This window comes from Corvus hawaiiensis, chromosome 1, assembly GCF_020740725.1.
Source record: "Corvus hawaiiensis isolate bCorHaw1 chromosome 1, bCorHaw1.pri.cur, whole genome shotgun sequence".
Lineage (NCBI taxonomy): Eukaryota > Metazoa > Chordata > Aves > Passeriformes > Corvidae > Corvus > Corvus hawaiiensis.
Genome location: NC_063213.1, coordinates 24,080,296 through 24,368,653, shown reverse-complemented (window position 1 = coordinate 24,368,653; position 288,358 = coordinate 24,080,296). Strand labels below are relative to the sequence as shown.

At 39.3% G+C, this 288,358-nt stretch overlaps 3 protein-coding genes across 7 annotated transcripts; 1 reads left to right on the top strand and 2 right to left on the bottom strand.

The window, feature by feature from the left end:
* The first annotated feature begins 47,794 nt into the window (after positions 1–47,794).
* IGFBP3 (insulin like growth factor binding protein 3) lies at positions 47,795–65,154 on the top strand. Its single transcript, XM_048296643.1, has 4 exons — positions 47,795–48,874; positions 53,024–53,250; positions 55,834–55,953; positions 62,696–65,154. Exons 1-4 carry the CDS (start codon positions 48,490–48,492, stop codon positions 62,819–62,821), a joined length of 858 nt encoding a protein of 285 aa, XP_048152600.1. The 5' UTR covers positions 47,795–48,489; the 3' UTR covers positions 62,822–65,154.
* Positions 65,155–73,613: 8,459 nt separating this feature from the next.
* Positions 73,614–79,688, bottom strand: IGFBP1 (insulin like growth factor binding protein 1). Its single transcript, XM_048296629.1, has 4 exons — positions 79,260–79,688; positions 77,387–77,565; positions 75,675–75,803; positions 73,614–74,541 (listed from the first exon to the last, which is right to left on the bottom strand). The coding sequence occupies exons 1-4, from the start codon at positions 79,648–79,650 to the stop codon at positions 74,410–74,412; spliced, it is 831 nt and encodes a 276-aa protein (XP_048152586.1). The 5' UTR covers positions 79,651–79,688; the 3' UTR covers positions 73,614–74,409.
* On the bottom strand, positions 77,489–267,945 carry ADCY1 (adenylate cyclase 1). Of its 5 annotated transcripts, none has more exons than XM_048296607.1 (20): positions 266,503–267,944; positions 225,437–225,586; positions 199,029–199,147; positions 189,653–189,764; positions 175,406–175,533; positions 168,046–168,204; positions 166,422–166,563; positions 151,193–151,348; positions 147,599–147,793; positions 146,112–146,209; positions 142,783–142,867; positions 138,782–138,871; positions 135,633–135,889; positions 134,876–135,002; positions 124,383–124,499; positions 123,118–123,264; positions 122,633–122,731; positions 118,588–118,702; positions 116,650–116,774; positions 77,489–77,565 (listed from the first exon to the last, which is right to left on the bottom strand). In XM_048296607.1, exons 1-20 carry the CDS (start codon positions 267,169–267,171, stop codon positions 77,521–77,523), a joined length of 3,135 nt encoding a protein of 1,044 aa, XP_048152564.1. In that variant the 5' UTR covers positions 267,172–267,944; the 3' UTR covers positions 77,489–77,520. The 5 variants fall into 5 exon arrangements, with proteins under 5 accessions (XP_048152564.1, XP_048152554.1, XP_048152535.1 ...); XM_048296597.1 differs by lacking the exon at positions 77,489–77,565 and adding an exon at positions 94,389–94,925; XM_048296578.1 differs by lacking the exon at positions 77,489–77,565 and adding an exon at positions 105,108–115,821.
* Positions 267,946–288,358: the final 20,413 nt, after the last annotated feature.

Below are 288,358 nucleotides of genomic sequence, written 5' to 3'. Positions count from 1 at the left end.
GAAGAATGTACATTAACAATGTACAATGTATTGGAAACTATATTCTGCTTTGAAGCAACATAATAAAAGAAATGGATGATTATGACAGCTTTTCATTTATGGTTCTAAGAAAATGTGACTTTAAAAATAATTTTACTATAGACTATAAATGCTTTTTTTTTCTTCTTTTTACTCAGATTATTTTCAAATATGGAAGCTTATTTCCTTAACTATTCCTCATAAAACAATGTTTCATTTGTCTTTAGCCCATTTTTTAATGTACAGTAGGTCTGTTGAGTTTTGCAAGTAATTACTTAGACTTTTTGGGTTTTTTATGACTGTCACTTGTTCTACTGAAATAAAATTAAACTAATTTTTTTTTCAAAAATGCCTTACCTAAATGGATTGGAATAAGCCAGATTTAGAGTAAACGATGGCTTTTAAACTGTACTAGGTAGTGTTATTGCCAAAATAGGTGTAGGATCCACTGATGAGTTTAAGAAGAGAGTAATTCTTTGTGACATTTTCTGAAGGTTAATTTCAGCTTTCCCTGAAAGATGAAATTTCAGTCAAAAACATGAGAATGAAAGGAATTACTATTTTTTAAGCTTTAACTACAGTTACATAGACAACTCTGAATAATCATTGCATTGGCTGTTTGAAGACCCCATCATTAAGGTAGCCAAGAACAAAAAAGCAGATTTCATGCCAGACAGTAATTTGCTTAAAGGTAATATTTGACAAGCTTGTAGTTTTGTTAGTATATTTTTCAAAAGGATTCTGTTGCTAAGAACTATAGATAGTAATTTTGGAGAAATATGCTCCTTTTGTGATATAACACAATGAAAAAACTTTGTCTTCCTTCTAGCTGCCAAGCCCACCCATGCTTGCTTAGTTAATAATGAGCATAGTTCTCTGATGTGGCATTTGTGAGTGAGCAGTTATTTACATATATAGATGCTCAGTATATAAATCATTTCATAAAATTAATGGGCTTCCCAGAAGCAAAAGAGCACAGTGTCTATCTGGGTGCGACTGTGTGGCTGTAAGACAGGGCCAGAATGCATAACATGAGCAAGGCATTATTGCACTAAGAATTTGAACTAGTTTTCACTTACCTGGGGCATCAAAGATAAGCTACATGCTTGTTTCAGTTCCAAGGCTTTGCACAACTGTGCCTTTTGTTACATTTCTTCTCTCATATTCCCCAGGGTGCCAACACCTTTTCTACCTGAGGCAGAAGCCCATTCTTTATCTGCTCCTTTTTCACCCTTCACACACACAACCAAGTTTGCGTCTTTCTCTGGGTTGTCCAGTTGCCTTGGGGGATGGCAAATAAACAAAAAAAGAAAACCCAACACAAAACCAAACCAAACCAAATCAAAACAAAACCAACAACAGCAACAAAAAAAGGCAAAAAAAGCTTCCTAAAAATCTTCTGTTAGCCCCTTCCTCCTCACTTTAGAGGTCCATAGGGCCCACCAGCTCCATGCAGCATTTAAGCTTTCAGGGTCCATGCCTGAGTGCTGTGCTCACCCAGCTCTGCTGTGCTCTGCACCATAGACATTGTGCTGACTTGCAGGCTGCACTCCTCATATTGGGGATACAGTTGTCTTTGACAGAGATCCCTGTCTTATGATGTCAAACGAGAAGATTACTGGTATTAGGAGGATCAGATGGAGAGTAAGTTCTCTGACATTCTATTATGTTTTCCAGGGGAGGAAAAGAATGCCACATTTTCTCAATGCTCCTTGGCTAAAGACAAAGCATGTAGAAGTTTTGGGGAGTGCCTATTAGAGCTCATTACTACCTCCCCAAGTTGCCATGGCATGCATGAAAGTGCAGAGTGGAAGTCGTATATTTTTTTGCAAGGTGAAGATTTTATTTTGGCGCACAGGCCTGAATTTGGACGTGCTACTTTGTAGGCTCTTGTGGTACAGGTATGGGAGACAACACATGGCAACAGGTTGCCTAGCTTGAGATAGGGTGTTCATGGTAATCCAACCTCTTAATAGTGTTTTCCGATGCGTTCTGTAAAGACCACAGAGGCTTTATAAAAATTATTTCAAAGGATTATTTTGGAGGCCTACACTACTTTGAATTGCATAGAAAACATTAGGAACAAGGACACAGACTCATTTTTCTGCTTCTCAGCTTCTGATAAAAACTTACTCAAAATTAGCAGATTTTTACCCCTCAATGCTTTTTACCTGTCCAGGTGAGGAATTCCTACAATTTGAGGAACCCTACCATGCAGGCAGCTCTGTTCTCAAATAACCATTCTCTTATTGAAAACAGATTGAGTCTGGCCCAGGGAGGTGCTATTTTTACCCATACAAATTAAAAACACTTAAAAGCATTTATGAGTTCCTAAACTGTATTGAGAGGACCCATAGAAATCTCAAGAGGATATTGTCAGCATACCTCTCTCATGGTTTGCTTAGGGGCCTTACAGAGCCTCCTTTGACTGTGTCTATGCCACATCTAGGCAGTTACCTCTTGCTCAAGCTCTCTGATGCTGGTTAGTTTACTTAAGTTCAAGGAGAATGAGAAAGGCAAGATGGTATAGGAAGGAGTGGGAGATACTGCTGTGGAAAAAAGAGAATTGCCATAAAGCAAGAATTTTAAGGTCTGGATATTTTATTTGGTCTCGTACCAAACAGGCCTTGAAGGTTTGTCCATAGCTACTTGAATATCACTGACTTACTTAGGTTCCCAACTTCTATGCTCTCTTTCACATTACTTTCCTTTTCATCTATTGGAGAATATCATAATTTTGCCCTTTTGAGAAGAGCGAATTTGAAATGCCAGATTAAAATCTACCCATTAAGCTTTTACGTAGTTTTGAATAAAGTATTCCTACGTAACAAATGTACATAACACTCCTATCATACATCTAATTAACCTGCTAAAATACTCTGTCTAGGTATACTGCCCTAGCAAACGATACATTTAACAATTTGCTTAATTTAATTACATATCAGGAACACTGAAGAACAGCACTGCCACAGACTTAGAAATTTTATGTGCCTATTGTCAAGAAGAGAGGAACATTTTTTACAGCTGTTTAGTCTTGTAAAGTGCATTATTTATACACCAGGTGAGTTTGATTGGCCCAAGTCCAGCTGTCAGATATGCTGTAAATGCTGCAGCACCTTCAGGACAGAGTCTTAAAGATATCTCTGTTAGCAATGATGAGCATGTGAAGACATGCTTATGTGTGCAGGTTTGTCTGTATATGCTGTATATGTGAACTCACAGTCATTCTTTTTAAAAAATCAGACTATTAAAACATTTTTTTTTGTTTTTGCTTGCAACATGAAGACATCTGTGTTCTGTTTAGCTTCCAAGATTTCCATATTTCCAAAGAACTGTCAATGAGACTGTGGCTCCATGATCTTTAGTACTGGATCTAAGTACTTCTGACATCTGTAGCAGTGCAAGTTTGACCTCGACTTCATGGGAACTCCCAATCATACCCTTTCCAAATTAGCATGACAATTTGGGTGCAAACCAGCATTCATCAAGGGACTAATGTCTCATATCCTAGAGTATATTTTTTCCACTTTAGTTCATTTATTTTGTTGGCTGCTTATGTTTATGCATAGGAACGTAAGTACTGTTGCCTTGTGGTAGTGATTTCCAAGGTAGATGGCTTTCTGGTTTTAAAAGGTTACTGGGATCTGCCGCTGTGCCTGGCAAATAAGAATTTACAAGGTGGAGAAGGCATGTGACTGGAGTTGACAAGATGTGTAGACATGCTCCTTGAGAGGGTGAGTTGATCAGGTTAAGATGATCATTCTTTGCTGACTGCTATTATGCTGGATAGTGAGAAACCAATCCACCCCATTTCCATTCAAAGAAATTTCCCCTTCAAGCCAAGGGACCCCCAAACAAGCACAGTCCAATGCTTTTATTGCACATGATATTTGTGGATGCAGTGGAGTCACAGACTTGTGCAGTTACAACATAAACGGAGTGCTATTTTCCTTGCCCTTGTTTAGTTCTTTAATCCCTAATGCAACAGTTGAGGTTAGAAGGATGATTCATGCTTACCTGTTTTCTGGAAGTTGCCAGGGAAATGGACTGAGGTCATTGAACTTTTCATTAAAATCTTTTTGGAGTAGCAAATGTCAGATTCATCATCAGTGCCATCATCTTCATTCTGAAAATTGCTACCATCCAGTCCAAGTATAAGTTTGGAAGATGCATCAAATTCCAGAGAATAGTTAATGCCATGATGAGGTGGGCTACGTGTGTCAGCCTTTTCAGGGTAAGTGCTGCACCAAATGGAGCAGTTTCCAGCAATTCAAGAATTGTGTGTTCCCATAAAATTACGCATCACACACCCACTTTCTGACTTTGGCCCACTCAGATGCAGTGGTCTGGTCACTGTACTCATGTTTTCCACATTTCTAGGAGAAGTGTATTGTCATTATACAAAACATAATCCCAGATACTACCCAGAAATCTACCTGCTATCTGAAATCTCCCAGCTCAGGCTGCAGCTAGGCTCCCTGGGAGGCAAAGGGCACTGCCCACTGCACTCTTGACAGATCTCAGATTCTTTCTTTGTTCTTGGTAATGAGTTTGTGATAGATGGAATTGTCGCTTTTCACTGAGGCCCCCTGCATGCATGCTTTCTGCAGAATCAGAGTAGGCCCAGTGTCTTTGTGCAGGTCAGTCGAGATCATGGCAAAGAGTGTCTGAAGAAAATGGTAAAAAAATCGCTTTGGGGACATTTCTGACTGATCGGTGATGTTGTGCTAACTTAAATGCAACAATGTTTCAGACTTTTTTTGAGATCTGCATATATAGAAAGAAAGATCCAAGATGGAAGAGAGATCTGACCAAACAAAAAGTATATTGTCCCAAGCCTCTCCATCAGGAAAGGAAGTGACATCTAAGGACAGTGGTCTTAATAGCAATAACATTAAAAAGAATAGACCATCTTGGAAAAAATGAGATAAATGCTTACTCATAGAGCAATGAAGAAGTGCCATGCCCACTCAGAAATCAATTCTGATGGACTCCACGGAGCAGATTCAGAATTTTAAAATAACTTTACACCATGATTGTGGCTCTGTATTGAATTTTCAGTTTGCATTTCATGCAACAGAATCCAACATGAGGATCTGTCCAAATTACTTAATCAGTAATTCACCATAGTCTAAAAAGTTGACCTCACATACTTACCACTATCAAAGTGGGTGAAACTATTATGAACTGCTAAAATCATTGCATTTTCCTTAGAGCCACCACAGGAACACACCCTGTGGTGTACACCACAGCTAGTACACCCCTGAAGGACTTCAAATAAGATATTTTATACCATTGTTCAGAAATTAGTGTCTAGAAATGTGATTTCTTGTCTGAGACTCATCCTGTCATTGAAATGTAGTGTTCATGTCAAATCTTCAATAGGTAAAATGTATGAGTGTGGGGAACTTCAAGATAAACAAGGCCACTTTGTTGTGGCTATGCTTGATGATAATGGCTTGTCATTGTTTGCTTCAGATGTACGTAGTCAATGCTTGGTGTCTTCCAAATTAAGAACATATTAACGGTGCCCTAAAGCAACCAAAATCCTATCTCTTGTTAAATTAAAATCACTACTATGAATGTTGGGGTCACTCTGTTTTAGTTGAGCATTGGTATCAGTGCAGCATGAATTGAAGAGCAGTTGAAGCCTTAGCGAGGGAAGATATTAAGACACATACAGTACCACCAGATTTCCTTATCAGCCAGGTCACAGAATGTACATCATGACATAAGGAACCAGGGGAAGAATCCTGAGCTGTGCTTATAGATAGTTTCTCTTCTGAATCTATTTTGCCTATAGATAGTTTCTCTACTGAATCTATTTTGCCCTCTGCACAACTGAAAAATATTTAAGTAATTAGAAAGGTGGTTTTAAGCAACCTGAGTCCACCCCTCTAATCCTGAGCCAGCTGGGGACTGTTTAGTCATCTCTATAATTCAAAGAAGCCTAAGGCTGTGCTTTCTGCCCTGTGCTGACATGTTTTCTTCAGAGAAGGTGAAGAGAGCAGGTGAGAGGGAGTAGGCATAGCTGTGCTTGAGTTATCTTCTGTCTGGAAGAGCAGAGCTGCAGGGCAGCTCTCTGCCTGCTTTTCTGCTGTTCAGGCAAAAGTTACACTAAGTGTTGAGTCTGCTCTGCATGGAACAATCAGTTAACTTCAGAGATCTATTTATTTATTTTAGCATAAAACATTCTTGAGGGCTTCTGATGCAGATGGGTCATGAGTCAACAAATGCTTTATTTATTCTAGTGTCATACTGTGTTGCTGCCCTGGGCCTGGTTCTGATCTTAGGCACTTTAAGTGGAGTTTACATAACTGGGCAGCTTTCAAAATTTGCAACTCAGAAAAAAAACCTAATGAAGGCGCAGCACACTCATTCAGCATAATTGTCTGACATCTGTAGCAGTTAATTTTTGGAGATGAGAAGCAAGTAAATCTCTGTTTTGTGACTACACAGAGATCAGCAGAATTACAAGGCAGGATCTGTTTCACATAATGGCCAAGGAGCAGGCACAAACTGATTTTCGTTTGCACTTCTCTCCATAGCTCTTGTAACACAAGAAATTTGGCTCAGCCCAAGAGACTTTCAACTTTTCTTTCCCCAACTCTATAGGTTTAAAGTGCAAAGAATGAAAAACCCTTCAAAAGGACTTTGCTTTAGTCTCTGACCAGAGACTCAACTCTGACCTACCATAGTAACAAAGTTTATTTGCAAAATGAATTTTGTTGAAAAAGTTCAGTGATCTTAGTCAAGCAGGAAAGGCAAACAATATGTTAACAGGCCTTTGTAGGAAGAGAAGAGTTGAGACAGTTGTTCTTATCTCTGCTATTTTAAAAGCATCCATTGCACACAGAACAAAGCCCGTGCTTTTCACTTTGGCTAAACTGCACTTCCCTTAGCATTGTGAAGTCAGCCATGCTACTGGGGCTGAAATGGCCGAGTCTTATCTATTGAAATCAATGGTAGTCTGTTCACGTATGCAAGTAAACTTGGGTTTGAAGCAGAATCGGGCACCATGTCTCCTCTATTATTCTCCCTCTCTAAACATAGAACCTCCTATTGCTCAGAAGCTATGTGATGGGCTCACACAAGCTAGACAACGATCCATTTGATGCCAGCTGGCCCTTCCATTCCCCTGTGTATACCCTCCTGAAGGTAGGGGGCAGCTTTTGCTATCATATTCAGGATCTCTTCTCATGATTTTTCTTTCCCTTCCTGAAATAGGAGTATTCTAAGGGACGTTGGACTGTACTGGAAACCACTGGAACTGTTGAGAACAAAAGCGGTCTCTTAGCTTCCCCAGCCCACATGTCAGGGCACGTTCATTATAAACTCCCTACCCCCCCTCATAGAAATTCCTGTCAGGAAGAGAGGCTGGAAAGAGGCCCAAGCAATTCCTCCAAAGTCTATTCACAGATTGGTGGTCCCAAGTGTTCACTACTTGTAAATTAAGCATATGAAACCATACAGTTACTAAAAATAACCCATCTGGGCATCTCTCTATTGGTTTTTCATTTTGGGGGCCATGGCAGGTAGGTGTCAAATTTACAATTATTTTGGCTAAGCAGTCTTTTTTTTTGAAAGAAAACAATATGAGTTCCTTGCCTAATAACTTGACTCCAGAAGGTGAGATATTAAAAAGCAACACTATTCCAGTTAGGTTTCTCACAGGGCTGTAAAAATTGATTACTATAGTCATGGCTAGTGCTTCAGTACAGTCTCCCTTTGCCAGGCAACCTATTAGTACTGATTTTGCTAATCAGAAGAACAGTAACAGGAAATGACTGACTGCCCTTTTTTAGCTAAGGTCTTGCATGTATGAGAGTAGTAGACATACTTAAATCGCCACTAAATAGCTCAAATTTTTAGAGCAGCTACTCTTCAACCCAATGAAAAGCCTCCAATAAAAGATTCAAAAAGTCATCCGGAGAAGTATCATGTGCCTGATATGGGGCACAATCTCATGTATACAATATGTGTATCTATTCTTACAAAAAACTTAATTTACATCACATTACTTTTAAAAACTTAGATTTGCTTTTTTTTTTTTTCCCTCTGGCAATGTTCTTATAACATGTATTTTAAAATGAGGCAACCAACTATTCTTAAGCTAGAAACTTTCATGTCTGACAAAGTGTAAGTAGACCCTAAATGTGAAATCCTTGATCCTGCATTTATCCTCAATTTTCTGTGTCCCAGATACCCTGTATGTATCATAGATGCCTTTTATGCACAGGAACAGGATCTTTTCTTGTGCCTTTTGTTAACAATCAAGGAGCTAGAGAATTCTGAGAATGAATTGTCCTGTGCTACTTTAGGTATGAGAGTAGGAGGAATTTTATTTTCATGATTTCAATTCAGTTAGGTCTATAATGTTATTTCACTTGACAAAACTCAATGAACAAACACAGGCTTTAGCAACCTCTAGTGTTTCAAGTGCAATGCTGTGATCTCAGTTTTCTCCAGAAGGATGTGGTGGCTGTGGTGAATCCCTGTGGGGAATCATAAGAGCTACCAAAAAAATGCAGAAAAGTGAAAATTGAATAGGAAAATTTTGGAGAAGATGCCCATGCATTGTAGAGAAAGTTGTGTAATTTATACTGAAATAAACAAAATATGGAAGGACCTGGAGGTGGCATGTTTTCTGATGTGAAGAGTTGCAAAATCAAGCAATTCTTACTAATATGTGGTAAGAGATGAGCATATTTTGAGGATAAATGTGTTAAAAACAAGCCTTAAAAGTTCTTCTCATTGCAGCTAAGAGAGAAAAAACCAGGGTTGCATGTGGGTTCTTTACTGAAAGAAAATTAGTGGCATAGGAAGAGAGAAGAAAAAAAACAAACAACAAAACAGTAGAAATGAATGTATGTGTTTGCCACTTTCATCCAGGGCAGTACTGAGGAGAAGAAGCCACCAATATTGAAAATACCCTTTGGGATGATGGGGTTTGGTCAGCAATCAGGCCACTGGCAGAGAGCCACAGAGCAAATGATTGAGAAAGAACTCTCCCAATTGTAGACTCTACTTTTCTGCATCATCAGTATAACATATGCCATATGTTAAGTGATTTTAATGTGTATACATCATCAGCGAGAACTCGGCATCAAGTGATTTGGGGAATGCTCTACTCTTACATATACTTTGATACGCCTATCTGCTCCCCCTAAGACCACCTTCTATTTCATGAGCACTAACCCTTCACCATGTAGCATTGTTGCCATCTTCTTGCATTTTCATAGGTGCAATAAAGGGTAAAAATGTTTTTCATGCAGAGCACAAGTCAGGTTCCAGAGTTTTTCATTCTCACTTTTATTTCTGACAGCACTTTTCTTCATTTTGTTCCCTATTCCTTCCTGCCATGCCTTTTGTTTTCACACAGCCTGTGCATTAATCATTGTACCCAGGAGGTCTGAGAGAGTACAAGTAGACCACTCAAGGTGAGCATGGACAGTTTTACCTGAACACTTTGTCTATAAATGTCTTGACATCCTTGTAAATTAAAAGCAACTTTCACTCCCTAACAGGTTGAACAGTTATGGCTGACATAATCACTATGCAGAAGGTACACACCCAATCAATCAATCAATTCTTCAGCTTGCTGACAAAAATACTAAGTATGGTAATTTACTGTTTAAATATTGTGAAATGAGGTGGTGGCTTCAGCAACGCCTAGTCAGCAGGTCTTGTACCACACACACGAACAAAATGTCACAATTGCTTCTAATTGGCAACCTTGCTGAAAATCTTCGGAATGGCTCCAGGTAACATGGGTAGAGGAACTTAAAATCTTAGGAACGGCTCCAGGTGCCATGGGAAGAGGAACCTGGCTTTTATCACAAGAATGTGATATCTTGGGAGAGACATGTGGAAAGCTGTAAGTTCTGTCATCCATGCTAGCCTTCACTTCTGTGGAAAAATCTTCCACCTCCAAAACAAACAGTGGCACAGTGAGAGGAGAAAGCAAAAAGAGAAGAGGAAAAGGTTTGAATGAGTTATTGTGAGTATAAATCTTATGTATAAAATTCATTCATGTACTTGAGCATTGCTTATTTTTGGCAGAACACAGTATGCAGTGTGAATCATATTTTAAAGCTTAAGTGCCAAGCTGGAACAGCATGCATATATATATATATTTATAGGTATATTCACTAAGACTTTAGGGGCAATAAGTACTGAACACTTATACAAGTTAAGCTATTTACTTGACCACATCTTAAAATATCACCCAGCAATGACAGCATAACAGTTTTGGCAGTTAACCACATCACTAGAGTCAGGTGGGAATCCAAGATCTGCTTCAAAGCCTTTGAATTTTCGATCAGGCCTCAATTAATCCTAGGGAATCTTACCTGATATAGCACCTTCTTCTGCCACATTCAGCATTTAAATTAAACTAGCTTAAACTTGCTTGGGATGGGTAAGAACCCCTATGCCTTGCATCCACTCACTGATACAGATCTTGCATCCACTTATATGTTGCCTCTCAATTTGACCATTGAGTCAAAAGTAGATGCTATCTGCTTTACTCTCCTTCCTTCTGGGATACAGAAGATACTCTAACAGAAAAGCACCCTAAGGGAGCACGTAAGATAACCTAATGGGGAACTCTCAGAGAACCAAACCAGACAAACCTGTCTTTCTGGAAAACACAGTCCTTTTTTTTTTTCCCCCCAAGCCTAGCCTGACTTCTCCTCAGATTGAAAGTGGGAAAAAGAGGTGATAATTTTTGAATAGCTTAGGAAATATCTGGGACACTATCAATAAGCTTTCATGGCTGATATACAGCAAGACTGAAATAATCAGATAAATTCGACACATTTTGTGTAATATGCTGAAATAGTTTTCATTTCCTGCCAGCGTGAACAAGGGGAGGTGGGGGGAAAGGAGAGGAGGGAATGCTGACTCAGGGCTGCTTTCTCAAGCAGTAGAACATGACTCTCTGAGGATTTGCTTTAATATATTCCTGTGGAAGAGAAGGTTGTTTACTGTTTCATTTGCATATGGATTATCCTAGAAGAAAAGTATCAATAAATGACAACATGAAATCATAGCTAGGAAACTCTAAAGGAGTTATAATTTCTTTTCAAAATGCATGGCAGCATGATGAATTATTTATTCACCCAGATTGTCTGTGAATTTATTTCCTTGTTATGCTCTCTGAAGTGAGTAGATAAATAGTGACATAGAGAGCATTAAGTCATCATAATTCTACATCTGAACTGGCTGCGAAACAAGTGTGATATCTTGACCTTAATAAATTCTTTCACTGAGAATTACATAAAGTCACTGGCCTCATCTTTTTTTTGAAATCAGTATTCCAGAAACTGAAAAAAATTGTGAACTTAGTAGCTTTGCAGAAGCTTAACCACTTTTAAGCAAAAATATCACTGTTTTCATTTATTTCAACATTTAGGCTTACTTCTAAAATTAGAGAAATTTGATTTGAAACAAATAGCTATCATCTATGATGGATTATACCTTCTTTTGGTTGTTCTTGTAAATCAAGTGAAGCTGGCACGAAGTTCAAAGATAAAGTTCATGTGGCAAGTCACAATTACAAGACTGGAGTCTATAAGAATATCTCTTTCTTCTCATATATACAGTACTGATTTTCACATAATATATTTATTGGAGAGGTCTACTTCAAAATCAGTGGCAGGACAGGACTTACTATCTCTGTGGCAGTAGGAAAAAACATCAGTCTCTTTATATTTAAACTCAGATCCTGGTTCTGACTAGTAGACAAGAGGTTGCCAAAGCAGGTAAATGAAATAATACACATTAAGAATGTATAGCTCATTGATTCAAATCAATCTTTATTTTTCCACTTCACTTTATTTTAATTCCACAGCATGAATGGCTTTGCTAGTGGATATTATCAAATTAATATGGCCAAAATTAATATTATAAAGAAATAAAATTATCACTGTGAAATGAAATACTCTTGCTGTTAATTTAGAAAAGATCCATAGCTATCATTCAAAATGTATGCTTGTAACGAAATGGTTATTGAATTACAGAAAAGTTGTAATACTCCTTATACGGAACAGTAATGAATCCCAAAGCAGTCTTGTTGAAATGAGTGGGGTGAGTTGGAGTAAGAGAAATGTGATTAAGCTCACAAGTGCCATTAAGACTCCATGCAATTAAGGACAACAGAACACAGAACTCCCATCAGATGTCTTAAGATTGATACTTTTTTTTTATTTCTCACAAGCTTATGCCGGCATTCTACCATTTGCCATTGTACCATCTTCATTTGCTATTCTGAGCTCAATGTCTATTTTTCAGTATTATTTCTTCTACAGGAACAGCTAAGAAAAACAGTATATGCACCACTGCTATTTGGTTTTAGTTCTGCTGAGGATATTTGAAGCATTAATAAGTCTGTGTGCATGTGTGAGCGCATGTGATGGAGACAAAAGGATGCCATAAAGATCTGGAAAATTTCTACATTATTATCAGGGAGATCTAAAAAATGCCTAAGATTCAAATTTACAAATTATGATAGAATTTAATGATAAATTAAAGGGCAAAAAGGCCCCTGGTTGGGGCTTGTCCTCTTCTGCCAGGCAACTAGCAACAGGACAAGAGGAAATGTCCTCAAGATGCACCAGGGCACCTTCAGATTAGACATTGCAAAGAACTTCTTTAGTGAAAGGGTTGCCAAGCATTGAAAGCCTGACCAGGGAGGTGGGAGAGTCACCATCCCTGGAAGTGCTCAAGAAATGACTGGATATGGCACTTAGTGCTATGGTTTAACTGACGTGGATGTTAAGTGTTTGGCCAAAAGTTGGACTCAATGATCTTGAAGGTCTTTTCCAACCTTAATGATTCTATGATTCATTAATATAAGTATAAAAAAGGTATCTCTTTAACCATTACAGAAATGGTTCAGCCTGAAAAACTATAGGGAATTTTCTTGGCCCTACACAATTCAGGAGCATGTTCAGGGCCCTGAACAGCAGAGAAACATAGAAATTTACTGATAATTCTGATCATCCAGATGGTACAGATAACCTTGGCCTTCAAGGTATGAGTAATGTCCTTGAAAAAAGACAACATAATATATCACAAAGGGAAACAAGATAAAAACTTGTAACACAGAGGAAACTTTTATGAATCAGCATATACAATGCTGAGTTACAGTGATACAAAGCAAAAGAAAAGATTTTTAAATTATGGTGCAAAGTGAGTGACATGTCCTGTCCTTAGCTGTAAAAAGATGCATTTCTTAACATAGTTGTTACTGTCAAGTTTGTTATTGTAGATAGGTATCCTCCTTATTCTTTTTACTACCAAAATAATACTGACAACTTGTTGGTCTAATGCTTAAATATTCATCCGAGGGAACAGAAGAGTGTAAATATCCATTCTGCTCTTAGCATAATGCTGCAAAGCACATCTGCCTTGGCTCATGATAAGGGAAAGGCATGTCACCATGATCACAGTTATGTCCAATCCTACACCACCTGCTTTTGTTGAAGAATCAAAAGGAGAAGCTGCTGTCCAATGGAATAGTCTTATACAGATTGCAGTATAGGAAAATAAAATGTGAAATGATGCGGGACTAGACGGACCCCTGTGCAGTGTCATATGCCTAAAATTCAAGGACCCACAACATGAGATGGGTTTGAAAAATGACATATTAAAAACTCCCCAGATATTGATTTTTAACATTTGCCTTAGGATTTGGGGCATTTAGGATTTTACTTCTTTCTATTCTTCTTCATTATCCGTACCGAATATATAACTTACAAAAACAGAGGTCATGAGCATCACATAACAAACAGATCTGGGATATGGAAATTCTGAAAAGTTATGAACATGCTATGATCACAAATTTTGAATGTGATGGCTGATTGATTTCTCTGTTAATGAATATAATGGTTCTAGCTGGGATAGAGGTAATTTTCTTCATAAGAGCCCATGTGGTGCTGTTTTGGCGTTGTGTCTAAACCAATGTTGGTAACACACCAGTGTTTTGTCTATTGCTGAGCAGGCCTTGCAGAGTGTCAACGGGTTTTTTTTGTGCTCTGCATGCACGAGTGAGTAGGGCAAGAGATAGGCACGAAGCTGGGAGGGGATACAGCCAACACAGCTGACACAAAATGGCCAAAGGCATATTCCTTACCATTCATAATGGTGAGTGGGTGGATGCTTAGCTGCTGGTTGATCTAATAGGATTTCACACTGAATTTTATTTTGGAAAGCAATGTGTACCTTATAAAAGACCTGTTTCTAAAAGACAAGACTGGACTGAAGCAGCTGAATCAAATCACTTTGGATTATATATGACATACAAAATCGAGTTTACAGCAGGCAGAAGTTTTGAGAAACCGGGTACAAAGGGTAGATTTACTAGGAAGAACAGCTTTTAGTTTCTAGTAGAATCAGAAGTACATGGGTGCCACTGCTACACAGAGACAGACTTGCAAGTAAGGAGAAAAAGATTGGTAAGAATGGGCTACAGACCTACTAAAATAAATGAAAACCTCAGACAGGATGTTAAAAGGACAGATAGAATTCGACCACAAAGAGAGCATGATAAAATAAGAGGGCTCTATCTTGTAGGTTAGGAAAAAAAATTCAATTAGTCTAACTAAGTTTTATCTTGGAAGGAAAACAAATGCACATACTAATGATGTACTCATCTGCTATACAAGGGAGAAACAAGGCATAAAAGACAGGCTGAGAAGGATGACTAAAGGTGAAAAAGTGGCTCTCCTACTTTCTAAATTAATACTTTAGTTCTCAGTAGAAATTAAGATCATGAGGGTAATAACAGGATATCTAATCAGGAATGAAAGTAGGAATGGTATTTCAATTACCATACTCAAAGTAACAGCAGAGTTTGGGCTGCAGACTGCAGTGAAAGAAAGAAAGAAAGAAGGAGAGGGAGGGAAAAAGAGACCAGCTAAAACACTACAAGAATTAAACATGAAAATGCAAGTTCAGTAGCAGACATTTGTAATGACTTTATCAGTTTGGAAATATGTAGTGCAAAGATGAGAGAGCCTGCCCTTGGACTACAGATAGCATATCTAATTATAGAAAGTTTTTTGGGCAGGAATTGGTGAAGTGATCTAGGTGGCTGCATTCCCATCAGTTTGGTCACTCCTACTGGAGCCCTTAGCACAGATTTTCAAAGTCAAGAACAACAAGCTGTGAAGGCCAGTGGAAGGAGAGCTAAACTGTAATGTGGTTTTCTTAATCAGAAGTGCATACTAGGTTAGACTGACATAATTTACATTCAACAAGATAACTTTCTTGTAAGATTAGAGTAAACATCATGTCCCAAGAGTACAGATTATGGTAAATCATTCAGTACTTTACCACACAGGAAATTACTGTTAAGGAATTCAGGAAGGGTGTTAATATATGAACTGGATGATAGGTAAATCAAAAACTAAGCAGAAGGCTAAAATGAGCACACATTGAAAAGGAAGTCCCCAAGATGCAATTATCATCAGTGACATTGCACACCCATCAGTCTTAGGGACTGATACTGCACAGTGTTGTCATTAGTGAGAGAACAAGGTGTGTGAGATTGTAGCTGATTGTTAATTAAGGTACTGCTTACTACACAAAAAGCCTGACCTCTGACACCTCTAAGATAGAGACACAGCAATGGATTTGCATAGTACAAGTAATTGTTGACAAAAGCATTTCCTAAAAAGTAGATTTTTGTCAGCTAGAGGTGAAAGAGAAGCAATATGAAACAGAATAAAATAGCCAACCAAAGGATGACAGGAAGCTTGCCAATGTGACACACCAGTAGAAAGAGGAAAAAATAAGTCCAGTCTCTACAATTTTCACTGAATACAAGGAAATGATCCTGCCTTCTATATTACACAAGGCACCATTATGAGCTAGGGTACAATAGTTGACGTATTTCTAGTCATTTGTATTCACAGAAATATATCTTAAACTGAAAGGGAAACAAAAAAAGGGCTATGGAATAATATAAATAATGAAGAATCCATTTTATGGGAAGAATAGAAACCTGGCAAAGGGGTATTTAAAATTAAAAAACGAATACATACATATATAAATATGAGTGTAAAAGCTGGAATACTAGTAATTTTCTAATCACAAATGTCTTTTCAAACAGCGGGGATGGAAAAAAACTGTACTGGATCCAGCAGGAACTATAGAAACTTGAAGAGCTCTATGTGACAGTAGAGAGTGAATTTAGACACAGAAATGGGTCAGCCAAGCCAGTACCTTCCTAGGAAGTTCTTGACACAATGGCACCATAAAGTTATTAAAAACTCTAGTGCTCAGGGCATTTGGGCACCATGCTAAGATAATAGTTAAACTACATCTGGACCCATACTGGCTCACATTCAGTCAGCGTCAATATTTGCTAGTGTACTTTCCTATTTCCATAAGTGGGGCTAGGACAGGCAGAGGGCTTAGGTGCATGTATAGGTGAGAGAGAGGGACATGCAAGAAATATAAAAGGGAACAAGCTGGGTTGCAATGTCAATGCACATTTATGTTCAACAACTATATAGACACAGAATGAAAGTGCTTTAATCTGAGTTGCTTTAATTCACCACCAGATCTGTAAACACTGTAAGCATATCAACTTCATATCCTTTTCTATTTATCTTTGCTTTCATGAGCATCTTTGCATCCTGGTTATAACAATCCTTCCTTGGGCCTCCAGGAACATTTGGAACATGAACATCTGAAAGATGCGCAGATTTCTTCTACTCTGTATCAGCTGTGTTCTGTCTGCCCACTTTTTGACCAGACAGTGCAAGAAGTCATAGATTTCCCTGTTCCATCTTTCAGTGGAGGAAGAAACAGGCATGTTTTAGCCTGTTCTTCATCTTGCCTTTGGGTTTGATACATGTTGCAGAAATTCCTTCTGTGGCTGCTGCAGGGAAAAGTCACTGAAGACTTTTTTATCACATAGTATCTTGCTAAGTGTTACAGCTTGACTGTCTTTTTGCCATCCATTCTACATGTTCTATACAAATGTTTATCCACATTGCTTTTTTTTCAATGTTTAAAACTTGTAAGCCGAACTCTTGAGACATATATTGGGATTAAAGCAAGTGAAAAACCGAAAGAAGAGCCTGGAGATGTTTGCCTTCAGTTTCAGAGCCTCTGGAATTCTTCCAGGACACAACACCAAGACCAGAAAGCTATAGGTCTATTTTTGCCTTTCTCCTCTTTTTAATAAAAATAGAGTCTTGTTTAATCACTAGTCTGGAGGAATGGACAGTTTCAAATAGAGCATTAGTACTGGGATATTTCCAGATCAAACTGCAAAAGGTGGTGCAGCCAACCTAAATATTCTGATATTTTCAAACAGAAGAGCAAAGGCAGAAAGCAGAAGCATTTAAGTCACCCTTGTGACCCTAGAGGGTAACAGGGAAAAGAGTAGAAGCAACTTGCCTAAGATGACAGGCTCCAGGAAAGCAGAGCAAAGCCACATCCATACTTTTTCCCTTCCTACTTTGGCAGCCAGCTGAAGGCTACACAAGGGGAGCAGGGGGTGTGGAGACCCCCATTTTAAGCTTGCACACCCTAAAGTTTTCCTCATCTGTGATTTCAATCACTGCTTCTGTGGGTTGGCATTGATATGCACAAGTTGTGCACGTTTCCCTTTAATGGCAACCTTTTGTAAAGGCCAGGTAAAGAGGTGAAAGTGACATTTATCCTCCTCTGTGTAGGCAAAACTTTTAATTTTTTTACTGATGGAAATTTCTCCCTGTTTCAAAGTATTTATGGTGTTATAAGTATACTGTGGATATTATTACAGCATAAATGACACATCTCACGATAACTTTTACCCCAGTCTCTGAAGTAGGCTTCCCATCAGTCAAATGTAACATTATTCAAACCAAGTCTCTAAATTTCTTGACATTTGCCATCACTTGTATCTTTCCACAGAGAACTGAAGCAGCTTTTCTTTTAAAACTGTAATATCAATAAACTGGGTATTCAATTTTTCGTGAAAAATGGGACTGATGTAAAGTGAGCAATCTCGTATCAGCTGAATAAGGAGTTACATATATGAAGTTACATATCTTCTGTTAAAACACTTATCTTTTACACTCAAATATTTCTATTGCCTACTGAATTTTTTTGGAGAAGATATATAAAATGTATCAACAACAAATTAGTATAAAACTATATTAATATGAATGAATGATCTTTACTTACACAACTCTGTAATCGCAACACTATTTTTTATGCACTGCCAGTGAGGATCAAGTACCCTATCACCAGGTCTTCAGTTTTTCTACTACAAACGATCTAAATCTTTTCCCATTTTTTTTTCTGCAGAATGATCTTAAATGATCATATTATCCAACTAGTTTCAGTTGTCTTGAGAACTAATATGGCTGTATGATTGATCTTTACTAGATCACTAATATATTTTTAACTATATAACTGAATTACCTTGATATTGTATTCAATTGACTTTCTGGATTTACATATATTTCAGTTTTATCCACCAAAGGAACAGAAAGACAGTTTCACACTTTTTAGGTATCCTTATGCAAGTGTCCATCCTTATCTCAGTGTCATTCTCATATTTTAATGATTAATTTTTCAGAATTAGGAGCAAGGGTTAATTAAAAGAAATTTATAATGCCAGAAGTGAAATGTGTGGAGGCAAAAGTATTAACAAGTTTCAGAAAAGTAGATTTCCTTTGGGTAACTTCAGTAAATAAACTATTAGGAATTCAAAAATAAGATTTCACTAAGTTCTAATGCTAATTCGTGCTAAATATCTAGTAAGCTGTTTTATTTCCCTTAGAAAACAAAGACAGTGTTGTAAGCACTTATGACTAATAAGTTTCATTTACATACATTTCTAAATTTTGGGCTATTGAATTGCAAAGGTTTTGGGGATTCGTAGGAACAGAGAATAGACTGTACAACCTGCTGCTTCACAGATTAAGATGGGGGGGATATAAAGCTTGCCATCCAATGTCTCTGGATAGTGGAAGTATGACTGTTACTCACCAGCCACTGATTGACAGGTTTGATTGCATGGACAGGTATTCACTGGATTCTCACCATCATGTGGGAGGCTAGGCAACAAAGGCAGAAGGTTCATATTCATGTTTGCAGAAGATTAATTAAGAAAGCATAGGATGTCTGAAAGAGATTGATAAAAATTAACTAGGGATAGCTACACATTCTCTCTTATTGCTTTATCCACCAAAAAGGCTGTATATGTTCTACTGTCCCTTTTCAAAACAATAAACATTCGTTCTAGTCGCCCCAACTTGACTCTAAGTGTTTCCTAAGTTCACATACAAGCAACATATTTTAAAAAATCTTCTTATGTTTTTGTGTGGTTTACATGATCATTTGTAAAATATGACACATCATGCTATTTGCTTTATTTTGAAATTTCGAGACCTTTCTGTGGTTTCTCCACACCCTGTAAATTTCACATATAAATCATAGGAAAAAAGGCCAATTTTCTGATTTCCTGGTCAATGTTCCAAAGAAAACAGTTAGGAAGAATGTTACCAATCACTAATGTAAATTTCTATGCCAGCTCATCCCAATCATGTCAGCTGGTAGACCTGTACCTAAAAATGGCAAATACTTGCTAATTGAAAATACAGTTTGACTAAAATGTTCTAATTTGTTTAGATTAAGATAAGGTATAAGTGTATAAAGTATAAAGTGTATAAAGCTGAAGAGAAACATATTAACTTATTCAAATTCCATTGAAGCCCCCATTTGTTGCAGCGGGGATACTGCAACATACATATATCAAACCAGGAGTCTCATGGAAAGGAAATATATATGGACAGACAGATTCTTGATAGCTGTTTCAGAGAGATGTTTATTTCTCCAGCCGCATGGCCAGAGCTCTGCTGAGGAACTGTTCCAGTCACGGGACCAAGGGTCCTTCTGCCCGCGCAGGGAACACAAACCAACCAATGGGAACGAGGCTGAGCAGGGGCAGGGAAACCCCGTGTCTGTGCCCTCAGGGCCCCTCTCCCAGGGCTCCATGGCAGGGGAGGGACCCCAACACCTCACCCGTTTTATTTTAATAAAAGGAGAATGAAAACAACTGGATAAACATAACAAGAACAGTTTCAAAACAAAACAAGCCACCCTCCTGAGTCTTTAAATGTCCAAACAGATTCTGTGGAACATCTTAGGGCTGACAGAAGGAAGACAGAAGTCTCTGAGCATGCTTTGTGGGGAAACTGAGGCAGGAGAGGGTTTAACTTCTTCCCTCCCCCTTTTCATCCCCCACTCGGCATTGGAAAGGGATTTTTGGGGAAACAACTGGCAAAAGCATGGTTTTGTGAGGGAAACCATGGATGAAAAAACAGATTAGGAATACACTGGGGGTAATAGGACATAGGGTAAAAGGGAAAGGTGGGATTAGGAAAGGGAGACTGTAGGGGGGGCTTACAATGGAGATATTGGCTAACATGACTACGATTTTTGGCATATATACTGCCTTTTACAGGAACACCATCAGGCCCAGTGACCTGTGATGCTTGTAACCCTTTTCTACCTTGTATAATTTTGAATTCCACCACCTCTCCATCTCCCAAGCTTGGGATGCATTTTTCAGGGTTATTCTTTTTAATAGCAGTTCTATGCACGAATATGTCTTGCTGGTTGTCACACCTTGTTATAAAACCATAATTTTGCTTAACATGATACCATTTTACTATCCCTAAGATCTTAGCTACTATGATCTTTTCCTTTTTCCGAGTAGCTGCTGTTTTCTGTCTCGCTGCGTCTTTGCTCTCTCCTTCGGTCGCTCCCATGTTGGAATTGTCGGGGCTGCTGGTGCCTGCGTGCTCTTCCCGGGGTCGCATTCGGGGCTGCGTGGGCCAGGCCGGGCCGAGCCGCTCAGTTCTCCGTGCGTCGCCTCCTCTGGTCGCAGCTTCGCTGCCGATGCCGGGCGCTGTACCCACGTCTCGGCCGGGCCCCCGAGCGATGACCCCCCCGTGCCCTGCTCCAGCGCGCGTCTCGGCTGGGCGCGGCTCCGCTCCACCACCATCGCCGCCAGCTGCTGCCTGCGCTCCGCCCCTCTCGGTCGGGCATTCACGGGGCTCGCTTCACCATGCGCTGCACGGGGCCAGGCGGGCACCACTGGGTCGCGCCGCTCCTGCCACGCCTCCCTCCGCCACCGACACTGCGGCTCGCGTGGCTCCGCCCGCACACGGGAACTGCCTCACTGCTGCTCACAGAGCACTCGGTGCACGTGGCCTGGGTCGCACGGTCGCTGTGCCAGGCTTCCCTTCTCCAGGACACAGCTGACATTGCTCAACAGTCTCGGTAATTAAATAATATTCACGAAAATATTCTTCCAACGGCATATATTTTGACTCCAATATTAACTGTGTCCAAACGGTTTTCCAAAAGCCCTTGGTAAGAATTAAATCCCAAGAAACATAGAAAAAGTTCTTAAACAACCATGCCAGGAAGTGTTTCAGTTCTTTTTGAGCTTGAATCAAGCTAAAATTTACAAATCGTTGTTCAAGAATCATTTTAAGTTTAAGATAAATGTCCATATGCGGCTCTGAGAGCCAAGAGTCTTCCCACCGTTCCTCCATAGTTTAGATATGGAATAGCAAAGCAAAACCAAGGAGAGGAATCCAAAGTTTCCAGGGTTTACTCACACAAATCAGTCACTTAGGGATCAGGGATCGTTCTGCTCTCAATTCTCTACCATTATGTTGCAGTGGGGATACTGCAACATGCATATACCAAACCAGGAGTCCCGTGGAAAGGAAATATATAGGACAGACAGATTCTTGATAGCTGTTTCAGAGAGATGTTTATTTCTCCAGCCGCATGGCCGGGGCTCTGCCGAGGAACTGTTACAGTCACCGGACCAAGGGTCCTTCTGCCCGCGCAGGGGAACACAAACCAACCAATGGGAAACGAAGCTGAGCAGGGGCAGGGAATCCCCGTGTCTGTGCCCTCAGGGCCCCTCTCCCAGGGCTACATGGCAGGGGAGGAGACCCCAACACCCATTCCCAGTTTTTCCTATTAGATAGATCATTGTAGCTCTCAACCTAGACTCTGAATTGATCACTGAAAGTTTTCAAAAAGAGTGAGCATGTGCATTTGCTGTCTTTGTTTCATTTTTTTGAGGGAGCAGCGGAAATGGGCCTTTTAATTAGATCTGATAATATGGCACACATAAAATCAGGGAGCTGTAGTTTGAAAAGGGAACAGGAAACCCAGATGAAAATATGGAGTGATCTTGCACTTCATAAGAATGCAAGTTGCTACACTGGTATTTAAGAATTTGTAATCCACCAAGGATGCAGGATCATCTTGCTCCCAAGGAAACTTGCTCCATCAAGCGATTAAGTGCAGGACTTAATTGCATGTTTGGCATGTGATTATGTCCCAAAATTAGATTTTTTTAAAAACCTTTAGATTTGGACAGTCCACAAGAAAAATTCACAAACTGCATATTTGCACTTTTACCTGCCTATGTTCAAAACTCTGAACATCAGATTCAGTTACCTGTATTACTTAAAAGCCTGACTTACATATTTGTCAAGGAATAGGAGGTGGGAACTTTTTAAAATGTGACTTCTTTCTCAGGAGCTTAAATTTAAGTACCCAAGTTTGCAAATATTGCAGTCTGATCTGTAGACATGCACACATATTCACACATGCTCATCAGGGAGAATGCTTTTGTTTAGGGTGTAGTTTTTGTGCAGTGTCATATTATGTGAAAGTTGCCTTATTGGCTTGTCTAAACAAAGTTTGTGATAATTATATAATCTTTTTCTGCTTTGAACAATCATGGCACACTGAATAGAGTATTAAAAGTACAGCACTGTAAAAATGAAAAGAGATTACAGTGTACAATCTTAAAGTCATACTTCAGTTTTACTGGTATAATTAAAATCCCTTAAGATCATTCCAGTTCCTTAAACATTTAAATTTCTCTTCTCTCTTCATTAGTACAATATTATGGAGAGATGTCACCTCCACTGTGAAGCTGAGCATGGTGAGCAGTTATTGCTGCAGAACAGTCAAGAGGCTGTATGGGGCAGCAGATGGCCAACTCAACGCTTCTTTGAAAAGTCTCACTTAAGGCTGTAGGCATCTTCACAGGATGCCACGGTGGTATTGGTAGATGAGATTACTTCCAATAATTTCTCTCCATCTGCTTTTAAGTGTTGTTTTCAAGTAGTTCACTGATTCCTCAGCTCCTGGAGGAGGAACACCTAAGTGTTTCTTAATTCACTTTTGCCAAAATGAGCCCAGTTAGTTCAACTAACCTGTATGTTATACATCTTCGCTCTGGCTCACGTCAACTAAAGTGAATTTCTCAGTAAGTGCAGTTTCCCTTCCAGATGTAAGAGTTAGTGTTTTCAATGACATGTAACTTACTTCTGCATGAAGGAACTATGCCCAGAAAGACATCTATTGACAGCCAAAGTCAATATGCCAAAAAAATACCATTAGTTTAGAATTTAGAGAGAAAAAGGCAAATGCGTACCACATTTACTGTTATAAATTAAATATTCCTGACAGAATTTGGGATCATATTTAGTATATCTTTTTCCTCCAAGAAAAATACCTTTGAATCTACCCTCTCTAAATATGGCAGTTGAGTTAGTGGAGTCATTGCCATATAAAAGTGGTGCAAAATTAGAACACTGGTATGTAATCCCCCTTATCACTACAGGAATGTTTCAGCTAGTGCTTAAAGACCTATTAGAGATCTAAAACCTAGCAATGTATTTACAAACTGCTTAAAACAAGTGCCTTAGGAGGTGAGCAAAGAGAAGGATTTTTTTTTTCTGTTTTGATTGTAATCAATAAGACTACACTCTTCTGCCAGCTAAAGAGTGGATAAAAATTAGATATTCCTGTCTCACCCTGTTCCACCCCTCAAAGAGATGGAAATATTCCTCCTCTTTCACTAAATTTAAATTCAACTCAAATTTCAATTCAATTCAATTTCAAAGCCTTCACATAAAGAAGGCAGAATATATGTTGTATATAGAAAGATATGCGCTTATGCACCTTTCAATCAGACTATCTTGGCACATTCTCCTTTAATTTTTTTTGTTGACTCCTTGAATACCCCTCTGCTTTGCATACCTTCTGGGCTGTTAAGAGCTAGGATGTATCAATTGTATTTTACCTATTTTCACTTTTCCCTCTGACTTACTGTTATGAAATCAGTAAATTAGCTGCTGAGGTTTTGGATGTTCTGTTTAGTTTTATTTAATATTTTGAAAACCATAAATCTCAGATATGACTCAAAGAGGAATTAAATGTCTTGTCTTCAAAATTAATAAAGATGTGGTTTTTATTTACTGTTTTCTGGAGTGACTAAATAGTGTTCTGGCCTATAAAAGTACAATGCATTCTTTTATTAACTCTGACAGATGAGAAGAGTTGCTTGCAGTTGGCAGTCTTTAGTTTTGATGACAGTGTCATGCAAGGGTTAAAGCTATGCTGGAATTAATTTACTCAGATTTAACAAAATAAATAGGGTATGCAGTAAAGCATACACCTTTAATGCATAGGCAGAAGTGTTCTGTGCAGGATAAGAAAGCAATTGTGTGAATACTTTGGTCCAGATGGCGCTAGGGTTCAGGACGTGTGAAGGGAAAAATTGTTGACTATTTGTCAAAGAATAAAAGTTCAGAAGAAACAAAAAGAAATGCTACTGACCATTACTAGACATGAAAAATAAAATAGGATTTTGTTTTCATAGACTATAAAAGCCAAGTGCTCATATGGAAAACATCTCTGTTTTCAGAAGAAATCTGTCTCTAGTGTTCACAGGGCTCACACAGAATCACAGAATGGTTGAGATTGGAATGGAGTTCTGGAGGTCATCTGGTCCAAACCTCCTGCTCAAGCAGGACCACCTAGAGCTGGTTGCCCAAGACCAAGTCCATGTAGCTTTTAAATATCTCCAAAACAAGAGACCTCACATTCTCCCTGAGCAATCTGTGGCAGTTCGCAGTCATGCTCACAGTGCTTCCTGATGTTCAGAAGGAACTTCTTGTGTTCCACTTTGTGCTCATTGCCGATGGGCCTGTCAGTGGGCACCACTGAGCCTGGTTCCTGTAAGCCTGGCGCCAACCTCTTTGCACTCTCCTGTCAGGTATTTATATATATTTATAAGATTCTCTCTGAGCCTCATTTTCTCCAGGCTGAACAGTCCCATCTCTTTCATCCTTTCCTCATAGGAGAGATGCTTCAGCCCCTTAGTCATATCTATGGCCCTTTACTGGAGTCTTTGCAGTATGGAGCCCAGAACCGAACACAGTAATCCAGATGTGGTCTTACCAGTGCTGAGTGAAGGGGAAGCAGCACCTCCCTCGACCTGCTGGCACTTCTAGGCCTAAGTCAGATGAGGATGCCATTAGCCTTCTTTGTCACAAGGGTACACCACTGGCTCATGTCCAACATGGTGTCCATCAGGACTCCTAAGTCCTTTTTTGCCAATCTCCTTTCCATCTGGGTGGACCCCAGCAGGTACTGGCATGAGGGGTTGTTTTCTGCCAAATGCAGGACTTTGTACTTCCTATTGTTGAATTTCTTAAGGTCAGCCTGTCAAGGTCCCTGCACACAGCAGCAAAACCCTCTGGTCTATCAGCTGCTCCTCCCACTTTTGTGTCACCAGCAAACTTGCTGAGACTATGCTCTGCCCTAGCATACAGGTCATTAATGAAGATATTAAACAGGACTGGATCCAGTAGAGACGACTGGGGTACACTGCTAGTTACTGGCCCCAACTCAGGCTCGTGACACTAATTACCATGCTCAGGGCATAGACATTCAGCCAGTTTTCGATCCACCTCACCATCTGCCTATCTAATCCCTACTTAACAGCTTCTGTATAAGGATCTTATGGGAGACAGTGTCAAAAGTCTTGCTGAATCCAGGTAAGAAACATTCACTGCTTTTTTCTCACCTACAAGGCCACTCCTTTTACTGTAGAAGGTTGTCAGGTTGACCAAGCATGACTTTTCGTTGGTGAAGCCATACTGACTACCCCTGACAACTGTCTTGTCCTTCAAGGGCCTGGAAATAATTTCCAGGATTATCTGCTCCATAGCCTTTCCAAGGTTCAAAGTAAGATGGACTGGCCTGTAGCTCCCTGGCTCCTCTTGTTTGGCCTACTTGAAGATAGGAGTGATATTTGCTGTTCTCCCCAGCGCTCAGAGTTAGCACAATCAATCTAACATTATCAAGAGTGGCCTCACAATTACAGTCAGCTCCCTCAGTGCTTGTTGATGCTTTCCCTCACAGTCCATGGACTTTTGTATGTCTAGTTTTATTCTCTGATGTGATACTCTTTCACCAAAAGTATGTTGTCCTTGCTCCAGTCTTCATTGGTCTCTGGGGCCAGGGATCCCTGAAGATCAATCTTCCTAATAAAGGCGGAGACAAAGAATGCATGGAGTACCTGTGTAATGAGGACCCCTGTTCCATCCATCAATGTGCCCACATTTTCCCAAATCTTCCTTTTGTCATCTATGTGCTTACAAAATCCCTTCTTGTTGCTTTTGACATTCCTGGCCATATCCAATGTCAGTTTCAATGTCAGTTTGGCTTTGACTGTCCTAGCCACATTTTTGTATGCTCAGACAGCATCTCTGTATTATTCCCAGGCTACCGGCCCCTGCTTTCACCTTCTATGGTTTTCTTTTTTTTTTTTTTTGGTCTGTTTTGTTTTGTCAGGAGCATGTTGTTCATCATTAGGAGGGACTGCTGTTGAGCTTGCATCATTAGGAGGGACTGCTGTTGAGCTTGGACAAGGATACTCTTGGCTATAAAGCAGCATTCTTGGTCCCCTTTTCTCCCCAAGCCCTTATCCTGCAGGACTGTACCAGGCAGATCCCTAAAGAAGCCAAATTCTGCTCTCTTAAAATCCAGAACTGTGATCTTGCTTTTTGCTCAGTTTCCTTTTCTCAAGGCCTGATCTCCAACATCTCATGGTCCCTGCATTCAACACTCCTGTCAGCCTTCACACCCACAACGAGCTTTTCCTTTTCCCATTAGTATGTCTGCCCATAGCAAACACCCACTACAGTGCCATTAATGCCAGTCTGTTTTTCAATCCTTACCGGAAGCTTTCTGTTTGTTCAGCATCCATCCTCAGGGAAAGCTCTATGCTCTCCAGCTGCTCTCTCACACAAAGGGAAACCTCCCCTTCCTCATCTGCTTGGCCTCCAGGAAGTTTGCATTCCTCCATTGCAACACTCCAGTCATGAGAGCCATCCCACCACATCTCCATGATCCCAAGAATATTAAGGTCCTGCAGCTGCACAGAGATCTATAATTAATTTTGTTTATTACCCATGCTATGTGCATGAGTGCACAGGTACTTTAGAGAGGCACCCCAGCATGCTGATTTCCCAGAAAGAATTTTAGGGACTTCCCCATAATGGTGCCTTGTAGACACATCCTTTCTCCCATGCAAGTGCTAGAGGTGGCCTTTCTTCAGCCCTGTTTTCCTAATTTTGTGATCACTATCTGTCACATCACTCCAGGTCCTTTCACTTCACTTCAGTCCTTTCCATCACTTCCACCAGGGCTTCTGGTAATTTTCTCCCTCCCCATCACTGTTAGTTTACAGCCCTCCTTACCAGGTCAGTGAGCTGGGTGGCAAGGATGCCCAGAAAGCAGCTTGAGAGCTGGCTGCTGGGCAGTTCTTTGTAGCTTTGAAATTGTTCTTTCACTGAAGAGTAAGAATATTGTTCACATGAAAGGGATGTACATGGACTTTAAACAAAACAAAACAACTTCTGAAAATATTGCAAAAGCTGTTACTTAAGCGTGCATATATTTGCATGTTAAAATATGCGACAGAATGTGACCTTTATCAATTACAATATACTAAAATAAAACAATGATAGATCTAAATTCTGAAAGGTAAATATTAATATTTTTGTGTCTTGCAAGTCCTTAATGTGTTTCAGTTTTGTTCATGAACATAATGCTTTTATGGAAGTCATTTGTTATTTTTTTGATCTCATTCAATTTATTTCTCCCCACTGTAGCAGACTTAAATATCCATGGTTATTATTTTATTGTTGCTACCTTGTTGTCAGCTGAAGTATCACAAAAGTTTGAGAAGATGAATTCTGCATTCTGCTCCTGCCAGTGAGAAGTATAGTCATGTCAGGGAGGCAGCAACAGAAAAAATTTTATATGTCTGGGGACATTTTGCTAATCAAATAATGAAGTGAACAGCCTATCTACATAAAGCAGAAGTCAGGCTCCATCTCAGTATCTCAGAAGCAGTTTAGGAACTCCAGTCTCATTTTCTAGTTAACTATTCCATTGAAATAACTATTAATTTACCTTGCACACAGTGTTTTCATAGCTAATGGCAAATAGAGCTCTGTGAGACATTCCTCACCCATGTGTGTTAATGTCATTGTATTAAGCTCTGGTGTTATTAAGAAATTTCTGGCCCTTACCTTCAGAGCATTTTATCAAAGGCAGAAATTAAAGAATTACACTGCACTGCCATTTTTCTAGATCCTGCATTAATGTCATTCTCAGAAACCTGATTAACAGTCCCAGACAAGTTTCCAGAACCCACTGTACACAGCGCAATTGATGTCTTACAAGGATTTTGTTATTAGTTTTATTACTCCTATCCTTAAGAAAGACAGCCTTCATGGGATAAATTTCAGGCTAGAAATACATTGACTCTCTGGACACAGAGGTTCCAGACTGTGAGATGGACTCTGACCTTCAGCTTTCTGTGGCCAGTCAAGTACATGTGATCATCATGCATTTCATTTTATGACCAGGTTAAGTACTAACATATAGAACAAGTATTGATATTTCTTCCAGGATTGCCAGTTTATTCATTAAGTAGTGGTGTGTTGAAGAACAAAACCATCTTCACACCTCCCACAAAACTCAGACTTGTTTTTTAATCACCATTCAGATAGTTTAGTGGTCACAGCTAAAGAAATAAAAGGTGCACATTGTTTAGTGGCCATATGGAAATAAAAGGTGCATGTTTTATCCAGCCTGTGGGTGAACTCATGCTGCATCTGCACAGGACAATGGCCACAGAACCTCATGCAGAAAGGCAGTGTGTGGCCTTGCTCCTCTCTATCCAAGGGCACATTATAAAACATAGTAGCTCCATTGACAGCAAAAGGCTTCCAGTAGTGTAAATGGAAGATTAACCAGGACCTTTTGGTCTAAAAAACACATCCTGAAAAATCACGTGGCTTGGCATGATGGTTGCACCACAGCTCAAATTGTGGCAAGATGCAGCACGTTTCCTGAAGAAAGTTGCCCCTTCTGTGTTAGAACTCTAAAGTGGAGCAACATAAGATGTGCGTGTGGGAAGCCAAGCGCTGATTGTTTTTCACTGGGTCTGCTTAATTATTGGTCACTTCGGTGCAGGGGACTCCAGGTTTATGGGCAAACTGGAACAGTGGAAACAGGCAGGGCTGGACCACAAGGGACACCAGCAAGCACGGTGGGTGGTGGCCACGGGCCAGTGGAGCGCCCCAGGCCTCGCTGCCCTCTGTGCCCTCTGCCCGGGCCGGACGGTGACCGGACACTCCTGTGGTTCCCCAGTAACCCCCTGCGCCCGGCCAGCAGGAGGAGGAGGAGAAGGAGAAGGAGAAGGAGAAGGAGAAGGAGAAGGAGAAGGAGAAGGAGAAGGAGAAGGAGGAGGAGGAGGAGGAGGAGGAGGAGGAGGAGGATGAGGAGGATGAGGAGGATGAGGAGGATGAGGAGGACGGGCTTGCCGCGCCCGCCCGCAGCCGGGCAAGAGCACAGAAGGGGAAGGTCGGGGCCTTGGGGTGCCGGCGCTGCCCGGCTCGGCGCAGCGCAGCTCGGCACAGCAGGTCCAGACACGCACCCTCCCCGCCCGCGGTGCCGCTTCGCTCGTCTGCGGTGCTTCCGGAGCCTCCCCAAATGGGCCCTCTCCCTCGCACTGTCACTGCTGGGAGAGAAAGCACCTGGCGTCTGGCAATACGGCTGATAGTCTTTCCCCTGAGAGTGATTTTCCCTCTGAGGGGAGAAAGGGTCTCTGAAAACTCCTACGTGGTACTAAAAGTGGGAAAGGTGCATGAATCCCGTGTTATCAGATAGTTATGAAGTTTTTCTTTGGGAAATGACTGGAAGAACAGCATTCTGACAAATTAAATAAAACTAAAACATGAATTTTTTCAAGTGGATCCTCATTCGTCCACTCTCTCCACTTTCATATCATGTTTCTGAGTGTTACCAAAACATGTAATTCCCTATCTTAATCTCAACTTAAAGTTATCAGTCACCCTGCAAACTAAAGCTTGTATTGCAAAGAAGTGAAACACCCCGATCTCTACACAATTAATGTGTAGGAAATTCAGGCTCAAATTTTGGACACCAGGCTGCAGCTGGATACAAAATGTCTGCTCTGGTATTTTCCTCTGAGACTGCCATTGAGGCTGCAGTGACAGCACAACTCTCCTGACATTTCATGGTATCATTAGTGTGGTGGAGAAGATCTTGGAAAAAAATCCTCAAAGCAAATGCATTTGTATGTGTCTACATACATGTGTAAAGATAGTCTTGGACAACTGAGCTCAGTGCTGGACTTATAGCTTCTGTGACTCCTGAGAGCATGAGAATATCCTTACTGATGAGGACCAAAGGTCTGTCTGTGTGGTTTTTAAGACTAGAAATTGGGTTGATTCCCAGGAAAGAGTGAGAACAGAACAACCATATATGACACATGTCCTGACTGTTCTTCTAATCTCTGGCTGTTTTTAGCTCAGGGGATTTTCTATAGCTCATGTGGTTTGGCTGTTTAGCAACCCTCAGTAGACCTAACTTCCAAGTGCTTGTCTGATCTGTCCTTGAACCCATGTAACCCTTTTTCATGCAGAAGAGTCTGTGTTTATACTGTTAAACTAAACAGAGCCAGTTCACAAGTACAAGCCTTGTCCTGTGGTTCTTGATACTGTCAAATTGTTAGTAAGTGCTGTGGCACTACACACGTTGATTGTTACTCCTCCCAAAGACTAGGTAGTCTGAAGCATCAGCACACAGAACATTGCTCTGGGCCAGCAAGGCAATTGCCCACTGGGACCATTCCTGAAACTGTAATCTCAGTGAGGCTCTGTGGTTACGTGGTGATCTGAAGGAGATATATTCAACAGTTTGGATGTGGCTCTGCTTGAGGGGATAGGAAAGCTTAGCACTGCAGATGTAAGTCTTGTCATACTAGTTAATCCCAGGGCCAGAGAATGGTTTTACTTTCTAGCACTGGCATCATCTTTTGGGCCACAAAGGTGCTTAGAAGCTCTATTGCCCTAGAGCCAGGAGTAGGATATTTTGTCTTGAAAGAACACATGTATTACGAACATCCCAGAAGTTTTCACTATATCCCAGATGCCAGTTCTCTTGATTCATTAAGGTAAATAAAAATAATTTCTTAATCTTAAGTAACAAGCCCTTCCTGTTAAATAATGAAGTGAAATTGTCATGGGCTCTAGTGCAAGGAAGGAGTGAGGTATCCTACTCAGCTTTGTTGGTGCTTCTCCTTGCAATAATACTTAGCATCTCAGCCTCCAAGCCCCTTAACTTTATTCTTGCAGTCCTCTGTGTGGGTCCCCAAATAGGGGTGTTAGAGAAGTAATCACTCAGCTTTCCTGTTGGGTTTTTTTATTGTTTTATTAACCTAATGTTAATAAAATACTTCACACCTTGGAGAGATTGAGACTGTGGGTGGACGCTCTTTACAAAAGAAAGGAACCATCACAGCACTTTTCTCTGGGTGGTACAGGAAGGATCCTGTAGGAACCTGGGATCCTGGTGGCATAGGGTAAGTACCACATATGGTAGCAGCTCTGCTTTACTAAATGGCTTTTTCTTTAACATGAGATCACATCAAGAGTGAGAAAAAACCTTACCATATGCATGCATTGTTTGATCAATGTTACAATGTGCCAACAAAGATGCCAGTGAGCTTTTTGCTACATAGATATTTCTTAACTAAAATCTGAACCTTGTTGACTAGCAACTCATAGCCCATCTGGCTTCATACTGCCATCAAATACTGCCTGCAAACAGAAGCCAGCCTATGACACTGTGCTAGTGTAAGAAGACAGTATTTTTGTTTAATAGAAAAATTTCACACATTGTGGCTGACACAGTTTTGCTAAAGAAAACCCCTGCTCTGGTCACAGCCATGCTGACAGAAGGCAGCTTTTGTCAATTCAGGTTAAGTCTTTGAGAGAGCTAGTGTAATTACAGTAGCAGAAAAATTCTGTTCTGTGTTGAGGCTCTTTAAAAAAGACGTATATATACCTATCTACCTATATTTATATATGTACAAACTGAAGATGCAGTTTAACATTGCAGTCCCCCTGGCAACAAAACCTCTTTATGAAGTTCCTACCCCAGCACTCCCAGCAGAGTTTGCTTCCCCTCTCAGCTGTGCTATTGAAAATGATGGCAGCCCACCATGTAAACGGTACAGCTGCTTTGCCTGAGGCTGAGTGCCTAGATAGTCTAATGTCCCCAATCTAGTCGAGCAAGATAATTTCACTAATCCATTTTGCAGTGTGAACAAAAAATCACATCTGTGCTTCTGACCAGCTGACAAACTGCTCTGCTTGTATAGAAACAATGCCTTGCTAAGAAATAAGTCAATTTTCATATAAGGAAGAAAACCTTTGTACAACTGTACACAAAATTTACCCTCTGATTTAGAGTTTGGAGGACTCTAAAAATACAGTGTACCACAGGCAACCTCTTTAATTTCTCTTCCTTCTGCTATTTGTAGGAAGCTCATGGCGAGGATTGTCTCTTTTCTTATGTTTATACATGCACCCAACACAACCAGGCTGCCTGGTTCAATTTCAGAACTCACTGTTACTTTTATGGGAATAATAATGATGCCACTATTACAATATCATGTACGTGGGATGGTAAGATTACGTTGAGCGAATTGCCCTCCTTTGAAAACTTACTCTTGTTTACATGGAAGTCATGACAGACCCTTGTTAAAATAATCTTATATTTAAGATTACGCAGTTTTTAAATAAAAGATCCAATGGTCCAAATTTTGGTGCAAGTATGAAAACAAAGTGGTGCCCATGGAGTCAATTGTCTTTTTCTAATGATGTTTGTGGGCAGGAGCTCTGGAGGTTGTGGTGGCTGCAACAATAAAGCGTGAAAAAGGTAGTTTTCCAAATGCCTTTTTTTGTCCAATTTTAAAGAATCCATGGACAAGAAACTGTGACAGTTTCATCTTTATTACATTGATCACAAATAAGCTGGTCTAAACAGCAAATGCTGATTTATCATGGCTTTTTTTTTTATGGAGTGGTAGTTTCAAACATAATGTAGGTAATGGGGGTTACTAACTGATTTAATCTACACATTGAGTTAGAAGTTCGTGTGTTTTTTTCTTAACAAAATATTGTTATTCTCTCCAGAAATGTCATATGCAGTCGTATCCGAAGTCCAATAGCCATCATCAAATTCAAAATGAAACAAGTGGCCTTAACATTAAAGAATTTCTAAAGAATTCAGTATTTTGCCAACTCTTTATAGGCTTAAGCCACAGAGAGATTAAAATTGGACGTTAGTGGGCCAATTCAGGGTGAAACTTTTTAAAATTTATGTAATGTGGCCATAAAATTGTCCACTCACCTCTATTTGTGCCATATTCTTCTATTGATACCTAGTCTAAAACCACTAACTTGCATGAATTTCAGACCTGTGTCAGTTTAATCAGAAGTCTTTCTAAATATCATTCTGTATTTAGAAACATTGACAAGGGCTCAGAACTAACCACTTTCATTGACTAAGAGAAAGGGGAAAGGCACAGCTTAGCACTAACCTAGCAAAGCCTGATCCCCCATCAAACAAATGTTTAAGTACTGATGCATTGTGGCAGGGAGGGGGCTGATTTCATAAAAGGAGATAATGGGCTCTAGGAAAAAGGCTTACAGTCTTTAAGACCTGAAAATTGAGTAGTTGACTATTTGGTACAAGGTTAATTGGATTTGTGGGCTAGTGGTTTTTTGGCTGGCTGACGATTCTTATTTTTGAGGCCCATGGAACTAAGTCTTTTATTCTTTTGGATTTTTGCATACACTCCTGAAAAGAAGCAGAAAATACAATTTTGAAAGAGTCTGTCCTTCCACTCACTGTACCTAGTGTTTCCATACAGCTGTCTCCGGAAATTGTTGTCTGTCATTTAGGTTGCTTGTTTCACTTCTGAGCACATGCACAACCCTACTCCAGCAATGCCCAACCCATGTGTTTGTGTTAAGCTCCCAGAGAAATCCCTCCACCCACGCAGCTAAGCATCTGACCAGCCATGCATGTGGCCTGTGTGTTGGGCGGTGGCTCCCTATTACTACAACAGTTTTGTTGAATAAGGAAATTTAACTACTCCTGGTGTATGCCCTTACAGAGGGAAACTGCTGCACTCAGCAGCTTCAGTGACATTTCATTCGGTGTTAACAGTATTTTCCATTGCAAGTATTGCAAGGATTATTTGATTTCTAATGCTTCAGCTTGTTGTTGGTCTTTTACAACAATGGAATTAAATGATACTAAAAATTTAATCCAGCTCCCACTTGTTTGGAGTACTATAAGCCTCTCTATTCTGTACTGAACTATTGCAGTGTATATACAGTACTTATAGTATCTAATCTTTGCTATTTAAAGTTGTATATTATTTAGAGGGCTGTAATACAATAAATTAAGGAAGGCAGAGTTATTGTAGCAATCAGTATTATAGTACATTATAATTGAGTGAAGTATTGCACCATATGGAAATAATAATGTATCCAGAAGACATAAAATATTGCCTTCATCCTACTACTACTAGCATATTTTTAATGCATGGTTGAAAATCATGGTGCTGTTGCTTTTGAAAGTGCAAAATTCACAGTTTAACAAATTCTTTCCAAATGCAGATTTTTCTAAGAACTTTGTGTTTTTGTATTGTCTGTTATTGCCACATCTTGTAGATCCCACAACATAGGACAACAGATGACTTAGTTCAAATGATTCTCTATTGTTTTTAGTATTTTTAACATCCCAAGGAAGCAGCCAAGTGGTATTTATATGTTTAATAATTTCCAGATCTTTGTCTGTTCAGTTGTCTGGAAAAAAAATCTAATGACTATTATTCATCTTTTTCAGTCAAAGATGGTTTTGGACTTCTGGTTAGATTATTAAAGCAAAATTGCTCCATTTTGTTGAGGTATATTTTCACTTTTTGCTTACATCTAACAGAGAATAATGAAAAAAATAGTTTTTAATAGCATTCCACTGAGTTCCTTCTTTTGGTCACACATATGGATGTGGGACTAACTGTGTGACCCACACTTTCTGATGGCAAGTTTAATATATTGGTTTATGCTGGCATACATTTATCAATATGGATTATTCTATTATATATTGTTATTATTGTATTATATATAATAATATGCTATTCTCATAATAATAAATATTTTGTGGGTCAAGTCCTTAGATTTATAGAGAGGTAACCTAGCTTAGAAAACATGACCTAGTCTCTCTCCAAAATGAATTTTAGCTTCTCATCAAAGTGAATTCTCAGTGTAGATTGTTATAAGGCATTTCAGTCCTTAAGCAGATTTAGCTTAAAATTCTAAACAAGAAAAATGTCAGTGGGAAAGAAGAAAAAGAGATTAAAATCATGCACCACATTCTGATGAGCTGATTTTCTGCAATGCTAAGAATTTGGAGGAGCAATGAAGATTTACAGGAGAGTATATGCTGGATGAAACTAGTAGTGTCAGTGAAAGTCTTAAGCTATGTTGGTATGTGTTACTAACAGCAAGACTGCAGTAGGTTTTTCTTGAACTTATTGTTCTCATAATTTGGGGTTTGAGAGGCCTCGTCTGTCAATAAACAAGTATCATTTGTTTTAATTATAAAATGCTGCATGGGTTGTTCTTTTAAAAATCAAACGAATAGGGATAAAATATGCAATTGTATATGTGGTCCATAGAAGACAGTGACTATAATTGTCATGCCGTGCTTTCCTTAGAGAGTCATTTATGAACTAGAAGCAATTTAAGGAACTTATTTAAATTGGTTAAAATGAAGAGTAACATTTTAAATGGGAGCATGAAAAGAGATGGCCTTTATCTTTACCTTCTGTGTGGAATAACAGAAGTTCTTGCTAGGAAATTTGATTGTAGATGAGACCAGAAAGCTCAGGAAGCATCTGCTTGAAATCACTTTTCTAGTAGGATGAAACAGTTGTACATTGTACAAAATGCACATAGGAGGGACACGGCTGCAGAAATGCGACTGTTATCTTTGTCAGTACAACCCTTTCCGTGTCCTCCTGTGATAATAAAACTATACATGAGTATATATAGATATAGATATATATATATATAAATCAGTAAAAACTACTGTCATCATCATAATTCTGACCAATCTGGCTGAATTCAATGAAGATTTTTAATGCAGAAATAGTCTAAAGTGTAGACTAAGATATAGAAGCCAATAAGGACAGGGATATACTCATCTTTCTGCAAGCCTGGGAAACTTTTCTTGTTTTTGGGAGGAGGAACTGCTGTGCAGTGCAAGAAGTTACATCAGATTCTGTCAGTTTTCATCATAATTCAGTAGTTTTCTAAGGCAGACTTCAGAAGTCTTCCTTCAGAATTGAATTCTGGTTTCAAACCCAACATCCCATACATATCAAATTCTTGAACAGGTTACACTTTGTATACCAACATATAATAATAATGCCTAATGCCCTTTACATTTTCTATCTAGTGAGGTGAGAGATGTATTCATTCTCTTAATCTCCTAGTGAAGTGTTATGTGCCAAAATTTACTGCCAAGTGAAGTCTGATATGCAGGATTTCATTCTCCTTCCCTTCCTGCCAACTTTTCAACATTCTAGCTCCATTAATTCTTCATATCAATGCTACGAAAGGACAATCAAACCAGTGGGAGCACAAGGTGAAATGGATTCCACAAGTTATATGATTGTCATAGAGTACCTTCCTAAAACTAACTCCCAGTGAGAGATTATTTTGTTTAATTGAAAGCTAGTAGTGTTTCTTGTAGACATTCTCCACAATGACTTCCATTCAGATATCTTAAGGTCTGGTTATTAAAGTTGTTGAGGAATTCCTCAGCCTGAATTAAGGTACAAATGAGACCATATGGCAGTGAAAATGGTATGGATTTTATTTGATAATAAATATGAGGGAAGAAAAAGGGGAGAAAAAGAAATAGGGAAAGAGGAGCTTGGGGGATGTGGCAGGGGGAGAGAGTGAGGTGGAGACAGACTAGGTATAAAGTATCACCACTCCGTAGATCCCTATGGTGTCCTGTTGATCCTCTTCTTCTGGTCTTCTTGATGGTGAAGGTGCCCAAAAAAGCATAGAACCTGATGGGTTAATATATGCTCAGGCCAGGTGGCAACGTCCAGGTACCTCCCCCGGGCTGGGGCAGGGGGCAGTCTCTTGCAACAGACTGGATGTGTTATATCACTGTGCAGTCCTGTGGTGCAAGGCCTCTGGGGAGCGCTTTGGGGGGTCTTTGATGGATTATGACACTCCCTCAGCTGCTTCCCACATGAATGTCCCATGGATGTTGCCTGTGGGGTTGGGCCAGTTTGTGAAAGGGAGGATCGGTGTTCAGTGCCCCTGACCAGAGGTCACATGCAAAACCTCCTCCTCCCCACCCTCGTTTCGGGGGGGAGTCTGTGTAAACCTGTCTTCTGCCAGCTGTGGTCTCCCCCAACCCCAAATCCAGCCAGAGGTGACTCTCAGCATGGGTGCTGGGTTTGGTTCTCTTCTGGATGCATTCCTTTTCCCCAGTCTTGTTTGTTTTTTCCTAGGCCTGGTGATTGAGGAGTGTATCAGTCCGGAGTTCCAGTCAGGCATCCTTTAGGGGGGATGGTCTTCTTTATACAGTTTAAAACCTTATATCGATGTGTGAGGCATGAGCTATTTCAGTCTCTGACAAGATATCATAGAATAATAGAATCATTTATGTTGGAAAACACCCTTAAGATCATTGACTCCAACCATAAACCTAATACTGCAAAGTTCACTACTAAACCATGTCTCTAAGTGCTACATCTACACATTTTTTAAATGCGTCCATGGTGATTCAACCACTTCCCTGGGCAGCCTGTTCCAGTGCTTGAGAACCCTTTTGGTGAAGAAATTTTTCCTAATATCCAATTTAAATCTCCCCTAGCACAACTTGGGGCCTTGTCATATCATCCTAAATTTTGAGGTGAGCCTCGAATGCCCACATTTTCAAATTACTTTAAATATGATGTTCAGTAGTAAATAGACCACAGTCCTTTTCCTCTAGTAAACCACAGAAAATTTCCAGGGATTGTGTTGTTACTCCAGGTGCTTATAAAAATCTGCATGATCAAATAGTTTGTTGTAGTGATATTAGATCAGTAAATTGAAGTAGTGAGTACAGAAGCTCCTGTTTCTGCACTGGGTGCACTTCAAAGCTCTGTTTTGTACTAGTCTGCTGAACCTAATGACAAATGGCCACTCATTAGTTCAGACCCAAATGCTTCCAGGTCATCAGGAATACTGTCAATGACTTCAGCAGCAAGAATGGGATTTGATTTAGTCCCTTTGTTTTCTGGTCACACCCATATGTATAACAAGGAGATGTACATATCTTTCCAGCATCATTTGTGACATTTATCCTTCTGAGAAAGTACCGTGCACAGAAGAAGCAGAATGTTTGTTTATATGCTATGATTTGACTTTCAAGATTCTCCTAAGAACTGATTGAGTTTGTGACTCAGAGCCAAAACCAAGATATACAACACTCTTGTGAATTGCAGAGATAGGATTTGTGCAATGATAACTGTGCTGGAATTTGTAACCAGCCTTATTTAAGATGTTTAAAAACGCGCACTAATTTCTGACTAACCCTCAGGGAGATGGAATTTTGAAAAACAGAAAAACAAGAAGAATCATCAGACAGCACATGATACTAAGCATGTGTTATCAAATATGTCATATGTGTTTCTGTTCTCTTTCTAGGTATGGGTTTTTTGAAATAAAAAACCAGTGTTTTTCTGTCATTTTACTGTGAAAGTCTTCCTTTCAGTCTGTAGCAAATCTGAGGATACTTTTCTGCAGTCTCCATATCCAGAGGCCAGATTCATGCCCATAGCTATGCTCCAGCTAGAGACCCTAACTAATGGCTTCTGAAAGGACAGAGATCCCCATTATACTTCATGGATTTAGGATCAGATTACTCACAGTGGTGCTACTGCATTGCACCAATCTTCTGTCATCAAGAGATATTGTACTGTTGTGAAATCATTTGAATTTTCCAGCAGGTATTGAACTTAGCTATGGTTTGATTTTTTTATTCCTGTTCTGCTTTGGGAATTGGTAGAAATTCCCACCGAAGACATATTTGCATAACAACCTATCAAACCATCTATCAAACAAAACTTGCTTGTGAGACAAGCAATTAAGCACCTTTTATCCATAAGACTTTATCTTACATTTTAAAATATCTACACTAATCCTAATAAGTATAGGAAACTTAATTTTCTACAGGAAGCTACAGTTTTGTACTCTGATTTTGCTCCTTTATAATTCTGTGCATGATCCTGCACAACTCTTGTTGCAAGCTATTATAAAGAAAATAGATTTCAGACTGAAAACCTAACAGGCTGGTTGGTCATGTATTGTGCAATACACACTACGAAGTGCATAAAGCTTCAGCATATACAAATTAGTATATTTTGTTGAAATTATGCCCTGCATGTCCAAGAGAACAATATTATTTCTGAAGTCTTCTTAAAAATATGGGCCTACATTGCGAAAAAAAAAAATAGACTGTCAATTTAGAGTAAATATTTGAGATATTTTAAAAGGGGTTTCCTAATCAGAAAATATTTATTACTTGTTCTCTGTCAGTGTATCCATGATGGACATCAATATTATTTAACTAATTAGTAGAGGTACTCAAAATTATGAATGGCTTATAAAACGGAAAGTATGAGTACTGCAGTCTTCCTAGAAGTTAAAATCCAAGTCAAAGAAATGCAATAGGGAAGTAAATTGAAGTAGAGTGGGAACTGATGGCAAATAATATGAGTGGGTTTCCTGGTATTATTGGTGTATCTCAGTTACTTGTAAAAATTATGTGTGTAATAATTGGTTATTTAAAGATTGTAACCTATAACCTTCTTAGGCATTAGCAGCCAGAGGATTGAGATACATAACAGTAGGCATTCAAATGGACCTGAGACCTGCCCAGTGTGATCAACAGAAGGATGGACCTTAACTCCTGTGAGACCAAAGAGGCTTTGGGTATTCCATGCTGCCCAATGCTGGACTAAGATGCATAGTCTGACATCCAAGATAAAACAAAACAGTAGAATTGAAAAGAGAGAAGGTATAACAAATATGGACAATTTACAATCAATAATTCATCAGCTAGGGCAATATATAGGGTGTTAGAAACACCATTCTCACCTGGAAATTGTTGAGATATGTGATTTTAACTTGTGTAAATAATAAAATGGACTTCAAACGATCTTTTTTTTTGCACACAGATTGTCCCAGAACACTTCATCCTTTTTGTAGGAGGAAACTTCTCAACACAACTCACAGCATATGCTTTTAGCTCTAACACCAGTCTGTGACAGACAATTTTACAACTTGGTATTTTTCTTGCTCAACTTACATCCTGCAAAGTTTTTAAGGGTGTTTTTGTGTTTTATTCTGAAGGCCATATGGTAAAAAAGCATCTAGATTTACAGATATTAAAATTACTGCCTTTTTTTCTATAACATATATAATATAGGTGGCATTTTATAAACATGAGATATTGTTCTACTGTAACAGTGTCATGAAGCTGTGAGATTGTTGAATAGAGAAAAGAATCAGCTTGTGCTAAATTAATTTCTCACATCTTTTCTTATACTTTTTGTCTTCTGACCTTGATTGTATGTAAATCGACCTTAAGGTGTGTTCATGACCTGCTAATTTTTAGAATGACCTAAACCATAATGGATTTATTCAAAATCAAATACGCATAAAGGTCAGTTCTCCATTGACTACAGTCTTAGGTGTCTCCTTCTTTCAGTAATCTAAAACCTTTCCACTTCAACACCTCACTGAGATTTTAAGGTAGGATATGATTTTTTATTAAGGTTGGTTTTGGTTTTGGGGTTGTTTTTTTTTTTTTAATACTTGTGGACAAAAGTTCAACTGTGTCAGGAAGTCAATCTCAAGATGACTGTACACTGCATTTCTCCTTTCATCTCTTTGACACCTGCATTTTGGAACATACACAACACCCAGATTGTTGACTGCAGTGTGGGTGTGGAGAACATCCGGTCAAGTAGCAATCTCTTCTCTTTTTATGAAGAAGTCCTGGGAGCTAGATTTTTCCTTCATTTCCTCCTCCCTCTAATCCCCCTGTTCTCTTTAAATTCCATAAGATTTTTATTGCCAGACCACTATATAATGTCTAACTAGTACATAAAAGACAAGAACACATCTCTGGATAAGAGCTTTGTAAAAGGGAACCTATCAGCTATCTACCCTTCCTCTATTATGTTTAACAAGATGTCTTAATTAGTAAAGGGAAGTGTTTGGTAACTGTTTCTGTAATACTGTCAATATATGCCCTTTCATTATGCATGTCTCTGATAGCAATGAAATGTCTCATTTCAGTTGACTTCCCAAAAAAACATTAGTTATTTCTGCTTTGGTTTCCTAATTTTATCTGCTTTCAAATTCAGTTTGTTCTGTCACGCTCAATTCAGATTGCATCTTCAGACAAGCAGCACAGGGTGGCATTTGTGAGGAATCCAGGAGAATTTTGTTCTTTGTAAGCCTGAACACCTGGCATAAGAGTCTAAAGAGCTGGAAAACATCTGAAATGTTCATGTCTATCCCCAAATCAGAAGGAAGTCTGCAGGAAATTTTCATTAAACTATGTTTTTACAGACAGCTGACATATAATGCTGACCTTAATACCTGCCTTTGAGAAAGCAGGGATCTTACAAAGTTTCTTTTCAATTAAGTATTATATCAACTGACTTCATTGTAAATCTGAGAATTCCTCCTCTAAAAAACAAGAACATATTGAGGAAATTCAACTTTTTCTTTACTTCAGAAGTTTGTTGTACATAAAATTTCAAGGTTGGCAAAAAGAGCAGAGACACCAAAATTAAGGGATGCTTTGTAAATGAGGATTTAGCCCTCAACCCAAGATGAGCTATGTATCTCTAGATTTTCTGTGAAGGTTTTTTCATTTGGTTGTTTGGAGGATTTTTTTTTCTGAAGAAGGAAAAGTGTTGTGAAGTAACACAAGTTTTAAAATGGGATTATAAGGGAAGCTCACATTCTTGACAGTTATATTTTGGGTAATATAACCACATGTATTACAAGGAATTACACTAAAATGTTGGGATTGTTTCATTAAGTGACCATGAAGCTGAAAGTATAGCTACTTCAACGACAACGCTATTTCTCATGTCTTGTCCCTGTAGCAAACATAGCCACCACAACAACATACCAAAAGGTATGAATTCAGCTAAGGCACTAGAGAAGAGAGCTGAATATGAAGAAGGTGGGAGGATGAAGTGGAAGGGGAAATAAAATACATTCTTTTTCTGCTTCCATAATATGGGAAGACATGGGATTCTCTGAAGCACAGTGCCTCTCAGATGTTTCTCTTCTGTTTTCTATTGTTTAGAACTGACTGTAGAGATTCAGTATATGACTTCTGTCTCTCCCTCTCCTCCCAGTAAAACTGAATAAACAGGAAAAAAACGCTAAAGCTCTAGAATAAACAGTTCATTTAAATGTGAAAATTCAGATTTGGTACAGCTTTGCAAACATTGCTACTTTGCATATTTAGCACTTGGTCTTGTCCAAATAGAACAGTTGCATCAATAATACTAAAGTTTGGGATGTAAGTGTAATTCAGCTGTTAGCTACAGGTGCATGTTGAGGTTTTTAGTTTTGTTTTTTTTCTTATTAAATTTCTGATGTGGCTTTCCAGATACATTGGTATCCATCTTGTGATTGTCCAGTACAGCTCTGAACCAAATTCTGTCATTCATATAACTGTATTTTCATGTGGTGCCTATTGGTTAAGACAGTGCAGACTGCTATGTTTTTAGCAAAAACTGTTAGACCAACCTGACCTTCGACACATCACTGGCTTTCTACTTGCAAAGGTGATCCAGCTACATCTTTGTTGGTGTTAATTTTTCATTTACAGTGCTTTTGGTCAAAGTGCCTTGATGTTGCATTAATCTTGATTAATGCTATTTAAAAATAAATACTAAGTTCAAGAACTGTGTATTTAAAAAAAGGGTGATTACTTCTATTTCGTGACATTGCAGATATCTCCTTGTATTAACAGGAGTTCAAAATGGTGTACCATATCTTGTGTAACATTATAAAAGAAAGAAGAGAAAGGAAACAAAAGTCTTTCTGATTGTGAGAATCAAAATTCAGCTTGATGAAAATGCTCTTGCCACAGTCTGAAATACATCTTAGACTGGTGTGTGAGAGGTGTACAACTCTGGTGAAGGAAAAACTTGTTCTCTTTTATTCGTTCAGTCCCCTAGTTCCCTTTGCCTCATTTTACTTAATTTCTCACAACATTTCCTATGCATTTTCATTTCAGTTTTGAAAGCATGCTATAAATGCTCACCCCAACTGAAAAGCTACCTGTATACATAGAGTGTGAAAAGAGGAAGGCCTCTTCTTTCTGCTAGACCTAATCTGATACATGCTGCCAGACAATCCCAAGGATTTTTGGACTTCATCATGTACAAACAATTATTAAAACCAAAATTTACGACAAAGTAACAGCAAGATTTCCTGCAATAGTCTGAGGAAAAACCAAACCAAACCATGTTGCAGTGGAGATCCTGCAACACGCATATATCAAACCAGGAGTCCCGTGGAAAGGAAATATATAAGGACAGACAGATTCTTGCTAGCTGTTTCAGAGATGTTTATTTCTCCAGCCGCATGGCCGGAGCTCTGCCGAGGAACTGTCCCAGTCACGGGACCAAGGGTCCTTCTGCCCGCGCAGGGAACACAAACCAACCAATGGGAACGAGGCTGAGCAGGGACATGGAAGCCCCATGTCTGTGCCCTCAGGGCCCCTCTCCCAGGGCTACACGGCAGGGGAGGGACCCCAACACCTCACCCGTTTTATTTTAATAAAAGGAGAATGAAAACAACTGGATAAACATAACAAGAACAGTTTCAAAACAAAACAAGCCACCCTCCTGAGTCTTTAAATGTCCAAACAGATTCTCTGGAACATCTTAGGGCTGACAGAAGGGAGACAGAATTCTCTGAGCATGCTTTGTGGGGAAACTGAGGCAGGAGAGGGTTTAACTTCTTCCCTCCCCCTTTTCATCCCCCACTCGGCATTGGAAAGGGATTTTTGGGGAAACAATTGGCAAAAGCATGGCTTTGTGAGGGAAACCATGGGTGAAAAAACGGATTGGGAATACACTGGGGGTAATAGGACATAGGGTAAAAGGGAAAGGTGGGATTAGGAAAGGGAAACTGTAGGGGGGGCTTACAATGGAGATACTGTCTAACATGACTACGATTTTTTGCATATATACTGCCTTTTACAGGAACACCATCAGGCCCAGTGACCTGCGATGCTTGTAACCCTTTTCTCCCTAGTACAATATTAAATTCCACCACTTCTCCATCTCCCAAGCTTGGGATCCATTTTTCAGGGTTATTCTTTTTAATAGCAGTTCTATGCACAAATATGTCTTGCTGGTTGTCATACCTTGTTATAAAACCATAATTTTGCTTAACATTATACCATTTTACTATCCCTAAGGTCTTAGTTGCTATGATCTTTTCCTTTTTCCGAGTGGCTGCTGTTTTCTGTCTCGCTGCGTCTTTGCTCTCTCCTTCGGTCGCTCCCGTGTTGGAATTCTCGGGGCTGCTGGTGCCTGCGCGCTCTTCCCGGGGTCGCGTTCGGGGCTGCGCGGGCCGGGCCGGGCCACGCCGCTCAGTTCTCCGTGCGTCGCCTCCTCTGGTCGCAGCTTCGCTGCCGCTGCCGGGCGCTGCACCCACGTCTCGGCCGGGTCCCCGGGCGATGACTCCCCCGCGCCCTGCTCCAGCGCGCGTCTCGGCTGGGCGCGGCTCCGTTCCACCGCCATCGCCGCCAGCCGCCGCCCGCGTGCCGCCTCTCTCGGCCGGGCGTTCCCGGGGCTCGCTCCACCACGCGCTGCACAGGACCGGGCGGGCACTGCCGGGTCCCGCCGCTCCCCGCTCCGCCACCGACACTGCGGCTCGCGTGGCTCCGCCCGCGCACGGGAACTGCCTCGCTGCTGCTCTCAGAGCGCTCGGTGCACGTGGCCTGGGCCGCACGGTCCCTGCGCCACGCTTCCCTTCGCCAGGACACAGCTGACATTGCTCAACAGTCTCGGTAACTAAATAATATTCACGAAAATATTCTTCCATCGGCATATATTTTGACTCCAATATTAACTGTGTCCAAACGGTTTTCCAAAAGCCCTTGGTAAGAATTAAATCCCAAGAAACATAGAAAAAGTTCTTAAACAACCATGCCAGGAAGTGTTTCAGTTCTTTTTGAGCTTGAATCAAGCTAAAATTTACAAATCGTTGTTCAAGAATCATTTTAAGTTTAAGATAAATGTCCATATGCGGCTCTGAGAGCCAAGAGTCTTCCCACGGTTCCTCCATAGTTTAGATACGGAATAGCAAAGCAAAACCAAGAAGAGGAATCCAAAGTTTCCAGGGTTTACTCACACAAATCAGTCGCTTAGGGATCGGGGATCGTTCTGCTCACAAATCTCCACCATTTGTTGCAGTGGGGATCCTGCAACACGCATATATCAAACCAGGAGTCCCGTGGAAAGGAAATATATATGGACAGACTGATTCTTGCTAGCTGTTTCAGAGATGTTTATTTCTCCAGCCGCATGGCCGGAGCTCTGCCGAGGAACTGTTCCAGTCACGGGACCAAGGGTCCTTCTGCCCGCGCAGGGAACACAAACCAACCAATGGGAACGAGGCTGAGCAGGGGCAGGGAAACCCCGTGTCTGTGCCCTCAGGGCCCCTCTCCCAGGGCTACACGGCAGGGGAGGGACCCCAACAAAACCAAACCAAACCAAAACCAATCTGAAACAAAACCTCAAAAAAAATCCAACAAAAAACCCACCATGAAACCAAACATGCAGTATACTGGGCTTGATCAATTCCTGCTTTGTAGATGGGCTAGTGCAGTCTGTAATTCAGTCCTGGACAACCTGCGACCTCTTTTAGTCAATTAATAAAATGATCACAAAGACAAAAGAAGACTGAAAAGCCTTGGTAGTCACCCATTGGGGAGTTAAGCAAGGCTGATCTCTCTACTAAATAATCTTCTATTTCCCAACGAAGAGTGTCTACTGTTACACTATATTATTCACAGATAAAATCATTCTTTTTTATCCTGCTATGTATGATGCTCCTTTCAAGATGCTATTTGAAAGGTTTAAGTATTGAATTAAGAATAGAGAAACTGAATAGGTGATTTTAATTATATGAAAATATGACTTGTAAAAAGTGCAGTTTTCAAGATTAACAGTATCATGGCCAGTACCTTGAGCAATAAAATATATACTTCTCTCTTCCACTTGAATTTTGACACATTTGAACAGCTGATGAATTACCGGAAGATGAGCTTCAGTGTTAATGATGAAGGGGTTGAAAGTAGAACATGAATCTGGCTCTTATCATTCCTATGGCAGAACATATTTGTATAAGCCAGTATCTGTGAGCATCGCTGGTTTTATTTTTCATGAGGAGTAAGCATCTCTGACTGAAACACCATATATTTGTCTATATATACATCTCACCATCCTCTTCCTCATGACAGTGCAGTAGAGCTTCAGAAAGAATGGTCATAAATTTTGGCATTGCCAATTCAGATTTTCTCAATCAAAGTTAAGCCAAGTTAACAGGAGTACCAAAATATGCCTAGCAAAATGGGAACAAAATTTGCAGTGGCCTGAACACAAATACATGAACTGTGCAAAATCCATGTAGAATCTCGATGTTGGGGTTTGGGGGGATGGGTTGTTTGGGGTTTTTTTTCCTAGATTTGCAAGGACATTGCAATGGAAACCGTTTTCTTATAGATGGAAGGAAAAGTTTTAAGAGTTCAGAGAGCACTTAAAAAAAAAATGTTAAGGGAGGCACATCCACGAAGATGGGGCAAGATACGGAGTCCTGGGCCAGACAGCAACATCTGGGCAAACGTGGGTGGGCGCGTGTGTGGGTGTGGTCATGCACATACATTTCCCCCCAGTCTTCCTTGGAAACGCAGCTGCCATTTGAGCTGTAAACCGGTCTCAAGGTATGCCCCGAGCCTGCGGGCAGGCTGACGGGCGGGCGTGTGTGAGCGCGAGCACATGCGCGCCTTCTCCAGGGTCGTGGCTCTGAGCCTCAAAGTGGACAGGATTGTAGCCAGGAGTCCAAAAAAGGGCACTCTCCGAGGGCTTCTCTCGCCTCTCTCGGTGCCAAGGAAACACGCACGGACACGGGGACGCGCACACGCACAGAGAGACAACTTTTTCTCGAAACTAGAGGCATACGACGTGGCCCTCTTGCCAGGGCCACACCACAGCTGATTCCTAAGAAGTACCCAAAAACCCCCGGCATCGCCGCGGCCCCCGCCTACTACCACCACACCGCACCGCACCGCACCGCCCTCACAGCCCTGCGTGACCGAGCCCTGGATCCGGCGAGGGCCAGCGCTCCCTGCCGCGCCGCGCGTTATTCATGGCGCGGGGCGGGCTGGCGACCGCGGCACTATATAGGGCGGACGGACAGCACGGGAGACAGCTGGGTGTGGAGTGGCGGAGAGTGGAGCAGGGGAGAGCGGCTGGCAGGCGGCACGGGGAATAAAACGAAGGAAACCTCGCTTTTTCTTTCACCCCATCTCTATTTTTCCCTTCTCGGTACTTTCTCCTTCTTTTCTGAAACGTTTTTGGACTAAGTTTTCTTCAGACCGTCTGGGCTTGGCTTTTTTTTTCTTTTAACTTTTGCAAAGAGTTGTTTTTTTTTTTTTTTTCCTGAGTGTTGTGTGTGGCAAAAAAAGAAAAAAGTTACTGTCGAGCCAAGTAATTCAGGCGCTCTGCAGGGAGGAGAGGGGAGAAGAGAAGGAAAAAGGTTGCCTTTGTTGCTAGCGGGCTTTTGCTGCCTTGATGTGACTGCGGGCAAGCGACTGCAGAAGGCCGGAGCGCGAGTGCCGGCAGCGCGGCTTCCCGCCTCCTCGCGCCGCAGGCTTGCGAGCAGCGGGCAGCTCCGCTCCCCGCAGCCCCCTCGGAGGCGGCTCGGGCTGCGCCGCTCCGCTCGACACCCTCCGCCCGCGGCGGCGTGTGAGCGCCCGCGCGGAGCTCTACCCGTCCTGCGCCCGGCCGGGGTGCGCGGGGGCGGCTCCCGGCGGCCCCCTCCGCCGGTTGCTATGGTGCCGCGGCCCGGCGTGCTGTGGGCAGTGGCGGCGGCGGCACTGGCGCTGCTGGTCCGGCGGGCGGCGGCGGTGCTGGCGGGGCCGGTGGTCCGCTGCGAGCCTTGCGACTCGCGGGCGCTGCAGCAGTGCAAGCCCCTGCAGCCCGACTGCGCCGAACGGGTGCGGGAGCCGGGCTGCGGCTGCTGCCTCACCTGCGCCCTGCGCCTGGGGCAGCCCTGCGGCATCTACACGGAGCGCTGCGGCGCGGGGCTCAGTTGCCAGCCGCGGCGGCAAGAGGCGCGGCCGCTGCAGGCGCTGCTCGAGGGCCGCGGGCTCTGCACCAACGCTACGGCGGGCGGCAAACTGCGGGCCTTCCTGCTGCCGGGACCGCATGCTGCAGGTAAGGGGCTGCGGCCGGGGTGGGAGGCGAAGGGATGGCTTTCCTGCTCGCCGCTCTCCCTCTTCGCTGCTTTCTTGTTGGTTTGTTTTTTTTTTTTTTGGTGGGTTTTTTGTTTGTTTGTTTTTTGTGTCGCTTTCTTTTGTTTTAAGTTACAAAGGGAGCAGCATGAGTGGGGGGACGTGGGCTTGCTCGCGGCAGAGCTCTGTCTCCGGAAACGACCCCCGCTCGCTGTCCGCCTGTTGCCGGCCCGTGGGCGGGGGGCTCTGCTGGCAGCCACGTAGCCGAGCCTGGGATCATTTTGAAAGAGGTGTGCTTTGGCCTAAGGAAAGGACAATTTACCTCTTCCACCTTATTTATGTATATACTGATTTTCTTCAACCCGTGCTCCTCGCAAAAGAGGCAGAGTTTAAAAAAAAAAAAAAAAAAAGGGACTGGGGGAGGGATTGCATGTGACTTCTGCGGGTGCATGGGACTGCTAGACTACAGAGCCTGGATGGAGAGAGAGAGAGGGTGAAATCTTCGCCGTTTGTCCCCGGTGTGCCTGGAAAGAGAGTGAGCAAAAAACTTGAGAGAGTGGGCTCTAACTCCTGCATAGCAGCGTGGGTAAGTCAGGGAAGTCTAAACACAGAGAGGAAAAGAAAGAAAAGACCAAAAAAAGAAAACAAAAAAACCCACCAAACAAATAAACCCCCAAACAAGCAAAACACAATTTAAATTTAAATATCCCTTTGGCCTGGAAAGGTGGTTGTTCAGAACAAAGCGTTGCACAACAGTGTTTAAGAGGACGTTGTTTTTTTGTCTGCACTGCAAGTAAATCTTCGGTCAAACGAAGATTTCCTGTGCCTCTTGCATGTCTTGTAAGTGAGATGTTCACAGAACGGGTTTTGTTTGAAAAGGAAGGGATGGTTGGAAAAAGTTCTGTTAGGATGCACATTTTGAAACAGGGAAAGTTGGGATTCAGATCGAGAGAGCACAGTCCCTCTATGCAAGCATTTAATTAAACTGTTTGCTAACGAACAGCAAGTAGGTTAACATTTATTTAATGGAAAAGCGTGTCAAAAGGCTTTCCACTGTTTGCATTTTTAAAAAGCCATAAGATTTTCTGCTAGATTGTGGGAGCTCTGAGTAGCCATTCCTTAGCTGAGAAAGTGGCACCAGTGCTCCAGTTAACTGCCTGTTAGAAGAATAGGAGATGCCTTATAATAATTATTTATGTGCTGCTTCCAAGCTGTGACAATTTGAATGAGAGTTTGAGGTTTACTGAAGTTTTTAATCTCTTTGGAACATTGAGCAGCTTCCTTTATTACATGAGCCTGGTTCATCGTATTCATCCTTGGAGTAACACTGGAAATGAGGCATCTCCTCAGTACTTAGGCGTTGGTGGTATTTAATCTAGGGGTAGTGCTTTCAACAGTGACTGTTAGAGAGGAGAAAGGGAAAGACAGAGTTGTACTTAGCTGAAAATCTTTCCATTTTCATCTGAATTCTTATTTCTGCATTCTTGGCTGAGAAAGGACTCTAATTTTGAAATCAGTAGGAACTTTTGATACCTTAAAAAATGCATAGTGGGACCCTTACAGTTCACATTCAAGGAGTGAAGGTTGCAAACCTGGTGTGCAAGAAAGAAGTACCCAGAACCTATATGACACATAGTGCCTACCTTCTCATGAGGACCACTTCACTTCTAGCTCTAAAGCCAACAGTCACTGGTATACACCCTCTCCGGGCAGGATCACATCAGCTCCTTTACACACAGCTACGTCCTGCATCATGTGCTATGCTGTTGGTCATTCCTGGTTCACAGAAATTGCTAGAAGCTGATATAGGGTAGAGTATGTTACAGTAGCATTGTAACAGAAACTGTAGTAGGCCACTGACTTTCCAGTTGTTTTTATTGGGCACAAAAGTGTTAAATAGTAGTGTGCATTTGCAACTTGATTAATCTCTTTAAAAAAGAGAGAATGGGTAACTCTCATGGCAGTTCTGTTTCTCTTATGAGGATGTAAAGCTAGTGTGGCACCAAGTTTCGTGAAACTGAGTTAGTCAAATATACTTTACAGTTTAAAATGTGGCAATATGACCATTTTAATCTGAAGTGTAAGAAGTGCTATTGAACTATGATGGCCTATCTAAACTGAAATGACCAGACATCGTCATGGATACTCAATGCACGTTGAGAATATTTTCTACTTATTTTTTGGCAGAAGAGAAAAACTAATGAACTGGACTGATTGCAGAAAACCTAGATTCAGGTTTATAACATTTTAGTGACTCATTTCTTGTGAATTTCATTGAGAGTGGGGGGGAAAAAATACTACTGTTTCAAAACAGGACATTAAACTACCAGAAATATGTTTAAATACCACTGAGAATCTGAGTTAAACCCACAAAAGCCAGGAAATTTGGACTTAGGACTTAAACTGCCTTAATCCATTTGCACTGTGATTTGGATTTTCCTGGTCAATTAAGTCCATTGCCAGCCGTGGCTGCACTAAAACCACCAGTACCAAAAAGTTAACTTAGAACCCTCTTCCTCTTATGTTCCTTTCCCCATTCCTGTGTATTGGCAGTGCCACTGTAGTCCCTGTGTTGAAATATTTAGCATCAATGAAGTATGTGAACATGGACTTCTAGCAGTGAATTTCTCAGCTTTTGTGATTTTTTTTTTTTAGTGAGTCATCAAGTATAATTTTGGCATTGGATGTTGTCATTGTGCACTCCCAGTAGGATTTCCTTAAAAAAAAAAAAAAGAAAAAAGAAGGTGGTCAGCAGCTAAGACAACAACTAGTGGGGCTTAGCTGTTACTTAGCTGTTAGGAGTACCTTAACTGGAAAAATTCCCTGGAGGAAATGCATGTAGTTACAGTTGCACTGCAGGAGTCTCCTAACAGAGCGAAATGCAGCATAGACAAATACCTTAGAAGGTACAGGAACACTGAACTTATGGAATATGTTAGAAAAATCTACTTCTCCTGGCTTTTTTTGGGTGGTAGTTTAAAGAGAAAATATTTTTGAAGCTCAAGCTGAAAACAGTGTTTGTCCTTGGAACCATTACAGAATGAATGGCGTTTTTTGACCATTAAAATGTGTTTTGTACACCAATAAACGTTTTTCATTTTAATAGCAGAGAAATGAAAGCGTGCTGTTTTTCTTTCCTGTTCTGTGTGTTGAATAAAGTTAAGGAAAAAAAAAAGAAATGGCTAATTAGAACCAGGAAACTCAGCGGGCTAGAGTTGATAGTATTAATGTCTCTTTAAAAAAAAAAAAAAAATTACGAAATTACGGCCCTGGGACAGGCAGAGCCACACCGCAGCCCCTAAGTGCCCACAGCCGGCCGCGTTTATCAGAGGTTGATGAAGTCAGCAGTGGCGGAGGGCAGGGATCCGCGCCCCGGCGCCGGTGGGGCTGCGGCGGGTTCCGCTCCTGCGGTGCAGGCCTGCTCCCTGCCGCCGGCGGGCGGCGCTGCAGCGGGAAGCCAGGGGCGAGCGGCCGGCGCGGCCGTGCTTCCCAGGGCAGTGGCCGTGGCTGGTTTCCACGTCCTGGGTACAGCCTGCACAGGCGCTGCAGCTGCGCGCTTTGCGAGGCCGTGCTGAGCGTAGGAATGCTTCAAAACATCGCTTGGCAACAACGGTGCTGACACATGTGGAATGCTACATCGTTCATCTTTTTGTATATTGCTATTTTGTAAAAAGGAAAATTAAACACATACACTAATCTAGTGGCTTGTTGATTGAGGGGAGACTTCATTGTGGTCTACAGCTTCCTTATAAGAGGAGGCAGAAGGGCAGGAGCTAAGCTCTTCTTGCTTGTGACCAGTGATAGGATCTGAGGGAATGGCATGAAGCTGCATCAGGGGAGGTAGAAGTTAGATATTGAGAAAAGGTTCTTCACTCAGGGGGTGGGTGGGCTCCCCAGGGAAGTGGTTGCACCAGCAAGACTGACAGCATTGAAGAAGTGTTTGGACAATACTGTCAGTCACATGGTTTGATTCTTGGTGCTGTCCTGTGCAGGTCCAGGAGCTGGACTTGATGAGCCTTGTGGGTTTCTTCCAGCTCAGGATATTCTATGATTCTACGTTTCTATGCCCTTGCAGACACTTGTTACTGGCAGCCAACTAACATTGTTTCTTCTGCATTTTTTCTTTTTGAAGGCAATTTCAGTGATTCAGAAGAAGACAGGAGTACCAGCAGCATAGAAAATCAGGCCATTGCAAATTCTCACAGGGTGCCAGATTCCAAATTGCAACCACCACACATCAAAATAGATATAATCAGGAAAGTGCAAGCCAAAGATACACAACGCTATAAAGTGGAATATGATTCGCAGAGTACAGATACATTGAATTTCTCTTCTGAATCCAAACAAGAGACTGAATATGTAAGTATTTTTGTAAATAGGCAGGCATTTGCCAGCATGTGAATGTGTGTGTGTATATATATATATATGCTTGTTGTGCATATGACAAGATAAATAATTATACTAAATAGCTAAAGAGTGGTAATTGTTGCAGCCTTTTAGGACATTCTGGCAGTTTAACTGGTAGATCTATTGATTCTGCAAATGCATACACAATCAGCAGACCAAGAAGAATGTGTTCAGGAAACACATAGGACTAACATAATGATGTTTACATCAATACAAGCATGACTTTCACTGAAGTTTCTTAGAGGTCAAAAATTCTTGTGTCCCCCTGTAATTGTCACACTCTTGTGTGAGTGGACTTGGGACAGGTTTAATAGTGTCATCATTAAACTTGGTTGCAAACAGTGTAATTGAGTTGCAATAACGGAAAAAAGATGTTTCACATTGTGTGTAGTGGCACTGTGTTCATATACTTCCTGGTGCAAATCAAGGGGGATGAATTTAGGCTGAGCTGAGAATTAGGATCTTGACTAGTCAGTCACTGTATGACATGCTGAGCACCGCCTGCACTTGCAGTTGCTGTTTGGTGCTACTGCCTAAGAGCAAAGTCTCATGGTCACATGAGCTGCCGTTGCTTCCTAGTGACTGCGCCCAGTGAATTTGCAGGGCAGTCAGAGTGTGGTGAATCTGATGGCAAGAATAATTCTCTTCCTGGACATCCAGCTGATAACCTGTGCCTGAGGCCAGATTGCCTGAAAAATGCATCTGTATATACTTTGGTGTTTCACCAAAACAGGCATGGTAAAAGCAGATATGGATTCTCATCTTCAAAAGAAGGTTTTGAAACTTGTATGAGGTGAAAACCTCTGCCTGAAGAGAGCATGCCTTCCAAGAGAAACTTCATTTTTAGTTTGTCACTGATGTCCAGCCATCTGGTAATATCACCTCAGTATCTGCCTTCCAGTGTGTCCTCCTCCCCAAAATGTGAAGTTAAAGTGCCAACACTAAAAGAATGAAGGTTGGTCACTCTGAGGAAATAGATTCTTAATTAGGATGAGTAGTGATAGTTGGGTCCATGATCAAATGTATACCAGTTTACCAAGGCTGCTGGTGTCTTTAAAAACCTGAAATAAGTCCATCAGGGGCAGGTGCCTTTGTCAGCAAGTGCTCTTCTAGCTGTGTCTGCATGTTAGCTTTTGATACTGGCCTGGCTGACTTTGGAAGCTTGCTTCAAAATAAAAATTTTAAAAAAGCTGTTGATCTTTGTGTAGGCCTAATTTGGGACCAAATCTCTGAATGTCTGTCACTTGCATTCAGTGTGTTTGAGCAGTAAGAGGAGCCATTTAAAGCCTGTGTTTAGAGCTTGTGAGGTCAATACAGAAAGAAAACTTGAAGGCAACAAGGAAGGTCTTTACTGACCAAAAAACTCCATTTTAATCTCCAGTAGTACTATGGAGATTGTATGCTTTCAGACACTCAAATAAAAGGTACCTTACATGAGCAAACTATTAATATTACCACTTGAAGGTGTACATGTCATTACTTCACTAATTAGAACCAGCACCAAATGAGTCTTTGTGTCAATTCAGCAGCTTAAACATTTTTAAACCATGAAACCATGCAAAGAAATTTTTTTATGGCTTTGCTAAAGAAGTGGGCTGGTGGACCAAGTCAGTGATCTACCCAGACAGGAGTGTAGCTAAGCACAAAGTTTGTAGGCTGTGACTCTTGAATCCTGATCCCCCTGCTGACTGCCTTCTTGGCCTCTGGCAAAATGTGAACTCCTCTGCTGTTGATTTTCTGACTGCAAAGTGGGGCTCATAATGCTTTACTCCCTACCCCGAAGGGCTGCTGTGAGATATAATTAGTTGGTGTTTGAGACATGCTCTTGTAAGTGCTTCTGGAAGCTGTTTTTGGCTCATTGTCCTAGAGCTAATCCTCACTACATTGTTGTCAGCCTTTTGCAGATGAAGAAACTGAGGAAAAAAGTGACATACTTATCTAATGAGACTATTGTGTGATACTGATGCTGTATGACTGCATCTATTTGATTCAATTGAAATTGGGAATTGTTGTCCAAAGTTGAGGAATTTTATATATGCATTATGCCAAACCACTTGTTTTCAATTGAATAAATTTCATTTAATCTTTCAAATCCAGCAGAATCACAAAAATCAAATGTCACTGGGGAAGGCCTATCTAGTAGTGTATTTCCAGTGGCCTACTTTCTTCTTTTCCCACTTGGTGCAAGGCTGGCTTTTCCAAACTTAAGTTATGTTATATGTGACAGATTTACATACTGGTTAAGCCTTCCCAAAGGTATATGTGACTGTGATTTCAACTGGAAATGCCAATATGTGCCTCAGCATAGCATAGGGCCGTCAAGGTTTAGAAATCAGTTTATGTTGAATAGATCAGAAAATCAGATTTTTTTTTGCGAATGGTCTGCCCTTTGACATGTTCAGCCATCTCTTAGTTTTAATGGATTTGTTTGGGTTTGTGCTTTTTTGCCCTTTAAAGATTTACTAACTCTTGAGTGAAAGATGGAATTTGGGAGTGAAGTTTCACCTGTGTTTTCTAAAACATGCTTGTTAACAGGGTCCATGTCGTAGAGAAATGGAAGACACTTTAAACCACCTAAAGATCCTGAATGTCTTGAGTCCCAGAGGCTTTCATATTCCAAATTGTGACAAGAAGGGATTCTACAAGAAAAAGCAAGTAAGTACAGAGTTTTGGTCATTTCAATGAATGCATTTCACCTTTTCTGCATCTTTGTTGAAGGATCTTCCCAGCAAGGTGCATTATATATCATTTTGCAGAGGAACTAGTTTATTTCCAGTTTTAGAACCTGATCCGATAGTGCTGAAGCTCGTCAAATGGGGATAGTATTTTTATTTTCTGTTGATCATGACAACAGATTCATTTGAGAAACTTCATACCTAGTCACACATGGGTTGACTGGTGTCCTAGATACTAATGCCCTTTGGTTTAAAAAAAGCAGTGCCTCTACAATAACCCACAGAGCTAAAGTTGCAGTCACCATATGACTGCAATAGATCAATGCTTTGAATTGTAAATAGCTGCTTGAGAGTTCCTAGAAGAACTATACCGGATCATATTACAAAAAGCAACTTGAGAAAGGTATGTATCTGTCCTTTATGTGCTACACAGATCGCTTCCAAAATCCAAGTCATGTTATCGTGAAAGTGATACTTTCAGTAGTTACTCTGCAGCAAGGATGGCTTCTCAGCCCTTTCTGGTTCTGGGGTTGTGACCTTTCTTGACAAATGCCAACCAAAACTGCAGGTATTTATGCTTTAGTTGTGTTGGATTGAGCTACAGCCGCATTCTCCATTCAATGCTGCCGCTGAAGCTCGTTCACAACTTGGGGAAGTGCAAGTTGTGCCAGGTTCTTTGTTTAGTGCACACATCCCATCTAATTTCAGTGTTTAGTTAGTGGCCTGCCTACAAATATATATTTCTTGGTATAATTAAAAAATTTCCTGAATTCAAAGGTTTCTTTAAGACTTTTCTCAAGGACAGATTTTGTTTGTGGACCATCATGTCTTTCCCTTTGGGTTTACACGAATCAGCCTCTCCATCTCTGGTAACTGAAGGAGTGGTTAACTCTCTCTTGCTAGCTAATGCAGTTCATTGGTTGGAAGTGAGAGGCCAACCTCTGACCAGGCAACCTTATTTTAGGAATGGTGTCTCTATTTTTTGGCTTCCAGCTTTCTTAGAAACAGTCTTTCCCTTTCTAGTATTCCCTTGAGCTCTGCAATAAGCTGTCAGTGTCAGGTGAGGCATTTGTAACAGGAGTGAGATTTCCAGCCTTCCTTTTTGCCATCAGTCCAACATTGACAGTGCTGTTTGACCTTTGGTATGTGCTGCTGAGCTTATCTATGCTTCCCAGCTTTTCCTGAGCAGGTGGTGGCAACTCCCAAGCAGGGGAAGTTTCTTTTTGTTGCCTGGAGCTTTGAGAAGCCAGTGTCAGCCATGTTGTGCTGTGTAAACTAGCAAAGAGCAATGCTCACATCTCAATCTGCTTGTTTTCAGAAAATGCATTGGACTGCTATGCAGAGTGAGGCTAGGACTGTGTTTTGTGCCTGTGCCATAGAAGTATTTTCTTAGCTGCTCTATAACAGCACATCAAGGCACTCAAGTGTGCCGTAGCCCTTTTCCTTCTCTATGTATTATAGAAGACTGCAGATTGGTATTTACTTTGTTGAGTAGATCTTCCTTTCATCTCTCTTCAGACTCTGAGGTTTTTGCATTGTCTGCAAAAATGTGGTGGTTTGCAAGTAATCTCTGGCATTGTGTGTAGTAAATCAGATCTGCAGTAAGCACGTATTAAAGCAGCTTACTTGAAAGGAGGTCTGTACTTTAAAGTGCAGTCATAGTTCTATCACCAAGGCAAAAAAAAAAAAAATACAAAGGCAAAAAAATAGGAAAGACAGATAATAATCTTACCTAGCCTTTGTTCCTAGAAGCTGATTTACAAGAATAAGGTGTTGGTACAAAACAAATATGCACTTTTGTCCTCTGTGTATTGTCTGTGCTGCCTGGAGACTTTTAAAACTTCTTTAGGAAAGGTTCCTGCCATATGTGCAATAGCCCATCTGGTCAGCATACATAGAGAATGAAGGGACACTTTCATACCTAGCCAGCCTTGTCAAGCACTGTGCCCATTTACACAGGTCCAGTAGCTTCTATGGTAGTTTGAGATGACTAAGGGTCTTGCAGGCAATGCCCACAAATGGAGCCCACATGACTAAACATTCTACATGAAATTCACTTGGGTTGCTGATTCTGTAGATGAACCTTGATCAGCCCTGGGAACAAGACCTCAGAGATGGGATTTACAGAGGCAGCTTGCTTCTCTCACCAGCAAAATACAAACCAAAAATGATAGTTGCCCTCATAGAATTAACTCCTAGGAAAAAGACATCAGTTTGAGAAGTGGGTGAGTCCTGTCCAGATCAAATTAACTGTCAGCAAGGAATTGTGACAATTGTGTATTTTTGGTTTTCTTTTTGAAGAATCAATATATAGGTCTGGTATTTTAGATACTGTGATAATATGGGTGTCTAATCTCATTAACAGAATGCTATGCTGTTTAATTAAGTCCCTTCAGGCCATTATCAGCCATGTTCAATCTGTAATTAAATTATATTCTATTCTCACAAAATTCAGAGTAATAGGCTGCGAATTAGACAGTAAATCCATTAAAAAATGAATGCAAGCTAGACACCTTGAATTCTGGAAACAGTTGCCAAAACCACTGTCTAGGATGAGACTGTATTAGGTTTGGGATGGTAAGAATCTGATAAATTATGATCACCCCGGCACCATTAAAACTCATTCAGGAGGCACTCATATTCTGCGTTCCTGGTCATCTGCTTTTCCAGTCCAGTTGAAAGCACTTATTTTTCATGACATTTGTGGATACCTAGAAACTGACTTCTCAGGAACAACCATGGAGAAAAATTTGCCTATGTGGAACACGTCTAAGAACATAAATTTATCTGTTAGGCTATAACATGAAAAATGTTTCACACCTTGTGTTTATATATAAACTTTAAAATCAGACCTATTAAAATTTATAATTCTTTATCTTAATAAATCACACACGTAAGGTTGTACTATTCAGCTGTGATATATAAGCATATTTATGCATAATTAGTTGATACAGGCACATTCCTACCTCAAACATGGGAAAAAAGGTTTTGATGAAATTAGAATTATTATATGGGGCAATTACTAGAATTGCCCCTTGTTTGTATACTGGAGCCAGATACTCACCTAAATGTGAGCTGGCATCATTCCACTGAAAACATAGCTGCACTTGCCAGGAGCCAAAATGGCCTGAGGTATATGTTGTCTGCAGTCTGTTCCTGAACACCATGGTTGTAGCTCCATGGAGCCCTCTGGACTGACCAGGAATTCAGTGGGATACCATATGCTTTGCTGTGCCCCACAAATGCCTCTGCAGCATTTCTTTGTGGAAGGGAGAGGGGCAGGTGGCATGGAAGCTGGCAGCTGGTGTTTCTATCAGAAGTTATTACTGTTTCCACTGCTTGAGCAGTTTTCCAACTTTTTTAACTTATGAAGTCATACAGAATAGCTGGGCAGAACCTAGAAATGTACGTGGAATACAAAATTCATAAGAGCAGATATTTAGATATATATGGTTTTCCATGTGACCTGTCTACCACTTCTATAGGGAATGCATGCTGGCTGTTTCAGGATAAAAGCATTGCTTTTCAATCAGAAGTGCTTTGTGATTGACAGTATGGCTGAGTGGGTGAAAAAAATCACAGTTTGGAAAAGATAAGTTTTTTTCTCATAGAGTGTCATTTTTCAACTGTAGAATGATCTAAGGATGTTGCTTTTAAAATGGATTGTCCAGAAGAATTAAAAAATATATACTACTGGTAGAAAAGGTGTTTCTGCAGATTAACTTCATGTGAAAATTGGTTGTGCAACTGTTAAAAGCAACCAAACCCTCCAACAACATGAGAACTTTAATTGATCATTTGTTTTCAGAGTGATGCAAGCCTATGAATCAGCGAGAGTTGTGTAACATACTTCATATAGTACTTCTAAAAGGGGGGGCTATGTTACTATTAATAGCAGAAATGTAGTTTCATTGCCAGAGCACCAGGCTAGCAGCCAGAAACCCTATGCTCTTTGGGCTCCATCTGTGCCTACTTTGTTGGGAAAAACAACTCTAGAAGTGCTGCCTCAGTTTCCTTTTTTGTAAAATTAAATTGTGCAAAGGCTGTTGTTTATTAATTCCTCTGTTTTGAGCATGAAGAATTTAAGTCATTAAATGTTCATAATACCTAAGCTGGAGTCCAGTCCATTCACCACCAAAATTGATGAAAAATTTCCCTTGATATCAGTGGACATTGAGCTGCCATCCATGGAAATCCTGGAGAATACATGTAAATTCTAGTCAGGCTTTTGAGACAATAAATATAAGTTGTAGGACTTATGTTTAAAGATTTAGTACAGATAAAAACTGAAGCGTGGTTAATCATTTAGTTTAGTGAATTATTAATGTAGCTGTTCTCTCAGTAGGTTTGAACTTCTTCACCCTCTTCTAAAAGTAAGTGGTTATGTACATTAAGCTGGATCTTGTCATCCTGCTGCTGTCCATTTTCATAAGGCTAATGCAGAAGGACTGCAGATTTGTAGAAGAGAAAACATTGCATTATTTCTGCATTGGGCTGTTTATTCAATAATGTATCAGAAGGGTGGATTATTTTGCAGTTATGCTGAATAACATTACTTAATTTTCTGTAAAATAAAATAAACAAGATGAAGACTTGTTTGAAAAATTTGTATCTAATGTGTGACCTGTCCTGGGGTGACGTTATGAAGCCGCTTTATTCCTTAACCGTCCGCTCAATGCCCAAGGACGCTGTGCCTTTAAGATGGACCCGGGGACGGGCCCAGAGCCACGGACCAAGGGGCCAGTTGAACGGTTCGGCCCAAGGGCTCGGGAGGGAGTGTGCCGGGAGCACTGTGCTGCTTTTTGGTTTCCTTTGTGTTCGAGCTAGCTGGGAAAAGGTTCTGTTGGGTTTTTTTTCTTGTTCTTTTTTCCCTTTCCTTACCCTTGCCTCACTGCCTCCCTTCCCTCCTCGCTGGTCCGGGGAGCCTGCGGGTGGCCCCAGCAGGCCCATGGGGTGGCCCCGGCTGGTCCGAGCCCGTGTGTCTGTTCTCTCTCTGAGGGTTTTTTAATCCTGTTCTACCCTGTTTTGTTTGTGTGTTAATAAACAGTTTGGTTTCTTTTTCCCACTTTTACTTCTTGTGACCTGTTTGTCTCATTGATGGAGGAAAAGGGGAGGCCTTTTTCCCTTCGGAGGAGACATTTATTCTGGAGTGTTTCCTCCTGAAGTTTTGTCTCAAAAACAAAATTATGGTGGGATTATTTTGCAGTTTTGCTGAATAACATTATTAATTTACTGTAAAATAAAATAAACAAGATGAAGACTTGTTTGAAAAATTTGTATCTAATGTGTGACCTGCTTCCATCTCTCTTTCACAAGGTCTTAGTGAAGACTGTCTACCCTACTCCATGCTGCCACAAATTAGTTGGCTCCTGGGCCAGTGTGCTGGTGCAGGTTGTCCCAGAGTGGTCTGTATTCCCAGTTCTGTCCAAAATAGCACCTGAGATACTAAACTAGACATGGAAAGGATGAGTCACGTTGAGCAGCATGTGGAGCCCAACACTTGCTTCATGTTTTCTTGTGTACCTGCGCATGGAAAAGATACTTACATGAACCACTGCCGCAGCCTCCTGAGACATCGGGCCATGCCTATGAGACTCTGGAGAACAAGAAGTTGAGGGGTAGTGGAGAAGTTTACCTGAGGGCCATAAGTAGCACCTGTCTAGCAAATCTTCCTTCATATTGGTAATGCAACAGGTGAAACCTCAGGAAACTGGGTATACTTGTGTCACTGCCTCTTTTGTCAATATGTCCCAAGTAAACAGCCACCTTTGTTTGCATTTGAAGCAAATCCTGTGTCAGCAAATCTCAAAATATGAGCTGATTGGGAGGCTGTGTCTTGACAGTAAGGCTGACCATTGCAAACTTAGTGAGATTCTGGAGATGTCTTTTGAGTGGGTAAAAACCTTGAGAGGTCACAGAAGTTCATGGTATGCAACTGTGTGCAGTTGCATACTGAATGCAGCCTGCAGCATGTTACCTCCTTTAGTCTACTTTTTGCTATTCTTGGTTCCCTGGGAGGAGCCTTACTTACTAACATATTTACTGCGTTACTGCTTCTAAAGAGGTTCAGTGTTCTTGTCTGTGATAGTTTCAGGTTGGTCAGCATTGTTGACAAATTCCAGCAGTTAACTTAAAGATAACATGTTATAGACCAGTAGATACACAAACTTTTTAATAGGAAAAAACATGTAAAGTTCTAGTCCACCTAGCAGTTTTTTCAATGATAACTACACTGCAGAAGGATTATGTATCTGTTAATAAATGTCAGCTACATTGTTGAATTTCCTTCAGTAAACAGATGCAAACCAAGTGTGTTTATTGCTGCAATGGTTGTCTTTGCCAGACCTGTGCTTTAGTGTAGAACATATCTGCTAAATTTTTTTTCTGAAGATGGGTCCCAGTCACTAGCCCATACTGTTGTGTTGTATTCAAAGGGGGCAGGTGTGCTGCCAAATATAATAGGGAGCACTTCATAAGCCTATTTTCTGGTAGTTCTCAGTGCAGTTTTATTACAGAGTAGTTAGACCCAGAGGGATTGATGGGGAGAGGAGGTAAGTTTTTATTGAAATACTTTGTAGTGGTAACAAATACTCTGTTAGATTCTGTCAGATATGGTCAGGATATTGAAGTGCAGCTATCAAATGAGCAGGAATCCCTGCTGTCTAACACTACAGGTGCAGAAAACGAAAATCATGCTAACTGGGTCTTTTATTCTGTTTCAGTGTCGCCCATCCAAAGGCCGAAAAAGAGGTTATTGCTGGTGCGTGGATAAATATGGACAGCCACTTCCTGGGTATGATGGGAAGGGAAAAGGAGATGTCCACTGCTATAACTTGGAAAGCAAATGAGGGCTGGGTGCCAGCTCTTCTGGCATCTGTGCATGGCCACTGGACCTCACAGAGACCTTGGAGGGGCTGGGCAAACGCTGTGGACTGCACCGTGCATGGAATAACAAGCTCTGCCTCCTGCAGCAGATGGGGAGTCGCAGCCTCTGTGGATGCTGCTGCAGCTGCACCCTGCCACTGACACACATTGAGCTTCCTATGGGATGTGTAAGGAGCTCTGAATTCCCATGTAAACCTGCACTATTGATATCCAGAGAGACAAAAACAAAAGGCACTTCGGAATGGATTCAGGGAGTCTCCACTGACTTTTTATGGTCAGAATGGCCTGTGACCAATTTGATCCCAAAAGATACTGGGTTTTTTATTTTAAAGAATTTATAGATGTTAAGCTTGTAAAAATATTAAAAAGAAAAACAAATCCAAACAAATCCACAATGATTTAAAGGTAAAGCTTTTTTTACAGGTCTGATGGGAAACCTGTCTTCACGGGTAAAAAGTTTTATAAAAATCTCAAAGAACTTTTTAAAGAAATGTATTTCTAAAATAAAGACATAGCTATTTTTTCTGTAAAATATATTATGAATATTCTGCTAGTTTGTATTTAATATAATTGTTTTTTAATAAACCTTATTTAAATGTAACATGTGAATACCAAATATTACACAGTAATTCTAGTGTATACATCTGTGTGCAAAGAGAAAGTAAGGGTATGGAATGATTTACAAATATATATAAGTCTGTATGCATACACACTGACCTGTTCTAGGTAAGAGAAATGAATTTGGGATGCGAAGGAAGTGTTTCCAGAAGGGATTGAGTTTTGTTATTTGATATAACTACAAATACCAAGATAATATTTTTTTAAATTGTTTTATTGATAATTGTAATGTACCCATCACTGAATTATGCCACTGGAAAGGGTAACAGTCGCACTGAAGCTCTTGGTAAAGCTTTCTTCTGTCTGTCCTTTGCTTCAGTTCATGCAGCAGGGCTTACATTTCCTCCATTTACTGCTCACACTAATACAGAATATTCATGGACAAAAAATTGCCATTACATTACTACCCTTTGTATTTGCTTATTTATTTTGAAAAGGTGTATCTATTCTGTGTTGTCTTGATGCATTCTACTAAAGCACATACTCTGTGTGAGGAACTCCTTTTGAAAACAGTGTTGACAAGATGGGGGTATTGTGGACCCTGGGTGTTGAGACCCACATGTTTCATTTATGCTATACAGAATTGTTGCTTGTTTTGACTATGGTAGAAGTCATTTGCCTGCATCTAAGCATATAATAAGAACCATTGGGTTAAAATAGTTAAACTCACTGTCTGCCATGGTGTTATATGTCTTTTTAATTGGAAGAGAAGTGATTTGGTTTTGTTGTGGTATGTGATGCTTTCACATAAGGAGGGCTTTGGCAACTTTTTTTTTTGAGGCTGATTGTTTAATGTACTTTGTGAAAAGTTCTGTATGACAATGAAGTCTGGATAAGGAAAGGTGGCCTGTGAAATGTATAATCTCTCTGGAAAATAATGCCGTATTTTGTATATGTATTTATTTATATATTTTATATAAATATTTTATATATTTATATAAATATATATATTCTTATATGTGTCACTATAAATATTTGATGTCACTGTAGAAAAAAGAAGCCATCAACACTGTAATTTCTTGTTGGGTTGGGAACTCCATGAAGACTAAGGACAGTAGGCTTTCAGCCAGGGGTTGATGGAGGAGAGACTGTGGTGCTGAGGAGCCTGTTCCTCTCCTGCTGCGTGAATTACAACCATCCTTGTTCTTGCCAGCAACGGCAAATATCGAGAAACTCTGGCATGGAAAGATTTGGATATGCAGCTTGCCAGGATTGAGGCAGCCCATCACCATAAATCAGATGTTTAAAGCCTTACCCTGAAATGTATTAGCTGAACAGCACTATGTGTGTTCTGCACATCTTTCCAATTTCTGTCTAATGAAATGAGTTCATATCATCATTAAAACTGAAATTTTATAATCTCACAGTAAGAAATAATTGTACTTGAATTGATGCTTATTCCAGGCTAATACAGATTTCCTGACACATGGTTACAGAAAGCTTTGTGAGGTGAAGGTTTATTGCAATATTTTTATTGCTAAAGCAAAGCTAACGCCTGCAAAGATTTGTTGGCAAAATATTAAATGCTGGGCTGTTTTTTTGGGGTTTTTTAAGAGTTGTAAACTAGTTATTTTCAAATAATTTCACAGAGAGAACGTTATATATACACCAATATTTGGGCACATATTCATAGTTAAGAAAATAAGGTTTGGATTCATTAAAGTGAGTTATTATTTTGCCTCCTTTTTTTTTTATTAACAATCTGGGGAGTGTTCTGAAAACAAAAATCAGTTTCTTGCCAAAACTGATAGATAGCTGCTTTGCAAGACACATTTTGCAAGAATGTAAGATGTTTTAACAGCCTGTGACAGGCTTTATGATTTGGGTATTTTGTCAAGTATTTAAACTTTTAAATGTTTTTTTCTACCATTAAAAACAAATACATCTAGAAGAAGCTGGCTAGTAGAAGTCCTTAAGTCATATATTTTATAAAAAAAACCCAAAAACCCTACATCTCAAGGAGCTAAACCTGACTCAAGCATGCACTCTGTCACATGAATATTTAAGAAATGGCATTCAGCTCCCTTATTAGTACTAATGGTATTTAGTAATGTAACAGAGAAAACATACAGTCATAAGGGGAAAAAAAAAGATCTGTGTGTAAGTCCGTTTCGTTATTTTGCTTCCAACAGACGTCATTATAACAGAAATCATGTTTAAAAATAGCCCCCATAAATAAAGTCTCACCTGTAATTTAAAGCTTCATCCTTTTCAGAAGTTGCCTTTTAAATATTTTTTACAAGCACAGTTGCTTGCACTAGTATTGGATACTTGCCATTAATCTGATGTCCCTGTCAGTTGACATTGGTATGAAATGCAAAATAATATTATTATCCCTCTTCAAAAATATAACTTTAAAATGAAAGAATCAGTGGTGGCTTTTTCTTTTTTTTTTTTTTTTTAGCATTCCTATTTCTGTGAAGACAGAAGTCCAATTCAATAGACAAAAGTACTTGTCATTCAAACATTTTTCTCCTGCCTAAGGGAGCCAGACTGCAATTCAAACAAATATATGTGTTTGTGGTCTGCACCCAAGCAGCAGAATGTGGGCAGCATGAAGCAAATGTATGGGTCAGTATCAGTTAAGAGGAAGGTGAGTTCTCTCCAGGTACAGGTTAGAAATAATTCCTGCTAAGAGCTGCAGTGAGTGGAGAACTTTGGGTTTGGTGACAGAAATGAAACCAATGCATTAGAAAATCCCTTATGTCTTGGTGCTTTCACTGTCTTCAGCTCAAGTGGTGTATTTTATTAAGTTAACATCTGCAGCTGTTTTCTAGTTTTTAATAAGCTCTTTCAAGAAACTAAGGTAGTCTGGGTTAATATTAAGAAGCCTCAGAAAAAAATTTGTGACTGATAATATTATTTACACCTCAAATATTAGCATGGCAAGGCACTACAAAAGATCAAGGTTTGTATTGCAAAACTTGCTGATTTCTTCTTGAGCATATTTTGTCTCTAGATGGTACATGAGTATGTATATATGTAACCCAGATGAATGTTGTAAGTATTTATTTTAACAAGGGTGGTAAATAGCTGCATAAATCCCTATAGTTGACCAGAATACAAGTTAAAGCTGCCTGCAGGCAGCTCTATTATCATACAAACTGAGAAAGTTCCCTTTTTTAATAGATATACTGTGCTATAGTTTTTGGAGCCCAGAATGTCCTTTTGCACCTTTTTGGCACGCCCGCCTTTCACGGCATAGTATTAGCTATTTGTGCACAAGAGAAGGATACTTCACTGAATACCACAACCATGGAATTAATTTTTAGTACAGTCTGAACTTTTTATGACTAAATTCCATAGAAACCCTACACAGCATAATTCCTTATTGAACTGAGCCCTGAAGTTAAGTATTGGTTTTTCAAACTTCTTAGGAATTGTGCATCTCTAGTCACTCTAAAACTGTGTAAGCAAGGATGGCTTCACAGAGATTTCACGTATCAGCAATAGGAATTTTATTTAAAAGATGAAAAGTACTGAGCAATTTTCCTGGATGCCGAAGCATATTAGTATACAAAATGAAATGTTTACATAGGTAGCTCTTTTCTATGTGGTCCTACTGTGCCTTTAGAAATCCTTCACTGTTGGGGAAGATGAAACAGGAAAGCCTTATAAATATGATTGCCTGACAAAAGATTTTGGGAATATGAAAACTACAGGCAACATCGAAATGAAAGCCACTTTTGAAATACCAAGTCTTAGTTACTGAACAACTGGAAAACAATGGTATGGCCGACTGAAGGTAATCCCCTCTTGATGGAACAATACCCTCTGCTTGCAAGCAGGTCCAAGGGTCAGAGCAGACCCTACTAGCTCAGCAGAAGGGGTCCAAAGAGTAGTTTTTAGAAGTTAAGATGTAACACTCTATGGTAATATAAGAGCTCTTATAGGCTGTATGTAAATGCTATAGGATTTGTATCTTGTATTAGATTGGTTAGTGACAATTAGAATATTCAGTACAGAAGATGATTTATTGTATTGTAACCAGGACTTCAGACACTTCCATTCCTCTCTTACTCTTGCTCTTACTTCCACTCTCGCTCTTACACTCTCTCTCTCTCTCTCTCACCCGCTTACTCTCTTGCTCTCTTGGGCCTGCTCAGAGCTGAGTCTGGCAGCACTGAGCAGTGCCCCTATACCCACGCCCTTTGCAATAAACTGCCTGTGTCCCAAGACCTGCCTATAGAGATCTCTTGTCTCCGTCACCATCCGTCCCGCTGTAACCTACACTTCACTTCTATTAATTTCTACCAAAAAAATATGCTTGCTTCCACATTAGAAAGGACTCCTTTTTCTTTCCCAACTCCCACTTTTTTTTTCTTTTTTTCTGAGAGATCCAAAAATAAGATCCAAAAGGGATATCAGAGTATTCCAAGGACACGATTTCTGTGATCGGTATCAGTAATGGCTTCATCAGCAAGCATGCTAAATAGGTTCAAGGCTTTTAGAAGAGAAGTCTTCTGGTATGTCCAGTGGACCTGACTATCTTCTAACTAGAACATATTTAGGCATTTGGTTTTGGAGTCTCCATCCTTGGAGATACTCAAAAGCCATCTGGACACAATCCCAGGCAACCATTCCCTGGTGGCCCTGCTTGAGCAGAGGAGGGTGGACCAGGTCATCCCCAGAGATCCCTTCCAATCCCAAGCGTCCTTTGAGCCTATGAGCCTATCAAGATGTAGCAGTTTGGTGTCCGAAGATCCAGCATGTGAGATTGTCTACATTATGCAATGAATTGATTGAGAAGATGTTACAACTTTTTTTTCCCAAAAGAAAATTTTCTGGTAAAATGCCAAGTAGTACAAATTTGTTGTTCCCCAGAAGAAGCTTTAGTTTTAAAACTCTGCATTTTATTTACTTCTTCCAGTTCAAATTTTGGAGAGGTAGAAGTATATATACCAGCCTTAGAGAAAATCCCATTGAAAGAAACTTTCCTTTTGCTTTTACCTTGTACGTATGTTAAAAAATGTAAATGACTTCAAGGCAGAATGTTGCTGCACAAAAAAAAATGGAGACGAGGTATTAGCAAAAGCAGAGGGTAATGCTGCAAATCTCAGTTTAACCTTGCAGAATGTGTGTCCTGCTGCTGTATGCATCCTGGCTTTCCACTTCTGCTGACCTATCCAAATTCCTTAAGAGCATTTCTCCGTCAAGGCTAATTTCACCCCACTGCTCCCTCCATGAGCTGGGATGGAAAGAACGGCAGCAAAATTATCCTTGCAGAGGGAAGCTGAGGTTTCATCCAGAAAAATCACCTAACCTGAAAAACTCAAAAGAAAATGTCACCGAGAAGGACTGCTTCCCACAGCCATTTGTGGTAATTCCTTCCAAAAGTGGAGTAGTGAAGGGACTTGCTTACAAGAGCCAGGTTGAGAGTGCATTTCCGTCACTCCTTGCAACTGGTGAGCAGAGGCTATTTTTTCCTGCTTATGCCATATAGAGAATATTCAAGGTGAAACATGTTTCCTATGTCTGCTGTGTCATGTAACTTGCACTCAGTAAAAAAGACCTAACAGACTGAGCTTGGAAAGTTGATTATTGTTTTATCACAGGGGTAATGCATGCAACCTTCAGCCCCCAGATCCTGCCATACATTTCTACACTGCTATTATCAAGCAACCAGTAACACATTGCTGATCTTTGTTCCCTTGCTGGGGCTAAATGGTAAGGGCTCAGCTGCCAAAGCAGCAATAAGCAGAAACCATAGGCAAAGAAAAAATATGAGAGAAGATGATGATGTAGCCATTATTTGCTCTATGCCTCCACAGATGTCCCACACTAAGATGCTTTTCCAAAGAACTTCAGCATCTCCACATCAGTCTGGTGAACTACAAAGCACTGTCAGTGAGAAAGAGGAAAAATCACCTGTCACCATTCACATAATTACACAACTAAAAGCCTCAGTATAGGCACAAATAGGCTTTTTGTTAGCTTAACAGCCATTGGAGGAGACTGAGAACAAGAGGAAGACTGCCTATGCTGTGTTCAGCATAACATAACTGCAGCACAAAGACTCCACTAGAAGAGCTGTGTCTGTTCGTCAGGCACTGTCCCTGATGGGAAATGTGGCTGGTAAGAAAGCACCAAGGAGGTAAGCATGTGCCCAACACTGCATTCCTTTGTGTGCCCTTGTCTCTGCTGGGCTGCCCATGCTGCCACTCAGACTTGATAATCCAAGAGGGAGTCTGAAAAGATGAGCAGAAACTTTTTCAAAATAAAACAGCCATGATCTGGAATAGACTAAGTTTAAATTTATTCATTTGACCTTACTGCAACATCCACGAGCACCCTTACTCCCACATCTCTCTCATGGGATGCTTCCCCTCTTCCTGAACCCTCACAGTAGTTTCCTTGCAGATGTACTTTACACTCTGGGAGAGGATGTAAGTCAAGGGAGGAGAAAAAGAGGGAAGATAAAGCCTTCACTGGCAGAGCTATTTTCATTATTCAGAGTGCAAGTGCTGGTATGTCTGGGTTCCTGCTCCACTGCTGTTTTTGGTACTTACTGGTAATACAGAATGAAGGGGCTGTATTCCTAACAGATCATCTTCTTCTTTGTCCCCTCCCACCTTAGACCTAAGAATTACTAGGTAATATAGGGTTGTATGTCAGTAAGAGAAGCCTTCCACTTGCACCAACTCTGCTACTGTTACTCAATAATACCACCTACCCAAATCTCAAAGAATCAAATAAACACAATTAGATGTTTATTAAGATGCTCATACCCCACTTTCCTCTGTAGTCTGGATACCTGCCCAATTCTCGATGCAATGTACAGCAACAATTGGTCCAAAAATGTGAAATGTGTTTGCAAACAGAAAACATGAGACCTGTTTTCAGTGCAGCCTGGGGAGACTGTTTAGGATAGTGGTTTATCAGTGGAGTGACAGCCGAGGAAAAGTAGACCAACTTCAAAAGTGTTGTCTAAAGATACACATAGGACTTGACCACTCAGTTTGCAGCATGATCGGAGAGTCTAGCTTGGAGTGAGTCACTTGGATCTTTTTTTTTTTTAAAGGCATTTTTTCTTTATTATTTTAGTGTATTATTTTTTAAAAAAAATTATTATTATTATGGGTTGAGCAGGGGTTAGATATTGGTGTTGTTCTGCAATAGCAAAGCAATGATGTGTGTAGAAAAATAACATAGTTCTGAAAAGTCAGTGCTGCTCGACTACTGGCAAAGCACAAACATCTTTACTTCTGACTTTGCAGCAAAAAACCTGCTCTGTATTAGCATTTTGTTAGGGTTTCCTTGTAATATCTAAAGCTGTGGGAACTGAGTGCTTTCCAGAAATGCAGTAAATCCTGTGATGAGTCTTTGCCATGTCCCATTCTTTTTCATCCCACTTTTCTTCTCCCTGAGGAAAGAAAGCTATATATGATGCATTTTCTGATTACCTTTTAATTTTTTTCTGTGTTTAAGACTCACATTAACAAGTGCAAGATCAAAGGAATATGTTTGTAAAGTAAAAGGCTAAATTTTTTTGTGCTTAATATCTAATTGTATTTTGGACTGGGTCTGCAGGAAGCTGTTCCCTGGCTAAGTTTTGCTTTTCCAAACCATGTGTTCTTATGGTAGAGAAGTGACAGAAATGCTGACGAGCTTTCAGTGTTGGGGTTGGCTGCCCTTCACCACCATTTTCTTTACTCCTTTCTCTCCCCTCACTTTCTGCCCGCTCTAGTTGACACAAATGTGTCTCTGCTGTACACCAAAACAATGAGCAGAACTGACTCAGTATGAGCAGAGCCCAATACCAGGTGATTTTTGGTTATCTTGGACAGCTTTAGGGGAAATGTTAGGTAGAAAATTAAGTGCAGAGGGCAGTGACCTCATTTCTGTGCTATGAGCATTTTGCAGCTGGCTGTAGGCCATGGGCAGGAGGAGGCATGGCTGGAAGAAACCCTGCTGCAGCAAACCTCACAAGGTTTTGGCAGGAAGAAGCACAAACTGGGTAGGTAGGGGTCTCAGATGACATGAACCAAACATTAGAGATGCTCATCTAAGACCTTCCCACCAACTAACTTCTTTTTAGGTAGAGTAGGAGGAATGCAAGTGAGTATGAAGGGAGGGAAAAAACAAGGATCAGTACATTCCCTTTAAACATCCAGCTACATGCTAGGTGACCTGAGCTACTAAGAGTATCCTGTGGCACCTTCCTTGTTTGCCTACTCATTCCTGCCAGGCTTGGTTTGCCAGCACAGGAGGAGCCATTGCAGCAGGCACACAGTGAAGCCAGGACTGCCAGCTGAGACATGCCAAAAAAAAAAAAAAAAAAGCAAAACCAAAATCCTCCACAAACAGAAAAAATAAAACAAAGGAAAACTGCAGACCTTTGATTTTTCACCCTGATGTTTGAGGCTGATATAAGAATTAGGACAAAGGATGATATATGTCACCTATGGTGTAAATGTAGTCCAAGATTCTGGCAGCATTTTCATAGGGGAGATAACATTTGCCTGCTTTGCCTCCTTGCATTAGTCCTAATCCCAGTATATGGAAGAGTCTGGTCCAATTCAGACAGCTCATCCCAGAGCAGCTCAGCAAATGTCTGTCCTGGTGAGTCCTGGCAAGATGTCACAGGAGGCCAGATTGCAGATAAAGAGGCACCCCTCTCCTGCAACTTTCAGTGGGATGTAAGGGGCTAAACCCTTCTAAGAAATTGGCCTGTCATGCCTGAATGTTGTGCAAAGTAACTTCTGCTTCTGGTACTTAACAATTAGAGGAAAGAGTGTCTCCTAAATCCCTGTCCCTACTGAAAATTCCAATTTCTTACAGCTAGGATGGGTACCTTCCACCCTGCAAAACGTCGGAAGTAGCTGTCCACTGGATTGCTATTCTGCAAATAGACTATTATTAACGCTATGAATGTTTCCCCTATATATAATTATCCCAACAAAAAGAATCAATTTCTGCTCTTTAGAGATAAAACTTTACACAAGGTCTATGGGGTGAGAGAAGTCAGAGTGCTCTTAAGAGTGTGCTGTAGCTGAGAGACTGATTTCCTCTCTTCACCATTTTCCCATGGCAATGCCATGACAATTGTTCAGTGCTGAGTAGACTCCCTGAAAAGGGCTCCAAAATTATGCCCAAATTTGCTGCTTCTTCATTATTTTGATACAGTGATTGCCAAGCATTTGGAGATAGTGAATGTGATGCTGGGACACAGTTTTAGCCAGGTCTCACAGTAACTCATTACAGGGATGTTTGTAATTAGTTACTTACAATACCAATACCATCAACAGATTTTTTGCAGTGCTTTCCTTGGAAAGATCTCAAAAGACTTCACAAAGGAGGTCAGTAGTATATCCATACTTTTAAATCTAGAGTAGTTTAATAGACCCCCATCAGATCGGCAGACATTGGCATGCAGATACAGCCAACACAGTCAGCAAGTGCAACATATGATGCCACAGAAATGTGACAGGGAGAGCAGAGATCTACAGGCTTTGGTTTTGCAGTTTCTAGAAGCTGCTTCCCTCTCCCATTTAAAATGCAAATCTTGTACCAACAAAAGTCAGGAGGATTTTAGGCTTTCACTTTTGCCAGACTCTTAGAAAATGTTATCACTCTCAGGCTGTTTTCATAGGAAGGATTGGTGCAGACTGTTTTCAGCTGTGGGACTTACTCCCACATCAGTTTCTCCATGGACAAAATCAGCTTGAAGCTGCAATGGCAGTCACTTGCATTCTCTTTTTCTCTACAATCACTAAGTCAAAGGAACTTGTAGGGGAGGGAAATGGACCATATCCCAAGCCAAGAGTACCGTCTTCTCTGCTTTCAGAAAAAAGTGTAAGGCTGGGTTTTTTCCAGCCTCCTTTTTATAACCTCTGACGTTCTGTGCAGGAAATGGCTGTTTCTAGTCTTGATGTTATCTTTTAAGTGTACTAATACTTCTGCCTTGGGCTTTTAAGTGGAGAAAAGCATCCAGCTTTCCTATCCAGAAAATCTTTTAATAACTTCCCTTGGAAGCTGCATGGCACAGCTGGGACTAGAGAGGACAGGACTATGGGAACAGGGCAGGGAGACCAAAAGAAGGAAACTCATTGAAGGAAAAAGGTGCAGAATTCAGGAGGCAGATTTGTAAGACTTTTGCCTGTTTTCCTGTTGAAGGGAAGCAAGCAGTAAACAAAAGACAAGGGCAGAGTAGAAGACTTTAATAGCTCATTTTAAATAATATGCCATTGTCAACATGTGAATGACTTACACCTGTCCAATGTGGTGCAGAATATCATATTATGTTTTGCCGTTTATCCAGTGCAAATATTTAAATAATAGATACAAATACTGTCCCATCAGGAGCTTCAGTATATAATCTTTGCTTTTTAAGAAACAGCTTGGCACTGAAACAGAAGTGCAAAAGTAACGTAATATGTACACAAAACAGGTTTTAAATAAGTTTCTAAGCATGCTTTCTACTAAAATCTATTTTTTAAAATTCAGTTTTACATCTAGAAATATGTAGTACAAAAATGCAAGTTTACAAGCCATTTTTCCCAATATCTATGCCATTTGAAGTCTTAAGTAGCAACATTCCTCCAACATGATGCATACATTTAAGCGCAATAATATTAAGTATTTAAATATAAAGTTATGAAGTGTTTGAGAATATAAATTAGTAACAACACATAGAGACAAAAATACATGCACTGTAAAATAAATAATTCATCAGCTTTACATTTGAGGATATATATAATATTATACAAACAAAATATACAAAATTACAGGATTTGATCTTGCAGTTGCTCATATTTGTCACTTAAACATCTAGGCAATCTCAGTGCAGTAAAAATGTTACTTTATGGGGTTACTCATACACTAAAAATCAGGTGCACAAGACTACTTTAGTGAAATGGCTCCTGACTGGAATGGCTCCTGACAAGAACAGGCCCCACAGAAAACCTGGTGTGAAAAACCTTGGTGTTTAGTTTTATTCTTGTGAGCTGAGATACTGTTGGCACTCTGGGTCTCCTTTAATTTCTGGAGATCCAGGAATTCTTCTACCATTTTTTGGATAGACACACCAACATGCAGCAGATTCTCCATCCAGTAAAGTTTCACACTGGAATATTATTAGCAAAAAAAAAAAAAAAAAAAAATCACAATAAGTAACTGTAAGATTACCTGTGAGGTACTGCAAGTAGAGGTGTTGGACAGAATGAGGATCAGAAGGTGGGGACCCACCATGCACAGGCTTGTTTTGAATGCAGTGGTCTACAGAGCCTCTAAACAACACACTTAGTTAGGGACCCAAGACCTAAGCTCAGCTATCACAAGAGCAACTTCAGATTTAGAACTGTCCAGTCCTTGGTAAACTGCAGTAGAAAGCAGCAATATCTTCCAGTGCCAATGTGAGAAATGGAAGGATGGGAGAATATACAATCTGATAGGGTGAGAGCAGTGACTGAATTGTCTGCCTCTTCACACAAGGAGACAAATAAGTTGGTATGTTTTGGGTTTTTTTCTTGGGGAGGGGCTTAAACAGATTTAGGTCCCAGGTCACAGTGTTTGTGAGTCACACCGTGATGCTATGCCCAAAACCAAGGAGTCTTGGTGACACAGATTTACATAGACCTACTAAATTTTTGTGTATAACCTGTGGTTGCAGGGTGTGGCTTAAGGTTCAGAGCTTTAGTTAATTCTGCAGATTACTCTCACTGTAACTTGCAACAGATTTTTTTGACAGTATAATGGAAATGAACAAATAACCTAATCCACAGGTGGCACAAATCAGTTTTTTTGTTTGACTTTCAGAAGGTTAATTTTGCTCCAAAAAGTTTTCTTTCACTGCCTATGTAGGTTTTCCACTGCCTGTGAGCTGAGAGCCCACTTTTTAATAAGTGATTATTATATATTCAGTGGGCTTTGTCAGGTAGTATGGCAAATATTATAAATTAATGTCAACTGAAAGTATGCTAACAAATCAAGTGCATGGGAGCAGACAGGGTTAAAATATTTTGGAAGAGGCTTTGAGTGCACCTGTTCTGCAAAGGGAAGAGACTCCTGCCTCTATTGCTGACAGCTCCCAGCATGTGGATCACCTTGAGGAGAAGGACAAACCATCTGCTCTCACTACTAAGTATCCCTGTTTTCACAAACTTGTGAGTTTGGGAGCAGAGGGCTGTGAAAGGGTTGGCTGTATCAGGCTAGTTGCAGCACTGCTGGGAGCAGAGAAGGGGAAAAAGGCACACACACCTGTTTACTGTGGTAAAATCCATTCTTGTTGCAGTTGGGCAAGTAAAATTTGTAAATCTCCCCTCTGCTTCTCTGCTGAGCCTTCACCAATTTATACAGGGCTCTGTAGAGCTCCTTCTGACAAGGACCCTGCAAGAATACCATGCACAGGTAGTGGATACCAAAATCACAAGGAAATCAGCTACACACAAGGTGACCAGAATATAGACAGTAAAAAGCTGAAAATACTTATTAGGCATAAAATCTACACCAGTATGTGTTTTTCTGGTTTCAGTAGGAGCAAAGCCAGAATACTATGGTGTTGCATTCAGACCTTTGTTTTTAATTCTTTGAGGTATTTTCTGTCCTCATAAACATGGGGATTTTAGTCCTTAAATTGCCACACACGGAAATTTAACCTGTACTAAGTAAACACATTACTGCTCAGAGGGTACAATCTAGCCTATTATGGGGAGATGGACATTAGAAGACTGGTATGTGAGATTGGCCACGTTTTTCTGGGTTGCCATGGCCTTCTGCTGTGTTGATATATGGAGGATAGGTGCAAGATATATATAGATGGTGCAAGAACAAACATCTGAATGTTTGTTATCTTTTGCACAGGACAGAACCGTTGCCAAAGTAACATGGAGCTATTCTGTAGCTCTGGGACCAAACCCCAAAGTTCTTGGAACTGGGAATGAAGAACTGTTTGCAATATTCACTGTTTTCACAATTTGCTGTCTCTCTTTTTCAAAGTCACAACTTCTGTACATCAACAGTACCTTGAATCAGTGCAAGAAAGGAAAAGTCACAGAACAAATATTTCTACTTTAGAGTGAAAATAAACATAGCCTCTGCTTTTGAAAGATCTCCCCTCATATAAGTTGTCACATTCCAGTCTGTGGGTTTATCTGTGGCTCTGAGTGAGAAAAGCAGAAGCCCTAAAATCAGAACTGAAGTTAACAGCGCATGTGCATAACAGTTCAAACTAAATCAGTGATTAAGTCCTGTTCTGGATATGGAATGAGGCTTCCTAAGGTAGGGTGGTGCTTATTGTATTTTCGCTTTTTCTTTTCCATTTTTTTGTCTGTGACCATTACGAACCCAGACTTCTGTGCTGCCCGACTAACCCAGCTCCGTAATGCACAGGTGCTGCTGCCTGGGGGGGGTCTAAGCGTGGTTCTCTAGTGCCCTCCAGTGGAACAGAAACCTGCTTGCAAAGGCGCTACACCCCAACTACCCGCTGGGATTTTGCAAAGTCGAACACCACTTTAATTGTTGAGCATTTTGTCTTTCTACATGAATGTACTTAAAAGTGTTTCCTTGTGATCAGAGAGAATCAAGTTTTGGTTTGCATTGGTGTTTCATCAATAACTACATGGAAGGATTCCCTTTTATTTCGCTGTGTGTCAGACCAGTGACAAATGCCTTTTCTTAATTAAAACAAAAAAGGAGTCCAAGAATTCCTGTAAATTAAGGGACCAGGTTATCATATGATTGTAAATGTGGTGAAACATTCAGCCTCTGGATGAAGTCTGTGTAGGACATACCTGATGCACGCCTGTTATTATTGCTCCAGACATTTTGCCTGTTCCTCAAGCATCTGATGAGGACATTCCAGAAGTTGGTTTGCCAGCTACCCAAAATACTGACATCTCAATGTTGCTGCTAGAATTTTTTGCAAGGATCTACTGAAATCATCTCTGAAAAAAAAAAAAAAAACAACCCACCTGCTCTTTCCATTTCTTGAGTTCATATATTCTCTTTGTTTTCATGTTTTCATATGCAGTGATGGAATTCCAGGGGATGGATTTATCCTGGTCTATGGGGAACATCACCTGATAGTTCAGCAGCTGATCCTGTGTTATTTCAGTGCTTTCCAAAGGCATACCATCACGTTCAATAGAATCTGGAAATGAATCGTGAAATTTTGTGAAATTTCAGTGAAATTTTGCATTTATTTGTTGAAGTTAAAAAGATGAAGAAAAAGATCAACCAAAAGAAAAAAAATAAAGTAGTATCTAAGACAGATCCATTAGAGTAGATCTTGTAGGAATAAATTACATGTGCAGCACAGCAAATTATACTTTGGTCATAAATTCATAGAAGGGCTCAGCAGATGTTCTCTAACATGTTGGGTATTTTATGATCCATCAAAATTACTTGAATACCAAAGATGAAGCTGCAGCCAGTCTGTTAGAAATTAAAAAACCTTCTTGATCACGGTGGTTTGTAGAAACTTGGCTAAATGAGAAAAGACTGAAGCTAAACTTGTAATGAATTTACATTTTTGTCAGTGTGATGTATTTCTGGTTTTATTCATGAGACAAACTGCTCCAGACCTCATCCCGTGGTATCCTGTACTTTGTTCTTGCCTCACAAATAAGATGGGGTAGCAATTCACAGGAGACAGCAGTAGCTCATGCTGGCCTGCAGTAGACCAAATAGCAAAGGACTGGCAGAAAATATTTGGATCTGCCAGATCATGGTCTGCTTGCCAGTGCCTAAATCAGCATGTGTGAAGTGTTCCACTGAAAGCAACAGAAGCTCTTTGCAATTGCAGGTGATAGGATATAGGATAAAATTTTTATGTGTCTAAATTACTTGCTGGATCAAGGCTGTAAACGGACAATGGACTAAAAAGCACCCTTTGAAAATTTTAAACAAAAAATGGAGATGAGAAATTGAGGAGGGAAAGAAAAGAAGAAAGAAAGGAACGAAGCAAGCAAGCAAGCAAACTCTGGAAAGAATCAAATCGAATACAGGTAGTTTACATACTCAGTTTAGTCACTGTTCTCTCCCTTCCTCACCCCCTCAAGCACAAGAGAAACTCCACTTACGTCTACTGATGGCTATTGTTATTTTGAGTCAACGATGATTATTTTTGTAATGCTACCAAGTTACCTTCATCATCACTTCATGGACATAGCAGTAATGATGATGAAAATAATAATAATAATCATAATAAATTGAAAAATAAAGAAATAACACTGAAGAAATTCCTGCCCATCATATAGTCTAAGACGCTTGAGATGCCATTTTGCCTCAAGATAGTTTGACTAGCACTCCACTACTCCAGATACATTTTATTCCTGAAATGAAACGAGGCACAAAGCCCGTTTAGTCTTTTCACTCTCTTTCATGGCTTCTAGAGAAGGACATAAGCAAAGCCTATAAAACGTTTGTCCTACTGTAGCTACTGTTTAGTACTAAAGAAAAACTGTCTGCAGCCTCCCAGATACTTTATTCTGGTTATTCTGCATTGTCCCATCACTGTGCTTTAGGGTTTTCGTGCTCTCAAGACTGTAGCATACCAGCTTGCTGCGAACATCCTATGCCCGGCACCAGGATGCACCTCACCTCGAACAGCACGTTTCCCTGGAAAGTGCATTCCAGTTTCCTTATTTTTCAAACGCCTGCCTAACTTCGCTCATTGTTCCCAGCCTCTGTCTCCCAGAGCCCGCAGCGCCGTTTCCAGCTGCGGTGCATCTCGCCTACCAATCCCCCCGGCTGCCCTCGGCCGGGGCTATGCCGCAGCGTCCGGGCACAGCTCCCGACCCGGCCCGTCCGGCGGCGCGGAGCGGGGGAGCGATGGAGCGGTACCTGCTGGCTCTTCCGCGCGCATCCCTCCGACCTCGCTGGCGGGCAAGCACGTCCCGTTCCCCTGGATGAGGGAGGAGAGGGGCCGGGGCTCCCCGGCGGGGACGTGGCAGCGGAGCCCCAGGCGGCAGCGGGCGGTGTAGACCCCACAGGGCTGCCCCGGCCCGAGGGCGCAGGTCTGGCAGCAGCCGCAGCCGGGCTGCCGGGCAGCCTCCAGGCAGTCGGCCGCGACGGGCGGGCACAGAGCGAGCCTCTCCGGGGTGCATGGGGCGCAGAGCACGGGCTGCGCTCCGCGGACGAGGCGGGCGCCGGGCAGGGCCGGCAGCATCAGCAGCGCCAGCAGCAGCAGCGCGGGGAGCCAGCCGTGGCACAGCGCGCACCGCGGGCCACTCATGCCGCTGAGCAGGGGCCGGGGGAGGGCAGCTCGGCGGCCTGGGGAGCAGGAGGCACTTTACATACATTCCGCTTGCTCGGGCCATTTATACACTGCTTTGCCCGGGTATTAATCTTTAACCCCGAGTTAACTATTATCTGAACAGGAGGGCCGGAGAAGCATCGTTTCACTGGCAGTTCAAGTCCCTGGTCACTCTTCCCCTCCCTTTTCACTTTCCCCCTTTATCTATTTTCTTTCCTCCAGACATGCAGGAATGCTTTTATTCCCTCACTCCCACCTCTTTGCTCTAACACAGTTAACAAGGAAAAATGTGGTGGGGGCTGGAGGTGAAATTGGAGGAGGGGAATGGATGAACAGGGGCTATTCCCTCCCCTTTTCCCTGTCACAAATGTCTCCTGTTCTTGACATTTCCTAAAAATGTAAATGTTCAAAAAACAAGGGCAGGGGGAGAGAGGAGGGAAATCCCATTGAAACTGAAGCAACTGAATTCATATTTCCACAGCAAAAAAATAAAAAACCCCTTGTTTAATTTTCGTCGTGTGGCTGCAACTTAGAAGTACACTGACATGCCAAAGAGGAGGCCTCAAGGGTAATAAAGCCATCAGGATATTGTAACTACTGCACACATGCACGTACGAGTCCTTACATTAACCTCCGGGAGGGGCTGTGCAGCTGAAGCAGGATCTCCTGTGCCTGGGCTCAGTTTTACTACTGCTCCTGGGATGAGAGGAGGATCAGTCCTCAAAACACACACTTCAGGGAAACCAGTATTTGTCAAACAGTCCAAAAATAAATGAGATACCTGTCTGTCCTTTTAACCCTCTCCATCTCCTCCGTATCACCTAGGGGAGGTGTAGGTGGGAAATCTTTCCTTTCCTCCTTTGCCTGCAACAGTTGCCACTCCAGTAAGAGAAAAAGTACTCAGACTTCACTGTGCTGAACAGATCATTTTATTCTGGTATGCACAGTATGTACCAAGCTTGAAATAGCACATTCCACTGCAAAGTCATCTAATGCAGCATGATTTTTCATTTAGTTGTTTCTTTGGTTCTTTTTACATTTATTTATCTTCTTTTGTAAATACATCATTTATGTGAAAGAAAGTGAAGCAGAACTGCAGAGCATGTTTAATGTCGTTATTCACTCTGTTTTCTGATATTGATGCCAAAGGTTTTATTTATAATATAGTGATCTTTTACCCCTCATATCATAAGTCAGTTCTCAAAAGCATTCTCATTGATTACAGACTTGACACATCTTCACTTTACTTTTTTTTTAAAAATTCAGATAGTTTTGGAGATCTCTAGCTAGATACACCAAAGTTGAAACTCATTAGTATTTTTAAGTACTTTAAAGAAATCTGATTTTACAGATTTTAAAACAATTCTCTGGACTTCACATGTCTGGGAGTAAAATTTAGCTGAAAATTTAGGGCACAACAATTTCTGCAGAACATTGCAATTAGACTTTTCAAGCTCTTTCCCCCCTTTAATTTCTACTTTTTCTTGTACATCTGTCTTAGAAAACTACGACTCTCTTACCATTCAAAATGAAGTGAAAAATATACAGAAATATGTCTGTTTCCTCTCCCAAAGAGAAAAAGGAAACAATGCAAAACAAAGTCCCATTCATGACGAAACATGAAAAAGAATTACGAATGGAAAGTGGACCAAGTTTTAAAATGACAAAGACTCAAAGAACACATATGCATTTGTATATGTGTATGCATGCATTCCTTCAGTTATCTATTTATGGATTTTGCTGTTTAGACACCTTTTTATGAGCAGAATTGAGGATCATTGACCGACTGCTTAACATAAGCTACTTGCCTCTCAAATTACTCTACACTGCCACTGTCCTGTCTGAGTTTTTCTGTCTAAGAAAACTGAGGTGAACTGAGAGTAAATATCTTTTGGTGATATATGTGAAATTATTTTTAAAAAGGTTTTTTTAACACATCACCATCATTTTTAAGTAACCAGATAAAGACACTTAATGCAAGAACAGCGTACTTGTATAATGTACAAGCCTACATAACAAAACTTCCATTAGTTTAAAAAAAATCTCATTCTTCCCATGCACCATCATGTATTCAGGTCTTTGGCAAGTTTTTCTTTCCTGTCAGGCAGCTAGCAGTATCTGAACTGCTCAGGCAATTCCTAACAACTTGTAGCCTTTTAGAAGTCAGATCTTTTCAGTGTACCCAGTAAGATAAACAAAAGATAAACAACACTCCTCCCCATTGATTATAAAACATTTTGAAAGTGGTTTTGGTTTGTTTCCTTTATAGTTCCAGGTCAACTTGAAATGATGGCCCAGCCCTTTTTTTCCTTGCTATCTTTTGTGAATTCAAATTGAGGAAACCTAGAAGTTTGCTAAAGCAGACTTTGTGAGATGTTCTTCTGTACAAAAGGTAGACCCATAAAAAATCAGTCCCTTCATATTTCATTTATGTAAATGTAATGAACATGTGTTAGAACAGGTTATAGTAACTTAGGGCAGTATCAATCAACCAGGCAATGCTTTTATATAGGCCATGGGACATCAATGAAGTGAAAGTAGTGTATATGTTTATGTAGACTCTGTTTGATGTAATACTACAACTCATCTACCAATCTCCATCTCTGACCCTGACATTGCTTTAAAGAACACAAACAGATAAGAGTCAGGAGGTTAAAAACATTCATGATGTAAAGTTGTGTTTACTAAAGACTTTTGACAGTAATTTTTTGGTGTTCCAACTGTTGACTCCTAATTTGAACCACTTGTCAAAAGACACCACATGAATCCTAGGCAAGGGTTACTTTTTCTGCAAGATTTTCCCATTGGCTTCTCAATAATTCTTAGTCAATGACCTCACTTTGAATGATAAATAAAGTTTGGCATTTTTAAATTCTTTTTCTTTAAAGTCATATGGAGGGATTCATAGAATGTAAAGTTTTGTATACATTTGGGTACAAGTGATCTTTATCCACTAATTACCAAAAATGCAAGTGACTTGCCAAATAATTTTCTACTGGGACTGCTTCTCTGGATATGTTTTAAAAAACCCTCAAATAACCAGTGGCATAGCCTCAGTATCTTTTTTTAGGTAAGAAAATAATTCTGAATTTTAAGCTTAATATCCAAAACCACTATGATGCATGAACACACACACACCACATGCACACGGCATCAAGTATATGAAGAGAAACAGCTATGACAGAAATAAAAACCCCCCCTAGTTTCTTCTCTGAATTTATTCCATATCAAAAAATGCTTTATTTCAGGTGTGTGGATTATTGGGAATGTTAGTCAATTGATTGTACTTAGGTTATTAATGAATCATTTGATTCACACATTTGTTGACAGTTGTCACTTCGTGGCAGTGACATGTAAGCCATTTGGTATTATTTATGTATTCTGGTTGGATAAATATGACTTTTAGAATTAAATTTTGGATGCAGAGAAGATGTTCCAAGTTTGTGTTGCACTAACTTTTGGATGCAGACTGACTTTTGCTATTTTCCCCCAGCAATTAATTTTGCTAAAATGTGGAAAATAGTTTATGAATACCTAAAACTTAATCTGCAGAAACTCTAGTGAGAGGCTGTCTCATGGCAAGTCTAGCAAGGGAAGGCTTCTATGGACTTTCTGCATTAAATCATGGGTCATGAAAAAAACAGAGAAAAAAGTAGTTTATATCCTTGGTGGCACCCAAAGTGTCTGGGCACTGAGTAAAACACCTTGTTTGCAATGTTGTGCGTACATAGACCAGCCAGAAAACTATTTTCTACAAACTGTTGCACTCTTCTGGCAAGAGAGGTTAAAGTCCTTTAGCTATCCTTCCATGCGGCAGCTGCGCTCTCAGTTTGCCTAGCTGGAGAAATAATACAGAAACCCTTTGACTTACTGTGGTATGACAAAGCTGAAAGCATGTTGTGGAGTATGAGTTCCTGTGTGGACAGTTAATATAAAAAAAGCTTCTGCTTCACTGCTTCTGCTGTAGTCAGCATTACTAAACTCAGGTAGGGGTATTTCTATGACCAACCATGGAAATAAAGGCTTTTCAGTGCCTACCACAGTGAGCTATAGCTTAGAAGGGACTTTGAAAAATGTAAATTACCCCCTTAGTGCTGGCTCCAGGCATCTAAACCAGGATAAGCTGTTTAAATCTCTTTGTATTCTTCAGCCACTGTGTCTCTCGGAGCCCAGAAACAGAAAAGAACACCACTAACCATGTGATATGCCCTTTACTGCAGTCCCTGAGGGCTGTAGGCACTGATGGAGTGAGACTCCAGTGCTCACCACCATTAGGTTTACTTGCTGAAGTTGTTGCTATCTCATGCTGATAAAGGAAAAGGTAAATTCCCCAGAGATTTAATCTGAAAGCAATTTAAACATAATAGGACTTTCAAATACATATTAAAGCATCTCATGTGAAGTTTGAGACAATAACAAAAGACTACCACTTACTTTAATGTCTGGGTCTGTCACAGGGGTTAAATGCCAGGATTCACATGAAGCTTCCCTTTCTCCCTGAACTAATAACAATAATACATGGCTTTCTAGGCACAAGCATTTCCACATGTAGTAGGGAGAAGAGTAGGCAGTTCTAACTGAGAAAAAGGGTGATCCAGACCCAGACCAGGGCCTTCATAGTCACAACCAGTCGCAAAAATTAGAGGAAAAGTGCCCAGAGGACAACAGCCAGCAATACTTCATTTATATTGGATTCTACCTTATTAAGTGCAACAGCAGATATTCTCTTTGACAGTAGATAGACTGGATGTTGAAAGAAATTTACTGCTAACCCAAAACTGGAGGAGCTCCTGATGTTTCAAATTCCTGATCTTTTCTGGTGAGGTTTTACAGAGATTTTTAACCTCCATGCATATATTTGGCTCTTAATACTTGAATCTAAAGTGCCATTCATTAATCTTTTTATCTTTTTTAAAATGCTAATAAAAATAGGAATAGTCATAGGATCCAGACCAGAGTAAGTCAAGAGGTCTGTTTTCTCTGGTCGTCTGTCCCATAAGTGGAAAGCCAAAGCTGGGGTACAAACATGCCAGAACTGTGCTTGCTACATGAACAGGGCCTGGGCTGCAGGCAGAGCAGAAGACAGCAGACTGGAATACTTAGCAAGAGAGCAAGAGGGTTGTTACTGACAGCAAAGTAATAAATGCTGTTAAAACAGGAGGACACATTTCTCTCTATCAATTAAAATTGTTTTTCACATTTAGGTTATTCAATTTGCACTGGTTCTTACAAAAATAAAAAGTTTGCCCAGCTGCTTTTGTCAGGAAATCTGTCCTTGCCTTTTGTCCTGGGGCATTTCTAATTTCAGCAGTATTATTTGTATTAATAATTATTATTATTATACTGTTGACAGTAATACCAAGAGTACTTTTTTCAGGTTTCAGAGCCTCTACTCTTTTCTCAGAGGTCAAGACACTAGACTCTGGGACTTCAGTCAGTTCTAGAAAGCCTGAGGTTTGCACAGAGAGCTGAAACCAGGTAAGCTGCTGCTGGGAATCAGGTTTGCCTGAGCTTTAGTGTCTGATAGTGTCATGGTTTGACACTGGCCAAATGCCAGACACTCACGAAAGTTGCTCAGAGGAAAGAAAAAATTAACAAAGGGTTCATGAATTGAGATAACACTCCAAGGGCAAAACAGGCTTGACTTAGATGTATAAAGTGAATTTATTACTAACAAAATCAGAGGAGGATAACAAGAAGTAAAATAAGCCCTTAAAAACACCTTTTCTTCCCCCAGCCCCTCCCTCCTTCCCACCGACAGTACAGGGAGACAGGGCATGGGGGTTTTTGGTCAGTTTGGCACCCGAGATCTTCTGCTGCTGCTCAGGGAGAGGAGTCCTTCCCCTTTGAGACCGTGGAGTCCCTCCCACGGGAGACAGTTCTCTGTGAACTTCTCCAATGTGGCTCCAATCTCACAAGCAGCAGTCCCCCCAAAACTGCTGCAGTGTGAGTCCCTCCCACGGGCAAACAGTCCTCCCAAAACTGCTGTGGCATGGGTCACTCTTCACGGGGTGCAGTCCTCCAAGGACAGGCTGCTCCAGCCTGGAAGCAGGGGCCCCCTCTCTCCACTGGGTCTTCCACTGGATCACAGCCTCCTCCAGGCATCCACACACTCCGGTGTGAGCACCTCCCCCACAAGCTGCGGGTGGATCTCTGCATCCCCCATGGCCTGCAGAGGAATCTCAACTCCGGCTCCTGGAGCACCTCCTCCCCATCCTTCTTCATTGACCTTGGTGTCCCCATGTTGTTTCCCTCACATGTTCTCACCTCCTCCTCTTCTCTAGCTGGAATTAAAACTTCGTCCCTTTGTTTTGATTTTCTTCTTAAGTATGTTATCACAGAGGTGTTACCAGCCTCTCTAATTGGCCCAGCTTTGGCCAGTGGCATGTCCATCTTCAGAGCCATCAGGGATTGGCTCTGCCAGACGTGGTGGAAGCTTCTAGCAGCTTCTCACAGAAACCACCTCTGTGACCCCCCCGCTACCAAAAACCAGGCTGTGCAAAACCAACACAGATAGTTATCAAGTGTGAAAGCTTTTGATACTCATTGCTGCCTTAACCTAAAAGCATCTAGTATTTAAAATTCTTTGCAGGGGATCCACAGTGAGCTATTGAGAAGTTCACACTGTCCAGAGGATCAAAAATTCTCCGAAGAAGTTAGACTCTGCTTGGGAACCCTGAACTTTTTGGTGTGAGTGGGGCAGAGCTTACTTTCTGTGGGAAGAGGTAGGAGAACAGCATAAAGACAAAGTAAGTGTGTGGCACAACACCCTCAGTTAGACGGGTCACCCCGTGCGACACCTACTCTTTACTGAATACAGCTCAACAAGCGTTTTACAGAAAACTGAAGCTTCTAGCTGTACTGGTGAGCAGTTTTAGGGCTCCTTGAAGGACAACTAGAGATGTGAAGGGGTTAATCCAACTTGTTATTATATCAAAATCACACTGGAGATAAGATAGAATGTCGCATGAATATTTGCCTACCTACTGTATAAATAATCTCTGCCATCAAACACAAAGATCACGCAGAGTTGCTGGATTAAAAAAAAAAATCAATTTAATTAATGTAGAATGAAACAAAGCAAAAAGCTAAGATTAGACTGTTAAAGCATATTGTTACAGATGAAAGCAGAGTGCCTCTATTTACAAATAAGATTTGACTACCTGTGGTAAATCACTGTGATTTTGCCTTCCATAACAAAGTCACATGGAAGAAAATGAAACTTCTAGTGACCCATAGCTTGGTGATGATGGAGCAGTTGCAAAAACTAAGATAGACACAAAGAGGAATTATTATATGTATCAAAAGATTTTCTCTTGAGAAATCTGATTAATCAAGCTGTTTTAGAATATGGATAACTATAAAAGTAGGACTTAAATTTTATTTTTGTTGCTGCTGTTATTACAATCAATGACTGGGTGACCATGAAATGGTCAACATAACAAAAATAAACAACCCCCTCAGCACCTCCTTGTTTATAATGTTATTTTCTACATTTTCATGTATAGTACATTTCCACTATGATTTGATATTTTTCTCAAAGATATCCATCTTGTGTAAAAACCTGTTTTACAGATTTATTAAGTATATGCAAAAAAAGGACATGTTTTAAATATGAAGTTCAAGATTTATTTTCCTTTAACTCACTGATTTTGATTTCTGAGAAACCATAATAGCCAACAGACATTTTAGGTGTCATAAGTCTGCTATAGTGTTTTTGCTTCTCTTGTTCATCTCTTCTCCAAATATGGTTATCATAGACTTTTCATTTTGCTGGTCTTACACAAGGAATTTGCTCTGTGATTTGTTTTCTTTAATCAATTTTTATCATCTCCCAGCTGTGGCCAAAAAAACCCATCTGCTACTGAATATACTAGTAAAGGTCAGGATACACTGTTGATTTGCATGCTTGCATCATAACCTTTGTGGTACAATTGCCAATCCTACAGTCTTAGTGAACTTTTTCTCAGCTACCCAGAGGCATTCAGGATGCCATACTTCTTTCTCCACCATTCCAGTTCCACCCCTTCTTTCTTCCTTCTAGCACAGTTATAATTTTAACACATATCCACATTAGCATGTGTTGCGAATAAATCTTTTGATTACAATTGCAAGCCTTCCATCTAATTGCAATGTCTTCCCTCTCATGGTGGCAAAGCTTCTTGCTGTTGCTGAGCTATGGTTTGTGCAGGTTTCGGGGCTTTGTGTGTTTCTTTTTCTTTGAGAGGAGTAACAAACACTAAAACATCCATGACCTTTGTTTGAATACTCTCACACAACACCAATTTGATTTAAGTGCATGCCGTATGATGCAATGAATTGCTTGTGCTCTCTCAGCTGGGAAGTATACTTTGAAACCGATTTTACCTGGGCATCTTGTAAGTGCTATTTTTTTGGATTCAGTTCCTTTCCGAGTAAATTTGTCAGCAATCCTGCACATACTTTCTTTCCTATATTTGAATTCACATCAGCTTTCCATACTATAAAATGGAAATATTCCATTTCTAGGAATGAGAGGAAGAGAAGGAAAAAGAAGGAAGAGAACCTTCTTTTCCCCTATCATTGCTGGCGCTTCCTCTTTAGGAGAAGATCTAAGCTTTAGGAGGGTTATGGTATCTGCTTGTAGAAGAAGGTCACTACAAGGGACAAACCTGCAATAATATGAAGAGCTGAAAGCAGAAGACAGTTATAGTAGGACATGTAGAGCACGGAAAGGCCAAAAGTATGAAGTAGAGGACAACAAAAGGGTTCAAAATGGCAGCAACAGTAAGAAGCAGAAAAGATATGGAGGATATTTGTCCCCTTTCTTCTTTCCATTTCTGCTATAAAAAGGAAGAAAAACAGGAAAAAAAACCTCCCACAAACCTGCCAAGAAATGAAAAACCACAGATGGAGGACAGTGAGTGACAGAACAATTATGCAAGTTCAATCTTACTTTTAATAAAAGCTTAGGCAAAGTGGAGCTACTCTGACAGGTAACACTTAAAAGCACTGACTTCATAGTAAGCCTAGAGACAATGGTTACTGCCTTGTGAGTTAGGACATTTGGTTTCAAGCTCCTATCTCAGGTGAGTAGGGGATTTGAAATGCAGTCTGTACTTCCCAGAGTTTTATCCTGTGGGCTGCTGGAATTAAAATCAGATAGATATAACTCTTACCTCACTGCTGTCTGCTGCCCATCTCCATGCACATGTACCATTTCAGGTTGGAGGGGTGGGCTGTTGTGAGTGCTGCGAAGCCACATGTATGAGTAGACCCAAGAGACTGGCAACTGTCAAGCTCTACAGGATTTGCGTGCCTATTGGGACTGACTGCACTGTTAAGCACCATTTAATTGCATAGGAGCATTAGGTACCTACGCAGTAGCACAAAAGCCTGAGCAAGGTTTGGGCAGGGTGAGTGTGGGCAGCTCAGGTCTACAAACTAAAGGAGGTGGTAAGAGCTGTGCCTAGTTCAAGTTTTTGGCAACATTTGAAAATGTTACCCAATTGCTTCAACTGGTCTAACTTTTCTAGGCGCTGCTAGGCTCAGTGTTTGTTCATTTTTTTCTTATAAGTTGGAAATATTGAGGAATGAGCTATTTTAATAGGCATGGTAGAATGCATCAACAGATGGAGCTAAGGGAGACTTTTGTGCTTGTACATCTTATAGTACAAAACACAACCAAGTACAGGTCAGCGACACTGTTGTGTGATTTATTACTCAGGGTCTTGTCCATAGCAGAAATGTAACGATGTTGTAACTCAGAGGAAAAAAATACCTGTTTTTATTTAAAAGTTTTCCACTTTTCCTAGTTATTCTAAAACTGTTCAGCTGTGATCAGCAAAGGAAGGACTTAGTTTCCATTTGTCTGTTACATAAATTTGAAATATGTTAAATATATGTGCTAAGCATTTTTCTCTTCAAAGTGGCCTCCTACAGAAGTACTGCAGCTGGGCAGAGCATTCCCAGCTCTGTCAACAGGAGTATTACCATTGCTTCAGTGGGAACAAGGCTGAGCTCATAAATCCAGGGTGAAGACATTTCTGTCTCTTCCCTCTGTTCTTGGTAATGTTTTTGTTCTTCTCCCTCCAACATCATGCTTAGTCACTGTCAGCAGGTAGGTTGTGTAATATCTATTCAGGGACAAGTGTACTGAAAACAGTTCCATAGGTCAAGGTCATAGCTTCACTCCAAAAGGAAAAATACTGCCCTAAAAGAACACTCTCAGTGGGAAGGCTGTTCTGAACTTACAAATGAGTCCATGTTGCATTTGAAAGTCAGAACAGCACCAAGGCTCAAGAGCTTGTTGCAACTCTGATTCACATTCATTCATGCAGGAAAAGGGCTTTTTATTTTACAGAACAGCACATCTTGGGAATTATCTTTTCGTAAGGATCTGGTGTCTGTAGTCCCCAACCTTTTTCAGCCTCAGCACCCGAAATCCATCCTTAAGGTCTCTAATAATTAGAAAGACTTCTTTTTAGAGGGGTTGGACTCTACAGCTCCCTTTAAGAATTCTTTTTTTTCCACACTGTAATATTGTAATGTAAATATTCATAAGGGAACTTTGTGCATGAAGAGAAGCACTAACTAAAAAGTAATTTGCCATTGTTGCCACTAGAGGATGAGCATTAAACAAGAGTGAAACTGCATACTACTAGTGCTCCTCCCAAAGGCTATTCCTTTCAAAGTATACATACATAGTATAACAGAAAACTAGCTGTATCATTTAAACTTAAAAATTTAATTCCAGTAGACTTGTGATTCTACTGGAGACATGAAAGGAAGTTGAAGCTCCGTAAACAAAAGGAATACTAGTTTTTTGGTGGTTGTTTTTTAAATTTATTTTTGCCCTATGGATATACTTACACATGAAGTATAATAACAGCAGCTTAGTTTTGTGCATGCAATTTGATACATATAGTTTCACATTTTCTAACATCCTGATTTTATTAATTAGAGACAAACATTTCTTTGGGAACACCTTTCACTAAGGTCTGTACTATAGAGGCCTGGCTGAAATCCCTTGGGATTGTTGCATGCAATTAACTGTTGATACTGTGGTTGTAGAATGTCAAGACATATGTTGAAAAACGGCTGAAGAACCAGTTGATTGTATTAATATTTTCATGAAATACTATAAGCAGTTTTATAACTTTTGCAAACTCATGAACATCTAAATTATTCCAAAACAAATGCTATAGAGTCTTTTGTATTTAACCATTCCAGAGAGAAAATAGAAGTAGTTTTCAAAATCATGAGAACCCTTGGTTTTTGCATCTGTCTGCCTGATATAGCTTGAAAACTTGGAAAGACCCAAAGTCAGTTCTGTGTTACCTCTCATTACAATTTGTTTTCCTTCACTGAGGAAAGTCTTTGTGATTTTATTGACACCAACTCTTTCCATGAACCTGACAGGGTGGCACCTTGCTCCCTGAAAGACTTTCCCATCATTTACTGTGCTCTGAATTTCAGAAGTTTTGCATTGCACTTGGAATGAAGCCAAAGATGTCTTATATGTTAAGTAGCCATAGTCCCTGGATTCCTTCTGCATTGAACGTAGCCCAAAGCAGGGCCTTAGAAGGAATTTTGCAGCAACTACACCCCTGGCCTCCTAATGTCTGGAACTTGTCCCACATGACCTTCCCACTTGGCCTAGCATCATGGAGGGCATCAGCCTAAGTAGACAAAGGCACTTTGGGGTATGACGACAGAGCCTGAGTTTTGGCAGAAGACCAGTGTCAGATATCAGAGGGTATCAGATGGGCAAGGAATCCAGCAGTGAAGACCAGGCACTAAAGACAAAAGACCTCTATGTCTTATAAGGAAGGAAACAACTAGAGGCCAAATTGGAGAAGACATTAGAAGAAGACATTTGAAGACCAAGAAACTCAATAAGCAGGAGCCAAGAGTGACTTGAGAGGCAACTGTGAGAAAGGAAAGAAAAAGTATCAAGACTTCCTGAGACTAGGATGAGAAGCGTGAAGAAAGAACAACTGGAACTGACTATCTCGGAAGGTACAAATAAACAAGAGGCAGAACTGGGTCATTTGGATTAAGCATTGGGTCATGCAGCCAGACTAATCTGTGCTTGTCCCAGGGGTAGAGGAGGGTTTTACACTAACCTTGCGCTTGCCTGATCTTAGTTCAGCTCCTGGCACAAATCACAGATACTGATGAAATGCCTGCAGGCTCAAGGGGAATAGCAGCACATCTGCAACCATGCCTATTTTATCTCAAAAGCAGCTTGGGATCTACACCAGCCAGGAGCTCTCTGGTTGCCAGAGGAACCTGTGGAGGCCAGACAAGCAGCCTGGGTAACACACACAAACAAATTCCAGAACATTAACTAAACATGAAACCAAGTGAGCGTGACTTGGCTCATGACCTGAAGGACAGCATCACCCCACTGCCTGGCTAAACAGAAATCCACGTCTGTGGATAAGGCTGTTCTCCTGAGGAATTCTGAAGAATTTCACTTCAAGAATCATTAGCAAAAACATCCTAATTCCTTTGAAATCCTGAGAGAGGTTGTAAAACCACAACTCCGCTCTTACATTTTGAAGTGTAACAGAGATGCTATTGATTGGCCTGCCTCATAATGTTGGCATGGGACATACTTCTCCTCTTCCACCTTGGATGTGAGAGATTACAATTTACAGCGTCTGGGAAGGAAATGCCAAAGTGTCCCCTGCCTCCGTTCTTAATGGCAGCTTCTTTTGAATGTGACCTCTCCTCTTTGGTGTAATGAGTGCCTGGAACAGCTGAAAAACCAGTATAAGCCAGGAAAGCGCATATGCTAGAGCCACACAAGTGCAGAAATGTGTGTATGTAGGTGGTAAATCTATTGTGGATTCCAGCTGTTGACACTCCACATATCACTTAGAAGTGATAACACTGCCTGTATAAAGATTAAATAACAGACAGCAGTAGGAACTAACTTGACTATTGTGCCTTTTGCATAAATTCTTGACTGATGCTTCAGAAAGTTCCTTTGAGCTAAATTACTATTTTGACAATACAGCTGTCAGGTAAGACACCCTTCTTGACCTCCATGCAGCCGCTCCAGAGGAAAGAAACAAATAGAAAACCCATACTTGCTCAAAACACACAGCCAAGCATTAAGTATCTCAAATACACCAGTGAGTTGCATTTACAATCTGAGGCTGGGACAAACTGATTTTGAACCAAAACTTCAAAATAAGCTGTCATTAATTAGTAATCCCTAAAGAATGGCCTCCCTCCTTGATGCCTCTCAGTATTTCCTCATCTCGCCAGGTAGCAGCAAAAACATTCCAGGTTGCATCAGCTTTGATTACCCTTAAGATGAAGAGCTTCTCCTTTGGCTAACCAGGATTACACTCTATGTGACCACTAGGACTTTGTCACTTAAGAAACATCAGCAACCCTATAAGACTTGAATGCTGCATGAAAGACAGGAAAAGCTGTGGCAGGGTGAAGAATGATTCTTACAGAAAGTGTTTCCTCCCTTCTTTGTTGTAGGCCTTTCTGCCATTATGAGTAAACATTGACTCTTCTTAATTTATACCTGACTTCTCTTAAGAGGAAAGAATGATAAAACAAATAAACAACAGAAAAAGAACATTTTGGAAGGAAAGAGGAAGTCTAACAGACACTTTAATGAAGAGTGCGATTTATTGGAACTAGCCATTCCCACATGATGGATGCGACAGCACTACCCACAGGTAGCCCAGTCAAGCTTCTTCAATTGTCAGCTCATGTTTAGCTGCCTCTTCAATGTTTCTAAGTTGACGAAGCAGCCATTCTCTTTCTTTCTTTCTCTGTTATAGAAGAGAAAATATTATTTAATCAAGCTAATCCATTTAGATGCCACCTGCTTTCAAAAAAAACCAACATACACAAAGGACTTATGATCCAACTTGATTTTGGCTGAAATTTTCCATTTGTTTTAAGCAAAGAAGCTTTTAGTTTCAAAGATGGCAAGTTTTCTTGAGTTTTTAACACACTCAAGAACAATATGGTACAGAGGAATAACCAAACTAGAATGGAACCTGATTGCTTCACTCTGACATGACAACCTTCAGAGTCTAACTGCTGCCTTCCTATCCTTTCTGTGGGCTTTCCACAGGCCCTTTGCTAATAATTAAAGTTTCAGAAAATTGAGTTCTTGCGCTTCACAGACAACCAACACTTGCAGAACATCTATTAATCTAAGCTTTCCCCAGGAAACCCTACATCAGTCAAAAGGACTGCTCACAAGATCCCATTTGCAATGACTGGCATTCTTTTTATAAAGCACTACAATTTGGATTAAACAGAGAAAGGAGTAGATTATTTATTTCTCTAGTTTGAGTTTACTTGCTAGCATTAAGAAACTTTAGAATTTAAATTACTGATTTCTTCCTATTAAATAACTTCTAAATAAAGATGTATTTTAAAAAATATACTTTCCCACTAGGGAACACAATGAGTCATACCAGCTCACAAGCTGAAGCAAATAGCTAGTTTGGAAGTTTGCATGGCATTCTGTCTGTGATTAGGAATGGTGTCACAGAGTCTACCAGGTTATGACCCAATTCATAAACAGATGTCCTCACAGCTAAAGTTGTGGAAATGTTCTATTAGTAAACTATTCCCACTTTACTAGAAAGATCTGTATATATTCAGCATTGGTAGAAGTTTGTGTAACTTAGCTATTGCATACTAAATGAAAGCCTTTACCTGAAGAGCTTTATCAATTTTCTTCTTTCTTGATTTTGCTTCCGGGGGATCTTTTATCCCTGGCATTCCAGAAACAAGCCATGAAGGTCCACTCTTAGGAGTTACTGCAGCATCCACAGATGCTCTGGTGGTAGCTTGAGTTTCTGTGCTTGGGACAACATTGAAAGCTGGCTCTTGATTAGATTCATCAGAGGCCAACACAGTGGAAAGCCTCCTTCTAGAAAATACAAGCCGAGAGCTTTGGCTTTTCTCCTTATTTAGTTCTTGCAAATCAAATGCTGTTGAAAGCCTTTTTGGGGACATATGAGGGAAGTATGCATCAATACACACTGATGATACTTGAGATAATGATCTGCTTAGATTTGGCTTTGGCATCGGAGATCCATAAACCCTCTTTGTGGCATCTTGGTCCTTGATTGACTGATTTGTCAGATCTGTAAGAGATGGAATTGTTCTTGAAAGCATTGAGTCCACTGGGGTGCTGTGTTTCACCATTGTCTTCTTCAGAGATCTTTTAACATTCAGAAAAGAATCATCTTCCTCTGACATGTTGAAATCAGGTTTACCGCCTTAAGAAAATAAGAAGATTGTGTCATTGTTCACATTGTGAGAGATGCGATGGAAGCTGCTTTTTAGCAGCAAGCTGATAAATCAAATCCAAAGCGTTCCTATTTTCTTGTCTACATTCTGTCTTTACATGGAATTTATCCTTTATGTAGATCAGTGTTCAAGCATTTGGAAGAGCCATGTTGGAAACAGACCGTGAGAACACAGCTGGTCACACATCCAACACTTACTCCTCTCCCAGCCTTCTGCATGAGGAGGTCCAAGTATGCCAGAATTTTAAAAGATCTTTCATTAACTGCAACATCATTAAGATAGTGTTTTCTCCCTCCCAGCATATAAATAATATATTTTTGGGGTTTCAGCTGCTAACTGTTCAACTGTATGTAGCTGAAAACTATTAGATGATAGAGGGACTACCATAGAGTAGCAAAAAATCAAATTCTCTAAAGAGATGGGCAGAGAATTTCTGGATTCACCAATTGTCTCTTAGTCAAATTGGAATTTTATTTCCCTTAATTCCTTTAAAGGGGGCTCACAAACCTCTAATTCTCTCCTATTTACTTGACATTTGTCTTACTTCAGCTGATCCTAAGCTTCGATTCTAAAAAAAATATGTTCTGTGCAAGTCTATTTTTAACTGAATTTACAGTGGCAAGGTTACTTTTGCTAGTAGCATTATCCCTATCCATTTGCAAACCCCCAACAAAAAGAAACACTACTTCCTACACTTACTACTTCTTGGGCAGAAAAGCCCAAGATAAAGATATCCAATTTAAGATAAACATCTCAATTAGGTGAGCAGTTAAGTACTTCTAGTAATTGCTGAACTCTTTGCTTTCATGAGGTAGTTCAGATATTTCATGCAGGTTGATTGCCCCATATTCTAAGCTGTATATAGATCAAGGCCTTGGAGGGGCAAGACAACAGGGCTATGATGAAGCAGGGCACAAGAAGACAGGGAGGTATATTTTCTGAAGTAAAAAGCATTAGCTCTCTATTCCTTGCCAGTGTTTTGCACCTGTGTAGCATCTAAGTTTTCCAGTAGAGTTTCACATCCACTTTGTGTTTCTAAACACAAAGGCAGCAAGAGACAGAGCACTGACTCTTCAATACAGCTGAAGTAAGGTGTTTTGTGGTTTTTTTTTCTCGTTAGAAAGAGGGAGGACTACTCCATAATAATTTTTCTTTGGATACACATTTCTTCTCTCACTTTTTAACCATGTGAGCTTGACACATAAGCAGCACTCAATCTACAGACACTGCCTTTTTCCTTTCTTGTTTAGACAGATTGACTTCTTTAGTCTTTATCATAGAAGCTTACCGGCAGTAAGCTTACATGATTGAGCTTAGAAAGGGAAGAAGAAGGAGTTTGCAGCCATTGCTCCTCCCCCAAATCTATCCTCAGCTATTTATTTTAAAGCTTTCCCCTTCACCATTAAATGACAAATTAAAAGGTATTTCTTATTTAAATTAGTTTTTAACACATGTCTCAAACCAAAGCTTTTGTGGAAAGCAACAATTTTTTTTCTTTCACATTTCTTTATGCTTTAGAAAGATAAATACATATAAGCAACAGATTTTCTTCTGCTCTAACACCACTATAGATAAAAGAGAGAAGTTTAAAAACAAAAGAGAAATATAAACTATCTGAGAATATCAAAGTTACCACAGAGAATACATTTTGCAGGAAATTTGACAAAATATAGCAGGCTTACCAGACCTACCAGGTTCTAGCTGATATCTTCCTTCCCTCCTCTTTTAAGCAATCTAACTTCAGCTGCTACTTCCCTTCTTATAGACCTGTTCATCCTGGCCATCCTTTGCTGCAGACACTCCCTAATTATCACATTTAGCATTATTTGGGAGTATCAGCAGTGCTTCTAACTGAAAAAATAAATAAATAAATAGAAATCTAGGATTAATTAATCATAGGAAAATGGGCTAGCCAACTTATCTATGTACTATGTTTATTGCTATTTAATCTCTGCTGCTTGCTGCCTATTTCAATCACAAAAATACTCTAGTGGTTAATTGGCTTCACATGGCTGCTTAAGGCACATTGAGGATCTGTTGCAAGATGGATGTATGTTGATGAAGTATATTGCCATCCTGATTTTATTTTCTCACTGCTTTCCTTGCTCAAAAAATAAATTGGAAATTAATGTTAAATCTACCATGAAAAGGCTCTTCTTTTAGGAAAATAGTGAGAATAAACTGAAAAACTGTAAATTTCAGTGTGAATTTCATGGTGTTTGCAGCTAACAGCTAATGACAGCATTTTATCTTCAAACGTGTTTTCAAAGTATCAGCTCTTAGATTAGAATTCCATTGGTTTGAAATGGTATGCTTTAGGTGGAGGACTGTAATTTTTATCAACAGAAAAGCAGCTGGACTACACCACTCCTGCTGAATTGTAAGTCATCTCTGTGGTAGCTGACAGTAAACAGCTGTTATCACAAAGCTGTACAGCAAGAACAGGTGTGAGGGAGCATGTGCACAAATATTGGGGTAGCCCCTTTTGACAAAGCATGACCTGTGGACCTTAAGCTGATCAGACAGACCTAATTTCAGGGATTTATGGGGATGACCTGGGGTTGTAGAGTGCATCTACTGCAGACAGAGGGGCAAAGCACTGATCTCGCAGGGATTTGAACTTTTGGTTCCAGGGAGTCTGGGCATTTCGAACTTAATCATAAACCACTCTCTCTTGCCACATTAATAGTTGCACTGTGAATAGAGAATTGGAGCTACCAGTTCAATATTTAGAAGTAACAGTCTGTCAGTATATGGGTAAAGTTGCTAGGCTTAAGTTATGTGCCCCTAAGGAGCTGAAAGAGAGCTTGAGAAATGGAGGCACATTACAATCACATGGATTGCGCGAGTAAACATTTTGGAAATAAATAGTCTGTCCAGGATAAGCTATTTATTTTCTGAATTCCCAGGGGTAGTTCCTACCGGAATATTTTGAGAATTAAACAAAAACTATTTTGAGATACTTGTGGCTGGGCAAAAAAAAAAAAAATTCTTAGTCCTTTACAAACATAGACCAACATTTACCTCATTTTGAGTATTTGTAGTTAGTTTTCATACCTTGTGGCTTGGTGACCAAACCCACCAGGTCAGCCATGATGTGTCTTGCAGGGCCCAGCAAGCCAGTTCCTTATATAGTACAGAGCACAGAATGATGTCTTGACATGGTGTCGCAATGTTTGTGCTGTCCTGCTGTATTGTGGGACATAATATCACCTCTCCCAGCAAGGCAGTGGTGCAAACAAAAATGAGCAGCATGAACCTGAGTGAGAAGCTTTTTGGGGTGCTGAGAAAACGGACATAATTTCACTGGACCCCTTCAAAAACTCATGGCTTTGCCTCCCAGCTGGTGCTTGGCGCTCCTTGCTGTGCTTGCCCTTACTTTTTATGTCCTTTTCACTCGTATCTCACAGTCTGCAAGTGCTATCTGTAGCTTCATCATCTTTATGTCTACCCTCCATAGCCTTTTCTGCAAAACTCCTAAAAAACAACCTTTCCCTTTTCTAAAAAGCCTTAACGTTCTGTTTCTCTAGAACCTTGCTAAATGTTCTCAAGATACAAATTAGGAGGTTTTGCAAATTGTTCTTGCTGTTAATAATGTTTATCTTATGTCCTACAGATTCATCTATTTATCAGGTGGTGACAGGATGTTACAGAGAATAGGAAATACATAACTGTGCAGAGATAAGACAGAAAAGAGTCCAAAATTAATGGAAGAATCAGAGCTCAGCAGAACATCTGCAGTGATGATATTATCTTGGTCTCAGTGTATCTGTAGCCATGTTCTGTATCTGAACAGGAAACAGCCAAACTCTGACTTGAGTGACACCTTGAAAGCTTCTTGCATCTTTCAAAGAATGGCACATACTGTGTCCTGCACTCAGAATAATTCCTTCACTAAATTTACATTCCTTGGAATAATCATCTTCATCCTTAGAATTGCCTACTTGATATTTTGAGCAATAACTTCAAAGATTTGGATACAGCATTTTGGCCAATATTTGCACACTATTCCTCTCATTTGTTGCATAATGCAAGATGGCACTCAATTCTAGCAATGTTATTATATATCTCCATATATATTATATCAAACCTCCCACTGCTTTAGGTTTATATCTTGAAAGATTCTTTTGTTGATCTCATTTTAGGAGATAATTTCATCTTCTTTCTAAATTTGTTCCAAAAATACAAAACCTACATAGGTTACTGCATTCCTGTAAATGAAACATTAATTCTTAAAATTTTTACTTCCAAAACCAGCAAAAGTGGGGAATACAATAACAGCACACAGTGTTTTGTTCAGATTTCGGCCCTTTCATTCCAGTTCAAATACCTGAATTCACTTCAAAGACATGGAATTTTGAGAAGGCTTCATCTGGAAAAGGGAAAAACTGGAATTATTTTTCAGTTTACTAAGAATAATAGACATACGGGGACAAAAATGGACACTTTTCTCCCTTTGTCTTCTGGTTTGTTTTGAGAGACTGCAATTCTTCAATTGCTGCTCTTTTAATCTCTTCATTTTCCACTCTGAGGATGTCACTAAACAGTTCTCCTGAAAAGAGCTTGTGTTCTGAACTAATCCTTAGCTCATATGCTTCCCTAACATATTTTCTTGAATTGGATATGTAATTCTAGTTTGTGAAGTCACCAATCTTGCGTAATTCTCTAAGCTAGGTGCTCTGCAAGAGCTAGGTGCAGTCTTTCCTGGGTGGAACACTAAGAGGCCCTCTCTCTGCTCTTGCAACTTGTCTGATGTTTTCAGGCATAGAGGGTGATTCCACAAAGGAGTACGTAATAAGAAAGAGGAGCTGGTAAGTAGAGCTCAGTATTCTACTCTGTCTGATCACCTGTGGTGGGAAAACCCTTGTTCAAAGCATTGAGAAGGAAGAAGGAAGAGCCAGAGAAAGCACGGAAATGGTGGTGAGGAGCAAACAGAGAGCAAAAGAAGAAATTAAGAGGACACAAATGTGAAAATGCTTCCCTAAATTTAGACTCAGGTAGAAAGAATAAATTAGAAGAAAGATAAAAGGAGTCAGCAAAACAAAAGAAACAATTAGAAAAGAAAGGAAATTAAATTGTTTCCTAAGTGATTTAGAAGACTTGGGCCCAAACTACAAGTTGTTTATGGATGAAACTCCATAAAAACACAGATTTGATTCAAATTCACATAAACTATTCTTCCTGTGTCTGAGTTTTGTATATAGGCAAGTCAATCAGGAGTGCTCTAAGGCTGCTGATCAGACCAAGCTCCTTAGTGAAAATAGGAGTGAAACATTTTATTTGCTAATGTTAAGCCTAAAATGAGCAGAGAGCCTCATCATGAAGTAACCTCTGCAGAATAGTGCCTCCTTTGGTACAGGAAAGCATTATGATACAGTGGGCAAAAGGAGAATTGATTCTGTCCCAGTAAGCTTCTTGGGCAGCCAGACATTGAAATGGAAACACTGCAAGACTTTCTGTGGGCTTAATCTCTTCAGGTGCATAAAGCTGCACAGAGGAAGCCAGTGGAACTTTTCGAAAGCACCTCAGCACTATTTCCACTTACTTTAGTGGGAATTACATGTCTGGACACCACTGAGAGTCCTGAGTTTTGTGACAAGGTTAACAGTGGGGACAGGCATTTTATATATGTGTTTGGAAGACACTTTAGTGTAGAATAGAAAAGAACAGATTAGAATAGAAAGGAATAGAATTTTTCAGTTGGAAGGGATCTTTAATGTTCATCCAGTCCAATCGCCTGACACTTCAGACTGACCAAAAGCTAAACGATGTAATTAAGGGTGTTGTCTGAACGACTCTTAAATGCTGACAGGTAAGGGGCATCAACCACATCTCCAGGAAGCCTTTTCCAATGTGTGACCACGTTCTTGGTAAAGAAATGCTTCCTAATGTCCAGTCTAAACCTCCCCCAATGAATGTGGCTTTGAGCCATTCCCACATGCCCTGGCACTGGTTACCAGGGAGAAGAGATTGGCACCTCTCTCTCCCCTTCCCCTCCTCAGGAAGCTGTAGGGAGCAGTGAGATCACCCCTCAGGCTCCTTCTCTCCAAACTAGACAAAACCAGTGTCCTCAGCTAGCATGTCTGCCAGCCCCTTCACCAGCAAAACCTTTGCTGAAACCCCCAGAAACCAAGGAAAATATGAATCCTTTGTAGTCTGTTAAACAAACTTTTCAGTGCCTGAAAAGCATTATATACAATCTTCCTCTTCAGCAATTTTAGCCTTTCTTCACGTTATTTATGGTGGTAATGTGAAAGTGGTACCTTTGCAAGTGTTGGAGGTTCCCATTTTTCAGTGTGGCAATGACTTTTTTCCTGGCCAGAGGCAAGATCAATGTCTTTGTCTACAGTGTCCAGGAACAGACCTATGTATGGCATAATTTTCACTCCAATCTGATCATAGGAGCATCTCATAAGGAGCCTGAGAGTAAGACTTTAGGGAATCTTGGATAAATAGGTTTAGCGATTTCATAACCGGTCAGAAAAAAAAGGGCTTTGAAGTAGCAATACACTGGGTCATGATGTGTGCTTCAGGTTATACATTTCTACAGGTTTTGCTTATGACTGCTATGACTAGACCTGTCCAATTGGACAACAAATCCAATTTTGTGCATTTAAAACCACAATCTTGAAATACTTAATGGGTTTCATGGCTGCTCAGAAAGTCAAACCCTTATTTAAATGTCTAAATCATCTTCCATATGATTCATTTCAATAAGAGTTTGAGGAACAATGAGACTTGGCTCTTTGTCTCTGAACCATTTCAAATAGTCTTGAAAGCTTTTAATATGGGTGTTGGTGTTATAAATTTTTCACCAAGGTCCACCAATTGCAGGCAATTGGAAGTAGTATTCTAACAGCCAATTTTTTTTTCTGCTTTAGTGTAATAGTAGGACTGAAGAAACAAGTTCCTTAAGGAACTTGTACCTTATAGGCAAGTTCAGTGCCACATCCTCCCTCAGCTTAGACCAGCTCTGCCCTCAGTGTTTGGTGTCTATGTGAAAGGAAGATTTGTTTGTACACATATAAAGATGCTACAATATTAAGATAAATTATAAAAGCTTAAAGCATTAAAAATTGTTGTTTTTCTTTGTTAAATGAGGTTATAATACACAAGTAGCCAGTCTAAAACCATTGCGGCGGATGTCAAATTGAGAAAAATTAGCTTTTTTATATAGAAGTCTGGAGGATCCCTATTTGACTTCAAAAAATCTAATTACCTCAGTAGTAAGAAGTCAGGTATTCTTTACTAGCAGCAGAGGTCATTGACCTTGATAAAATCAATGTTACCACTGCCTTTGTAATTGCGTCAGTGATTCCACTTCATTATATGCTTATACACTCTTGTATTACCAGAATGCCACAATGTTCTGTCTGCATGTTGTTTATTCACTAGTCGGGGTCCTATACACATTCTACGTGTTTCTACATCCCACAAGTCAATCTGAGTTAATGTTCAACTGGGACCTTTCCTCAGTAACTTGCTGTGTCTTTTCTGATACAACTGCTCCTTTTTAATTATGTTGGCAGAGCTGCTGAGGAGCACATAACAGTATTGCCAAAGTTCAATAAACATACAGAGTAACTATAGAGTTTGGGGGAAAACAGTCGGTGCTGCTTTCACGACCTTTGGCAATAGTATGAGCCCAGTTTGGCCAATGCCAAACAAACGTCTAGCTTCAAATCTCCCAGCAACCAGAAAATGATGGATTTATTTTACTTTATTACATCCAATAATAAACTAAAAGTGCTGTGTTTGTGCAGTGCAGTCACATGGCCAGACTGAGTGTAGTCCTGTGCAGGAAGTAAGGCCAGGTGAATGTAAGTGGCTCTTTTTCGTTGCATTAGAATTGTGAAGATCAGTCCCCAGGTGGTCTAAGTTCAGGGAAAGCTAATTAATTCATCAGAGTCCCACTGAATTAGTGAAGCAGAGCACTTCTGATAGGCAAGCTCATCTGCTTCAACTGTGATGGTGTAGTAATTTATATGTTACACTGCCTCTATGAAAGCCATCATTTGCATCTTCAGAGTGTGCCTTGTAAACGAAAAGGTAAATGTTCTTGATAATAATGACTACTTCATCCTAGCTTCTTCCTTTCTAGCTCTCTATGGCTAAATATAATAACGGTTAATCAATGTCTGATTATAAATATAGGAACAGTGTAAACCTGGGAGACTCATATTAATGTAATATTAAAAACCAGTATCTATTCTCTGAGCTTTGAGCCTGGAAATCTATGCAAACTACTGCTGAACTTGACAGCAGAAATAATCTTCACAGAACTGGATATTTAGGATCATACCAGCACTCCTCAGCAGCCTGACTATACCTCAAGATCCTCATCCTTAAATGCACTCTTGACAGTTTAGAGGGTTTCATGAGAGCCAAAAATGTCACAGACAATCTCTAATATGTGGCACACTTTACAGCTATGACTCTTTTTTTTCCATCATTAATGGCCCAAATGAGAATGGCCCAAACAAGAATACAATCCATGATTTGATACCTGTATACTTTTTTCCTTCCATTGGACATCATGTTCTGCCAGCAGAAACAGCATTAGGTGACCCACTGCTCTAGGGAATGGCTGCAAAACTGGAAGAATTTGACATAGATACAATGGCAATGCACCAAGGTACACAATGGACAATGTACACAATGTTCTCATTTTCTATTCTTCCCTTCTGCCTGTTTGAAATTGACAACATCCTCTGGTAATATTTTTGGACAAAAACCTCGATTTCAGTCCTGGGTGGTTTATGCTATGGAAATGCTGTCTTGAATTCCTCATGTCCAAAAGTGTAACCAGAGCATATAAGCAATCTAATGCTCATACTGCTTCATTCTTTAAGCAAAATGAATTCTCATACTTCTCTGAAGTGATTTGGCTGTGTAATGGGACATAGCAGAAAAATGTTTCCAAGTCATGACCTGAGTCAACAATCCAGAACACACACAATCTTGTTAACATATGTCTGGTGAGTATACATATTTTATACACAAGTATAAATAGCTCTGTGTGCATTTATGTACATAAAATTCCCCAAAATAACACTGGAAGGGTTACACATTTTAATATTAAGAGAAAGCCTTAAAATACCAATGGGGCAGAACAGGCACAATGAAAGGTGAAGGACAGATTTTCAGTTTATTTATGTCCATTCAGCTTTAGTGGAGTCATTCTGATTTACACTTAGGAAGGTCTAGCACGTTGCCTTTCAGAAGGGAAGGACAAGGCAACAAATGGCTACATAAGGCCTCAAACACTTCTCACTAATGTAAGGGCAAAGCAAGAAAAGTTCCGTCACACTCCAATTACTGTCAACACTGTAATTCTGTACAACTCACACTGTGCTCTCTAACCTGCAAGAAAAACAGCTGGGGAGACTTTGTCTAGCATTTGGATTAAAACCCCTTGCATCTGAGGCCAGGCTGTTATACCTCACAGGGGACTCTGAATTTCCAAGTTATCTCAGGGCATATCTTCATGGACAGGAATGAGGCACCTGAGCACCTCTGCTACTGCTCTGAGCTGGCCAGATGAGAGTCTGCTGTCATTTCCAAGTGGTACAATGAAATTACTTTGAACTACCCAACCTTAGTGACTCTCTTGCGAGGCATGTTACCTGATAAAACTTTATCAGTTTTTAAATCAATTTTATGTTAATCTATACAATTTTGCACTCAGGTTGGCTCTATATCTTGCACAATATAAACTGCCTACAAAATCTACACTTGGCCCAAATTGTCCAATTTCTGCTTTGTGGAAAGGGAGAGATAAGCTTCCCCTCACTGTCTTCTGGTCTGTGTGGCTGGTATTTTGCTGGTCATTGCATGTTTACTTTCCTCTGCTTGCACAGTGAATGGTACACTTGGCCCAAGCTGGCTTACACTGTGGTCAATGCAGAAAATCAGCGAGACTCACAAGGGAGCTGAATTGTTCCCATGAGATTCTTTAGTTCAGAGCAATTCTGAAAGCAGAATTACAGCATTTCTAGAGGCATGTTCATAGCCTGAAAACTGAGAAGCTGTAGCTGGACCCTCTGAGAGACCACTTGGGATATAATAATTAATGCAGCTTGATTTAAAAAACAAACGAACAAAAAATCCCAAACAACCTCCCCCCCAAAAAAAGCCAAACCAAAACAAAACCAATTTCAAACAACTGTTTATTCAAGCAATTTTTTCCTTTATTTTTAATTAGATTCCAGAAATTATAATAGTGCAAACACTCAGTATAAAAGTTGCAATAAGAAATTTACATTCACATTTAACATTTCAGTCCATTCACTTTTTAACATAAAAATAGGACAAATATTCAATTGCTCTTCTCAATTTAACAATCTTGAAAAAGACTGGAAGATACTCTACAATAATATATTTACATAAAAATAGACCCGTATTATTAATGAAAATCTATCATTAGAAGTTACCCAGTGTTAAGTTATTGTATTGTACTATGTATATACATATATATATATATATAGTGTATAGCTATAAAGATAAAAAGATTATAGGTTCAGTGGGCTATAGCAGTTGGAATAATGACATCTTGACTTACTAGTTCACTCCTTAAAGTTAGGATTCTTCATTTTACCTATGTAGATGTTTCTTTTGTGATATAGTAGGCCTCCTCCTGGTCCCTTTGAAGTCACTGGTGACACGCCATTTGACATGGCAGAAGAATAGAATAAGGCCTTGAATAGACACTAGAATAAGGCCTGATCTAAAAATTCAATAATTGTTGAAGTTAATATTTTCATTAATTTTACTGGGCTGTAAACAAGACTAAAATTTCTACTGAAAACTTTTATGCCAATAAATACAGAGAAGAATACACTTGGTTTTCCCATATGTCTACCTGATGCAAATAATTCTTTTTTTCCCAAAGTCTAAGCAAATATTCAAGTTAGTTCAGAAGCAATGCAGAATTTGCTGCAAACATCAGCAGGTTAAGTAGCTGATAAGATTCCTCTTGCACAGTCTTCTTGCTGAATGTTTCAGTTCAACCAGCCTTATAATACTCCAAGCCTGTATCTTTCCTCTCTAATATTTTAGTAAAGAGTGGTATCCAGACAGACAACATGACTGCTCTTGAAATGGGTTTGCATGTTTTTGTTAAACTGCTAGGGAACATGAATTAGGCTACACCACTCTTACTTATCTATTCTCTTCTTCGGACCCTTGAACAGAGATGCTGCTCTGCTTGCTGATGGCAGGCTGAAGCCTTATTGCCCAGCTTGCTGCCAGCTGCTTGCGCCTGCACTCCCACCACAGGGTATGTTTATGTTCCCTTTCAGGTTTGCTGTCACATGTACTGCTTCCTAACGAGATTATGTTAAATGTATTTCTTTCCCCCTAAGCATCTATTATATGAAAAATCAACTTTTTGGAAATATATTTTCTTTTCAAAAAAGAAGCTTGACAACCATATGACAGAGGACCTACAGAGGGAGATGGTAAAGCAGGCCTGAGTGGACAGTAAACACCTCAACAAAAATATGACAGCACTGAACAACTGAAGGTGAGTTAAGGGTAGAAGGGGTATCAGTTTCTGAAGAAGCAGTATTTTATGAGCTGTAGGTCACATTTTTACATCCAAAGAAGACTTACGTGGTGTTGAGAGGCAGGTAGGTATGTCTAGCTTCATCTCTTCTTATTGCTATGGCATTTATTACATTTAAATATTTATAGGATGCTTAAAATTATGGATAAGGCTATAATGGACTCTCTGTCATCATGCAGGTAGACTAATTTTGTTTGTAGAACACATGCTCTGTGTGGTCTTTTGCTTCCTACCTTAGGCTGCTGAACATTAATTATAAAAGACTTTTAAATATTTTCAGTTAACAGATTGGAAAAATGCTTAGCATCTTATTTCCAAGGAGAACCTATGTACACATGCCAGCAGGGCAGAAGTTAACCTCGAGACAGCAGAGAGTACAAGGACTTACCAGCAGGATAAAATCCAGACAGATGTTACTTGTGACACAAGTTTTAAAGACAGGGGTTTTAACAGATGGGTCAAATTTGATTGAATTTACTTGAAACTGTGAAATGTGTGTCAGAATTTAACCTCTGTCAGAATTTCAGAGAAAACAATATCACTGCTCTAAGATTCTCTGTATTGAGTTAATTATGCTAGAAAAGGTAGTTGTTCTTGGATTCTAGTTTTTTAGACCAGTAAGCATTGCTTTCATTCTTATGGTATTCTCTAATATTTTTCAAAGCTACTTCTCTGTAATAACCAGCTGTTTGAATGCAGAAAAGAAACTCTCTGTTTGCTTTGTCTAAGTTCACTTTTGTGCAGACAATTATACTTGTAAATGGGAGCAAGTTATGCAATCACTTTTCTTCTCTGTTTTTCCTTATTGAGCCCTAGTAATGTTACTGTAAAAAAAGCCGGAATTCTAAGTGAAGAAGAATCTTTACCTACCATAGCAATTAAAACTATAATTATCATGAAGAAATTTGGATGGCACAGGTAATAAATTTTCATTTACATTTAATCGAAAATTCTTGAATTATTGCTCGAATGGCATTTGAAATGTAAGAACAGACAACCTTTGCACCCTTGTGTACTAAGGAGCAAAAGACATGAGAAATCATCTAAGTAACTTCAATGTGCCAGCTGAAGGTTTTCGTAACTAATGCCACTACAGACAGGTCTAGGATTAAAGCAGAAGGTCAGGCACTTGAAAGTAATACATGATAGTGCACACAACCACAGTAATTTAACCCCACTTTAGCCCACAAAAAGAACTGTTTGTTAGCTGTTTCACCACCAGCAGGCTAACCTACATCTAGCAAACCTGACAGCACAGTTACAAGGTGCTCTGGATGGTTTTAGTTGTGCTATACAAGCCTGTTCTGAAGAGGAGAGCAGCCAGCTTTTTAAAAGGAGCCCCAAACTATCTGAAAATACTTCCTCTAGAACTCAGCTCACTGTAAGTGCTGAGCTTTCTAGGAAACCTATTCTTCTTTAGCTTGGACCCACGTATACCTGTGTATGGCCTCCTTCCACAAACAAATGGATCACTCCTTGCATCCACATAACTGTACTGGTAGTGAACCAAAGAAGGAAAGGAATTAATAAAAAATCTTCACAGTGATGCAGCACTTTTTGTTCCTTCAGTTTTATGCAGGTGTGTCATGTCTGATGCCACAGAAGGCATAAAATGGGGATCCTAATATAAAGAAGTAGATCCTCCAGCATGCTGTAAGGCACAAGCAAAACCAAGTCCTTCCAGCACATACACTGTGTACATTAACCATGAATTAATGCTAATTCAAATTCCAAGGTGCCTCCTCATGATCAAAAAATAGGCATTAAAGGTGACAACCCCCAACTATTTCTAATAATTCCTTCTGAAATTTTGAAAGTAGCTCACCAGGAGATCTTGAACACTTTTGTAAATTTGAACTGACACGTAACCTCAGAAACTGATTTGACCATGCAATTAAACACAAGCTTTATTTTTGCTGAACTACAAATCTGGTTAAGTACTCCTAGCTCAGATACTGTGTTCTGTGTCACTGAATTTTACCACCAACTTCAGAAGAGTACTGGCTTTTCACCTTTTCCGTTCAGCAACTGCTATCTCACAGGCTTCTTTTTTTGTTGTTTTGTACTCTTGCTAACTTTGCCCATTTTTTTTTTCTCCTTTCCTTCTTTTTATCCTTGCACCGAACAGATTGCAAATCACATCAGGCCACCCAAGCACTGTGATATTTTGAAGAGGAATTAAAGCGCAACAGGCAGCCACTCCCTTATATGTACTTTTTCCATTATTTACATTAATATATTTATTAATTATTTAGATTTGGCCTGAAAACTCAATAAGAGATAGGATTAAAAGGAACAATGATCTAAAAATTGCCTATATAGAGTTCTGGAAAAAGCCAGTCATAAACAACATTGGGGTGCACAAGCAGTGTCCAGATTGTCATTATTCACAACAATTACACTACACTGAGATGTAAAACCCACTGAATTTGAGACGAGTTAGTTTATAACTGTTAGAAAGGCTTAACTACTATAATGAAGACAATCGTCAGTACAAGGTAGCAGTTTTTCTATGCAGGCAACAGGGATATATGGTATGAACCTGCCTCTTAACTTAGGATGACAAAAGTACCTGCAGAAGCTGTACAGCTTAATTAACCCTACAGTCACCTGATTAAACAAACAAATTAAATGATTTCTGAGTCCTATTATAAAACTAGCTCAAGTTGTAAACCGCAAGTCCTTATCCAAAGCAGAAAGTATTCACAGTCCATATGCTTTTCCCTTTGCCACAAGACTCAGTGTTATGCTCCTCCAATACTCCTTATTTATCATACAACAATTATATAAGTAATTTGAAGAATAATCCTGAGTTGTAGTGACATGGATATGACAACTTTAAAAATGAGGTGTACAAAATACCTTCAGAATTTTATGTTTTATTCTCAGTGTTATGGGAAAAATCAGTTAGAGGATTGGATATTGATTTCTTATTCCTATATCACTAGTTGACATGGGCCTCAAGCTGTGTGTTAGGCTGTGATGCCTAAGGGAGGCATCCCTGCAAGCATAGAATCGTGATTACCCTGTAAGCACAGAATCCAGATGGCTCAAAGCACCCAGAAAAATCCAATGAACGTTCTCCAGATAGTTCTGTTAAATACGTTCTGCTTAGCAATAGAAACTATTTGGAAAATAAGTCAAAAAACCTGACAGAAATAAGGCAACAAAATTAATTTTTATATATATATATATATATATACACACACATACATACATATGTATATATGTATGTATGTATCCAGGAAAAGAACCTATTTGCATTATGTACTTTTCATATACAATAACTCATTATCACATTAGAAGTATACTCTGGGTAACACTGATGGGCCAAATTCACCTTCTTTGCCTTCCATAGTGTTGCACCTGCATACAGCAAAGATGGATTTGACACCTGGTCCTTCTTGATGACAATACTACATCAAATGCAGTATCAGAGTTGAATGTCATTGAATGTCAGATGTTACACCATTTTGAACTAGAGTATTGGTTTGTTTTTTATATTACAGAAAGTAGTTTATTGCTTCTAATGACCAGAAGGTACCTTATGAAGACAGCTTAGATGTTGATAACACTTTTCATATACTGTGTTATGGACCTTGAAACATGGAGGTTGGCAGATCACAATCATTAGTTATTTTTCTTCTTTATTTGCTGTTTGTATTTTGATTTGCTGAATGCACATGCAACTAGTGATTTAACTGTGCCAGAAGTGGTATGTCAAAAACACTTAGGAAAACTTACTGTTTTGTTTTACTGAAGTCAGGCATGAATGGCATGCAGTAGATTGAAAGGAAAACCAAAAAGACATCCATTTTAAAAGGATATATAATCTCCATGCACATGTAAAATGTCTCTTACAAAAATCATTAATTTTTGTTAAAAGTGTGCCTTTTTGCCTCTTTTTATACAAGTGTACATGCAACTACCTGTCCAAGCAAAAACTATTTACAAAATTTCATAGTACAATACATCTTTTAAAGTGAATAATACATGAAAGGCCAATGTTTTCTGTTGTTTTGTAACACTGTACAAGATTAAAAATAAGGCATTATAATACAGGTTTATCACAAATTAAAAAAATGTTGTTTTCACTGTAATACAAAACTCTAACTTGAAAGAACATTATGGCTAAATAGTCCTCCTGCCTGGGCAGAACACATACACAATCTGGACTTGCTGATGTAAAGAAAATGCATTCTTTCTGCTACAAGCAGGAATCCAACACAGGAAAATGATTCACGCTACTTACTAATGTGTTAAGACTCTTCAAAGCACTGAAATGGCACAGGTCATATACTGTTTCCCTTCAAACAGTGGCACCCAGCTACTTTATTTTGCCTGACAGATAAATTACAGGCATAAATATGAAAGAGATTTAGGTGCATGACCTACTCTTGGTTGCAGTGTTGTAAAATATTCAGTTCAATATTGACATGAGACACCGCTACAACCCAAAGCAGAACTTGGCCTACAGAAGCCCAGCTCCTGACCCTCACAAGCGTACTAAACTGGTGATTGCTGCAGGCCTTGTGGACACATAAGGGATGCAGATTCAGCCCTTACAAGCTGAAACTTTTGGCTCTCAGTCTCACTAAAGGAAAGTAAGGGAAAATTTGTGTTTGTTTTGGTGAAGATAAGGGAGTGTCACTTGCCACAGCGCGATGCAGCTACAAAAACCTATGCATTTTACAGTCTGGGTAAAATAGCTTTCTAGTCAATGTAAATAGAATATGTTTGGAAATATCTAGCCAGTAATTCAGTAATTCAGGAATGCCAGTTTGCAATCTCAGCAGAGAATAATAATTAAAAAATAATTTGAAGATAAAGGTAGTATAGGAACACCTAGAAATAAGCTCCCAAGACTAAAAGATCTCTGATACTTATATGCTTATATAAAGAATGAAAGACTTCAATTGTTAATATTATCTGAAAGAGAAAACATGCAAACTGATGTTAAATATTGTGCTTGCTACTGACAGACATTGACATGCCAAATGGCATCACTTTGTTGTAGGGCTTGTATCTGTTAATTGTTTCAAGCTAACAGCTGCACAAAACAGTGAACAGAGGCTACAGGAGGCTATTCTGCCCATGAATCAACAAGTTACTATCCTCAAATAAACACTAGGGACTTTTGGTTGCTGTGGGGCAGAATTCTTGATGAGGCAAGAGTTACAGCACATGAAAATTAATATATGCAAGACAGGAAATACAACTGCATGCAATAAGACGGACACAACACAAATGCCACAGAAATCTAAGGAAATTCTTCTGATGATTTTCAGGGATACTGGAGTGGGCCACATACCATCTTAGGTCAATTGCCAATAAAAAAATGGATTACAATCTTCTCTAATTTGGCAGAAAATGTGAATTTATGAGGTTTTCAGAAGTATTGCTTCCATGTATATTTCCCCCTCTTTCCATATATAAAACTTATTAAACGTGTCAAAGAATGCAGAAGAGCGGAGAGTTTAAATGTCATTTAAAGCTGTCACACAAGAGCTGAAATTAAACAAATGTAGACAGAACAGGAAAATGGGAAAAAACTGTATGAGTAGGGAGGGAAAGCATAAAGATAAGAGTACATGGTATTTGACTAATTTGTGCCTTAGCTAAACTCTCTTAATAAATTTATACTGCTCAGTCCAGGACTACAAAGTAATATGTATTTTTCCCCACAGTAAAACCAGCAACAATAACAAAACCACGAAAAACACTAATGATAGGATAATGATGTTAATGATGATGAACTTAATGAGAGTGATGTTAATCTGGTCTATTGGAAGGTGTCCCTGCCTATGGCAACAGGGTTGGAACTAGATGATCTTTAAGGTCCCTTCCAACCCAAAAGCATTCTATAAATCTGTGACTTAAAGTCTGGAAACTAACTCCAAATATACCATCGTTGATTATGTAAGCTAGGACATACACACCAGCTTGCCTGCAGTACCAAGAAGCCATCCTGGACCACTCAACCTGCTCTGGGAGGCAGAGACCTCCTCCAAAATTGCAGAATGAGAAGCCAATGATGGACTGTGCCTGTCTTGTACTTTCCATTCAACATGGAAAACATTCTTACAAAAAGTCACATGCCTTATTTGGCTGTTGGAAAAGAGGATCAGGCTTTGAAAATCTTTGGACCAATTCTACTTAATTAGCACCTGCTAATCATTTAAAATGTTAACATGAATAATCTAAATTTACCTTGCTACATGATCTTCCACTGACATTACCAAGCTGGGAATGGGTCTGGGAAGGAGAACAGTCACAAAAAATATCAGCAGAGGTGACAATTCATTTGTGCTCACTGTCCATTTAGTGATCAAAGAAACAGTGGCAAGATGCCTATATCTTGAGCCTAGTAAAAAGACTAACAAATAAGTAATTTCATTGAAAGCTTTGGGGTGGGTCAATGCGAGTATTTTGTTGATGTGTTCACATACTACCAGATCTACTGCTAGGATCTGAAGATGCTTTTATTTTATTATTATCAGTGAAATTATACCAAATTCACTGATTCAAAAATTGTGTAAGCATGGGCTCTTTGAGAGTGGAACTGAGTGATTAATGCTATTGCACATAATGCTTTCCAACTTGGTTAAATATTTAACTTACCCACATGATGATTTAGTTCCTATAAACCTGTTAGAAAACATAACTATGCAGTGTGCTTTACATGAATGCCACTTATTCAGTTTAGTTATGTAAATATTTGTTCTTTTAAATCTGTATTCTCTACATGTATATTTTTAAAACTATTCGAATGCCTCAAAAGCAAAAAATAAATTATTCTAGAAGAATAGCTGTGAACTGGGTAGCTCTTAGGGAGATAAAGAAATGCAGTGACTTTCTTCAGCTCAATAAGGATGCATATACCCGGTGCAGTACAATTAGGAAACAGTTCTCAGGTTTTTATAGTCACTTTAATCTTAAGACTAACTTTCCCAGCTTTGTAATGAAGCACCTAGGAGACAGGGTACATAAAAATTAATTTAGGACTCTGCTGAAAAACACTGGAGTCCCACAGTATCCTGATACGGAGAACAGAAATTCCTGCAACATTTCTTTAGCCATTTGCATCTGCTGACATAGTGCTGTCATATACTTTTAACACAAAAAATTACTGCTCCAAAGCAAAAGCTGATTAGAGGGGAATCTCTCAGAACTTTTTTCCCACTGAAATCTGTAACAAAATAGGCCCACCGAAGGGAAATGTGACATCTAGTATGTGAAAGTTTTCTATTGTACAATCTGTACAACTTCTGTGTTCTGGAGTGGGGTTTTTAGGTTTGTGGGCTGTTTTTGTTGGTTTTGTTGGCTTTTTTGACCTTTTTGTTGTTGTTGTTGGTTTTTGATCTTTTTTTTTTGGGGGGCGGGCAGATGTTTTTGCTGGTTAAAAGAAAGCTTTTCATGTTTTTAGACAATGTAAAGTTTTGCTTCTCTTTTGGAAAGCAGTGAGGTTAGTTAGCCTGTGAATCCCCATCAGGACACTATGGCACAGTTCCATGGAGTACATGTCCCTCAGCAGGATGACCTTCAACTACTTGCACCTTGAGTATGGAGTTGCACTCCACATTTCACATCCAGATCATCATTTTAGGATGAAACCATAAACAATATGATGTGGGCTGCCATGAAGAAAAAAAGCAGCCAAAATATATTTCTTTTTATGCAGATTAAGAGCAGGCCTTGCTCTCCTGGCACATTTACCAGTGCTCCTCATTTGACAAAGTTTGACTGTGCTTGTTTCTCAGAATTATAGCTTTCTATAATTGTACAGCTTTGAAGAGTGAGTCTGGATAGAATCAAGATATAATAAAACTGTGGCATAAATTTAAAAATCGATTAATATATAAAACTATGTTGGCAAACATACAAATGTCGCAAAACTAGCAACAGCATGTTTGTCACCAGTACAGGACTATTCTTTGAGCTGTTTAGAATGTCAAAGCTAAATACTGAACTTGAGCCACAGGACTTGTGCTATTTCTAAAAGCCTGAAATAATACCATCCTTCTGCTCCTCAGTAAAATCAGCACTGTACATAAAGGAATGTTTCTATATTGCATAAGCATATTGCTGTGCTTGCAGGGTGGCTCCTCTGTCTTGCACAGAGTCAAATAACCTACAAAGAGGCAGCAAATTCTAAGCTCTACCACTCTTGTATTTTTTTTAATGGAAAGAATATATATTGTTCTTCTGCCTAAACTTTAAGCTCTGTGGTTTATCTACCTTATATCCTAGTGTAATGGTTTGATTGAAAGTTTTTGGAAGTTTTTGGAGCATGCAAGGAGAGTTTAAAAAAATATGTAGGGTTCTGTAATTAGCTGAATCCAGTCTTCATTAATCTGCCATTGACAACACAATAAACACTGTTTTCATTGCATTAATTCATGCACTGGGAGCACAGTTTCTAAAAGTCTTGCTGTAGCCCTGGAGAATCTCCAGGCATCCCACATTTGATGGTTAAATGCAGCTTTGCTAATCCCAGGCCAAACAATTCTGGCTATGACAGCAAAGAGAAATCTCTTTGCTATGTTACTGCAGGTGGATGTGTAAATAAATACACATTTTTATTTTCATCTCTATAAATCTCTGTTAAGTCTACACAGAACTGTTTGTATATGTGCATATATAGATTAAAACATATATATACACACACACATAAATAATTGCTTTCACATTTATCTAATTTTTTTTATTTACTGTTTAAAAATGCCAAGAAAATATTCCTCATTTCCAGAAAATCCCGTTTTGACTTTTCATAACAGAATTGCTAGCCCTTATATGTTCTATCCCAAGAGTTCATTACACAGTCCCCAAGTTCTCTTTGGTTGGGTTGTAGTGGTCCTTGGTTAATGCCATGGCCTATGACCTCTGACTTCTTAGTAAAAATTCAGGCAACCATTGCTATCCAAGTTCACTGCAAGTGGCACAACCAAATCTCCTTTGTTCTATGTCTCCTTCACAGCTGGCACAGAAGGAAGATAATGCAGTGTTTGGTTTGTGTGACTGGCAGACGCTTGACCTGCTCCAAGCCCGGGTTTTACAGTAAAGCTAGCAACTGAGGACACCGATGGACAGCTGGTGCCCAGTTTTGTTTGAATGTTTGCTCTCCCATAAGGGTATATTTTCCGCTCTAAGTTTAAAGACCTTGTTTGGGAATTATTTCCATCAGCCTTTCCTTCCAGGAAATAGGTCAGCATTTCACCTTTTCCCTTTACACTGACTTTACCCCTGCACACGAATTCATAACTGCACCTTTTTAATATCCGCTGAACTTCTTCTGTCACCTGAAGACAGAAAAAAAAACCAAACCTGTTACTTTTTTCTGTTCATGTAATTGCTCACCCCTCTCCATTTTACTACTCTGTCATGAAATACGCATAAGCAGAATGGATTAGCACCTACAGCTGCTCTCAGGCTCCCTTAGAATTTTCTTTGGGAAGTAAAGATCAACCTGGAATCTGAGAAGCAGAATTTCTGGTCTTGAGTTAAATAAATACACAGATAGATTAAACTCCATCCAACAGAAATATATAACCAAATTGTAGGCTGGATCAGTTCCAGTGATGTTAATTTATTGCAGAAGACCTTTTGATCCCTGGAGATCAGACAGGTATTTTGGATAAATGACTGAAAGTGTTCATTGAGCTTTTGAGAAGAACACCATAGGTTCTAGTCAAGCCATAGTAAAACAACAATGTTCTCTGTCTGCATTGACTCTCCAATCCAAAGTATCCAAGCAATTTTTAGAGCTACATAAAATTTAGGAAGATGCAAATGGACATAGATCCTTTCCTTGTAGGTCCTGTTTAGGCAAAATTTCTACAGCAGAAAGACTGGCAGTGTCTGCATTCCCAGGCTTGCCTCCAACTGTGCAATGAAGCAGAGAACTCTTGTTTCTTCTGATGGGAAATGATTTATTTGAGGATTTCATTGTCTCTAAGAAGTGTATAAGATGGAAAACAACTATACCTCTGATGGTGAGTAATCTGGAGAGAGTTGCCGTCTCCATAAGAAAAAAGTGAGGCTGCATTTTCTAAGTGTTCTTGAAAACGTAACCACATATAAAACAGGAGGTATGTAGAGTTTGCAAAATTGTCTTAGAATGCACTCACCTGAATCTTTCCCTGCACTCCAGTACTATCCATCCGGCTGGCAACATTCACAGTGTTCCCCCAGATATCATACTGTGGTCTTCTGGCTCCGATGACTCCTGCCACTACAGGCCCAACATTAATACCTAAAATTAAACAATGAGTTTGGTTTTCACTACAGTATATTATCCAAGGGAAACATGAATCCTGCAAAACAGATTTGACACAAGTGTCTTAGAATTTTTTTTTTGTAATAGGGTAATACATGTTAACATCATAAAGCCAAGTCAGGGGAGGTTTAGGTTAGATGTCAGGAAAAAGTTTTTCACCTAAAGGGTGACTGAGCACTGGAGCAGGCTGTCCAGGGAAATGGTCACAGCAACAAGCCTGACAGAATTCAAGAAGCATTTGGACATTTGGACTGTTCGGCTGTCCTGTGCAGGGTCAGGAGTTGGGCTTGATGATCCTGATGGGTCCCTTACATAATCTATGATCCCTTGGCATATTCTATGATTCTATGATTAAATTGATACCAAGTGGACTTCTGCATTTGTAAAAGGCTTAGAAACATGACAAAGACATTCCTTGAGATATCTTACTGGAAATGCAATATGTAGGCAACATAAAAATTTGATTCTTCTGTGGATGTTGTTTGTCTAAAGAAAAGAAGAAAAGCAGTGGTAGTGCAGAGTTTAGCTGAAAATGGGACAAACTGTTAAAGATCTTTAATTGTTTCCTACAACTTCCATTGCAGTTGCACATATAAAACCTTTTAATGGAGGTTTTCCAAGTGGAACAGAAATAATGGCCTGGAATACACAAGGATTGGGGTAAGGGACGTATGTCAGGTTGGTTGTTAACTAGACAACTCAGATTCTGGAGACACTGGAAGAAGACAAAAGTATCTGAAAATGGCTCAAGCATATTTTTTTGGAAACTGCAGAGATCAGTTCTACATTTCTGACTGATTTCAACACCTTGTTTGGAAGATAAAAGTGTGCCCTGAAGAGCTGCAGATACTAAACCCTGCATGAGATTCTGTGCAAGGGCTTTTCTAAGTAATTTATGCAGAAGAATGAGGGTTAGATATTTGATCCTTTGTGAACCTGGAAAGACAAGTTATAACAGAGTTCAAAGAGAATTTGGTGTTTATAATTATTAAGATGTATAGGAGGTCAAAGATGTATAACTTTCCTATTGTTGCCTTTGATGTCTTTGGTCTTTCTCAATCTTCCACTGCTAGAAACCTCAGTTTTCCCCTTGTCCAGCTCATTCTCACAAGTCAGCCATGAAAATATATAGAGAAAGAAGCTGGAGAAAACTATCAGTATTATAATATGCAATAAAAGGAGAACAGCAGTGGAAGTACCACTGGAGAGGAGCAGGATACATGAAGAAAGGGAAGCAGGGAACTTGATCTCTAAGAAGGCTGAAAGGATTCTGAGTGGTAAGATATGCAATAACATGTAAAGGATTGCATGGAAAGGGTTGTGTTGTCCTCAAAACCAGAGGATTAGATTTGTTGGAGAAAACAGGACTGGTTAAGGTGATTTGGCATCTGTGGACCAAAAGTTTCCATTGCACTTTTGATGCCGACAAAGCTTTTGCAGATGCAACTTAATACAGTAAAACCCAATTTTCAGCAGCTTAGCAATGCAAAGCAGTGTAAGCCACAAAACCGGGTACACTCATAATATTGTATAAAATTAATGGTGCAGTTTCCTTTTAGGGGTGCATAGATTAAGTAAACACACTGGAATTGGAGGCAATTACAATTTCTTAATACTAATGCACACGATCCAGACTGCTGACCTTCTACATGGATGTGACTCTCTCCCTGACAGAGAATTTTCAGTTTTAATCATGAGTGCAGGACAGGTAATCCTTTGCTGACAGCACAGGAAAAACCAATGAAAAACAATCTTCTGCTTGTGTGATAGTTGTAGAAACGTGACTTACCAACTCGTAGGACAAAGTCATTATAAGACTGATAGTTGATTTCATCAAGAACGTCAAACATCTCTATTGCAAAATCTGCCAGTGTACTCAGATGGGAATAAATTGATTTTTTAGCCTAGAAACAAAATAGTGTTCCACATTAGATTTGTATGGTACTGAGATGCAGGTTAAATACCAAAGTGAAAAATGAGAAGCTCAGATGGCTTAGGAAAAGAATCTAACCAATTTTTCTGTTTGTGAAAGGAAACTTTTCACAGTAGCTACAACATATGCATTCTTTTTTCTGCTATTTTTTTCTTCTCTCTCTCCCTTTTTATTTCTGGGAATAATGGAATGCAAAGTTCCCGTGGTAAAGTGGTTCTGTTGCTAGAGAGCTGCAGATGTTTGTTTTGAGTGTGGCAGGGAATATAACCTGCTTTCTTACAAAACTACTTTGCCTGAGGATTAATAATAACTATAGTTTCTGCCCTCTTCTCCCTTTGGGGCTTTGCTAGCTCCCAGCTCCCATGGGGTGCATGCTGTTCCCATTGACAAAATTCCTGTAAGGTTTAATCCTGCGAGATGCAGAACACCCCTATGTTCTTCCTTTCCAGGAAATTTGAAGGGGGTTGTTATCAAATGTACCTAAATCAACCAAAGCAAAAAGCCCCAAAGAGATCAAATGAAATGGTGAAGTATTAACTTGCAAATAAAACCCCAAACATGAGAAAATAATTTTTACAACTTCAGTCTAATTAAACTGTGCAACTAATTTTCAGAGGATATTGTGGATTCCAAAACTTAGCAAGATTCTAACACAATTCTCAAGATCATGAAAGAAATATTTGCTACAAAGTAGTAAAAACCTAAGGAACATATTATTAGAAAGTGGAAAAGTGAGGTATGCATATTTGTCCTGTAACTCATGCCCTCCCTCCAGGATCTAATTTTGGTGAGTTAAAGACAGGTTACTAGAATAAACCTTTGACTCAACTCAGTATGACTGCTCTTATCTTCTGCTCTTATTCGAATAAGAAATATGAATTTTTGAACGAATTTGCAAAGTGAAAGTGGGCTAAAGGTAGGATATGGTGAAAGAAATGCAGGGTCAGTGGCAGCTTCAGTAGGGTGTTACACAACAGGACTATGCAAGCTGGCATGAGATGAAAGCTTGCTGAGTTTTTGCCATGATAGAGAGATTTTATAAATTCAGTGCTTAACAGTAGCTGAAAAAGCTGAGAAACAGGATGCTATTCACTTTATTCACCTCAGTTTGAAATGGTTGCTTCATGTGGCTAGGAAATTTACAAAAAATTATGAAAGTCATCCTTGTGTCAGTCCCAATTTTTGGGAAAGATATTTTATTTACCTGCCTGAATATCTGGCATTCTGCTTCTTGCAATGTGAACTAGCTAGCTCTACTCTTTTCCAGAATCACCAAAACAAAGCTTAAAGAGCTGATGGATACATTTCCAACAGAGAAGGAAAAAATATTCAATTTCTGGAGCAGGGAGGGAGTAGTGCATAGTTTTATTTGATTTCTAATCTTCTTTATGTTTCCTATCTTCCATTTCTTTGCTGTCTGACAAATGCTCTGTTTTCCTGCAATGCCCTTCAGGGTTGGTGGGGAAAGGACTGGTGACAATTACTGAGTGCGCTGCAGGTGACAGATGTGTCTCAATAGGATCAGGGCAAACTCTTTTGAACCTCCACTGAAGAACACCACAAAGTTAGGACCCTGGTGAAGTCAGGATCCTGGTGAAATACAGACCAAATGAATTTAAAGTGTGCAAAAGATCTACAAGAGCTTGGTTTGTGTGCTGCCCTGCTGATATAACTGGCAAGCAATTATTTATTTAAACATTGGAGTCGTTACTGGAAAGACTGCCAAGAGCATCACAGCAAAGTCACTGTGATAGAGGCAATGTGCATTTAATGTAGTCACTGGATGAAGTCAAGGTGCAGAAGCAAGAGTCCAGTAAAATATGGGATTTAAATATTTAACTTCCTCAGGGTACTGGGCTCTTAAGTGTATAAATATCCTCAGTTAAGAGCCCAATTAACCCCATCCACTGCTTTCTGTTCATGTCCAAATCCTAGTATGAAATTAGTGATTCACAATCAGAGGCTGTGCCAGACTTTCTGTTGAAGTTGGGAGACTCCTGGCAGATGGCAGACCAGAGGCACTTGAGTGTCTTATGGCTCCCATGGACACATACGACTCCATAGGACAGCCCAGGGACTGTGTGAAGCTGGCAGTGAGTGTCTGTGCATGACAGGCCAGCCAAGATTATCAGACTTCTAGTATACAGGTGTATGCTGAAGAACTATTGGAAACTGGCAAGAGGGTGTGACTAATTTCTGTTCATTTGCATTACATGAACAGTAGGGAGAGATCACTACCAGAAGAGGAGAAGAGCTGAAACCCTAAGTTAAAGTAAAAATTATTGTCTGTTTCATACAAGATCTTTCTTTCTGGAATACAGAATTTCAAATAAATTCTGCATGTACAGAAAAGATCAAAATTTTCCCCAATATTTAAAAGGAAGACAGAGTACTGTACAAGATCTTCTGCAGTGATTTAAAATGCATCACTATCATAAGCTCAGAATAGTATCTTCAGTACTGGACTAACTCAGCTGACCCTTCACTCAACAACTATAAAATACAAGAGACAAACATGTTTAGGTTTAGGAACATATGCTGCCAAAGTTACCCAATAACACACTTGTTTTGAGGATTATAGTTCAAAGAGCATTTATAGCAGACACAAACGTATGTCATTGCCTGTTTGCCTCAGATCACACACTGAAAAAATTCGAAAGATCAATGTTTTTGCCTGTCCCAGAACCCATGAGTCAAACATTTCAGGATAAACAGATTTTTAAAAATACCTTTTTTTTTTAATGTATAGATTTCTAGGAGTGATACAAAGGAAGGCATCAGCTGGAAATACTTTGCAGACCAGAAGGTTAGTGACATGACACAGTCCAACATGATTCTAACTGTTGATTTCAATGTGGTCTTGTTTTTTATTTACTTAATAGGGAAAATTGTTGCTAAAGAGTCCACAGGGCATCTTCTGGCATTTTTTGCTTTTGCCTTCTAATTTTATTTTGCAGTGCTAAATCATATGCACCAATGTATTCAACATATGTCTATGACATATGTTCATACATATCAGAACAAGGGAGCGCTGTCTGGAAACTCTGGGCAGATGAGGTGAATGGATTGCTTTAATTTTCATGCTATTCTTATACTATTAATTTTATAAAATTTTCATTATTTAGTTTTATTAGTGTAATTACTAACGTACATAGTACTCTGTACACAATACATTTAATATAATGCCCACAGGGTTTTCTGACTTTCCAGATACTACTTGGAAATCTAGGAAATCTCTGTTCCAAGACAGTAACTTAAGGTAAGAATAACACTCAAGGGTAGTAATGAGGATACAGAAGAACTGTGCCCCAGAGTTAGTGGGTTTGAAATGACTTTGACTTTTTTAAATTGCTGAGTAATTAAAGTGGTAAATAGGATGCTAACAGTAGAGACAAAGAAGAGCTGATTTGGAGGGACCAGGTCCAGTGCAGCATTGTACCTAGCACAAAGTTCCTGTCCATGCTGGGGGTTGGGAGATTATGTTTATTTTAGTTGTAGGTTACATCTAGATTTCAATACTAAAAATATATATGTAAAAGTTGCATTTTAATATTCTTCTGCTAGTTTTGCAGTAATTCATTACACCTAGAGTCTCCCTTTCCCTGCATCTTACAAGGCCATCTAAGAACGAGGTTTTACCACTACCACTCTGATTTAGAGGCTTTTATACACCAATTTGCAAGAAATTCGAAGCTGCAGACAATGAAATCACAAGTGAAGCCACATAAGCAAGTGTGGCAGTTTTCCTTTTCAGGCTTCAACTGTTCTTTGAATTTCAGATTCAAAATGTTGTAAAGAAGTTATCAATAATCACACAGAATTAGTTGTGTTTCTGATGTTCCTCTGGAAATTGAAGGAAAATGGTTCCTTCACGTAAGACTGTTGTGTAAAATCTTCTCACCTTAGTTCCTGAAGTAGGTACAAGTCCCACAGCTGCCATGTATGTACTTCCAATTGTCTTGATCTTTTCAATGTCCTTATAATATTCTTTGTCCATAAGCTTTGTTTAAAACATAAAACTGTTAAATATTACATAATATTTTAGACAAGCAACCATAGTTATCAGACAATATGTGCAAGTTCATTAAACCATATTATATTTTTTGAGTTGAGGCTTGCCCACTTTGAGGTCATTGAAAAAACGGCCATTAACTTCCATTTTGATGCTCTTCCTATATTAGAGAAATTTTAGGTCAGAGTCATGTGCCTAAAAATACAAATTTGGCACTTTGGAGAAGCCCAGTGGATACCAACTATGATTAACTAGGAAGTTCACAGTACTGTTTTATTAAACAGTTCAAGATACAATGATTTACTACAGATAATCTCATTGATAGTTATTTGGTAGAACTGATATGGTCAAAAGACAAAGTGTTTAGACCTTACCTCATCAAAATCAGCAATAATTTCATTTAACAGGCGTAAACATTCCACTCCCATATTATTGCCATCCAGTTCGATGTAGAAATCATTGAAATTTGGGATGGAAGCAAACATCACTCCAACTTGTGAATATGACTGGTAATAGAGGTCCTGTAGTTCATAAGCAGATATAATTTTTATTTTAGAAGATTAATCTAAACTAAACATCATTATTGCAGTACTTATTCTACTGCTAAGCAATAGCTAGGACAAAGGCCATCAGTTTTTCTAGAGAGAAAACCAGACTTCTTAAAATAATGTTGAAAGAGGTCTTCACTCAAGGCCACAATAGAAAATTAACACCTAAGGTATTAAACCCATTTAAAACAACTTAGGGTTTTTTTCTGTTTAGACATAGAAGCAGTGAGCCAAAATTTGGAGAGAGTCTTAACAGTTATAGAACTTCTATTGTATGAGAAAAATAATTTTCTCAATTTTGTTTTATAAGCAAAATAGGAGATGGACCAATTTTATCCTGCGGTACAAAACTGGCCTCACTCATTCAAGTCTTTCCATGTATTGTGGAATCCTATATAATAGGATGCTGCTCTGTATGGTAAGGTTTCTGCTTAAAACTTTGTAAGGCTCAAAGAAAGCAAAATCACTCAGCTGTGGTTCTAATACTTTGACCCACACTCTCAAGAGCCATATCATGGACATCATGGCTACTCCAGTGCTGAAGGTTTTCAGATGACCAGAAGGACTCTCGTAAGGCCTTCCTGAACCAATTTATTTAGTCACTGCAGCCTTTTATTTTAATCTGTGTCTTCCCTGAGTATGTACAATTCTGTGTTTTTAAATAGATGGTTTTGGTAATGGTAGCATACTTTCCAGAACTAGAGTGCCTAATACAGAAGTGTCTAGCAGTTCATACACTTCACCATTCAGAACCAAACTGAGCTCAAGCAATACTGTGATAAATCCCAATATCCTACATTGATTGGAAAATGAAAAAAAAAGTGATTTACATGGAGGTACTTGGCTATATTGATGTTGAATGACAACCTTCCCTTATCCTGAATTTTATTAAAACTCTTCAGAGAAGGAGGACCATACAGGAAAAGAAATAATCTCAAAGTAATTCTTGAACAGAAGTTTTTACAAAGCTACTATTTTTACATGGGTAAAGTTTTTTCCAAGCCTTTCTTGAAGACATACAGGTGGAAGGTGGCCCAAGCAACACAGGGACACATCCATATGGCATGTATTTAAATTTTATCTGGGTTTACCATATTTCTTGGATTAGACATAAGAAAGTGCTGTGCAACATGGGCCGGCAACAGGTTGAAAAGAATTCTTTTATTATCCAGCTTGACTCTCTCCATATCATCTCTCTCTTCTTCTGCCTGTTGGGATAGAGGAAAAGAAAAACCTTTCCAAAAAGCAAAAAACTAGCTGAGCCTATCAAATAGCTTCTATTAATTCATCCATACCTTCTATTAATTCATCCTTTGGGATTAAATGAACAAATATAGAGTACAAATGTAGAATGAGAGCAGTTCTCCTGTACCATGCTTCTACATTAGGCAAAATCCCTTTAAGTCCTTAGTAATTCAAGCAAAAGTCTCTCAGCTGTTTTCATGGTTTGATAGCTAAGTGTATTGGTATCTTCTGTAGTTCTCTGTTCTTTTAAATAGATGGTCAATATGTTTACAGAGTAAACCAGAATAATCCCATTTAAGTCACATTGGCCTTGGAGGCCAATTACTTCCCATGTAGTTCAACGCAGTGGCAGCAGTATTCGATTCATCTTTCAAACAAGAGAAGCCAGTGAGAATCACCAGTGCTTAAAGCAAACCTTTAAAACTTCCAGTAAATTGAAACAAATCTGGTAAGACAATAATTTCAACAGATAAAAAGATTTTAAAATTGAGCATCCTTAAGAACGAACTACACTTTTTAAAAAATGATATAAAGATAGTTAACATTTCTAGAGATTGTTTTAATTATGCTGGTGTTTGTCATGAAAACATATATAGTTCCTTCACAACAGAAATTCTGTTACTCATGTGAATGACAGCATTCAGAAAGAGTGCTTAGGAGTTAACACATCTTAGGTCCCTAACCCAAGATACTGGCATCTTATTACAAGTGCTTGACTCACAGGACTTACTGCAAGTCATACAATAGGAAACTATTTTAAAAATCAGACCTCTTATTTGAAAAATATTGAATATCTAGGAATTGCGTTTGGGACTCCTAGGTTTGCATATTCCAGCCTAGTCCTTCACAGATTCATCTGCAAAATTACTTCTCTGGAATTTGCTCCTTGTTCTTAGAGCGACTTCTGGCCTTGCACCAATTTCAGTTAGAAAACGCTTGATCAGTGTCATATAATTCATCTCACAGAATCTCAGCTTATTCTTTGTTCCTCAATCACACTCACAAATCTTCTGCTGTGATCCCAATGTGATTTTGTTTATCTAATTACAGTCAGTAGAAGACCGGAAGGCCAAATTGTCAGGCATTGCTGAGAAAACAAAATCACATAAACCATTGATGAACCTGTTCTAATCTTTGTTGGTGTCCCATTTATATCTGGAATTTGGTGTCCTGATCTACTACAAAGTCCACATAATTTCTCAGTATCCATTCCTATGGAAGTAGGAGAAAACCAGTCACCTCTTGCCTTTGTATAGTCTAACAATATTATTTCATGCGATTTTTTTTTTCAGGAAGCTAAGTTTTATTTTCCATGACAAAACTTAGGAAACAACCTTTCTATTCAAATTACACAGTCTGCTTTGCCCTGCAGTTTATTCTGTATTTTTAAATTTCTTTACAAGTAGAAAGAATTCTGAAAGAGAACTGATTTTATAAACTTAAATTCTTCAGGAATTGTTGTCTTTTTAAATAAATTCTCAGCTCCTAATCTAATTTGTATAATAAGAAAGAGAACTTGTTCCAGAGGGAAATATCAGTAAACTTTAAACAGCAATTAAGTTGCAAGAAATACACCTGAAGCTTTTATTCTAAGCATCTATTTTCTGTTTGTGAGCTGTTTTCTTGACACTTCTTTCACTGTTTAAATTTCATATGCTATTTTCTTAAAATATCCTTCGCCTATTTTGGTGGTATGTTTTACTTACAAGAAAACTTACTGTTTTCTATAAACATGTGAAATGGCCTCTGGCATTTAGTTTTACTGTTGGAATTTAAATGTTTTAATAGGAAAAACAAAAGGTTCTTCAGCTGAAAATCCAAACCAATCTTGCAACTCCATTTTACATCCCACTAGAATATGGGAAAATTTATTCTGACAACAGCAAAGAGATTTGTTGACTGAATTGATGATCTTAATAAAATACCCATTCGGGGCTTCCTTATCCATTCCTCTATTTTTTCAACAAGAAATTTTGTTGTTATTTTCTTCCTAGGAATATTAGGGTTCTCAGTTAACCTACCAATACAATATGGGGCAGAATACCATCGTAAAGAACAAAACTCTTTTGAGTCAGGGTGTGAAGATTTCTGGACTAATCAAGGGAATCAAGTAGGGGTAGGTAAGTGGAGTAATCAGTTTGATACACTGTATGAGTAGTGATGTTGATCAATCACTGGCAGCGGCTGTTCATTTCTGATCTGGAAATATGTGATCAAATTCCTCTGCCTTGCCCAGTTGTGGCCCAAAGTGTTCATTTTGGAAGAAATGATTGAAAAGATTCTTCAGTACATCCATCATTATGTATGAATCACAACAAAGGTTTCAGAGCATGGAACACCCATGACTAAGAAGTAGAGAACTGGGCTCTTGAGTGAAGAGCTAATGGCTTAAATCAAACTATCAGAGTCATGTCTGAAGTGGTGGCAAAATCATATATAAGAGCAGAGAAAGGCACTAATGATGTCACCATTGCTAATGATAGAATGCTACATGTTTAATACACCTAACAAGTGTCTCTTCCCTTTTTGGATACAAAACTGTTAACTACAATTTTGACTCTGAGAGGGTTCAGTTGCTAAAAATGAAATTGTGGGGAAAAGATTTGAAGTAAAATTAAAGATAACAGTATAATATAGGGGGAAGTATGGTTGCTACTCCCTGGATGGAACACAGTCAGCACACCCAACTTTCCACACATGGTATTATCTAGGGGGGACTAAATGGAGAGTGGAGTGGAGTCGAGCAGAGGGGAGCGGAGCAGAGCAGAGTGGAGTGGAGTGGAGTGGAGCGGAGTGGAGACACTGCAACCAGGCTCTGCTGAAACCCTTGCAGAGGACAGTGCTCGGCAGTACTTTTTATTTGGTAAGCCACACAGCAGCTGGAAGCCAAGGGAGATAAAGGAAGATGTCCTGCTGTTGAATCAGCAACCATGGCAAAATTACCCTCTTTGGATTGACATATATCCCCATCCCAAGGTTATCTCACATACTACGTTACCTGCCTCCAAGGCATGACCACCCCCCACTGAGTAAGATGCATGACTAATGTCACTCAGGCTTTGCATAAACATTGTATTGGGTTGACCCTGAGTTGATGGACAGTCTTTAAGACCAATTACGCTTCTCACAATTTACATATTTAAACCGCACAGAAAGGCAGGACTTCCCCTTTTGTCAGAGCTCTCTTGCTGGGAGGTGGGGGGGGCTCCGAGCCTCCTGGCCCCGCCGGGCTGGGCCGGGGCCACTGCCCCTTTCCCCCTTTCCCAATGCTGTGGCACGGACCCTGGATCGCTTGGGGAGGGACTGTCCCAGAGCCGCAGGCAGCTAAAACCAGCCATGGACTGCTCACAGCTAAACCCATCCAGCGCGGCTCCTGGGGACAGGCGGGTCCCTCTCCTCTCCATGCAGAGCCGGCGGAGTCAACAGGAGCCGGCAGAGCCTCCTGTCTGCAGCCAGCACACTTCGTGCTGAACTGAAGAGGACACCACGCAGCCAGCAGCACAAAGGGAGCGAGGCTTTCTCCACCGTAAAGCCTGAACAAGAACATCCTTCAACATGGCGGCGTCAGAGTCAGAGAGAAAGAGAAGTGAGTCACGTGGGACGGAGCTGAGCATGGCGACGGGAGAAAAGAGGGCGGTGCCGCGATTCTGGCACGTAGCTTAAAAACCTCCTTGCATGCCGTGGTAAGAAACTGTAATACCACAAACTGTTTGTCTCTTTAATCCATTTGAAGAACATGGGGGGATGGAGTATCTTCGTGTGCCTGTGAAGATTGTGAAGAGTGCCTATGCCAGGCTATATAGAAGTAGTAAGAGGCTGTTAGAGACTTGTGGCGAAGAAAAGCCTTTGTGTGCAGGCCAAAATAACTTATCCTTAAAAAAAAATGAATAACCCCATGTGATGGCCCATGTTTTGTAGTGTGAAGGAACTGTGAGATTTTTCATGGGAGAGATGTTCTACACACAGCAGATTGTTTGTTTCCGGGCGGGTCTGCTGTTAGTAGCAGTTTGGGAACCACGTGCAACTGAAGGAAAACCCTTTTTTCCTTAAGCATAAGAGAGAGACTTTTCAAGAACTGGAACACTGACTAACATCCCATGTTCTGTTATCCCTTGTGTGAGCTGGGTAAAAGGAGAGAAGTGCGGGGGGGGGGGGGGGGGATTTGCTTTAATTTTGTTTTGTTATTTTCTCTTTACTTTTAATTCTATTAGTAATAAAACTCTTTTCATTGTACTGCAACTGTTTAAGGTTTGTGCCTGCTTTGCTTTTCTCCTAATTCTTATCTCACAGAAGGAAAATAAGTAAGTAATGAATATTTTGAACCAAAACCACTACATTTAATTGGTGTTTCCGCCCGGTTATCGAACTCAACCTGCTACAAACATAAAGAAGAGTTAAGAAAGGGAAGAAGACTCCATCATATCTTCTGGGATTAGTTGGCAGGCTGAACCTCTCTTCTCCCCCATATGGACACTTATGGGGTAAGAATTGTACTCTATCCATGCTGACTGATTACCTCGAGCTAGCTTTCACTGGGGGTTAGAGCTTGTCTGCATATTGCTTTGAATACATTTTTGCAGTCAGATACGATTACCAGCAATCCTAAAACCTTAACTTCTCACCATTTTTTTTAATTAATAAAGAGTGTTAACTACAAACTGGTAATGTAGGTTCTTCAAGGCAGCTAGCAGTCAATGGCAGTGGGTAAAGGTGTGGAGACCCAGCAGGAGGTCTCTCTTTTGGCATGTGACCCTGAGCAAATCAGTTGAACTGCACTCTGATCTAGGAGACGACTCCTTGAAGGGTCCCCATAGCAGGCAGTGCTGGAAGACTGCTTGAGCACAAGGGTCTTGGCTTTCCTGGGGCATGGTCAGACTAATCAAACACTAAGCATTTGAGAAAATCTTCATTTTCACATGAAAAAACCCCTAACATCATGGAAAGCCCTTGAATAATACCATGGTGGATAATGGCAGCAAACCTAAAATAGGGGCGAATTATGTAAACAGCAGAACAAGGGGAGTGCTCTTACTTTTTTGTCCCCTGACCTATTTGAGGTCAAGCACCTCCTAGCTAACAGAGAGAGAGAGAGGAGTACACTATCTCCGTGTGTTCTGGGAGAAATTAGCCCTGACAATACCCATGAGGGCCAATGCAGTGCCCTGAAAACTAAGCTGTGTTAGCTCTGCCTGACCTAGCCACAGAACTAGAAACAGAACATTCATGGAATTAGCACAGCATTCCTTCTGCATTACTTTCTCATGCTGAAAAGCAAAGGCATATTATCTTAGAACACACACTGGTCAATACTGCTGTATTGTTGCTGGTACCCTAGACAGAGTCTCTGCATGGACTGCCCTTAACCCATCCACAGATCATGCCTAACATCCTGCTTTATTATTGAAGTGATCCATTAGGAATATGAACTGAAGTGTACCTCATCTGCTACTACTGCAAGGAGCTTGAGTATCTATCCTCTTGTCTTGCACTGCCTAAGACAGCTCTCATTTATTCAATTCCTCAGAAGCTGCTTGGGGAAAGAGCAAAAATGTCATTGCATCTCTCACAAGGGAAGATAAAGGAGTGAAGGTGAGGTAAAAAAAGACTTAGTCATGTCCAACAAATTAAAACTATCCCATCACACAGATAATACGGGAGGGAAGTAAGCCAATCACTGGTATTTTCTGTACCTTTTTCCAGCTTCCTGCTTTCTGCCCTTCAGGGAAGTGCAATGAAAACTGTCCTTCCTCCTTGTGACTCATGACCTTCTAGTGCTCTTTGAGCAGCTGAGATTAAAGGATGCATAGGCATCATTCTTTCTCAGGAAAAACAGACACTGGGAAGGGAGAAGGAGTACTTGGGGCTGAAAGATTAAAATTGCACAGATCACAGGTATTTACATTTCTGGTGGGAATATTATCCAAACAGCTAAATGGCATTTAAACCTTAATCTATTTGCCCCTATTGCCATTGGCTAATTAAGGAAAGCTGCCAGCATATTTATGCAATAGCTACTAGCTCAAAAAACAAGGCAGATTATTGTGAAAATAAACAAGAAAGAAAATGCACCAACATAATTTTTCACATTCTGCTGTTTGTTTATACCTGCTTGGTATTTGTGACAGCTAGGTCATTTTGTGGAACCCAACTGTACTTGTAGAGCTGCAGTATTTAAAAGCAGGCTTTATTTTTGCACTGGACATGGTGGCAAAATTTAAAATGTTTTTGGTACTATGACTTTTTATATCAATCTAATTAACATCTACTGCATTTTACATAGTTACACATGATCCCACAGTTTTTACAATGCTGGTAAGTGATTACCCATCCTCTATCTGGAAAGTGGTCTGAACAGTTGTATCACCTGACAGTTTAATAAACCTAAAAATACTGTAGAAAAGTCACCGACTAAATAGATACCACATGAAAATACCGTTTCAAGATTCAGTTAAAAAGAAGCTAGGCACCAGCGCCATGGAAATCTCATTTTGTTTACCTGAAGATGGCACTACATCCACAGGGAACAAACCCATCACACTGCTTTTGTAGAGCCAGATTTTTGAGTGGAAGTGCGAAGACACCTGGCAAGTCTTGCCTGCAGACTGTAAAACTGATACTTCTTACAAGTGTAACGGACTAGAAGAGGCAGCAGAATGATATTCTAGTACTCCCTAAATGCATCAATCAAATGCATCAAATGAAGTCATATCATTTTATTATTCTTGTTTTCCTCCTGTGACAAATCCTGGGTGAGGGAGCAACTACATTTTTTGGCAGCTTTAGGATCTTCATGAATTTATTACTTGTATTTATTTGTCCATTCTTTTTTTTCTCTCCCAGTTTTATTAAATAATTTGCATGATCAAAAGTGATTACCAGTCACAAATAAGTAAAATGCTCCTATATTTGCTATTCATAGTTATTGTCATATGAGGCACACAGTTACTCAACAATGTTATGCAGAAAACAAAATTCTCCTCCAAATGCCTATTAAAAATATCAAGAAAACAACCAACAGACGTTTTCTGAAAATACTGTGATATTCAGAAAGGTTAAATCTGGCACAGAAATATACCCTAGCAAATCAACAAGAGCCTATAACAGCACTAACGTGAGAACAGTAAGTACAAATATAAATGTTTTAACAACATATCATCCATAGAAAATGTATTCTTTCCACATGATGTACATAAATTCTACTGTATTATCACTGTTCTGGTTATGCAACCTCGATGAGTGGAAATTAGATTAACTTATCTTGAAACTGTGTGCTTATTCTAAGTCAGTTTTTCTTGTTTGAAACTGCTCTTCTTCAAAGAACTTTTTTTCCCTGATGGGGTGGAAAAAATGTGTGGAAGTATGTTTTCCTCAGACCTTAGCATAGACCACTGAGTATGTATCTATGTATTCCTACTGATTAATTTCAGGATACTTTCACCGTTTAAAATATAATTTAGTAGTACTAGACTGTTGTTCATGACGAAATAAAAGAAATTATCTATGAAATCCTTTTTATTGCAGCCTATGCCACAAACGCTTTTATTCATCTGAGAACATTTTTACAGGATTAGCCCAACAACGAACGTTACTAAAAGTATGCAAAGTGCTTGAAGCTTCCAGAATAGCCCTTGAGTCTGAAATTCCCCCAGATGTAAGCCAGCAATTAAAAAGCCTCCTAAAATGACATGCTGAACCATGCTGGAGTATCTTCACACAGTAGGGGCTGGCTACTGGGAGATGTGAATCTAGCTTTAGCATTTGGTTCATGCAATTCAATGTTTGCACAAAGAATCAGCACACTCCCTTTGGAAACCAGAAAATCTCCATAGGCCCTGAGCACTAAGTTGACGGACTTTCTAAAACTTCTGTTACCAGAATTATAACCAAGTTAAGCCAATATGGTTTAATGGTAAGTAGTATTATGGCTTTAGAGAAACATGACCAATACTGCTTTTAGCCTTATAGAAGGCTCCTGCAGTCCAGCAGCTAGAGAAAACCGGCTCTTACTTGTCTCCTCTTAAAGGCTGTTAAACAATTAATAGCCTGCAGCTTGCTAACTATTCAAAGGCAGCGTTAACATATAGATATTTCCAACAAACTGTGTTCCCCAAGCCTTTAATACTCAGATTTTTACTGTGCTGTAGAACCTAGTAAGTTCAAAGACAATGTTTTGGGGGTTTTTTTGCTTATCCATTTGAATATATCAGTACAATAAGCACTTCTGTAACATCCATCATGGACAGTACTTCTGCATGTTACGTTAATTAGTCCTTGGAATCAATATCATTTACAACCAATACACAGAGTGGGAAGCAGAACAGCATTTCTTTCAACATGTTATCCACTATTACTTATTGCACAGGGAATAGATCTTCCACTTGGAATTGAGAAGATGAAATGTATATGCCCAGATAATCTAAGAGACCAAGAATAGTGTACTGATTTCAAAGAATGGTAGTTACGTTGATGTTATGTAAATTCTGAATTTTCTACCTAAACTGATTTTTTTCCTTTCTCATTATTATCATGCAAACTTCACACACAAGGTGGCACTACGTAAGTCTCTGATTTGCAACTAAAAAGATCTGAAAATGGCATTTGATCTTCTCAGATGAAAAGCACTTTTTGAGATGGTACCTGAAAATGCCACTGGACAATAGTGAAATTTCATTTCATATCTCCCCTTATTGTCCCTTGGAGAAAGTGCACAATGGTTTTAATAATAGTGATAGATGACTAGGATTTTTTATATAACCTGTCTCCAAGAAAACAGAAAAGTTCATATTTCTTCCTTTACCACTGTCCAAGTCCAGTGCTGGTCTTTCATTAGACAAGCATCCCATACTCCTGTACTTAAGTTTTTTAAACTAATTAATTGTTAATTAAAAGCTAACTTAAAACTAAGCATCTTTAAGCAGTACTTGCATTAGGGATGCACAGTTTGCCATGGAAGTTGCAGTAGCTGGAATGATGATCAGGGCCTGGAATAACATACAGAAGGTTTTGTATTCATGGATCATATGGCACTCACATACTTCCACCGCGTGCCAGCCCACATAAAGTTAGTGACTATCCAGCGAGGCATGTGCAGCACCGAATTTCAAAATCAGGTGATTTTGTTTTTCCATCTGAAAATTGTATTTGGCACCATAGCAAACAGAAACTAGTATCACTTTATCCAAAACAAGCTTCTGAGGCTGACAGGCACAGCAGTTATGAATACTGCAGGTCATAGGACAAAAACTGAATTAAACGATCACACTCAGCTGAGCTGTACAGAGTTCATGGAAATTATAGAACAAGATAATCTTAAAGCATAAAAGAGGGGAACACAGTCTTGGACATCAAGTTAATCAAGAAATCCCAACGAAGCTTAACTGCTAGGTAGAAAAACTTCTCATGCAGAATATAATAGAGCTAAGTCATAACTGCTTTCTCCACTTTATGTAATACAGTGGATCCAGGGATGTGTTCCAGTCAACCAGTAACCCATGTGTTTCAGTCTTGATGTTATGTGTAAAAGCAAGCGCTACAATGATTTATATGGTCTTCTTCACAACACAGTTCACAGGATGCAGATGAGAACAGAATACGACCTCTGTCAACTACAGGAATGTAAGCTTTACTGTAACGAAAACTTCCAAATTCCACCAAACAAACTTACATATTCAACTTTCTCCTTCCCTTGGGGGCCGGTGTAAAACACCTTGGACGTGGGAATTAGACTGCTGAGAGGTGTGACAGGAGGTAGACATATCCTGATGCCCATGTTATGGCTAATATAATTTCTGTAGGTTTTTGCTGTGATTATGATAGTTAGGAATTAAATTTTAAAAAAAGGTCCCTGAACTTGGTATCTAAATAAATTTCTGATCTTCCTCTGAGAAAGAGTTCCATAGTTTCTTTGTATAATATAGGTTTAAATATTTCCTTTTATCAGTTTTATTTGCTTCTTTTCAGTTTAACTGAATATTTATTTACTTTCATTCCTTTTTGAATAATCAGATAAAAAAAACCCCATGGAATTGATTTTTTTATCTCAAGTTTCTATTGTTAACAGTTTATTCCTAATGCACCTTAGGTATAAATATATTATTTGATTAATGATATACTGGAACAACTGCAAAGAAACAAAAAAGTCACTTCTCCAGGAAAAAGATGAATTTTACAGGTCTGTGGAAAGAAAGCTCTAAAATAATCTTTCTCTGTGAACCCCAAAAGACATGAAAAAATTTGAGTGTCTGAGTCCAAGTAATTTGTCCTGTAATCTGAGTCCAACCAATTCAAAAAGTCAGACATCATTTTTTGTGCATGGATACTGTAAAGTCCTGTGATTTACCTGCACTGCCCAGAGGTAGTCCAGACGCAGTTTCAAGTCCACCTGTCTTGAATGCAGGGCCAAAGCACAAGAAAATAGCAAAATAGCTAGTATTGGTTCATAACCACGCATATAAAAGGAGCCGCCCCTTAAAAATAAGAAGAAAATAAATGGGTTTATTCCAGGTCTAATACCTAAGGCTGCACATTTTTAATATCAGATCTTTAGTTTAGAACACATGGGTACCTCCTAATCACTAGCTTTTTTTGAGGAGGCTCATCTGGGCAGAGAGATGGGTGGCAGTACATCTGATCACTGCATCATGCCAACATGCAACTTCTTGAGGATTTTTTAATGCTATGCATTATTATAATGTGTGTGCACATTTTTAATTAGGAAATATAAAAACATTGAAAAGCTCAAAAGCTTAACTGAAATTGGGATTGCTTGAGGGCTGCTGAAACATGGCAGTTAAGTTTTTAACTGTGTTTTTCTATTCCATATGATAGTTAGACTGCAGTGTGTTCAGCTGGGGTACATTAGCATAAAACTACAGAACAATGGGGCAACAGTTGCCAACTCCCAAAAGCTGATCTCCAGTTGATGGATGTTACTAGATCCTACAATTGCTGGGGAGAGGATGACTGAAGTATTTCTTACGGTCTACTGAGTCTATAGTCCTAGGCAGCACTGAACACTAGAGGACAATTCAGAAATAAGTAGTCAGTGTGTCAATCTATAGAAAATTACCCATTGTTTAATTTAGCTGGATACCTACCCCACTGCTTTTCTGTAACCACTGAGTTCCAGAATAACTATGTACAAAATTGTAACAAAAAGCAGGAGAATCATTTTTGGCAAGGAAGATACACGTAGAAATATTGCCAAGGTGAGAGTCCCCACTATGCAGGAAAGGAAAGCATAGTGGGCTGTGTCACATGGAAGTTCATTCATTGTTTTATTTGTTCCACCAGGAGAAATTATAACTATTGAGCTGCTGGAATTGGTATTCCAAACCCAAGGCATGCAGCCAACCTAGAAAACACAGGAGAGGTGAGAAGGGGAGAAAGTTAAATGCGAAATAAACAGAAATGTAGTTGCTATGGAGGCTGACTGTAGTTCATTTCTACTTGGAAAACTATGGCTGTGGAGTTCCCACCCAGCTCAATGCTGTATTAAAATCTCCTTTTCCTGCAATGCTCCACTGAGTTTTAGGGGAGAGACACAATTTGTTAATTAGAGGCCAACAAGGACAACCAATTCAAGTGTGGGCTTAGTTTAATAGTTTCCCTCTCAGTGCTCCTAAAACCTAAGAGATTCTCAAGCCAGCATATTCCTGCAAAATTAAGGAACTTCAGTTAACATTTTATGTGGCCATGCAGGTGAAAAAGGTTCTTGTACAGAGCAGAGATATAAATAAATGTTTGTTTTATTGACTATGTAAATCATATAAACTTCAATTACTTAAATACAAAGGAAAACATATTTTAATTGAGTTAAAAACTAAACATAATATCTTTTTCCATCTCACAGCGACTTCTGCTGTCACATATGTTTCAAACACAAGGACTCATCTTTAATATTCCTGTCACTGCAGTTATCCAAGGAGTTTCATTTCCTTCTTAGACTGGGAAATAAAATTTTTTTTGTATATTGCTTATCGGAAATTTGGGGAAACCTAACCTGCCTATCCTAAAGACAATGTCATGTACATATCTCAGAGCTGTTACACAAGGAAGAGAGGAATTTCTGGCACATAGTGCAAGTCCCTAGAGCTCCAGTTTTAACTGCAGTCCAACCTTCAACCCTCACAGAGGAAATGGATAAGAGTTAGTATAAGTGGGGAGAGTGGGATGGTAGTGTGAAATTGATTTAACAGGCACCATCATATATGCTCTGCCCTGTACTTACGCTTTCTCTTTTGAAGTGTGTTATAAGACCTTTTTATTTAATCCCAAACGTTGACAATGAAATTTTATAGTATGCTGTAAAGTAACTGACCTGAGTCAACCTGAAGGGTGATTAAACCATGTATTTTATGGGGGTTGTATTAACTTAGAAGGATGAGACATAATAAATAAAATGTGAGTTAAACTCATAATGGGTAACACTATGAAATGAGATTGAGAGAGTGAAATGAAAAACCCCTTTAATGGGATTTTGTTCAATATCCTTAAAAATGCTTTCATTGTAAACTCATCCAAAAACATACACATGCATGAGGGCTTCATCAATGATCTGCAATCTATCCAGGAAAACATTATCTGCTGTACAACCAATAGTGGAACCTCAACACCTAGCTCTTCTGATAACTGAGAATTCAAGAGGCATTACCTTGCAGGAACTAATAATTTCTACTGATTAAACATTTCTCCTTAGGTTACAAGTTATTTTTGTTCAGGAAAGGATAAAGTTATATTTCTGACCTATTCCAAGTTGTAACTGAATGATCACTGCCTTGTTGGAGGTCAGAACTTCTGAATTCTAATCTGTCTTCTTACACTATTGTTCAGCTTTGCATTAGGGCTTACAATGTCTGTTTCTCATTCTCACCATCTTTAAGTGGCAACAATGGTGCTTGTTTCATTTGGTCAAAGTAAGTGTCAGATCTGTGGAGGCTGATTCACAAAAGTTTTGGCTGTCATAACTTTAATCTCAATCCCAAAGTCAGATACACAGAATTTGCTCAGAAGCTAGCCTGGAATCACTGCAAAGCTCTATGCATTTTGTGCTTATGTCCACATTAGGAACCATATATGTGTCTGTGTGCTATTACAGCTGTGTGTTACTCACACAGATGATGTTCAGGAATTCCCAGAAATGTCTCAGCATCAGTAATTCTTGGCTCCTCTCGGGACATTGGAATTCACAGAAAAGGGATCCTCTGCCCATTCAGTTCATGGGGATAAGCTAGTTATTATGTTCTCGGGGCAGGTCCAGGGACGAGTGAATACACAAAATACAAAATACGAGGCTTGGCATCTCAGCACTGAGAATTGCTCATGTTTTCTTAATGGTCAGAACACATTGTCGAATTCCTGCAGAGAGGCATGATTTGAAACATCTGCCTTCTCAGCATTTCCAATTGTGTTTTATGTGCTATTTTTGTGCAGATTCTTTCCTTCGAGTACCCTAATATGTTTAGTTCATTAGCATTAGCAGCCAAAATGCTGAAATTGAGCACTAGGAATTCATCAAGGCAACTGACTGACAAATACTTAGGTGGAAGTTTGAATACCATTGGAATTCAAGTCCACCATGTTGAACTCTCTGCTAATCTACAGTAGAGGAAGCTTAATTTTCAGAAGTATTGAGCATGTTCACTTCATACAACAGAAGCTTTTTAGACATTAGACGTGAATGGATCATGTAAGTAGCATAGTGTAAGCACCTCTTCTCGTTACACAAAACTGTCAATATTTTAAAATCTATCTTTCTGATCTGCCTAGACTAAAAGTATCACCCTGTTATTACACAGAAATATGTTCCATAAGTTGCCACATAGAAATAGCAATCTTGTTTTGACACCATACCTTGTCTGTCACAAAATATTAGCCATTGAACTAGCAAGCAGTTGAACATTTAAAAACTGTTTTCCCACAAAGTGCATGACATCATCAGTCCACATGATGCTAAGGTTTGACATACAAATTTATATTGGTTTTGAATAGGTATTATCTGTAATTTGCTAATAGCTTTGCCATTCCTAATTCAATACACTGTCCTACACAATACATTGTCTCAGGGCAATGGAAGTTCAAATTGCAGCAAAGGGGGTTAATTTTGAAGAAGCATGCTCTGCAAGTATGAATAATAAAAGAAGTAGGAATTCATTAGATGAAAATATGGTATGTGTTTAATGGACCTGCCCCAGCTTGTTCTTTAAACAGAATGCTAATTTAAGTGATACTTGATTCAAATACTCACCACACAGCCTTGAGCCACGGAGTATATTAAGATCACAATAAAAATACACAAAATGGTACGAATTTGTATGGTCAGGCACCCTGGAAAACACTAAGGAAGAAGAAAAAAAAGATTTATAGAGAAAATATTTAAAATATTTTTAAGGTGGGGTTGTTATTTTTTAGTAGTCTATAAAGAGAAGTGAATAAGGGATACAGAAATTTAACCTGTACTGCAAATTACGAAATTGTAGTTATTGTTGCATAGTAACTGTTATTTGGTTATTTTTGTAGATGTATTTTAACTGTAATTCCAGTTTTGGAGATAATAAATGTGAAATTATTATTGCTATACATTATTTCTCACTATAATTAGAACTCTTAGAAATTTTAGTTTTATGTCTACTCATGATGTAAATAATACATGAGGACGGCACTTGATTTTGCTCTCATGGGGAAAATACCCAAAGCAACTTTTGTCTTGCAAATTTTCAGTTCCAAATTGTGATCCAAGAGAACATACTCTGATAGCATAAAATTTTGGAGTGGCACATATGTCTTCTGTTACAATAGGCATGTTAAATGCCAGGGTAGTTTTAATTATTGTGACTCATAAAAACATTGAATTTGTCAGAAACAGCAGTAGAGAACAAAAGTATCTGGTGAAATGGAGTCTTGTGAACATTTTGTTTATCTCCACTTTTACCATGATTCCATTTATCACACTATTACACGTCAAGTTCTTGCTCCTATGAAGTCTGTGACAGAACGTGAGACAGGAAAGGTAAGTCTGTCAGGCTGTGTACTTAGGCCCGTTCCAGTCATTCTGACCAACTCTGCTTCCAGGTAAAGCTTCTTTTCTTCCTTTCCCTTTGCACTAAGAATGTTTGGTGCATCTATTATCTACTGGATATATCTTTCAGACCACAGGACTTCTTCCAGTGACTTTAAGGGTCAAGAATCAAATCCAAGAAACAGTCAGATTTAAAGTGGGGATTATCCTGTGTCGTTTAAAAGGAGGAAGCTCAGATTTATCAAGGTTCGATTTCACCTAAGGTCAAATAGAGCAAGCAAACACCTGATTTTTGGATGAAAATCAACAATTTTGAAGAAAAGCTATTCACTTCATGGGTATCACCGACCTCAAAAGCATAGCTTCCAGCAGGCAGCAAAGCACTCATAGAGAGAGGCTACTTTAGCCTTGGCAAAACAGAAATCATGTATTGAAATGTGTCCCTTTCCTTTTGCATATATAGAGACATTTCCCCTGTATGTATGACCATGTTATTAAACGTTTCAGGCAGTTATAGATGAATCAACTTCATATGGGCTGTGACACATGAGAATACAAGCAATTACAGAAAAAAAAGGAAGTATGATCTACAAATACATTCTGGCTTCAGTATAGGTTAAGTCCATGTAAACGTAGGTGTTGAGCAATCAATATAGTATCAATAGTAGATTTGTACTATGGATCTGAGTTAATTTGCTACACCAATGTAACTGTTAGCATCAATAAAACAGATTAGGATACCTGAGGTATATCACCTTTAATAAAACTGAGCATATTGTAGAACAAATAGCTCAAATTATAGGAACCTGAGATTGAAAAGCTTTTTCTCAAGGGAGAAGATACAGTAACATCCAAAATTACACTATGAAAAAAAGACAGACTATTTCTGCCTTTGTTCATCACTATCATACAGTTCTGACTGGAAGGGACCTCAGGGGGCCCAAAAGTACTGTCTGCCTTGATCCCCAGAGTGTCAGGGCCACTTTTGCAGAGTTGGTTACTCCTCCTGTGTCATTGCAGGGAATTATTTCTTCTCAGGGCCTGGACTTTGCATTATCCATTCTGTATTTATAAGATTCCTGTTGGCCCATTCTGTCAACCTATCTAGGACCCTCTCAATAGTCATCCTGCCTGTTCTTACTACTTACTTACTACTGTTCTTACGAAACTGTAGTAATTTGAAAACTTGACATAAGTATATGCCATATCCTTCTCCAGGCTGTTGATAAAAGTGTCAAACAGGACAGAATTCAGGATAAACTCCTGTAGTATCCCACTTATTATTGGTTTCCAGGTAAAGTATAACCATAAACTGCCATGCTCTGAATGTGATCATCCCCATAGTATTTTACCCATCAAACTGTCCACTTAACTAGATGAAAATCCTATGTTCACATGGGGTGGAACATGTGTGGTTTTATCCATATAAATAAAACACAAAATAATTGTGTTTGAAGAAAGTGTATAAAGTCCATTAATTCAGTTTTCAACCAAATAAGCTATCTACTGCTTTTTAAAGAGATAATACCCATAGTTTGAAGATAGTGCTGGATAGTTAATAGGGACAAAGCAAAATACAAATTCAAAGATCGCATGTCCTGACACATTGCACAGACAATTTTTTTTGGTCTGTGTAGTGCATATATGTTTTAAATGTTGACATGCTAGGCTATTGGTTTAAAATGGAAAAGAAACGTTTAAAAGATGAGGTCTGAATTAAAATTCTGACACTAATAAGATTTATACTTCTAAGACATTCTAAGATTGCATCTGCACTTTTATGATAGCATAGAATTTTGGGTTTAATTTTCTTTGTTTTCTTCTATTTGTGGAATTTATATTAACTAAATAAGTACTGTCAGATTCCCAAAATTCTAGGTAACTTGTACAGTAAAATATTATCAAAGTGGTTTTATGAGTAAGGCATTTAATGCTAAAGCATGGAGAAGCTGAGTCACTTGTGAAGTGTGAAACAGCAAGTAAGTGCCAGAAAACTGATTAAAATAGGGGAATTATTCTTTTACAATTCTATATCCATTATCCATACCATATTAATTCTATTTTATTTATTATATAAGACGAATTTTTGCCACAAAGTTTTAAATTGTGATATTCTAAGGTTTTATATTTCTTTCTTTTTCTAATGCTGGATTTGATCCTGTATAGTACTGAATCTCTAGAGGAACCTGGAATAAATACAAATTTTCTTGACTGACAAAACAGATGGAACACTTCTTAAGTTTTCACTAGCCCCAGGGAAATGGTATAAAGAGCAGTTACTTCCTACAAACTTCATCTGCATTTCTACCATCTATAGAGAGCAGAACAGATGATAAACTACTCTGCCCTAATATAAAAAAAAAGAGATCATCAAAATTACTCCCAAATAATTTTTCAAGTTTATAAACAAGGTTCTGTTCAGTACCTGATACTCTGCTAATATACTATTTATGTTTCCATGAAAACACATGCTTTTCTTCTTCCAAAGGGCACTTTTTAAAACTAAAATTTGTGTGTGCTAATCAGCAAAGCTGATTAATTGCGTAGGTGTTTTTTCCTGATAATTGTCTGAAAAGACTAAATTTAGATTAATCAAATACAGATTTCTTTCATCAGAAGATTAGCCTGTAGATGCTTTATTCCGATCTGGTAGACCTATTTCTTCCCTAAAAAAACCAAATATCCTTCTGTATCGCTACTGTTGTGAAAATATAATGGAGGAGAATTAATCATTACTGAAGGTTTTGAAAAGGCCAAGGATTGTGTGTGCAAAACATAGTGCTTTACTATCAAACCAGCTGCTGTTTTGGCAGGAAAAAATTTGAAAACAGAGGGAAGTCAGCAGGACTTTACACCCAGACCAGCTGGAATGAAAGGGAGAATAGTGTGCTCTGTAGTCAGAAAGGAGTAGAAGTCAGGTTAAAGCAGTTTATCTGAACACAGTATTTAGTGGTAGGTGTTCAGGAAAGATTTAGCAAAAAAGAAAGCATAGAATTAATGGCACTGAATGCTACACTGCTGTAATGATTCCTCCTGTAAAAAATCTACTTTCAGATGATCCATCTTCAGTTTTGAAGTGTCTAATACATTACTTACCAATGAACTTTAAAGCACATAGATTTCAGACTGTATGAATCTGTGAAGCATACACTGATGGCTTCATATGCCAAAAGACAAACATAGCATGGTCACCAAAAGGAAGAATAGTCACAAAATCTTAAATCACTTACTTGTACTCGTGTGACATGTAGATACATAATACAAGCCACTAGGAAGCATATGCAGAACACCAGGAGAACAAGAACTATGGTACTCCTAGAATCAAAACACAATAGAAGTATTGCAATGCAACTCAGTAATAGATGAGAACAAACTTCTGTTTGGGCTCCTTCTGAAATAGTATTTTAAATAAATGGTGGAGGATCTCCTCCTCAACCTTGCTGTTATACTAACCATCACAGCACAAATTTAACAGTGAAGTCCACTGCTCTCAAGACTAAGAAATTAGTAAATGCTCTTGCATATGGTTCCCACTCTGACCTTAGCAAGGACATCAAAGCACCTCAAAAATTCAAATGTATGGTAGTCAGGAGGGACACTTTCTAATTGTAGGCTAATGCAGAATATTCAGCATAATGACTCCTGTAAGGGGAGTGTGTAACTCAATTACTTGGCCTTGGCAGCTGTGTTAACAGTTACCATATGCTTTTTCCTTCTAATTTCTCTTTCTCAAAGATTCAGAAATCAACGGTCATTCAATTCAGACACTTAGCAAGTCAAATAAAATCAGACCAGACTGTCTTCTAATGAAGCAGAACAACTCTCTCCTTTTGAGTCTTCCTCAGTGGTTAGACAAATTTTAAGTTTCACATAGATGCTGTAATAATTTTTAAACTCTAAATCTTCCCTCTTCTGATCAATCAAAATAGGCTTGTTCTTCATGAGAAGAGGGGTGCAAACCAAGAACTTTCTTTCTCCAGAAAACTTCTCTTGGAAAAGTACCTTATGGGTGTGAGCAAGCTGACAAAAATTAGTCCACCAGTGCAGGTGCATTTGATTTCTGCTCAGGGGCAGCCTGGCCCCACGACAACCATGGAATCACAGCTGTGTGACAGTAGCATAACATGACCTTCACACCTTCTTTTCTAACTTGTGAGAACAAACCAGCCAGTTCAGACATCATGTGAGCCATGGATTCAGGCATATACGTATCTGTGCCCTTGACAATTACTGGGGAAAGATTGTTTCTACAGGGTTTCTGACAGCAGAAGTGTGCGATTCTCCCGTAGAATTTCTAACTATTTAACTTTGATTTCAAATTCATGTAACAGTTCCTACTGATACTGGAACAGGGAGAATTCTGTGGTATAGTATGTATACCCAGAATTGGAAGGTGACCCTGGGTGCTCTTAGTGTGGATTCTAAATACAAGTATTAAGGCAGACTCTCATGCCTTTAGAGAATTCACTTGTATTCATGATGGTAGCATGCTAGAATAGAATGCAGGGGACATGACTGCAGCAATATTTTATAAGGCAGCAATAGCTGACAACTGACAGTAGTGCTGACTGGGACGCTGACAGACATTTGGGTTGGCATCTAAAAAGGGCTACATCGTGTTTTTTTTTTTTAATAAACACAGAATAAGACGTTAGAAAGGTTCATATTCAGGGCTTTTAGTGGCTACACTGCATATGCACCTCCATAATTGCATAATTGGACAGATTAGGTTGACAGGAACATAGCCTTACTCTCACCAATTCCATCTGGGGATATAAAATGTGTTCTTTAGTTGAGACGCTGTTTTGCTCAAACGATGATAGGAATTGTAAGAATGGCAAGCCCATTGATTTCTGTATATTTATGCAGTAATTGACTTTCCTATGACATTTTCTTGTCTAGATGATGAACCTCCTTCTTGAAATATTGTGATGTATCACTTCTCTCATTAGAGTAACATATTACAAGCCTTGTCTGTCTTTTGCATTCTCTTGCCATACTTGTTACTACTTTGGCAATCTAAACAGCAGCTTAAAGCTCAAATTCTGGAAAGAGGGGAAATTCCCCTATACTTCCAAAGTTTTAATTGAGCTCATGTTTGCATTTGTGTCACAGCAAGGGAAGAGCCCAAGAAAAACAGCAATTTGGCTGTATAAAGCTACCACTCAAGACACTGGAAGAAAGAACTTAGGAGCATTCAGTGGGTGGCTTTTTCAACTATCCCAGTCCATCTTCATGATCTTCAGTGGTGATATTCTGCTGGAGCTTGTGTGTCTGTCAGATCATGACTTAAACTGAATCTCCGTGCAGCTGTTTTTAAGTGACAGTAGTTTTTGGAAAGGCTATTAATATGATTCTTGGAAATTCATTCTAGCTTCAACTACACTAATACTCTTTATTTCTCCTTGTTCAAAACTGCTATGTACTGCAGCTGTGGCTTACTGAAGAAGAACATGAAAGACTTCTTGATTATACTCCAATTAGTCAGCAGAGTCATTAGTCTGGAAATGATGATGTAAATGATGATTCTTATCAGTGACTTTGAATTCTTTAGATGAAAGGTACTATATTACAAATTAGTATTTGTATTTTATTAAAGTAAATAAGGTGTTTTTTAATCTTTCAACTAGAAATAATAGAATATAGAAGTATTTTTATGACTGGGGATTTCTGAATAGAAAATACCATAATTAAATGGAATTTTCAAAAGCATTATCCTGTGGCCAGTTCTATTCCCATTGAAATCCTAATAGTTAGTAAAAGTGAGTAAAGTTTATTTTTAATGTTTTGATATCCTCATCTGAAAAAAAGTTCCTTATTAATAATTTTATACCTTACACACTCTTTTATCTATGTCTAGATTTGAAAGTGCTCTAAGTATTTTTTATTCAGTAAGCATTCACATAGAACTGACAAAATCTGAGGTAATTACTAACTAATCACTCAACAATAGGCATAGGACAGCTCCCAAATACATCATTTTGTTATGTTTGCTTTACTGCAGTCAAGGTCGGACCGCAAGCTATGTGGGCATAGCCAAACTGTGCACTAGGCAGTTAATGTAGGGATAGTGTTGATACCAAAAACTTCAATGAAGGCTATAAATGCAGGCCTCAATGCAGATGGATGGGTACTTTAAGTACTTAGTTGCCATTAAACTCCGTATAGTTTTATTTATGTTGCTATCAATCCTGAAATACTTAATCCAAAGTACCACAAACACATCTAGAAAAGCTGCAGTAACACCTTTGTTTGTATTGCAGAAATGCTTTAAATAAGTAAAAAATAACCACTGAAAGTTTAAATAAACACTGAAATATGTTTTTTTTCCTCTAAATGCATATTTCTACAAAAGAAAAAAAAAATAGATAGTGAAAAGTGTCTTCCATGGACAAATGAAAGAGATAACAATTAACCTGAGGGACTAACAGAGAATCACCCATGTGAGAAGATACCAACCTAGATGCCCATTCCTGTTCCAAAGACTTTAATTTTTGACCTGTGCAGATGTCTGAGAATGTTCCACTTTGAGTTATGACAGCAAAAGACAGAAACTTACTGTGGTATTATTAGAAGGTAGACAAGGCCAAATAAGGCAGCTAGAATTAGTGAGAGAACTACAGCACTGGTGAAGTACTCATCATGAAGCTGGTGGTACTGTTAAAGAAAGGAAGAAATGACGACAGTAAATATTTTATATATATCCAGACACCACACTTGTCCATTCTCAGTGAGAAAGAACTGTATCTTAAAATAAAACAAGCCCCTACTTAGTTTAAAAACATGATGGCTTAATTCACATGAAAAAAACAGATGAGGCAAGTCTACACAACAATTTCCTTGACAAACTTCTCTTTCACCCTGTAACTAGTCAAAACTGGGTTAGGCTCAGATATAAGTTTATCTTTTTGAGAAAAAAGTTTAGCCACTTTGAACCAGAAGGGGGTGGCACTTCCTTTACTCACTCATCATGAAAAAAGGCCAAACACGCCTTAGTGTTGCCTTCAAAAAGTCCTGTCACCTCAGCTGCTCAGGACAGAACACTAATGAGTGGACTTGGAGGCAGCTGCTAATGAGATACATGGGCTCAGTTTGGAGAAGCTACTGCTCTTGATTCCACTAAGCTACAGTGTTAACGAGAAGAAGCTTTCTAAGGGTGTAAACACAAAAGTGTTTTCTCAGAAAGATCCAAAGTTCAATCTCATTTACACCTTCTGGTCTTCTGACTTTTTATTTTGAAAGAAAAAAGTTACAGTCAAATAATAAATTACTTTTGAAATTTGAAATCAAAATTAATGCTTAAAACCTTAAAAAATTTGGATCCAATATGGCACACAGCCTTCTAACTTGAAGCAGTAGTGACATGAAATCTCAGACAACTATGAAGTGACTTACAGTGGAAAAATAAATGCTACTGCCAAATTACTTCAAAACCATAACAATTTTGCTTTTTCAAACACATAAACTAAAGGCTGTAAATACAAATAATTTGTATTCACAAAAAACCCCAAACCCTACAATGTAGGAACAATTGTTAGCCAATGTGCATCTTGTAAGTCTGGAAAAAATCCCCTGCTTTTAGCACTGCCACACTAGTGTAAGATTACAACCTTGTCCAGAGATTTAATTTTTTTTTTAATATTTTCTAGAATTTCTGGATCAATACTTATCAGGCTACCTATGCATCTTCTTGTCACTAACACTTCTCCAGAGCAGATGAGTGAGTAGGCAGACACATTGCAATGAGACAGCATTAAACAAGCGACTCAGGCAGTTTGGAGGATCAAAAGAAAGACCAAAACACAGGATATATAACAGGGAGTAGGATCCTGATAAGTAGGACAATACCAATCTTTCTTTTTATCCCCTTCAAGCGTTTCCATAGAAGGAAGAGATAATGTCACCTTCTTAATGGAGAGACAGCCCAGTGGAGTATTTAAAGATAGTGAGTAGTATTTAAATATTGCATGAAACCCAAACAAAAATCCCAATGCTATTTGGCTTATGGTCAGTGAAATCAGTAAAAATAATTTTAAACCCCCTTACTTTATTTTCACGTTCAATTTGCTTATACTTCAGGGTAATGAAGTTCAAATCAGCCATCTCAGACTCAGTTTGCCGGGCCTCTATCAAGCGGCTGATGTATCTGTTTACTCGAGTTCCTGGAGTGTTGTATACAACATTGGTAGAAAAAGAGGAGCGATTCCTGAGTTTTTCAGAGGCTGTCCTCAATGCTCTCCTCTGCAGTATGGATGAAGAAAGAAGCACAGATTTTATTAGCACTGAAATTTTTCACTGCTGTTTATATTACTTCAAGCTCATAGAGAGGATGTGGAATTCATTAAACAGAGCAACTACAAAAGACAGGGCTCTTATCTCAGTATGAATATCACCTTTTTAAAAGTCCTTACCTGAAATACTGATCTCATTCAAATCAACGAGAAAACTCCCACTTAATTTCAGCATTTTAATCCAGAAGTTCTTTTCACATATGGCCCTGACACTCCTCTGCCACCAAGTAAACAATCAGCTTGTTCCCAGTCAGGGTGACTTTACTTTGCAAAATCATTTTATTTTGGTTTTTTTCCTTGACAGAAGACATGGAGCTCTGGACATCTTGAAGACAAGACAACCAGGCTCTTCATGACACAAGAAAAGTCCTACTGTCAAGGTAACAATACATATTTCAAAATGATAGTTTACCTTAAAGTCTTGCACAATGACCACGTGTGACTACAGAGGGTCTGAAATTTCAAGTGTTACTATCTTTAACTCACCCAATTGGCTCTCTTGTTAAGACCTCTTGAGTATGCCTCAAGTGCACTTGCAGATCCAGATGGAGCCATCCAACAGATTATCAGAACTAACCTGTGCCTAACTGGCTCCTCCAAAGCTGAGATAGCACAGCTACAAGATGATTACTCATAGTTCTTTCCAATGGAAAAGATTTATCACAGAGCATATCTGGAAGGGACTTTAGACAAGCTGTCTCACTTTTCACAGAGAGTACTCAGGAGACAGTGAGCAGCATCTCACTGGTGGCAACCTTTAGTTGAGGGCACTTGAATCTAAACCATTATGGCTAGATCTGTTCTATGACAAGACAGGGTCAAGCCTTACTTCCCAGAAAAGTTTTGACAACAAAACTCAGGCAAGTTCTACTATTTCTGTAAAGTCAAAGGAATATTTTTTATCTAGCATCTGCAGAGTTCAAGACAATTCAAAACATTTTGAACTAACAAGTCTACTTATTATTATTATTATATAATAAATAGAGTCTGCCAGAAAGATGGTAAAGAAGAAAACAAAATTTCTCTCTTCAGAACACTCACTCCTAAATAGCGCACTCTAGAGACTATACAACAACATATCCTTTTAATCCAGATGGTAAGAAAGATGGTGATCACTATTTAAGTAATCTTGCAGGAACGGCAGTTTCTTTTCTTATTTCACAAGAAATTCTTATGAGTACCTCATCAGTGAACAAATTGTGAACTACAGCAGTTCATTAGCTTACTTAACTTATATGTATATTATATCTGAATTCTCATGAATAGTGGGAAGGGTTATCTGCTGGCTAATACCTTAGTTTTCTGTTTGTAAAGAAAAATGGACCCTAGCAAAAAATTCAGTGTTGCTTTTCTGGCTTTATATGTAGAGAGAAGGTTACACCAGCAGTAAACAGTTATAAGGCTACATTTTTCCTCAAGCTATCAGATCCCACTACCTGGTAAATTGTCTTCTGTTTAAGAGCTAATTGTTTCAACATGAAAACTAAACTTGGGGACATACTTTGATTAGACATCCTAAATTTCCAGCCAAATAACTATTCTCAGTGTTTCTAAACAGAGAGAAATTTGTTGTCTTGAGGAAGACATTTGTACCCGTAATTTGTAGGGAAACTGAGTGCTTGTAGGAATATTGTCAGAAATACACAATTTTGCTCTCAATAAACTGTAATTAGTTAGCGTATGTATTGCCTTAGTTACAGCAGAAATACATCATCAGGGATTTTTTACAATTCAAATTTAAACCTATAGTTAACATCAAGGGTAAGGAAAACAGTGTTTAAATAAATGTTTCTTTACTTTAAAACCTGAAATGAGGGTAGGTGAATATGTGTGTTATTTTGATATATGGAATAAATTATATTATCTATTCTGCCATTTTGAAACAGGGTTAAAGTTTCTATTCTTAATCAAAATAGCTGTTTCTTACATATAATTATTTCCTCTAGGTCTCTTATTTGTATCTCTATTATTATTTTGCACAGTAGACTTACTTTATGTCTTATATGTGATCAAGATCCAGTATTTATATTTCTCAGAAATGTACTAGCTTCAAAGCCTTTAAAGACCTCACTTGTTTTATTTCATTCCCACTTGTTTTACTTTTGTTACATGATTTGAGGACTGAAAACTCTAAAGAAGTCCTACATTTTAACACCGTGTATTTATATTAGTATTATGTAATACAAATCCATGATGTGTTACATCAGAACAACTGTTTCCATTACTGATAGCATTGTAGAGCTTCACTGCCAATGTTTTGGCATGAAAAAAATTTCATAAGATCCCTAACAAATCCACATGGGGATTTTCTGTGTATATTACCATATTTATACACAAACATACACAATACACAATGTAAAGTACTGCATATGCTTGAAGGAATGTGTTGGTTATTTTTTAAAATACTCCAAGATAGCACTAAATATCAATTGGAAGGCCTTGTACATGGCCAATTTCAAAGTCAAATCTGGAGTATCTGAAAGTCTTTACTGAAACTGTGTTTTAAATGAGCTAATTGACTTTTCTCCCCTTTTCCTGTAGCGGAAACACAAGTGCATGTAAAACCCAAAATATGAAAGTTTAAATGCTTTCTGAAAGTAAGATTTATACTGAATCTTCAATAAATGAAAAATAGAAAAAATGTGAAGCAATCAGTCAAGCCGAATTACTGGTTTCAAAGCTTGCATGCCACCACTCACTGGTGGAGTGACCTGTGTAATGTTGCCACCTGCTGTCAAAGAAAATGGAATGAGAAACTCTCACGGTTTTTATCCATAAATTTCCAGGTAGATTCACATACAGAAATTAAGGAAACCAGGCTACTAGTATGTAAAGCATTTTGATTTATGGCACAACCAGGCATCCAAGAAAGCGGAATTTATATTCGTATCAGGGACTTTTATGTCTTGTATCTCTATAATGGACAAAGAGGGGTTTTGGCTAATCAGTTACCTTTCACATTTCAGAGAACCATCTAGAGACACAAAATTATTCTGTTGGTTTGCATTTGTCACCATCAGGTTCAGACTGGGATGGACTAAAGATGCAAAAGAATATATGTTTAAAAGGATGGAAACAACCTCAGAAATTCCAATTGCTGTGAAAAAAGCCCTTAATAGAAGCCACATAGGACACCTATGTCGGCTTTTCCAAGAACAGCTCCAAATTTTAAGCCTTTTATAATTAAAGTTTGACTTTGCTGTGGGAAGTAGATTGTTCTAGTGCCAGCAGGAGCACCATAAACTTCTTTATCAGTTTGTAATACCACCCCTTATGTTCTCAAAGATGGTCTGCTTGATGCAGTCCTGGAACTGATGCCCAAAGCGTGCACTCGGCCCACATCGACTACCTTATCATCATCCTCACACGTCATGACATTGGAGAAAGGGATCTCCGCTTTGAACATCTTGCGACAGTGCATGAGCTGAACAAGCAGATAGCAGACTGTCTTGAACTTCATTCTTTTGGCAGGCTTAATGTCTGAGAGAATCAGTCCAGGAAATATCTGTTGGTCAGAAAAATAATATTTATAATCATGTCATTGCATTCCCATGCAGACATACACACTTGCAGGCATTTGCACCCCCTCATGGTCAGAAAAAACCAATATTCTAGTCAAGAAGAAATGCTTTTTGATAAACATCCTACATTTGCAAATGAAGATTACTTCATCTTCAACATGTGATGTAAAGAATCTATTGAATAGACTTTATGTAAAGTCATACTTAACATTTTGGGAACTGTTCTCTGCTTAGAAATGTGAACTATAAAAAAGTGCATTAATGACAAACTCATAAAAGAGGCAATATTTGTATTTCTTTAACATTAAAATGAATTTTGGGAAAATACAGGAAAAATAAGGAGGAAATTAGCATTTTTATTAATTTATGTTAAAAAATATAATTTCAGTCTTCTTCTTCTTTCCTTATTTTGTTACTTCAGCCATAGGTAAGTTCATTAAAATTTGAAGAGAATAACTTTTGCTTTAAAGATAGATATATATGTGCCTTAAAAGGAGGCTGTGAGGCATTGAGGTTATATCTCACATCTTATTTCTTCAAAGCAAGAAGTGTTATACCACAGTGAAATACTCTCAAAGGGTCAAGTATAATCTATTCCTTTTACCATTGAGCTCCCAATCCACAAGGACAAATATTTTCTTGGTTAACTCTTAAGCATGTATTTAGCTCCTGCTGACTTCAATAAAGCCCCAGCACATGCTCAGATGCTTTCTCAGATCGGGATATTATATCCTCAATATTTATACCAAACTTATTCATGCTTCTGGCATGTGGAATGTGTAAAGCAGTGTTAACGAGAAACATGGCAGGACTCCATGCCTCCTCAGTGTGGGAATTCAAGCTTGTAAAATTAATTTATTCTGAACAACAAAATAAAGAAGCACGGAGGATATGGTCCCTAGTTTTCCTAGGTAAAAAAGACAGAGCAAATCAACTCTCCAGAAACTTTATTCAAATACTCTTAAAGTCCACAAATGACAATGAGATTTTGCTGCGCATTATTCACAGTAGTATGATTTACTAGAGCCATGTACGTCATTACTTCAATGATCAAAGAATGAAGAAGAAACTGAAAGCATTTGTTTAATGCATGTTTTCTTGGACACGTAGATTTAGATGGACAGGGAAAATGACACTGATGATATTCTGAATGGCATCTTAGATACTTTGTTGTTTAACACATACAGCCATGAACTTGCATTTTCTGGAGAATCAAGGTTATCTATTATTGAACTTTCAATACCTTGTTTAGTCAGTTACATTCTGGCTATGAAATACAGTAATAACCAAAATGTTGCACTTCTTATTTTTTTCTTAGCAGCCAGCCATGTTCTCAACATGTGACAGGCCTCAAATGTGCAAGACTGGAAAACTGACTGAAGTCAGCTAGCATAACTGCACTGCCCTACACTGCACAGTCAGCAGCCAAAATCTAAAAGGATATTAGTGTATCTAGTGTGTAGTCACTTGTGTAAGTGGTATTTTAACTACAGCCTGTGTGAAGAAATTCCCAATATGAACCCTTTCTTTCAAGGCCTTTCTGGCAGAAGACTTACCACTGAATGGCATAGAAGATACTGTACAAGGATATTCATATACTAATCATCCTTTAGGTATTCCTACAGATACCAAGTAGGTAGTTGTTAGGCTTGAGTATGGCAGATATGTTCAGCTTTTGAGCTGCAATTCCCAACAGCTAAAACATACTTTTTGGAGAAGTATTCCACTTACAAATCTTCCTAATGTAGCCATAATTCCTCTAGAAATTCTACATATTTTACAAAGTCTCTCCATCAACCTTTTGATACAACATAAATGAGCAACTTTCTCGAAATTCCCTCCAGTTTTGCATTTCATTTCATTTTCAGAAATTTACAGGTGGACCATATCTCAAGAGATCATTATCTCTTTCTTCACTCAAACCTTTCACAGTGGATATTGCATTAATTAGGTCAAAAATTTTGGTCTTAAGTCATTCTTAGATTAGCTTGGAAAGATGATTTTAAATAAATTCAGAGACCCACAAAAGCTTCCTGGCAGCCTTCATTATGGAAATGCCACAGTATAGATGGAAGAGTGGCAAAGAATAGGTAGAGCATCTTACTAGCGGAAGAACCAAGAAGGCATGACTGTGAAAGGTGAGCAAATGGGCATGACTATATCCTCCTACAAAGATTTAAAGTCCTATGAAAAGAGAAGAATTTAGACTTTCCTCCATGCAAACGTCTTATAATAGACGTGTTTCTGAGAACAACCTGCAACTTGAAAACTTGGAATGGACTCCACCTCAGACAGAGGTGGCCCTGCCACCAACGTGACTTTTCTCCAACCACGTTTTCATTCAGTTTCCCAACTTTATCTTCAAATCAGTATGCAGAATATTTTTGCCTCTTATCATCAACTTCTTTTTTTTAGTTTAGAAATCTTACGGGCAGATAATATATCAACAGTATACACCCTTTATGTGCTGGAAATACAGAGAAATTTTCCAGCTCTTCTGGAGTTAAATAGAAATTTCAGCTCAGGTGACTGAAAAAAATGGTATCGTGTGAGACCCTCAGCTGAACAAAAACAATGACAAACTGAAGTGAGTTTAGCAAAGATTCACCAAAACAATTAGGGTTCTCAAATGTATGACATACAAGAAGAACCTGAGGGAATTCAGTTCATTTAGCTGGAAGAAGAGAAGGATAAGGAGGGATCTACTTGCTGTCTTTAACCACTTAACTAGTAACTGCAGAGAAGACAGAGCCAGACTAATCCTGAGTATCACTTAGAAGAAAGCACAAGAGGCAAAGAATACAGGCTGTACCTAGGGAAATTCCTATTTGATACAAAGAAGTTTAGCTGTGAGGATGATCATGCACGGGAACTGGCTGCCTCGAGAGGCTGCCAGTCAGGGAAACACTCAGCTCTTACTCAGAGGTGGATCTAACTGCAAAGCCAGCCCTGCTGTGAGCAAGAAGGTTGACCACTTGACCTCCAAAGATCCCATTCAAATTCAGCTAGTGTGCAATGCTATGAATATTTGTGAACACATCTACTGTGTAGATACTGTTCTTCATGGTTGGCCAAGAATATAATCACTCAAAGGACGCTGCATACACACTAGTTGGATGCACTGACAATTTTCAGCAGATCCATATAATTTTATTTATAATTTTGGTTGATTGGTTGGGGGTGTTTTTTTGGTTGGTTTTTTTTTAATTGTTGTTTTTTTTTTAATCTCATGGTTTCAGGACATACAGTTTCCACACTGTGACTGAGGATTTTTCATTCTACTACTATATATATACAGTATCAAAAATACAAAGGAATTCTCTCTCACTTTCATCTCACAAATCATATCCCTTTTTTATTCTTGCTTTTACAGAAGAACAACAGTTTTGACACAGTGAACTTCTCAGTGAAATATTTAAGTAATCTCACCTTCTGTTCTAAGGCTCTGATAAAGTCAGGAAATGCAATACAGTCTGTTAAAACAGACTTAAAAACCCCCCTCCAAATGAAAAACCCAACCTGTCGTGGGTTGGGTTTGTAACCGGGCAGAAACACCAATTTAGTGTAGTGGTTTGGTCTAAAATACTCATTACTGTTTATCTTCTGTGAGATAAGAATTAGGAGAAATGCAAAGCAGGCACCAAACTTGAAAGAATATAAAGAAGTTTATTAACAGACCTAAAAGAGGAAAGAAAAAAAAATTATACCACCTTCAGAACTCTCCTCCTCCCCCCACCTTCCTCCCTTCTCCCACTGACAATGTGAAAAGACAACCCTTAAGATGTTCAGTCTGTTTACCACTGCCATAATAACCTTGTTTAGTCCATTTAGAAAGAGAAGTCTCTTCTTGCTCATGCTATGAAAACAGCATCACAACGAGACAGCCACCCACTTCCAAATATTGTTCAGTCCATTTAGGAAGAGGAGTCTCTCTGCCTGCATATGAGTCCCTTTCCCCCCGACTTGCAGCTTGTTCAAGGTCACACACAGATAGCAATTGGTTTTCCCGTGTTCGAGGGTCCACTCTTGAAGTTTTTTGGGGTACAATTTTAAGGTTGAGCCATTCAGAAACAAGAAACAGAAGCCCTTCTCCTTCCCTGGGAGCAAAGGGTCTTCCTCATCTTCATCGTTAGGACTATCTCTGGGAACATCTCTAGGGACTGAGGTTTTCTCCTTTCCCGTTTGGAGCAAAAGTCCTCATTGCTTCCATCTCTCCCTGTCCAAACTTCTCATGAAATTACAGCTGCGTCAGCATCTGCCTATCTCAGTGCAGGTGCTTTTGCTTATGAGTTGAACGCTCCACCCCCCATATCTTCATGGAATTACAACGGGATACTCTGATATATCATAGCTTCACAATAGACTTTCAGCTTTAAGCATCTCCTCTTTCTCTTCCCCAGGGTTTTCAGCTCTTCAGAGCAATAAAAGGGTTAATCTCACCTTGGCCTTGCAGCTTTGCAGCTGGAATGTTGAATTTTTTCTTATCGCAGTGGAGCGGGGGGAGAGCCGAGCCGCTCCGGCTGCCCACGGCAAGGCAGTGGGGGGGGTTCCATGGCTGGAACAGGTCCATCGACTCCAGGATGGCCGTGGCCCGGCCCGACCTGGCCCGAGCAGGGCCTGGCCGGGCCCACTGGCCCCCACACGGGGCCCGCAGCCACCTGTCCCAGTGCCGGAAACGAGAGAGAGCTTGGGGGGGGAGTTTGTCTATTCTTAAATGTGGATCACAGAGGCGGTCACAACTTTAAGTGGCTTAAAGAATTGTCCATATTCAGACTGGCCAGCTGATAGGTTCTATCAGGTCCCAGAGGAAACTGTAAGCCCCCCTTAGCAAGGACATCCCTTCCAGGACTATGCTTGCTAACCTATGACACAACCCCAGAGTGTCTTTCACTCTACTTTTCCTCTGATCTTGCTCCATGCCAGCATTACAGGAAAGCTGGACTGCAGCATTCCTATTCCAGCTCATTTGTCAATGCATTTTACTTTCTCATGTCTTTTTGACCCTTCGCATCATCTCTAATTCTGTTCACTGTTCATTTAGTTCATGATCTTGGAAAAGGTTGGTTGTTTGCTGCAACACAGCTGACAAATAAGGTTAAGAGCTGGGATTTTCTAACAGAGCACTCTGGAAGCAGCCAGGACTATATACAGCTTTGTGAATGCAGAAAACAAACAAGCACTAATTCAAATCCTGGGAAAACACCCCAGTGTTTGAATGTCATGTAATATTCTGATAAGTATTTAACTGGTGCTCATCTGAGATTCTCAGAAATGTTGGCAGACTGTTATTTCCCTGACTATATTCAACCTCAGTGCATAAAGTGGCAAGGAAAAGAAGATACTAATGTCATTCAAAACACATTTACAGAAACCATAAATGTTGTAGCACTGTGTCTGTCTGTGTTTTCTATCTTCAGGCAGGCAGGACCATGTTTCCTGGCAGTAGTATTTGTTCCATGACTATCTTCAAGACATTTTGTCCTAAGACAGATGAGTAAATTTTTTTCATATTTTTTTTTCTTCTTCCTACAATTAAGATTATCAGGCATTTGTTTTTCCATCCTTTTCTACTTCCCTTATGATACATGTTGCTTATCACACCTCAGTGATCCAATAGGAAAGTAAATTAAGTATTTTACCAGAAAATAATACAGCTTCTGTTAGACAAACTTTTTAAATACAGAATAGTGTGACCACTTTCTTGACATAGATGTAGAAGAAGTTTTTAGCAGTTGTAAAGACAAATGTCTAGGAGATCAATAACAGAGAAAAATCATATACCAGTGCCCTATGTCTTTCCTTGTACAGATTACACATTCATGGAGGAAGAAAAAAGGAGAACTATATTAGAGCACATAACTAATTCTATCACTGCCAGCCCAAACGGCAGGCTTCCACACTGATGATGATGCACTAGCAGCTTCATAGGTACTGCAGGAGCAATCCTGAGATGTAGAGCAATACACTCTACAACACAGACATCATTCTTCTGTTTGTGCTTGCTGGGTGGTAACACAAGCAATTTATTTCCAGTTTTTGGGTTTCTATATTCCAATAACTTGGGCAATGCAAAGTCTCAGGCACAGAACAGCCCCTGTCCATCTGGACAAGCCAGAGCTATCATTAAAAGGCTGTTTGCCTATCTGTTAAATTTGGTCTGCTAAGGTATATCTAGGGTGTTAAAATCTGAAACACCCAAATTATGCATTCAGATCTCTAGTTAAATTCCTTGGAAGGAGCTGTCAGCCATTGAGAGCAAAGATCACCCCTGGACTCTCAAAGTCACGGTAGCAGTGGCAGCTGCAGATAGTTGTCAGTTTGAAAGAAATCATCAGTGTGTGTCCAGATATGGACTCAGATGCCTAACTTGTGACATTTCAAATTAGAGCAATTTTGTCAAATACGTTTTTGCTTGCTATGTGCTGGTAAGAGTTTTTACGGGTAGCGGGTAAAGTTTTTACCTCCCCTGCATTAACTGTGAAGCTCTCTTCTTCTGTCACTACTTACAGTTTAAGAGTCAGAGTTCTAGTACTCCATAAATGCTGGCAAGCATACAGTCACTTAAGTAAAAATATCATTGGAATTTATTTGTCCAGAAAATTCACAACTTACAAGAACTATGAAAACTTTCTTGAAACAAAGTAAACAGAATATTTTTAGAAGAGTGAGATGCCAAAAAAATCCTAGGGATCTGTTAGGCATATGGATGGATTTACTGGGTCATAAGTGCTCTGCGTAAAACACAGATCTTACATGATTGGAAAAAGAAGACAATATAAGAACAGTGTGGTATGTTCCCCCAGACCTAACCAGAATGATCAAATTAAATTTGCAGAGAAAGAAATTTCCCACAACTGCAGAGGGAACTTCATTTTGAATGGAAATAATAAATTAAAAAGGATTAAGTGCAGCAATTTTAGACCTATTGTATCACTCAATTACTTCCTTCCTGCTGTAGCCTTCTTTTTCTTCTTTTAATCAGGTCAGACAAAATCCAACAAATTTCTATAAAAACTCCTAGTAATACATGGATTATAGATATCAAATTGTTTCACTGTTAAAAGCCCATTTACAGTATTATTAAGACATGATAGAAAGCACCCCAAAAGCAGTTCTACTTGTGAAACATTCCGGTTGATAACAGTGATAAAGTCAAAAGACAAACACATGTAGTTACTATGTATGTCATCTATACAAAGCAAGAAAGTCATCATGAATCTATGTTGTTTTGTCTGTGCTATATTGCATAATGTTCATTCCATGCTGGGGTGAAAAAAAAATTGAATCAGCCACAGGAAAGACAAAAGCAGGCAAAACCTGTTGGCTGGTGATGGAAAGATATAGAGCCTAGTAATTTATTATAATATAGAAGGCGAATAATCTGCTTCATGCAACAAAGTTATGTTGATTTTCAGTAAAGCAGGCTGTACTTCAAGACAAAAATACTGCCTTTTCAGAAGAGTGATGAAAAATTTGTTTGTTTTCCTGTTACTCTATGGTGAAAGGACTGCAATGCAGGACGTTTAAAATCTCATCAGTTTATGCTAGATGAAACAACAAAATATTAAAGTGATGTGACAGCCTTTTCCACTTTTCTTGCAGCTGTGGCATGCAAATTAGAACAAGGACAGAAAGGGTGATTGGGCATTGGAATGGACTCCCCAGAGGTGGTGGAGTCACCATCCCTGGGAGTGTTTAATAAAAGACACTCAGTGCCATGGTCTAGTTGACATGATGGTGCTTGGTCATAGGTTGGACTTGATGATCTCAAAGGTCTTTTCCAGCCTAGTTGATTCTGTGTGATTCTGTGTTAATCTCAAGTTGCTGAATTTCTCCCTATTTGATCATGAATCAGAGAAATTGTGATCAACCTTTTGAGCTGCAAATCCATCTGCAGTTGACAATAAATTATGCCACAGGTGTGTACTGTAGATAATTGCTCTAGATAATTTTGACATTTCAAGGGTTTTTACATTTTAAATAGCGTTTTCCAAAGGATGCTCGTAAGCTGCATCTGCTTACCAAGAGTCGTCAATCTTTTAGTTGATTTTTCCTGAATTCAAAACACTGACAACAGTGATTTCCTCTTCCTCAAACATTGCTTTAATTTCTCTTTTCAAATAGACTACAGATATTTTTTTTTGCTATGATTATTTTTTTGGCAAAAATAAAATTGTAGATTTAGCCACCTGTGTTGAAATGTTTAGGGCATGATTCAACACAGCAAACCAGACAGGACACAGAGCACCATACCTCTAACCAGCATCCACTTGCCTCTGGCTGGATAACTAAATAAGGATTCAGAAAAAAAAATTGGTATTCACCTGGATTTTCAGAATGGTCATAGTATTACTCAGAGACTTCATATAAGAAAGCAGGGCTATCCAAGCTACAGAAAGACTGTTCTGAGACTGCTTTGCATGGCTTTGTATGTACATGGTAAGGCAGGAAAGAGAAATGTCAATCTCTTCAGAGAAACAGCTAGTTTCCAAAGGGCAAACAGATATGGTACTCACTTTCAGGGATATTTCATGACTGTCCATCATTGCATGCTATTCAAATAGTAGATGAAGACAGCATGTGATTTACACTGCCACAAATAAAAGATAACTAATGTATTTGAATACCTCGTTCGTGAATAACTCACTAGCACATTAGAAGAAGTTTTGCAGATGGTGATTTGCAACCTACTGGAAGGTAATTATTGATTCTGTTTGAGGTAGACCGTAAAATTCAAGAGACATTTATGAATATACAGGAATAATTTGTAAGTTGTATCAATGGTGCTTGATACAACAATTTTTATGCAATTTTTATGACCTCCGTTCCTGGACACAGCTCTATTGCTGTTAATGGCACACAGCATTATTTGTCTTTGCCTTGTCACTGGAGCTGGCAAAGTTACACCACGAAGCAGGTTCCCTTAAGCTGGCAATGGGTAATAGCACTGGCAGGCCCACTTTTGTAACGGCAAAAACTAACACATTCTGAGAAATCTTTCCCTTCATGAAAACGTGATCACTTCTGATCACTGCTTGGCTATCTGTAGAAGTACCTTTAGGAATTTTACATAATTGGCTGTGCTGGGCTGTTTCCTCAGCTGGTGAAATAATGAGTCTTTCCAAAACTAGAGAGGTGCCACCACAGAGTGAATTGCTGCAACAAGTACAAAGAAGTGAGGCCCAGTAAAAAACCACTCAGCTATCACTGAGGTTGGGCCCAAACCTCAGAGGTGTTTTACTGCAGGAGAATCAGACCTTCTAGAGCAACCAAAGAAATGAAGCAGACCGTCCAGCTAAGCCCCCTACCTCTGCTGTGCTTCTGGGAGTCAGCTATGCCAGTAGGAAAACTGAGGCAAAGATACTTTGACTAATGTCAGTGCTTACAACAAAAGAACAAAGGATTCTGATGAAAGCCAGATACACTCTTTTAAAAAATTAAATTGAAACAAATTAAATTTTAGGCAAACAGTTTGAAAGTTGTAACTGGATTAGTCAGGTGCGTTACCAAGAAATCATTAGCAGAAAAAGTTATTCAGTCGGTCTTAGCGGAGTTATAAAGTTCTTATAAGGGGCTCTGAGATTAAGAGATATGGCCTAGTTTTTTTTTTCTTGAAATAAAATCCATATAAAGTAATATTTAATATACTTCATAAAGTTAGAATTTTTTGAAACTAAGAGAATGATCACGTGTCTAAAGCACAGAGTATGAATCTTGTGAATATTTGATATATTAAATATTATATATTAAATGGAAATATATCTGGTTTTCTATCTGGCTCAAATCTCTTTTAAAAGCTCAAGGCATTCATGTCTATGGTCTTGTGTCTACTTACATAAATCAAAATTTTCAAATTTTCTCTTAGAACAGTATTTTGGTCACATGATTGTAAGTATTAATATCAATATAAAATATCATGCAGATATAATCAAACTTAAGAGAAATGTGATGGCTTTTAAAGAACTAGTAACTTTATCAGGGTATGTATCAGGGAACATGTATTTAAAAAAGCATATTTCCATAAGTTTTTAACTATGATGGTCAGCAAAAAAGATTATTTTAATTAAATAATTCTGCCTTTGGAAATCAGATTATTTAAGTGTGTTTAGGAGCTGAATGTAATCCAGTCAATTATGCATAAATATTACTTAATAATAATAATAAGAGAATCATAGAATGGTTTGGGTTGGAAGGGACCTGAAAGATCATCTAGTTCCAAACCCTTGCCATAGGCAGGGACACCTTCCACTAGACCAGGTTGTTTAAAGCCCCATCCAACCTGGCCTTGAACATTCTCAGGGTTGGGGCAACCACAGATTCTCTGGGCAACCTGTTCTAGTGTCTCTCCACCCTCACAGTAAAGAATTTCTTTCTAACAATTAACCTAAACCAACTCTCAGTTTGAAACCATTACTCCTTGTCCTATCACTACAGCTTCTGCTGAAGAGTCTCCCTCTGGCTTCCCTGTAGGCCCCCTTCAGATACTGGAAATTGCTGTGAGGTCTCCACACAACCTTTTCTTCTCCAGGCTAAACAGCCCCAATTTTCTCCACCTGTCTTGGTAGAGAAGGTGCTCCAGTCCTCGTCAACCTTATGGTCCTCCTTTGGACTTGCTCCAACAGTTCCTTGTACTTACGGTGTGGGTACCATAACTGTACACAGCACTCCAGGTGGGGTCTTACAGAGCAGAGTAAAGAGGCAGAATGATCTCCTTCAACTTGCTAGCTACTCTCCTTTTTAGGCAGCCCAGGACACAGATGGCTTTCTGGGCTGTGAGTGCACATTGCCAGCTCATGTTGAGTTTTCATCAACCACCACTCTCCAGCTCTTTTCCACAGGGCTATTCTCAATCAGTTCTCTATCCAACCTGTAGGTGTGCCTAAGACTGCCCTGACCCAGCTGTCACTGGCTTTATGTGAGCTTCACACAGTCCCACCTCTCAAACCTATCCAGGTCCTTCTGGATGGCATCCCTTCCTTCCAGTGTGTTGACTCCACTTCACAGCTTGGTGTCATCAGCAAACTTGCTGGGGGTGCACTGTCCATGGCATTGACAAGGATGCTGAACAGTATTGGCCTCACCAACAACCCCTGTGGGACACCACTTTTCACTGGTCTACAAGTAGACAATAAGCTGTTGACTGCATAGACTAATAAATAATAGACTAATATATTCTCTACCAAAATGAAAGCTGTAACAAAACAAAAAGAAATGTATTCCTTCAGTGGCCGCTTAGCGGCGCTCTCACATTAAACCAGCAAGCAGATCAGATCACAAAATCATGGTTGTTAGCTGATTCAATAGAAGATTAAAAAAATGGAAATAATTTATAATTTGTTCATATTTAAAATGTAACTGGTACATGAATGAGTCATCTTACACTGTTATTATCATTCTTGGCTAGAGTGACTGATGAAAAATTTTCCTGTCAGACCAAATATGGAAGAATGTGGGGCATGTGTCTTCTAAACAAATAATTTGTAACAAAACCCCAAATGGTCTTATTTTTGCTTTAAATTCAAAATATTCTTGGTCATCTGCTGGTCATAACACTAATTTTCATTCCACTTGGTATCATACCAAGAGTCAGTTCATGTTAATATCAGAGATGATATATAAAGAATAAAAAATGCATTTCAGCTGCTGAGGTTCAAGAGGAAGGAATATAATATTAAACTAGACAATACCTGAATTCACCAGGAGAAACTCTGTCTTGTCTGTGCTTCATGGGTAGCTTCTCTTCCTATGTCTCTGAAGAGGCAATGAATGAATCGGGGTAGGATGGAACAGCAGGTGTTTATTTAGAAGGTAAATATGCTATTATGTAGCTTGTGGTGCAGTGATCAGTATGCAAGTATACAAAGACTGGGGATGCTATGATGGCCTGTGACAAACGGCAAAGTGGCAGGCTGATTGACCTGCCAGCCTAGTGGAGAAGCGGTCAATACCAGTAAAATTCTTGAAGTGTTTCTTTCTGCCAGTCTGGCTGGCACACCATTGATACATGCTGGAGAGCGACTGGTAGTCAAGCTGTAGAGCAGCATCTGCCATTTCCACAGACACTCAGGACACTCATGGATAAGATGGCATTTGGTCTATGTGATGATAAACCAAGCAGTCCTTTCTCAGCAATCACCAGCCGCTTTTCAGCAATCTTGCAAAGACAAAGAAATGTGTGCTCGCACGGCAGTACACTCTCATTCTTGCACATTAAACATGCATTCACCTGGCTTACTTCCATATGTGATTGTCAAGCATCTGTTCCTCAATCACTGGTTTTTGTAGCAGAATTGACACAATACAGTTTCTCTATGTAAAAGTCACACTAATTCCCTTTTGTCTCTGCTTGTCTTTTTGCACCAACCTATGGAACAGTTTCCTGAAATTCCTCTATTTATTTCCTCAATATGAAATGAAACCTGATACATAATAACATAGAAATGAAATTATACATAATGCTGTAGGAGTGAAAACAGCATAAAACCAAGACAAACAATATAGCAGCAATGAGCAACACATCTACCTTAATTAAACTCTCCCTTGCATTTTCTTCCTTATTGGGATTGATTAATTTATGAAATCCTGATTTCCTAAAAAATCCTAGTCCTGATTTCAAGAAAGCCACCAAAAAACACTCTCACTGACTGCCAAAACAGAATTTAACCCACTGTTTTTCCACCTGTTTTCTTTCATACTATTTAAAACTGAATTTAATCACATGTACCAGAAGAACAAAATGTGAGACTGCATGATTTTCACACCAGATGAGAAAACTCCATCTCTCTAATAAGAAGATGCTTTAGAGGAAGTACATAAAATCACTGTCATGGTTTGATGCTGGCCAAATGCCAAGCTCCCATAAAAGCTGTACGCTCACCCTTTTCTTGCTCTCAGCTCAGCAGAGGAGAGGGAAAAAAAATTAACAAAAGGCTCATGTGTTGAGATGAGGACTGGGAGAAAACACTCCAAGGGCAAAACAGGTTCAAATTAAAAGGTATAAAGTAAATTTATTATTAACAAAGTCAGAGGAGGATAACTAGAAATAAAATAAGCCTTTAAAACACCTTTTTTATCCCCAGCCCCTCCCTCCTTCCCACCGACAGTGCAGGGAGACAGGGTGTGGGCGTTTTGGTCATTTCATCACTTGAGATCTTCTTCTGTTCACTCACGGAGAGGAGTTTTTTCCTCTGCTATGCCGTGGGGTCCCTCCCACAGGAGACAGTTCTCTGTGAACTTCTCCAGTGTGGCTCCAATCTTATGAGCAGCAGTCCTGCCAAAACTGCTGCAACCTGAATTCCTCCCACGGGCAAACAGTCCTCCCAGAACTGTTGAGGCATGGGTCACTCTTCACAGGGTGCAGTCCTCTAAGGATAGGCTGCTCTAGCTTGGACGCAAGGGCCCCCTCTCTCTATTCAGGTCTCCCACTGGATCACAGCTTTCTCTGGCATCCACCCGATCTGGTGTGAGCACCTCCCTCACGGGCTGAGAGTGGATCTCTGCATCCCCCATGGACTTCATGGATTACAGGGGGACAGCTTACTTTACCATAGTCCTCACCACGCTTTGCAGAGGAATTTAGACTCTGATCCTTGAAGCGCCTCCTCCCCTCCCCTCCTTCTCTGTTGACCTTAGTGCCTCCGTGTTGTTTTCTCTTACATGTCCTCACTTCCTCCTCTACCTAGAAGAAAAACTGCTGCCCATAGGTACCATTGCTAACAAGTTCAACCAATTCAAAGATTCTTGCAGCATACTGCAGCGTGGAGAGGTTGATCTCATCTAGGTTGCGTGTCATGGAATCGCTCGCCATGTTTCCGCTGCCGACCAGGCAGCCCCACTGCCACTGTGCAGGCAGTGGCAGCCACCGGGGCGCTGGTGCTATTTAACGCCTCTCTTCATGTGGGGCGCCAGGAAGGAAAAGCTGTTGCCACTGCCCTGGCGCTTCTGCCTGTGGTGTGGCTGGCTAGGGTCGGCCAGGAAGGCAAGGCTCGTCACAGGCCACACCGAGATGGTGGCAGCTGTGGCGCATCACCGCGTGCTGCCCGGGGTGGCCCCAGTGGCGGTGCCTTGCCATGCCCTGGAAAAAACTGTGTGCGCTGTTTTGATTTTCTTCTTAAATATGTCATCACAGAGGCGTTTCCAACCTCTCTAACTGGGCCAGCAGCTTGCCCATCTTCAGAGCCATCAGAGATTGGCTCTGTCAGACATGGTGGAAGCTTCTAGCAACTTCTCACAGAAGCCACTTTCGTAGCCCTCCCCCGCTACCAGAAAACCAGGACATGCCAAATCAACACAATCACTCTTGAAGCTGCCTTTCCAGAATAAAACAACAGAAGTTTTCAATCTCAAAATCAAATTACCCTGGTGAATGGACTCCCAATATTTCCATAAAAACTCACAGAGTCATCAATTTAAGACCAAAAAACTGATTGCAGGTATGAAATTCAAGATGACCTGTTTCTCTGTGGTTACGTTTTCTCAGACACTTGATGGTTAAAACCCTCAAACAAGGAGTTTTGACAGCTTAAAAACTTGGTGTGTATAAAGACATCGCTTTAAAACCTGACCAATTGATATTATAATTTTCCCCTTGAAGGTAAAATCCCTGAACTAATCTTATTTGGACAGAGTTTCAGAAGATATGGGTGCATCAATCTGTATCCCAAATTCTCTGACTGAGATAAAAGGGGATAAAGTTTCTCTTGGCCTGTTAAACATGTTATGACAGATAACTTCAAAGATAAGCCTCATCTGATGTAGAAGAGGTTTAACAAATGGAATGTTTTCAAGACTCCTACTGGGGTCACAAGAAACATTTTTCAGTAGAACAAAAAGCTGCACTCAGTAACCAGAGGAGGGAAGGTGTAACTATAGTCACACCTGTTGGAAAAACACTGTCACCACCTCATTGTATGCTGAGACTCAAAATGTTACCATTGCACTGCTGGGCCTTCAAGAGTGTTTGAACAGCTTTTAGGAAAAAAACCCAGCTAGTATTGTCTCTGCTTTCAGAATAGCACACTTGTTAAATTATGAAAATGTATCACTGAATATGCTTACCTTCCTACGATGGGATGGCACAATAAAATATGTTTCAATATTATGTTTCTTCAAGAAACTATTCCTTTCATGACCATATCCTGGTTCTACCTCGTAGTCCCCATTTAGGCACTCTAAGGTGGTCTTTGTAATGTGAACTTTCCTGGAGAGAAAAATTAGATGTCGTTTAAAGCAAAGATACATTATGAGCTACCTGCTACTGAAATACACTCCTGTACAGAATTTCATAAAGAGTTCAATTTACATGGAAGACCACAGGTTTGACGGGAAAAAAGAAAAAAAGTTTTGTTTTGTTTCAATTTTAGCCAAATTGAACATAGAAAAATTTCTATTACATATATTTTCTAAACTTGGGCAAAGTGAACAGAGTGATAACTGTTGACTATCCAAACACTTGCAGATTTGCTGATTTGTAGAAAGTGAGTGTCTGCACATCTTCTTGTACATTCTGTGACTTTCTTAAGTTTTTACCTCAATGGCTGCTTGGAAAAACATCCTGCTATTTGAAACTTGTAACATCACACTCCAAACCTCTCTTGTGTATAAAGGAGAAACCTCTTCTTCTGTTTCACTTCACATCTCTGACTCATATCATTCATCCAGTCTGTTTTGTAGGCAGCTTTCTGATTCACTTTGTTTTGGCAACGCACCCATCTTTAATATTATTTCTGAGTTTTCTTATAATGAAAACATCTTCACATTTTCTCCTGAAAGACCCCCTACATATGAAATTTCTTCAGAGAAGGTATCTAAAAAAGATTTTACTGCTTTCCTCTAATAAACGCGTGTTCAGATTTTTTTCCACTGGATAACTTTAAGATAACGAACACATAAAATACACTGCCAAAATTATCTAAAGCAGATGTATGCAATAAATAGAAATTCATTACCACAAAAAATTAATTGGTTCCATTGTCCTTCTGTATAGCAAAATAAGATCTTGTAAAAATCAAAAAGAGTATGGCAAGTCCTAGTCCAAATGTGAGCTACACATAGAACACCCATGCACCTTTGCAAATGTTCACTGTGTGTATTTAAATTGTGTCCAAGGCTGTGCAACGAGTACTTAAAGTTCCAGGACATGCCCCATGGATTGGCTGCAGGTTTATGTGCTACTGTATCATTTGAAAATGTCATCAATATCTGAGTTCATAAACAAGTATATCTTTTCTATAGCATACAACTAGTGCTGGAAATCTTGTCATGTAAAAGGAGCAAGGCATCCCCCCTCCCCCCTCCAAGTATAGAGGTGTGTAAGAGTAAAAAACTTCAGGAATAGCTTTAGGGTTTTACTTTTGTAACATGAAAGGATCAAAGTCTAGCGTTCTTACATTCCTAGTATTGCCTCATTCCTACTTTTAATATTTGTCAACTTCCAAAAACTATTTTATTTGAAAATGTTTTGCTTCTAATCTAACCTACTTATAATCTACTTACACAAATATCAAGATCATTTGGAAAATTCCACAGGATAAATCACATAATACATTGATTGCTCTTGCCAAACACAATCCTTTTCATCAATAGAAGTTACATTTTGAAGCAAATGCCTCAAAAAAGGAAATAAATTCTTCACCCATACAGTTTTCTATTTTTTTTTGCTATGGTTCTTTTTCAGACTTACCCAGGCAGTCCTCCAGCTTCCATTACATTAGCTAATGTCACATCATTTGACCAGACATCATATTGCCATTTTCGGAGACCCAGGACCCCGCAAAGCACCCTGCCTGTATGCAATCCAACTCTCATGTTGAGATCAACCTCTGTAGCTTCCGCAACAGATCTGTAATGGACAGCATCAGAATATTAATATTTAGACAGTGTCTGCTCTTGATTTTCCCTCCTTCTGAAATTAACACAAACACACATATATACATGACCGAATAGAAAGGGTCTTATAAAATGTGAAACGGTATATTCAGGTACTGTTCTCTACTTTCACTAGTTTCAAAGCCCTAATTATAATTTGAAAACAAAAATTTTTCTTGGTTATATTTTAATTACTGTTGAAGCAAAATCTCAATATTTCTAAATTTCTTGACATTTCTGTGAGAAAAGAGGTACGGAGAGGCACTAGTTGAGAAGGCCAATGTATAAGTAACTATTCCCAATCTACTATGTTCTAATTGGTTCAATTACCCAGTTACCAGAATACAGGACAAAGAAAATAATGAAAGTAATAAATCAGTGTAAGAACAGCAGACTGATTATAAACACTAATATCTTTCCAAAGCTCATGTAAGAGTGGCACAGAAACAACTTGTAACTATGGTCTTGCACCTGTTAATTAAATCTAATGTTCAGAGATTTTCACTGCTTAGTGGGTAAAGGATGAATTAATATGCAAAATTGTTATTAAAAGCATTTTTTTGGTGCTGCAATAAGGAAAGATTCTTCATTTCTGTGAATGAAGGGCATGCTATGACTTGCACCCTGCACAAAGTTGTGAACACTGAAAAGGTACCTTGAATAGTCTTAAATATTACATGTTATGTAATAATACTGTACATAGATCTTTTCAGCTCTTTCTGTTACGGAAACACCTGGCATTCCACAGTCCATTTGCTGTCCAAAAAGTGATATTATCGCTGAATAAAGGAAACTGACTATTCAGTGTAAGAATTTATTTTCATTAGATTTTCTTAATTTGAATTTTCCAATGCATTTAATAGAAGAAGACTTTAAAATGAGATGCTGGCTATAATTTTTCCTTGAAATTCATTGACCCGTTTTTTTTTTTTTTCAAGTATCATCCAGGTACACTGGATTTTGCTGAGATGCCTTTAGAAAGACTTTTCAACTCTTTCAGAAGTTATACTTGTTTAAATACAATTAACAGAAAGGTCAGCATAGAACAAGATGTGGGATGTGCATCAAAGATACCTGGCCTCAATTTAAGTAAGAAACTCTTCACCTATGAAGTGCTGAAGTATATACCATGTCAGCCATCACTAATATGAGTAACATGGAGACCTCTTTTTTCCCCATAGGGAATCTGGGCATAACACATTTTTCAGTCATATTTTATGCAATAGCACAGACAGGCTTATGCACCGCTTTCTGAAAGATTAAATATTTCCTTGTCCTATTTCTGCTCACTGCTAGTCAGATCTCCCTTATACAGTATCTGTGCCCAGTCAAGCCTCAAATATGACTTCAAGGAGTCCTAAAAGGATTCTAGTGTTACAAAGCTTTGTTGTGCACACTGTCTGTTTGACAAAGCTTTGAGGAAATGAAAGGACCTAATTACATAAGCCACCTAGTGATAAGTGACCACACTTTGTATCTTCACCTGAGCATATGTTATTGTGTCATTTACAGGTTGACCTTACACCAAGACCATACCTTGCAAGCCAAAGCCCTTCAGGATTACACCATGCCTACCTATGTTCTCCTACATAATTAAGTACCTACGTAATAATCTTAATTAATGAACCCACAAGAGTTTGAGTTTCTCTGTTCACAAATGAGTCGGGTTTTTTTGTTGTTGGTTCCCTCCCTCCCTTCTACTCCGTTTAAAAAAGTACATAAAACCTCAGACTAAATGTATGTGGAAAGACGGTGAAATTCAGAGACTGATGAAGTCCACTCCAGGCTTTAACATTACTTTGTCTGACTGGAGGAAATTAAATCTCCTTTTAGAAATTTGAGTAGAATAACAAAAAGTAGATGAAAAGAGATGAGCAGAGAAATACAACATGGCTGACCATACTCCTTGTTAAATAAGCTGATCTGTATAATGCACCAATGAACCATAAAGCAGAATCTGAAAAAACTTCATGTTTTGAACTAAAAATTTCCATAAGTAGTCACTTAGTAAAAAATCTAAATTGAGAATGCATTTCTACATCTTCCCCAGAAGCTATGACATGTTTCAGAGATGCTTTCATCGTTACTAAATTTGAGTAGGGAAAAAAGCACATGAACAGTTCATTAAATTTTTTGAGTTTATCTTATAGACCTTTGTGCTCTTTATGCAGATAATTTCCATAAATATACCCCACTGAACTATCAAAAAGGGGGAATATTAGGTAATACATAAAGAACAGGCTTCAAATATAAATTCAGAGCAGTACAATGATCATATTGCCAAACAACATCAACATTTCTACAATAAAATATCACAAAAATGTCCACTGAGGTATTTTAAATTCTAAATACATTTCTGAGAAAATTTCAGCACTTCACAAACAAGCCAGGAATAGGAAAAAGAAGTTTCTCAAATAAATTATTCATTAGAACTTATTCTCTCAAAGGTTCCTTACTTAAGTTTTCCAACTGTTAACACAAAAGTAGGCCCAGAAAAAAATGGAAATAAAAAAAAATTTTCTTTTTAAATCAGTTGTGTTCAGAGTCTATGCAAGTGACTAATAAGACAACCATCTACCCTGACAGCTCTAGTATCCTATAAAGCCTTTAAATTTTAGTTCCCTCCTTAACTACAAATATTTCATGTGCTGATACAAGCCATGAAAGTAATTTAGATCACCTGCAGAACAGATCCAGACCTGTGCTACTGGGCATTTGAGGAGGGAAAGAAAAAAGCTCTGCATGCTATTTCTTTTAATTATTTAGGTCTTTCTTTCGATCTAAAAATATCTGCAGAAATAAATGTTTCCTGGTTAAAGGCATAGACATGATTTTTGGTTCGATTACATACACTTCCTCAGAGTATTGGTCAGCTGCAGCAGAGCACTAGGAAGAGAGTCAGGGCTGTGAAGGGCTGTTGGCTTGCTTTGGCAGAGGTGCAGGCTGACGAAGCTTTCACCACTGATAGACAGCCTCTTAAAAAGGCAGCTGCTGGTTCTCTCAAAACTTGAGGTCAATTCACTCCTGCCAGTTCAAACATTTCCAGTCCCTGGACTTTTGGATGACCAGGGAAAAGCTTCAACAGTGTTGACATCAGGGAAGTTAATGCTTCTGTATATTTCCTCAGAAAAATATCACACGGGAGGACTTGGTATTTCCATTGGACTTACTCAAATTGGCTAGTGTAGTTCCTCTCCCTTTCCTGGTGCTTTGGTCAGCCAATGACCAAACCCATCAAAAGGAGACAGTTCAAGCATCAACCTCCCCAGTGCAAAAATCTCCCCAGGTGCAAATAAGCCCAACTTCCATCTGTGAGGTCTTACATGATGACTGATGGAGTCATTCACATTAGGTGGAGTCATCCATTCAGGATAAAATCACCTATGCGACGCAGAAAATACCAGATAAACCCCACTGGGTTACTCAGTTCTCAAGAAGCAAGGGTTCATGGACAGTTTCCTTCAGACTTCTTCAAAAGCCCACATGCAGCTTCAATCAGAAGGTCAGATGAGACTTATTCTAAAGTAACCCTTCCCCTTCTCACCACAGTATGTGTAGGGTGAACTAAAGCAGTCAGCAGCAGTCATGCTCCTACTGTGCCATGCTTCCTGCTACTACACACTGTCAGTGATGCAGCTAGTGATGCAATTCCCTCTGAGTCAGTACTAAAACGGCATCCTGGCAAGGTGTTAATGGAAGAAGCATCATGAAAATGTACTGTCTGTGTGACAACAGGAATGATCACAGGATTCCATTAAAGTGTTGATAAGTCTGTGAATGTTAACCCGAGTATTTTGACCCAGTCCAAAATCTAGTATTTATATACTGCTCACTCAGAATCTCTCATTTCCAATTGGAAACATTACAGATTATTTCTTGCTCTGCAGCATTATTGAATGCAGTTAAGTAAGTGCCTCATTTCACCACATTTCATCTCCTAAGAGGAGTTTCTGGACTGAGCCAAAGAATTGTTTAATACAATTTATATCCATTGATGAAGTGCTGTCTAAGGAAAGACAAGACTATTAAGAATGTATAAAATTGCCCCCATAACACTAGCTTAAACCAGAACTCTAGACAGCTTTTGGAAGAGAGAGGGAGGGAAGAGCTTTGTTAGCAGGGCATAACTTTTCTACATGGCAATTAGCCAACAAATATATCTATTTAGAAGGTAAAACACTGTAGTACATGAGACTGAAACCTTCAAGTGTGGGAATCAATTTAAGTAAGGTGAAGAGAGTACTTGGCCTAACACACTGTTCATAACCAAGGTGAGGACAACAGCCATGTTAGAGAAATACGTGACATATTAGAGGCACTAATGAATATGATCATTTTAATTTTATTGGTAACAAAAAGTTGACAGTCAAAACTCATACAGTAAGAACAACATTGGTGATATCGAACACTTCATTACTGCCGTGGCACTTTAAGCGACTCTAAAGTAGAACAAACACCTGTCCTGTACTGAGGCACTGACACAACAGCTGCAGAAATTCTTTTGGAATAGAAACAGAATATAACACTATCTGTTTTATCAGTTTTAAGAATAAAAAGCTCCTCCCATAATGATTTTGGTTCTGTTCCCTTGAAGAAAACTTTGAGGAAGGTGGATGAAATTGTGAAAATTATAATTATTTTATAATACTGTGAAAATTATGTTCTCAGATGATACATTCAGCACCATACTGTGGGAATCTTAAATAATAGTTATGTAGAACATGAAGAGAATGGAATGTATCAGTTTATATGAACACATTCAACTCAGTCCAATCACAGAACCATCAATGAGCCATAGAAGTTTATATTCCTTGATTTTCTGGAAAAAAACCCCACATCTTGTTGATACATAGCTCTGGGACAGACACTTTTGACAAATCTATCACCTGAATCACAGCTGAAGTGATTTTATTTATTTATTTATTTATTTACTTACTTACTTACTTATTTATCCCAGGTAACATGACAAACCTATCACTAGGGATGACAAATTCCAAGCACAAATTTACAGTGCCAAGACCTGAATTCTACAGTAAAGTGAATAGACTTTAAAAAGACTACCAGCTGGCATCCACCTCTGCATGAAAGGGGGAAGTTTAAAAAAAGTGACTTTGTATCTCATGGAACTGATAAACAAAACTTAACAATCATACCAATACAAAATAAAATGCTGCATTCCAACTTCACTGTCAGAAGCTCCTGACTTCTTCTTTTCATTTACTGAATATATCTTAAAACAAATTAATCTGGGGAGTCTATCTTCTAATTTGTTTCTGTGAAGGAGAGAGACTAATTGTGCTTACGCACAAAGAATGCAGAATAGATCCCTAGCCATCCAACAATCCTGAATAAACCTGGAACTCTCTTACAGCCTTGTCTCTTACCCATCTTGCCCTCTCACCATGCTCTTACCACTGACTACACAAAAGACCTAAAATATATGAGTTCTTTAAAAAATAAAATTCTGAAATTGCCAGTTATCTTCTACCACAACCTCTGACTAAACATGTCTAGATAACACGCTACAGCTCATCCACTTAGAATTGCAAAGTTGCTGATGCTGCAAGGGGCCTCTGGAAATCACCTAGACCAATATACTTGCTCAGAGAACAGCCAGCTACAGAAGTTTGCCCAGAACTGTGCCCAGCTGTGTTTTAAATCTCTCCAAGGACACAAATACCACAACTTTTCAGTGGAACCTCTTGAGTATCTGACTACCTCCACAATAAAAAAAGTATTTTCTTCTATTTAAATTGAATTTCTTGTATTTTCAGTTTGTGCCCATTTCCTCTCATGCTGGCACTGGATGTTGCTGAGAAAAGTTTGGCTTTGACCTCTTTACTCCCTCCCACTAGGTATTTGTCTGCATTGATAAGAATCCCTCTGAGCCTTCTCTTCTGCAGGCTGAACAGTCCCAGTTCATTCTTTTCTAATTCAACTCCTTTTTCAAGTTTAAATTATCATGTCAGAAGCCAATAAAATACACCCTAAAAAGGGAACATGTTCGTTTCTAATTTAGTAAAACTGAAACATTCTAAAGAGGAAAGTTCCAACAGCTATATCAATACCTTATTTGTATACATGGAATAAAGCAAAACTAATGAATTAAAGATTAGTGCTGGGTTTAAAAGACGCTGAGAGCATCATCCAGGAATTAAAAAAAAACAAAAAAAAACAGACAAACCAAAAGGCTTTTGTAAAATGTGTACAGGACCTGTACATCTAATTATGTTTCTAAAGGTCAGGGCTTTCTTATAAATGGAGTATCCATATACTGCTGAAAGAATAAACATATTCTTTTAGGATTTTATATTATCATAGGCTACCATAAATTTTAGAATGAGAGATTACAAAGTATTTTATCAGTTTTACAATGCTTAAAAACGTGATAAACTTGCATTGAATGAGAGGGTGAAAATGAATTAATTTACCCAACTCTTCACACTCTGTGAGATTTTGTAGTATGTTTAGCAAATGAAAAGGAGAAGTGAGCAATACAATAGTGAAGAAATTTTCCATCTTTATCCTTTCCCTCCTATGTAATGAAATAGATCTCCAGCTTTGGCTAAAAGCTCATTCACAGTTCTCTCATACCCATATTTTTTGCCTTGGTAAAATAATGATCAATGTAGAGCTATCAAGCATAAAAAAAAAATCTGAGCAGCAAAGTGAATTCCACATTACATTTCTGAAAAGTAGAATAAATGAAAGGTTTAAACATTACATTAAAAAGGAGTAATCAGCAGGCTATGATTTTGAGACTACAAAGAGATATACAACAGGCATACATCAGGACTGGTTTTGAGTTTACATACTGGTGTGCGAAATGAGCAGTGTTTATCACTGCAAAACAAGAAACTTGACTATTTTCACTGTGGCGATAGGGTATATTTTGTTATTTCCCATTATCTTTCTGCCACCTATTCAGTACATGTGTATGCCTCTACATACTCAATTTGCACACTTACTCCTTACAGTGATTAAATGGAGTGGAAAATCAATTATCTAGAATGGCTGTTCCTGAAATCAGTGTCCTGTGGCCTGAATGCAAGAGTGTGACTTGCCAGGTGAGCAGTGCTAGCAGACACTGCTGTTTCTCTAAGAGCACACTTCCGGAACACCACATAGGAGTTGTTGCAGCGCTCCTGTCTGGGTTCACCATGCATGGTACTTACGTGATGGTGTCAATCATATCCAGTCCCATTTCAACACAGCAATGGGCATGATCTGTTTTGGGCTGGGTCAATCCTGATACACAGTAGTAACAGTCCCCTAGGATTTTTATTCTTCTGCAATGATTTTCCTTTCATAAAAACAGAATAGGAAAATTTTTACTATTTATATAAATATTCCAATATTAACAGGGTAAAATCTTCTGCATATCTAAATTGCAATAAAGAGAATCTTTCTCTGATCAAATGAGGTAATTTACAGTTAATGAAATCTGGGTTCCCTGTACACAACAGCTGACACCACATTTGTTTATTTATTTATAAATATATACATATATACTAGACATCAGCCCTGCATTGCTCAACACACATGGGTTAATGCTGCTTAAAGCTGTAGTCCTGAACAAATGTTATTGCCTTGCCCGCATGCTAGGTTACTATGAATTCAAGATTCACAATGAGACTTCATTTCTGTATGAACCCAAACCAAAAGACTGAAGCCAAACCACTACTGTATATTGGGAAATGTTTGCATTCTGAGAAACTTTTGCTTCAAATTCAGTTCCAATTCACCAGGAAAGATTACTTATTTATCTGTGAAAGTACACACATTTTGCATTACCTATTCATAAATCACAGCATGATCAGTATGACAGACTTGCAGACAAGAAGCTAGTCAGTTTGCATTACAATCAAATTTATCTCCTGTTTGCATGAAGTTTAATTTCTACAGCCAAAGAGTTCTGGCTAAAACTCTCCCATTTAAAAAAAACCCCAAAATGATGGCATGCAATAATTGCTAAATCCGTCTGAGCAGAAAGTTCATTTCTAAACAGAGAGCACATAACAAAATGCCTCTAAAAAAACAGTACCTTTAACTAATAAACTATGAGGAGACACAAAGAGATGATGGTATCTTTTGTAACTAGACTATGGCAATTTCTACCCATTTAGAGTTTGGCACAGAAAAGTAAATAACCTGATTAAATGAATCCAATTTACAAAGCTGGGATTATGCCAGCAAGCACCATGAAAAATTAACTGTTGTGAACATGATGGGAGATGATTCACTAAAGTCTGATTAATTCCCCAGCAGTGTGCAATATAGACTTGACTTCAGCAACACAGAAAGGGGAAAAAAAAGAGAGGGTGGTGGTGAAGGAATTGAAAATTTCTGCAAAAAAAAAATCTAATCATAGAATCATACTTATTCAGCTTCTCACACAAGCATGTTTTCATCCAGTCTCCTGCCTATAAGAATTAAAACCTTCCTGAGTTGACCACATTCTCCACATGATTACCCACAATCCAGTTCACATTCAGAAGCAATGATTATGCCTACGGTGATGCTTTTCTCTCTGACATATCACCATTTATACCAGCATTTGGGGCTTGTTGTTACACACTCTTCCTGCTGCAGGCATTTCCATGTCTCTCTTCTTTGTAAATGGTACTCAGTATTGAACAAATACTATAAAATGAGATTTACCTCTGTTCATGCATGGAAGAAGGCACTATTTGGGAAAGTTGGTTTGTGTACTTCTTTTTATAAATTAAGCAGCAAATTCAGATCTCAAATCAAACAAGAGAGCTGTCTTTTTGGGTATGCTTAAATAGTTGTGACAACTTATTACAGCTGGTGGTGGGGTCCATGGCTGTGACCCAGGAAGAGGTGACCGGTCCAGGGAGGTGGTCCTGAAAGGAATCGCCTGCCCGAGGTCCGGTGTCTTCCTCTCAGCTGCTGGCAGAGGAGCCCTTGCAGAAGCTGTCAGCTCTTTAGTGATTATCAGCTCGTGATTTCAGCTCAGCTCTGCAGGGCAGCCTCTAGGCCAAACCAGACCAGAGAGAGACGAGAAGACCCGTGTGGCTGGTTCCGCACGAAGGTAGCTTTATTATGGGTTCCCTCTGGCGAAGGGAAGGCCAGGGACGAGCTCTCTTCCCCACAGAGGCGAATTGGTCTTCTTTTATAGGGATACAGGGGATCAGCAAGGGGACCAATGGATTACAGAGGGTCTGGGATAGACCAACGGGTTACAGAATGATCTGCATAGGGCCCCCCAAAGGATTGTGGGTCTACTTTTCCTCACCATGACTCAAAAGTCCTTTCCAGGGAGTCCTGCTGGGCGGTTGCAAAATCTCTTATCTCAGCAGACATCCCTCCAGAGCAGTGGCTGGGCATACCCCACAACAACTTAACATTTCGTCTACTGTACCACAGGATTTTAAATATACCCCTAATTATCATTGCTAATATATACTTCCATGAATACAAGCATAATTCTTTCTGGAGGATTATCACCAGGGCCCTAACAGTATTCCCACAGCCTATAGCCAAAAATGCCTCACCAATTTTACTCAGACTCTTTTTTGAAATCCTTGGCTAAATGCTACTATATAAGTAAAATAATTATTGATGCACACAGTAATACGCAGATCTCAAAATTGACCTTGACACAGAACAGTCTGTTTAATTCAAGGTTTTTGGACAGAAATCAGTACATTTTTTAATGGAAACCACAAAGTTTTTTACTAGATACCACTAGATTATACTGTCAAAAAAAGACCTCCCCCCCCCAATTCTGGACAGATCTTGAAGCACTAGAGAGTTCTCAGTAGTTAAAGCTGAAGCCTTCTTTCCAAAATAAATTCAGTTTTGACACTTCAAAATCTCCTATAAGACCTTCTTCATCTTCAAATTTGTTATGTAGGATTTGTGGCCAAGCAATGTCTATTTGAACCTTAGAAAAACTATTCAGAAAAGCCATTTCAGTAATCTGGGGTGAAAAATACGTATGTGTTAATCAATCAGTGATCTCTCCTATTAATGTCTACCTCAAAAATGGCTTATTTCTAATGACTTGATAACAGCCTGGTAGACAGTTTAAAAAAGAAAAACAAAACAAAACAAAACAGAGTTTACTCCATTCTGAGTCAATTTCCTATTTGTGCAGGAGAAAAACAAAAGAAGAATAAAAAAAAGTACAACAGTATTTTCTGGAGAGATATTTATCTAGATGGAATACATATGGCTAAATCGCCTGCTGTTTTTGAAATCACCAGTCTGTTTATTCCTTATCAGATATTATCCTCACTGTCCTATTTATCATTAATATACAGTAATCTTCAGAAAAATGGTTTGTTTTATTTTTCTTGACATGTGAGGTAGACTTCCAGGAAAGACCCACAGTACAGCTTTGAAAAAGCAATCTTTTTAAGGACTGATAAAACAGAAAATTAATAAAACAACACCCTTCTCTTTGTTTTGTTTCCTCAGCAACTTCTAAAAAATCCTTCTCTCATCAATATTTTTCACATTTGTGACACTGATGAATTCATGTGTGATAGTTACAAATTCCAGTCACAACTGATACAAGCAATGTCTGTTTAGAAACAACAGATAATTTGGTTTTATGCACATGATAAAAAGCACTAGAGAGTGCCAGTACTACATTAGCCAGGCAGCTCACCCTCTTGGGGCGCCTTACTAGGAGGTTTCCAAGTGGATCTGCAGAAATCCCTCTGGCACAACTGTCAGTAACAGGGTCAGTCAGTGTGTAGTGGAAGCCCAACTCAGAAAGCAGAGGACACTTCAAAGTTACTAAGAGCTTTCTTCACACATTCAGAAAAGCACTTCATAAAGCAGTTTATTCTATCTATCTGTTATGTAAAACTGGGGGGGGGGACACTTGTTTCAAACAGCTCTGGGATTTTGTTGTTGTTGTAGTTCTTTATTTAATGCGTTTTGCATAAAGAGTGAAGTCTGTCAACTCAGACTGAAAATTCAGAGCATTAACTCCACATTCTTGTAGAATACAAGACAAATGTTTGATATACCCAGGATAAGGTTATTTTTTAATAAAAAGGGAAAAGATTTTACGGTTCGTAAAAAAATTTTATACATAAATATATATATATACACTTATATATGATGTCTAAAAGAAATATTAAAGAAGCTGCCAAACTTCTCCCAGCAGAACCCATAAGAATGACAGTCAGATGCTCTCTAGAACAAAGAGATTGTACCAAGTAAGTGCAAAGTCTTTTAAAGGAGGATCTTTTTCACATGTCAGATTGCAACAATCCTTATTGTCACTGCTGGAACTTTGCTTGTTTTTATTAAAAGGCTACCCAAGTAAGTAATTGTTTTGTGAATAGATCCAAAATCAGAATCAACTTTTATTGCTTGCAACTCTGTCTGGTAGGAGAAGACTTTCTTTAAAGCTTTTATTTATTTTGGAGTTGGCAGATGCTAATGCCAGAATGAGTCCCTGCTCTTCCTTCTGTCACTGCAATGATCCATGTATTTGTACACAGTTATGTGTCACCATGGTATGTGGTACCTATAAAAGTGAGCCACAAAAGAAGGTCAGATAGACTACAACTTTAAAACGCAAGATTTTAAAAACTTAAAACATTGAGCTGTCTCTTGTAACTCCATTGACTGCAGTGGAATTGCAGCAAGGCTGAGTCCGACCCTGTGTGATTTAATTGCAATATATTTTATGCTTATTATATTCATCCATTTCTTTGTCTGCAAGTCTGAAAGCAACCTGATCTGCAGGTGTGCTTGTCAGACTTTTATTGTCCTAACCTACTGGAATCACCATCTATGAGTCGGCAGGACTTTAACTATCCATAAATTAGAAAGACGCATTTTTGCCATTCCTAATAAAAACTGCATCATCTAAGGTTCAAAAAGTTTCTTTACCATATCCAGCCAACTTGGATTTGGTTATACTTTGCAGAGTAAGAGAAAGGATTAATAAGGCCTACAAAAAAATGCATAAGTAGTGTTTCCCATTTCCCCCAACTCAGACCCTACCAGTCTTGCACTCCCTCATAATGCTATGGACTTTAAAAATAGTAACATTTATTTTGCTTAGCCTACATAAATGGGAACAGGAGTTTGATCACTACCTACAGTACTTAGTTATTGCAAAGTTAGAGTCTTAGAGAAAAAAAAAAAGAAAATAGGAAAAAAAAAAGGAAAATAGAAAACCAAAGCCCATACATGTTCAGGTTCAGTTATTTAAATGTTGGGGCAAAAGGCAGGAGATTTATTAGGCCTGGACTTACAGATGGCTTTATGGTTTCAGGGCAAGGCTTTGACACTCTCATTATACATCAACCTTCAGCTATAGTGAGATCTCTGGATATTTCCTGGGCATAGCTGCAAATCAGTGCAGGAGCAGCACTGCATGCAGCAGAAGAGTGGAATGAGATGGATGCACTGGCAGCAGAGAAAACAGTTCTGGAGCTCAAAACCCCTTCATTGCCTGAATCTGTGGGGGAAAAAATTGACTACTCCCTGAAAAAAAATTTGTTAGCTCAATATTCACATATTGAAGAGAAGTCTTGGATAGAGGAAAACCACTAAATGCAAATTTCTGATGGCTCAGTTTTCACTGAAGTAGAATTAACTCTGGTGCAAAGTGGTGAACTATGAGGGCTGAAGAAGGAACACAGATTAATCTTCTAGCTCTGCTGTCAAGAACCTCATCTTTGGGACCAGGCAGTGCCACACAGGGGCATGGTCACCTTCCCTTACAGATGTTGAACTAGACAAAAGGAATATTAGTGAGTCTCAGGAAAGGACCCTTCATGGAAGTATTTGTGGGTTTTTTTCCCTTCATATTTGTCTTCTCTTTTTCTTTCTTCTTGGATTATCAGTCACTTTCATTTGGAAAGCCCTGATCCAACAGCTTGCTTTGTTGGAGGAATCCTCTGGATTGTTTTTAACAGGTAAGCAGAGGGGATCAAATTTTCAGTCCATATTAATCAGCATGGCATTATGCATTACCACTGCATCTTATTTCCAGTGTGTATAGCGTGTGCAGCATATTTAACATTTATAGCACTTTCTGCCAAAATGCTATTAATCTCAGTAGAAAATTGGATTAGAAAGCTTTGAATCACTCTAGAATTTATCATTTACTACAGATGTGTGTGCAGATGCAAAAGACTTACAGAAAGAATTGTATCTTCTGCTATATCATCTGAAGATGAAATTATGTCTCTATTCAAGTTCATTACAGTTGTTTACTAGATTGGAACAAAGTCATAAAAGCCTATATATTAGCTATCGTACTGTATAGCTATATGCCTCCAACCATATATATGTGCATATTTGCATATATGACATGCAGAGACACAGTTCTGCAAATTTACCTACACCCTCTTGCATATATACACAGAATATGGGATAAAGGCAAATTTTAATATTCATTCTCTGCAGTACTAATCAAAGCAGCTCAGCCTGAGAGTTGTGGGCCAGATACCAGTTTTGAGCGCCCCCTTTTCAAAAGATTTGAATACAGACTGGTCTAAGATATCTGGTTGGTGATACCCATTTGTGGCATTACAAATCCACTCCCTCTTTTAAGCAGAGATATAGCGACTGTCTTACTGCTCCAAGTGCCTTTGGAAGAACATACTACAGTGTTCGGCTGTTAAGGAAATGGTGAAGGACAAATCACCCTCTTTCAAGGTCATAAAACAAAAGGCAGTGAATCGGATTGTGTTAGTTGGAAGACTGCGTAACGTAACTCAGCAATGCCATACTAAGTTATTAAGTTCAGTGCATGATGACAGGAAGAGATTCTTTGTAAGTAATCAGTTTACATTTTTTGACATTTACACTTTCTTAATATATTTCAGTCCCTTCTAAAATTAAGTGAAACATAAAAAAAATCCTATTTTTTTCCCTCAGCTGTAACTGTTTTGTGCATCAAAGCACTTTAGAGGAAAAAAAAAGGGATAGCATTCCATGGAAAGTACAACCAAGTGAATGTCCCCTAGACTGTAGCAGTATTCCCAAAAGACACAGGTAGGTGCAGAAAAAGATGAAAATGTGGGTTTAGATTGACATGAAAAACTCTTTAGAAATCTACCTTGATACCCCTTTAAAACTTTCAGTTTAAAACCCTTTGTCCCACAGACCCTGGTAAAGTCCTTGCTGACTTTTTTATAAGCCCCCTTTTATATACTGAAAGGCTGCAGTAAGATCTCCCTGGAGCCTTCTTCTCCAGGCAACCCCCTCAGTCTTTCTTCACAGGAGAGATGCTCCAGCCCTCTGATCATTTTTGTTACTGTCTTCTGGACCCACTCTAAGAGATCCAGGTCTCTCTTGTGCTGAGAGCCCCAAAGCTAGATGCAGTTTACTCACACCATCTGCAGCTTTCACTAATGATGGACAATAATTTCACTTATCATATTGCTTTTCTTTTCAGTAAAACAAAAGAGATCTACCAACACGGCTTCTCTGTGTAGCATCCAAATCTATTTTAATAAAAATTTTGAATGTGGGCCACAATGTGAGAAATTATTGAAGCCATCTTGTGAGATAAACTTCATAGTCAAATCCTAAGTATAATGAAGTGACATGGCCATTACCACCAGCTCTATTACATTGCGGTGTGCCAATAGTGACAATACACTTAGGAAAACTGTCCAGCCCATTAGAAAATTCCACTGAACCCTGTCAATTACTATGTACATATTTCACAATTTTTTCCCCAGGTTTTGAAGTGTGGATTTAAAAATTGAAACAACTATTTTAATAACCTTTTAATGAAATAAATCCTGCAAATAGTAACTTTATAACTTACATTAGCTCTTGTACATCTGCTAGTCCCAGCATAAAAAGCCTTGAGAAAGAGCTAACTGCAATACTCCATAGAGTTCAATTTAGCAGAGTAATGGAGACATTGCAGTAAGAGTTAGTACAGACTTAAAAAGAAGAGCTTTTACAGTGGCAGAAAATACAAAAGGAAAACAAAGGTGGTTATAGTATGCAAGTGCCACAGAAAATCACTTGATAGGCTCTGATTGAGGAAAGCCGGCCATCTCCAGATGAGCATTTGTAAGCTTTTAATTTAGTAATGTGTTTGTGAACTCATTACAAATTACCTACCATCATGGGAGCCATGTTATGCATGAACAAATGTAGAATTATTCAGGATAGCAATAAAAAGGATGACATTTGTTTCAAACGCTTTCCCTCAATTTTATTGGCAATGATATATGCTGACCTAAAATGACCTACTGCTTCTTGGCCTAACTTTTCTCTACATTCTCATTCTTACAATAAATTCTTTCCCTACTTCATATGGAGTGTGATTTTACAAAACTAGAACATGAAAATTTTAGTTCCAGAGAGTGAAAACCTATTTAACAGTCATATACATTAATTTACTTGGAAATGTAAAAGGCTTTTAGCAAGAATGTTTTATACAATCATCATGATTGACACACAAGCTTGTCTCCTTCCTAGGTTTTATTAAGTATCCTTTCAGATTCTATCTTTTTATGAAGATTTATTCCAGGAGAACCAAGCCTAAAATAAATACACTATAAAATGCTGAAAAATTAAGCTCTAAATTTCAAGAAATGGTTATTTTTCCAGATTCCAGAAATACTTTTCTCTATGCTAACTGCACAACAGGTCAAAACAACAAGTGTCAGTACATAGGCCCACACTTCAAGAACCTGAAGCTGATTGGAACAATCCAATACAGTCCTGTACGAAGATGCAAACTTCAGATTTGCAGCATGAAAACTCAGGAAGTATTTGGTGATTTACCACAAATTATGACAAGAATTGTGACAAAGAATTAGCATACCAAACACAGTATCCTCTTACCTAAAATATGCTGTAAAATAGGCAAGACCTACTCTCTGGGGTACTTGCCCATTTATATGTTCCTACAATACTTAAAGTGTGTAGTGTTAATTTTTTCCCTAGAAAACTGTCCCCAGACACTTACTTTAGCTTCACTCCACGCACACATCATTATTCCCAGATCCTATAGAGTCACAGACCACTTTCATTTAAGAAAGTTTACTTCCTTAGGTCTCTCTAGGAGACCTATCCAAATGGCTGTTCAGAACTGGGTTTCAACTTATGTGGTGATCTTCCTCAGTGAGATCCTGTGTCTGTGCTGACTCTCAAGGGGAATTGAGGAGACAAGTCTCCTTAAAATTAGCCTTTATAAATATCCATCCCCACAATGCACACCAATTTTCACAAATAAGGGTTACATGCTGTAAGTTTATACCTATGTTTTCCAGCACTAATTTTCCCATGTTAACCATTCAAAAAAACTTAATTTATTTTGTATTTTAAAAATGCATCATAATTATCATAATATAAACTAAAAGCATTCTATAGATGCAATATAAACAGTTTTTTAGAGTGATTACTTCTAGGAAAATCTAGTTCAAAGCTCAGCAAAGAACTGACTGTTCTTGACACAGTTAAAAAACACAAGCTGATTAAAAATATTATCTACTGATTCTTTGTCTAAGGCTCAGAAACAATGTTTTTTAGTTCAGTGTATTTGAGCTTGAAGTGGTAGAAGGACCAACTTCAGTAATGTTGAAATACGAAATATGCAAAGTAAAAATTGTTAAATGCTAAGAAGGCAATCAGGGAAGGATACTAAATTAAAATGAAAAAAAATAATAATAGACTCAGCCTGACAAAGCCTGGAGGTATACATAACTGTAAATGGAAAGAACAAGGAATTGGTGTGTATTGGTCTACCTAATAGATGAGATACAAAAAGTGGCATGAAAAAATAAGAACTTTCATTCAGAATATTAAAATCCTCTTCTAGTGATGTCCTTTGGAAAGCATCTAAAATTCTTTCATCCTTGTCAGCTTGTAAATGAAAAGTCTTTGAAGTACAAGATGAAGAAAGATGGATGCTGAAAGAGAAATATCTGAATCTCTAAAGAAAAATAATTAATTCTCCATATAGATTAGATGCAGGAAGTATGTGAGAAAAAAATCTACCAAAGAAAAAGCAATTAAAGAAAATAGAAACTTCTCTAAAAATCAAATCTGTTTCATTAAAATGCAGGATGCTGTAGAATTGCCTCCTCTTTTCTATTAAGATGACATATTACAAGTAAAATATTTGGGACATGTCTAAACTGCCTCAAAATATAATAGAACTTTGACCATGACAGCATAATGCAAATGATTATATCTCATTAAAATTTGTCACTCTTACAAGTAAGCTGAAGAATGACAAACTGAAATCTAGCTATAGTATCAAAGGTTGATTTCAAGGCATCTGAAGACCTCATTCAAAGATCAGTTGCTTGAAGCATATATTGATAATATGTAATGCAGAATGACTATCAGCAGGGCTAAATCTGAGACTGCACAAAGCTACTCTTGTTTAATGGAAGGAAACCAAAAAACTTCAAAGTAACAGCTAGAACGAGGTAAACTAAGCCTGAGCAGCAGATAAAATACAATAGAAATCCATCCTTTTGAGCTGAACTATTCATCAGCCTTACGAGAAATGTCACCAATGTTATGTTCAGGAAGGTGGCTTGTTATTGTTATGTCCCAAGGGAACCCTTGCATGGACAAACTTACCCAAAATGCTTATATCAGGGTGCCTAAAGACAGTGACATTACAAAACTTCAGTAACCAGACATACAAATGAACCCCAAGGCATTCATAACAGCACCTTCCCGTGTGGATTCTCCGATGTCTGTCTAGGATGAAGTCACACTCCTGCAAGGATACTAATAAGACACTCATTTTTGTTTATATTTTTGAGACTCACATTCCTTTCTTCAAAGTGACTGAAGTCGGCCTTAGGACTCAAAAAGTTATTGAGGAGACCACAAAATTCTACATGAAATATGATTACCTAAGATTGTTTCTTTAAGAAACCAAACAGTGCTATTGTGAAAAAGAAAACAGAAATCATGCCACCATTTTCAGGGAGCATCTGGACAATGCTCTTAGTCATATGGTTTACTTTCAGGTAGTACTGCAAGGAGCAGGGCTTTTGGTTTTTTATGGGTCCCTGCCAACTCAAGATATTTTATGATTCTATGATTTTAAATACTGCATTTGACCGTCTCTTCACTGGCACTCTTTTCAAAGTGATTTGCAAGGCAAAATTATGTGTGCAAGATAAGTGTTTAAAAAACACTTTTTCTGGAGGTGAATAGACATGAAAGGACATGATAAAAGTACAAATTAATTCTATGAGGGAGTAGTAAGATCAGAATATTTTTCCCCCTATTAAAAGAATGCTAAAATACATTTTGAAAGGAATTGAATAGCTTTATATTGAAACCTAAGGTTCGCCTTCAGAACTCCCTGTCATGAGTTGTAACTATATCTGAAGCTATTGTGATTTTTAAAAAGATGTAGCATTTCAAAGAGAGAAAAACTATGTGCCTTACAGAAAAAAAAAGAATCCAAAGAAACAGCATATGGAAAGAGAAATAACTAATGTAAAAAGCATAAACCAGCCTCTAAATGTCAGAAGGACAAATTTTAGTAGAACTGTACTATCAAAAAGCAAAGACTCACTATTCCTACAATGTGTCAATGTGCCAAAATACCAAGGTTCATCTTGAGGCTCCCAGCAAATATATGCTGCCTTATACTTACTACATTTTCTACAGTGGTGACAGGGATTCTTTTAAAGTACTACATTTTTAAGACAGGGCAATTGTTTCAACAAGGCTAGTCATAAACTGCACCTTCCAGTTGACATTGCTTCCCAAGAAACAGCAGCACACAAATAGCAGCACACAACATGCACACTCACTTTAGTAGTCACAGTAACCTATTACTATATATTTAGTAGTCACACAGTAACCTATTACTGTTACACTCTTCTTTAAAGTCTCTACAATTTCCTCCTTAATCATTCTGAAGACTCAAGCACAGCAGTTTTAAAATCAGCCCAGTCCTCTGTTTTGACCTAATAATGAATATCTTAGAAGATGCTTTATCCAAGAGATCAGAATACTTCTGAAAAACTGTATTTCTCAACACATTTCTCTGACTGCAGGAGACACAATTACAAGTCTCCCTTAATCACATCACAAGGCACTAAGGAAAGCTTGTATGTCTGTCCTTAATCACACACAGTGAAGTGCAATCTGAACTAGAAGTACCCCTAAGTAGCAAATCTTCCTCATATAGCTGAAAGAAACCATGAGGGTTTTTTTCATATTTGGAAAAAGAATCCTTGCAGGCTGAAAAGAAAAACTAAGGCTTTTTTGTTCTTCTGCTATCTCCAAACTGCTTCTTCTGTGACCAACAACCAACCTTGCACTAAAGGTGGTTGGCTGGCATCTGCCTGGTACCTGCCTTATGGTGTCACTGACACCTCCAGTTGGCAGCACGTGGCCACTGCTTGATGCCTTAGGTTTTAGCTTTTATATTTTTCAAATCCTGTAGTGCTAGTATGTAACTCTGAAGTTTCCTGTGGCCTGTTAACTACTGTTCTCTCATGGTAGTTAGGTATAACAAGCCTCTCCAAGCCTGCTCTCCAAGGATACCCAGATTGTCCTAGGCCCAAAATGTGTAAACTCACATCTTAAGAAGGGGGGGGGGGGGGGGGGGGGGTAAACTTGGGGTAATTACATAATGAAGTTTTAATTGGAGAATTGATCCTGATATGCAAATGAACCAAACTTACAAAAGTGTGAAGAACTCATGACCTGGGGTCCATCTTGGGTGTAGCCTTTGGCTTGCCCAGGGTGTACCTTTGAAGGCCCTTCAAATAAGTACCTACCTTTATTCCCTTATTCTTTTCTAGTCTCTGTTTTTAGGTAGCCATCTCAGGCATAAGCTAAGGGAGCAAGCATGGTAGGGTAGCCATGTTCCTGGCTTCAGTGCCATGACACATCACAGGCTTATGTATTTCTGTGTGCACACAAGTGATCTCATGTTATATTACAGTACTTCCACATTATTACATGGCTATGTATTTCATGGCTATGAAGACTCCACAAACGACAGCATTATAAGTTTTAAAAGAGCTTATTAGATGTCTGGTTGACATATAATGGATTAAATTCAGTAATGAAATTAAAATGAAATCAAAGTAAGGAAGATACTTGAACTTCTTAAGCCATTTAAGCTCTTGCAAATGACTATCTTAATGGAAGTCCATTTTTAATTCTAAGGCATAATCTATGAAGTACTCTGGACTGGGGACCTGTGCTCTCTATGAATCACTGTCAGTAGTTCCAGAAATGAATTGGTTACACAAATTCGTGCCAAAACCCTGTAGAATTCTGTTGCATCTCTACTAAGCATCTAAGTTAATCTTCTGCTTTTCTTGGAAAAAAGGAAACACACAAGTTTTTTTCTGTTATGACTTGAACATCTAGTGCAAATCAGAACATAGCACCCAATCAAAGAACCCATTTAACTAAGAATAGGTCTTTCTCAACCCTAGCATCTTGTGGAGCAGAAGGTTTCTTTCTCCTTGGGGTCCTTGAAAGCTGTTTCCAAGAGGGAGATTTAGATGCAAAATATCCACATGCTTTAGATCTCTCATGTGGAAGACTGCATCAAGGAGAATTGAGTTTGGACTGAAAAAATGTGGATGCTGTTTAAGTTGAGGGCCTAAACAAGTATTTTCTTTAGGCTGATGCACAGAATCTGAATACTAAAATAGCTAGACAGTGGAGGAGCATAATTTATGTGGAAGTGTTACTTCTCAGCTATGAAGTTTTTAAGGACAGCTGGCAAGTAAGATAGATTTGATGAAGTTCTGTTTTGTTCCTGGGAAAACACATTTTCAGCATCTTGTTAAATGTAATTTGAAACAAGATGTGTGACTTTTTCTGGCACAGCAATTCCTCTCATTTCCCATCAAATGGTTCTTGTCAAATTAGGCTGCTTGGAGTTATAGGCAAGGAACATTTCTCTCATTTTCTCTTCCTTGGGGAATCTAGCACAATATAAGTGCAACAACCAAAACATAGGCATCAGTTTATGATATGGATCCTATTTTGCCTACAATAACCTCTCTGAAAAGCTACCATCATTTCTGTATTAAGGAGTGCTCTCTGTGAAGAATGAGTTTTACTCTCTAGCTTCCTATTATCACAGAAAGTTTTATGCCACACTGCCAATACTCATGTTTTCCATTGTTCAGATTTTTTTTCCCATGAAGGATAGAAATGTAAACATTGAAAAATTTTCTTTGTTTTGTGCAAACAAAACCAATGAAGAACACTGATGGACTGCATGAACGGGGAAGAAAAGCATACTTAAAAATGGCACTTACACTTCTTTCCTAAACAACTAAAAGAGATTGTTTTTTCTCTAGAATATTAATAAAAGATTGAAGTTTTAGAAATTCATTACATGTGGGGCTAAATCAGTCTATTACAGATTTCTAACGTGTAACACATGCATCATTTTTCAGAAGGAAATGTAAATTAAATTGAAGTAACAGTGTTGTACTTACTGTAGCTAATTCATCAAATTTTCCAAAAAGCTCATTCAGCAGCTTCACCAGCTCTTGGGCAGTACACTGTGATGCCAGACTAGTGAACCCCACAATGTCTGCAAACAAAATGCTGTAAAGAAGGAAAAGCACAGATAAATCAGTAGAGACGGTATCTTCACATTCTCGTTACTCTCTTTCATAGCACAAATGTGACCCAAAGCACAAACTCCAGTAAGTCCTGAAATATTACCAATAAAGTGCTAGTTGGAAAAAAAAGGGCAAAGATTGAGAAAAATAAGCACTAGTCTGGTGCTGTCAACTGTTGTAGAGAACTCTCAGATGCTTTCAATACCTACATACCTATCTGGCAGATGAGGCAAAGCACCTCACTCATAGGGTCCTCAATGTGTACTCTAGGAGCGTGGTGGACAATTTATTCTCTTTGCAGCTGGAATCTCCTCAGCTGAATTGGTTTCAGAGACGGTTTTGCACTACTAGAGTTCCACAGCCAAACAGATAAACCTTGCATGAGGTTTACTGTGTACCGAAAAATAGAGGTTAATAACTTGTGTGCAGTAGCTCTGTGATGTGGTCTTACAGTAGCTCGCTGTGAGGAGCTAGAATCCACAATGTCAAGCTTCTCTTCTCTGTACTGTGCTGCCTGGCTCAAGTAAGTGTCCAGCTTTCATCAGTATTAGCAAGGTTTTAATGTCCAACAGTTTAATCTGCTTTAACAATCCCTACTAGCCAGTGTTGATCAAGGGAGATAATTGAAATAAGCACAGGTACCATTTGTTTGAGAGAATAGAAATTCTTGTGTAAATCATGAAACTCAAGAGAGTATGGTGCTGTGATCCTTTCAACTCTTTAGATTCCTTCTGTTGGTAGAAGTGCAGAATCAGCTGCAGGAACCCCCTGCATTTATCTCAAACATCCAGACTAGAAATGTCAAACAATTTCTGAAAGTACTAATAAACTGTCCCATGATATATGGCCTAGGTATACTTGACATAGTGTAAAACTTAGTTTGCAAACTGTAAGTTGAATTAAACATTATGAACTCCCGTTCACCTCAACAAAGCTTCACTCTTTAAATAAAAAAGCAGTACTAGTACAGCAGGCCTAATAAGTCTACTGTTTTCCATTCTTCATAAGCAAGTCTCAATGCTCCTTATATGTTACAAAAAATGGCAAATACAACTCCTATGGTTACTCTTCCTGTGGCTTAAAATCTCCATTGCTCTTCTAACACCTTCTGCTCAAAGATAATAATCACAATAACCACTTGTTGTTACAGCTACACATGGATTAGTATTGCTTTTTTCTTCCACATTCCCATAGCAATGCTAAAATTTACTCTCCAGTCTTACTGCTCTTACACTCATACATTTAAAAAAGTGGAAAACTACTTGAATTTTTAGGTTTTATTTGTGTAATAGTATTTTAGCTAAAATTTTTTAAAAATGTATTGATACCTAGAGTGTAGCTTAAATACTCCCCACTGAAAACATGACCTGTTTTTGCATAGTCAACTTCTACATTTGATAGGAAAACTAGCTAATTTTTGACAGAAAGCTACCCATTTTTTTCATTAATAATATTTTATACAAAAATATCTTGTTTCAGTTATCAATAAAACAAAATGATCTTAAAATAATTATGTCCCAAACATTTTGAAATACGCATAATCTGAAGAATGGGATTATGCAACTGCAAAAGTTGATGACGTTACAAATAAGTTCCTTCAGAGGAGTTTAGTTTGCTATAGAACATTTCTTGTTACAATGCACCTGTCCCTCTGATCTTATGATACTTCCTTCTTTCTTAATAAAATTCATCTCAATTTCTAAAAACATTACTTTTTTAAAAAAAGATTGTAAAGACAGCTCTTTCAAGTAAAGTGTTACATGGAATTACATCTACAGTAACAAACAACTACAAAACCCACCGATGACGGGTTCCTGCTAAACACTACACAAAGAAAACACATATAAACTAACTAAAACATAAACTAAACTAAAATTGACATAAATTTTGAATGACTGCATTCCCCACAGACTACTGCAATAAAGCATATATGGAAGATAATGTGTAAATACAGATTTGTAAGCATTGAAAAACAGTGTTTTTTCTTTTGATTGTTCATTTCCCTCCTTACTTACTAATGACACAGACACCATCTACAAGTTTGGGAATGACACGTTGCTATGTGGTGTGGTCGACAACACTGGAGGGCAGGGATGCCATCCAAAGCAACCCGGACGGGCTAAAGAGGTGGGCCTGTGCAAGCCCCATGAAGTTCAACAAGGCCATGTACAAGGTCCTGCACCAGGGTTGGGGCAATCCCAAACATGGATACAAATTGAGGCATTAATAGATAAAGACCAGCACTGGAAGGAGGGCTTGGGGGTACTGGTGGATGAAATATTGGACGTGTCAGTACTGTATGCTTGCAGCCCCAAAACGCAAATGTATCCTGTTATACATAAAAGGAAGTGTGGCCAGCAGGTGGAGAGAGGTGATTCTGTTCCTCTCATGAGACCCCACCTGGAATTTCAGCACAGGAAAAACATGGACTTTGTTAGAGTGTGGTTGTTCAGCCTGGAAAAGAGAGGGCTCCAGGCAGACCTTATAGCAGCCTTTCAGAGCCCAAGGGGGGCTTACAACAGAGCTGGAGATGGACTTTTTATCAGGGATAGGACTGATAGGACAAGCGGGAATGGTTTTACACTAAAACTGGGTAGGTTTAGATTAGATGCAAGGAAGAAACTCTTCACTAGGAAGGTGGAACAGGTTTCTCAGAGAAGCTGTGGATAACCCATCTCTGGTATTCAAGCTCAGGTGGGTCAGGCTTTTGAGCAATACTTATGTATGAACCTGACCCAGACACAGAGACTGGACTAGATGATCTTTAAAGGCTCTGTCCAACTCAAACCATTCTATGATTTCATGATTCTAATGTTTAATGGAAGTTTCCTAAGGACTTTTGTTTAAAGCTATCTAGACTATTTGGTTTGAAATGCCAACAGCTATTTCTAACTTGTTCTGGTATAAAACTTCTGAACAAAAGCAAAGCAGCAGTACAGTGAGCAAGTTCAGGAAGGGAAACACTATAAACAGCCATTTCTCTCCTCTGCCACAAAGAGCCAAGCTGGTTCAGCACTGGCATATGAGCTACATACATCATTATCTCATACTCCTTGACCATCTGAAGCATTTCTGTGTTAACAAGCCCAGAGTTATCACTCCAGGACCTTCTGTATTCCTGTTTTCTTCCCCCATGATCCCAGCAGGCAGAACCTGCACAGTGACTGCAGTCCTCCTGCAGCACAGCAGGAAGCAGCTGCACCTGCTAGAACTGAGTGCAGAAAGCCTGTGGCTTGGTTTAAGACATTTAAGCTGCTTCCCAAGTGTGAGTATTGACAGAGCCACCCTTTTCTACGTCACTCTATGGGGCATTCAGAAGGAGAAATCATGCCAAGTTACACAAGAGATTTGACAGCATGTAGGTAGTAAATGTTCACTTTTAACAGTACTCATTCATGTGTTTTGTGCACTTGAATAGTCCTGCTGTTTTCAATGGAGCCACTTGTATAAACAAGTACTCTGCAAAATAAGGAGGGATTGTATGCCCTGTTTTTTATTTCTATTTGGGCCATTTGTTTAATTAAAGTGCAACTTACAGTAAAAATGGTATTTTAATGGTGCATGGTGCCTCAGAAAGGAACCTGTAGGACTCTTTTTGCCTCAAAGGTCAAACATAAGGAAAGTTTATTAATAATTTTATGTATGATTCACTTCAATTTTTAAGAAAAAAGTGCTCTCTAAAATTAAAGAGGGCTGTTAAAAATAAAAAACAAAGGGAGGGTGTGTTTTTAACGTAATTATAATTTACGAAAACTAGTTCACTGCGAAGTCTTACAAGTTCAGAAAGACTATATAATATTTCTGTTCATAGGCATCATGATTCCAGCTTTTTAAAATGTTGGAATGGGTAAGTTAAATTTAAAAATTATTTAAGTTCTGATGGTTTCTGAAAGACAGAACAGACAAGAAATATTTGCACATTAGTATCTGCAGATTGTGTTCTCGCTTCACACTGAGTCTCAAGAACCTCTAAAATGCCACAAGGAATCTCTTTATTAGTAGCTTTGAAACAGGCAGTGTGTTTCCTAAAATTAATATCTCTTCTTACAAAGCATCCAGTTCTATTTCCCGCTTGTAAAAATAAGGCTAAATGAACCTGCTGTACCAGAAGGCCAAGAAATTTTTAGCTGTTCAATGTTCACTTTCTTTTTATCTCTTCAACATTGTTTGAGTCAAAGAATGAAGCAAGAAGTTGTGTGTTAATATAGAAGGTCAGCCATATCCTTATCCATCCACGTGTTGAAACAGTTTCATGAATATCCAATGTCCATTCCAAGAGAGACAAACAACAAAATGGGTTGAGGTTTCCATACAGGGCATATATTTGAGCTGAAATTAAATTTGAAATTTTCTTCATTGAATTATAGCTCCATGGAGAGATTCAGCCAGGACTAGCGACTTTTTACAATAGCAACTGTACCTACATATGTGATCTGTAAATTCCTCAGCCCTGTAGGAATAAGAAAACAAGAAAATATGAATCTTAAATTTCTTAACCAAATCTTAGAAAAGCATGTCTCCTTCATGTTACAAAACATACTTCTGAGCACCACAGTAGAGCTGGTCTGTTGGGTAGCCTTTATATGTAACTTGACATCTGGTTCTCACATCTTTCGTGATGTCCTTGTCTGGGACTACCCCAGTAAAATAACACTTGTACTGTGTTGAAACAGCTCGAGGACTCTATACAGACTATTTCCTTCTGATAAGCCACAGATACTGTATTAGTTTCAATTATTGTAGTTTCCTGATTGTTGAGTTTATTGTCATGTCATAGGTTAGCAAGCATAGTCCCGGAAGGGATGTCCTTGCTAAGGGGGGCTTACAGCTTCCTCTGGGACCTGATAGAACCTATCAGCTGGCCAGTTTGAATATGGACAATTCTTTAAGCCACTTAAAGTTGTGATCGCCTCTGTGATCCACATTTAAGAATAGACAGACTCCCCTCCAGCTCATTCTCTCTTGTTCCCGGTGCTGGGACAGGTGGCTGTGGGGCCCCGTGTGGGGGCCAGCAGGCCTGGCCAGGCCCTGCTTGGGCCAGGCCGGGCTGGGCCACGGCCATCCTGGAGTCGATGGACCTGTTCCAGCTGTGGAACCCCCCCCCCCCCCCACTGCCTTGCAGCTGGAGCGGCTCGGCTCTTCCCCCTCTCCATTTCGATAAGAAAAATTCCAGCTGCAAGGCCGAGGTGAGATTAACCCTTTTATTGCTGTGAAGAGCTGAAAACCTGAGGGAAGAGAAAGAGGAGATGCTTAAAGCTGAAAGTCTGTTGTGAAGCTATGATATATCCAAGTATCCCGTTGTAATTCCATGAAGATATGGGGGGTAGAGTGTTCAACTCGTAAGCAAAAGCACCTGCGCTGAGATAGGCAGATGCTGACGCAGCTGTAATTTCATGAGAAGTTTGGACAGGGAGAGATGGAAGCAATGAGGACTTTTGCTCCAAACGGGAAAGGAGAAAACCTCAGTCCCTAGAGATGCTCCCAGAGATAGTCCTAACGATGAAGATGAGGAAGACCCTTTGCTCCCAGGGAAGGAGAAGGGCCTCTGTTTCTTGTTTCTGAACGGGTCTACCTTAAAACTGTACCCCAAAAAACTTCAAGAGTGGACCCTCGAAAGCAGTTGCGGGAAAAGCTGCAAGTCGGGGGAAGGGATTCACATACAAGCAGAGACTCCTCTTCCTAAATGGACTGAACAATATTTGGAAGTGGGCAGCTGTCTCGTTGTGATACTGTTTTCACAGCATGAGCAAGAAGAGACTTCTCTTTCTAAATGGACTGAACAAGGTTATTATGGAAGTGGTAAACAGACTGAACATCTCAAGGGTTGTCTTTTTACATTGTCAGTGGGAGAAGGGAGGAAGGTGGGGGGAGGAGGAGAGTTCTGAAGGTATGGTATAATTTTTTTCCCTTCTTTTAGGTCTGTTAATAAACTTCTTTATATTCTTTCAAGTTTGGTGCCTGCTTTGCATTTCTCCTAATTCTTATCTCACAGAAGATAAACAGTAATGAGTATTTTAGACCAAACCACTACACTAAATTGGTGTTTCCACCCGGTTACAAACCCAACCCACTACATGTCCTCACTGGGCTAATGCTATATTGGATGTGTATTTGCATATCTTGTTTTGCATATTGCATTTGCATTAGGTTATTTGTCTACATTTAAAACACATGCCCTCATTTCTCACTGCACAGCAAATCTGTTCAAAAACTTTACAAGGTAGCAGATGTACTACACACATCTGGGAAGAGATGATCAAAACATGACACATTCCCCTCCAGAGGCACAGTTGCAGGCAGTCATTCATCAGCTGTTAGGTAGTTGGCAAAATAGACACCAACTAATTGATAAACCGGGGCTGTTGCCATGGTTATATGAAACATGCCAGTACTTTTTCCCAGTCCATCATTCACTTCTTACAGAGGTGTATGCATCTCCACTGCAATGTATCTGCCTGTGCTTTTCTGGGAGGAGGTAAAGAAGGTATATGTATGAATGTCTTATTTTTCACACGTAAGATTAAATATTCTTTGTCTTTTTTTCAGGCAGCTATTTAGAAGACTGAAGCAGATACTTTCTGTTACTTATGAGGGTATTTTTTTGCTGTTGGGGGTTGTATTGCTTTGGTTTTTTCAACAGATAAGGAATGGAAAAATCACATAGTTTACTAATTGCATGCCTGCCTCCTTCAGACTATCTTTTCTGAAGAATAATGCTCTGATACTTCCAGGTATTTGTGGGGCGAAAAAGAAAGCATTGCAAGAGGAAAAGTAAAAGTGCAGCTCATTTTCTATTTTCCACTGTGTAGCTTTGGAGTTAAAAAAGCCTGGAATATGAATTACAGAGGGGCTTTTTGTTGGTTTGTTTCAATAGTAGCACTTTACAGAACACTTGATGTGAAGAGGACAAGTCACAAGAATACAGGAATGATCTCTCAGGTTTACCTGTTATAACACTGAACTGCCACTACCCAGAAGAAAAAAAAAAGTTTTAATCTCCTTAAGAAAGTAAAGCAAACACTTATTATTGGCACTGACCATCAGCAGCCCTGCCAAAAGCTAGGCACTGGTGTCAGGGTGGCACCTGCTGGTCCTTCGGATCTACACAGATCTACACAGTCACAAAATTTCCGGGGTGAAACTCTGGCCTACTCGGACCTGCTTGCCACAGATTGCTGGGTATTTACTGGACACTATTTCACCCCATAAATCGGGAGTCCTCTAAATTATTATTATTATAATTATAGATTAGTTGCATTACTGAAATAAAAGGCAATACGATTTCTTGCAAGTACAGATGGTGAAGGGAGGTCTCCTATTTTCAGTTCTCTTTCCTGAGGATCTTACCTGTGACATTAAAATGACCCCATCTTACTTGGGCTTCATTTGCCCCAAAAGTACCTTCTTAATGTCAGAGAATGAATTCACTTCTCCAGACAGGGTGTCTGGATTCAAAACCTTTTATGAACTCCACATCTAAGCAGTGAATAAGCCACAGGAGTTTTAGTATTTATGTGAAAAAAACATGTCATGTAGGAAAAAAGACTACTCCTGAGGTTACATTTCAAAAAGATCTTAGCAAAAGGGAGGACTCAGAAGCACTATAATCAACTGCAAAGCAATGCTGTTTAAGATGACTATACACACTCTAATGAATGCAGAGACTTGTGACACATACAAGATATAAATATACTAATCATGATATAATTATCATTGTCTAGCCTTGATCCTAAGGGCAGCCAACATGTAGTTCATAGCACTATGAGAACATAATTTTTAGACACAATTTTTGTAAGTATATTAAGAAATGTGATCACCAAAGGGTCAAAGTAGAAGACACCCAAGCACCAAAATCTGGCATACCTGAGACTTGATTATCACAACTGACTGCGAATAAACAGACAGGGTATCATTCAAAGATTGAAGATTGGCAAGAAAAAACATACAAATGGTGTTGGTGGGGGTGCAACAGGATAAAACCATGTGACATGAATAAGGAAAAGTGAAGGAGTGAGACAGCTCAGATTTTGAATGTGTCTTTTAGGAGCTCTCAAGTCAGGCTTTAACAATTGAGAACCATCAGATACTGTAAACAACATTGTCAGCTTTGCCGCATCAGCTCTGGGGTAGTGTGCACTTAGAACCAACTTCAAACTGATTGTTAAAGACCAGGAGTTTTGTATCCAAAATGATGAGATTAACATTATGCAAGATTTAACCATTAGCATGAAGTGAACTACTAATTTTTAATTCAGTAATGCTTAATTTTACAGCGTAAAACTGACCTAATCTGGCAGTCTTCTGAACACTTCCATCACAGACATCTCTGATTCCCTTAGCAACAGAAATGCTTTTAGTTGCAACTTACTCACTAGGAAGTGGTCCTTGCAAATATTAAAGCCAGCTCAATGGGAGGTAGACTAAACCCTGAGAGAAGAAACTTAGCAGTGGATGAGGGAGAAGAGGATGTACTGAAGTTTACTCCTTTGTCACATGAGTACACCATGCAAATCAAGGCAGCTCTGGAACATCACTTACTAACACTGCAGCTTGTTTAGTAAAAGAGTGACACAAACTGAACTTTAATGCTGTTTTTGATGTGGAAGCAAGGCACTTGGCAGTAGTGTGATAAAACACAGACAATGACTTAAAGGAATTTGTTTCTGGAGGCAAAGAAGATTAACAAATGAGAATGCACTTTAAGAACAAGCAATATAAATGACAGCACTTGCACACAGTCAGCTACTTAACAAGAGCAAGAAGTAGAACTGAGCCGTAGTCAATAATTTCTGAGGGGTAACGCTCACGTGATGTGGACAAATATAAATTTCTTTAAGTTTACATCACACTTTCTTTTTGTGTTTCCATGCTATTACTCAGGAAAATCTATCACTTTTGAAGTAATTCATCTTACTATCAGAAAATATAAATGTGCAAAAACTACCATGCAGAATAAATACTCCTATTCACCCAAAACATAATACAGTACAAAACCAATGACTAGTCATTTGGAAAAATTTGTCAGTCTCCCACCCCTACTATTCTAAGACATTTATTGATTCAGGATTATCTCCTGGGAAGACTATTAAATCTTCCTAGTGCACCCATTCTTCCAGTCTGTATAAATGATAAATCTTCACTATGCTGCTTGTTTTTTTTCTCTGAACCCTGAATGCAATTATACATCACTGTCCTTGTACTAAATATTCTCTTCTTTAGTTTATTTCATGGGCTACGTCAATCCTACCTAACGTTGTCATGCCTTTGAATGTAAATCTTGTGAAAAATCCTTTCCGGAGGCTTCAGGAAGTCTTCCTTCATTTCCATTGCAACATTCCTGGGCAAAAGGCTCATCAAGAGACGTTCCTAAAAGAAAACATAAACAACATCAGTTTTGTGGTATAGTATGTGATCATTTTTCAAAAACTTTAAACTAGCAAACTGGACAATCTTCCCTTAATCTGCTTCCTTAAAATGTCTGCTGCATAAATAATATGAACCATTTATCTCAAACTCCTGAAAACTGTGTGTGTTGGGGTCTCCTCCCCTGCCATGGAGCCCTGGGAGATGGGCCCTGGGGGGGGAGGCACGGGGTTTCCCTGCCCCTGGTCAGTCTCATTTCCCATTGGTTGGTTTGTGTTCCCCGGGGTGGCCAAGGACCCTGGGGTCCCGTGACTGTGGAATTCCTGAGGAGAGCCCCGGCCATGCGGCTGGAGAAATAAAGACCTCTGAAACATCTACCACGAATCTGTCCATATATATTTCCTTTCCACAGGACTCCTGGTTTGAAATATGCTTGTTGCAGTAATCCCCACTGTAACGTGTGTGGGTGTCTTTTTTTTAAGTCTTCTGCACTAAAAAAATAACCTACAAAACAACAAAAAAAACCTACACAGAAAAAATCAGCTTCAAGAGCATATAATTATCCATATTTTTCATTAACATCACAGTTCTAATAATAACAACTTACTTTATTCTTAGTAGCCTTTATCTGTCTGGGAAAGACTTCCCAGGATCATTTGCTATCCTTTTGTGTGTCCTATTTCTTCCTGGATATAATGAAAGTGTTACATTACAGGGGCTATGACAGCTGGTTATTAAGCAGTGAGAGTAGATGATGGATTTATCCACTGTCAAATTCAGTGGAACAGTAAGCCCAGTTTTAATGACATCTTAGCCAGTGTGGCAATGTCTTTAATGAATTGCATCAGTACAAAACCCTGGCTAAACAAGCCTTCTTGCTATACTCACAGAGAAATTTTTAGCATGGGTCACTGACCTGCATAAAAAGGGTCTCTAATATTATGGATCTTGTCAGTATTGACTATAAAGGCCCATGTAGTTTTTCCACATATTCTGGCCATTCACAGGTACCATCTCGAAAATCTGGAGCTACTCTTCTTAGGTATTGTAAGGTGACCTTGGATACCTACTCAAGTTGTGTTTGCACCCAGAAAATGCTTGCCATTTAAAATACATTTCCAGGTTTATCCATCAGACCTGCTAGTTTCAGCCATGGCAACAGTCTGAATGAATTCACATAACCACATCCAATCTGGTTCAGGAATCTCAGGTTCCAGACAACGAGGGGTGAGGCTAGAGCAAGGAAGATGTATCCTTGGTGGAAGAGGATTAGGTCAGGGAATAATTAAGCAAACTGAATAGATTTAAGTCCATGGTCCCTGACAGGACACATCCGCAAGCACTGAGTGAGCTGTGAGATGTCACTGTAATGCCACTCTTGACAGTCAAACGTGGTGACTGGGATAAGTGACGCAAGACTGGAGAAAGAAAATGTCAGTTCTCTAGCCAAGAAGGGCAAGAAGGAGGACACAGAGAACTGCAGGCCAGCCAGTTTCACCTTGAGTCCTGGAAAGTGATGAAGCATCTCATCCTGGAAACGAATGTGGTTAGACCAGATGACTTCCAGAGTGCCCTTCTGCCTCAACCATTCTGTGATTCTGTTATCTGATGATCAAGAGCCACTGTAATGGCAGGTGCAAGATGTCAAAAAGCGCATATTTTGGCCCAACCATATCCTCCTTTTCTTTACTGGATATTAAATAAATAAGGAGAAAAAATTAACACTGAGAAGAGGGTATCTGCAAGTGCTTTGTGTTGCTTACATTCACACATTCACCAGATAAAGCCATCAAATAATATTCAGTTTATTCAAAGGTTGTTGTTTTTTTTTTTTTACGGTTTCTTCTGGAAGACACATCGAAAGAAGGATTAAGTTAAACTTTGCAGAATTGCCCTGGTGATCTTTAGACTGAAGTTCTGTCATATGTTTGTGGTGGTCACATTGTCTTGAGGCTAAGGATCATTAACCAACTCTATTTCCTACTCTTCTTATATGTATGTGGGAGGACATCCCTCCCTGCCACAGGAGAGCTTATCCACTCTGTCCAGCAGCTGGTTCATAGCTCCAAATATTCTCCCTCCTCACATGAATTGGTGGGACAACCCAGGCCAGACAGATGTCCACCAGTGAGTTATCTCTGGCGCCAAGGAGGTGAGATCCCCAGCTGACAATAAACACCTCACCTTGAGAGTGAGATGTAGACAGATAAGCTAGGAATTCCTGACTGAGAGACACGTTACTTTACTAACTATAAAAGCTACACTAATTTTCATGGAGGCAGAAGCCTCCTACACACACTCTGGAAATGTGCAGGACTTCTCCCGCAAGTTCGGATGCGAATTCTTGGTTACTTTCCTGGGAATGTAGTAAGTAATCTGTTAAAGTCTTATGTCTGTTAAATTTGTGTCTATTAAACAAATAATTCATTTTGTAATAGACCTAATTGGCCATTATTAAGAACCTGCGACTGAGAGTGATCTGGGTTGCAGGCTGCCCCAAACAGAGCTACTGCCAGAAATCTGAGTCAAAGGCACGACTTCCTAAAGCTCTTCTCTCCATTCATAACAATGCACACCAAGAATATTGCAAAGAAGATGATGGAATTAAATATTTGTTGACACTTTATACATATAGAAATTTCCAATTAACCAAATGATCTAACATCACTAAAAACGGTTATTCACTGTAATTTTTATGTTGATTTAATTAAGTAGGCTTATATTTCTGCAGCAGAATTGTATTTGGGTAACCCAAATTTTGGGTTACAATCCAAACCAAGTATTTTGTCCACAGTGGATCTTATGAAGCTCTTGTGTCACACTGCTCCTTGTGTCTTAAAGTTGATTTATTATGTTAAGATAAATATACTGGGGTCATGAAATGAGCTGACCACCTCTCAGACAATACCCACACAAGACAGGAATTTGGACTGATGGTTAAATTCTCTGCTGCTTAAGATGGCATAAGTGATGCATGCTGGAATTTCATAAGTACTGCTCTGGATGAGAAATTTACTATATCTGATAAGGACTAAATGTTCTCTTTAGCTTCTCTTTCAGTGAACATATTAAATAAGATCTTTGCCATTTTGCTGAAATGGATTAGTAAATTCCAAAACTGTTATGGAGAGAGTGGGTTTTGGACTTTTGTTTCCTAGAAACTCAGACTTTACCAGACAAACAAGCAAACAAAAATTATACTGACACTCTTCCAGAGACTAGTGCTAACTGAGTAGTTCTCCTATGGTCTGCAAACACAATTACAGTACATGTAAAAAGCTCACAGATAATGTCTGCAGCACATGGCAAATAACACGGAATCCAGGGAAGTAGTAAGAATCATTACTGTGAAGGCAGCACTGGAGAGCTGTGGGATGCAGCACCTGACAGCATTGAAATGTGCAGATGTCAGATGTACTAAGGGAGGCTACAAAAATAATGATTCCTATACATGTTAGGTTGACTATAACAAAACCTGAAAGGAGCATATGAAAATCCTCTATCAAATTGTGATGGCTTGCTTTTTTTCATTAGAGATGAGAAAAAAAAAAAAAATTACTGATGAAGAATTGTTGAGTCTATACAAAGAGGGTTGGAAGCCTCAGACTCACCAAGTGAGGAAAGACTCAATTACGGCTTTCTCAAAGGGCAGCCAATGATGACCTTTCAGACCTAGAAGGGAAGCAGCACCGTGACTGTAAGGATTTGTCACTGAAGGGGAGACTGGAAAATGTAAGAAAGAACCCTGCAATGCAAAGTATCAAAACACTGAAGATAAATGAAAAACATCATCCAGTTCTCCAGAAAGAATATAAGAAAAGTCTCTTCTATTCATGGCAAAATCCCATCTGTCAAACAAAGTGGTATTGCCCTTCAGGACAGCCTAAGAAATGCTTAAGGACTCAGAGTTTTGGAGCAGCAAGAGGGAATTCATATACACAAAATATAGCTTTTGGAAGGTTTGGGAAAGGGCTCTGCCTGGATCTATTCAGCAAGTTCTATGATTTTTGTTCAGTTTTTTTATTTTCTCCTGTCTGGCTGATCTGATTATAAAAACAATCTGGAAACCAGGCTAAAAGGAAAACTAGGTGTGTAGGTTGCATAGTGCATTGAATGGAACAAGTGACAAAACTAATGGAAGACCACTCACATTTATGGTGACATTCATGCTTGAGTGATTGTTGCCTCTAATAGGGTCGGGTGATGACGGGAAAAAATAGAAAGAGTAAAACCGTGAGCACCAATCAATTAGCAACAACTTTTACCAAAATAAAACAACACTCATGTTGCAAACCTTCTAGGTGGTAACAAATTATTTTGTATTGAGGTAGCCTCAACATGCGATATATTCCTAAACACAAGGTCTAGTAGAAACAAAACATTTCCACATTTTATTCTTTCTCACTGGTTCACAATGTTGTTTAGGATTATTACAGCTGTTTTCTACATAGAACATTAAAATTTGGCCATACAACCAACTTAACCTATTTTAGGAATTTGTATACTCTTCTCCTGCTGTAAATCTTCACTCATCATTAAAATGGTCTAAAGTGAAATCACATGCTGAAAAGAAAGATTCTTTTCAGAGATTGTAATTGTAAGTCAATGATTTTGCATTCCCTGCAGAAATCTCACTACAAAAAGAAAATGATAGATGAGGACCTAGATCTCCTTCATTCACAATATTTTACACTCCCAGTCCTGTTCTGGGATTTCAAATGCCAAACTGGGCTGCCTCTGCCAATTGTACCATCCTCATTAATAATGATTTCTGCATTACTAATGAAGACTTAGCTGTTTTTGAAAAGGACACTCAATTTAGACAAACATTCAAATTTCTTTCTCCCATAGCAATGCAGCATCACTGGAAATTAGAGGAGGAACAAATATTTATTTTGACCCCAAGGCAAGTCAAAATGTGCATACCAAATCAATTAGGAATTGCTCAGTGCTACCTTGGCCCTATTCAACAACTAGTACCATTATGCACATGACAGAGAAGGAAAATATGCCAAGGCAGTAAAATGGATAGGAAAAACTGTTTCCCATTGTTAATGAACAAAAAGACCCTGTATTACTACTTGGAACATTCTCAGCCCTATTTACAAGTACAAGATCCTGGACTGCAATTTTCATTATGGGTTGGACCCAAAGAAAAGGTTTAATAGTTATTCAAGACTTGACTAGACAAAGCCACAGTTTACCAGACCTGGTGTTGCTGGCAGTCCTGCTTTGAGAGAGTGGTTGGGCTAGGTGATCTCTAGAGGTCCACTTTGACCATTGTGTACCAAAGGACCATTGTGTACCAAAGCAGCACATGGACCAGGAGAGGAGGGTGCCTGAAGCCTCCTGGGGAGGCCTGAAGCCATCTTGCTATCTCACCACACACAACTGAGGCTTCTAAAATGGAAGAGGAGCTCAAGGCTCAGCACCCTCTAGCAGTTGTGTGATTTCTCATTTCTGAGAAGGGAGAGGAAAGAAGCAAGCAGAGACTATTGAAGAAAAAAACCCCATCATCTGCATGCTCTATTCTGCCCGAACACTCTCTTCAGCTTTCTCCAGTATGGAGGTTTCTCACCACAACTCCCTCTTCTATCCCCATTCCTGCCCTGGACAGCCTCTCCCACCAGCATCCTGGCTCTGCTTTTATGGGAGTCCCCAGTGCATGTTCCTAATACACTTCTCATGCCTGCCTCCAAATGAAGATGCCCGTCCCCTTCCCATTTTGAAAATCATACTCTTTTCTCATTTTACTGCACATTCCAAACATTTGTAATTTACTCAAAGTCCTTTGAAATTTTCACCTTGATTTAGAATAATTTCATGCAGTCCCCCAAACAGCATTATGCCATTATTCCTATTGTACAAAATGATTCATTTTAACATCTGTATGGGAAATGACTGTGACACATTTTCAAATTCTTTCAGTAGGCTGTAAATAATTTCATGAATCCACACTCCCCTCATCAGAAAAGAAGGCTCAAAAGCACATAAATATCTTAAATGTTCCTAGCCAGCATCCTCTTCTTTCTCTCCAGCTGTCCAGTGTGCAGCTGAAAGACTCCTCACAAATTTCTACCCAAAAACTGGATACACTTGCTCTGTTTCCCCATGCTAAGTTGTATTCCTGTAGTTTATCATGTGAGATACAAAGAAAACAAAATGGAAATGTTATTTAGAGTCAGAGCAGTCTACTTTATCAAAGGAAACTGTTGTCATTTTTTCTGAGATAAGCAACCAAGCTGAGAAAAGCAACCAAGGGAACTGTAGCATTGCCTCAGAGCTGTAGGCTCTTGTGTTTCTCTGGTTCCTTGAATCTCATTGCTCATTGTCCTCTCATCCTACTGTACATGCACATCTGCTGGAATTCATTTTGAGAATGAAGCTACAGCCTGGAAGGGCCATGTAGAAAACTACTGCTTTGCACGATTTTCAATCCCTTGAGAACGGGGCTGTAATGGATACAGCTCCATCTCTTTCAACCAGCTTTGTTAAATTCCTCCTGAACTGCTCCTTCCAGCCAGCACGCTGGCACTGCCTTCACCCATCAGGGAGTCTGGGCCATACACCTGGATGGCAGAGAGCTCTGTCTTGTGGAACCTTCTCTAAATGGGACTTGGATGTTCCCAATCTAATGCTGGGGAAAGCAGTAAGTCTGGATGGCACTCCAGGTCCTGGTCCTTTTTCGCCCTCTCTAGCACTGAACCACATTATTCAGGATAGACTTCATGCCCGTGTTACCTTTTTTTTTGCATTATCATAGGGACTTCAGGAAGGAAGAAAGTAAAAAATAAACGTGACAAAACCAAGTTTGACATATTTATTTCTTGGTGGATAAAACATGAATATTTTTGTTTGTTATAGTAACAGTCCAACAATGATGACAAACAGGAAAAGGATCTCACAAAAGAAAGGAGATTTTGATCATCTACTCTACAAAACTTTTTTACAAAATGGAACATGAAATCTAGCCCAACAATTTTTGCTGTCTATCACAGATCTTCTTTTGTTATTGCTATACTTAAATGGAAAGTACCACCATATTTTAAAACAAATTTTTCTCCCTAGAGAAGACAAGCATCAAACATGCATGTAAAACATTAATAAGACTGTTTCAGAGTCAAGTCATCTATATAATTTTGAGATTCAGTTCCTAGTTAGTCAGCAGGGACTCCAAAGTACATCCTAAATATTACCACCTGCTGCCTAATAAAACCGTGATACCATGTTCAATTTTATATAATTTTAAAAGCTACATGTTAGTGGGTTCACAATCTCTGTCACTCTTTGTTGGGGTTTTAAGAGATCTAGGGTTTTTTTTTTCTGTTAAAGGAATTTTCCCCCATTCTGTTACTAAGACGATAAATCACTGGGTGCTTAAGAGAAGACAAAAAGGGCCTGGCCACTCTTTTGTTTCACCTGGGTGTGGGTTCAGTTCACTCTCAGCGTATGGAGAGAGAAGCTGGAGAGAAAGGAGCTGCTGGTTCCTTTTTTTTCGGCCGTTTTTCTTTCTGCTGGAAACAACGCTGGGATCCCAAAAGCCGCTTTCCCTGCCCTGCTGGAGGCCGGGCTGTGGCCGCCCTGCCCTGCTGCTGCTTCGAGCTTTCGCTGCGTTGTAGCCGTGCTCACCCTGCCTGGACCTCCAGGGGGTTCCCCTTTTGGATACATCTCGTCTGCCACCCGGGATTTGTGTTTGTGCCTGCCGCTCCAGCCTGCTGCTCCAGCCTGCCGCTCCAGCCTGCTGCTCCAGCCTGCCGTTCCAGCCTGCTGTTCCCAAGAGTCCGGGATCAGCTGCCCAGCGGTTTGTGAAGCCTTTGTTCCATCCCTTCCCGGGATCCCAGGGCACTGGTGCCGCGTGCTCCCCGAGCTCGCTCCGGAGCGCCCCCTGCAGCCGCGGGGGAACCATCGCACCTGCCCTGCTCACCGGGAGCCGCCAGCGCCCCTGCCGGCTGCGAGCGGAACTGCACCCGAGGGGAAATAGCCTGACAGCCGAGAAGGCTGGGACTGGGTTTGTGTTTGCTGTTACTGCCATAGTTGTTGTTGTTTTGTTTGACTGGTTATATATATATATATATATATATATATATATACTATATACTTTACTATATATATATATATATATATACTATATATATATATATATATATATAGTAAAGAACTGTTATTCCTATTTTCCCACATCTTTGCCTAAAGGCCCTTGATTTCAAAATTATAATAACTTAGAGGGAAGGGGGTTACATCTGCCACTTCAAGGGAAGCTTCTGCCTTCCTTAGCAGACACCTGTCTTTCAAAACCAAGACACTCTTATATTACACTGCACAGCCATTTTAATTTCCCTTGAGGAAAAATCAAAAAAAAAGGAGACAGAAAAGAAGCCAATGCAATGCATGGAAGAACAATTTTGTGTACAACTATTAGGATTCATTTATACTTCTTGTAAGCTGGAAAACAAAGGCAGCAGATTTCGTTAATGAATTATTGCAAATTCAACTATGCTATGCCCTTTTTTCCAACTAAGTACATGTAATAGCGCTGTTAAAGATTATGATCTTCCAGATGCCACAAGGTGGCAATGTTTCAGAACAGTCCTGAGATTTCTTGGAAAATTCTATTAATCAGCAAGTCATTACTACAGTAATAATCATAAAAGACCATCCATAAAAGAGCAGACACCTAATGCACAGATTGTGAGTATTAGGAGAATGGCTAACAACACAGTTATGGTAGATGATCAATACACTCTGTGTTGAACTGGAAGATGCATTCAGTCTGAATACAACTATACCAGACCACTCTGACATCTTTCTATGGTTCAGTGGTTATTTTTGTATAAATAAAGGAAAGGAAGGATGTATCAACAGAATAGTGTTTAATGAGGCATTGATAGTCTCCACATGGAACATTGTTAGTTACAATGGAGATGGTAAGGCCTTGGGAAAGAATTAGGAGAGCATGAAGTCTTGGCTAAAACAGAAGGCAATGGGCTGCATGAAGTGCAGAAGCATTGGGATGGAGAGTGGGCATAAAGAGACCATAAAACTGCTCAAATGTATAAAGTTCACAAGACAGCATTCAAGAAGAAGCATGATAAGAATAATTCAGTAGCACATTGTACTTTTTAGGTACCATCCAGAAAAACGTGACCTAAATAAGTGTCAGGGACTGAAATGGTTCATGCCTTAAACATTGTTATGAAGGAGTTTCACCCATTATAGCAAAAACTGTATAAAGAAGCTACAACCACAGAAGCCCACCCCTCCTTGAAGATGCCTGACTGGAATTTTAGACTGTGAGTTAAGCTGCCCAGATAAGATAACAGTATTGTTCAATCATCTCAGGCTGAAGGAGAAGAATGCATCCACAAGAAAGTCAAACCCAGCAGCTGCGCAGAGAATCATCTCTGTCTGAGTTTGGGGTGGGGAAGACCACAGAGGCCAGGTTTACACAGACTCCCCCCACAACTGCAGGAGCGGGGGAAGAGGTTTCCAGTGTATGGCATAACCTCTGCTCAGAAGGCACTGAACACTCCTCCTCCCTGACACAAACTGGCCCAGCTGTGAACCCCCAACCCCACAGGCCACATCCTGTGGAAGGAAGCTGAGGGGGTGTCATAATCCATCAAAGACCCCCCGAAGTGCTCCCCAGACTCATTCCCGAGGCCTTGCACTACAGGACTGCATGTGATGCAAAGTGATGCAACAGGTCCAGAGTCTGCTGCAAGAGACTGTGTAAAACTGCATCCCCCCCCCCGGGGAGGTACCTGGGCATTCCCACCTGGCCTGAGCATATATTAATTCATTGGATTCTATGCTTTTTGGGGGACCCTAACCACCAAGAAGACCAGATGGAGAGGATCAGTCGGACTACAGTGGGATCTGTGGAGTGGTGATATTTTCTTTATTCTGTCTCGGTCACTCCCTTTCTGTCCCCCCACCTCTTTTCTATTTCTTTCTCTTCCTTTCTCTTTCTCTCTCATATTTACTATCAAATAAAATCCATACTATTGACTTTGGCATATGGTCTCTTTTGCACCTTAATTCGGGCAGAGACATTTTGAATAATTTTATAACTAGACCATAACAATAAGTTGGAAACCTCTACATGTAAAAAAAACCCAGATACCCTCTGATCACAGAATGTCTATGGAATATGTACGTGACACTATCCTAAAAAGGCAAGTGTGATTCCTGAAAGGAGTAGAAAAGTAGGCTAAGTTGAGATCAGCTCCACAAATCTTGTTCAGATAGGAACAAGAGCTGAGAAAAGTTATGAGAATAAACAAGAAAACTGAAAGCATAAAAAGCATAACCTGTCTTTCTAGTTATCCTCATATCTATTAAATCAGAGTGCTCTAGAAATACATCAGTAAAGATTAATCATCAGAAAGGCTAGCTAACAGTTGATACCAGATATAAACTGGCAACAAATAAATCATGCAGCATCCAAACTACTGTTAGTCTTTTTACTTTCGCCTTTAATATTCACTCCCTCTGAAACCTCGCTGGTAATATACAATGTGTCCACAAAACTATTACAGAAACTATTGACAGGAAAAAGATCATACTCGTTTCAGTTAATGGAAATCTTTCTACTGAAAGTGAACATGAGTGAGAAGAAGCTAAATTCTCACAACCAAATAGTGCTTTTATAGTTCAGGCATATTTATTTGCCTCACTTTAGTGAAGGCAAGTAGCCATACAGATATAATCAGACCATTCTCTAGAGCAGATAACTTGAAAATTTCCTTATGCTTGGCAGGAAAGAAGGAAGAGCATTTCTGCAGTGCGTTGCCAGGGACAGGTATTTCTCAACTCCAGCAGTGTTAGTTTAATAAATATCTTTGTTTCTATCATGCTTCAGTAGGATTTTAATAAGTAGGTTTTTCAGAATATATCAATGAAGATGAAACTTCGTTTTGCACAGAAGAGCCCTGAACATACTTTTCTAAATCTTCCTGTGTGGAAAGAAAACATTTCGCCCCCTGTCCTGCAGAGTCAGTGTAGTGGTTTGGTTCAAAATACTCATTACTGTTTATCATCTGTGAGATAAGAATTAGGAGAAATGCAAAGCAGGCACCAAACTTGAAAGAATATAAAGAAGTTTATTAACAGACCTAAAAGAGGAAAGAAAAAAAAATTATACCACCTTCAGAACTCTCCTCCTCCCCCCACCTTCCTCCCTTCTCCCACTGACAGTGTAAAAAGACAACCCTTGAGATGTCCAGTCTGTTTACCACTGCCATAATAACCTTGTTCAGTCCATTTAGAAAGAGAAGTCTCTTCTTGCTCATGCTATGAAAACATTATCACAACGAGACAGCCGCCCACTTCCAAATATTGTTCAGTCCATTTAGGAAGAGGAGTCTCTGCTCGTATGTGAATCCCTTCCCCCGACTTGCAGCTTTTCCCGCAACTGCTTTCGAGGGTCCACTCTTGAAGTTTTTTGGGGTACAATTTTAAGGTTGAGCTGTTCAGAAACAAGAAACAGAGGCCCTTCTCCTTCCCTGGGAGCAAAGGGTCTTCCTCATCTTCATCGTTAGGACTATCTCTGGGAACATCTCTAGGGACTGAGGTTTTCTCCTTTCCCGTTTGGAGCAAAAGTCCTCATTGCTTCCATCTCTCCCTGTCCAAACTTCTCATGAAATTACAGCTGCGTCAGCATCTGCCTATCTCAGCGCAGGTGCTTTTGCTTACGAGTTGAACACTCCACCCCCCATATCTTCATGAAATTACAACGGGATACTCTGATATATCATAGCTTCACAACAGACTTTCAGCTTTAAGCATCTCCTCTCTCTCTTCCCTCAGGTTTTCAGCTCTTCACAGCAATAAAAGGGTTAATCTCACCTCGGCCTTGCAGCTGGAATTTTTCTTATCGAAGTGGAGAGGGGGAAGAGCCGAGCCGCTCCGGCTGCCCACAGCAAGGCAGTGGGGAGGGGAGTTCCATGGCTGGAACAGGTCCATCGACTCCAGGATGGCCGTGGCCCAGCCCAGCCTGGCCCAAGCAGGGCCTGGCCAGGCCCGCTGGCCCCCACACGGGGCCCCGCAGCCACCTGTCCCAGCACCGGAAACGAGAGAGAGAGCTGGAGGGGAGTCTGTCTATTCTTAAATGTGGATCACAGAGGCGGTCACAACTTTAAGTGGCTTAAAGAATTGTCCATATTCAAACTGGCCAGCTGATAGGTTCTATCAGGTCCCAGAGGAAGCTGTAAGCCCCCCTTAGCAAGGACATCCCTTCCGGGACTATGCTTGCTAACCTATGACAGTCAGGAACACTAGTTTTCATCTTTCAGTGAAAAGATCCCTTCATGGTAGCACCGAATGTATGAATATGTAGTTTGAGTATATATGTTAAAAACAAAAAAGGCACACTTTAAGCACAAATTCAAAAAATATAATTTATTAATTAAAAACATTTTCTGATTCAAATAAAGAGGGGTCTTAAAATTATTACAAAGAGCACTAAGCATCTGCTAATGTCATGATCAGAGGGAACACAGAAGTGCTAATGCAATTCCTAGGGCAGCCTGCAGATGAGACATCTGTGAGCTCAGATTTGCTAGAGGCTCAAGTCCTACACAGAGTCCTGTGTTCCATCATGAACAGGACTGGGTCAACAATCCTGTTATTGTATTTCTTCTTCTGAAATGTGAGGAAGATGGAGTCACAAGCAGCATCAGCTTTACCCCTTCCAGGGTAAATGGAAGAGCAGACAGATCTTTACTGGCTTACCCATGGTGTACTGTTTCCTCTACAGTTACAAGTGCATGTCTTTCCAATCCACAGCCATGTCTGCTGTGTTCCACCGATGTAACATTGAATATCTTGATTAGGCAAGGATATATTCCTCAGGAAGAGAATGTCAAAGAGCTCAACCTTCAGGAAGATAGACACATCTCTTCTGCCCTCATTAATGATTCAGCCTCCAGCTAGCGGGATTTTTCTTGAAGAACATGCTACATGTTACAGCTCAAGTTGATACTGGGAATGTGTCACTCTCTGATTTTCCTCTGGCCCATGAGTTATGACATTCTCCTTCCCCACATTCCTTCTCCAAAACCCAGCTATCTCCACCAACTCTACATAGATATGTGGCAAATATATGTGGTCTCCTCTGGCACCTGCCTGAGAAATGGAGCCAACATAGGGAAGCAGTGGGAGAAAGGCCACTAGCATCTTCTGTCTTCTTTTCTTGCTGCTAGAGCTGACACAAGCTGCAGCTGAGAGGCCAGAATCAGTGGAACTTTGAGGACATAGTGCTGTGCTAGTACTAGTGCTTCACAGCACGGCTACTGTCTGATACAGCATACATTTATTTAGAGTTGCAGTGGTGACTCAGTATCAGCACACGCTCTTTTTTAGTACAGATCTTTGCTGGTGGCAGAACAAGCATGAACTCTTGAGTAAAGATAAGCTTTTTGATTGCTAGTGATAAAAACTGAGCCCACTAGTGGGTGTAAGCAGACTAAGGAATGAAAAAACCCCAGGAACCTGAAGTCAGAAAAAGTAATTTTAGAACCTAAGAAAGACATATTAAGGGGCAAACAGTTAGCATTTCCTTTTTCAAGGACCATAAATGCCTTTAGTATAGCAATAGGAAAGACAATCATGGCACAAAACAGTAAAATGAAATAGATGTCTGAATCTCCAAAGACTAAGATATAAATATGGTTTGCTTTGAAAATCTAGATATTTTTCTAATTTAGATTAGAAAAATCTAAAAGCCTTTGTCCTTTGCTATTTGTCCTCATTTTGTCTCCTCATAGAGCACAGGAGTGAGCCTAACCCATAGCAGAAAATCTCACTGCCTTCCAAAGGGGAAGAAAAAGGACCAATCGCTAATATGCTAAGGAAGCAAAGAGTGTATTCACCCACTTAAAATAGCAAGTGTGACTCAGATTTAGTTCATTATTTCCTTGTCAGACTGGGAAATTCCTAATCAAATGTCCCTGAAGGGGAGCTAAACTCCAAATGAAAGAAGTTTATATTGAAGAGGTAATGGGGAACAGAAACCTTGGAAAGAATTTAAATCACACAACAGACAGAAGTTCATTTCATAGAACGGCAAACCTGACAAAAACACTACCTTAGAATGTATTTGTTTTGCCAGTTAATGGGGTGTAGTCTAGCTCTTTTCCTCCACAGACAGTTGCCCAAAAGAAACAGGCAAAAAATCCACAAGAGCATGTGTGCCAGCAGCATATACTTTCATATATTGGAATGAAAGTAAACTGCTCAGCTCAGTATCCTGTTCATGGAGATAATCTGTGCTTAAGTGGTAACATATCATATGGCAAATTGCACATGTGGCAGTGCCAGCGGTTGTGACATGAAACACCTAGGTTGCAAAACAGTTGGTCTATGGCGGAACCACCCTGTGTTTGAAGACTGGCACAGGAAAAGTGCCAAAGTTGTGTAATGTGTTAGCTAACTTTTTGTTACAGTTAAGACTCTTCTAGAAGTGAAAACAATTCTGTGTACAGCAATAAAAATACATGTAAGAGGACTTTTCTAATGACATTTTAAAGCTTTCTACAAATTCCTGCTGCTGAGGGAAGAACATCAGGATTTACTCCTGAGGTTGCTTTACTTCACACCGTGGCGTCCTACTAAAATGCATAATAACATTGCATTAGTGTTCACACAACGCTGCAGTCATGGATATTACTCTAAATTTAGAAATCAGCTGTAAGAAACTCTTTTGAATCATTTGTCTTACAATTTAACTTCAGAATCTGATGCGCTATAGCCAGTGTGCCTAATTATGATAATTTGCCTTGGCAACTGTTATTCATGATGTTATCTGCTGAAAACTGGTATCTGCTTAAAGCTGTATGGTTGTGCGTTTTTAATCATCTAATAAGGACAGGTTTGTGTGATCCTGTTCATCCCTCCTCCTCCATTCTCTCTAATTGAAAATACACAAAGGAAATAGAAAAAATAAACTGAAAAATTCAGTCAAACACTAGAATATTTGATTGACGGTTGAAAGAGAACATACTATAAATTTTCTATTATTTATTCCAAAACTCTTAACAGCCAAAGTATTAACAGGTTTAGAATTATATAACCACTAATTTTTAAGTTATCAATTTATCGCAGGATCATTTAGGTTGGAAAAGACCGCTGAGATCATCAAGTCCAACCTCTGGCCAGACACCACTTCGTCAACTAGACTATGACACTGAGTGCCATGTCCAGTTGGTTTTTTTGAACACCTCCAACGATGGCAGCTCCATCACCTCCCTGGGCAGTCCATTTCAATGTTTGACAACCCTTATCATGAAGAAATTCTTCCTCATGTTCAACCTGAACCTTCCTCGGTGCAGTTTGAGGTCATGTCCTCTCGTCACTTGTTACCTGGGACAAGAGACTGACCCTCTGTAGTGGTTTGGCCCAAAATACTCATTACTGCTTATCTTCTGTGAGATAAGAATTAGGAGAAACGCAAAGCAGGCACCAAACTTGAAAGAATAGAAAGAAGTTTATTAACAGACCTAAAAGAAGGGAAAAAAAATTATACCATACCTTCAGAACTCTCCTCCTCCCCTCACCTTCCTCCCTTCTCTCCCTGACAATGTAAAAAGACAACCCTTCAGATGTTCAGTCTGTTTACCACTTCCATAATAAACTTGGCCGCAGTGGAGGGGCGGGGGAGGGAGCTGAGCCGCTCTGGCTGCCCACAGCCCTGCTGGGGGGGGTCATCCTGGAGCCATGGGCCGGGCCCACTGGCCCCTGCACGGGCCCCGCAGCCACTTGTCCCAGCACCGGAAACGAGAGAGAGAGCTGGGGGGGGTGGGGGGGGGGGGGGGGGGTGGGGCGGGGTGTCTATTCTGAAGTGTGGGTCACAGAGGCGGTCACAACTTTAAGTGGCTTAAAGAATTGTCCATATTCAAACTGGCCAGCTGATAGGTTCTATCAGGTCCCAGAGGAAGCTGCAAGCACCCCTTAGCAAGGACATCCTTTCCGGGACTATGCTTGCTAACCTATGACACCCCCACCTGTCTACACCAGGCTGTGGGGAGAGATAAGATAGAATTGGGTTGCAAGCTGTGGGATGTGCCTGCAGAGGCACATAGCGGTACAAAGGAGCACATAGCGGTACAAAGGAGCACACGTCAGCACAGAGAAGCTTGTCTCCACCGGACCCTGGGGGGAGGAGGTGTCACACGGCAGACCCCTATGGAGAGGAGGCTGCCAGGAGCTGATAGACGGGTGAACAGCGAGTGATCACCCCATAGAAGGACACTGAGAAAGTGTGTTGCTGATGTGGCAACACGGGATAGGTCACATAGTGAGAATTGCCATGTAAGGAAATACTGTGCCTTGGAAAAGTGTACAGAACCAGCTCGTTTCTTTGAATAAACGATTCAGATTCCCTGCTGGTCTGAGTCTGTGCCTCAATCGCTGACACCAAGCCAGTTGTAGAGATGAGGGGATTCAGGCAGCTGTAGAGATCAATAAGATCCCCCACGAGCCTCTTTGTCTCCAGACTAAACAACCACAGCTTCCTCAACAACTCCTCACAGGACTTACTCTCCAAACCCTTCCCCAGCTTGACTGCCCTTCTCTGGACACACTCCAGCATCTCAATGTCTTTCTTGTAGAGGGGGTCCAAAACTGAGCACAGGATTCACAGTGTGTCCTCACCAGTGCCGAGTACATGGGGACAATCACTGCCCTGGTCCTGCTGGCCACACTATTGCTGATACAGGCCAGAATGCCACTGCCCTTTTTGGCCTCCTGGGTACACTCTGGCTCATGTTCAGCTGCTGACCAGCAAGCCCAGCTCTTTTCCACCAGGCAGCTTTCCAACCACTCTCTCCCAAGTCTGTAGCACTGCAAGGGCAGGTCCTGGCACTTGGCCTTGTTGAACCTCGATCCATCAATGCAGCCTGTCCAGATCCCGCTGCAGAGCCTTCCTATTCTCTAGCAGATCAATACTCCCACCCAAAAGTTTATCTACTCTACTCAAAGTAAGCCAGCATACATTACATATAAGAGCTTAACATGCGTGGCATGACTGTATGCATACATCTATGAGAAAAAAAAAATGCAACAAACAACAGTCCAAGACATCTTCCTGCTTAGCCTGAATATGAGTGACTACATGTGTACTGGAAAACAGAGTTCATATGCCCTCTTTTTACCTTTATAAATCCATAACAAATCTTTATAGAGAGGTATTTAACTTAATAAATCTATAAATTTTTGAAACCTTGTGACATAAAGTATAATGGCTGTCAACAATTTAATTGATATATTTAATTTGCTTTTTTTATACACTGAGTTTAATTTTCTTCACAGTGGCTAGTAGGGTGCTGTGGTTTGGATTTGTGCTCAAAACAGTGTTGATAACACAGGGATATTTTAGTTATTGCTGGTCAGAGTTTACTCAGAGCCAGGGGCTTTTCTGCTTCTCACAGCACCCTGACAGCAAGGAGGCTTTAGATACACGAGAAGCTGGGAGGGGACACAGGCAGGACACCTGACCCCAACTAACCAAAGGGATTTTCCATAACATATGGTGTCATGCTCAGCATATAAGCTGGTGGAAAAAAGAGGAAGGGGGGAAGATGGTGTTCAGAGTCATGGCATTTATCTTCTCGAGTGACTGTTACACGTGATGAAACTCTGCTTTCCCAGGAATGGCTGAACACCAGCCTGCCAGTTGGGAAGCAGTGAATTAATTTCTTGTTTTGTTTTGCTTGCATCTACAGCTTTTGCTTTAGCTATTAAAATGTCTTTATCTCAATCCATGAGTTTTCTCACCTTTACTCTTTCTATTCTCTCTCCCATCCCACCATGGAGGGAGGGAGGGAGGGAGCGAGAGAGAGAGCGGCTATTTGGTGCTCAGTTGCTGCCTGGGGTTAAACCACATTTACTAACATCAGAAAGCTTTCAGGGAATGAAATAAAGTTAAACCAAATTGTTATAGTAATGATCTGGCCTGTTCTTATATGTGTTTTTTAAGATGTTTTTATGGACTTTTCTTATGTTTCATTTTGTAAAACAAAGGCATGCAGCTACGAGTAATAAAATTACAAGGCAATTAAAATATAAAAATTTTATATGATTTACAACAGTGTGTTTTTATTGTATGTGACCCACTTTACGTATGTTTTCACACTTTGGAATTGCAAGTCTAGTAGCAAAGTACATCCCTCTCTTATCCTACAGCTGTGCAGCCCTAAGTTGAGGTGTCCTCTTGTAACCACTCCTAAGAAAAACCTCACCTTGTGTTTAACAAGGAGTTCAGGATAGAAGGGTTGAACTACCCTTGGATGTGCCTGTTACTACTCGGGATTAATGCCTATAGGTTAAAAGGTTAGATTATAAGCCTCACTTTTACTTGGCCAAAGTCAGGTAAGAGGAGTCCTGGTGGTGTGCCAAGTACTATTATTGCACTAACTGCATTCAGATGAGATGTTTATTCTGCACAACAAGAGGTGCACTAGATCTGTAAAATTAAAAAATATTTATTTGTTTGCTATACCTTTCCTTGGAGGGGGTTACAAGCAACTCCTAATGACTTCAGGTTGAAGCTGAAGCCTTCTACCTGGAGGTTTTAATTTCACCTGAGTAGCCCTCAGCTTTATTATTTGCTCTATGAAGGATAGACACATGCACAGTTATTGCAGGTGCTGGTCAGTACAAAGCTTCTGGGCAATTATTGCTGTGTGGGAGAGAGAAATGTGCCTCCATGTTTCTTTTTATCTGAGAAAGGTGAAACATGGACCAAGGAAGCCACATATCAGGATAAAGGTAGACAACAGTTCATTTTTTTTCTGTGTAAGGATCTAAGCAGCCAAATGGAGCAAATGAAGCAGACAAGAAAAGTTCCAATCTCTGATGCTGCTATTTGGCTAAGGGGCACTGGTGGTCAGCCTGCACAAGTGGGCCTGAAGTCCAGTAGTTCAAACTGACAGTCTGAAACACTCCTTATTTCCTGTTTTTCCTGATCCTAGTAAAGAACAAATAGATTTTTGAAGATAGAATTTCCTGTATAAGACTGTGATTTGATGACAGAATAGATACAATTTTAAGCTTCCCTGTAACATAGAACATAGCACTAATGTGGTACAGGCTCACCCTGTTAGCTAAAATTAGTCCACCTATGTTTTTCAAAGCTCATACTGGCTAGCTTTTGCAGAGGATCAGGTATCATCACACACCTTGCACTTTGTGCAATATCAGAATCACTTCCCTGCTGCACACTAGATAATTTGACAAGAACATGCTTTTGCATCCATACATGATCCAGGTGAAATTTTTGCTGCAGGGCTATTTGCTGATGCACTCAGCCAGTATGAACGGTTATGGAAAAAAGGCCTGTGTTTTAATGATAAATTTAATATATTCTTATGCACCACAATGGAAAAAAAGTTGCAAGATTCTGAGAATAAAAAGTATGGGAAACATGAGAACCTGATAAGCATGCTGTCAGGCACTCTAGAAATTACTTCTGCCTCAGGTTGTGCAAATAACTAATTCCTCAGTTTAGTTGCTGAATTGAAAGGATAAAAACCTCAGCAAACTGTTATGCATTACCAAAACAAAATCCAACATGATTTTCTTTATTCAAAGTTAATGTAATTTTTTCCCTTTCTTCATAAGTGCTTGAAATTAAACACAACAGACAAAACCACTGGAGGGTTTCTGTAGGTGTCATCTTTTTACTCAAAGGTACAGGAGGTAGTACACATATCCAAAATGTGTAATGTCTCGATTTGTCTTAAAGGGGAATCTGAATGCAGCAGAGAATTTGAACGCAAGACATCCTAAGCAGTAGTTCAAAGTATTGTGCAGTGAGAGTCATGGTGTCTTTTGTTGATACCTTTTCCATTTCTATGAATAGTTATTAATCAAATCTCTGACTCAGTGGCGACCCAGTTACTACATGCAATGTTAAGGATATTGCCCTAAATTGCAGAAGACACTTGGAATGCAAACACATATGCATGCAGACATTTGCACACACAGTTCAGCATTGCATAAGGAAAATTTAGCTAGCTGCACATGATCTGGTGAACATGTATTGAAGAACTGCAGACCACCACCAAAATGCTAGTCTGTCTCCCAGAACCAGTGTTACTGCAGTAGCATGGTGATGAACAATCCTTTCTCTCAGCAAATCTGATTAGTCTAGCTGGAGTGGCAGGCTTGTGGTTCTGAAGCTAGACACAGAGTTGGCTGTCTCAGCCCCATGCTTCCTAAATCCCAATAATTTTTAAGTGCTTCTTTCACTTTCTTATATTAAATAAATATAAATGTCATGCATTGTAGTGAAGTACACAACTATTTTTTGAAAGACAGGTGCCACCAATAAATACATTTCTCCAGACCCAATGGTTTGAAAAACTAGATGTGATTTCACAATTAGTTTTTAAGGTAGCAAATCCCCCATTCTGGAGACTTTGCTATTTTCCAGTTGATTTTCCACCATCAATTCTAATTGTGAGGACGTACAAAAGTAACATTAAGGAGGGAAGGAAAGATCTAAATAAGCGGCTTGAAAGATGGACTCTATTTTGCAAACATATTTGCATGTACTTATGAAATTAACTAACCATATAGATATCTAAGGTGGTTTTGTGGGCTTTGAAGGTTTGCATGAAAACAGAAGTTTTTCCAGCCTGCCTTATATGAAAGCAACAGGCATTTTTCACATCAATGTGTGCTACATCAAGTGCATTTCACCAAGGTAAATTATATGCTTTATCCCCAAATTCAATGCATGAATATGCATAAAAATATTCTTATTTTCAAGGCAAGGAATGGAGGGAATGTGATTAAGATTTGTAACAAGGTTGGCAAGATTGGGGTAAGATACAGCTTACATACATCAGGAGACCAAAGACACTATAGATCTTCAGCTTGGATAGAGAGATGAGTGTTGCAGTGGGGATCCTGCAACACGCATATACCAAACCAGGAGTCCCGTGGAAAGGAAATATATATGGACAGACTGATTCTTGCTAGCTGTTTCAGAGATGTTTATTTCTCCAGCCGCATGGCCGGAGCTCTGCCGAGGAACTGTTCCAGTCACGGGACCAAGGGTCCTTCTGCCCGCGCAGGGAACACAAACCAACCAATGGGAACGAGGCTGAGCAGGGGCAGGGAAGCCCCGTGTCTGTGCCCTCAGGGCCCCTCTCCCAGGGCTACACGGCGGGGGAGGGACCCCAACACCTCACCCGTTTTATTTTAATAAAAGGAGAATGAAAACAACTGGATAAACATAACAAGAACAGTTTCAAAACAAAACAAGCCACCCTCCTGAGTCTTTAAATGTCCAAACAGATTCTGTGGAACATCTTAGGGCTGACAGAAGGGAGACAGAATTCTCTGAGCATGCTTTGTGGGGAAACTGAGGCAGGAGAGGGTTTAACTTCTTCCCTCCCCCTTTTCATCCCCCACTCGGCATTGGAAAGGGATTTTTGGGGAAACAATTGGCAAAAGCATGGTTTTGTGAGGGAAACCATGGATGAAAAAACGGATTGGGAATACACTGGGGGTAATAGGACATAGAGTAAAAGGGAAAGGTGGGATTAGGAAAGGGAAACTGTAGGGGGGTTTTACAATGGAGATACTGTCTAACATGACTACGATTTTTTGCATATATACTGCCTTTTACAGGAACACCATCAGGCCCAGTGACCTGCGATGCTTGTAACCCTTTTCTCCCTAGTACAATATTAAATTCCACCACTTCTCCATCTCCCAAGCTTGGGATGCATTTTTCAGGGTTATTCTTTTTAATAGCAGTTCTATGCACAAATATGTCTTGCTGGTTGTCATACCTTGTTATAAAACCATAATTTTGCTTAACATTATACCATTTTACTATCCCTAAGGTCTTAGTTGCTATGATCTTTTCCTTTTTCCGAGTGGCTGCTGTTTTCTGTCTCGCTGCGTCTTTGCTCTCTCCTTCGGTCGCTCCCGTGTTGGAATTCTCGGGGCTGCTGGTGCCTGCGCGCTCTTCCCGGGGTCGCGTTCGGGGCTGCGCGGGCCGGGCCGGGCCACGCCGCTCAGTTCTCCGTGCGTCGCCTCCTCTGGTCGCAGCTTCGCTGCCGCTGCCGGGCGCTGCACCCACGTCTCGGCCGGGCCCCCGAGCGAGGACTCCCCCGCGCCCTGCTCCAGCGCGCGTCTCGGCTGGGCGCGGCTCCGTTCCACCGCCATCGCCGCCAGCCGCCGCCCGCGTGCCGCCCCTCTCAGTCGGGCGTTCACGGGGCTCGCTCCACCACGCGCTGCACAGGACCGGGCAGGCACCGCCGGGTCCCGCCGCTCTCCGCTCCGCCGCCGACACTGCGGCTCGCGTGGCTCCGCCCGCGCGCGGGAACTGCCTCGCTGCTGCTCTCAGAGCGCTCGGTGCACGTGGCCTGGGCCGCACGGTCCCTGCGCCACGCTTCCCTTCACCAGGACACAGCTGACATTGCTCAACAGTCTCAGTAACTAAATAATATTCACGAAAATATTCTTCCATCGGCATATATTTTGACTCCAGTATTAACTGTGTCCAAACGGTTTTCCAAAAGCCCTTGGTAAGAATTAAATCCCAAGAAACATAGAAAAAGTTCTTAAACAACCATGCCAGGAAGTGTTTCAGTTCTTTTTGAGCTTGAATCAAGCTAAAATTTACAAATCGTTGTTCAAGAATCATTTTAAGTTTAAGATAAATGTCCATATGCGGCTCTGAGAGCCAAGAGTCTTCCCACGGTTCCTCCATAGTTTAGATATGGAATAGCAAAGCAAAACCAAGAAGAGGAATCCAAAGTTTCCAGGGTTTACTCACACAAATCAGTCACTTAGGGATCGGGGATCGTTCTGCTCACAAATCTCCACCATTTGTTGCAGTGGGGATCCTGCAACACGCATATATCAAACCAGGAGTCCCGTGGAAAGGAAATATATACGGACAGACAGATTCTTGATAGCTGTTTCAGAGATGTTTATTTCTCCAGCCGCATGGCCGGAGCTCTGCCGAGGAACTGTTCCAGTCACGGGACCAAGGGTCCTTCTGCCCGCGCAGGGAACACAAACCAACCAATGGGAACGAGGCTGAGCAGGGGCAGGGAAGCCCCGTGTCTGTGCCCTCAGGGCCCCTCTCCCAGGGCTACACGGCGGGGGAGGGACCCCAACAGATGAGCAGGGTTATGAAAGTCTACAGTGTTGTGAGTGGCATGGAAGAGGTTACTGTAGGATGATTACCCATGTCACAAAACAAGAGCTGGAAAGCACACAATCAATTCATCAGACAACAAGTCTATGACAAATAAGAGGAAGTTCTGTTTCACAGTGCATAATTAGCATATGAACTACTACACAGTTAGCGATGGCCACAGAACTGTGGGGACAGCAGAACTATACAGATGCTGAAAGAGACACTCAGAAAATGGGAGTCTACAGGCCTTTAAAGACAGTGGTCTGGTTGCTTTTCCAGTTAAGGTGGCCTCAGAAGAACAATGGTATCTCTCCCTTGGAGCACAGCTCCACTGCAGGAGCACAGCTCCACTTCAGGAGCCACTAAGCCTGGAATTAATACATGGTGAGCCACATCTTCCTTATTCATATCCCTTCTTATTGGGATGGCAATCAGTTCAATCAGCAGCAGGCTCCTTCTTTTTCTATGCTGAATACATCCCCCATTCCCCATCCCTGCTGGCTCTTTTCTTTCTTACTTGGGAAGTGGTGAAGTACTGCCTGGAAGATCAGTTAGGATGCCTTAACACCAGCAGTCCTTCAGGGAGCTGGGTGACAATGCTTTTTTTGCTGTATGGGCAAAGGATAATCTGGAATTAAGGAAGCGGACACAGAGAGATGGTGCAGTGGGAGTGAGGGGAAGTGCTCATATGCTCTGACTGAGCATGAACAGGAAAAACACAATTCCAGGGAACAGGACCCTCCTCACAATAATTATTTTTAGCTGTTTGCTCTGCAGAGGATGGTTTTCTGCTGAGATTTATAGATAACAAGAGAAGAAGCTTATCTCAAGCAAATTATTATAATTATTTGCTCATTATCTAAAACTTACTTGGTTCTTGGCCTTTGCTTCTGGTGGAATTGCAGTCTAACATTCAGCAACAAAACAAATGGATGATGCCACCATCAAGGCCAGTGTCACAATGTATTCATTGTGACTACAGAGAATAAATAAGAGGGTGAGCATTACACGGAATTTTAAAATAAACAGAATCTGTCCGCTCCCCTTCTCCCCAGCAATGCTTTCAAGCTTACTTGCATGAGTCCAAAAATGTGACAACATGAGATATTTACTCCTGCTCATAAAAATAGTTTTATCAAAATTATCACGTGGGACTATTACTACAAATATATCCCATGAGGAGAATTCACTGTAAGTAGGACACAGAGGTAGAAATCTCACTTACAGTTTCAGCTGTGGTATCTGTCTCACACAATCAACACTTTAACTCCAGAAAGCTGTGTATATTCAAAAGCCAAGAGTATATTCTTTCCTTTGCAGTTAGAGACTTGCACAGAAATATCAGGGAAAGGTTTTAGTATTTTGGATTACAATTCTCAGTGTTGAAGGGCTATGTTTTTTAGGGCAGAACATTTGGATAAGACAAGAAAGTCTGATGGAAACATTCAGTCCTTTTTAACATGTAATGTTGATACCTCAGAGAACAAAAATACAGGACTGATCACAAAACTTGAACTAGGTCAGCAGCGTTTCTTCTCTCAAAACACTCCTGAGTGTTGCCAGCTGGAAACTCAGGGCATGTTATGCCACAGCAACTGCAGAATAATTTTTAAGCCTGTAATTGTGTCTTAATTCTCACTCTGGTTCTAGAGGTATACTAATATAGTGCGAAAGCAGCCACAGAAAGTATTTTGGTGGTACTTCTGACAGCTAATTAGCATATTTCACTACTGCATTCAGTTTTACACTGTAATGCATAAAGTTAATTTCACAAGTGTAGGAGAAAAGTTATTCTCTTCCCTGACCTGTACGCTGCATTGAAAAACCATTTGCAGGATTATCTAGGTATACTATCTACAATAATGGCATTTATGTGTAATGTTACTGCTTTCGTTGTGTTTCTACATGCATAGAAAATATATAAAATAAGACAGATTGCTAGTGTGTTAACAAGAGAAACACAAAAATCAGTTTTGTTTTCGTGCTGGATCTGAGAAGTAGTTTTTCAAAGGCACAAATGACAGGTTTGTTTAAATCCCATGGAAATTCACTTATCACACATTTATGCCTTTAAAAAATCTGCAGCTTTGGATTACAAAAGACCAGTATTAAATCTAAAGGCTTTAATCCAAATACCATTTTTGCACAGCCAGCAAAGATATGCAGTGTTCGAAGAGATGTCTACTTACTACAGAGTATATTCAGCTCATAAAAATGCATTCACTTAATTCATAACAAAAAGGACTTAAGGACCTGTGTTACTCCACACATAGGAATAGCCTTGCTAGAGAAATTGCAAATGAGGGGAGGTAAAATCGTGTGACGTACATCTTGTTTGGCATAAGTAACTACCCTTCCACAGAGGTCAGTCTAGGTATTCCAGTGTCACCCTCTATTATCACCTATACAGAAAGAAAAAGCTAGTTCAAACCTTACAGACCAACAGATCATAGCAGGTTTAAGCCTCAGATCTGTGAGTAACAGGAAGCTCCACAATATAGCACTTTTTTTCTGTAGTTTCTAAATATGATTGAAAGGCTGATAAAATTCTGTGAAATAAACTATCAAATAACTGAGGTGATTTTTGAGAAGAGATTTTGATTGCTATCACAGTTATTCTTATTAGTTGTACAAAAATATAATAAATATATTCTTGTTATCAATTATACTTATGCAGTTATCAGCGCAGCTCCTTGTGCCCAAAATGTTGACTTTTTTTGTAGGCGTTGTGAAGGCAAACAGGTTAAAGCATACTCAGCCAGAAGAAAAGTATTTACAGTGCACCTAACACCCACCCAAAAACATCCATGCAGATAAATAACCACAATCTTTTATTACAGTAGTATGTTAGCTTTGACTCAGCCCTAAAATAGATCCCCTCTGGCACTGGAGCTGACAGTAGCTGTGGGGTCAGCCTGCACCTTCTCTGAGTGCCGCAGATGAAGAGTGAAGAGTGTGCATGCACTGGGCAGGAAGAGCTGAAGCAGAGGGGGGAAGGCAGCACTTCCTTCACAATGGAAATGCACACATGCCCTAGCATGTATCTGGCAACAATGTCCTAACCTGTGGTTCACATAACTACTGTCATCTCAGGAGAAACCGAGAAAAATAAATAAGGCTTAGAAACTGACCTGTTTTTCATTTTCATCCTCCAGTCTCAGCCTGTCCTCAATGCAGTTCCTGGCCTGAAGGAATGCCTTCCTCTGAGCCCTTTCTGTCAAAATCCTCACAAAGACCCCATACAAATTTACACTGACAAAAAGGATTGCATTGGCCACAAGCTGTAAGAAAGAAAGAAAAATAAATGAATATTTTATAATACAGATTTTTATTTTACATTTCTGCTCAGCAAAATATATATATAAAAAAACCTGTTTGAAAACTGTGCTTTGCTAGTCCTGTAACTGATACCCCCTCCTGCAGTGAAACAATTACAGCAGCTACCACAAATCCAGACAAGCAATATTGCACAATACAGAATTTTACATCTGCTGAAGTTAATTTCTTTTATGATGATCTGTAGGTTGTCATCTTCGTTCATCATAATTTCTTTCATCAGCCCATTGGCAGATGTGTCCATCTAATAAGGAGAGCAATATCATCAGTATTGGTTCAAAATACCCTGAAAACTGAAACTGTTTTCCTATGCCTTTGTAAAGTAAGGATATTATTGTTCCTTTTTTTATAGTGGAGAAGAAAGGCACTGACAAACCTGTGACCAAATAAAAATGTGTGCCTAGGTACCCCAAGCTTTCATATTGTGTAGTTTGTATTTGGAAAATCTGCTTCTCTTCCCCTATCTACTGTCAGCAACCCTACTGTACTTTTTGAGAAATCATCCAAAATATCATTGATGCTATCTTGCACCAGATCTCTCAGAAGGTGCTGAGTCCTTTCAAATGATGGCCCTCAGCACAATGCAAGGCTATTTTTATGCAATAATCAGCAACCATGAATTACTTTGGAACTACATCTATAAACAGTGTTATTATGAAGGACACAAAAATGACTCAACTGCCTTTCTGGGTTTTTTTAATGTTTTAACAACATGTAATAAAGTTACTTAACTAACATAAATAACTGAACAGTGGTTTGTACACAACCTCCCAATCTAAGGCAATTCTGTCCAAGTTTCTCACCACGTCTCTGAAACATGTCTTCAGATTGTAATTTCTGCAATGAAATGTGTATTTAGTAAAGAGGAAATAATGCCTTTTTACCCAATGTATTTTCAGTACCAGTATCCTTATATACCCTAGAGCCTACCACAGCATCATGATAAGGATTTACGGGACTCACAAATTCCAAAAATTCAGAAACAAGCTGGCATTTAAATTGGCCAAGTGTAAGCATAATAAGAGCAAAGAAAGACATTACAGCGAGTAAGAGCAAAGAAAGACATTACAGCGAGTAAAACAATTCATATTAAGTTCCTATGCACCTAAAATACTTCAAAAAGACCATAAAATTGACATTGGTTTCCTAATTCAAGTTTACTAGCGTAAATTAGAGAGGAGACCATTTTTGTTTGCACAGTATAATGGGTCAAAGTCTGCACACATGAACAACATAATCAAATGTTAAGAAAAATAAAGCTACTGATGTTGTAGAGAATGCTTCCTAACAGGAAGGTTGAAGGTTTTATGGTAAGCCAATATGCCGATATGGTAAACAAAGATCCAAAATGGCATCCCTGATGCTTTTGGAAAGACTTTGGGAAATGTTTGACCCTGCAAAAATAAGAAGGAAATCTCTGATGCGTGTTAGAATTTCTGATTCTAAAGGTAATATATATCACACCTCTTGTGACCTCAGAATAGTGGGAAGAATTGAAAGACTCTATCTGGGTCAGTTTTCCAGACCTTCATGGATTCATAAGTCCTCTAACTTTTACCTTCAAACCCGGTTGTTTTTAGTTAATAGGACACCAACAACAAATTCCCTGCAAACATTCTCACCAGCACAAAATCCAAAGATAACCTGTCACAATAAAAGGAGCTCTACCTAACATTAGTGGTACTTTTCCCCTCAGTTATCAAAAAAGAAACCATTATCTCACAAAGGCTAAAAGCAGTGAAGAATGATGTTATAGCTTTCTCCCGAGAATGGCAAAATGCAGGTTCAGGTGCATTCAAATGAATTTTAACCTAACAATCTCATATACCACTTAGTTACATGCCACTTCTGATGATAATACAGATAGTAAAACTTTGAAGATGAAATGCAGTACATGAGCATATTATTTCATGATACAGGCTGAGCATAAACAGTCTGCAATTCCTATTCTGCTTTATTTTGTTTGATCACAGAGAACTGTTTGAGGTGTATCAATTTTTTATCACAAGTTAACACCTACTAAAATGAAATGACTGTAGAAATTCCAGTGGAATCCTATTTTTAGAGATATGAATGTGGCCACACTCATCGTATCTCTGCATTTTGTCATGCCGAAGTATAGTGGCAACAGTGTATTTTAAAGCTAATTCTTAAAGTGCAATAGAATAAAAATAGAAAGGATTTTTAAAGGTTGTATTCAAAGACAGTGAAGAGAGCCCACAGAATGAGCAAAGCTGACAGTTACAGACAGTGCAACTGCTTGACCCTGTCCATACACAAAACAGCTGTTAATAATACAGGGTGAGAAACTATCTTTATGTGCTGATATCAGAGTGGCTCAAGACATAAATAATTACCACTACAGACAATAAAAAAAGTCAACTCTGTTTCTGTATTTCGACTGGAAACAGTAAAAGACCATATATTGTAACAATCTGCCAACTGTTCGGGGACTATCATGATTTCACTCAAGCAGCAGTGATCACCTGGACTTGGGGTAGGTGGGTCCCTGCTACTTTCAGGCTCAGCAGGGTAAGTAATTTTCCAACATGCTTTGAACAGTTTAAGATAAAACAGAGGCTTAGCTGTCAGCTCTGGCCTGCAGGGAATCAGAAAAGTGATAAAGCAAGTAAAAGATTCATAGATTTCAAAATGTGAGAAAAGAAAGTAGGGCAGATTGTCTCCTGAGGTATAAGTTCCTTTCCTCCACAACCCATTTCTACTTAATTATTATTTTTCCCCCAATTGCAACTAAATACTAGTCTTTCGCTCTAGGTTTCTCAAATGTGTGCCATTTTTCAGTCCTTTCATTTTAATACATACCTCTATATCTACACACATACATACATATATATACATATACATACATACATATATATATATACACACACACACACACACACACACACATATATTTCATACATTATGTCCCATAATTCCAGGAAAGACTGTGAGACTTGCTGTTAAAACTAAGGAACATTGAAGAGGTACTAAGGCATTTAGAACTGCTGAAATATCAAGGACTTTCGTTTTAGGTCATTCCTACATTATTTACTATACTACTGCTTAGTAGGAAAAAGAGTGCTCCTAAGGTTTCACCATCCCGTTTTATTTATAGAACTACAAAAAAACCAATTTACTTGATGCAACACAAAATGGTTCAAAGACAATTTTATGCTGAAAACTTTCAAACAATGTTACTCTTTCAATCCATAATGAGATTACAGGTCAGCCAGAACAAAAAAAAAAATGGTATCAGGGTCATGAAAGCATTTTTCTAAAATTTTTTTGGTTTTTTATCACTGTCATTGAATCTTGTATCATGCATTCTGCTTATTGCAGCATTTCAGTGTGAACATCCTGAGCTTTAAGATTCTCTAGTCCTAAGTGGTTATACTCCCTGTCAGTGGATGAATTCTGGCATTGTTACTTGTGTAAGGGCGTTACCAAAGACAGACTTCCAATATAGCTAATCCTTGTGCACTGCCTAGTCAGGAACCTCCAGCAGGTATTTCAGCCAAATGTCTGGCTCTCTCTCCTGTTTATTTCTCCATTGCATTTTTTGGGTCTCAATTTACTTTTGGAAGGGAACTCAAACTGTGCAATACAGCAACACCCATCAAGGAGTGAGAAAGTAATTCTAGCAGCAGACATATGTAACATGCACATGCATACACAGAGCTTGAGGAGTTTAATTAAAGATCTCCTTTTTATTCCCCAGATTCATCTCCCTCTTCTTGAGTCTCCCACAGGATTAGTTGAGAAACTCTTTGAAGAGTCTTTTGAAACCTTTTTCTCTATTCCAGATAGGATTTATTCTCTACTTCTTTTTCTTTCAAAGCAAGGACGCTCATGTGTGCATTCATGGGTGCTCTTTCTCAAATAAATGGTGAAAAATTCTTCTACATATTATTATTTTCCTTTTGAGAGGACTCTGCTTACTCAGCAGACTAGTTCTGTTATCAGGTTAAAAGTCGGATAGTAGATGGTTCAAACTTAAAGCTGGTTTTCATTGGGGAGTAGCTTTCTGTTTGTACTACAATATTGTCTCAGAAAAAATGTGGCTACTTCACAAAGGTGTAAGCGACTTCCGGATCACAGAAAACATTTTAACAAAGTGATATTCATACAGATGGTTATTGAAGTGCCCAACTGAATAGACTAAATGATAAACAATCATACATAATCATAGACTAAAGAATAAAGGAAGGAAACTTCAGGAGACTCCCTCAGAATTGCATTGTGCTTTCTAAAAGGTGGACTTGTGGTGTGAGTAGGACTTCAATAGCTACCACTCCCAGAATTATAATTTAGGGGCTAATATCAATATTCGATTTATTCTCAGAAGCATGAGTTCTCATGAAAACCCATAACGTAGATTGGAATATGTAGGAGATATGGCCAGCATTTAAATATGAAAACTGAAATTTGCAGGAAAAGAAAAGATCAATGCAATTCCTGTATATCTTAATCCTTAAATACCTGATGAGAGGTATGGTGAGTCTAAACTCTACTTACAGTTTTCTCCATTAACTGAATTTTACTGCAAGTAATTTCTGTGCCACTATTGCTGTTCCTGTTAAGATAATGTAATATTTACTCATTCTGTCAAAATACTTTGAGATATGGCAATGCAATGCATTACTTTAAAATATGAATGTCTATTGTGAGGGATGTTTCTAAAGAAGGAGTCATGAACAGCTTACAAAAATGAGTCAGTGCTTCTATCATTAAAACCCTTGAAGAGCAAGGCAAGACTGTGCTCTTTATGAAAATTTTTGGTATCATGAACAAGAGTTTAAACAAAAATATTTCCTCCTGTTATGGAAAATATTACCATTAGAGCAGTGCTTTATTTACAGTGCTAGACAGTACAGAGGAGAATGCACAACCAGCTCTTGATTCTGACACAGTTTTGTTAAGTTCAGTAATTAATTTAGTCAACTCACTTTGAAACATTTTGAGCATACTTATTTACTAAATCTGCTCCCTCTGATTACTGAAGTAGTGTAACACAGGAAAGAGAACTTTTTCTTAGTTCCTGACAGTCTCCTGAAAAGAACACACTCCTACCAGAGGAGGCAGCTAAACAATTTTTCTCCAAATAAATGTATTCCCATTTTGAATAAACATCCCTCTATTATTTTTGTAAAGTTTTTGTTCCAGCTGGCTTATATCATATGCTAAGGAAATGCTGTTCTGCTGTGCTATTCACAATGGTTTCTGTGCTCATTAATAACCTCCTGAATGTACAGCATACTCTAAAAGAAGATTAGTGAGCAGTTATTTCAGTGATGAGTGCAGATGTCACTGCTGAGGAAAAGACAGTAGCACTGGGATGTCTATAACCATACAAGTAAAGAGAAATTTTTACAATATCTAGGATGCTAAGTCCACTAACCACAGCCAGTTTTTCTGAGGTGTACATGCACAATGTGTAATTGCAGAAATCCACTCTGTGTCTCTGCCTTTGTTTGCATACCTGTTTGACCAAAGTAAAAGACACAATTTATAAACACTGTTTAAAATACATGCCATACACCTTTGTAAAAAAATTCCCTCTACAAAAGCAGAGTCATTGAGAGCCATCAAACACCTCAGTCTTAGAAATTTCACTTCTTCCATCTTTCTCCAAAGGATATGCCATTTTAGCTTGGAAGCATGCTCTGGGAGAAAAGCTAAGTGCACCTCCCTCTCATGTTATAGACTGTTGGCTATTTATCTTGTCCAAAGCACTTACCTCTCAGATTAAGTAGCAGAGAATTAGGATGGAATAGCAGAAGTAGAGCTGATTGAATCATAAATTTGGAATCCTAAACCTTATGTAGTACTGAAACTTAAAAAACTTTTGGTAAATGTAACTATGATTATGCAAGATACCAAATATTTCTTTTGCTGAAGTTTCAGAGCGGCAGCTTTCTTATCAATACCCTCAGTCAAGTATGTGACATGAATCTATGACATCAATTTCAGGATGCTGTTTTTGAGATTCTCAACTTCTGTGCCTTTCTTAGGGAATTTCTGAAAGGAACTCACAATTCTATCATTTATACCTTTCCCAATATCAATAAATTAAGTCTTTATTTTGATGTACCAAGACTACTGGGTTTGGGGCTTTTTGGTTTTTTTTGTTTTGTTTTTGGTTTGTTGTTGTTGTTGCTTGTTTTTTGTTGTTGGTTTTTTTGTTTTGTTTTTTCCTTGTTAGAAAGACAGAAAGCAGAACTTAGGCACAAGAACTTTTGTTCTTTTCTGTTTTTTTAATGAAGTAAGAAAGCCAATTTTTAGGGAATAGGAAAAATACCATACAAAGAGAGGTAACCTACAATAGAGCACTGATAGATGAAATTTTAGAAAAAAGAAATAAAGGACTGGATGGAAAACACAGGCTGAAATACCTTTAAGCATAACTTCTAAATCACTTCAAACCTTTCCAAATAATGAATGACTTCATAAAAGCTGTACTTCTGGGAAAAAAAGAAAAAAGACCAAAACACACAGCAATACTCTTTTACAAATGGTTGGTGAAACTGCAACAGTACTGTTTGAAACTTGCCAATGGTAAGCACTGGGCTATTGCACTTCAGATATAAAAAAAAAAAAAAATTAAGAAAACAGTATTATTTGTCTCCACCTGATGCCTGTTTTTTTCCATAATGTGTACCTACTGATACACCTGTGTTATTGACATGTGTTGTCAACTTGTGAACAATATTAATTATTTCTCTTGGTCTCATATTTGTATGCACAAGCCCAACTGATGTTAGTATCAACAATCTTCCCATATATCAAACTAGAACTTAAGATGGATATCTAGAGGTTACTTCTACATAAAGCAACAAACTCTCTTCAAAGCCCACAGAAGTGGGGCTATTCAGAAGAGAATATTGGAAAAATATTACCTGTGAAGGAAAAATAATTTCCCAGTCATCCATATTAATTTCTGGGTAGACAGGAGAACTGGCTTTCCACAGTTTTTCTGAGAGGCTACAAATGCCTCTCAGAGAAGATATAACAGATGTGAAACCTCAGCTGTAGTTTTCTCTTGCTCTTACTGTGTACTGCACTCCAGAGTGTGTAACAGGTTCACAGCACAACACATACCCAACACAATAATATAGTCTCAGTCACTTCCATCTGTGGAAAGACGCCACAATGAGCTACCCAGAAAAACATTAAAATATTCTTGCTAATGCATTACATGTCACATCTCACATATTTCTTAGTTCTGAGAAGATACAGGCAAATGTTACTGACATGGTTTAGGAATGGTATTCCCCAATTTAGTGCTGTCACCAAAACACTCCAATCCATGCAGAAACACTCCAAACCATGCACAGCTCTCTCACTCACTCCCTCCTCCCGCTCCTTGTCTTTCTGCAGCAGCTGGAGAGGAGAAATGGAGGCACAACAGGCAAAGATCATTGGTAGAGAGAAGAACAATTTATCAGAAACAGCAATGAAATAAGCAAGGTAACAGCACAATATCAATGACAGAGTGCACAGGAGAGGGAAATGATTTACACGCTATTGTTCACCACCAGCAATACCCTGAGCACGGGGAGGGAGCCCTTCTCCTGCCCCTGGCAATGATGGGAGGTGGTATAGGATAACCTCTGGGTCTGAGCCAAGCCTCTTGTGGCTACTGCAAACATTAACCCTCTCCTAGCTGGAGCCAGGGCAGTTACTTATATTTCTTTTCTGATTTAGCTGTTGCATTCTTTTGCAGTGTATTTTAAGCCATCACAGAACAAATAAACCCTCATTTCTTCAGTATACTGGAAGTGTAATAGTATACGCTTCTGTACACTTGGTAGTTTGCTATGGGTTTGGGTTTTTGGACATTGCAATTGCTTCCAAACATTATGAATAGCTGCTATCTATTACAAAATACTTGGAATATATTGCCAAAGCCATTTCAAATAATTTCTATAGCAACTGTGGCCAACAGTTTTATTTATTTGTGCATGCTATTAACTTCACAGAGTCCAGGTTATCAGCCTCTGAAGCTATTCTATATCAACTCGAATTCTACAGCTTTCTCCCTTTTTTCTATTGGTTAGTATAACACTATGTTGTGCAATTAGAGCATAGTGCAGTAATCTGTTGTCCAAAATTTATTTACATTTGCTATATGCAATACATGGTTCATTTCCCACACAAGAATCAATCTGAATATCTTTTTTTTAAGCTGAAGTAATTAAATGCATCAAGATTGTGGGGATATACAATCCAAGCTAGTTTGAAACCTTTAGTTTGAAACCATAGTTGCTAGGTGACTGGACCTTCAGATCTTAAGTGCAATTTTTCTTCATTTGAGTCCTGTGCATGGCTGAGAAACAGCATGTAGTGGTCTCAGTCTGGTGCCTGGCTGCTGTAGACAGGAAGCATTTCTTATCTAGAGTACAGCTCTTAGACTACAGGTGCAGAATGAGGCCATGGTTTCAGTTCAGCAAGGGCAGACACATTTTCAGACTGCGACTGTAACAACCCAAGGAGGAAATGTGCCTGCTCTGAGTGGGACAGCCTCTTTCCCAGGCTTCCTGCCATGCACCCTTTGCAGCCCATTTTGAGCCACAGTTGGAGTGAACTCACTGTTGCCTCATGCTGCTGTGGCATGATCTGGTTATACGCACAAAATTTACTCCACAATGTCCCCCTTCCAGGGCTGGCTTTCCGAAGAGACACAGTTGTGTTGAGCTCCTGCATGTTCTGACAACTGGAACATGCTTCTAGCTTTTCACTTAAGTCCTCTCAGTCAGCAGCTTTAGTTGTCAAAGTGTTTTCTGTGAAAACTCAAAAGTGCTATACAAAGTTTTGCCAGTAAACAGTGCTGGGGCGGAGGGCTATTCTGCCAGCCAGTGATAGAACTAGTGACAAAACATGGGTTTTCTGAGTCTGAGCTCTGTTTTCAGGTGTTTAAGCTTGGACTTGTCAAGCCTAGGAACAGTGCTGCTGGGGATGAAATACTATCCCCAGGCTTACTCTTCATGCTGCACAGCCACTGAACCATCTATCTGGTAATGAAATGGTGTTCTGTGCTGCACACAGGCTACTTCCAAAGAGGACTTGAATTTTACTCCTGGAAAGTTGGTTGCATAAATCGTAGGAAATGCAACACCCATCTCTAAAACCTCTAAGTGCCTTTTTTGAATTTAGCTTCATGGTACTTTTTCAAGGTCTAGGAGACAGCCATGGTTACAATCAGGTTCCCAAGTCAGTGTGTGTCAGTTAGGTATAATCACAGACATATTGAAGATGAGAAAATAAACACAGATTAAACTCAAGCAGCTGTCAGAATATTACACTGTAATGAACTCATGGTCAGGAAATCATGCTGAAATGCATTACTTAAGATCTTATATAGCAAATTCAAGTAATTTTTGGTGACCCAAGCAGTGTCAGGTACACATTTCTCATATCAAGTATGGAACTTCATATTTATTTCATGCCACTAAAAACAGTTTGCCCCCCCCCTCAAATGTCCAGAAGTATACAGAAGTCTTCTAACAAATCACCTCAAAATTAAATTGAATGACTAAACTGTGAGGAGTTGGTTCTCCCTCACTGGTGAAACACCTGGTCCTTTTCCAGATGAATGAAGCCAGATGGAGATAAAGAGAGGAAAAAGTGCATGTCCTGTTGCCCTGGCTGTCTGTGCACTGTTAGGTGAAAACATGACTGCATTAGGACTAAAATGATCTCAGTCAGTTTCCCCTTCCACCAAAAAGATTGCCTGCTAGACCTGACAACTGTCCTGTTGTATCAGTTTTCTTGGTCTCCATGCAGACATTTGATGAAGCTGGTGAATGATGTCACTTCTGGTCAATTGTCCTGAAAAGATGAAAGTGTTTGCCTTGAGGAAACCATGTTCTATTACAGAGAGCCCAGTTACTTTTCTCCCATTGTGCTTTACAACTTGCAAGAGCTGTCTTTACAGATAATAAGATTTTCACTCTGCAGGGTCATTTAAGCTACAGTGTCATCTGTCAGTGTTGGCATTTGAGAGCTTTAATACTGTCAGAGTTGTAAAGGAGCAACTTAAGAAGAGATGGAGAATCTTAGCCATTTTCTGGTTCATCTTTGAAAATTATTTTTGCAATGAGAAACCAATACATCACTAAGAAACTGATTAAACAATAGATTAATAGGAGATTTAACAAAACAAATTCTGGTCACATTTGCACTTGATGGATGGACTGGTTAGGAACACAAGAAAATATTCCTCTGTTTAATTATTGTAATTAACAATTAAATCAAGCAGTCAATTTTTTTCAAGAGAAGCCAAAGAAATTCTAAAGATTTAGGATCAAAGGATCAAATCCAACTAATTTTCAGTTACTGACCCTAAAAATCGAGTTTATTGCTGGAACCTATGCATGGTAATGAGTAAAAATAGTCTGTGTGTGCTAAAGAATGGAGGTATGATTCCATGGTTGGGAATTCGGGTAGCATTCCAAACTGATTCATACAAACCTCACTGCTGGATCAGGACCTTAGAAATGACAGTATGCCAACTTTGCAGGCAACAGAGTGCTTTGAAAGACATATCATAAGGGCACAAGAGTAATAAATTTTTGCATCACATGATTGTCTTGTTGTTTGTACATTTTCTGGTTCTGTTTTAATGTAACATCATTTAAATGCAAAAAAAAATGATTTTGGACAAAAGTCACAATATTGTGACTGCCAGTCATATAAAAACACAGAGTTGAACTGCAGAAATAAATTAAAGTATTATCTCAAAAACCTGAAGTTGTAACAGGATATAAATGAAGTGGTTTTTGAGAGAAAGGAGGATTAAATGGGAGAAAAGGCAAAATAAAAAAAGAAAAAAGTAAAACAATGAAGTGGAACTGAAATATGCCTAGTCTGAACAGAAGAGTAGAAGAATAATAAGGGGGCTAAAAGGACAGATATGATGCCAAATTAGTACAGTCTTGAAGACTGTGCTTTTATTCCTTTTTCATTTGTTTGATGTGGATTATTTTCCTATTTTAATTTTCTTTTTTCGCCAATGTCATATTTTGGTCTGCCTTGTAAGAGAGGGGTTTGGGATATCTTTCATGTAGATGAAAGAGATATGTAAAGATCATGGACTGCTGTACTTTGAATTCTGAACAAGATGCCCTTTCTGGTTTGGTTTTTTTGGGCTTCTATAGCTACCAAAATACTTAGAAACTCACCTCAACTTTCATTTAATTTCCTCCTCCCTAAAAACTCTCTGGTGGGTCTATTTTCTGCTTTGCATGTCTTTTCAGTTCTGGGTAGCTTAAGGTTGTCCATCAAATTAAGATTGTATGATCTTAAGAGAAATAGTGCTATTTCCACGTACACAATCCACAAGAAATCCACAAAGGATTGCAAACAGCAGAATTTTATGCCCTGGAAAAGACAAGAGTGGTATTTAACTGAGTTACTGAGTATTCTGAATATTTCTTTTTCTGCTCCAAAACAAATGAGAAAGGAGAGACAATATGTTAAGCCCCAAAGCAAGATGTTTACTGGTAACAAAATAGTAAAAGTCAATTGCAACTACTGTAATATGTCATATTATGTCATATTATATCTTCCTTAACTGTACATAAATCCCCTCTTAAGGGTTTGCTGATTGCACTCTTTATTGCACAAATAAACAAAGAAATAACAAGGATATAACAGGACATGTACTCTACAGTGTCGCTGTACTTTAGCCTTCTTTTGGTACAGGCTCTTCTTGTTGTCTGATCTCAAAGCTGCAGAATAAATCCAGGATTGTATTTGTGCATGTTTACAACAGCAAGCAAAATGCCCAACATGATGTGTATCCCCTATCACCTTCTCTATGCCCAGACATGATTCCTGTGCCTTTCTGCGTCTTTCAAACTGGGTGCGGGAGAAAGAAAAAAAGAAGCCAGATGAACTTTTCAAAGCAGTTTGTGCTCCAAGGTCACACTACTCCTCTGCGTGCTTCTGTGGCAGCAAGACCAGAGGACACTGGTCTTGAGTAGCATGAAGAAAAGTTTGTCTGGCTTTTTTACTAATTTACACAGATTCATTAGTGATAGTTCTTCTCCCTTCAGAACTAAGTACCAGTGATCTGATCATAATTTCCTCAATGAAGCCACCTGAAGTACTTCTTAAAAGAGCATCAAACATTGAAACATGGGATACCTGAAAGTTGAGGTGATAATGTAAGTTCAGTGAAGACCCTTAAAAAATGGAGGTGTTGACTTAGTGATTTTGAAACAGGATGAGTTTTTGCAAGCAGGATGAACTTCAAAGAAATAAAAAATGATTGAAAACAAAACAAAAGAACTGGAGAATTTTGACAAGGTGGAAGACCACACAGTTCAAGAGTACACATCCTTAGCGGCTGAAGTTAAAAACAGATTACTTAGAGTAAGAACAGTTGCAGGGAGAAACAATGAAGCAAATGAAACAATACCATTAAAAACCACTAGCTTGAACCAGTCAAGTCCCATCTAAACAGTGTAGAAAGTAGGTAGACAGACCAAACGGGTGTGTGCTTGTATGCTAATACAGAATGGGGAACTGGGATGAATTAAAATCGAGTAAGAAAGATCATATTAGAAGGCAGAAGTGGTTATTATTGTTGGTTTTATATAGGAAAAAGTGATAAAAAATTATGAAGAGCAACAGAATCCCTAGGAAAAGCATACTCAGGGAAAAGGCAACTCGATGCTTAAAGGAAAGGTGTGTCTGTAAACATGAAGTCTGTCTCTGTAGGTATTTTTATTTAAAAATTAATCTGAACCAATACAAGCGCAAATCACAGGATCACTACTTCTGTTCACTTTTAGGTGTCTCCAGCAAATTGCAGCAGTATCTTTCATTAAGTCCAAATGCCAGCTAAAACACTAGTCAGAGATTAAATCCATGATGTTCACAAAAAGTTCCGTCAACTTTAGAGATATAACCCTACTCTTTACATTACATAAATAACAATTGCCCCAGTGCAATTACTTTTACTAAAAACTCAAACGCATCGTCTATAATCAATTAAATAATCTATAATAAACTAATTCTGACAGTAGTCACTTCACATGATCTGGTTCACTTTTGCATCTACATGAAAGTCAGAATGTCAGCAGGCTTTCTGCTTTAACAGTTTAGGTTTCCACACTGTGTTCTAAAGACTAAGTTAATATAGCAATATTATTTTTGCCAGGCTATCTACGTGTCTCTAATATTTTGAAAGTTATTTTAAATTCTGGCTTTTATAACATTGCATTTGCTATATTACCTTGCTTTGGCATGTTGGAAAAAAAACCCAAACACATTTATTTAAACAAGGCAAATTTTCATATTGAGTAAATAACGGGTCTGTTTTGATATAATTAACCAAGAACTAAGATTCATATTTTAAAGAGGACTCCGAATAACTTTATTCATGTTAATATGTCTGTAATTGTGTTCAGATTACATAAATTATATACAATTTTACCTTAAAGACCTGTGCTAATAGGGATATTGAGTGAGATATATTTCCACTGTAAGGCACTGTGTAATGAGTTCAGTGTAAAAAATACACCAAGTAATTACATTTTTGCCTGCCTAAATTACCCCTGTAGGTTCAGTGGATTGTAGGAATCTGCCAGCTGTTAAGCAGCTACTGGGTTTCACCTCAAGTAACAGCTTTTCAGCAATGCACTTGGCAAAATAATTCCTCTAAGTCTGTAAAGTCTTACAGTGCTTTCAAATGGAGCAATATATCTAACTTATCACCTGTATAATTGCACAATTAATGAAACCTACTGGCTGCTGCCTCCAGTAATACATTATGCAGCACCAACTCACAACTGCCACTCTTTGAGGCAGGGAAGACCATGAGTTTTCAGGGTTTTTTAGTAAACAGTGAATGCACAGTATGGCATAGTATTTTGAGTAATCAAGACAAGACTACGGATAGAAGTAGGATACAAGCATAAGTGGAACAATAAGTTGATCTACCAAACCAACATTTTAGCAAAAATGAGTCAGTTTATTCAGGGAGTTATGACTTCTTTGCACAGTTACAATAGAGAGCCAGTCACCAACACCCTTCAAAGGTGCATGTCGTAAGGTTGACCAGTGCTTGTATGTCTCCTGAGGACAGCACAGTGCTGCAAAAACAATACCTGCTGAGCTCTGAAAAACTCTTTATCCACAGAAATGCAGTCTCTCTGCCTGAGAGACTTGAAACTCACTCTTATGAGAGTTTATCCTTCCAGGTGCAATGCTGTGCTCACATTGCTTCTGGTTTCAGTGTTTGAACAGATTCTTTAAGCTGTTTGCTACATCCTCATTAGTGCTGCTATGAACACATCAAATGGGGAGTGGGTGGGGGGAGGCACAAAGGCAATATGAGCCATCTGAAGCAGAGACTGCCCTGATGCTACTTTCTGCTGACTAGTTTCTGTCCTGAGTCAGCAATCACAAGTTTAACTGGCTCAGGGAACTCACCTGACTACAAATAACCCACTATGTACAAATAATCTTATTTTTTAAAGTTGTACCCCTTGAGAGATTACATGCTTTTCAACACTTAGCAACATGAGAATCACCACTGCATGAAAATATGTTCCAGCTAAATAAAATGAATTAAGCAAGATGCCACAGATATTGCTATTAAGTCATAAAATGTTGGCCCTGATTATTTCCACAGGGAGGCTGGTAACAGTTATGAAGATGCTGACTTTAAAGATGCTTAGTTTATTTAAGTTGTAAAAGAACCCAGAAAAGGGCTTCAAATGTCTGGTTTATTTAACAGTACAGGTGCAAAACAGAAAGGTGTAATGAATAGCCTTTGCTAAGCCTCGACTCTCAAGAAGGTCCTCTTCAACAAAATAGTCCAGAGTGTCTTGAATGAATAATAAAACTACATTCTGAAGCTGGCAGTGACTTCTTAAACATTTGGTCCCCTGATCACACAGCTCTCATCCATGCTGCCCATGTAGAAAAAGGTATGGCAGGTACCTCCAGCCTCCAAAGAGACACCAGCTATGGACTAAGTACAGTAACTCTCTCCTGCTACTATGTTGTCTGTGGACTGGGAAAGTTTTGGATCCACTGCACTGGATCCACATTCTGAAAAGTTCTAAAGGCTCTCCTGAAAGATCCTAATATACAGGAATCACAGAATGGAAAATAGATAACTACAAAGAGAAAGAACAATTTGTACCAGAGGTGCAGTCTGAACGCTACAGCAGAAAGCTTTGGGAAATGACATGGAATTAAGGGCACAAGGGAGAAAAACTTAGTATTTCCTTACAAAAACGTAGATGTTTCTGGGAAAGAAGCTCCGAGAAGAATGTTAGGTTTTCAGTCTGTGGGGGTTTTTTTGTTGGTTTGTTCAGGAGTTTTTGGTTTTTTTTTCCTTTCATCCCTAGCTGAAAGCAAAGGGAATTTTATTACTGGATTTCAACGGAGAATACAGTTGGGCCCAAAGTATTTGAAAGCTACAGAGATTACCACTAAGACTGCAGTCATGAAGTCACAAGTAAAAAAGAGATGGTTACAAACAAAAAATGTTCCTGTCCATGCTCTAAGCATAGATAGACAAGCAGTAGACAGCCTGCCTACTCCTAAATCTAAAGATGGGTGGACAAGAGAGATACTGCAGTTAGATAGTGTTCATTTGAAAAAAAAACCCGATCAGGTAACTAAAATCCAAAACTCATAAATCAACCATCCAATGTAGATGATGGAAACAGTATTAGTATGAGCCAGCTAGGAAACAGGGCAAGCCAGCCACCCCTTTCTAGGACTGACAGAACTGAACAGAAGACCAGCTAACTGCAGTACATTTCGACAGCGGCCTCATCACTGCAGAGATCACACAAAGAGTTAAGAAGTGAAACAGTCAAACCCACAGTTCCCAGATGGAGTAATTCTTCACAAAAGATCAAAACTCAAAATCAATGTTTTTAGCAGTTGCTGAAGGTTATGAGCATCATGCAGTATTTTGATGACATTTTTCTATTTAAATACTGCACCCCAGGAGAAGAGTACAAAAATCATATGTCTCTTGCAAAGATATGTCACACAGTTCCAATTCAGCAATATTTGATTTAACTCCTGCACAACTTTTATTAAAAAAAAATCCTCACTTTTTTCCAGATCTCCAGCTTTCTTTGTCAAACAGCAGTTTGCTCTGTAAATTTTTACCCTGCAGTGGCACCCTGGCAAACCTGGTGAGAAATTCAGATGTGTCGTGAAACAGAGCCTGGCTTGGAACCATTAAGAATGGTAACGTCAGGTCCATCAACTGTGGCATTAGAGCTATCGCACAAGCTGTTGGCTGATCTGGTGATGCCAATAGTGGCTGATGCACACTGGTAGCTGAACACATCCGGCCTGTGTGTCACTGCACAGAGAGGTGTGGGACACTACCTCTGAAAAAACAAGGGTGGTTTCACAGTGTTTTGTACAGCCAACCTAATGTTTTCATATTTACAAATATATGATAGAATCCTGAAATGCCACTGTGAGACACTACATGGGAAAGGACAAAGACCAACACCAAAAAGAGATCAGGGAGAAAAAAATGAGGCCAGCCCTGTAACCGTGTCAAGAGATTTGAAATAGCACAGTAGGAAATAGGAGACCAAATCCCTTTCATCCCGTACAGTTATCCCTTGTTACGTAGTTGGTTTTGGCTATCACCTTTCAAGCTGTGAAGGCCTAGACACTTCTCTGCAGAAATTAGAAGTCTGCCTGGGTATAATATGTTAATTAATAATTCTGAGTTATCTAAAATGGAAATTAGACTGCCAGATATGTTCCACTAATGATTCTTTTAAAGTCAGAACAGCATTTTCAGAAAAATTATTTCCTCACAAATGTAGGTCAGTCACTGTATTTCACTGATCAGATAACTGGAATATCTTAACCTACTTAAAGGAGTTTAAATTTAAACTTACTCCCAAAGTCATCCATTGCAAAGTGATATGTGTGTGTGACTCTGTGTTCTGTGTATGTTATATATACATCTATGTGTTATACATGTATATATATATACATGTATGTTCCTAAATCCAATTTAGCATGACATTCCAAATATTACTATAAAATCAAAACATGTAAAATACAAAACATCAGTGCAATAGCCCTTGATTACTTCTAATAATTTTTAATTACAATTCAACACAAATTTTCATGCTGCCCTGCCATATTATCCAGTGTTTCACAGATTTGCAAGTGAGTGAGAGATGCTAATGCATTCATAAACAATATACCTTGACATGCTTTATTTGGTTTTCTATTTAAGTGCTTAGCCAACCCATGCAGCAGTAGGAACACATGTAATATGTTAATGTGAGTGAACATCATGATTCTCTACTCCTGCAAATGACTCTCACCTTCCTGGAAATACATATGCTATGCTCCCAAATGCAGATGGTATTAATCAGAAAGGATTGAAATGTTTACAACAGGGATTTAACATTTTTGTCAACATGCTTCTTTATTAAGTATTAATTAAAAAATAGGCAAAATAATGGCAGTTTTTGCCAAACTAGAAGCAGAAGAAATATAAATCTACGATTTTTACACAATTCTGCTATAAACAGTTACTCAAAAGTACACCCATTGCCAAGGGATTTATGATGTATTTATCATTAAATAAAGTCCAATTTTTATACAGCAACCATCCACTCACTCTAATGAACCATGACTTTTAAGTTCTACCCTTGTTTCTAACATCAGAAACGAGAGGATGTCTAGTCAGGGTGAAGAGAGTAGTATTGCAGAATTGTCTACAGTGGACTATCCAGTTTGAGGTTGTTGCACGTGGTGTTGGTCCTTGTAACGACTTCTGAATTAGAACAGAATACAATTCACAGTGCAAAAACCTAAGTTCACAGAATGTTGAAAATATGAGCTGGTTTGATAGTCCTTGAAGCTGAACCACTACAGGGCACAGACAGTATCTACCCCACCATTGACCTCCCATCTCAGGGGCAGTAATGACTGTGGTGAGCAATGTGGCACCATGGGTCTAATCATAGAATCACAGAATCATGGAATCACAGAATCATGGAATCACAGAATCACAGAATGGCTTGGGTTGGAAGGGACGTCAAACAACATCTACTTCCAAGCCCTGCAGTGGGCAGGGACACCTTTCACTAGACCAGGTTGGTCAGAGCCCCATCAAAACTGACTTTGAACACTTCTGGGAATTGTCCTAGTTTTGTTCAGGACAGGGTTAATTTTTTGCAGTAGCTGGGAGGGGGGCATGGGTGAGGGGGCATGGCCAGGACCCAGATGTTATCTGATACCACCTCACATCATTGCCAGGGGCAGGGGAAAGGGACTTATCTCTGGCTTCAGAGGAGAAGGGCATTCCTTCTGATAGGAGAAAACATGGCAGGTGGAACAGTTCAGTAATGTTTTATTTTGCATTAAATTATTTCTTTGTCTTACGCATTTTGTTATTAACATTGTTGCTGTTTGTTTTCTTACCTCATTGCTGTTTCCAGTAACTTGTTCTTATGTCAACTTGTGATCTTTGCTTTATGTGCCTCCTATTGGAGGGAGGTGGGAGGGGAGCACCTTGTGGTTTTTTTAGTGGGAGTACTAAATTGGAGAGCACCATTCCTAAACCATGACAGGCATCTACAGCTTCTCTGGGCAATCTTGTTCCAGTCTTACCACCCTCACAGTGAAGAATTTCTTCCTAACATCTAATCTGAATCTGCCTTTCTTCAGTTTAAAGCCATTGCCCCTTGTCCGATCACTACATGCCCTTGGAAAAAGTTTCTCTCCATCTTTCTTGTAGGCTCTGCTCAGGAACTGGAAGGCTGAAATTAGTTTACCCAGAAGCCTTCTCTTCTCTAGTCCCAATTTTCTCAGCCTTTCCACATAGGAGACATGCTCTATCCTTCTAATCGTCTTGGTGGCCTCCTCTGGACTCACTCCAACATGCCAATGTCCTTCCTGTGCTGGGGACCCCAGAGCTGGATGCTGTTCTGTAGGTGGGGCCTCACCAGAGCAGAGCAGAGCAGAGCAGAGCAGAGCAGAGCAGAGCAGAGCAGAGGGGCAGAATCACCTCCCTTGACATGCTGGCCATACTGCTTTTGATGCAGCCTTCCTTAGGCATGGGCTGCCCTGCTCACCCTGCCACTACCAGCACCAGTGTGGCCAGTCTGCAAGGAGAATGACAGTTCATTTTAATTACTGAACTGTATGGCCAGTGCATACAGTCATACATACATACACAGCATGTGGTCATTTGGTGATGACTATGGGCAAGATTATCAGTAAACCTATTAATAGTTTAATTTCTTACTATTAAATATGCAGAACCATAAATGCATCTAATTTTTGCTGCTGTAGTAGATCAAAGTGCAAGGTTTGCCACACCCTGACATAATTCCAAGGACCTGAATTAATTTCATTGGCAAATCATCCCACTATGATGTAGAGAGAAGAGGAAAAGAGAAAAAAAAGAAAGGGAGTAGGAAGCAATTTCCAAAACCTGCTACCGAGAGTATGGATATCAGTAAAATACCTAGGAAAAAGCTCTATTGAAAACAACATTGAACATTCACCCCGTACTAGGCACAGTGAAGCAAGCACAAAATTGTGAGTGGGCAACAGGCCACAAAATAAGAGTTTCTTTGATAGTTAAATGTACCATATTCTTGACCATAATCTCCATGAAGGTGACTGTGATATTAAATTCTAGATATCCAGACACGTACCCAAAGAATACTGACACAAAGAGAAAGTACAGCTTCCCGTTCTCTGAGACACAAGTAAAGATGTCCCTCAGCTGTTGCATACAGTTTAAATACTTGAGGTGAAGTTCACTTCATTCCAAACAGAAAAACAGCAGTGCACTGCAGTCATCCTCTAAATCAGCTGGTTTATTGGATGCTTCCCTTACACCACTCAGTTTGAGATCAGCTTTCCTTCTTTCTGCTACAATCCTTCTGCACTCTATTTGGCCTCACTTTCTGCTGCATAAATATTGGTACTTAGGCAGCCATGACCATTCCATGAGCCACAAAGAGAAGTTCTTTTCCTGGCACAGATCAGTGCCAGAGAGAGACACATGCAGCAAACCCTTCAGCAGAACTAGCAGTACTCCACTGAAGTGCTCACTACCAAAAGCATACCTTCAGAAGAAGGTGAGGGACATGGTGTCATGGTGACTAATAATAAAAAAAGGATTATTTCCAGGAGATACAGGAAGCTTTTAAACAGATGGAACAGTTCCTTACTTCCGTGAAATCAGTTCCATTCTAAATGTACGTACATGTACCTTAAGGAAACATGGATGCATTAATGATACAATTACCATGATAATTTGTTATCCTACTTCAGAGCCTTAATAATTACTGTTTATCACTAAGCACGAGAATAAGACATTTATCTGTGAGGAGGCAGAGATATCTAGGAAGGGTCAAGGACCATGTTTCTGGTTTTCACCAACACACAACCCAGTTAAAAAAAATCCTGATGCAAATCTTTGCTGGGGAATTTAAAAAATTTCTTTCATTAAATTTAGTTTTCTGGGCAAAAGTGCTGAAGAGGTACTGAAAAAAGGAGAGTGGAAGGTTTTTTTGGGGATTGATTTTTCTGTTTAATTAAGCTTTTGTTTAATTAAGTCTGACTTTCTCTTCCCCTTTATTTGTCCTCCTGGCATTTATTTGCATAGGGGTTATTAAATAAGGGTGGTGCTATATACAGTTGAGTGGGAGACAACTAAGAAACAGCCTCTATTTATTTTAAAATAAACTACAGTCCATGTTGTCTTTGCTCTATCACAGTTTGAGAAACCTTCTCCTTTCAGGAGCATACAGGCTCTAATGCTGCTTCCATGTGGAGCCGAATAAATTTTTCTCTTTTTCTAAAGAGAAAACATCTTCACACCAATTTAACTCATCCAGACCTTCAGTTCCCACAGTAGTGTCAGATTTTTAGCATGAAAACTTAGCATGTACTTCTCATATGCTCTGTCTTCAGTCCGTTGCTAATGCTCTGGAAATCCTTGGCCCTGATGCTGTATTGCTTGTGCTCATCAGTGTGATTAAGAACAAAAGCATAAGCTGCACAGTTGCAACCACATGATAGCCCAGTCACAATCCCTCCTGGTAGCAAAGATAGTACTTATCTGTGTGATTCCGTTTGATAAAATCTTTCTTTCCTCTCTGTATAACCTCATCATAGAAAAATATATTATTCTTGCTACTGAATATATGTCCAGAAAAAAAAAGTCTTTTAAAATATTTTCAGTGTACTAATTCAATGTATTCTGGGGATATTTGATAAATAGTTATAATCAAACACAGAGCTATGGTGGTAAGTGTACTCTGGATCAGGGAATAAAGTTAAATCCTTCATTACAGAATGCATAAATAAACCTTTCTCTCCTGTTTCAATTGGGTCTCATAATTATTGAAGCACCTATCACTATGTTTTTACTGCCACTGACTGAGCATACAGTTTCACAATTATGCTGGTACCATTTTAGTATATATGTCTGATTGTTTGGTACCAGTGTTTCCTGTCTTGACCTTTGAAACACATCTTACTATAATCTAATAATTAACCAAGGCCAAACACAAACTCACTAGTTCTGCAGTGTGCAGCCAGTGTTCATGTTCACATTAAGGGAATCACCAGCCTTTGGTGCTCACAGAGACACCTGCAGGGACTGCAGTGTGGCCCAAATGGCAATGCAGCAGGAACTCAGTCCCATGAAGCTGCCATGAACTTCCTATGCAAAACAAGACCTCAGGCTCATAAAGTTCCTTCTGGATCTTTCTATCCAATTTCAAGAACTGATGCCTAGAGTTAAAGGCTTAATTCTACCGAGTTAATGGGGAGACGCATGATGGGGTACCTTTTCGATGTTTTGGCCTAATTGAATTCAACAACTAAGGTATCTTCAGTGTGCAGTGCTGAAAGGCGCTCCTGGCACAGCTGGAGCATTATTGTAACACAGCTTCTGCGGCACAAGTGATCCATGGGTATCTACCTCAGGTGCAAGCAGGAAGCCCAACTTCCTTTTGGCACGGAACAGGGAGAGTTGGATCTCCTTCTGCAGTGGAAAGGCAATGAAAGCCATTTGTCAGAGTTTAACCACTGTTGCTTTGCTGTGCCCATTATATGCCCTCTATATAATAGGGACACTGGACCATTTCTATCCTCATCCATTCGTACTTCACAGCTTTTATGTGTCCCTCCTGATGTGAAGTCCGAGAAACAGCAAGTGATTCCTGAGTTGACATTTATCAAACTAAGCTTTTCTGATAAAAAAGTTATTTCCTGCCTATTCTTAGCATTTGCTTCCATGTGAACCAGTTTCCCTCAGTATCCAAGGTTTTCTCAAGTGTCTGCTAGTGAAGATCTGATTATGGAGAAGCTGTATGAACCAGCTGAAAGCAGTCAGCTATGTGCTGACTTGGGTGCAAAACCACACATGCTTTTGGGTGCCTAATTGTCTCCAAAAGCATGTAGGGGCCTTAACCTGTGCCTTGTAGTCTAAGTCTCATTGAATATATGGATAATGTAGTATTCAGTATATGATAAATTCACTGTCATGTCTTAAGTTATTTCTAAAGGGATATTTAGCCTTCATAAGAGTGAGTAGAAGATACTTTTACAAATTTATGCTTAAATGTTTTTACATTTACTGACTAGTTTGGTGATAAAACCTGAGCAGGGCACTGCCTCTCTGTGAGAAAAGAACCAAAGAATTTGTTTCAAGCCTCAGAAATGAAAATGCTTTAATCCGTGAAACACTACAAGCAGCCAGAAGAGCAATTATTGAAATCTGTACTTTACTTTTCCTTAGGCTTTTCTAGTCAAAATCCATGACACAGAAAACATTCCTACAGAAGGTTACAGACCCTGCACACTTTTCTACAGATTTTCCAATGTGCTAGTCTTGTGTTAATCATCATCTGAGCAGTCTGCATGAACAGACTGAAATCAACATTTGTACTGAGGGAAGAAAATAAATGAAGACAATAGCTAATGGGTTTTTTCTGTCTTGTATCATCAGGTGAGGGTAGGAGGAGGAGATAAGATAAATACGGAAAGGGGGAATCAAAGTAAGAAGAAGTGAGGAGGAAGAAAGATAAAAAAAAGGAAAGAACTGAAGAAAGCAAGAAATGAATGGACAGACAGATAGAAAATAATTAGAAAATAATGGAGTCTCTAAACCTGTGTGAACTAACTTCATTTGAGACAGTTGTCTTAACAAATAAGCAGAAGTTCTCATTTCAAAATTAGTAAAAAGACAGAGTAATTCTTTAAAATGTACTAATAAGTATAAAAAATTAAAACAACCTTCTAATCTAGGTCATTGTTTTGTATAGTACTTGGATATGCATGAATGCCTTTGGTGCAGAAATCAGGAAGACTTACACAAATATAGCCGAGGACAAGATCTGCTTCATTTCACAAATTCTGCACAAGAAAAATAATAAAGTTACCACAGTTTTTACCATGTTCTCTAAATCTTCCCAAGACTAATCACTCTGCAAGTACTGGAAGTATGTTACCCAAAGCACAATTAGAAAGTCACTCAAATAGTGTCTTTCATCTTTTTTTTGGTCTTGACTTTTAATCTATTGCCCTTTAGTCTATCATTAAAGCCCAGTCAAGTCAATTAATACACAGCTCATATACTACATTGATTGCACCATATAGGAACGGTAGAATTTACACACTGTCTGTTGGTGCCATATTAATATTTAATTAGGCCATGCAAAAGTCAAGCCTGTAATGCTGTTATTACATGGAGGAGTATGTCACAAAAAGGCAGAACAACAATAAAGAATTCAGAGCCCAAAGGTTGAAAACACTGCTGGTTATTGCAAACACTTAAATTGTTCAAAGAGGATGTTAGTAAAGTGGTGTACGAGTGCACACGGAGATTGTGAGAAAAGGTCATTACCACAATCACCTTTTTTCACACAGAAAGTATACACATTGAATTCAATCTCAAAGTATACACTTTTTCATAGCCAAAGCCCAGATACATTCTGTTAACCCCTTTCCACAACTGAACAGCAATAAAAGCCTGATCTGAGATTCAGCAGTGATCTCCCAACAGACAGGAGTGGCAAAGCACATTGTACTGAGAAGGAGCTGTGTATCAGTCCCTGGCTGGGTGGTAAAGGAAGGATACTGCTGCACCACACAAGGAACTCTGCCAGATTTCTTATATCACACCAGTCATATTTATATCCCAAACCTTACTTACAAATGCAGTTGTACAATATACTTTCATGCCTTATTTTCAAATAGTCCAGACTTGAATTAAGATGATAGTGGTATTTTTTCACAGGGGGAATATGATTTTGAAATTCATATGTTTAAGTGTAAAATAATCTTCCAGCAGACAGAAAAATGCTTCTGCTTGAGAGAACAGTGTTTATGAGACAGCAGGCCCTTTAGTTGCCTTGGAAACTCTATTTGTAAAGGGCCATAATTTATATTGTCCTGGAGGCTTTTAACATTTGCATCAAAGATTCAGAGGACAAGAACTGTCAGAGAGTATTTACTCACAAAAAATGCAAACTTCACTTTAAGAATGTTGAGTGGTGTATTTTTTTTTTTCCTCAGCAAATGATAAATGATCTTTCAAGAAGGAAAACAAAAAACTCAAGAAGTTTGATATGTTTACAGAAAGTCACAAGCAACACACTTTGGATATTACACTTGCTGGTCAGGGTTACACAGAGAACTTCAAACCAAATAGAAGGCAAAAAGAATTCCTAAAAGGAATAACAACAGTTTAAATATTTTCAGCATTTTCTGTTTACTGCTGTTCAGTAATGACCCTCAGGTTGCATCCAGAAACCTCCATCAGATTAGGATATACTCTGTAATCACAGACTAAAGAAGATATCCTTAGAAAAAATATAAGATGTAGAAAGCTAAAATTAAATAGTTTAGTTCAAATACTTAGTGACAAAATGATCTTTGTTTTAGGCCCAGGAAGAGCTTTTTGTTTTCCAAGAACTATGAAAAAACCCCAGCCTTTCAGTTGTTACCAAAGGTTCACAAATTTATCTTGTACAAAACACATTGCAGAAAGTGCCAGTACATTTCCTATTGTTTTCTGAACTTAAAAGCAGTTTATAAGGGAGTCTTGATGCTCATACTCAAGCAAACCCACCACTGAAGCCACTGGGTGAAATGCTTGTTCAAGAATGAAATGGAACAGTCAGAGAGATAGTTTGATTTTTCTCATTTCTGCATCCATTTCTATTCTTGAAAACTGTTAGGAATGGAAGCTGCCCCAAGATAAATCCTCTTTTGAGGGTCTTGCACAAGCAGGAGTTGAGGACAAGATGCAGAAATTTATATTTATGACTTGCATAATAAAAAATCCAAAAATATATCAAAAAGAGAGACCTTTCCCTGGTCATAGAGATGCTTAGAGATGAGTTGAGGGAAAATTTTTATGAAGTCTGTGCAAGAACACTAACAAGGAAAAGAGACAGACAGAATGAGAAATTGAGAGTCCTCTGACTCATTTCCTTCGGGAGGGAAAAACTGAATGAGGAAAGAAAAGATAAAAACCAGGCAGGATATTTCTTTCAATAACTTTCAGAATAAATATGCTTTGTCTTTGTGTAGGCGATTGTGCACTACAGATCATTTGCAATATTCAAATGTATTATTCAAATAGCAAAAAGCAAGTACAGTGAAATTTTCACAAATTAAATCCAACAAAGAGAGGAAAATGGTATTTTTTCACAATATTTTATAAAACAAAGTCACTTATATTCCTCACATCATAAACTTTTTATCTATTCTTTGATCATTTTGATTTTTGTGTTAAAGTATGCTTCAACCATGGGCTGCCAAGCATACTGACACAGGTAAGAGTCTATAACGTACATGGCAAAGTTCTTCTAACTCACAAGACTTGTGAAGCTGCTCCTGGGAATAATAATCTGTTAGCAATGGGTTACAGAACAGTTTGCCTTTTCTTTTGTATTTGACTAAACAGTGACTCCATCAAGCTTCCTCTCAAGTACACCCATTTTATATCTACTTCTTTAATGTTGTGGAACAAAATGAAGCCCAAATCCTCTGCAGACAAACCAGAGTACTGCCTCCAAAAAGCCTGCTAATAATTCTTTAGAAATGACAAACAGAAAATAAAATAATGAGCTTTTAAGGGGCATTTTAATTCTGATTTTCCATTGCTTAATGTAAGTTTCTTACCATTATCATAACTAAAACACAATATGCTCTGGCATAATGCAATTCATCTTTATCACACTATATCTTGTAAGCAGAATTATAATAGATAGCCATTCAAAGGTACAAATTATGGATGTTTTGTTCTAGAACTAAGATGGAAATTTATTCAAAAATATATTTATAGTTTCCAAGAGAAAAAAATTTAAATGAAAAAATTTCAATTGTTTTTGGAAAATATACAGATGAATGTACAATCATGTCATTTCTTTGGGTAAACAAATTCAACCTTTCATTTACATCTTATGCAGTTAATAACAAAGTCACTGAAGCAAATACATTGAAAAAAAAGATTTAGTGGCTCATAAACATGCTCCATTTAACTGTAACATGAAACTCCTCACTCTTTTATGAACATCCTGCCCCAAGTCATGCAGACCAGAGGAAAAGGTTTATCTCAAAGTAATTGAAAAGAAAACATGACAGTATAGCTTAGCCCAGAGGAAATGGAAATATTTTAAACTATTCTTTGGGGCTTTATGATGCTTAAGATGAAGTCGTTACTTATTAAATTCTTGTCCCAGTCAACTGCAGCTGAAGTCAGGACACTTCCAACCTATTCTGATTGACCTCTGAGCTTTGGAAAATCATCTCACTTCTCTGTCTCTTAGACTTCTTCCTGTTCTTTGCTATGTCTAGCAGAGAAATATGAATTGCCTCTACTCAGCAAGCAGTAAGTTGAGAAGCTCATCAGAGTTGACACTTGCAGATACTACCATAACATCAGTGGTAAATAATAATAAGACAAGGTGAATTTCAGCCTAGAATTGGATACGTAAGGCTTGTGTGAGAAATACCTTTTTGCTTTGTGTTAGTGTTTTCTCAGTGGCAATGAGAAAACAGTCCCGGGGAAAGAAGCCACTTAAGTAAGTAGATCTTTCCTGAAACACAACTGCAAAGTGAGACTAGTTTCAGAATACAATACTAGTGTTTTTTATAGCATTGTATCACTAATTTTCAGCAAGCACTCCTTTGTGCTTTCAGTGAATTTTCTGCAAGACATCTTTATTTGAATACCTTCAAAAACAGTGCAAGACCTCTTCCTGAAAGACACTACAAAGACAAATTTAAATAGATTGTAAATCTTCAGCTCTTGATGTCACTGGATGCAACAGTGCAGAAAAGCATAGATTATTACATTTTGCTATCAAAATTAAGGCCTTCTTTGAGGGTCTGCTTTGTAACTCAGGTATTTAGAAACAAATATAGCCAAAGTAATAGTGTAAGACAGAATCAGCCTATTTTGTATGTGGAGAAGATAGTTTCTGTCCATTCTGAAAGAAACAACATATTCACATAACATTTCCAAGATAACATGCAAAGCCCACTGATTTCCCGTATCAAAATTCCATATAGTATCTTCTGTACTCGATACCAGGCATATTACCTGCCCCAGAACTAATGCATTCCATGACTCATTCACTGAGGCCAACATACTGGTTATAAATGGTCCACTTCTTTATGGACACTGATGCAATTTTTGAAGTTTTGAGGTGTTTAAAGATCGCATCTTGTAGGAATCCAGATTGTTTACACAACTTTATTTGCTTCTATTTTAAAATGTAACCTCTTTTTTTCAGTATAATTTAGCAAATTAGTCCCTCTATATACATGGTTTCAGTGGAGATCCTTGAATTACTTTTCAAGTATTTTTGAAACAAAAGAAAATATAACCTTTGATCCTTAACAGAAATTTGTTTTCAGATTGCATAATAATGTTTGGAACATATGATGAAAACTGTTCCAGGATCCATCAATGAAAGCCATTGTTTTAACACCTATACTAAATCAACCAACATTTAGTTATAACACCAGTTTTAAGTATTTTCCAAAAATCCATATCGAAATTAAGGCACATATAATTAGGTATAAAGTGAAAAGTTAGGCTGCATTTACAAAAGATGTAATCAGGCTAACACTATTCCTGCTGAAGTTCATGTAGCAGTACATACAACATAGCTGTTGTTACATGAGAACATGAACTGACAGAACAGAAAAAAAAAAAGCATTTCTCGGCCTTTTTTTTCCACTGGTTGCTCATTCCTATTCCCAGTCTCTTCATGCCAGCACAGAACCCTATGAAGGTGTGAAGACAACTGGAGAAGGCATCCATCTGGAAGCCCATCCTACCTGGCTGTTTCTAATTCACATTAGCAGCCTCCCACTCCACTTGGTGCAGGGATTCAACTGTTACTGCATGGTAAAAACCGGTGAATAAGGAGGTGTACCCACATGCATGAGACTACTTGTTTTAGTGATTTAAAATATGGATTCAGAGTAAAATTAGGCCATTAAAAGCTGGTTTCTTGAAACCCATAAAGAAACAGCTGGTCTTTTAACTATTGTTTAACCCAAATCATTCACCAATGAGACTTCCTACTAGATTCTGGATATCTGATATTCCTGGAGTCTAAGCAAAATCTAGACACTGTCTTTCAATGTTAGAGATTTCTGATTCTTATTCAGAGGACATTACTTGAGCATCACGTCATCACACCTTCTAATGGTTTCCAAGTTTACTACATCACCAGTTACCACCAACTTCATGACCTCTCCTTTTATCTGATCTGTGTGTTAGCACTTTAATGACACTTTATGATCCACACAGAGATGAGACTACAATATAGAAGGCTGTATTGACAAAATATACCTGGCTGTATTACAGAGTTTCTAAACTCACGTAACTAAGCTTGATTGACAGATTCCCAGAAACACCTTAGGTGGGACAGTACAGAGTGCTACCCACTCTTCGGAAAGGCACAGGCACAACTGACCTAGAATAGGAGTGACTCCACAGTGCAGAAAATGAGTGCACCAAGGTCTGTCACCACGTCTCTCCTCTTTTGAACGTAAAGAATTGTGCTGCAGTTTTGCTTGAGTCAGAGGAGAAAATGTATTAGCTGGAGTTCCTGTTCTGTTTGCACACACTATAAAACTGGCACAGTTTGTACATGGAGCACCCAACATTGGTACAGTGTGCTTCAGATGCCAAAAGCATCATCAACAGGCTGGTGCAAAATGCAATTTGTTTCTTGTCTTTGGCATTATGTTTGACTGACACTGACATTCCAATGTGTCCAAGGACTAAATTAATCCTTAAAAGGGATAGTGGAACCATGACTCTGCTGTTTACTAATTGTTAAATGGACTAACCATTTACATGTCAGTAATTTTGTCTTGAAAAGAATTTCCTCCATTCTTTGGGTACTGGACTAGAAATTCACTCATTCAGAGAGGGCAGGAGAGGTGTAAGAAATGAAGCATTCTATCTGCTGGACAAAGACTGAGAAAGCTAACTAGATTCTATTTTTCCTATGGTACTCCTTTGTCACATGAAACTCCCCAAAGCTGAACCCAGAAACTGCTCAGACTGATAATACCAATCAGCATATACAATTGTTTTTAATATTGCAACAGCTATGTGATTGAGTGATATAGTATTATGTCCAGGCCACCCGTAGACCTCTGACATCTACACTGATCCCAAGAAGGTTTTCAGTTGGATAGTTTAACCAACTCTGAAAACAACTGAGAGATTTTCAGATGCTAGAGAGAGAAATATTTCTCCTGAGGATTAGTAATCTGACTCCTAATGGTTTTTCCCTTCTTGATCTACTCCCATACAGCCTGCTTCGTGCCAACTTTTGAACTACTATAGCTGGTAGTTTCCAGATAGCTTAAGCATTCCTTGAAGAAAAAAGCCCACATCCTCAAAATACTCTGCATTTATTGCCATGTTACAAAGAATTAGCTCATACTGTACCCAGCACCTACTTACATGTTGCACTGCTGGCATTTGTTGACAAGTCAAAGCCCTTGGGTCTTCTTCAGGACTGCTCTAGGGTCAATGTGACTTTTGCTACTGTAAAAATAATGGTATTTACCCAACTTGTTAAAAATCAAATATGGCAGCAGACTCTGTAATGCCCTGAAGTAGGATTGCCTCGCTTTCTGTTGTTATATGTGCCAATTCCATCGGTGCAGAGGCCCTGTGAACTTTCATTACAATTCCACATAAGACATACATACTACCTCATAAGCAATCTTAGCAAAACAACATTCACGTTTGCCCACAGACCAAGGAAACAACTTTAAGTTTGCCAGGCTTCCTGAGTTACCAACAGTGATGGCATATAGATAACTCACATTCTCATATCAGAAACTGGACTAGTGGCATCAGTCTTGCTTACACGTTTTGGTAGATCATCAAAACATCTTTAGATATTAACGACACTTGAACTTTACAAACCTAAATATGAAATGTGGCTCTAAAGAAGAAAAGACCTTTCCCTCATAAACCTCCACTCTTGAACCTCTTATTTGCAATAAGGAAGAAAAAAATCTCTTTTCCAAGGTTTGTACAGTTGAATACAGCCATCTCTGTTTAGGACTGTGCACAGTAAGGTCACTGTAACTCAGCAGTATATCAGCTTTAGAAATGCATTTGTTTTAATTACAACTTCAGGAAAAGGTTTTCAGCTGTACAAAGTAGCTGTAAATCTTTCATTTTTCAGTTTTATTCTATTTTTATGAGTGGAATGGCAGCAACTATCACACACAAGGGAAAAGGAGCTGAGATAGCTGATATATCCCTGTGAAGAGAATTTCTTTGAGAATGTTAGATAATGGTTTATTTATATGTCAAATCCTTACATTTACAGGGGATCCAAAACTCTTAGTAAACTTCAAAGACATCTTTAGGGACATGTAAGACATTTTGTAGGAAAGACAATTTCTCCCTACCTTAGGTAGGGAGAAATTTTTTTCCTAAGAGAATGAAAAATCTTTATGATCAGTAGCTAAGCTCAGTTTTTCAGTATACAAATGTGCTGAAGAAATGGGACTTTTGCAAATGATGGCAAAGAGATTTGGAACAAAGATACATGGCAGCAGACTTGCTAACAGACAAGAGTGACCAAGTCTTGGGGCTGAATATTGTGTACCCTTAGGGGAATTAGGAAAGATCATCCTCCTTTCTGCAGTAATCTCCACCCCAGAAGAATGTTCTCTCTTTTGTATCTGGTTGATGCTCCTTTTTGGGGGAAATTCAGTAGAGGATACTGCACCAAGAACCACAGCAATCAGCAACAACCTGACAGCACTGGTTGCACAAAAGCAGCAGCAGGAAAAGAAAAAAAGCAAGCAAGCAAAATAAATATTTAAATTATTACATCCTCTGATGATACACTAGCACTGCTATGAAAATATCAGTTAAGGATAGAGAATAATTCATAGCTTTACAAGCAGACATTGCCCATTTCAGTACTTCTGTTCATCCTAACTGTAAAATACAAACTTAATCTTTTCAGAGTATTTTTCTAAGACTCAAGAGTAAGAAAAGTGCATTTTTCATTGCCCACAGGCAAGCTAAGCAAATCCAGCACATGAAGCCCACTCTTTCCTCTTAATCATCACTATCCTTTTCAGTGATGGATATTCCAGAAGCTATTATAAGAAAAGTATGCACTCTCAGGTAGAAAATCACACTGCTCTCCTGCCAAAGCCATTTCAGCCATTGTGTTAACATTAATCGGTACTGTGGAGTGCAGTTTAGAATAGGAAACCCCTCTTCAGGCTGTGATCTCTTCAAAGGCAAAAACCAGACTAATCTTTTTAATAGTGCAAGCAAGAAGAAATGGACTATTGATAAAGCAGTTTATTTTTACTGACAGACGAGGCAAATTAACTCAGCTGCAATCTCCTCAATCTACTGCTGCCTAAAATAGAGAGAGCTGCATGGAGAAGGCCAAATAAGCTGCTGTAATCTTACCATCTGGGGGAACTCAAGCAGCTATCATTCACCACTGTCATTTACATAACTGGCGGTAGAAAGAGGAAACTGAACATGGAGATAGTGCTCAGTTTGTTCCTCTGTTTTGAAAAGCATCATTATTCCTTATATTTCAAAGCATATAGGAATGGCAGAGCATTTATCATAGATAATCCAACCATGAACTTAAAATTAGGCTTCTTCAACTCCCACAGCCCCTGCAGTGACAGCTGATTTAGACTAAACCAGCATGGATCAGCAGAGAGATCAGCACAACAGCTTGCAGGGTGCAGCACCAGGAATCACACAGGACATCCATGAGGGGTAATCCTCACTTTCCAGAGCACAGCACCACAGCTCTGGGATCCATAATACCAGGTGAGAGTTGCATTCAAATCTTTGACAGCCATGACAGCAGTGACCAGGAGTCTGCAGAGCAGACTCCAGAGACAACCTGCAACAGTGGAAATTTGATCCTGGTACGGCTTCTGTCTGTTGTGTGCTTGCTTGGTCACAACTTTACACTGCCATTACTACTCCCATGTCATTTCATAAACAAGCAGATATTGACTTTCTATATAGTTCACAATAAATGGTGTACCTGTTTAGCTAAAACATCCTGGGAAGAATTTATTAAAGGCAAGGATAATTTTTAGCACATCCCTGAATCCGTGTAAAATAGTTTTTGGCTTTTAAAAGTGAAATGAGGCTCAGGCCAACATCCTCCACCTTTGAACTAACAGTGATCAATTTACCTCGAACTTCATTTCGCTACATTGTATTTGCATACAGATTAAGAAGAAAGAAAGAAAGAGAAAGAGAAAGAAAGAAAGAGAGAAAGAGAGAAAAAGAAAAAGAAAGAAAGAAAGAAATAAAGAAAGAAAAAAAAAAGAAAGAAAGAAAGAAAGAAAGAAAGAAAGAGAAAGAGAAAGAAAGAAACTCCTTAGAAGGCATAGGCCTCTTTTTAACTTCTTGTGAACAAATTTCACAAGTTCTGCTCTCAGCCTGATGATGCTCAAATTAAGGATATACTTTATGTACATCTCTTTTTAAAACTAGGTTTATTAGTGTTATTTCATTTTCTAATTTTGTGTGGGTGGATGATTGCTTTCATCTTCTAAGAGGTAATCATAAGCAGATTTATGGCAATTAACAACAATTTCTTTGTTACATTGTAGTGTATGAATGAGTAACCTATGAAAAAAACCCACAACTGCCAAGTTTAGCACTCCGCAATTTTATGTGCTAACCACTGTAAAAAGTTAATTTTGTTTATTTCTATGAAGCTGTACAGGAGGATGCACAACCATTTGTTACTGAACCCAATAATTAACATCTTGCTCCAGAACAAATATCTGAAAGGTGTTGTTAAAGTGAAATATTGTTCTATAACATTTTTCATACTAGCCACATGTAGGTGGTTTCTTGCAACACACATCTCTGGATGACAAAGGATTTCTGTAGTTCCTGAACCACAGCTAAAGAAGTAACCATCTTTCTTGTGGTTTTGCTGCATTTTATTGCTTGCCTTAGAACCACACACTATATCCACATTTCTGGGATTTTTCACTATTTCAAATACTGATGGAGGAAACAGATTTTCTGTTTATATAATGTGCTTGGTGATTCTATTTCAGGAATCAGCTCATGTGGTAAATTCATGCAGAATAAAAACAGCTGGACAAAGTGGTACCTATGTTGTTTCCTCAAATTCCTCTAGGTATGTATCTCAAAATTTTGAAGCAAAGCAAATTTCTTTTTGAAACATGAAAAGTTTGCCAGAGGAAGAAAGTAAGAAAGAAAATCACATAATTTGGCAATTTAGAAAAAAAAAATCTATTACATTCTACTCACTGATAGTCCCTCAGACCCATCCATCATAGCAGGCCAAAGACAAAGCTCAGCTCCAAAACTTGAATCAGTCTCTTCTGCTTGCACTCTTTTGTCACCTTCCGAACAGCAAGAGTCTTACTAGTCTGTCTGACTTCTTCCTGTCATAAACCATGAACATTTCAAGTCCTAGATGAAACTTTCTTATAACATTATGAATTAATCAGAGCATGAAGTCTGTGTGAAGCCATGCCTTCCCATATTCATAATAGACTTTCTAACAAGTATTCCCTCTTGGCACCACCAAGAGCTTACAAGCAACAAGAAACAATGCCTTTCTGTCTCATCTCTGGTTTTCCATACATGCCACCTGCATTTAGTTATGTTCATACCACTTTATGGTAACACAGAAAAGAGATGTAAAGACAGGAGTATATCGCCTTTTGCATCTGAGAAAGTTAAAGACAATAACTAACCATGATAGAAAACATTATTTTATGCTAGCTAATGTTTTCTGGAATGGCAAGAGAAGAGAAGGAATGCACTGGATCTAAACTGACAGAATAAGATGCTAGAAAGAACACTTCTGCTCTAGTTAGTAAGGCCCATGTATACACAAGCACACATTCAGGGCTGTGCTTAAAGTAGATGAAAAGAAACTGAAATCTGCACTACCTAGTTGTTGTATTACACTGGTTCTGTGTAGCAAAGCACTGCACTATTCTAATAAGTGGGGAAAAAAAGATGGGGAAAATATTTAGAAGCATGAATCCAGAACAGCCTGAATGGCAAAACATATTAAGAACAACTACTCCCTATAATCAACATTTTCTCATGGGGGCTTAGCTCTGAAAATATCCAAACTTACATGTTCAGAAAGAAAGAAATTAAGGCAGAAAGGAATAGAAACCCTTGATAACTTATCCCATAGAACCATCAAAAATCTTTAAACCCAAATTGGTAGAGCTGCACAAACACACATGAAAATTATTTTTCCACAGAGTAAGTACATAAATTAAATACAGTACCTAATTACTAATATTACATGCAATGTTTTGCTGTCAACCAGGGTCTAGGCAATAACATATTACCATTTTGAAATGAAAACAATGCTTTGATAGCATTAAAATAAAAGCAGTAACAAAACATGTGGAGACAGTCTAAACCACAAATGTTAAAAAGGAATGCAACCATATAGACCTGTAATACTGTATCGCCACTGCTATATAGAAAGCCTTAAGTTATGCACTGATTTCGCAAGGTCTCCAAACTGAGCCATGTCAGGCTTGTTCTGGGCTTTTTTTTTTTTTTAACTTCTGTGTACATTGTTTTACCTGGTTTAAACATTTTTTCCCTAATTGACCAGATCTCTGTAATTAATTTATGTTAATTTTGCTTTGTATGTTAGCAGAACGGTTTTATGACTAAAGCATAATGCTGTGCTATGCAGAAATGTAGGCCTATAGAAACACAGGAGATGGTGTAGAGTATAAGCATGGGATTACAAAAGGTGCAGCATAGACTTGGCAGTGAAGATAACACCCACAGTTATAAAAAGACTCCCCAATGGTCAGTTAAAGAAATGTGAAGATGCACAGGTCTGGTATTAGCTGTAACAAAGAGAACATAGAACAAGTATCTAATATACATAAAACATATTTTAAAAATTTGGATGAAACATGGAGCTGTAGACCAATAAAAGAAGAGAAATGCATATTAGCAACATTAACATGAACATCCCCTTCCTTCCTGTGAAAGACTCCAGATGCTGCCAATATAGGCAACGCCACCAGCAGAATGAAAGCCACCACCATTAGAACTTGGAAAAGCAAGGGAAGGGACAGCCTAACATCAAGGAAAGTGGGTAGAAACTGAGTGTATAACAGTATTAACTTGGTTTTTTATTACTATTAAAACATTTTTTGAATAGAAGCCCTCTTTTGCTTCAGCAATAACGGGATCTTGCCTATTAATTACAACTAAACTTCTCAGATAAAATTTTATTGACTATGTCTCCAAGTCGTATGATTCTTGACAGTTTCTCAAAGGCTTCTTGTTTCTCAACGATGCAGAACCATCAGCATGCTGTTAATTTTTGGAAACCCATGAAGAGTGCCAGTGTCAGCAGTCTGTAGACTCAGGAAGCCAAGAGCATACGAATCTCTATGTGAAAAAAGACCCTGAAGTCTACATTCCATAGAAAATCCTTTACTTCAGCCCGTATATAAAAGGACCGTGGTCAATACCTGGCAAAGCCTAATGCCACAAATTAAGATACCACCTCAACTAGGAAGGAAAAAAAACCCCAAGCCCCCAAACTTTTAACAATCTTTCAATAAGGACTAAATATGAAATGAAAATTAGAGTTACATGCAGATATTGAAAAACTCTAAAAACAGTGTACCCCATCTTTGGAAAGAGAGGAAAATAGTGAATTCAAGCAGATTACTACTGCATAGGTATGTTTGCAATACTAGAGATATTCTTGATACTAATATTTGAAAAGCATCAGAAAGAACGAACTAGTACAGTCCCTCACCAGTTTTTTATATGCATGAAGGAGAAAACCGGAGTTTTGCACTGAATAATAATGACAATGGAGCTGAGCTGTCTTTGATTTACAACCCGTTTTATTAGACTCTGCCTTCTATGTGAGAGACAAAGGTGTGGAGATTAACATTTCTGTCAGTGATATGTTCATTAATTACCTTTTAAACACTAGCAGAAATAAGATTATCTTTGGCATGACAATGCCTTGTGATATTCTATACTATTACACTAACCTGCAAAGACTTAACATAAAATAAACTTTTAGGTAATAAATTAATTATTTTAATTAATTACATCAATTTCCCCCACATTATCCTTTACACAGTCTGTCTAATCCCAACTACAATTTTTGGTACTTGCTGAATCAATAAAAGTGCTATCATACAAATAAATAAATACACACATAAAATCAGTTTGAAATGCAGGCAAAAAAACCCCAAGCAAACTATCAAAACCTGTATTTGTTTCACCATGTCTGAAAAAAAAATTGTGCTAGTTTGTGATAGCACCATTCTTTCTTCTGCTCTTTGTTACTCATGCTGCAATTCTGGTTTTCATGAAAGATTTGCTCTTTCACAAAAACTTCTGTGATGTGTGAGGGCACTTTGTTGGTGTATGATTTGGTTTTGAATTTTCTGGAAATAAGCATACTTTTTTTTAAAAGGAGACAAAAATATTTAGAGAGACAAAAAAAGTTTTTTAACGGTAAGACGTGAAATGGTGCACATGCCACCACTGAGTAATTTCTGTGAGCAGCCTTTGCCTTCCTTACCCCATCTGGTTCTCATGTCTCTAACACCCACTCACTGCATTACAACAAAAATTATACTAAGCTCCTTCAGACAGAGTTCTGTATTTTTGTAAGGGCTCTGAAACACCTAACATATATCTGGAATCTCTAGAGGGGAAAAAAAAGAAAAAGAAATAAAAAGACAAGAGTCCAAGCTTTTAAACTTCGTTTGTAGGTTCAGCCATCTGTGGATACTTTGTCACCTTATATGGCAGGAGCATTTTGTTCCATGATTCCGAAGGAAAGGAGAGAGTCCAACAAACATGATCAATACAATATTTGTTATATACACCATTTACATCCTTATCACAATGTCAGATAAGACATGCAATATCAGCTGTGAAGTCAGCATGTCTTTTGACATGATCCCAAATGGGATCAAGGTTGCCCTCAAGTACTTTGCATATTTCTGATAGTGCACATATATATATATAAAATCTATTACTATATATCTATTAAGAATTGAGCAGGACATACTAGTAGATTGGAATCTTTCATTTGATGAACAAACCAGCTATTGAATGGAAAGATGAAGCTCAAGTTCTGTCACATTACTCCTGACTCTCATTACCTCCCTGTACTTGCTTTCCTGCTCTCCCTGTGTCTCACCCATGACATGACATGGCATGGCATGGCATGGCATGGCATGGCACAGCGTGGCACGGCGTGATCTCCACAGACAATACTGTTCTGTCAAAAAACTATCACTTGCAAATTACATGTGCTTTACTCAATAGACGTCATGACAAACTTCTGCCACAAAGTGCATTAGTTTTATCACATAGAGAATTTGTACATTTAAAAGGAAGAAAGTCTTAAGCATGCCATGGGGCCCACTCAGGTTCTGATTTGGCACTACTGAAGGTAGTGAGACTTTTGCAAATGGGGATTCCTCAGACTGCATGAAATAGAGATGCACAACTAAAAGCTCACTTCAGAAAAAATCCCTTAACTTAGCTCTGTCTTTTTTTAATGGGTTGAACTTGAAACAACATGAGCTGCTTGGTCTTGCTGACACCCTTCCAGTTTAACTTTAATGGAAGTTACTAGATCTGCAGTCTCTTAAAGCTCAGGCTAAGCAAAAATAAAATTGAAACCCAAGGTGGTTCCCTGCCCGAATCACAAAAAAAAATCAAAGAGTTCTTTAACAGAATACCAGTCTCAGTGATTGATGCAGGTGTTTGCATTTTTGGATACTTCAGATTTCTGTTTAAAAATTTAAATTCATCCGCTTGCTTGGGGCTAGGGAGCAAGGGGTTGGGAGAGAGAACAGAGCCTTTCATGCTATTGCAGCTCTGCACAGAGCAGTCCTGCTTCCCTGACACGCCAACTGCATGCTGTGTCTATGAGCACTGGGGCCATCATGATAATATCCAGTGTCTGGGAAACAGATCCCAGTTGCAAGGAAAGGTCCATTCTAGCCTTTACAAAAAAGGCTCAGCTACTCTCAGGCCAAGCAAATAAAATTCAGATGATGCAGCCTTTACATATTTTTAAATTTCCAACCATTGCAAAGTTGTTCTTTGGAAAAGGAAAAAAAAACTTATTGGTAAGGGAAAAGTCCCTTCCATACATGGAGATGGTCTTCATATCAGAAGACTTATTCCTTGCAAACATGCCACAAATCAGTGTGCATTTCTGTGTGACACAAGTTCACAGACCAGTTATTTTGCTTGACTTTTAGCTGGTTTCTGCCTCCTGTTATCAGCAAAGCATACTGCTTTAGGGACTGCATACAAACCACTGAAATTACTCTGGTGAGGGGAGATGGTGATGAAGAAGAAACATACACGTTACATCAGATGTTAGTCAACTATTTCTCTGCATTTTTAAGCCAGTTTCTTGCCTGTTGAATAACTAAGTTAAACTAGTGTGAAGGGAGAGAGCTAGCAGATTTTTTCTCTTCAAAATGTTTCACATTCACGACCTTGGTTAGATAATTTAGCGAGCAGACGTTATTGTCAGCTTCTTTATGTTATTCATCTAGAAGAGCAGATGCCACACTGAACTGCAGCTTGGCATCAAGGAAAGTCTGCCTGTGTGTCAGGGGAGTTAGGATAGCCTGGACTTCCATAAGGACTAATTGGTACACCAGTAAAAAAGCTATCTTCAGCCCTATTCAAAGAGAATATTCTAGTGTTTTTTGCATCCTTCTGGATGCTTTTTAGGAAGGCTTCTCTTGGTGTTCCTGCATTTCATCAGCTCTCCCTCTCATGGAAACTCTAAATCACATATTTAAAAATAGACCATCAGATTATCTGGGTAAATCATAAAGCTCAGCTTATCTCTCTCTTCCCCTTCAAAATACATAATTTATTTTGTCCACCAGGTCAGTAGCATGAAGCCATCAACAATCCTGTTTGTCTCAGCAACCTCACTCAGTGATTGTCCCTGTGTATCTCTATTCTGTGCATGTATGTCACACTGGGGTGTGTGTGCCTGTGTGAGCACGGAAGAAGGATCCAGGAATTCACAGTTCTGGGCACAAAGGTGTACAATCCTGCTTATGCTAGTGTTTATGCCCATGTCAACTGTGTATGTCCTAGCACCACAACACAGCCTTACACAATCATAGAGAATAACACCAGGATTTTGCAGAAGCGATGTACTAAGTACTTCAATTATGCATTAAATTGTTCTTTAACACCAATCTGGACCACGGAACCCGTGTGCTTCTCCCGAGGGCAGGCATAATCAATGCTCGCAAGTAAGGACACAAAAATTTTTCAATTCCTCTTTCCCAGTGGTTCAGACACACCACGTAACAGAGCCTTCAGTAGCAAACCCCGACTGCCAGCCCACACGTTTCCTATATGTGCATCTCCTCATCCTCCTCCCCGTCAGTGCGGCCCATCAGGCCACTGGAGCCGGAGAAAGCCCTGCAGGGATATAAATAGCTCCTCGGGGGAGGAGGGGAGAGTGCAGCAGCACGTTTCTAAAGATGCTTGGTGCAGAGGGAGGTTTTGCAGGATTAATTCAGAGGGGAAAGGGAACCGCTAGGAAGTTCACTGCCATAGCAGGTAATGTCTGTGGACAGGGGGCAGCAGCTGCCCTGGGGAATCTGAAGGGGGAATGCCCCGCTTGCTGGGAGAGCAGCGACGTGGGGTTCCCTCTGAGTGTCACACCTATTTCAAATAGTTTCCTCAGAGCACCTCCGCAGATGGGCTGTGTATAGGCACGAAGGCCCCACGGCTGAGACAGACAGCGAGGATACGAACCAACTCGGTGGACGTGTTATTACCACACGCAGCTCATTGTCTGTGCCAAGTTTGTACAGAGCCAGGTCGTGTTACTGATGGGTGCTGTATTGCACTGTGCATGTGGTGCTCTGAACTTGCCCCACGCGTGGGGCGCGGTAGCGCTGGCTTCCCTGCCCTCTCCCCCGTTTTCCTTGGAGAGACAAAGCCGAGAGGTTCCGTCTCCCCAGAGCCGCCCTATCCCCCTCTGTCTCCCGGAAACTTTCGGGAACTACAGACACAGCCGCCTGAGGCACAGGGGCGCGCTGGCCCCTTCCCCGCCGGATATACCCCGGGCACTCCTCAGCCGCCTCCCGGGCTGGTTGGGCGAGGGGCGCGCAGCCTCCGCCGCCGCCCGGGGCCGCTCCGCGCCTCTCCGCGGTCGCCCCCCACCCACCCACCCCCCCCGGAGGGCTGGCACCGCGCGGCTGTGAGGTGCTGCAGTGCCCGGCCCGGCCCGGCCTCTCTCACCGTCCTCCAGAGCCGCTGCCGCTTGGCACTGACGGAGGTGGCGGTGACGATGAGGTGGGAGACAGACACCACCAGCCCGAAGACGATGGCCAGCAGCGTCCGGACGGGAAGCAGCGAGTAGGAGACGAAGGTTACCAGCATGAGCTGCCACATGCCCTGCTCGGGGGCGCTGGGCAGCTCCATGCCGTAGGCGCCGAGAGAGAAGGGGCAGCAGAGGAAGGAGAAGGTGAAGCTGAAGAGCAAGGTGAGCTTGACAATCTGCTGCAGCTGGGTGACCTGCAGGTACTTGACATTGGTGACGATGAAGAGGGAGAGGAAGATGATGCAGTGCACCGGGTGCGAACCTTTGGAGATGGTCAGGCTGGGGCCGGAGAGGAGCTCCACCAGGGCTAGGCTGGCCGTGAGCACGATGAGGACGGCCAGCGCCTTGAGGGTGGACGTCTGCTCCAGCTTTAGGTTGTAGCTCTGGAAGAGAGCCTCCAGCTCCTTGCAGTCAAACTCGTCCTCGCAGGCGATGGCATCCAGCAGCAGCAAGGGAGGGGAGTCCCCCAACCCGGCTCCCGCTCCCGACGCCGCGGCAGCCGGCGGGGAGCAGCAGCAGTGGCAGCACTTCTTCCTTTTGGTCTTGACTTTCTGAAACGGTATTTCCTCCATGTCAGTGCCATTCATAAACCCGGAGAAGAAATGCTCCTCCAGGTGTCCCCCGCTGCCGCTTTGCCGCTTCGCTGCTCATAAAAGAGAGGGGGGCTGCGCGCAGGAGCCGCGGCCGCTCGCCCGCCGGCAGCCCCCGCCGCTCCGCGGGACCGCCAGCCGCCGTCCGCAACCCGCCGCGCCGGCAAACGCCCCCTCCGCTGCCACCCAGGAGCCGGAGGTGGCTGGGACGGCGGGAGGAGAGTCTCACTCGTGTTAATGTGCCAACCTTCCTGCCTGCAGTCTCGCTTTCCCCTCCACCCTCCTCCTCCTCCTCCTCCTACTCCTCCTCCCCTGGTGCTCCAGGGATGTTAATCTCCTAATGACACCAAAACACGATCCAAAGGTTTGGAATCAAACAGAGGGAGGGATGGGGGCAAAGGATGGGTGGAAGCTCAGATTAGGGGAGACGGGGATAATCAACAGGCGGGTCTCCTTTCAGATAACGCTATTTGGAGGAGCGGGAACTACAGAGGAAAGCAAATGGGCTCCCGTGAGGTGGGCAACATTACAAAATAAAATAGCGATTAGGGGGAAAAAAAATTAATCCGAGCCAGGGGTCTGGAGAAAAAGTGCGGCAGGGGGGCCGGAAAGAAAGCAGGAGGCAGAGAATGGAAGGGCGATCCCCTTCCCAGGTCCGAGAGCATCTCACCGGAGCTGAGGATTGAGAGGCGCCTGCGCGCCGATCGCTTGGGAAGCCGAACACGTCCCCGCCGGGGCTCCGCGACTCGGGAACGGCGGGGGGACCCGCCGCCCCTGCAGAGCGCCCCGCGTTCCCCCTGCCGGGCACCCGGGGCCCGCCGGCCCTCCGGCCCTCCAGGTGCATCCGGCATCGCCCGAGGGCTGATAGCCCCGTGCTGCCCACCTGCCCTGGCAGCTATTCATATATGTATTAAGGTACAGAGAGGTATAGGTACACATATAGCTATATAGAGAGAGATATACACATATATACACACACACAAAATCTACATCTAAAACCAGAAATACATGTAAATATAAGTATATTTGTAAATAAGTAAATATATATATATATATATGTTTGTATAGATGAATCCGGCTTCCTTTCAGAAATAAAGTAGTATCTGACTGAATAAACATTATGATGTTACTTGTTTTTCCTCCTAGCTCTGAAGCAGTTGGAGAAAGTGTAGTGAATGAGAAATTTTTCAAGAAAACACATTTCTGTGAGCAGTTCTGCCTGTCTGGGAGTACAAATCAGTCAGTGGCTGTAGAGGGTTACTCTTGTGACAGGAGTTAAATATCATCCCACTCAAAATTGTACTTGGTGCCTCATCAAGAACTTGGATGTGTTGTTTTAGAAAAAAGCCCTCTAGTTCTGCCTATAATGCTGCTATCACATACCACTATTACCACGTTGCCACAAAAGAATACACTGCAGTATGCTGTTTTGTAACCACTGCATCTAATTTTGGGATTATGAGACTGATTCCAAACTCACCAAAGACTAGGGAAAGGACTCCAGTGTTTCTTTTAGGTTTGGATCAAGCATTTGTAAGATTCAGGTCTAGGAAAATGTCAAAATAGAAGACTAAGGTTATGAACATTCGGCTTTTCAAAGGCAGGGTAGGGATACTTTTCAGAATCAAAGCAGAATCCTACTATCATGGGTAGGTTGAATATCTAATCACTGATTTTTGTGTCAGTGATGTCAGATTCTGGTTCCAGATTTGGGCTGAAGAGTGTCAAGATCAACAGTAGGCAGGGATTCTTTAAGATTTGTTATGGCTGTGAATGATGTTGATACTTCCCTTCTGGATAGTAAAGGAGCATTAAAAAATTATCTGATACATAATCTAAGGCAACATATTTTTATATTAATATTTTAGTATTTGTGGTTAGTCCATGCCCTACAGACTCAGTATGCAGTTATTCTTTTGAATCTGAACAGACCTCATCAGGAAAATAGAATTAATCAACATTGCTGGAGTTTGTGTATTACAGATTCAAAATATTCCACACTTAAGAAAATGGCTATTACTTACTCTGTGTTCACAGGATGCAGCTCATGGTGATTTCCTAGACTATTACTTAGACCCTCAAACACTGCAGAACTGTAAATACAGCTGGTATTTAGACTTCTGTAACTTCCTTCCAGAAGAAAGTAAAGGAGTTGGATTTGCTGGCCTGAGCACTGGAAACAGGAAGAAATGTTTAGCTGAAATGAAATTAAATCTGACAAACAAACAAAAAGAGACTTCCTTTGTTTTGTGGGACCTCTAGTGTGTTTGAAAATCTTAACAAAATTAATCTCCTTATTCACTTTGGTGCATAAATTCACTTTGGTCACACGTATATTAGACAAACACACACAGTTTTCACCTGTCCTCAGCTTTATTCTGAGCTCATATATCCTGAGGGATAAACTAATATTTCACATCTCACAAAGCATAAGAGGTGGCACCTAGTTGCCCAGCCCTAGGAACTATTCACTGGAAGAGTTGTTACGCTAGCAGTTATCATTTCTTTCTTCTGGCTCTCAGCTTGCTGCTGAGGAAGTGGAAGGTAATTCCTTACAAGGCACCCTGTGGTTTAGATTATTTTCATGCTTCTTACAGCCTAAGGTTGGGTTAGTTAGTGCATGCATAAAGCAGAGGAAGATGATGCGTATGAAACATATACATCTTCATTCTTGCTAGGTCAAGGGGAAGCAGTGAACTGTTGAAACTTCATCTTTCTTAGACACTGTAGGAGTATGGAAATGCCACATGGTGATTAATGAAACTCTGCCATCCTTTATACACTGTTTCACATCACAGGGCAAATACTGCACCATACCATCCATAGTGAAGAGCCCAATTTTTAGCACCTGATGCCACAAAGAGGAAACCTCAAAGCCTTTGTCTGAGAGAAATATATTGTTAAAGCAAATAACCAGCTATAAAACTGCTGGAATGCACTTGACACAGGATCATATTTTCTGACTTATCTGCTGGAAATGACAGTCTTCTCTGTTTTTTGAACTATAAACAACACTTTGTGGACTGTAGTGCACTTCTGGCTCATTTCTAAGAAAGATATGAGGTTGGTTTTGGTAGTTATTGCCCCCAACATTCTGGATGTTGGCCAGAACCAAGTCAGTTCTTTCTATTGAATGCCCCCTTGCATTTGTAATCAGAGACTACTCTGGGAATGAAAGTACTATTGACAGGAAAGAGTGATTAGAACCCAGCTTTATCATCTTTAGAACTGCAAAACCTATCTGTTTCTTCATTTTTTTTTCTAAGAGGCAAACTTTCTTGGTTGTTTGAGTCACTCAATCAGGGAAGTGAAAAACAATTTTTATGGAGAGTCAGGCTCTTTATGGATCTGGGTTACACTAAGCACAAGTCTCACTACTTTTTACTTGGAGCATAGTCTCAAATTAAAAAGCTACTCAGACTTTCAGTTCCCACTCAGTCCCCTAATCTATTTTTATTTCCTTTGTGCTTGTAGATTCTCCATTCAGTAATTATTTTTCACTGTAATCTTGTTTTACTTTACTGAACTCAGTACTTGCTTTTTGTATCTCATCTTCTATAACAGTTTCAAGCATTCTCTGCTTGATGCATTGGGTGGAGATCATCTTTAAAAGCAATACCTTTCATAAAGCTAGAGCTCTTCAGATTCATGACAATTTTAGAATTAAGCATAATGAAAGTTTTGCATCAATAGAATTTTTTTCTTGTGGTAATTTTTGTCTGAGTAAGGATTCCAAGGATTTTCATCTTTTATCCATAATTAGTATTGCTTACCTATAACAGAATGCCATGCTCAATCATCTGAAACAGGGATAGAAATCACTTTTTCTTCTCACTGTCTCTGACAGGAAGACTAAAGACTCTGCATAAAGCTGTTGAGAAATTTCTGCAGACTCATTCTAGCAGGCACAGCTTGTTAATGCCACCACAGAAATCTATCTAGTGAGAGAAAAGCAGTGATAGGCAGGACAGAAAACGGCAGGATAGAAAAGGTCCAGCACAAAATGGTAGGAATGGCCAGGTTTAAATATAAAAATTCAACAGTGTTTTCCTTCTCTCATAGATCTCTGAAATAGATTCCCAACTTCTAGATTTTGAGGAAAGATTTGAAAAAGTGGAAGTATGTTTTTCCAAATTATGCACAGATTTCATTTGAAATCTATCTGGGGACTCCATTCACAGTCTTATTTCAAGAAATGTAGAATAGATTTCTGTGAGGCTGCTGAAAAATTGTCTGAGCAGGTCTCATAAGCATTATAATGACTGTTCCTTAAAACTCGTGATTTTAAAGTTTGATTTATGTTACATGCATTCTGATGGAGAAGAAATAAAAGACACCATTCTGATACCTATCGCTTCCACAGTTAAACAACTTTATCTGCAAGTTTGAATTCACCTAACTAGAGCACTTCTACTACAGAGCTGAAATAAACTTTGCCCACCTACAGTAAGTGAAAACCTTGCAACACCTGCAAGTTCAGTTATTAGGAGACATTGGCTCTAGCCTCAGCACTGTTCTCCAAAATCACTTTTTGGTTTTATCTTTTTCTTTGTGCTTCTTCATACAAGAACCAGTCTTAAGAGAACAGAGATGAGTCCTTCAAGGGTAAACTCAGGCTGTAATACTAATCACTCAGTGACAAACCTGTGTTTTAACTTCTGCTCGGGTCTAACAATAGCAGTTTTGTTCACTCTGTTTCCGTTGGACTGCACAGTGTTTTTTCACTCTGATTATTTTAATCACTATTCTATCTGTATAGAAGTCTATCTAATTGTGTAATCTATTGGAGAGAAAAAAAATCAGATGAGAACAAAATTACATTAAGGCCTTGGCCTCAAGTCACTTGTCAGACAAGACTGCTGCTGAAGAAATTAGGACATTTGACCAAAAAATAATATGGCTAAAGTGGCTAATTTGCCAGCAGAAAAAGGGGATGGGTTTTCTCCAGACCTCTGCTGGGCAGAAAGTATCGACACTAAGAGCATTTTAATCCTTTACCTCTCTCTTCTATTTTAAGCCTTCCAGGAGAGCATGAGACTTCTGTGACCTACTGAACTTCTGTATTAATACTAATGAGTCTCTTCAGTGAGCAAGCAATGTGCTTTCCAGCCAAAATGGATGCATAGCAGGTCAGCCAGATCCTTCCAGCTTTTGACTAGTCATTCATTTTTTCCATCAATACTGTATCAACTCTGTTATTTATTCTTCATCTAAAGTTAGAGTCATCTAATAACTATTATATAGGCAAAATTTCAGGAAAGAAGGTCGATGCATTTTTATGAGGAACTCATTCACTGTTTCTGTTATGTTCTCTAGTAAGCCACAGTTCTCAGGAGCTTTCCCAAATACCACACCCCATCTGGCCATGCTTCTGTCTCACCACTTCCTACTTTATCCTCCCTGCTACCTCAGAGAAATGTCAGGACTTTTCCTTCATGAGCCTGTGGATGGTAAGGAGCATGGAAATTACTTAGGAAAGGTTTCAAAGCTCCTTCAAAACAATTTGCTGTGCACTTTGCCAAGGTGTATACAATAGTGATATATATTGATTAAAAAACATCAGCAAAACAAGAAATCACAAACCAGATGCAAAACCTACACAGCACTTGCAGCATCTGCTTTCGTTATTCCATTTTAGATGTGTAAGTTAGAGCATATTCTTTTTCAGAGTATAGTGTGCAAGATGGCATAGTGCAGCTTCTCAGTTGGCTGTGAATGTTCTGGTACACCCTCATGGTGCCATGGAACTCCATGCAGAGCGGTAACAGCTCAGTTACTGAAACCCATGTTGCCAACCCATCACACTTGTATCAGAGCTTGACAGCTCAGGCTTCATACTATATTTACATGTTTCTGCAGTAACCAGGTTTGGAGACAGCTCGCTCAGGGCTGCCATGGGATCTTTGCACAGCAGTCTGGACACTAGAAATATCAAGTTAGTCTTCAGCAGCTGACAACCTTTTCCCTGGTTTCCTTTCAGTAAGGTGGATCTTTCAATATATTGGTTATCTTCAGAATCACATTCCCATCCCAGGCTAAGAAATTACCCAAACAGTTGTGTTGGATTATTTCCTCCAGTAAGGCTCTTATTTTATTTTCCCCAGTCAGCTTGGTTAACAGACTTCTTCTGAGCCAACTTCACAGTCAATATATTAAAAAAAACCCAAACAAAAAAACCCAACCCCCAAAATTACATGAAGCTGGACCAGTTGTCAGCCAAAATACAAATGTTTTTCAGTTCCCAGAGACTTCCTTTTGCAAATCCTTTCAGAAAAACCAAGAAAAGAAAACAAAATTGAACCTTCTTCCCCAACATTTTAGTATTTGTCTCTGCAGTAGAACAATGAAGATTTTACAAACCAGTTAGCAGATTTGATGGAAATTTCTGTTATGCAGGTGATCTGATTGACCAAAGCATTCTTAAAAGTCCTTTAGCTGTAAAACAAACTCAGTAAAATTCAGATCAACGTCAAACATTCCATTCTCATTTTAGGAGTTCTGCAAATGTCTAGCATCAGGGTGCTGGCAGTGTTTAATAACATTACACAAATCTGATCCTGTTCCATGAAATCAAAGAAAGTTTTGATATTCACTGCAGCTATATTAGCCCTGGTATTATAGCTGTGCTTATTTCCCAAGGAAGGCTTCTGTTCCTCTTTGTATTAATACTGCCATTGCCTAAGGTAAGAGCATGGCTCTGTTCAGAGCCTATAGTGTTCTTGTTTTCCTAATGAAATGTAGTTTAGATGTATTTTAGAATGTGTATGAAGACAAACATTTTGGTTAGTGTAATCCCTTGAATCTCTTGAAAAAAAAAGACAAGATGCATGCAAAAATAAAGACAGAAATTGTAGCTGTTTGTAATACACATTTTACTCCTAGCCATATTTCTGCTACATCCATTTTCTAAAAAATATATTAAATAGTAATTCATATTCAGCAGATATGTTCTCCTCCTATTTTACTTATCTCTAGGTTATGTGGCACACATATTCTTGAATCACTTAGGCTAAAGCATGGTATTACAATTTAGGAACTGAAAGTTTAGTAAACATTTTTTTTTCTTTTTCTTTCTTTTTCTTTTAATGAAGCCTATCAGTTGCTCAAGATTTTTTTAATCCCATGTATATTTTCATTGTGTCAAGTTTTCACTATTGGTAATATTCAGAATAGCTCTGCTATGACTTTCCATCACAGTTCACTCATTAGAAGTTCTGTAAATAGCTGTCTCAAGTGCCAGACATGAGGCTCCCTTCTGGACTTCTGATTTGGGCAAAACTTCACACTAGTTTCATTTGGGATTTTTTCTTGAGTAAGTGTTCTAAAAGCCTGCATATTTTCATTTGCAGAGCCTCCAGTCAAAGAGTGAAAGGTACACTGACAATATGAATTTTACAATAACAATAGAAATAAATAAATTTGTAGTCAGTTCCTACTGGAGGAAACAATTGCTCCTTTATACTAGTTTTATTGCTTTCTGATGATAACTATAAAGCTAACAATAGTTTCAAGACATAGCATACTACAGACAACCAGAGTGTTCTCTGCCAGTTAATACTTGTACTTCATCACTGAATGGAATATAGATATAGCACTTTGCTGTTTTTCATAAGCCCAAGGAAACCATCCCCAAATCCAGTGGAATTAAAAAAAAATTCTTAATGATGCTTTTCAGATAAAGATAAGCTTGTTACAGAAGGCTAAGTCACAGAAGATACTTATTAGAGATTCACCTCCTCTAACACTCCCTTGCAAAGAACAGAGTACCCAGAAACAGCATGTATCAGGCATTAAACTGCTGTTCCAGCTGATCTCCACCAAGGGCCAAGATTCTCTCTATTTTATTTCTAATCTATGTAATGAGATTCTTCACGTAAATCCTGCAACTAGCAGCAACTAATTAGGTCAAATTAACAGGACATATGTTACTGGATCTATTTTGAGTTTAAATCCTCAATATGGAGCTACCCTCCTCTTTAAGGTAACAACTGCTGGGTGTTAAAAGTAAAAAGACAACTTTATGTTGTGGTGTGTTTACTACTCCTTTGGTCAGAGGCTAGCTCAACATTAAGACATTTCTGGTGGACTTCAGTGCTATATTAATTTTCTTATCACCTGTGCTCCCCTTCCATCCTAAACAATTTGCATAAGCCTGCATAATGCTATTTAGCTTATGCCTCACTGCTACTATATATAGATGAACTGGAAATTCAGCTTAGTAAAGCAACTTAATTATTTTCCTGTTCCCTTCTTTCTTCCTGCCTACACACTGTGCATGTGCTTGTGTGCAAGAAGGTATGAAAGAGAGATCATGTACTCAAAAGGAATTTTAAATTATAAATGTTATTGTCGTTATTAATTATTGGAGGAAACAAAATTTTCTAAATTGATGCAAAAGTAGGAGCCACAAGAACAATCCCAAATATCACAGGAATTCCAGTATATGTGTGTATACCTGTGTGTGTGAGCATGAGTGTGTGTGATTGTAAATGAGAAGCAGGATTTTTTCTTTTTAAAAAAAAAAAGACAAAAAATATTTTACATTTTCCTGTGAGACAAGTTGAGAGTTATCTAGTCATCAGGTGCTGATGTTATTAACAGTACATCTCATACATTTCATACAGTCTTGCTTTTTCTTTGTGTTATCATTTATTTGCTTAACAATCTGTTTGCTTAGCAGTCAAGTTTATATTTGAAAATTAGGTTATTTCTTTAAAAAACCAGAGGTGAAATTAAAAATCTCATTGAATATGGAATATCTCTAGTTGGATAGGACTCATAAGGAAATAAAAACAATACTTATATTTTAGTTAAAAGTAGACATTTTTCTCACAACTTTTGTTTGAAAAAATCGTAAAAAAATACAGCAGTTTAAATATAGATCTGCTTGCCTAAAAAAAATAATTTTATATTTAATGAAGCTAATTTTGTAGCACCTTAGCAGCTAAATCCCTGAGACAGCTTCCTCTCCTCAGCTCTGATAGCACTTTAAAGCAGAGAGAGGCATTACTCTAAGGAGAGCTTACTAGTTTTTTTAAGTCTAGACTGAGTAGTACAAGCCTGACTACATCCATTATAGATTGGGTCTTATCCTATTGTCTGAAATACATCTCACTTCTCTAAACAAGGTTAAATGCTATTTTTCTTCCCCTAATCCTGTTTAGGAAGTCAACGGGTAGTCTGGACAGTTTAAGTATTCCAGTTAGGTGGGAGAAAGGTCACTGCAAGATTACTGAAAAGGTATCAGGGTGCTAAAGGGTAAATGCAGTTTTCCAAAGGATTTCCTAAAGGGTTTCCAAAGGATTTTAGGGAAGGCAAGTCAATACTAACATTAAAATAAAAAATATCTACGAATTTCCAACTGCCATTGCAGCGTTAAAACTTGTGTTTATTTTTGCAAGTACCTTTTACATTTTTTTCCCAGCACTGACATAGTCTCTTGGCCTCGCACCAAACTCACCAAAGCTGAAAGCTGATGGGAAACTGCCACTTCCTTTAGCCCCAGGTGCTGCTCCTCAGTGCCCAGCAATGAATGGCCTCATGGTGGCCAGCTCTGCTCATTGCACTGCCTGAAGAAAAATTCCCCCGATTTCAGTGGTAACTTACCCTACAAGGCTGAATCCAGAGGTTAAGGAAGCTGACTAGATATTTTCCGTCAACTCTATGGAAAAAGCTCTATAGGGTTTTATGCCTAGCTTGTAAGTTTTGGGCCTTTGCATTCGTATTTGTGCATTTGTGCATCGTATATTTGTGACTGATGGACTTCTTCATTGAGATTTCCCCCTGCAGTTAGCAAGGTGCTTGCAGAGGTCTGTGTGTCCAAAGACAGATTTACCCAACAAGGAAACATCGAAGAAAAATGCCCTATTGACCAAGCAAAATTCTCACCTGCAGATTTTGGGGTTTTTTTCTGCAAGAGCACCAGGGGAATTTTTCCAAGGACCTGATGGGGAGAAGCAGAAGCAATAATCCAAAAAGTGAAGATAGCACTTTCTGAGGATGTAGATAACTCAAGTACCATCCCTGATGGTACAGAGCTTTCATGCACCATCTCACAAACAGTATATGCTGGGGACTTCCCTGATGGAAAGCAGCTTGGCAGAAATGGACCTGGGAGTACTGTTGGACACCAAGTTGTCCATAAGCCAGTGATGTGGCCTTATGGCAAAGGTGGCTAACAGTATCCTGGAATGAACTGGAAAAACTTCTGTCAGCAGTTCAACGGAGGTGATCCTTTCCCTCTTCTCAGCACTGATGAGGTCTCATCTGGACACCTGTGTTCAGTTCTGGGCTCCACAGTACAAGGGAGACAAGGATGTATGGAAGAGAGTCTAGTGAAGGGTCACACAGATGGTTAAGGGACTGTGAGAAAAGGCTGAGAGACCTGGGACTGTTCAGCCTTGAGAAGAGAAGGCTCCAGGGGTATCTTATCAATGTCTATAAATACCTGAAGGGAGGTGCAAAGAAGAGGGAGCCAGGCTCTTCCAGTGGTGCCCACTGACAGGACTAGAGTCAATGGACACAAACTGAAACACAACAGGTTCCCTCCGAACACCAGGAAACACTTTTTTTACTGTGTGACTGACCACAGGCACATATGGCCCTGGGAGATGGTGACATCTCTGTCCTTGGAGATATTCAAATGCCATGTGGACATAGTACTGGGTAACTGGCTCTAGGTGGCCCTGCTTGACAAGCAAGTTGGACTGTATGACCTCCAGAATTCCCTTCCAATCTCAGCCTTCTGTGATGCCGCAATTCTGTGACATATGTGGGGAAGGGACTGTTAATCACTCTGGTGCAGCCCCATTTAAGTGGTAGGCTATTAGTATGTGCAAGAAGTGTCTCCTATATTTTCTACATCATATTAAAAAGAAAAATTAAAATAAGTCAATCTGTTAAAGAAAAAGCAGACTTGACAATGCACGATCTGTCCTAAAGAACACAACTAATGATTGTAAAATATAGAAGTACAGCTGCATTTTCTAATACACCTGATCCTGCAGGGCTATCTGTATTACAAGCTTCTCATGAGATTAAAGAACAATTAAAGTACCAATAACTTTAAAGGTGCTAGCCATTCATATCCATAGCTTCACTGACAGAAAAATACTCTATCAAAATTGGTTTTCTTGGAACCTGTAGTTCCAAGAAAACAGGTGAAAACCCCAGGTCCCTAGAAAATATGCCAGAAGAGGTATGGAAATACTACTTTAGCACTCCAAGTTCACACATCAGTTGAATGGAAGATTTGAGGACTGTAACTTGTTTTTAGGTTACTTTGGTTGCCAAATCACTCACAGGATCTGACCTAGAGTGTGAAAATTTGTGTTCATGAGCAGAGAAATAATAGAACTGAGCACTATCAAGCTAACCTTGAATTTTGAAATATCCTGCCTGGAAATTATTCCACGGCATAGCTTTCAAAAGTTTTAATGTGCAATGATCTTATTTTGTAGCCCTTGCATTTTACACAGAAGTGAGTATTATTTCTCTTTTAAATATATTGTGATATATGGCACTTGTAGATTTTCAATATTTCTTCTCCCCCCCATCTTTATTCATCCCCACGATTAAACTAAGAAAACAATTAAAAGAAATGAAATGTGAACAACTTTAGACATATTCCCTCACCATGTCTGAACAAATTTTTTTTTTGTTTCAGTAAACATCCTTGTTTTTACCTCATATTACTGTGTTCCTATGATTTCGGTAAAATTTTTCACAAACTCCTTTATATTTAATGTTTCTTTTCACCTTTTATACTATCTCCATTATACACAGTAGATGAAATGCCCTTCTAAAATTTCAGTATTTGAAATGGATCTATGTTGATGCCTTTTCTTGGTCTTAAAATCAAGAGGCATACACGGTTAGAAGGGGAAAAGGGATTTTACCTTGGTATTTATTTTTAAGGATCCTTAGGTGTACACGTCCAGGTCATATGCACAGAGATGCACCCCACTGAGTCTTTCCCTGTGTCTCTGTGTCTCTGTGTCTCCGTGTCCCCCCCAACACTGGGTATAACATTATAGGTTTTAGTAATTAGCATATCTATCAAAGATTCCTCAATGAGAGGCTCAAGTGAGCCCCCCTCCCCAAGGAACCTTCCCCTGGATGGTTCTATCTTGGTTTACAGAATATGTTCTTGGGGTCTGAGGCACACTGATCCCTAACTACGAAGCTTCTAAAATGTTTAGTCTCTTAGCTTGACAAACAAGTCTAAGAATGTAGGCAAAAAGCACTAGGAATACAGAAGTTGTAAAAGGTATAACAGGGGTATAAAAGAAAAGGCAAAAATCTTCATGGCATCATGTGGCTTTTGAACAGATTTGAAAAACCTATTTATCATCCAGGAGAACTTTTTTTAACCTAAGGAGTTTTATGCATATATTTATGGTAATGTGTAAAAGCTATTATGCCTGCCATAATACAAAGCAGATCAGCTGGTATTATTTTCATAAATATTTAAAAGCTAGCACACCTACAGTGTAGGCTAGGAGTATTATAGTAGAGTCATTAAAAAAAGGGAAAACCTATGTGACCTTCATCTAAATAAACTTTGTTAAAATATAAGTGGACATGCAACACTTGGACTTTATTTTGAAGTTATCAGGTTAAACTCGGGTTTAAAGATCACTAGAATAAAAAACCTGCTAATTTTTTCTTCTCTGCCTTTTAAACATAATTTAACTAGATCAGCTTAGTTGCCTGCAGTGTGGAACAAGTTCTTCTGACACAGTGTAGACGCAATTTATGTGAGGATTCATACATACTACATGTCCCAGGAGACTGCAATCAGGGTGCAGTCTTGGACATGGCTTTGATCAGCCTGATCTAGCTGAATATGTCCCTGCCCATGGCAGGGGGGTAGATTATCTTTGAAAGTCCCTTCCAACCTTAACTATTTTATGACTTCTTGATTGTATGTTCCAGCTGATGATTCTAGTAAGTACAGACAATATCAAACTTGGTATCCTGTATCCAAAGATGAGAACAATAGGTATAATTGGTATTCTGAACCACGGCAGAATTGGGTGGAGGGAAATGTAAAACATGTATAGAAACTAGTAGATTGCTCCAAAAGCACTTCCTTTTTTATTTGTCCTTTGCTCTTCCAGTTTTCTTGTGTTTATAAAGTTCATATGGCTAGATTAATCATAAAATTTAATTTTACCTGAGTCAAGATAAAATAAGTTGAGGAGCCTTTTGGTTGCCTTCTTAGATGTTGCAGTGGGGATCCTGCAACACGCATATATCAAACCAGGAGTCCCGTGGAAAGGAAATATATATGGACAGACAGATTCTTGCTAGCTGTTTCAGAGAGATGTTTATTTCTCCAGCCGCATGGCCGGGGCTCTGCCGAGGAACTGTTCCAGTCACGGGACCAAGGGTCCTTCTGCCCGCGCAGGGAACACAAACCAACCAATGGGAACGAGGCTGAGCAGGGGCAGGAAACCCCGTGTCTGTGCCCTCAGGGCCCCTCTCCCAGGGCTACACGGCAGGGGAGGGACCCCAACACCTCACCCGTTTTATTTTAATAAAAGGAGAATGAAAACAACTGGATAAACATAACAAGAACAGTTTCAAAACAAAACAAGCCACCCTCCTGAGTCTTTAAATGTCCAAACAGATTCTCTGGAACATCTTAGGGCTGACAGAAGGGAGACAGAATTCTCTGAGCATGCTTTGTGGGGAAACTGAGGCAGGAGAGGGTTTAACTTCTTCCCTCCCCCTTTTCATCCCCCACTCGGCATTGGAAAGGGATTTTTGGGGAAACAATTGGCAAAAGCATGGTTTTGTGAGGGAAACCATGGGTGAAAAAACGGATTGGGAATACACTGGGGGTAATAGGACATAGGGTAAAAGGGAAAGGTGGGATTAGGAAAGGGAAACTGTAGGGGGGGCTTACAATAGAGATATTGTCTAACATGACTACGATTTTTTGCATATATACTGCCTTTTACAGGAACACCATCAGGCCCAGTGACCTGCGATGCTTGTAACCCTTTTCTCCCTAGTACAATATTAAATTCCACCACCTCTCCATCTCCCAAGCTTGGGATGCATTTTTCAGGGTTATTCTTTTTAATAGCAGTTCTATGCACGAATATGTCTTGCTGGTTGTCACACCTTGTTATAAAACCATAATTTTGCTTAACATTATACCATTTTACTATCCCTAAGGTCTTAGTTGCTATGATCTTTTCCTTTTTCCGAGTGGCTGCTGTTTTCTGTCTCGCTGCGTCTTTGCTCTCTCCTTCGGTCGCTCCCGTGTTGGAATTGTCGGAGCTGCTCGTGCCTGCGCGCTCTTCCCGGGGTCGCATTCGGGGCTGCGCGGGCCGGGCCGGGCCGGGCCGCTCAGTTCTCCGTGCGTCGCCTCCTCTGGTCGCAGCTTCGCTGCCGCTGCCGGGCGCTGCACCCACGTCTCGGCCGGGCCCCCGAGCGATGACTCCCCCGCGCCCCGCTCCAGCGCGCGTCTCGGCTGGGCGCGGCTCCGTTCCACCGCCACCGCCGCCAGCCGCCGCCCGCGCGCCGCCGCTCTCGGTCGGGCGTTCCCGGGGCTCGCTCCACCACGCACTGCACAGGACCGGGCGGGCACTGCCGGGTCCCGCCGCTCCCGCCGCTCCCCGCTCCGCCACCGACACTGTGGCTCGCGTGGCTCCGCCCGCGCGCGGGAACTGCCTCGCTGCTGCTCTCAGAGCGCTCGGTGCACGTGGCCTGGGCCGCACGGTCCCTGCGCCAGGCTTCCCTTCGCCAGGACACAGCTGACATTGCTCAACAGTCTCGGTAACTAAATAATATTCACGAAAATATTCTTCCATCGGCATATATTTTGACTCCAGTATTAACTGTGTCCAAACGGTTTTCCAAAAGCCCTTGGTAAGAATTAAATCCCAAGAAACATAGAAAAAGTTCTTAAACAACCATGCCAGGAAGTGTTTCAGTTCTTTTTGAGCTTGAATCAAGCTAAAATTTACAAATCGTTGTTCAAGAATCATTTTAAGTTTAAGATAAATGTCCATATGCGGCTCTGAGAGCCAAGAGTCTTCCCACGGTTCCTCCATAGTTTAGATACGGAATAGCAAAGCAAAACCAAGAAGAGGAATCCAAAGTTTCTAGGGTTTACTCACACAAATCAGTCGCTTAGGGATTGGGGATCGTTCTGCTCTCAAATCTCCACCATTTGTTGCAGTGGGGATCCTGCAACACGCATATATCAAACCAGGAGTCCCGTGGAAAGGAAATATATATGGACAGACAGATTCTTGATAGCTGTTTCAGAGATGTTTATTTCTCCAGCCGCATGGCCGGGGCTCTGCCGAGGAACTGTTCCAGTCACGGGACCAAGGGTCCTTCTGCCCGCGCAGGGAACACAAACCAACCAATGGGAACGAGGCTGAGCAGGGGCAGGAAACCCCGTGTCTGTGCCCTCAGGGCCCCTCTCCCAGGGCTACACGGCAGGGGAGGGACCCCAACACTTAGATGTCTCCATTTATTGCTCACTTAACTCCATAGTCTTGGACAGGAACAGAAAAACACATTTGATTCACAAAGATGTAACATGTCAATAAAGGGAACAAAGCTCTTTTTTTACCTTCTGCTTTGGTATCATTGCTGTCTCCCATAAGAAACTAGAATAGTCTGTTGGGAGCTTTTGCCAGAGGAACAACCTTATGTATATTTAATGTGGTTGCTAAATGGTATTGTGCTAATCATTTGTGAATCACTAGAGCTTGCATCTGTTTCTTGTAGCTAGGTTTGGGACCAAAAGATATATTTTAACGGCCCATTAAACTCCCACCTGGCTATTTTGTTGCTTACACGGATCTATTTATAGGTTCATTTGTAGATTTTTTAAGGCAGGTAAAAGCATATCTTCCTTTCCACAATCCACCTTAAGACATTGCAACTGTCACCCATATGAAATACACAAAGGACTCATAACAATAAGCTACTAGTTCAAAGTGGTGAAATGGTGGCATTCCTTTACTTCTTAGTGTCTACATCCAGAACTAATGAAATGTAAAGGTTAAAAAAAAAGTCATAGCTTCATAAAAATGATGTGAAGTTTGAAATGTAGCAATAATGATTTTTATTTTTCAGTCTCAACAAAAATCATGTAGAATGCTGTTTACTCATACAAAAATGTTACCATTAGACAATGACATTATTGCAGATATTAATTTTTAAGATTAATTACTTGTACTTTAGTAATACCAAAATTAATACCACAGAGTCATAGAATTAGAAGAGAGTTTGGGTTGGAAGAGACCTTTAAAGGTCATCTAGTCCAATGCTCCCTCTGCAGTGAGCAGGGACGTCTTCTGCTAGATGAGGTTGCTCACAGCCCCACCTAACCTAATATTTCAAGGGATGGGACATCTACCAACTCTTGGGGAAACCTGTTCCTGTGTTTCACCATTCTCATTGTAAAAAATGTCTACTATAAGAACATTTATACAGTCTGTTTTAAAATCCCAAATTTAATCTTATTTTCATTCTATTTAACCACACATTTTCACCTCTTGTACTTCGGCTTGGTAACGAGTAGCATCCTGGAAGACTGCACATACGACGACTAAGCGCTCGTTGTGAAGCCATCCAGTCTTGATTTATCAGAAGTACTAATTGGTGAAATAGCTATATCACAGTTGAAAAAGATACTGACTGAGTTAGTAGTTACTTATAGCTTTCCTGCTTATTGCACTGGGTACGGTTATATCTCATCTAAAAGCACTACTTTTCAACTAACAGTGAATGGCCCATAAATATAAAGAAAGAAGTATAGCAATGTATGTAGCACCAACACTCACTTAGTACTGAAGCAGTATGGTGGATCCTCAAAGCATAGATTTTAAAGTCTACATAAGCAAAATTGAGTAACAGGATTTTTGAAAGTGGTCTGATTTAACCTCTTTCTGTTACTGCTCAGCCCTCACCAAGACCAACCTTTCCCTTCAGCAAAGATTTATTTGCAATATATGCTAAAATTGCTTATCTCTTCTACTTTAACCCTCATCTATTTACCTTTTTCTATTTTCAGTTTGTCAGTACTACTTTGAGAAAGGTTGACACAAATGGTACACAAAGCCTTATTTGAGATCAACATTTCAGTAGCTTTTGAACTGAGAGACTGCCAGTGTTATTGCAATAACTACGTGGACAAAAACAGTTGTGCTAACACCCATGTCAGAAAAGAATGCACTGAATTTTTCAATTTCAACTGCACATAAATCCCCATCTCTGAGGTTTATATTTGTTGTTCTGCCATTTTGATACAGAAAAATGTACTTGCAAGGTCTAGTTATCTTTAGAGAAAAGAGAAAGGGCCTCATCCTTTGAGCAACAAGTGGCTTGCAAAGAAATTATGAAAAAAACTTCTCAATATCTCTAATACTAAGCAAACCAGCAACCAACACAGCCTAAAACACAGGTGGACAACCTTCAAGGCCTAAAACATGCACAATCTATGCAAAACTCAAATTTCCATGAAACTGTAAAGAAGTCAGGAAGAACAGGAAGATTTCTTTAGAAATGCTTTCGGTAGTTTAGAAAGATTTCTAGAAAGATCTAAAGAAGTTGGCAGGCCAATACCTTCTCAAGTAAATTCAGAACATCAGAAGGATGCACATTAGGAAGTTAACCAAAAGGTTTCAGAATTAGGGAAGAAATTATGCACAAAGACTGAGTAGTTTTGAAAGATATGAAAGTCACAGTTAACTTTAAACCATTGGAAAAGATATCTCTCAGCTGGAATAAAAATTGGTTTGAAATTGAAAGCAGAAAAAAGTTCTTCTGAAAACAAAGGGATTTCAAGAAAAACAGTTCTGTAAAATATGTATGAAGCCATGGAACAAGAATCAAAGACAGGCCACTACTGACTTCCAGAATATATGATTAAAAAGTATTTTTCATATAGATATATATATACACTGGAGGATCCTGTTTGCAGTGTGCTAATGGCTGGTAGATGAAATTCCAAGGAAAAATACTCTGACTTTTGAAAGCATTTGTGTACATACTTGGAGTCAAATTTATTCCTAAAGCAGACAGCTGCATCACTGAAAGTATTTTAATTACGTCTTTTAACTAAAGTAGACTTCAGCTAGATGGTAAGTAGCATTCAGGAGTGACTGGTGGTCACTGTGTTGTGGAATTTGAGGAGATAAGGAGAACAATGTGCATTTTGTGTCAAATACCCACAAACGGTTTTTGCATTTCTTACAAGGACATAAGTAAAGATTTCTGCAGAAAAAACACAGATCTCCATGCAATCATCACCCATCAGACATAAAACCTTGTCTGTTGTCTCAGCAAATATATTTTGGGCTTTCTTTTCACAGCTCCTTGAAAAAAAATCCTAGCTTTTAGTTGCTCTATTACCTTCACATTTAGAACTGACTTTGCTACAGGGGGTTACTTGGTCAAAGTCAAAGAGCTGAGTTATCTCCTCTGATTGTTCTTCCTGTTGATACAGTACTCTTACCTCATAATAAAGTTTTCCTGTCCAACTTATAAACAGCTTGAATCGTCCACCTCATCTTCTCACTGACTCAAGAAAAAGACAGGCAGAATACTCAGGGCTCAAAGTTCACCTGCAGACCAAAGCAGAGACAGTTTCACTTTCAAAATCTCCTTGATTTGCCCAATCATCCCTTGGTAATGGTGGCTAAATAGCTTTTGCATACAGATGTTTTTTCTTCCTTCCCCCTCTTAGGTATCATCTATATTGTAGCTATGATGACAGCATAGTTATAGAAAAAAATATTATGTGATGATATTTCACACATTGATATTGTGTGAAAGTGTGCATTATACCTTTAAAAAATACTGGGTTTGAACTTTGAAAGAGTAGGAAACACTGGAACTGCAAAGGTAGCAAACACAGAAAACAACCAGGAAGTGTCTCATGAATAACAAAAATGTTTGGCTGTATGTGCTAGAAGAAAACAAGCTAAACCTGTGATAAAGGAATACGAGTCTCCCAGCTAGTAAAGCAAAAAATTACTTTACTTTATATTATCTGAGGCACCTGTGTTTCAGAAAGGCATTCCTTTTAAGGAAAAAGTATAATAGATGGAAATTAGCAGATATAAATCACAATGAAGTGCACTGAGTTTTCCCTGGATTTGAAGTGGTGGTTGCTGAGCGAGGCTCTAGTGATAGCAATTTTACTTTTCTTTGTAGGATTTTGAACTACAAAATAACAGACTATAAAGGAAAAAAACCCAAAGATAAAAATCATCAATATGCTGTTTGTGTTATAGCTGGTAAAACAATTCACCAGAGCCTAATGGCAGCAGACAGGGTCTATAAATCTTGTCACATATAATGAAAAGCCAGAATACAGAGATGTGAGCAAGTGGTTAGAGTAAACTTAGGTCATACATACTTCAATGTACTTTAAATAATGCTGTCTAAATGTTCCAACACTATTTCCTCCTTAAGTTGCCCCTTATTAGTTTGCCGCAGCTAGTAAGAGTCTAAAGAAAGATTCTGTTAAACAATTGATTTTTTTTAAAAAAAGAAAAAAAAAGGAAGAAAAAGGGATTTCAAATAACCTGCCTTCCTTTTTTCCATGTCTATGCTGTTTGGAGCCAAGTACTGATGGTAAAGTTAATGAAAATCATAAGCTAGAATTACTAAGTAAGAGTGAGGTTTGCCATAAACACACTGAACTAAGTCATCCAGTCAAGTCTAGTCTCACTATGGTCAATTGATATGTGAATGAGGAAAGACTTAGAGACTATGGTCTTTTTCAGATACTGAAGAAACCAAACTACAGGGAACTAAAACCAGTGTATCAGTTTTGTTAAAACACTCTCAATACCATTACTTTGCTCTCTATGCTTCTGATTGAAGAATTTCTTATGATATATTCTTATAATTGCAATGATTTTGCACTTTATTCCTTAGCAACTCAGCTTAAGAAGACAAGAACAAACTGAAAAATATCAATCATGCTTTTAAGAATCCAGCGTTCTGAAAGGTAAACAATCTTCTCCTAATACGGATAAACTAAAACCCTGGGAAGAGCAATGGCTTTCCCAATAGCACCTGTTAAGTGTGAATAAGGAAAACCTGTGAATAAAAGATATCTTAAAATCCTCTCCCCTAAGTCACCTTACGCAGGGAAAACCTTTATTTAATTTATACCATGGAAGTAATTAACTTCAATTTAAGTTTTGGATATAGGGAAATGATTTTTAAAATTAATCTGTGATTTCACATGTAGTGGTGGGCCACTGCCTGATCTTTCTCTGCACTCCTTCAATATAAAAAGTGTGCATTTTCAGAATGCCACAAAAGCCACTCAGCCCATTATCTCAGCTTGCATATCTAGTTCAATGTCACTTTCCCGGTTTCCAAAAATGCTTCCTGTTTCTATTAATTCATATGCACCCATACCTTTACCAGAAGCAGTGATCTAAAATCTATGTTTATAGGTAGGGCAATACAGAGAAAGGGGTATAGATCTCTGCTGGGATGGGTCAGAGACAAGTAGAATAATGTGCAACATGATTTATGCCACTTTTACTGTCTGCTTTCATAAATGTACTATGAGCTATTCAGTGAAAGGAAGGAAAAATTAGAGTTCATTAATCTTTGGACACTTGTTTGATATAATGACAATTCTTAAAATGCACTCACTAACATTTATTACCAGCAATAAAGAGATGATTTTGCCTCATTTTCTGAATGTGCATACATTACATGAAAATTATCAGAGAGATGTGTCCGCGCCTATTAATCTCACATAAAAAACTTCAGACAACAAAGCAGCCTCTCTTTAAAACAGCAGGTTTTTTTCCTTTGGCACAGATCTAATTATGCTATTATTTTATCTATAATTAGATGTATCATATTATTAAGAGCTGACATATTGGTTGGATTGGTTTTTATTAATTTATCAGAATATAAAAGACTGCCAGTTTTCACATATATGTCTGCTGGCAAAGACAACAAAGAGATCCACATATACTCCTCTCTAAAACTTCTTTTCTCCTCAATTTATGATGCTTTTTAAGATCAGCATTGTTCAGCAATCCCCAAACTTGTCTTTTCTTCCATGTTCCTTTCATTCCCCCTACTACACACATCAGTCAGTGCATTGAAGAATGAATTCTTCTTTCCTCTGCTTACAGCTGTTTACTTTTAGTGGTGCTTTGAAGGTTTGTCT

Excerpts from the sequence above, each read along its gene's own strand:
- IGFBP3 (XM_048296643.1), top strand. The coding sequence starts at position 48,490 with ATGGTGCCGCGGCCCGGCGTGCTGTGGGCAGTGGCGGCGGCGGCACTG. Across the intron at positions 48,875-53,023 it reads GCCGGGACCGCATGCTGCAG|GCAATTTCAGTGATTCAGAA; the intron begins GTAAGGGGCTGC and ends TTCTTTTTGAAG. Across the intron at positions 55,954-62,695 it reads GATTCTACAAGAAAAAGCAA|TGTCGCCCATCCAAAGGCCG; the intron begins GTAAGTACAGAG and ends ATTCTGTTTCAG.
- IGFBP1 (XM_048296629.1), bottom strand. The coding sequence starts at position 79,650 with ATGAGTGGCCCGCGGTGCGCGCTGTGCCACGGCTGGCTCCCCGCGCTG. Across the intron at positions 77,566-79,259 it reads GCGCGCGGAAGAGCCAGCAG|ATTCTATTGAACGTGATGGT; the intron begins GTACCGCTCCAT and ends ATTCATTTCCAG. Across the intron at positions 75,804-77,386 it reads TCAAGAAATGGAAAGAGCAG|GGTCCTTGTCAGAAGGAGCT; the intron begins GTGGGTTGTTTT and ends GTATTCTTGCAG.
- ADCY1 (XM_048296578.1), bottom strand. The coding sequence starts at position 267,171 with ATGAATGGCACTGACATGGAGGAAATACCGTTTCAGAAAGTCAAGACC. Across the intron at positions 135,003-135,632 it reads GGTTACAGAAAAGCAGTGGG|GGGCGGCTCCTTTTATATGC; the intron begins GTAGGTATCCAG and ends CTTATTTTTAAG. Across the intron at positions 116,775-118,587 it reads TGACTTTGTCCTACGAGTTG|GTATTAATGTTGGGCCTGTA; the intron begins GTAAGTCACGTT and ends GTTTAATTTTAG.